Raw genomic sequence first — 288,358 nt, 5'->3', positions numbered from 1 at the left:
CGGCCACAGTGCAAGTCTATGAGCCGTGTGTCATTTTGTCTTCAGCTGAACATTTGGCTTTATTTAAAGCAGCAGGGACAGCCATATAAAAAACACATATATGAGTAGATAAATACTTGTTCTACTTACATATGTATTCTACTGTCCACGTTTTGATTTCAGTGAATTTTATATAGCCAATAAAGAGAAAACTCTTTCAGACATTTTCCATCTTTACTGTCTCTGACTGAAGCCAATCCTAATGTAATTACCTCCCTTACTCTTTTTCCCTCCTAGAAACTGCTAGCTACTAGCTTGCTTTGTAAACACATGTGAGCACAGCATAGATTGTATTTCAGCAGCTTCTGCAGAGGGGTGAGGTGTATTTTCCTTCTCAGCCTTGTGTCACACTGAACTCCCCTCAGCCAATCAGTGAGGAGCAGGAATGTGGGAGGGGAGATAATAGCTACCCTCGCGTGGGCAATGTACCAGAATAGAGCCAGGCTGACTGAGATAAGATTCATTACAGCTGGAACATTTATGATTGAAATGCTTACGATGCAGGGACAGGTTGTAGACAGCATTATCATTATTATTTTTTATTTATATAGCGCCAACATCTTCCGTAGCGCTGTACACAGCATAAAACATTTCAGCTTTAAAATCACCCCTTTATCAATCAGTCCACCCTAAAGTGGGCAACTGATTTTAAAAAGTAGAAAATTAGATGGGCTGATTTTTTTGTGAATAAGGGCCATAGATTCACAATCTCTGCTGTAAAAAAGACGAGCTTCAGATATACAAACGAAAAAAAGAAAAGTTTTCTTTATGAGCGGAGCTCACCCACAGCTTTTGTCTGTGAGAGTTCCTTAGTTCAGGTTTTCTTTAAGCAGTTGCTTACTTAGCACTCCTTCCTCTATCAGCTAAATGCCAATTACGGTGTTCCTGAATCGTCCGCTCTGTTCCGCTCCCCTGATTGATTACCACGCAGCACAATAGTCCCATTGAGTGAGATACCGACTAATCTTCAAAGAAAACGTCAACAAATGCAAATGAAAGGAATGAAAATGAAAATATTTTTTTTTCTTTAAGAAAAAGTCTGGAAATACCTTGGAGATAAGTGTCTTGAAAATAGTGTGGGGGATAATTAGCATTAGGGAGGCAGCCCGGCTCCTCCAGGATCTAGCCCAGTAAAATGAAGTAATAAAAACATTGCCGCTGCCAGAATTCATCTTTTTGGAAGTTTAAAACATTTAAAGTATGATTCAAGCCCCAAACAGGAAAGAAACTTATTACATAATTAAAGCATAACTTTTTTTTCTGGAACTATTCCCTTCAGGGCAGCTATATATGCACTGTAAACATTTTAATAAACATTTTAAAGTCGCTCAGCTTTCCTTTGCTTTGTCTGTCTCAGCTATGAGTCCAGGTGGCCTGACAGAACTGAATTAAGTATGGCTTGCACATGGGCTGTAAACAGACATTTGGGACCATGATAAAAGTAGCTCAGCTCTTTCAAGTAGTGTAGTGCAACTACACATATACCGTAAGTTCTATTCTGCTACTGCGGGAGGCTTTTGGCACTCTTCAGGAGCCCCAGTACTGCGCAAGCACAAGCACGCATTCTTGTGCACATGTGCACTGGGATGCGGGGACCGTAGCAGGAATGGGAAGGCTTTATAGGACCCAGAGCCTTCCCTCTCCCTAGGTGAGTATTTTTTTTTTGTTTTTTGCTTTCAGACTCACTTTAACATTTGGGATCCTAATATACCTTTAACGGGGAATAGTATTCTTCTGGGTTACTCAAAGACTTGAATCGCTTTGTAGCACTTGCATGAATGGAGCACTATCAGTTTCAGCCTGCGGCCCAGTCCCACACAAGGTCATTGAGATACACTGTTCCTAGGTTCAGAGTTGGGAGTGGAGTCTGCAAATTCCCCTACCTGCAATGAACACAGGACCTTTGCAGCACTCTGAGTGTCTACCAGCACAGGTAACAATACATTTGCATGGCAATCATTGTGATTCATCACATCAAGTATACATGCATTTACCATTTCAGCCGCCTGGACGTGATCCTCACGTCCAGGTGGCTGCTCTGCTGCGGTGCCACGCTTCGCCACGCTCCAGCGTGAAAGTTTCCCCGTCCTCCTTGTGCTTCCGGTTAGCGAGAAGCACAAGGAGAAGAAAAAACTGAAGGTCGCCATCTTGTGGCCAAATAGTAAAACTACATCTACAAACATTTTACATACCATTTTACACATATTATAACATTAAAAATTAACTGTTTATTTCCCAACACCAAAAAATTACCCAATGAAATTTTTAATGAAAAAAAAATTACAATAAAAAAAAACAAACATAAATAGTTACCTAAGGGTCTGAACTTTTTAAATATGCATGTGAAGGGGGTATACTATGAACAACTTTTAAATTATAAGCTTGTAAATAGTGATGGACGCAAAACTGAAAAAATGCACCTTTATTTCCAAGTAAAATATTGGTGCCATACATTGTGATAGGGACAAAATTTAAATGGTGTCATAACCGAGACAAACAGGCAAATAAAATACATAGGTTTTAATTATGGTAGCATGTATTATTTTAAAGCTATAATGGCCAAAAACTGAGAAATAAATGATTTTTTCAATGTTTTCTTAATATTCCTGTTAAAATGCATTTATAAAAAGAAATTCTTAGCAAAAAGTACCACCCAAACAAAGCCTAATTAGTGGCAGAAAAAACAAGATATAGATCAATAAATTGTGATAAGTAGTGATAAAGTTATTAGCGAATTAATGGGAGGTAAAAATTGCTCTGATGCATAAGGTGAAAAATCCCAGCGAGCTGAAATGGTTAAAGACATAGACAGGGTCAGTAACGGTTTCTCAGGGGCGTTGCTAGCCCCAAAGATCAGTGGCATGTGCCATGGATCTATTCTGGGGTTGTCCGGATCTCCCTCAGGCAGAGTCAGGCAGCGGGTGGCAGTACTCACCTCCGGCCACTTGGTCTCTATACACTGCAGACATCTCCTCTTCTGGGCTTATTTCCTTTCTCCACCACAACACCCAGCATGCCCAATAGAGGCACTACTGCACTCAGCATGGCACCACACAGGGCATCTATGTGGGCCTACTAGGTGCTGTGGTGCCATGCTGGGTGCTGTGATGCCGTTAAGGGGGCATGCAGGGAGCTGTGGTTTTACTATGGGGACATGCTGGGAGTTGTGGTGCCTCAATGGGAGGCTATGGGAGCATAGGAGGGGGGGGGGGGCACTTGAAGGTCAGGGAACGCTATGGGGGAACTGCCAAACAACCTGGCAGCAGGCCAGCATGCCCATCAGAAAGCCAGACCAGCCAGCACAGTTTGTGGCAGGTTTATAATAGGATATAAGCTTTCCCAAATTGGTTCCCAATAATACAGAACCCGGAGTTCATCCAACTCCCACGTCCTTTTCTTGAACCCCCACCACCCAGTCGATTTTTACTTTTGCCTGGGCTAGGTACAAAAGGGTGCCCTGCACTCCAATAAGGGCAAGGGATTGGTCAGAGATGATGCTCTTCTTTGGAACAAGGAGTGGGTGAACTAATGTGATTTTCTGCTCCGATGTTTTAGAAACCGGTGATGATCTGGTCTAGTTGTTGATGGTTGGTTCGTTCGGTGGCGGATTTCAAATTGGGTGGCACTAAGTGGGCTGGCCAGTAGGGGGCGTGTTGTCACAGATTACCATTCAGCTCTCAGACATTAAGGGTATTCTGACGGGGTTTAATACTGCAGACAAAGTAACCTTTTGGATTGGTTGATGAGTCCACACACAATACAATTTTATCAATAACAATAACATTTCTATAGCGCTTTTCTCCCATAGGACTCAAACAGCTTAGGATCTCTCAGATTCAGTAATTGGTAGTAGGATGAAGTATTAACACAACAAAAAATATATTTCTGCAAATGCCAAACTGAACAGGTCAGGTTTCAGTCTGGATTTAAATACGTCCAGAGATGGAGCTGTCCTGATCTGCTGAGGTAAGGAGTTCTATTATGTACGAGCGGCATGACAGAAGGCTCTGGGACCAAAAGATTTCAGGTGGACTCTGTGTATGACTAGATTATTAGAACCTGTGGATCTGAGATTGCAGGGATTGCTACGCAGCTGCAACATTTCTTTCATGTATCCAGGGCCCAGATTATGTAGTGATTTAAATGTCAGGAGGCCGATCTTGAATAGAATGTATGTACAATCGATGCAATCTGTGATCCCGATCATTTTTCATTTGAGCATGAGAATATGCTATGTTAAGTCTCTAACTAGCCCTGTAGGAAAAGGGGGGTTATTTCAACAACCTCACTAGATATAACAATATATATTGATAAGACAGTCATGGTAATGTTCTCTCTGAAAGGCAGGATTCTTTGCAAAGCATATTCAGGACAAGCGCTTAGACAAATAGTTTTTTAATCTTTTTTTTTTAATCACAAAATGATGCTTAAAAATGAATACAGCAAAAATTACAAAAATCATGCATCAAAGGTACAGATTGATATGGTAAAATATTGAGGACAAATAAAGTAGAGATAACTGGATAAAGTCTGAGCAGCGTATGGAATTACCGTGTCCTTTGGAATTATTAGTCCAAAAATGTTGGTAGAAAGTTCTTTGTTAATAGTCCAAAGTAAAAAGCCCAGGTCCAATTGGGCCAGCAGATGGATCCATGTTTGGATCAGCATAGGAGGACACTTGTGAATCTGCAGCACAGACTTTTAGCTCTCTCTCTGCTGGAGGGAAGATTGTAAAGGGAGATGAGCATACTCTGCCATTTGATTCAGTTCCACTGCCGCGCCAATTAGAGCAGAGAGATATAAAATATCTGTAAATAACATCTCTGTGGCAATACATCAGACAGTGTAAATGCAAATAATGATGGATTCATCAGGTTCTCTGGTGTTCATAGGTATCAAACACGGTGTAGTTATGTTTTATAACAGAGAAATCCATATGTCTGCAGCACAATGTGCTAGAATGATGGTTATTGCCTGGACAGATTCATGTTGTGTCCAGCGACACCCTCACTAATTTTCATACGACTGACCTAAATCAAAGTATGGAAATATAATAGAAACATATATTATTTATTCCTAGGTTTATTTAAGTTGCCTCTGTCAGGGAGATTTGAAGCTTTGGTCTGGACTCTTTATCAGTTTTCGGTGTGATCCCCATATCAGAGATGCTCTAGGATATCGCTAAGGCCACGTTCACATTGCGGTCCGTCCGCGGTGGGCGTTTTTTAAGGCGTCTTCTTTTTCCGATTCCGGGGCTTGGGTGGTAGATTCGTTTTTGTGCTCAGCGGTTTTCTAAGCGTTTTTTCCGAGCAGTTTTGTAATTCACTCCCTGATGCGAGTCAGGAAGTGAACTCTTTGACCCAGAAAAGAATAAATACAATGTATTTATTCTTAAAAACGCAAATGCAATCGCTACACAATTTTGTTACCATTTTGCGCTTCTCCCATACTTTCCACTGAGGCGGAATTGCCTCAAAAATGGTACATGCACCGCTTTACTGAACGGACAGCGCACGATGCGCGCTGATATAAACCCCCCCCCCCCCCCGAAAACGCCTGCAGTGTGAGCAAGCCCTTAGTTGGCTTTGGTAGAAGGGTTTTATGGCTTAATTGTCATCTTTCTGGCAAACAAAAACACTTCCTATTTAAGGCTCTGGAATGTCATTCCTGACAGAAATACCCTTTCCAAGTAAAACTCGAACTTTAAGGGGAACTCTGGAAAGTTTTGCACACTACTTTTGGGCAAACGGCAAATCTGCAAATGGCGAATCCTTCACACGTACCAGAACATATTCTCTGATCTGTGTCAGCCATTCACATCTCTAGCTATTATAAGCATTTTGCGGTGTGTGAATCTGTTCATCATCTTGCTCTATACAGTAGCTGTCTTCACATTTCCACAAAGTGACTTATCATGGATTTACTGCCCACTCAGCTGTCATATAAACAATACACAGAGCATCTGGAAAGGCAGGCCCCAAGCTCCCCAATCATACCTATCATCCTTGTAAGAGTACAAGAATATGCAAGTTTGAAATCTACTCAACTGGCAGACTTTTTTCCTCATACAGTACATGTAAACACTTCTTTATTACCATTGTCTGTTATATTTGTGGTTTAGATGCCACCTAGTGGTAAGTTTCTGTATAGCTGATTTCTTAAAGGGGAACTGAAGTAAGAGGTATACAGAGGCTTCCATATTTATTTCCTTTTAATCAATACCAGTTGCCTGGCAGCCCTGCTGGTCTATTTCTCTGCAGTAGTATCTGAATAACACCAGAAACAAGCATGCAGCTAGTCTTGTCAGATCTGACTTTAAAGTCTGAAACATGCTTGCTTGCATGCTTGGTCAGGGGCTATGGATAATAGTATTAGAGGCAGAGGAACAGCAGGACTGCCAGGCAACTGGTATGCTTAAAAGGAAATAAACATTGCAGCCTCCATATACCTCTCTCTTTAGTTGTCCTTTAACCCCCTTGCCGGTTCAATTCCTCCGGCAAGGGGGCAGCGCAGCACTTTTTTTTTATTATTATTTTTTTAAATCATGCAGCGAGCCCAGGGCTCGCTACATGATAGCCGCTGAGCAGCGGCATCCCCCAGCCCACTCCGATCGCCTCCGGCGATCAGAGTAAGCAGGAAATCCCGTTCAGAACGGGACTTCCTGCTGGGCTTCCCCAGTCGCCATGGCGATGGGGCGGAATGACGTCACCGGGAGGTCAGAGGGAATCCCGATCCACCCCTCAGCGCTGCCCGGCACTGATTGGCCAGGATGCGCAAGGGGTCTGGAGGGGGGGGGGTGCGGCGCGGCGCGGCGGGTAGTGGCGGATCGGCAACGAGCGGCGGCGATCGAATGTTACAAGTAGCTAGCAAAGTGCTAGCTGCTTGTAACAAAAAAAATGTATGCAAATCGGCCCAGTGGGGCCTGAGAAATCCTCCTACGCAGGTTACCCCAAGCTGAGCTCGGGATAACCGGCAAGGAGGTTAAAGCAAAACTGAACTTCTCTTGATCTCATCTCTGCAAGTACTATTATACTTGTATCAGGGCCTTTTCTTCAGCAGTGCGGGCAGAGAGACCACCCTGGGCGCAGACTGGCAAGTAGAAGAAGGACATAACCACTAGGGAGCTGGTGACACACAGTGCAGCCAAATGGAAGAATTAAGAAGATTACCAGCATGATCACCTTCCTTGACTCCTCCTGGACTGCCTGCATCAGACGTCAAGTCATCATCACGTCACCACCGCGTGATGACACCTGATGTCCTGTAGCGGTACTGCAGGCTGTCAGTGTGCGGCGCCCATAGAGGAGTCAGCTTTCCTAGCTCTCTTCGCCTGTGCGTTTTCTTGGTCCCTGCTTCCTCCTGGATGAGCGGCTGGTCACTAGTAAGTAGCCAGATCTACTTGTGACCTGTGGCTGTGTGACTTTCCCTAAAGAGTAAGTGTTTGTGAGTCCACATGGGTGGGGGAGAAGAGGGGGTCATTTTCACCCTCGCCCTGGGTGCAATTTAGCCTAGAAACTGCCCTGCCTTGTATGACGGCATGTAAGGTTGCAGTGGTGTAACTAAGGAATCATGCACCCCAGTGGGAGTTTTACATTGGGCCCCCTCAAACACTCTATGCAAAGCAAATTATATGAAACACCAACACCTCCCAAGGACAGTGTTAAAGAGGCACTGTAGTGACATAAAGCAGAATGCAGTAAATTAGTCAGGATATTATTATCAGCACCAACATATTCCGTGGTACAGTACAGAGTAAGAAACAAATATGGGGTACTTAATAATGCAGACAATGGTATGTACTAAAATACAGAATTGGTACAAGATACAGAATTGGTAATTACGGTGACAAAAGTAAAGTAACATGACAAATAATATGTATCACAAATTACAAGACACAAAGGGGCGAGAGAGCCCTGCCCTTATGAGCTTACAATCTAAAAGTAATGGGGAGGGGGCAAGAGGTGGGGTAGTATACAATAATCATACCTAGAGGCCGTGTGTTTTTAGTATATCTAGTAGGAGTGCAACTTGGCCTGAGCTCAAAGGAGGAATGGCTTAAGGTAGAGCGTATTCTTGTCAGAAAAAGGGAGTTTTGAGAGAGTGCTTAAAGGTTGGAGAGTGTTGTGGAAGGGCATTCCAGAGGAGGGGTGAAGCATGTGCAAAATTTTGAATACGAGAATGTGAGGATACCCACTTTTTACTGTAATTTACCTGGTTTGCGCATCAGAAACATTTCCTACATTATATATTGCTGAATATTGCCCTTGTGCCGGTAGCCAGATTTCAGCTGCAAAATGGCAGATCTGTGGCACCCAGTTTCCTCAGTCAGTGCCGCCATAGTCGCACATTACATTGTGATCTATGGTGGCCCATAATTTAACAATAAGGCGGTGTGCCCAAATTAATTGGGCTCTGATGCTGTTGCAACCTCTGCATCTTCTTTTTTATATATGTAATTAGATGTTTATTAGCAAAAATAATCAAAATAACACATAACAAAATATAAAACAAAAAACAAAAATCAACATATCTAAACAAAAAATAAACAAAACAACGAAAACAAACACAACATAATCAGAAATCCTCCTCCTCAGAGAGCAATAATTCTTTATGCTCATCAGTATTCAAAAATTCAATCCATCCTGACCATTTCATACAATAGCTCTCCCATCTATCCAACTGTAACGCAATTTGCTCCTCCGCATCTTTAACTACCTGCCGACCGCCCCACGCCAATGGGCATGGCCGCCGCGTCAGCCCCAGGACCGCCTAATGCCAATTGGAGTCAAGTCCTGGGGCTCTGTTTTGCAGGAGATCTCGCGCAGGCTGCGCACATCTCCTACTCGGGGGGTGGAGCTCCGCCCCGCCTTCAGTCTCCGAGTGGCGATTACCACCCCGGAGACTGTTAGACGGCGGAACCACCGTCTTTACATATAGTACAGCGCTGCGATCAGCAGCAGCGCTGTACTGGGGTTAGCCGTGGAGAAAAGGGGGGGGGGGGAAATCACTCGTGTGCTGTGTTGTGCGCAGTAGCGGCTCCAGGAAATTTTTTTAGGGGGTGCTATGCAGGTGCTGGACCAATTTCCGGGGGAGCTGACGACCGGGTGTGGCTACAACCTGCGGCGCGCGAAGCGCGCCGCGGCGAAAAAATGGGCGTGGTCATGACCGGATGAGGGCAGGGCTAACTGTAATTTATTTTTTTTTCACTATTGAAAAGTTTATTAAAGTTTTGCAACATACATGTTATTGGCATAAACAGCTAACATATAAACCGTATTTAGATCAGAAGGCGTATAACAAAACAAAAAAGCAGATTACATATCATATAACAAGAGGATGACCGGTCCCCCAGCGTCAGAAAGAGATAAGAAAAGTTTAGAAAAAAATAGATATTGAGATGGAGAAGAGTAGAAAGAAGGTATTCAGGTGGGTTGTTCATTTTAAACCTGTAGGAGACGTTTATAGTCTTCTGAGTATTGGAAATCAACCCATATAGACCATGTGAGAAAATATTTTTCAGAACGATCTTGAGAGAGAAGAATCAGTTCTTCCATCTTAGCCACCGAGTCCATTCTCCTAATCCAGTTAGCAACTGTTGGTGGTGTGTTAGACTTCCAATGTGCCGCTATAAGTGCTCTTGCTGCATTGATCATATGCATAACAAGGGAACCCTTATATGATTTCAATGGGTCTTTGGTGTCATGGAGGAGCAGGGAACTCGGGCAGAAATCCACTTTAGAGCATGAAATCTTTTCAATCCATGAGTGGATATCTTTCCAGAATGGAGTGATTAAAGGGCAAGACCAATAGATATGAAGAAGTGAACCTATGTCCGAGTTGCATCTCCAACAGGCTTCAGGGACAGTTGGAAATATTTTGTGTAAGACCACTGGGGTCCTATACCAGCGAGCTAGTATCTTAAAGCCTGATTCTTGTGTGTTCACATTTAATGATCCCTTATGGTTAATTGTGAGGATTTTTTGCCATTGCTCCTCCTCTATGGGTATCCCCAAATCTCTCTCCCAATCTTCCTGATATTTGATTTTGTCTGGGACTGTCGTTAGAATGAGCATTTGGTATAACTGAGATACTAGATGTTTATGGGGGCCGCTACTCAAAATAAGGTTCTCAAAGGAGGAGAGGGGCTTATTTGCATTAAATTTATCCTTTACCGTAGAAAGGTAGTGGCGAATTTGAAAGTATTGCCATCGTGTGAGTGGGGTATCTGGGCATAGTTGTGCAATCTCTGCGAATGATTTTACTACCCCTTGGGAAATAAAATCCACTACTCTTGGGCATCTATTTGGGATCCATTCTTTCAAGAGAGGTATATCTACGTATGGGGTAAAGGATGAATTATCTCTCAGAGGTGTTAGTTTGCCTGGAAAGGAAGCTAGGCCAAGATTAGGAAGCGAGCGTCGCATGGAACGTATCGTGGCCATCATGATAGGGTTTTGCCAGGATTTTCTTTGATTCTGAGTGGTGTCTGTCCAGCCCAGTGTGCTAGCAGCACAATTGGCTGTTTCTTGTTCAATTATCACCCATTGTTTGGGAGAAGTCATGTTTGCCCACTCGACCACCCTACATAATTGGGAGGCTAGGTGATATTTAGCCAAATCAGGGAGTCCGACTCCTCCCAAATCTTTGGGTATGGAGAGGGTAGTTCGCCTAATTCGGGGGGGTTTATGACCCCATATGAAGCAGTTAATGTGAGTTTGACAGTTCTTTAAAAATCGTGCAGGAAGGTCTATGGGCAAACACTGACTGATATACAAAATTCTGGGCAACAAGTTCATTTTGATCGAGGCCATTCTACCGAACCATGTTAAACTCTTCTTTTGTCCCCATTTCAGTAAGTCTGTCCTAAGAGTATTAGCAATCTGTTCAAAATTTGCTTTGAAGAGGTCATTTAAGTTAGAAGTAATGTTGATCCCCAGATATTTTAAAGAAGAGTTAGGCCAGGAGAAGGGGAAAGAGGTTCTGCATAATTGGATTGTCGCTTGGTCTAGGGATATGTTAAGTGCCTGAGACTTGTGAAAATTTATTTTTAGATTGGACAAGTCCCCAAATTCCTCAAATTTACGCATGAGGTTGGGAATTGATGTAATGGGGTCTTGTAGGTAAAAAAGCAAGTCATCGGCAAATGCCGCTACTACCTGGTAGGCAGAACCTGTCCAGATTCCTTTAATGTTTTTGTCTGATCGAACTGCGTTCAAGAAGGGTTCCAGGGTCAAAATATAAATCAAAGGGGAGAGTGGGCACCCCTGTCTGGTTCCATTTGTGATTTGAAAAGGACTGGATAGTACTCCATTGGCCTTCACCCTAGCAGAGGGATTGGTATACAGAAGGCCAATCCACTGTCTCATGGAGGCTCCCAGGCCAAGATGTGACAGGGTGGCATGTATATAATCCCACGCCACCCTGTCAAATGCCTTTTCGGCATCTGTGGATAGAATGAAAGACCGGAGAGCGTGCTTTTTAGCATAAGACATCATGCCTATAGTTCTCATGACATTGTCCTTAGCCTCCCTCCCAGGCACGAACCCCGTTTGATCGATATGCACATATCGTTCTATGTGGGGGAGAAGCCGATTTGCTATTATTTTGGCTAGTATTTTAGCATCCAAGTTTAATAGAGAGATTGGCCTATAATTGGCACAAAGTTGTGTATCTTTTCCTGGTTTTGGGATCACTGATATATATGCTTCTAGGAACTGGGAGGATGGGACCATGCCATGAGAAATTTTATTAAAAGCCGCTACGAAGGGGGGTGCTAGGAATGAGCTGAAAGTTTTGTAGTATTGGGCTGTTAGGCCATCAGGCCCGGGGGCTTTACCTGTTTTGAGTGCTTTGACTGCCAGGATAAATTCGTCTGTTGTAATTGGTGCTTCCAAATCCTCTCTATCAGTTTGGGTTAGATCTAGGGGTTTGGAATGTTCTGCAAGAAATTGTGATATTTTGCTGTTTCTTCTGTTCTGGGATTGGGGATCAGATGCCTGGGGTGTTATATTGTATAGAGTGTTGTAGTATTGTTTGAACTCATCTACAATATCTTCAGATTTGGCTACTTTTCCCTGTTGTTTGTTTGTGATTGAGGCAATGTGGGAATGGTATGATTGTTTACGTAATGCCTTTGCTAAGTATTTCCCACTTTTATTGCCCATCTCATAAAATATGCGCTTACCTGCCATAATCTTTCTTTTGGCCTCAGTGTTTAGTAGGTTGTGTAGTTTAATTCTAGTAGAGGTTAGTTCTACTAGAGATTGTTTAGCTAAAGATTGTTTGTGCTGTTGTTCGAGCCGCAGGATAGTAGCTGACAGTGTTTTAATACCTTCCTCTCTTTCTCTTTTTAGTTTTGCTCCCCACCGTATGAAATGTCCCCTGAGTACCGGTTTATGTGCTTCCCAAATAGTCAGTTTAGCAGTATCAGCTTGGTTGTTTCTAACAAAGTAATCATTGATCACTTCAGACGTTTCAGAAATTCTTGATTTGTCAGATAGAATGTGTGGATTAAGCCTCCAGCACCAAGTCTTCGTGATCTTATCAGGCAGTTGCAAGGTTATAGAGATTGGTGCATGGTCTGAAATGGATTGGATGCCAATTGCAGAGTCTATGACCGCAGACAGATCCCTTTGGGATACTAATAGATAGTCTATCCTTGTGTATTTGTTGTGAATGGGAGAGAAATGGGTAAAATCTTTTTCTTTTGGATGTGAAACCCGCCAGGGGTCCATAAGTGTCAGTTTTTGCAGTTGGGATTTAATAATTTTCAACGCCTTGTATGATAAAGCGGAAGAGCCGTTGGAGCAATCTAATAAGGGATTAAGCGGCACATTGAAGTCACCTCCACATATTAGTATACCCTCAGTGAAACCTGAAAGTTTTGATAAGGCGGATATGAAGAAAGAAGGCTGTGACTTATTTGGAGCGTATAAGGATGCCAAGGTAAGTTTGTGTTCCCCAATTTTGCCTTTCACAAAGAGACTCCTTCCCTCCAAGTCTTGGTCAATTTCCTCTACTTCAAAGGGAATTTCCCTATGTATAAAAATTGAAACGCCTTTAGTTTTTGTCGTGGCTGAAGTAGCATGGAAGGCTAAAGGGAATCTCGAGTCAAATTTTGATGGGATATGCGGTGTCCTGAGGTGAGTCTCCTGGAGAAAGGCAAACTGAGTTTTCTCTTGTCTCAGGTAGTCAAATATCATAGTTCTCTTTTCTGGTGTGTTCATACCATTTACATTCAACGACACAACCTTCCATGTTTTGGTGGAGGTGTGCGTATTCAGCCTTGTATCAATGTGTGATGCGCTTGACATTTCTGCACCTAATGAGGCAATTATCAGATTGGAGCGAAGCCCCAGTAGTACATTAGGCAAAAGGAGATAGGAAAGGAGGAAAAGTGGAGTCGTGAGAGAAGAATAGAGAGAAAAGAGAGTCTGACGCCGGTCAGACCGGTTTGAGGAGTACTCTGGTGTAATCCTATATGTTAAACCACGTGGATACGACAGGGTGGGTCGCATCCACTAACTCTGTGTGGTCCAAAGTTCAGTGATGAATACCTCACTGAGTGGGGGTAGTAGAAGATGCACACAAAAGATGTAGGCACAAAATAGCGGTGTATTTAAACCACTAAATTTAGAGAGAATATCTCATCCCTGCCACCATTTTCCTAGTGCATATTTCACTACCACCGTCCCAAAATAACCTTTACATTGCGAGCAAATATGAGAAGACAGTTAAGCATAAGTAACAACGTTTCCAACCTAGAACATCACCCAATCTCCACCCCGCGGGGAAAGATATGTCCGATCTGTGTCTGGGACCCCATCTTCCCGTCTCCCAGTAATCCCTTGGAACATTACTAGCACTCAGAGTTCTTCCAGGAGCTCCCATATAACTGTTAAAGTCATCTAGATTGATTAAAAGCACGTAAAGAACCATAACCCTCATGCATGGATTGTGTTCGTGGGAGTCTCAGTTCCAGATATTGGGGATAAGGTTTTGCACTCAACTATCGGACATATTGCTAACTGGAAGTCGGATTTCAAACTTTTCCTAAAGGGTTACATAAACCATGAAGCGGGATATAGTGGAAAATAACAAGGGGGGGGGGAGGGGATTTTGTGATTTCAGTTGTAGGTATGGCCTTCGTACACTCACGCTCATTCACCATCAGAGGCCTCAGAGTTGTATTCCGATGCCGTGGGATCCCTCTGAGAATCTGGGCTCTTGTGTGGGGATCTAACACGAGTATTTCCTGTGTCGGTCAGCTCTCGTAGGTTCTTTTCCCGGGGTCCATTAGATTTAAAAGGTTGCCCAAAAGGAGGATCGTCCCAGTCCGGAATGTCAATTGTTGGCAAATCCAGATCTCGGCAAAAATCATGTACTCCTGCAGCGTCTCGTAGAAAAAACATTTTTCCTCCGTGCAGTACAGAGAGCGCGAATGGAAATCGCCACCGGTAGCTAAGGCCTTTGTTTCTTAAAGCTTGTAACAGGGGTTTTAGGGCCCTGCGTTTGGCAAGCGTGATTATTGATAGATCCTGGTATAGATGTACTGGGTGATCATTGAATAAAATGGCTTCTTGTGATCTCGCTGCACGCATGATGTCTTCTTTCAATTGGAAGGAAGCAAGGCAGCAGATTATATCACGTGGTTGACTGGATTCAGCTGCTCGGGGCCTTAGTGCTCTGTGAGCCCGTACAAAGTCTATTGGAGATTCTTTGGGTTTGTGTAGGAGATTATTAAAAACTGCAGAAAGGGCCTCTGGTATTTGCTCATGAGTAACAGATTCAGGCATACCTTTTAGGCGAATATTGCACCTCCTTCCCCGATTGTCCAAATCTTCCAAGTGGCTGGCATGGTCTAGCAGCTTAATTGCCTGTTTCTCTGACGCTTGTTGGAGTTTGGAGATTTGTGTCGTCTTTTCTGTGTCTGCCTCCTCTAATGATTTCAGCCTTGTGTTGAAAGCTGCCATGTCATTACGGACTTCCGCAATTGCTGAGTGGAATGTTTCTTTTATATCCTCCGCCATGGCGCGGATGTCTGCCAGCGTGGATGGCTTATCTGTATGCGGAGAGGAAGCCCGGGGACCTCGATCTGAAGGGGAACGAGGTGGCGGAATCTCCTTCGTCGGCGCCATCTTAGGTGTCTGGGTGTTGCTGCGCAGGGCTCGGAATAGCTCCGGGACAGTCTTTCCTGTCGGCGCTTGCTGTGACTTGGGGTGCACCGGTGTCTCCTGGGCTTTGCGGGCGCTTCTCATAGCCGGTATGGGACGGCGATAGGGCTTTTGTGAGCAGCTTCTGGTGGATCAGGCACGGGAGCTCTGATCTAGGCGGCCATCTTCATCGGCGTCAAGCCACGCCCCCGGCTAACTGTAATTTAAAGTGAACCCAGGGTGAGAGTGATATGGTGGCTGCCATATTTATTTCCTTTTAAACAATACTAGTTGCCTGGCAGCCCTGCTGATCTATTTGGCTGTAGTAGTGAACTGAATTACACCAGAAACAAGCCATGCAGCTAATCTTGTCAGTTCTGACAATATTGTCAGAAACCCCTGACCTGCTGCATGCTTGTTCAGGGTCTATGGTTGAAAGAATAAGAGGCAGAGGACCAGCACGGCAGCCAGGCAACTGGTATTGCTTAAAGGGAGATAAATATGGCAGCCTCAATATTATTCTCACCTCGGGTTCCCTTTAAAAGTGCAACGCAAAGACAGAGGGCCCAAGTTTTGGTGACCCTTTTCGCAGAAAATTCACATAATTGTGCAGGTTTTCTCAAGAAAATACACGTAATGTGAGCAGATTTTAACAAAAAACACGTCCAATGACCCCAATATGCACAATCGTTATCAGATATGGCCCCAATATGCACAATCGTTATCAGATATGGCCCCAATATGCACAATCGGTAGCAGATATGGCCCCAATATGCACAATCGGTAGCAGATATGGCCCCAATATGCACAATTGGTAGCAGATATGGTCCCAATATGCACAATCGGTGGCAGATATGGTCCCAATATGCACAATCGGTGGCAGATATGGTCCCAATATGCACAATCGGTGGCAGATATGGTCCCAATATGCACAATCGGTGGCAGATATGGTCCCAATATGCACAATCGGTGGCAGATATGGTCCCAATATGCACAATCGGTGGCAGATATGGTCCCAATATGCACAATCGGTGGCAGATATGGTCCCAATATGCACAATCGGTGGCAGATATGGTCCCAATATGCACAATCGGTGGCAGATATGGTCCCAATATGCACAATCGGTGGCAGATATGGTCCCAATATGCACAATCGGTGGCAGATATGGTCCCAATATGCACAATCGGTGGCAGATATGGCCCCAATATGCACAATCGGTGGCAGATATGACCCCAATATGCACAATCGGTAGCAGATATGACCCCAATATGCACAATCGGTAGCAGATATGACCCCAATATGCACAATCGGTAGCAGATATGACCCCAATATGCACAATCGGTAGCAGATATGACCCCAATATGCACAATCGGTAGCAGATATGACCCCAATATGCACAATCGGTAGCAGATATGACCCCAATATGCACAATCGGTAGCAGATATGACCCCAATATGCACAATCGGTAGCAGATATGACCCCAATATGCACAATCCGTAGCAGATATGACCCCAATATGCACAATCGGTAGCAGAAATGACCCCAATATGCACAATCGGTAGCAGAAATGACCCCAATATGCACAATCGGTAGCAGAAATGACCCCAATATGCACAATCGGTAGCAGAAATGACCCCAATATGCACAATCGGTAGCAGAAATGACCCCAATATGCACAATCGGTAGCAAAATTGACCCCAATATGCACAATCGGTAGCAGAAATGACCCCAATATGCACAATCCGTAGCAGATATGACCCCAATATGCACAATCCGTAGCAGATATGACCCCAATATGCACAATCCGTAGCAGATATGACCCCAATATGCACAATCCGTAGCAGATATGACCCCAATATGCACAATCCGTAGCAGATATGACCCCAATAAGCACCACCTGAAAAAGAAAAGAAAAACCCTTTACTCACCTACAGCCAGAAGACCTTCTTTCCCGACCTCCTGGCCCGAGTCCCGACCTCATTGTGGCGCGCAGCGCCCGCGCGCCCACGATCCTCTTCCTTCCCGACGTCACGACGAGACTTCCTGCCTGCATGCAGAGAGCAGGGCTACGGGAAAATGGCCGCCCGAAGCCATGCACTGCAGACTCGAAGTCTGCAGAACAGGGCTCCGGGCGGCCATCTTACCGTAGCCCTGCCTGCTGCTCCGTGCTGCCGCTGTGTGAACTGACTTGGCGTCTTTTAGACGCCTGAAGTCAGTTCACTCCAGGGGGTGCTTTGGGGGTGCTTGGACAATTCTAGGGGGTGCTCGAGCACCCCCTTGCACCCCCCTGGCGCCGCCCCTGGTTGTGCGGCCCTGCAGCTTTGCCTTAAAGCTGCAGTGGCCATTTCAGTAAAAAAAAAAGGCCTGGTCTTTAGGCGGGGTTAACACTGCAGTCTTCAAGAGGTTAAAGGACCACTATCGCAAAAAAAGTAGGCAGTTAAAATCTGACAGAACCGACAGGTGTTGGGCCAGTCCATCTCCTCATGGGAGATTCTCAGGGTTTTCGTTGTTTCCAACAGCATTTCCTGAACAGTAGTTGCAAAATCTAACTGACAAAATAGTGTGCAAGTGAGTAGGGAGGCAGGCTGGTATCTTATACTATTTTGTCAGTTAAACTGGTGTTTAGGAAATGCTGTTGAAAACAATGAAAACCCTGAGAATCCCCTATGAGGAGATGGACTGGTCCAAAACCTGTCCGTTCTGTCAGATTGTAACTGCCTACTTTTTTTGTGATAGTGATCCTTTAACCAAGTTAACCCTCCCTATCCATCCACCAACAGAAGGAGAATCTGGACGCCTCCAAAATGCTGCAATTATACTCTTAGCAGCTATCAGCAGCTGAGGTAAGACTGACGTTTTATACCTGGAAATGGACATACAAGAACAATGCAATAAAACTTCTAAAGGATCACTCTAGACCCCATTCACACTAGAAATCGCTAAACGCAAACGCTGAGCGATTTTCTGGCGTTTTTTTCTAGTGATTTCCCAGCGATTTTTCACTGTATAGAAAGCGTTTTTACAGCGTTTTTTCAGCGATTAGCGTTTTGCGATTTCTATTTCAATATAAGCCTGCAGAATCGCTCCAGGATCGCTCAGAAAATTCTGCAGGCTACGAGTTTGCGTTTCCGCAAATCGCTTAGATGAGAACACTTCAATATACTTTCATAGTACACAAGTTTTTCAAACCGCTAGCGATTTTCAGCAATGCTGAAATCGCTCTGAAAAGTGTGAATGGGTCCTTAATTAGATATATATTGATTTTATTTATATACAATAAAATTTTCTCCCCAAAAGATCTTAATCGAGGACAACTCCAAAAAATATGCACCATAGTTCCCCTTTTCCCCACCCCTTCCAACACCTATCTTCAACTCCAGGAAACATTAAGGCCAACCTAGTAGGAGTCCTATACCATCTAGATAATATCTTAAAAGTATTCTCCTTCGCCCTAGCACAAACAGAAGTTGCATGAGATAACACACAAATCTTTGTTCTCTGCTGCTCATCAATTGAGACGCCCAAATCCTCCTCTCATATAAATATTCCGGAAAATCATTACCTACTCCTTCCAATAACAATTTGTATAACAAAGAAACCCTATGACTAGGAATCTCTTTCCTCACACACAACTTCTCAAAATTCGAGAGATCCCCACCAATCCTAACTTTACTTCTAATTGCAAATCTGGATTTACCAAAAGGCACTGTAGGCACGTGCCTACAGGCGCCTGATGATGGAAAGGCGCCTCACTCCCCTCACCGACCGCCTTCCTCCCTCCTTCCCTATGCAGAGTACTGAGCAGAGCATAAATGAGCGGCATTCCACTAACAAAATCTCCTTTCAGTCAGGGGCACCACTAACTACTTAATACTGAAGATACCTCTGGCTACCTAATGCTAAGGGGCACCCCTGTAGTTACCTATGATGGGCAAGGGAAGTAAGGGAGAAGTGACAGCTGGGACAGCCAGCACACTTGTGGCGCAGTTCGGTCGGGGTTTGTAGGTTCATGGTGGGCGAAGTCTAAGGGTCCAGGCCATCTGTGCCTCCTGTGATGTAAATCCAGGTCTGTCTAATTGACAAAAAAAAAAGTCTCCAATTGTTTATACCTCAAAAAATCAAAGGAGAACTGGCCATGATACTCCCGCAGAGTGCAACCTCTGCATCTCCTATTGCCACACCACTGGCACATTGCCATTGTGCCACCATGTTGGCCAGAGGTGCACAATGTGTCATGGGGTGGCCACCTTGCTTCTAGAAAATCCTGAAACTGTATTACCTGCATCTTATACTTTATTTCTGACTGTAAACAGTTCATTGCTCCTACTAAAGCTACACGTATGCATTTAAAGTGAACCACAGACGAAGCACCCTCATGTATTTCACCATATATCAGTGGGAACATTAGAGAAAGCACCTACCCTGCTCTCGGTTTCATTCTTCACTGCTCAGCTTGCTTGTTAACAGCCCTAACAAAATCCCAGACTGAGCATTCAGTCTGGCTTTGCTCAGGAATTATTATAGCGGAGTCATTATAGCAGAGCCACAAGGGGGCAGGCTTGGGCTTGAAAAGACACCAGAGAAGACAGACTCAGCTATAATGATTCCTGAACAAAGCCAGACTGAATGCTCAGTCGGGGATTTTATCAGAGCTGGTAACAAGCAGGCTGAGCAGTGAAGGATGAAACAGAGAGCAGGGTAGGTGTTTTCTCTAATGTTCCCACTGATATATATGGTAAAATACATGATCAGGATCATGAACATTTTGTATGCAAATATATGCAGCTTGAAAATGGACCACTTGAATCCTACCTCAGCAGAATTTGATTGGTCAGTTTTCAGGGTAGGAACACACTAGCCAGAATCGCATATGCGTTTCCCATAGCACATAGTGGAAAACGCATATGCGATTCAGCCAGCCTAGTGTGTTCCTACCCTCAAGCTGCATATAATTGCATACAAAAGTTGCGTAATATTTGCATCTCATTGACTATCCCCATCCACTAATTCCCCATGCTACCAGGCCACCAGCAAGTGATAATCACAAGTGTATTGCAGGCTGTATAATTGCTAATCGAGTCCAGGAAACAGACACTTTTGGTGAGGCTCAGGGACAGACTGACAGACAGGATCATTTTGATGATGGAAAGTCATCCTACCTAATAAAAGCTAAGTGTCGCTGCGTCCAGCAGTTTTGTCCCTGTGTCCCAGGATTTTTGTTACTGCGGACAGCTGGGACCAGGGAGCTGGACGGGCGAGCGAGGTGGGCGGGTGCGGGCGAGCGAGGTGGGCGGGTACTGGTGAGTGAGCGAGGTGGGCGGGTGCGTGTGCGCGCTCGGCGCACGGCGGTTGCGTGCGCAGCATGCGCGCGCATGCGCACTGGCCGCGGCGGCCGTAGACCTAGAGCCCGTTTTTAAACGGGCTGGGTCTACTAGTTCTCTATAATAAAAACCCCTGTGTCCCTGCGTCAAGCTGTCCCTGTGTAGCTGGGTCCGTTCTCTTTGGTACTGCGCACGTGCGCAGCACGGACCCAGCCTCAGTGAGACAGGAGGACGGGGCCAGGGAGCCGGGCGGGTGTGTGAGCAGGCGGCCGGGTGTGCGCGCGCACGTGTGTGGCTGGTGCACGCGTGTGTGCAGTAACATGCTCCCGGGGCAGCGAATAACACAGACCTAGAGCTCGTTTTTAACCTCTTGAAGACTGCAGTGTTAAACCCCCTAAGGACCAGCATAATTGGCCACTGCAGCTTTAAAGAGAATCTGTACTTTAAATTCTTACAATACAAAGCATACCTTTCTATTCCTTATGTTCTCCTGGGCAACTCTGTGCTGTTTCTGCCACTCCCTGCTGCAATCCTGGTTTGTAATGAACAGTTTTAGGCAGTGTTTACAAACAAAAGCCTGGCTTCTAACCAGAATATAATAGGCTGAGAACTAGCTTACTGTGTGACTCATGCAGAGCTTGGAGGGGGTGTGTAAAGCTTCTGCCAATGACAAGCAGTGCTGCACATTCCACACATTCCAGCCTCTGCCCGACAGACACGACAGAGGAAAGGAGATAAGATTTATTACAGAGACAGTGCAAGTAGGAAAGGCTGCAGTAAGACAGGCCACATTAGAACAGGCATAGGAACTTATAGGATACAATAAATAAGGCTGAACATTTTGTTACAGAGTCTCTTTAAGGCCAAGCTGCAGGGCTGCACAACACAGCACACGAGTGATTCACCCCCCCCCCCCCCCTTTTCCTCCCACCAACAGAGCTCTCTGTTGGTGGGGTCTGATCGCCCCCAGTTGTTTATTTTTTTTTTAAATAAATATTTATGTTCATTTTTTTTCTATATTTTTTACTGTTTGTCTTTTTTTTTTTTTAATCCAAACCCCTCCCTCCCCCCAGCCGGCCAATCCTGGCGATCGGCTGTCATTGGCTTCTGCCTATGAGAGCTGATCGCTTTCTTGTCCCCCAGGGGAACAGCCTTGTCACACGGCTGTCCCCAGTGCATCGCTGCTGCTGATCGCAGCGCTGTACTTGGTAGAAAGATGGTGGTTTTGCCATCTAACAGTCTCCCGAGTGGCGATAGCCGCTCGGAGACTAAAGGCAGAGCGGAGCTCCGCCCCCCAAGCAGGAGATGCGCGCGCAGCCTGCGCGTGATCTCCTGCAGTAGCCGGCCCCAGGACTTGACGCCAATTGGCGTTAGGCGGTCCTGGGGCTGCCGCCACGTTCACGCCCATTGGCGTGACGCGGTTGTTAGGTAGTTAAACGGGCTTGGGTCTGCTAGTTATATAATAATGTTCAAGCTGTGGGTACAGCTGCCTTGAAATGACAGTGCATAAGAAATACACTCTAAAACAAAAAAGGAATACACATACTCAAAATTGTCCACTAGATGGAGCTTTATAGATATAAATAAGTTAGTTGATTCAGTATTAGGTTTGTGTAGATGCAACCGTCTCGCTAAGAACATTTCACGCTGTGTACATTGTTACGGTACTGTAATAGAACATGTCACTCAGCCAATGCTATTTAAATCCATTCTAACCACTGCACATGTATTATGCATAATAATTTATCATCTATTACAATATTGTAATAATGTTTACAGTTTTTCTACGTAATATAGAGCGTTATTTTTTTCTTTATTTGAATATCATCATGTTTTACTTTACAGCCTGCATATTGGTCATGCAAAGAGCATGTTTTTCTTCAAGCATAGATTGGTGGCTGAAGAAGCACAAAGGCACTTGGAACAGTTCCTCCACCCCAACCAACCAACCCAGACAGGCCTCCAGGCCAGCATGGAGTAACTTGTAGTGGATCTCCTGAAAAAAATAAAAATAGAACTTTAGCTTTTTGGTTTCGTTTTTTATTTAATATTTTAAAGCCTATTGCCTGTAGTATAAAGTTTAGCTAATTTTCTGTTAGGAAGACTTCTCCAGGCACCTTCTTACAACATCTAAAGGTAGCCATACATCTGACGATCATGGGCAGAATCGACAAAGAGACAAATATAACTCTAAACAAATCGATTCTGCCCATATACTACAGGGCGATTCCCCTCCGATTTCAGCATGAAATCTTCAGGGAAGCTGCTGAGCCCGCCTCGCCCGCACCGCTGCTGCCCCTGAATGTATAAATGTGCACACCCCCCCCCCCCCCGTGTGTGCACTTATACGTTACCTGTCCTGTTGCAGCCTCCATGCTGTGTCCCGGGCGGTTTTCCGGCGCATAATGTCTGACGTCAGACGCTAGGCAGCAGTAGCATGTACGGATAGCCGCCCGGAGGTTACGGGACATCGCACAGAGGCTGCAACAGGACAGGTAACGTATAACTGCACACCGGGGGCACATTTATACATTGTGGCAGGGGTTTCGCCCGTCTCGTCGCTCATTCCGGAAATTGCCGCCGTACAGCTGCACAACCGACCAAGCAGCTTCGGCCCGACATCTTGCAGCATGCATGATAGACAAAGCGACCAATTTCTGTTCCGAATTTGGTCGCTTTGACGGATTTTCATCCAATTCGATTATAATAATCGAATTGAATGGTCGATCTGCTGCCAAGTCCCCTGATGTATGGCCACCTTAAGAAAGTATCTCTGTTGCCCATTAGCAGTGTTGACTCAGGCCCAGTGCACACCAAAAACCTCTAGCAGATCTGCAAAACACTAGAGGTTTTTGAAGAAGATTTTCAGAGCCATTCTAGGCATGTATAGAGAGGTTTTCTAAACGTGCCTAGCATTTTTTGCAGTGTTTTTGTGCAGCAGATTTCATATATTGTTACAGTAAAAGCTGTTACTGAACAGCTACTGTAACAAAAACGCCTGGAAAACCACTCTGATCTAGCACTTTTCAGAGCAGTTTTCCACTTTCCTATACTAAACATTGAGGCAGAAATGCCTCAGAAGTCTAAAAAATGTTGCAGCCCCCGAGTTTGCGTTTGGAGGAAAAACGAACCGCTCTGGTGTGCACCAGCCCATTGAAATACATTACCCAAGCGGTTTTCAAACTGCTAGCATTTTTAAAAATGCTCACGAACCGCTCTGGTGTGCACCAGCCCTTAGAGAAGTAGATCAAAGAACAGTCAATACCTTTTGTTAAAGGGAAATCAGCTAAAAGCAAACCTGAAGCGAAAATAAACTTATGATATAATGTATTCTATCTGTAGTACAGCTAAGAAATAGAAGTTAAAAACTTCAGTTGTTATTTATGCAAAATGTCAGTTCACGGAGGGTGTCTCCGTGAACAGCCTGTGAGCTTCCGATCGCGGCTCACAGGCTAAATGTGAACACGCGGGGAAGAAATCCCAGCTGTTTACATCATACGGCGCTGCTGCTCAGCAGCGCCGTAAAGGAGATCGGCAATCCCCGGCCTCTGATTGGCCGGGGATCTCCGATTCGCCTACGTCTGATAGGCTAAAGCCTATTAGAGGCGGTACAGGACGGATCTCCGTCCTGTGCCGCCCACAGCCAGCGCAAGAGGTAGGGAGGGAGAGGGAGGAAAATCGCTGCGGAGGGGGGCTTTGAGGAGCCCCCCCCCCCCCCGCTCGACCACACAGAGCAGCAGCGATCAGACCCCCCCAGCAGGACATCCCCCTAGTGGGGAAAAAAGGGGGGAAGTATGATCGCCCTGGCTGCAAACCTGATCTGTGCAGCGGGCTGGAGAGTAGTGTTGGGCGAACACCTGGATGTTCGGGTTCGGGAACGTTCGCCGAACATGGCCGCGATGTTCGGCATGTTCGGGCCGAACCCCGAACTCCCCGAACATCCCGCTTTTGGGGGCCCTATGGGGTTGCAGGCATAAGGGGGGAGCATGCCCCGATCGCGGGGGGGGGGGGGGGTCGGAAATTCCCCCACCCCCTCCGCTAGTGCTCCCCCCTCTGCCCGCTTCCCCATACAAAAGTTTAAGGAAAGTAAAATAGTACCGGTGGTAGTGGCTGGCAGTGGCACTGTGAAGTGAGTGAGGAGGAGGAGTCCGGAGAGTGACGCGTTGAGGGAGGCCGGGCAGCGGGCGGTTCAGCGGTTGTACCCTTGTGGTACTTCCGCCCTTTCTCTGACCTCACGTCCTCTGCATACGAGGGTACGCGTCACGTGTACCCTCGTATGCGTCATCACGCAGAGGACGTGAGGTCAGAGAAAGGGTGGAAGTACCACAAGGGTACTACCGCTGAACCGCCCGCTGCCCGGCCTCCCTCAACGCGTCACTCCCTGGACTCCTCCTCCTCACTCACTTCACAGTGCCACTGCCAGCCACTACCACCGGTACTATTTTACTTTACTTAACCTTTTGTATGGGGAAGCGGGCAGAGGGGGGAGCGCTAGCGGAGGGGGTGGGGGGAATTTCCAACCCCTCCCCCCCCGCGATCGGGGCATGCTCCCCCCTTATGCCTGCGACCCCATAGGGGGGCAGTATCCGGCCGAACAGGGCCCTGTTCGGCCGAACAGGGGCCCTGTTCGGCCAGGCATTGAGCCGTTCGGGCGAACCCGAACAGTTTGGCCGAACACCACCAGGTGTTCGGCCGAACTTGAACATCACCCGAACAGGGTGATGTTCTGCAGAACCCGAACAGTGGCGAACACTGTTCGCCCAACACTACTGGAGAGCCCACGCAGCACAGATCAAACAACAATCCCCTGGTCCTCATACTACAGGAGGAAGTATCTTCAAGCATAGTAGTAGCAGTAGGGTACCCTACTACAGGAGGAAAAAAATGTTAAATTTGCTCACATTTGTTGTTGGGGTGGTACTGCTGATGTTTTGTACAAAGAATAGGATAAAAAGAAAATGTGTGTACATAATGAGTAAAATATGCACCATATAACGTTGCTATTTAGTGTTCAAGAAATTAGTGTGAGGGATTCGGTAGCAGTATGACAAGAGTAAGGGGACCCCACAAGGCTATAAATCAGAATAAAAACTGTCTTTCCTAGTACCAACCCAACCTCTGTACAGCACAAATTAGAGGTCTGCATTAGGTTGGGTACGCGTGGATTACCTGAAATGCGGATCTGGTTCGTGTATTCGCTTTGATTTTAATCAGGATGCAGGTAAGGTGCGGGTAGCGGGTCTGCGGATGCGGGTCGGGTGTGGGTACCAGATTCACCAGAAAGCGGGTTGCAGGTTGGGTGCGGGTAGCGGGGCTGCGGGTACCAGATTCACCAGAAAGCAGGTCGCAGGTTGGGTGTGGGTAGCGGGGCTGCGGGTCTGTAAAATTAAACCAGCACAGGGCATCAGGTCGGGTACCCGTGGGTATCAGTGGTTAACCCAGAATGCAGGTTGGATTCGGGTACCTGTTTTGATTTAATCGGGTTGTGGGTCGGGTGCGGGTAGCAGGTCTGCAGGTTGGGTGCCGGCTCCAGATTGTACAGAAAGCGGGTTGTGGGTCGGGCGCCGGTAGTGGGTGCACCCGGTGCGGGTTTGAAAAATTAGACCTGCGCAGGCCTCTAGAACAAATTATGGTCTCATACTCTTAAGAAAGCAAGTGCCACAAATTATCTATCTATATTTTTTTTCCACTTCAGTGTCACTTTAACAAGGCACACCTGTTTCCTGAAAGCTATTTCTGCCTCATGAACTTGCTTGAGGGAATGTGTAGAGCATGCAAAGTTGTCATCAAAGCAAAAGTTGGCCACTTTGAAGAACCTGAAATATAAAGCACATTCTTGTCTATGTTTTTTGTTTACTACATAATTCCAAATGTGTTACTTCACAATTCTTTGCTAAATAAAGTCTATTTGTTACCTGTCCTGACCCACAACCCATTATTGTCTGTTTGCTGCCAACCCTAATGTTTTGACTCCCAACTGTTGTGATCCACATATACTGTATATTGCAGAAATTACAAGTTGACAGTATGATGCAGTAGATGTCAATATTTGGAGGTCAGATGAAGTATTTCTTTTCCAGCCCCAGCATATGTCCTGCAGAGAAAGAATACAGGAACAGATACAACAAATACCAAGGAAGGAGGAAGTGCATCATGAAGAGGGAGGGCTTGAGAGAAAAACAAGTTTGATAAAAACAATGACCACTAGGTGACAGTACTGCAATGGACAACACTTCACTCTGAAAACACAGGGCTTAGCCATAATTAAAATACTGTATATTGGCCATATAACTGGAAAAGGCAGAACACCTAACCACATCTTTTCATGACTTTGCTTTTGAGCAGATTTCATTACAGTATTAAGCTTAAAGGGAACCTAAACTGAGAAGGATATGGATTTTTCCTTTTAAAATAATACCAGTTGCCTGACTTTCCTACTGATCCTGTGGGCCATATCCTATTGCTGAACTCGCCAGCACTAAGCACTGGAGAGTTCTTAACTTAGGTGATGGGGGCATTGCCTAATCTTATTAAACTTTAGACCCCCCCAGGCAGAAAAGAAGTCGCTTGGGCGATATAAACGCCCAGCGAGTTCTTAACACAGTATCCAGTTACCCTTTGCATGCCTCCTGGAAGCGATGCTTCCTGGGAGACATAAGCGTTAGCTTAGACCTGCAAAAAGCAGCTTTGTTGCAGCAGCTGGGGCTCCCCATTGGTCCGCTGTCTGAGTAGTGATGGGCGAACAGTGTTCGCCACTGTTCGGGTTCGCCCGGATTTTGGCCTGTTCGGGTTCGGTTCGGCACCCCCCGAACACCTCATGGTGTTCGGGAGGGTGCTCGGGCATGCTGCCCGAACCCGATCAGGCCTTCTGTGTTCGGCCGAACACAGCCGTGTCCGGCCGAACAAAGCCCCCTATAGAGTGCCAGCATAAAGGGAGAGCATGCCCCGAGCGCGGGGGGGGGGGTCGGAAATGCCCCCCACCCCTCCCCGCTAAGCTCTCCCTTCTGCTGGACCCTATAAAATTAAATAGAAGTCCCCCAAAGTACCTGTAGCAGGCTGGCAGGAAGAGGACAGGAAGCGGGCAGCCGGCGATCACAGGCGCTAGTACCGTCTGGTACTTCCGCCCTCTCTCTGACGCACTTCCTGTTTACATTCGTAAGTCGCGTCAAGAGAGAACAGAAGTACCGCGATGACGCGTACGAGGGTACGCACGGGGCATGCTCTCCCTTTATGCTGGGACCCTATAGGGGCCCCAAAGGGACATGTTCGGGTTGGGTTCGAGGTTCGGCCCGAACATGCCGAATATCGGGGGCATGTTCGGCCGATCCCCCCCCTGAACCCGAACATCTGGATGTTCGCTCATCACTATGTCTGAGCCATTTTATTGGTTCAGTCAGCGGACAAATGGGGAGCCCCGACTGCAGATTCAAAGATGCTTTGCCCGGGCTCCTATGCGGACAGTAATTACAATGTTAGATAGACTGTAATTACGCAACAGATTTTGCAGCGAGAGGCGTCGGGTGATCGGCTGCGGGATGTATAATGACAGGGGTGCCCGGCAAAGCTACATGGGGGGTTTCTAAGGTGTGCGGCGACCCGACGGGGAGATTTGGGGATCTCCTTATTAGGGAGATCTGGGGGTCTCCTTATTAAAGGAGACCCCCAGATGCTGCGGTGGAAGACGGCAGCGGATGTTCGGCGTGTTTGCGCATGTGTGGGGAGTGAGGGCGTGATACTGAAGGACAGCACCACAGCGTTAACCTCACTCCCCATCGCCCGGTAATAGGGAGCATTGTTCAGGCTTACGCTATAGTAATGCTCCCTAACGATCGGCCATCGCGCGAAGGATATGGGCAATAGGATTTGCCGGTAATCCTCCTGCGATGGAAAGGTGATAAGTAGCTCGCATCTGCAAGATACTTATCACCTTGAATAGGATATGACCCTGTGTCTCTAATACTTTCAGCCACAGCTCTTGAACAAGCATGCAGATCAGGTGCTCTGACTGAAGTCAGACTGGATTAGCTGTATGCTTGTTTCAGGTCTGTGATTCAGCCACTACTGCATCCAAAGAGATCAGCAGGACTGCCAGGCAACTGGTATTGTTTAAAAGGGAACATCCATATCCCTCTCAGTTAAGGTTCCCTTTAACCATCTCCAACTGCAGTATCACCTGTCCAGTTCAGCTGTTTCTAAAGCAAGCACTGAGACATCTCCTGATGGTCATCAGGGTTAACGGTCCTTTATCCCTTCCCTGGTGGTCTTGGTGAAGACAGGGTAGTTTCTTACATACACCATCAACTAGTGTCTCTCATCAGGACTGAGTTTGATTGCTGGGCGAGACCATTGTACCCCCTACTCACCCCGCTTACTGCGTGACGCCACTTGCATGATGCTCAGTTGGCCCGCCACCTCCTTCCACCACACAGCAACAGCAATGCTTCTGTACAGTGGTGGCCCTGCAATGTTGCTCAAGGGATCAAGTCCCAATCCCAGGAGGTAACAGTCCTTGTAACTTGTGTAGGTGGATTTAGTGAATGAACCCCATAATGTAAGATAACATACCTACTGTATATCGGAGGACACCTTTGGCTACCCATTATTACGGGAGAACGGGCATTTGATTGGGGGGTAAGGGAGGGCCACAAATTATGTGCTGCTTGGGTCTTAAAATCATAAGCAGCACCCCTGTCTATAAATAAAGTCAAAGATTACATCGGTTGAGCACTCCTGGAACTCAAAGAAGACAGCACTGCACAGAGCAGGTCTTCAAGCAAGGCAACAAGACTTCAAGCAATGCTGAGGACACTGGCTATGCCTATGAGCAAGATGCCCAGATTTTTCAAGCAACATAGATGAAGACTTTAGAAACCACAGAACACGTCTAGCAGTATACAGCAAAGCAAGATGGTGGTCAAGGAGAATGATTCTGAAGACTTCTACGATATTTAAAAGAAGTGCAATAACCTGAGTATTTATTGCCATAATTTTACAATTATGACAAATGTATTCAAGATTCTTGGGAAGGGGATAAGTGAATTTGGGTGTACAGTATTACTAGTGCTATGTGTGTAATTTGTGTGTCAGCTTTTAGCTATATAGTAATAGCCGAGCAGAGGAAGATAGCTATTATCAATAACAGTGCACATATTGGGTTCCAATGTTATGTAATAGCTGTCTGAATATTGGGTTTGGTGGTGAGGTTAAAGATGATGGAAGCTGAGTAGCAGCTAGGGTTAGAGATAAGGGCTAGCTGTTATTTTGAAATGGTTAGGGTTAGTGGAGAGGGACAAGCGACAAGGGTTAGAAGGTTAAGACGAGGCAGATCAGGAATCCCTATATGTTGTTTTTTGTTCAGTTGTTTTTTTTTTTTTTTTTTTTGGGGGGGGGGAAGCGAGTTAGGTGTGAGGGAGAAGTATCATTAGTGGTTTACAGTGGTAGGAAGGTTAGGGTTAGGTATCAGGATTGACAAAGGAGATTTGCTAAAACACAAAGAAACACTCTATGGTGCTTGAAAATGGAACAATCAAATGTCTCATTGGCTTCATTCCACTGGACTTTTTTTTTATCTTCATATATTGTTGGAGCCTCCTACATTACAGTCATAGTTGCCTACCTTGGTGGTAGGTTTAGGGTTTTCAACCCTTTTCCCTTGGCGTGCGCAACCAATGTGTCAGGCTTGCCTGGTCAATGACTATAGGTCAGACTGTATGCCCATATGACTGACCTATAGCCCAGCCCGTAACACCTGCACAAAACTCGTACCTAATACAATTCTACAATACCCTGCAGGCAGATTATACAGACTGGCAGATAGTATTCACCAAACAAAGCAGTACGAGTAATATACGTACTGTGTACTCAGATATATAGTCACCTGAGGCCTGAGGGTGGAGGCAATCCAGATGATAGCAAGGTGGTGACAGGCAGGGAAGAATAGGTTGTAGGCAGTTCAACACTTTGCAGATAACATGGTCAATCCAATCTGAAGTTGGTCCAGGCAGAGTTCATGGGAGGAACCTTTAAAAAAGCAGGGATCGATCCAGGCAGCAATCAGGGATATCCAGGAACAAGCAGAGTCGGCAGCAGGTAATCCGGTTAAAGAGCATGGTCAGGAACAGGCAGAAGTCGGCAACAGGACATTAATCTGGAAATAAGTTTGGTCAAGAAACAGACAAAGTCGGCACAAGATCAGCAGCTGTGAGTGCAGTCTCAGCAACAAGCCCAACAGAGGCTATCACGGGTGATGGCAGAGGGCGCTCACCTTACTTTTATACAAGGACTAACCAATGAAACAAAAAGGAATCCAAAGCGCCCAATCACCTTGCGGCATGTCAGCAGGTCAGCTGACACGCCAAGCACACACGCTGTCACTGTTTACAGCGGCGGAGCACATACTGAGGATGCGTCTACCGTTTATCCAATGGGAACTAAGCGCCGTGCGCTCCACTGACATCCGAGACCCAGAGGCTTGCGCCTCAGCGTGGGCCTCGACGTTCTGTCGCCATGAGCGGCGAGAAGATCTTACAACATGAGCATAGACGGATACATGATTGCCTTGTGTATGGTTCTTTCTCAGACAGCCTAATTTTGTGATTAGTCCGTCTACTTCACACATTAGTACACTATCAGAGATTGGTTATTTTTGTTTTTGAGTTTACTCAAGATTCCACCTCATTTTTTGTCTTTATCATTGTCCCTTATTCTAAATATCAGACTCGCCCAACTCTAAAATAAGCACCCACAGGGCAGAAAGATCAGCAGCACTGCCAGGCAACTAGTATTGCTTAAAAGGAAATAAAAAAATAATAAATATGGCAGCTTCCATTGGTCTGACACCTCAGGTTCCTTTTAATGGCTGTGTGTTGAGTTATTTAGAGGGGACAACTGTACACTGACTACTTTTTACATTGTATCAAATGGCAGTAATATTGTCGTACACACAGACATCGCACAGCAATATTACACTTACTAACGTCGCTGTGTACTGCAAGTTACGCTATTAACAAGGCCCGTGATACTCTACTAGTGTGACCGTTGCAAAGGTAATACATCTTAGTAAAAGTAACAGGCGTTACCAGGGCCAGATTTGTACTCTTTACCACCCTAGGCTACTGTCACCAGCCGCCCCCTTCAGTATAGTTAGCGAGATGACCCCTCCCCTGGAATGGATTTTTTCTGGGGAAGCCCAAAGGCTGGAAGGTGAAGGAGTAAGTCGTCCTGAAGTTGCACTTATTCTTTATGGATTGTAATTAGCATTAATAGGAACAGCTTGCCTGCGCTTGCTTTGCAAGGTCGCTGCTTGCCAAGTTAGTCAGACGGAAAATAGGTTGGTAAATAACGAGTTATGTTTACAGAGCAACTAATTAATTACATCCTCATAGGGAGTGAATCTTTAATAAACACATTAAAAAAATCTGCGCCTCATATATCAAACGTTAAAGCACACCTGAAGTAAGCGGGATATGGAGGCTGACATATTTATTTCCATTTAAACTATGCAGATTGCCTGGCTGTGCTACTGATCCTCTGCCTCTAATACATTAAGCCATAGACAGTGAACAAGCATGCGGATAAGATGTGTGTGACTTATTTGCCACAGTTGTTTCAGGTGTGGGATTCACACACTACTGAAGCCTAAAGATCAGTAGGACGCCAGGCAACTGGTATTATTTAAAGGGAATAAGTATGGCAGCTTCTATATCCCTCTCACTGTCACTGCAGATGTCCCTTAAGATGCTGTTATGAGTCCCATGATGGAGTTTTACCTGTATCCTTCTGATGGTAGCCCTTACATATGGAAATGTAATGGCATGCAAGTCCTAGCGGTTGCAATAGGGCTTAGCAGCAGGTGAGGGCTTAGCTTGTCTCCAACTTTTCCTTTTTTGTGTTACCCCCTCACCCTATGGCCAGCAGACACTTTTCCTTAAATGGACACTTAAGCCAGGAATAAACAATAAGTTTTACTTGCCTGGGGCTTCTACCAGCCCCTGCAGCTGTCCCGTGCCCTCGCAGTCACTCATGGAGCCTCCGGTCCCCCGCTGCCAGCTAATTTCGTTCTCGCTGACAGGTCCTGACAGAGAGTCGACGGGCTTTCTGCGCCTGCGCAACCCTGGCCACGCGTATCGTTCTTCAGCCCCGTCCTCAATAGCATCCTACACAGGCGCAGGAAACTATTGCGGATGGGAACGCAAAGAAAAATACGGGTGGCTGGCCCCTCTGGCCTGTCAGCGAAAACGAAACTAGCTGGCAGCAGGGGACCGGAGTTTCCATGAGTGACTGCGAGGGCACAGGACGGTTGGAGGGGCTGGTAGAAGCTCCAGGAAGCACGGTGGCGTAGTGGTTAGCTCTCTCGCCTTGCAGCACTGGGTCCCTGGTTCGAATCCCAGCCAGGGCACTATCTGCAAAGAGTTTGTATGTTCTCTCTGTGTCTGCGTGGGTTTCCTCCGGGCACTCCGGTTTCCTCCCACATTCCAAAAAACATACGGATAAGTTAATTGGCTCCCCCTAAAAATTGGCCCTAGATTACAATACTTACACTACATAATATAGACATATGGCAATGGTAGGGATTAGATTGTGAGCTCCTTTGAGGGACAGTTAGTGACAAGATAAATATATACACTGTACAGCACTGCGTAATATGTTGGCGCTATATAAATACTAAATAATAATAATAATAAAAAGTAAAACTGATTTTTTTTTAATTCCTGGCTTAAGTGTCCCTTTAAACAGAAAGGCTTGTTGAGGAGGTTTGGATGTGTGCAGCATGGAGACTGGTAAAATCATGAAGTACTGTAATTGTTCCTGAAAGCAGTAGCTGAATAATGTGGCATCACTGCCCTGCAGGAACACTGGCCAGATGACTCTACGAGGGGGTGCTGATAAGTTCTTGGCTTTGACCTCTTCCAACTGAAATAGAAGAAAGAATGAGTGTTGGGCCATATGACAGCCTAATATCGTTTTATATAACTGTGCAAATATCAGGTGTTAGCTATTTTTAAAACAGTTTTTTTCTTTTAGTGAGAAGCTGTGATGGGAGAGGCAGAAGAAAGTTGCCCGTAGTTGGAGTTATGGGCCATCATTAAAGAAAACCTGTACTGAAAATAAAAGTGAAAATAAGCATACACAAGTCATACTTACCTTCTATGTAGTCTACTCCTCAGTGTCTTTCTCCTGTCCCGCGTCCTATTTGTTCACTATGATCAAGGGAATTTTCCGTCCTCCATTTTGAAAATAGCCATTACCCCATAACAGCTTTCTGGTCAGCACACAGTTAAACTGTAACATCGCCCACTTGAGCCATAGGGAAACATGAACATTACCTGGTACATCCGTTTTCCTCTCAGCTATAACTGACAGCAACTGATATTTTACTGACAGCAACTGACCTATTTCAGATCTGACAAAATATTGTCAGAACTGGATGGGATTATTGTCAGAAGAAAATAGTGAGCTTCTGAGAGGAACTGATGGCAAGGTAACTCTGTAATGTTCATTTGAAGTTACCTCATGTGTTTATTTTAAATATTTTTACTCAGTACAGGTTCTCTTTAAGTGTTTGCTTCTGGAAAAGTCAGCAAAAGACATTCACACTGAAGTGCCTCAAACACTGAGGGAGAAGTGTCCTTCCTACAGCGCTGCCCAAACCTGGGTAACACGTTTCAAGGCAAGATAACAAGGCATTTCACCATTGAAGATTATATGAGCTCTGCAGCAGGCGGTCCTCACTTTATTCTTTACAAAAGCACTCTACACAAAGGATCTATATAATGCCAGCCAGCATCCCTAATTGCTGGCATGTTCATTTGGCAGCTGGGCTGAGCAACTGAAATTCACTGAGGGCTTGTTCACACTAAGGGCGCTTTCGGGATTTTTTTGCTTGTGCAATGTTTCCCTATGAGAGTGTTCACATCTGAGCAGTTCGATTCCGATCCACTCAGCAAAGTGGTGCCTGTAACATTTTTGGGGCGATTTGCCCTGAATGGAAGGTATAGTGAAATCGCAAAGCGCTTTGTGTATCGATTTCCCCAGCGCTTTTAAGAATGAATACATTGTATTTATTCTTTTCCGGGTCAAAGAGTTCACTTCCTGACTTGCGTCAGGAAGTGAAAAAACGAATCGCTCTGCAAAAGCGCTTAGAAAAGCACTTTACAAAAAATCGCAAGCACAGGTAAGCACTGGGAGATGCTAAAAAAAAAAAATTGCGCACAAAATGCTGGCTTCAGAGATTTCGATTTTAGATGTGAACAAGGCCTAAGTGATTTTTAAAACAAAGAAAACCCCGAGAATCCACTGTGAGGACTAGTCCAACATCTTTCAGATCTGTCAGTTTTTTATTGCCTTGTGTAAGTGACAGCAAAAGAGGAGAAAAAGTAACTTCTAGTGCATTTTACGCAGGAACAAATGTATATTTTATACATATGCTTACACATACAGTACATTTTAAATGTTACATTTTTTTTTCGCAATAGTGGTCCTTTAACCTCCCTGGCATTACAATAAAATCGTCAGGGGGGCGACGCAGCACTTTTTTTAAAAAAAAATTGTGCAGCGGCATCCCCCCTCCCCTTCCGATCGCCTCCGTTGATCAGAGCAAACAGGAAATCCCGTTCAGAACGGGATTTCCTGTTTGGCTTCCCCCGTTGCCATGGCGATGATCGGGATGACGTCATCGACGTCACCCACGTCATGGTGTCGGAGGGAGTCCCGATCCACCCCTTAGCGCTGCCTGGCGGTGATTGGCCAGGCTGCGCAAGGGGTCCGGGGGGCGGCACGGCGCGGAGCGGCAGCGATCGGTTTGTACACGCAGCTAGCAAAGTGCTAGCTGCGTGTAGCAAAAAAAATTATACAAATCGGCCCACCAGGGCCTGAGAAATCCTCCGCGGCGGCTTAGCCTGAGCTCAGCTCGGGCTTACCGCCAGGGAGGTTAAAGGGACCCTGAGCAGTGCCTGAAATTAAAAGAGTACACTTACCTGGGGCTTGTTCCAGCGGCGAGGTCCCCCGACGTCCTCCTGGCTCCTCTCCTTGTGCCTCCGCCGGCCCTGTTACCGGCGTCACCCGGCGACACCCGGGTCGGGTGTCGGGCCGGCTCTTCCTGGTTAATGACGCATGGCGTCCTCACACTGGGCGGCGTGATGACGTGAAGCGTCCGGCGTGATGACGCCATGCGTCATTAACCAGGAAGAGCCGGCCCGACACCCGACCCGGGTGTCGCCGGGTGACGCCGGTAACGGGGGCCGGTTGAGGCACAAGGAGAGGAGCCAGGAGGACGCCGGGGGACTTCGCCGCCTACGGTGAGCTGGAAGAAGCCCCAGGTAATTGTACTCTTAATTTCAGGCACTGCTCGGGGTCCCTTTAAGGAAAAAATAAAAATGTTAAACTCCAAGAACATTTGAGTTCTGCTTACTACTACACACACAATTAATTATCTCATAATGTTACTTTCAGTTTAGGACTGCTTTACGTATAAAAAACTTGTGGCTTGTCAGTCTATGTTCAGTGCTAATCACAACACAAAGAAAGTCAATGCTATAATTCTGATTAGCAGCCAGCTAATAATGTGAAGGCAAATTATATGTAAATCACCCTCTGCTTGGGGATATTTGTCAGTGTCTCCTGTGTGCCGTGCCGCAGGTGATTACGCACAACTTGCAATGAACGGTACCTCCCGGGATGCTTTCTATAAGAAATACCATATTTGTTGTCAAACGTCATTTTACTCCTCATCAATGGTTTTACTCCTTTGCAAAGAAAACATCAGTTTCCCACACTGGGCTTGTATCGTGCCACCCACAACACCTTCACCAGCAGATGATACCTGTCCTTTATTCATTTACAAGAAACCAATCTAAACCAGTTTCAGAGGGTTATGCATGTGGTAGAATGTTTAACAAGTAAAACAGCTTGTCTGACAGGTTCTGATGACTCCTGTGTTGTACTCTGTGGCACTGCGCTGAAGAGCTCCTTCTAAGATGTTTGCATGCTTCTTGTGGGGTAAAACTCAAATTTCATCTACAGTCTAAAGCATAACACACAGCATAAAACGAAAGGAAAAAAAGATATAAAGGTCTTGAAGCTACTGAAAGGGTTACTACTCAACCCTTTACTTTATTCATAAGCTAATTCATAAGAGTGTCATTGCCCTACTGAAATTATTGGATTGTATTCAGCTAATACTTAAAGGGAATATCCTAGCAGCGCCGCTGTCAATCAAGTCCGCGCTGTACGGAGTGTACTGCGCAGGCACAGTAGTTCTGCACCTGCACAGTACACTCCAGACAACATAAGGAGAACTAATGCATGCAAACTGTTTAATGCATGCAAACCAGTGTAAAACTTGCACTGGGGCCCAAAGCTCCTTAGCTATGCCACTTTGCAAGGCATGTAACTACACACAGTACCTGATCCTTTTATGTAGAGGCATTTAGTTACTTAATTATTCATCCTGGGAGCCTAGTGACTGTTCACTTCTGTCTGGGGAGCTCAGCTGCTTAATTTTGGTGTCTGGGAGCCACAAAGCTGTGTGATAACATTGGTGTGGCCTACAGATAAAAGACAGACTGCCTCTGTGGCAATAGAATGAATAATTGCAGCCTCCCATTGCCCGTTGGACTGAAATCTTCCGACTTGCTTGTGCACCCTTTTATGCTGGGCATACACGGTTCGTTTATGCGCCGGTATCGAGCCAGCGGCTCGATGCCATAGCATCACCACTCGTCCACGTGGATCGATTCCCACTCGTCCCCGCGGGCGCTTCTTATCAGCGCTTCATTTTTTTCTATTGTCCGCCCGCGGGGATCGAGCGCGGTATCGATCCGCTACGGTGATCGGACAGGTTGCATCTTATCTATCGAGCCATCAGCGGCTCGATCGATAAGAACTATCTAACCGTGTATGCCAAGCATTAACCAATAACTGGGAAGCTGGAAATTCATTGCTCATCCCAGGACAGTGTCTTAAAGCCCATACACATGCCTGACTAAATCGGCCAATAAAGACCATCTCAGCTGATAGTCAGGCGTGTGTACAGCGACACACGATTTGTTCACTCCCAGCTAAAGCACTTTAGAAATTTAAAATCACAAACAATGGTTCGCACGACAGCCCGGGGCCCCAGTCTCTCTCACTTACTGGAGCCCCCAAACCACCATGCGATACCCAGAGGGAAGTGCAGGCGAGCCCTGGACCTCTCGCAACCAGGGAACTCACCCCCACTGCCTCTGAACTGCTAACTGCAACACACACAATTTGCTCACTCCCAGCTAAAGCACTTTCCTACCTTTATTTGGTCAGCAGACGCCAGTCAACCAATCAGGTGTACTGTCATACACTGGTTGCCTGCCATACCAAATCCAGCAGGAATTGCATAAATTAGCATTCAGGTGTGTACAGCGACCCCAACCCATGAGCATTCTTCACAGCGGATCAACTCACTCTACAATAGCTATCGCATTGACTGTGCCGCTCCCCTGTCAGCTGCATGAAGTCACGCACGCACCGCTCTGTCCTCCCTCCGCCTCCCCGCATAGCTACAGACTGCATTGACAGCTACACAGCTGACCCGCGTCTGTACAGGCCTGCCAGGAATGTCCCCAAAGGAGATCAGGTCCTGATGGCCGACAGAAGTCAAGTGGTGGTGTGTACTGTACACATGGAATCTGGATGTGACTGTGGGCAAAGGCAAGATAAATAATGCTGATGTATCGCAGCTTCCCACCCCATTAATCGCCCCCTTGCAGGGCATTGGCATACTTCCCAACATTTTGAGATAAGAAAGAGGGACAGTTAAGCCACACCCCTGCCACACCCCTAACCACGCCCACAACACACCCTTGTCACGCATACCATAAAGATTTCATAGGAAAATTATGTTGTTTTATAAGTCAAACCACACTGGTCCTTTTTATCCTGGTTCATTTCCCTTCATATTAACACTTGAAAATAAGAAATATATCAATTTAATGGATAGGAATAAAGTTTAGAATCAATGGAACATATTTTTCAGCAGAAAAATACATATATTTACATACATTTGTACATCAGTCCTGAAAGAGGGACAGAGGGACAGGGTTCTCAAAGAGGGACTGTCCCTCCAAAATAGGGGCAGTTGGGAGCTATGCGTTGGGCTCCTAATATGCTCCTTTGCTGTATTGGCCAGTTGTGGCATCTGTAATGGCATCTGTAATTCACCCCCCATTCTAAAAGTGTAGGAGGGTGCATGGCATGTAATATCTGTTGAACATTATTGCTGGCTATTTATATTTTTTTTGTCATGTGCTGCAGTGAGCCCCACCAGCTGGGTCTATCTATGGCGCCTGCGAATAATGGCACACGGTGTTGACGCTAATCCGTTTGACACTTATCGCTATTTAACGCTAAAGCCTTATTGCTATTTAACGTTAAAGCCTTATTATTATTTAGCGTTAACACACAGAACCCTCTCTGTACCTATCCCTAACCCAGTGGCGTAGCTAGAGATCATCGGGCCCCATAGCAAAACTTGCATGGGGCCCTCAGATGGAGGCAGTTTTAAGCAATGCCACCTACCCTACCCTGTGGATATGAGTTAATTGGTCAATTGATATTATCTTGCAATCAAAACTGTATATAGTTCATGGGCCCTGGGACAAAGTCAGAGGGTGGAGAAACACAAATAAGCTAATGGTGAATACATTAAGTACTCGCTGGGCCACCTATTCTCCAGGGCCCCATAGCAGCTGCTATGGTTGCTATAGCTATTTCTACGCCCCTGCCCTAACCCTAAGACCCCCGTGGTGGTGCCTAACTCTAACCACCCCCTGGTGGTGCCTAACCCTAACCACCCCCATGGTGGTCCCTAACCCTAATACCCCCCCTGGTGGTGCCTAACCCTAACCACCCCCCTGGTGGTGCCTAACCCTAACCACCCCCCTGGTGGTGCCTAACCCTAACCACCCCCTGGTGGTGCCTAACCCTAACCACCCCCCTGGTGGTGCCTAGCCCTAACCACCCCCCTGGTGGTGCCTAGCCCTAACCACCCTCCTGGTGGTGCCTAACCCTAAATCTCCCCTGGTGGTGCCTAACCCTAACCTTGAAAGTGTTACATTAAATCCATTCACTGTTTTGCAGTTAAAGAGACTCTGTAACAACAAAAAGATGCCCTGGGGGGTACTCACCTCGGGTGGGGGAAGCCTCAGGATCCTAATGAGGCTTCCCACGCCGTCCTCTGTCCCACGGAGGTCTCGCTGCAGCCCTCCGAACAGCCGGCGACTGTGCCGACTGTTCAATTCAATATTTACCTTTGCAGGCTCCAGCGGGGGCGCTGTGGCTGCTTTCGCTCCGAAGGAGGCGGAAATACCCGATCTCAGTCGGGTCCGCTCTACTGCGCAGGCGCCGGAGACTTGCGCCTGCGCAGTAGAGCGGACCCGACGGCGATCGGGTATTTCCGCCTCCTTCGGAGCGAAAGCAGCCAGAGCGCCTGCGCAGGAGCCTGCAAAGGTAAATATTACGTCACCGCTGTACGGAGGGCTACAGCGAGACCCCCGAGGGACGCAGGACGGCGTGGGAAGCCTCATTAGGATCCTGAGGCTTCCCCCACCCGAGGTGAGTACCCCCCAGGGGCCGTTTTTTCGTTACAGTTCCTCTTTAAATAACTTCTGCAGTTTGGCTTATGTAGGGCGCTATTGATAAATAACGTTACTGTGCACAATAACATCTGCTGTTTGGCATATGAACGTCACTATTGATAAATAACGTTACTGTACACAATAACGTCTGCTGTTTGGCATATGAACGGCACTATTGATAAATAACGTTACTGTGTGCCGTTTTTCTTCTTTTTTCCCTGTGCGCCATTATTATGCAGTACTATCGGTAAATAGCGATAAGCGTATCTTTTTAATGCGGCACCATTTTTATGCATAGGCGCTGTGTGCCATTATTCACTCATCCGCCATCAGCTAGCCAGTGTGCCCCTCTTTTGACCCCCCCCCCCCCCAAAAAAAAGCGTATAGCCCTGAGTTGCACTGTTCATAGCTGGAGGGTTGTGAGGTCTATTGTTACACCAGTGCACTGAGGTCACATTCACTGTGTAGCAGTCTAATCATTTCCTTTATTTCAGATATGTAGTAGCCATCCTTGTCTTCATTTCACACAGGTGAAAGATTCAGATTGTCATAACAGAGTTAAACCAGCCATGAACCGCACCTTTCAAATTATAGGCAGGAAGTAAAAAAACAAACCACAAAGTATCACTGGAGGGTCACAGATGGGATCCGCATGCCTCTGACCGCAGTCATTTACTGCATTCTGCATATTACATATTTCAAATCCTTGAAGAGAAACCGTAACCAAGAATTGAACATCATCTCAATCAGTAGCTGATACCCCTTTCCCATGAGAAATCTGTTCCTTCTCTTAAACAGATCAGCAGGGGGCTCTGTATGGCTGATTTTGGGGGCAAACCCCTCCCACAGTGTGTTGTCAGCGTTTCACAGCTCTGAGGTCCTGACATCACACTGTGGGAGCCTTGTTGCATTTACATTAAAAGTATGCCTCACTTTTGGGGTTACCACGCTCGGTGCACTGCAACTCTTGCGGTGACATGACCCGCCCCCAGTGCGATCAGTGTGATAGCTGCATAGGGCTATTACTACTTCTGTGTCGGAATGCGGTGGTTTTGTACAACATGACGTACCATATTAAGTGTAAAAGGGGCCTTATACAATTCAACCTGAGGGGTCTTCCTTGTAAGCTCACAAGAACAGTCCCTCCCTCCCTCCAAGTATGTTTGTGTTTGCTTTAATGGTTCTACCTAAACATGTGGTGCATTGTTGGATGTTATTTTTTATACTTTAAATCACTGGTGACAGTATTTATCTTGTGATGTCAGGTGATGTTCCTACCATGTAGATCTAAACCTGTGAGGGACGCTTTCTGACTCTAATCTGTTTGGGTAGACCGAAAAAACTCGAAGTCCATATTCAAGGTAGGAAAGAGTTGTTGGAATTGATGACGAACAACCAACATCTTCAAACACTGGGCCAGATGCAATAAACTATGGAAAGTTGCTGTTTTACTGTTATCGCCACTGAAGCAGCAGCCATCAACCCGGCAGCACCACTGGTGCTACTATGGTAAAGAGCCCATTTTTATGGTAATGCATGGTTCACTTTGCATTACCTTAGCAATATGTGTGTTATCACGGTAACACCCCTGCCACTAATGGGTTAATTGGCACTGCCCAATCAGCGGTAATATCAGTAAATTTGCTCCCTGCGCTCAGAAACATTCCGCAGTTTATTGCATCTTGTAAAAACAAAACAGAGGACACCGAGAGCCCAATAGTGCAATATTGTCTGGTAAGCTCAATATATAATGTAAAGTCAAAGGTTCTTATACTCACAAAGGTGGGTTACCATCAGGTAACCACTTGACAGGCAGGTGGGGAGTATTAGTACCTGACCCCACTCAGGTATAAAAGTCGCTCTCTGTAGATAGGAAAATGGGGAAAGAACCCCTCCACCAGGGGTGGACTTAACCCTCAGAGGCGCTCACATGCTTTATGGACCTGAACCAGTTTTATATGCTCCTGTACTGCCTGATGAAGCGGGATTGTTGACCGCGAAACGCGTTGCGATTTTATGGAGCTGTGAATAAATTGTATATTTTTTACTCTGCATTTGAGTATATGTCCACTACCAGAGGGAGCTAAGTCCACCTCGACTTCCCTCTTTTTATCATTTTTAGAACATTGTTTTACTCTGCTTGGCGCCTCTGTTCGTACATATTACAGCACGCTTTATTGCATCTTGCTTATTGCGTTGTAGAAAAGATCCCGTAAATGCCACAATGGAATTGTTAAAAATGGGGAAGAGAGCCCTGGCCAAAAAGCCTTACAGTCTAAAGGGTGATAGTAGTAATAGGCAGCAGCCCAGTGGCCAGCCAGACATTGGGGTATAACACACGGTCGCCCTGTGCCCCCAGTGTGACCGAGCCCTGAAGGTTAGTGCACGCTGTATTCATCGCTGATTAACAGCTCTATATAAATGCTAAGGCTCTACTGTTCTTAATGAGTGCAGTTTACACTACAAGCCTGGATCTGGCTGGCTTTTTGAAAAATCTTGCTGCAGGCACTTTGGTGGTGATCTGACCTCCATAGGAGTTAATGGAAAATTCTTCTCAGCGCCAGCAAAATCACTAGCGAGCACCAGACAATGCTTGCTGAAGGCGCCGGCCAACACTAGCATTTTATCAGCTCCTCTAGTGTGAATGTGCCCTTCGCTGCATAGTCAGAATTCATCTGCTAAATTTGAATCGGGACTCCAAACAGGGGCAAACCAAGGTTTTTCAAGAGGGGATTCCTGAAAGATCTCCTTCAGCCACGCACAATACAGTTTAATAATATGGTAGGACATCATGCTGGATACACATAATGCAATTTCCCTTCCGACTGACAGGATCTGACAATTACTGTATTTCCTAAATGTCCAATTTGCTCCCGATCCACAACGGGATTGATCACAAGCAGTTTGGATACAGATAATAATGAGGACAGCCGACATGAAGGGGAGAGTGAAGTATTCACACAGCAGGGCACAGGGCTGTGCTCATACCTGACTCTGTTAAGTTTTCCAGAGCTGCTCCATGCTTTGTACACATACTGCTGCTCCATGCTCTGTACACACGCGGCTGCTCCATGCTCTGTACACAAACTGCTGCTCCATGCTCTGTACACATGCTACTGATCCAGGCTCTGTACACGCACTGCTGTTCCATGGTCAGTACACACACTGCTGTTCTATGCTCTGTACACACGCTGCTGCTCCGTGCTCAGTACACACGCTGCTTCTACATTCAAAGTCAACTGTAGCAGGGAAAGAAAGGGGGCAGTGCTGGGAGCTGCATGATGCCTGGAGATATTCTAGTATCTCAACTTGTGCCTGTCCCCAGACACTGCTCCAGCCTTGGTCTGAGGGGGGATTCTGGGCAGCTGTAATCCCCCCCCCCCCTGCGTTTGCCTATGCCAAACTGCTCCTGAAGAAAACCTGAAGGTGTTTTCTTTTTTTTTCAAGTTACATACTTACATTGGTAGCAGTAGAGTATTATACCGTGTTAGCCACCAGTAAGTGTAAGACATTTTGAAAGATACCTTTCATTGACTAACTTAAAAAATACAAGAGTAAGCTTTCAGCTATTCCACCTTCATCACACTCGAATCATGCATGCTGGCAAGCATATTTATGTTTCCAAAATAATCTACTGTATGTATCCCTTTTGATGTTGCATGCATATAGTTGTGTGCTCCAACATCTTCTCAGCATATGGTATTTGAGTCTGATGAAGGTGGAATAGCCGAAAGCTTACTCTTAATTCTTTTAAGTTAGCCAATAATTGGTATCATCCTGATTCAAAATGTCTAGCTTATACTGACATTGGTGGAGGGATGCTCCATAAGCTTCAACGATCCTCCATGACTGCTCTGTTTCCAGCCAGGACAATCTTCCTCTCTGCAGCCAGACCTCCTCTCCATGTACAAAAACAGCCTTAATGCGCAGGCTCTAGTAGGGTTTGTGCCTGCTCAGTAGTATGAAGCTACCTGTGGACAGAGAAAAAGCCATGCAAGTCTACTGCACAGGTTCAGTCCACAGTGGTGGAGGTGGTGGGGAGGGGGGAAGAAGGGAAGAGCAGGATTGTCCACCAGGCAACCTGGGCAGATCCTTGGGGCCTAGTGGGTGAAAGGGGCCTACCTGCCACCTTCTTTGACCTCTCTTTACTTCAGCTTACCAAAAAGACCATAAGGGGGCCCCAAATTGCCCCCTCAGGATGGATTAAGATGTAATGGGGCCCTAGGCAAGGTTGCCTAGGGCCCCATTACATCTTAATAATGGGGGGGGGGGGGGCAATGTTGAATATTGTTTAGAGGGTCCCTAAGGAGGAATAGAGGGGCTAAGGAAAACTATCCATAGGTTCCCAGCTTTTTTTTTCCTTTCGGACTTCAGCTGCCCTTTAATTTGTTGTCCAGTCTCATCGACCCTCCTCCTCTCAACTCTCCTCTGTCTCTGTCCCTCCCCCCTGATAGCTCTCCATCCCAGACCTCAGAATAATTCTTATACTGTAACTAGAGATGGCCTGAACGGTTCGCTGCAAATGGTTCCCGGCGAACTTCGGTGGTTCACGTTCGCGGAGAACCGCAAACTTTTCCGAAAGTTCGATTCGCCCCGATGGTGCATCATTAGGGTCAAGTTTGACCCTCTACATCACAGTCAGCAGCAGGCACATTGTAGCCAATCAGGCTACACACCCTCCTGGAGCCACTCCCCCCATATAAAAGGCAGGCAGCATCAGGCATTGGACTCACTCGTGTGCCTGCAGTAATTAGAGAAGGGAGAGCTGCTGTGCAGAGACCTATGGGGAAAGCTTAGTTAAGCTCTTGTAGGCTTCTTAGCGTGCTCCTTGCTGATTGTTATTGCTAAAGAAGCACCCCTCAACAGCTCTTTTGAGAGCTAATCTTGTTCTTGTGATCTTTTTTGTGTGTGTGTGTGTGTGTGTGTGTGTCCCACAGACACTTGTGTTGCATAGACAGCCTTGCTAATTCCTACTGTGTGTGCCACTGCCAGGCCCAGTACATTCAGTGACTACCTGTGTGTGTGACAGGTGCACATTATAATACCCATCACTGCATATACCTACCTGTTGTTCACAGTGCACCCACCTAACTACGTGAGCGCATGCAGTGTCACTGTACCTGTCCAGTATCTGTCTTTGTGTGACAGGTGCACATTATAATATCCATCACTGCATATACCTACCTGTTGTGTTCAGTGCTCCCACCTACCTACGTGAGTGCACGCAGTGTGATATACCACTCCGTGCATACCTGTTAACTGCACCTGTGTGACTGCACATTGTATTAGTCAAGTCAGTGCATACCTTTCACTTCATCCCCCCCAATATGGACAAAACATCAGGTAGAGGCAGGCCACCTGGCAGGTCTGTTCAAGGTCGCGCTGTCGTGATTTTGTGCGGCCCTCGACCAAAGTACAGTGTTCAGAAGAAGGTACGTGCCTTCAACCCCCAATATTGTCAGGACGTAGTTGACTATTTAACACAGAACACCTCATCTTTCTCAGCTTCTGCACGGAAGCGTGACATATCTTCCTCCTCCTGCTCTGATTCTGGCCCCCCACTTAACACTCAGTCGGCCACCACCACCATAGTGCCATCACCCCAGGGCTCAGCGGTGTGGAAATTTTTTGTGTGTCTGCCTCAGATGAGAGCAATTCCATCTGTACTATCTGCCACCAAGACCCGCGTAGGGACAACTACCTTACGAAGGCACATGATTACAAAGCACAAACTGTAATGGGATGACCACCTGAGGAAAAGCAGCACACAAAAGCAAAGCCACACACCGCAGTGGAATATACCAGGCCGCAATTTTTTCTTAAAAAAGGCGATACCTAAACTGTACCGTGATGTTGAAAGGCAAGTGGTGACATCTCTGGCACACAGAGTTGGGTCAAGGGTCTATCTGACCACGGATAACTGGTCTGCAAAGCACGCTCAGGCCTGCCTGAAGACTGAAGTCAGTCCCCACACACAGCATGCATCTTTGCCTGCACGCCGTGTGACTGCCTGCCCCAAGACTAAGTCGCTCCCCACACAGCATCTCTGCCCGCAGGCCGGTTGACTGCTTTCTCCGCCACCACCAACAGGGTCCAGGACAGGTGGATTCCTGAATTTTTAAGGCTGCTGCTAGCAATGGCTGCTATAATAATTTTTCTGGTGCGTGTACATGCCTGCCTAATTTTTCTGGCTGCACTGTAGCTGCAACAACAAAACAAAAGGCATGTACATGTGTCAATTCCCCTTTGTGATCATTACCTTGCCGCGGTGAAGGGGCTTGTGTATCACAATGAAGCAATGACCGACGGCTGTATGAGTGTGTCGGGGGGGCATACCCACGATAATAAGGTCATTGCTTCATTGTGGACAGGCCAAATTTGATCAGCTGGACAGTCACTGTTCTGTCATTCAGCTACCTCAGCCCAGCGACCATATGGGCTGGAAAGCCGCCATCACCTGCACTCTCGTCATGGTGCGCACTAGTCCGGCAGGGCCATCACTACACAAACAGCTGTTTGCGGTGCGTTACACAGTGAGTTTGGTGTGTCAGTGTGAAGCAGTACTCTGATTACACTCCCTGATGATGTATACACATGCAAGATGTTTTAAAGCACTTTAGGCCTGCAATTTAGCATTCAATGTTATTTCTGCCCTTAAAACGCTGCTTTGCGTCAAATCCAGATTTTTCCCCGGGACTTTTGGCGTGTATCCCACTCATCCATGCAAAAACTCAGATGTTAGACCCCTTGAAACATCTTTTCCATCACTTTTGTGGCCAGCATAAGTGTTTCTAGTTTTCAAAGTTCGTCTCCCCGTTGAAGTCTATTGCGGTTTGCGGAACTTCACGCGAACCAAACTTTTGCGGTAGTTCGCGAACCGAAAATCAGAGGTTCGGGCCATCTCTGCTTGTAACTAGCTGCAGCTCAAAGGGGCATAAAACATCCAAAAAAAAAACTGGACAACTGGACAACCTCTCTAGTACATTGCTTCACACTCACAGAGTAACCTCTTTAGTTATTTATGAATGACTTAGGCACACTACTGTACGTACATCATGCAACAGTCCAGTGACTGGCTGAAGGTGTGATGAGTGATTACAAATTAATCAGTGATGATGATTAGCGATGAGCCGAATTGTTGCATTTGTGTAATTACGACACAAAATCGTAGTTCATAATTTTCGGAAAAATCACAATTAATTTTGTTGTCATTCGTAATTACATGTCGTAATTTTGCGTTAAATAGTAATTTCGTGTTTAAATTTGTGTTATTCGTTTCCATAATTACAAAGTTATGAGAATCGTAATTTAATTTTTTACGACAAAATGTGTGACGAAAATAATCGTAATTATGAAGATTTGGTCATGACAGTAGTCGCAATTACGAAAAATTATCATAATTTTGTAATTAGAACATTTTTAAATAGTCATAATTACGTGACATTTTCTTATGTGTTAGTTCAGTCACCTCCGTTGAGCCGCAGTGGAGTCCACAATCCAGCCAGGTTGTGCGCCACTGCGCATGCACAGTCCTAGCCACGCATGCTCTCAATCGTGCTCCTGTGGCCAGGAGCATATTGCCCAAGTGCAGACACAATACAGACTAAAGGGGGCTAGAGGAAGCCCCAGGTAACTATAAATCCTTTCGTTTCAAATGTCTCGGGTACAGTTTAAGATCAGCTAATGGACATACCTGTTGGTGATTGAAGTCATCAACAACATTAAAAGAAGAAGGCTTGAAAAGTGAAGGATTTCCTCCTGTCAACCAATGGACTTTTTCTTGACACTAGACAGTTTTCACTGAAGGCAACCTTTGAGATCATGTGTTTTAACATCATGTGGTCAGTTTGTATTGCTGGTTGGCTTGAGGCTCATTTGAAGCTAATGGGAACCTGTAAAAAAATTTAAACAGATATTTACCAAAGGAGAGGAAAGGCTTTGGGTCCTATCAAGCCCTCCTTCTCCTCTCACGCCCGTAGCAGTAATCGAATGGTCAGTCGACTATTGCTCTCTGCCGTTGCAGGAGGATTCGGAAGTCTTCGGGAGTAGGAATCTTCTCTCTTGCGCACTCACGCATGCCCTGTCTTAGGAATCACTTGACTTGCAAAGACCTCTGAAGCCTCCTCCGGCTGGGGATTCAAACGAGGGGAGCCAGCGCTGCATCGAATGGACCGTGAGAAGAGCTGGAAGGCTCTATAGGACCCAGAGCCTTCCCTCTCGTTGGGTAAGTATCTGTTTGTTTTTTGTTTGTTTTTTACAGGTCCCCATTAGCTTTAAGGAAACTGAAAAATAATAACAGTAATTTGCATTGTATGATCTGTCTACACCCAGGTTATACACCTCGCAAGTGATCGCTTCTTTGGAATCTTGGGTTCTTTTGCGCAGTCGTAAAACTGGTACACCTTCATTTCTGGGGAAAACCTTGGAAAATTAGCAAAAGTCCCAATATAGTAATTCAAGCAAGTGGCTGACTATGTTTTCCCCCTAAGTTTCCAAATTGATGTATCATTGTATGCTTTATTAAGCTTCATATTTTTTTAAAGCCGCACTACAGGCACACATTTTCCTAGTATTGTGTAGGCAGAGCTTGTTTTTATTTGTCTATTATCCCTCAGCAGCTGATGTCAAATAAATCACCCAAAAGTACCTGATAAAACCTGGTGTACCTGATGAAAGTACCCAGATAGTGACCACTTCCTGCCCCACAGACTGTCATTGCTACAGGCTGCAATCTTCTCAGAGTGATTCAGTCTGTGCTCCTCTTGGAGTAAAAAGCAGGGGCGTTCCTATCATTGGACGCTGGTGGACATGGTGCACCGGGTGACTGATAGTGAGGGGATGTCACCAAGAAACACACACACCCCCCCCCCCCCACAGTGGCAGAGCAGGAGAGGAAGCCACGCTAGAAGATGGGCCAGCGGGGACAGTGACGGGGAGGGGGTCAAAAACACAGGTCTCCGCCTTCAATGCCGCTCACTGTGCTTCCACTAATCAGGAAGGACAGTGAGCGGCACTGAAGGTGAAGACCTGTGGCGACGGTGATGCTGTGCTCAAGCACTTGGAACGCAGCAGTCAGGTGCTTAATTCTCTGCCCGCCTGCTTGCCACTGCATATATGGAGGGGGAGAGAAGCAGAAGGAGGGGACGCAGGTGAGGGAGAGGGGTCTGTCCCCACTGCCCCTCCTTCTTGCGCTGCTTCCCCCTCCTGGGGGAACTATACTAGCTACACTGGGGCAACTATACTAGCTATACTGGTGGCACCTATACTAGCTTCACTGGGGGCAAGTATACTAGCTACACTGGGGGCAACTATACTAACTTTACTTGGACAATTATACTACCTACACTGGGGGAAACTATACTACCTACACTGGGGGCAACTATACTAGCTATACTGGGGACACTATACTAGATACACCATGGGCATTTAATTACCTATACTGGGGCAGCTAGATTACTTATATCGGTGGCACCTATACCTGGCATTACCTGACGTGGCACACTTAGTATGCCACACTCACTCCATTCCTTTTTTTTTGGGGGGGGGGGGGGGTCTTATAATACCCAGCACTGAGTGTCAAAAAAGTGGATTCAGTGTTCAGTGGATCAGAGAAGGATTAAGACAAAATGAGGCCTGAGGCAAGGTTCTTTCCGGTAAGTTTAGGGGGCAGATGGGTCAAAGAAGGGGGCATGGCTTCTGGGCCTCTTGACACCTGATAGGTAGCCTTGTGAATGATCCTGCTCTGGTTGGGAGGCAGCTGACACCATCTATCAGAGGGGATGCTGTTCTGCTATTATTATTCAGAGTGGCAGAAATTTCTCTCTTCACAGCAAGCTGAAATTCATACAAACTGCGGCAACAGGAGTGTGTGAGAGCTTCTCTTGCTCCCTCTGTACTGTAGTGTCCTGCTCCTGCAGAGGGGCAAGCTTTCGACTAGCTGGCAACAGATTAACAATCCATACTACGGCGACAGGAGGGAGGCTTGTGGGTGGGCAGATTGCAGGCAGCCTGTGTGGATCAGGTCTCCACACGCTGCATTGAGCCCTGTGAGCACTCAGCACAGCAATTCTCAGATTGCATTGCAATAAAAATGAAAGTAAGAGAAAGGATGTGAGATACAAAGTGGATTTTTTTCATTTTGTATCAGTTCATCCATACATGCTCTCAGTTACCACTTTCCATTCAGGTGCTCAGTCAGATCACTTGCCTCGCATTATTATTATAGATTAATTAAGCTCCAACATATTCTGTGGCACTGTACAAAATAAGAAACAAACATGGGGTACATAATAATACAGAGAATGGCATACATCAAATATAGACCCTGGTACAAAGTACAGAATTGGTAAATACAGTGACAGATGTAACAGGATGAATAAAATGTATTACAAATTGCAAGACACAAAATGAATAACATATCCCAAGATACAAAAGGGTGAGAGAGCTCTGCCCTTGCAAGCTTAGAATCTAAAGCCCAGGTGTTGTTGAACGCCAGGCCTGGAGGGCCAGATCCATGCCAGTGTTTAGGATGGACTGAGAAAGAGAGGAATGTTTTCTACCTGATGGACCACACCTTTCCTGATTCAGACCCATCAATTAATTTGAGCTGTGTCAAAAATGTGTGAGGACCTCGGCCCTTGAAGGACCGGTTTGACATCCCTGATCTAAAGGATTTGGGGGAGCATGAGGTGGGATAGTATGCAATATACATAAGAGATAGCCCCTGATGAGTCATCTTGACGAAACCAGTAGGGCGTGGCCTCAACTTCAAGCGGCAGACAAGTAGACGCTAGGAGAGCAGCGGTGAGGACGTCCCAGAAAGTTTTTATATGCGCATATGGTTTTACTAAATGTGAGTGGAATTTTAACCTTTTATTGAACAATAAAAACAGAGTTACACTATGCAAGCTATGTGTCAGTCCTACAGGTTAAATTAAGACTGTTACAAAGACCCTCTTCTCCGACATCCGTGCAAGGTCAGCAGATTTATCTGGTGAGCGTGCAGGCTTTCTAATACTAGGTGGTGGAGGCCAAAGCACAAGCACAGAATGTGGGGTGCACTCACTCTATGAGGGGGTGCACTTATTTTTGCACATGCAGAGTAATAAGTTGTTGGAGTGTGTTAGTGTTTTACGCTATGAGGATTGCACTTTCTCTTTCCTGAGGAACAAGCTGAGAAAAGTCCGTTGCTGTTCAAGTCTGGAGCAAGGTTCGAGTGGAGACATACATGTGAGAGCTGCTGCCGGTCCATGTTAGATCAGCATATTGATCTGGTGAGAGTGTATTCCTTCTAGTGTGACTAGTGAGGCTTAGAGCATGGGTACAAAGAGTGGGGTGCACTCATTGTTGCGGGGGTGCACTCACTTTTGCATGCATGAAATTTTTGCAATTCTGAGTCGGTTGCAGTATTACGCTATGTCATATTGTATTCTTTTTTTGAGGAACAAGTACAAGCATGGTCGTGGTTCTGTAAGGAGACCAACAGGAGTGGAATTCATCTGAGATGCCAGTATAGCTGATCTGTGACCAATCAGCCTTTGAACGTTGCTGAGAGTACCCATTTGTGTCTAAAGACTGAAGAGTTTAGAAACAGTGGAACTTCATGTGGAAAATAACTTTTTCTTAATACACTATGTGTTATGAGCGCTGTACGGACATTTTAGTTTATGCAGTATACATACCTAGAGGCAGTGCGTTTTAGGTTATCTAGCAAGGAGTACAACTTGGCCTGAGGTCGGAAGGGAGATGGCCTAAGTTAGAGCATATGCTTGTCAGAAAAAGTGAGTTTTGAGGGAGCGTTTATAGATTTCAAAGGTTGGAGAGTGACGGATGTGTAAGGGGAGTCACCACAATATCAGTCATACAGAGCCCCCTGATGATCCGTTTGTGAAAATTAATAGATTTCTCATGTAAAAGGGGGAATCAGCTATTGATTGGGATGAAGTTCAATTCTTGGTCACTGTTTCTCTTAAAGGGTGGTGAGGATGGCACACCTGGCTAACTATAGTTAAGGGAGGGTGGCCCACCTGGCTTGCTATACTAAAGCCGAGGGGGGTAAGTGGCTAACTACAGTAAGGGGGTGGGGGCACACCTGGCTATTGGCTAACTATACTAAAAGTCCCCGGCGATGACGTCAGGCCAACCTCCAGGTCGGCCTTTACTGCGCCTGCGCGAGCTGCGCTTTCAATCACCGCCACGCAGTGTACTGCGATTAAACCTCAGTCAGCTGAGTCAGAGTACCTGTCCTGCTGCATGCTTGTTCAGGGTCTATGGCTAAAAGTAATAGAAACACAGGATAAGGAGGACTGCCAGACAACTGGTATTGTTTAAAGAGGATCTGTAATGTAAAAAAATCCCACTGGGGGATACTTACCTCGGGAGGGGAAAGCCTCTGGATCCTACCGAGGCTTCCCCGGTCTTCCGGTGGCCCGGCAATCTAGCGCTGTATTTACCTACCGCGATCCTGCACAGACGCACTAGCGGCTCTTCGTTCGGGTAAGGCAAAACTAGCTGAACCCCATCGTAACGGCTCTACTGCGCAGACGCGAGTCTTTTGCAACTGCGCAGTGGAGCGGATACAATTTGGCTCAGCTATTTCCGCCTAGCCTGAATGAAGAGCTGCTACTGAGCCTGCGCAGGATCCCAGAGGGGTAAATAAATCTTCTCTTGTCAAGCTTGTCTGAGAAGGTTTTGGGGGAGGCAACGCAAGATTCCTTCGGGCTTCAGAGGTCAGGGAAGCCTCACTGGGACCCTGAGAAAAGGTTAGATGTGAGATATGTTTTTAAGTTGGAAATGACAGGAGCGGGTTAGGGAGTGAATGTGAGGATTAAGTGAGAGAGATGAATCAAATACTGTATTACCCCTAAGCACCGTGCTTCGGGAACTGAAGTTATAGGGGTGTTTTTAACATTTATTGTTTTATCAGGCAGAGAGGTGTACAGAGACAGTTGAAAAATGATTAGTTCTGTTTTACTCATATACATTTAAAATTAACTGTTTACCTCCTACACTCCCAAAAATACCAAAAATAAATGTAATTATATGAAAAAAAAATTACAATAAAAAAAAACCCCTAAATAGTTATCTAAGGGTCTGACCTTTTTTAATATGTATGTCAAGAGGGTAGATTACTTGTATTTTTTAAATTATAAGCTTGTAAATTGTGATGAAGGCAAAACTGAAAAAATGCATCTTTATTTCCAAATAAAATATTGGCGCCATACATTGTGATAGGGACATAATTTGAATGGTGTAATAACCGGGACAAATGGGCAAATCATGGGTTTTAATTATGGTAGCATGTATTGTTTTAGAGCTATAATGGCCGAAAACTGACAAATAATGACTTTTTCCATTTTTTTCTTAATATTCCCGTTAAAATGCATTTAGAAAAAAATTATTCTTAGCAAAATGTACCACCCAAATAAAGGCTAATTAGTGGCGGAAAAAACAAGGTATAGATCAATTCATTGTGATAAGTAGTGATAAATTTATTAGCGAATGAATGTGAGTTGAAAATTGCTTGGATGCATAAGGTGAAAAACGACTGAAGGCTGAAGTGGTTAAAGAGGAACTCCAGCCTAAACAAACATACTGTTATTAAGTTACATTAGTTATGTTAATTAAAATAGATAGGTAATATAATCTCTTACCCACCCTGTTTTAAAAGAACAGGCAAATGTTTGATGAGGGCAGCCATCTTTTTGGTTGAAAGGAGGTGACAGGGAGCGTGAGACACAGTTCCAACTGTCCTGTGTGGTGATCACTCCTCCCAGTTGCTAGGCAACATGAACAACAATATAGGAAATCCCATCATGCTTTGCACAGCATCAGGAAAAAATGCCTGGGCAGGTCTCTTTGATGGGTGGAGCTTAGCTAAAAATGCAGCTAAAAATGATGCTTTGGTAAGAAAAACAAAGTTCTGACGCTGTGAAACTGTTAAAGAAACACCAAGCCTTTTCAGTTCTACTGAGTAGATTTTGAGTCCGGAGGTTCACTTTAAGGTCTGGGGCCGAGAGGTACAGTTGTGTATTACATTGCTAGATGCATCAGTTGTCTAGCATGTCTGCCTTTATGACTGGCAAGATAAGACAGTTCTATTTTATGTGTGCTGAACTAATTGCAATAACTTTAGCCAGAGGGGATTGCTTTTTCACAAATATTAGACTTTCTTTAACCACTTTACCCCCCCAGTGCTAAATTTCTCCGTCCCTCTGCGCACTGCTTCACCCCCAGGGACAGAGAAAGGCGCACTTGTTTGTTTACTGGCTGGGAGTGGGCGGGGACCTCGCGCGCACACTCCAGCCAGCCAGCACAGCAGGTGACTAATTGGATGTTAGGAACAAGCTGTTCCTAATCCAATTAGACGCGCCGATTGCGGACACAATGGAGACTGCTTCAAACAGAAGCAGTCTCCATTGATAACAATGAAATGTAAACAAATGTGCAGCGCGCGATCGCGCGCCCCCGCGACCCGTGCGCGCACACACCCCCGCTCTGCAGTGCAATGATTGGTTATGGGGACCCCAGTCCCCAATAACATCACAGAAAAAAAATCAATGGAAGCAGTGCTGCAAAGTACAAATCGCGCTGGTGCTTCAGGGGTAAAACCCCTCCGATGTGAAGTGGTTAAAGGAGACTTGCCTATCACTGTTCATGTGCGAAAGACAAATAAATCGCACACAATGCACAGGTCACGTAGGGAGTAGTGTCCTGACTTGGAATACTGTCATCTGACTAGCGATGCCAGTACTTGGTCGTTTGTACAACTGGGACTAAGCCTATAGAAGATTGTAGAAAAGGCAATTGCACAGCATGCATTTAGTACTGCAGCTGTCACTACTGTTACTCTATAGTGCAGAGCTTCCTGTCACTGGCTCAAGTAGCTGAGGCTGGATGTAGGTGAACAGCCACTCATGATCAACTACATGGGCATATCACCCAGGCTCCTGGTCAGGTAAATAAAGACTCTATAAAAGTATCTGCATAGTAAATATAGACTCTATAATGAACAAACGATGGGATAACAATACAATACATGTGAAGCCCGTCTGCTTATCTCAAAGTTTCCCCTGCCTCTTCAACAAATCCCCATGGCAGGTGTGTTACAGAATTACTAACAGTAAGTAAAGGCCCGTACACACACTTGATTTGTAGGAACGACGAGTCAGTGAGACCCTCCCGCCCGGCGGATAGTTCAGAAACAGCCTTATCAGTCCGCCGACAGACTGTACAGACGCTGTACTGTCTGCTGAAAACCCGCCCAGCGGGAGGTGACAACGGACCCTTCGTTGCCTTTAGTACGGTGTGTGTACGAGCCAGGGCCGGGCCGAGGCATGGCGCAGTGTAGGAGGGGGTGCACAATTCATTCAGCTGTCATTCCTAATTGTGTTTGAAGCAGAAAGAAATAAGAAAAGGGGATACATAGCAGTGACTGCACGCCAGATAACTAGATATTAAGGTGTTGGGGAGGTTGTGGGCCCTGTGGCACCTCTTAGTCTAATAGCAATCAGTGTGTAACGGCTGGGGTGGCAGGGATAGAGGGGCGCACTTTGGTGTCTCAGCCTTGGGTGCTGGAGGACCTTGTCCCGCCTCTGGTACGAGCCTTTAGCTGCTCTGCTATGGAAGGTGGGTTAATGGCACCTGGCCAGCTATAGTAAAGGATGGCCCACCTGGCTTGCTATACTAAAGCTGAGGGGGGTGGAATGGCACACCTAGCTAATTTTACTAAAGTGGAGGGAGAATTACACCGGCTAACTTTGCTACCGCGTGGGGGAGGGGGGGGGGCACCTGGCTAACATTACTAAACTTTACTAAAGGGCGGGGTTGGGGGGAGCACACCTAGTTAACTTTGCTAAAGGTGGGGGCACACCTGGCTAACTATAGTAAGGGGGTGTGGCACACCATTCTATCTACACTTAAAGAGGAACACCAGTGAAAATAAAAGTGCTTCATTTTTACAATAATTATGATGAAATGATTTAGTCAGTGTTTGCCCATTGTAAAAGCTTTTCTTCCCAATTTACATTCTGAAATGTAATTACATGGTATAAGACAATGTGGGAGGCGCCCCTATGTTCTAAAGCATACAGTGCAATCCCCGCCCATCCCCGCAAACAGGCTTTTAAACTGAGTAACAGCGTCGTGCGCACAGGGCGCCCACGCTGTTCGTCTCTTAGAAAATAGGTAAGCCGTCTCTTTATAGAACTACCTTCTAGCCTCCCTTGATCGCACTAACTAGGACATGCCCTACATACCATCACTGCACTCTCTCCCCACCTACACAGCCGTCCATCCAACCAGCTCCAGGGCTCCTGCCCGCCTCATACCATTTTTAATCCTAATGACTATAAGCAATACCGGAGCCCGCTCCATCTCATACTGGAAACTAGTATCCTTGGGACACTGTACAGAATATGCTATTATATTTTTCACAATTACATACACTTGGTTACGAGATGCAAACCTACTGTTATATGTGTCATAATTAATGTTATATATGGAGATATGTAAGAAACCAGCCCCAATGGGTATAATTTTCCCATATAGATTATAGATAGGCCTGCTTTTATATTTTTATATGTATACCATGAATATTCTGAAAAGTGTTGGTATACAGGTGTTTCTATATGTAGATCTAACGTACAATATACTATCATTTACCAGTTTTTTATGTTAAAGAATATGATTACACGTTAAGCCTTTTTTATCACTATTTATTCACTTACATGCATTTAAATTGTCTATTACTCTATATTTGTATGGTTTTTAAGAATACATAATTTTATGTTAATTGTTATTGTATGAAAGAGGCGTTTTAGTCTGAGCGCCTTCCCTGTTTCTATTTCTCCAAAGCACGATAATTGACCTGAAGAAGCAACTTGTGTCGCGAAACGTGTTGTCCTTATTGCTAAATAAATTGATTTCAACTACTATTATGTGTTTGAGTCTTCATACCAGGTAAGACGTATCACCCTTACCTTTGATCTTTTGCAATTGCACTTTATGCTTTAGAACATAGAGGCGCCTCCCACAGTGTCTTATGCTAACAGTACCCCACGATGTGGGGTTACACCACCATAGTAATATAGTGGTGATTCTTTTTCCCGGGAGCGGCGACCCACAAGACCGAGTGGAGATGGTACTTCTCCACATGATCTGATGGTGGTTGCCTTCAAAAGCAACCCAGAATTGTGAGTATATTTTAACTACAATAGACCAAGTTCTGCAACGATAATACCAGTGCTGGGCCGAAATTACGCATTAGCGTAATTACGCATCGTAATTCACTACAAATGCACCGTAAGCGTTACGTGTAAGGTTACGGTATTACGCGTAATTAATTACGCGTAGACCGTAGGGTTACGTTTTACGCGTAACAAATTACGCGTAAGACAGTAAACTCCCATTGAAATTACACAGTCTGCCGTAATCGCGTAATATTACGCTCCCGTATAATATAAAAAAGCCGCCGACTTTAAGGGTTAATAGCAAAGCCCCCTTAAGTGCTAAGAGCCTCAAATTTGGAGAATATATTAAGGAGATCAGAAGGAATAAGAGAAAAATTTTTTTTTCAAAAAGACCTTATAGTTTTTGAGAAAATCGATGTTAAAGTTTCAAAGGAAAAATATATACATTTAAAAACCCGCCGACCTTAACGGTTAATAGCAAAGCCTGCTTAAAATTTAGGAACACCAAATTCACAGGGTATATTAAGGGGATCAGTGGGAATAAGGGGAAAAATTTTTTTTTCAAAAAGACCTTATAGTTTTTGAGAAAATCGATTTTTAAGTTTCAAGGGCGAAAATGTCTTTTAAATGCGGAAAATGTCAGGTTTTTTTGCACAGGTAACAATAGTGTTTTATTTTCATAGATTCCCCCAAGTGGGAAGAGTTTTACTTACTTCGTTCTGAGTGTGGGAAATATTAAAAAAAAACGACGTGGGGTCCCCCCTCCCAGACCTCTTTAACCCCTTGTCCCCCATGCAGACTGGGATAGCCAGAATGCGGAGCACCGGCCGCGTGGGGCTCCGCACCCTGACTATACCAGCCCGCATGGTCCATGGATTGGGGGGTCTCGGAAGGGGAGGGGCAGCCAAGCTTTCCCCTCCCCCTCCGAGCCCTTGTCCAATCCAAGGACAAGGAGCTCTTCTCCACCTCCGATGGGCGGTGGAGGTGGAGGCCGCGATTTCCTGGGGAGGGGTTCATGGTGGCATCTGGGAGTCCCCTTTAAAAAGGGGTCCCCCAGATGCCCACCCCCCTCCTAGGAGAAATGAGTATAGAGGTACTTGTATCCCTTACCCATTTCCTTTAAGAGTTAAAAGTAAATAAACACACAAACACATAGAAAAAGTATTTTAATTGAACAAAAAACATAACCACGAAAAAAGTCCTTTAATATTCTTAATTAACCATTAATACTTACCTGTCCCTTTAAAAGCCAGTTCCCACGCAATATCCTCGGAAATATACTAATCAGTTACAATGTAACAAAGTTATTACAATGTAACAACTTTGTTACTTTGTAACACCACCGCACCCGACGTCACTCGCCGCTCACCCGCCGGCCGCCGCATACACGCTAGTCCCCGCCGGCTCCCGCCGTCCACTCCGCCCACACCTGTCACTCATATACATGCTGGCACCCATGGGTGCCAGCATGTATATAGGTGACATGTGGGAGAGGCGGGGAGGGCAGCGGAGCCGGCGGGGACTTAGCGTCCCTTCACCCGACAGAGCTCTGAGCTATATTAGCTCAGAGCTCTCGAAAGCATCTTTGTATTTGGGCTCCAAGGAGCCCCATTGGTCCTTAGCAGACCAATGGGGTTCCTTCTGATTTGAAGGAACCCCATTGGTCTGCTAAGGACCAATGGGGCTCCTTGGAGCCCAAATACAAAGATGCTTTCGAGAGCTCTGAGCTAATATAGCTCAGAGCTCTGTCGGGTGAAGGGACGCTAAGTCCCCGCCGGCTCCGCTGCCCTCCCCGCCTCTCCCACATGTCACCTATATACATGCTGGCACCCATGGGTGCCAGCATGTATATGAGTGACAGGTGTGGGCGGAGTGGACGGCGGGAGCCGGCGGGGACTAGCGTGTATGCGGCGGCCGGCGGGTGAGCGGCGAGTGACGTCGGGTGCGGTGGTGTTACAAAGTAACAAAGTTGTTACATTGTAATAACTTTGTTACATTGTAACTGATTAGTATATTTCCGAGGATATTGCGTGGGAACTGGCTTTTAAAGGGACAGGTAAGTATTAATGGTTAATTAAGAATATTAAAGGACTTTTTTCGTGGTTATGTTTTTTGTTCAATTAAAATACTTTTTCTATGTGTTTGTGTGTTTATTTACTTTTAACTCTTAAAGGAAATGGGTAAGGGGTACAAGTACCTCTATACTCATTTCTCCTGGGAGGGGGGTGGGCATCTGGGGGACCCCTTTTTAAAGGGGACTCCCAGATGCCACCATGAACCCCTCCCCAGGAAATCGCGGCCTCCACCTCCACCGCCCATCGGAGGTGGAGAAGAGCTCCTTGTCCTTGGATTGGACAAGGGCTCGGAGGGGGAGGGGAAAGCTTGGCTGCCCCTCCCCTTCCGAGACCCCCCAATCCATGGACCATGCGGGCTGGTATAGTCAGGGTGCGGAGCCCCACGCGGCCGGTGCTCCGCATTCTGGCTATCCCAGTCTGCATGGGGGACAAGGGGTTAAAGAGGTCTGGGAGGGGGGACCCCACGTCGTTTTTTTTTAATATTTCCCACACTCAGAACGAAGTAAGTAAAACTCTTCCCACTTGGGGGAATCTATGAAAATAAAACACTATTGTTACCTGTGCAAAAAAACCTGACATTTTCCGCATTTAAAAGACATTTTCGCCCTTGAAACTTAAAAATCGATTTTCTCAAAAACTATAAGGTCTTTTTGAAAAAAAAAATTTCCCTCTTATTCCCACTGATCCCCTTAATATACCCTGTGAATTTGGTGTTCCTAAATTTTAAGCAGGCTTTGCTATTAACCGTTAAAGTCGGCGGGTTTTTAAATGTATATATTTTTCCTTTGAAACTTTAACATCGATTTTCTCAAAAACTATAAGGTCTTTTTGAAAAAAATGTTTTTCCTCTTATTCCTTCTGATCTCCTTAATATATTCTCCAAATTTGAGGCTCTTAGCACTTAAGGGGGCTTTGCTATTAACCCTTAAAGTCGGCGGCTACCTAACATTGATCCATGCGTCAACTTTTCCGCTTGGCAGCATGACCTTACGCATTAATTGCTAGTAGGATTTTACGCGTAAGCCTATAACGTAATAACCTGAATAACGGTATACTTACGCGTAATTGCGTAAGTGCTATGCGTAATTATAGACATGTACCGAAATTGAATGTCTATGCCGTAAGCGTAATTTCGTAATGCGTAATAGCGTAAAATTACGCGTAATGATCCGTAAGCGTAGCTTTCTCCATTACGACCAGCACTGGATAATACACAATATCGCGCTCCTGGTGTCCTTGTGTCTTTCTATCTTCCCTAGTACTACTATTTATTACATGGTGACATTTTTACTGCTGGCAGGTAGCAGGAAGTAGCTGCTGCTTGCTTTTTTAGCAGTTGGAAACAGCAGTAAACATCTATTTCCCACAATGCAACAAGGTTTACAGACAGGAAACTGCCAGAACCATGGTCCTCACAGTTTCCTGTGGGAGGGGTTTCACCACAATATCAGCCATACAGAGCACCATGATGATCCGTTTGTGAAAATGAATAGATTTCTCATGTAAAAGGGGAATCAGCTACTGATTGGGATGAAGTTCAATTCTTGGTCACGGTTTCTCTTTAAGGGTGGTGAGGATGGCACACCTGGCTAACTATAGTTAAGGGAGGGTGGCCCACCTGGCTTGCTATACTAAAGCCGAGAGGGGTGAGTGGCTAACTACAGTAAGGGGGGGGGGGGGGGGGCACACCTGGCTAACTATACTAAAAGGAAGGGGGAAACAGCACACCTTGATAACTATAGTAAAGGGGGGTGGCACACCTGGCTAACTTTTGGCTGCAGTGGCGTAGCAATAGGGGGTGCAGAGGTAGCCACCGCATCGGGGCCCTTGGGCCAGAGGGGCCCCAAAGGGTCCAGCCTCTATCACAGTATTAGCTCTCTATTGGTCCTGTGCTTGTAATAATCACTTCTATAGATGCTCTGAATAGTAATAATCCTTAACACACTGTTCCCCATCCCCTTCTTGCAACGCTGACACTGTGGTTGTCCTTGGAAGGTTTTGGTGCGTCATATTTGTTGTGTATAGAGTGCTTGGGGGGGCCCATGTAAAATGTGCACCGGGGCACATGGCTCCTTAGCTACGCCACTGGTTGGCTGCCTATACTAAAAGGGAGGCAGAGAACATAATACTGTATAACTATACTGAAGAGGAACAGTACACCTGGCTAACTATACTAAAAGGGGACGGATCAGTGAATAATGGCGCACAGCACCTATGCATACAAATGGCGCCGCATTAAAAAGATACGCTTATCGCTATTTATCGTTAATACTGCATAATAATGGCGCACAGGGAAAAAAGAAGAAAACCGGCACACACTAACGTTATTTATCAATAGTGCCGTTTATTTGCCAAACAGCAGACGTTATTGCCCACAGTAACGGTATTTATCAATAGCGCCCTACATAAGCCAAACTGCAGACGTTATTTAACTGCAAAGCGGTGAATGGATTTAATGTAACACTGTCAAGGTTGGGGTTAGGCACCACTGGGGGGGGGGAGTCTTAGGGTTAGGCACCATCAGGGGGGTCTTAGGGTTAGGCACCACCAGGGGGTGGTTAGGGTTAGGCACCACCAGGGGGGTGGTTAGGATTAGGCACCACCAGGGAGGTCTTAGGGTTAGGCACTACCAGGGGGGTCTTAGGGTTAGGCACCACCAGGGGGGTCTTAGGGTTAGGCACCACCAGGGGGGTCTTAGGGTAAGGCACCACCAGGGGGGTCTTAGGGTTAGGCACCACAGGGGGGGGGGGTGGATGGTTATGATTAGGCACCACCAGGGGAGTTTCAGGGTTAAGCACCACTAGGGGGGTGGTTAGGGCGGATCAGTGAATAATGGCGCACAGCGCCTATGCATAAAAGTGACGCCGCATTAAAAAGATACGCTTATCGCTATTTATCGTTAGTACTGCATAATAATGGCACACAGGGAAAAAAGAAGAAAAACGGCACACACTAACGTTATTTATCAATAGTGGCACACACTAACAGTATTTATCAATAGTGGCACACACTAACGTCATTTATCAATAGTGCCGTTCATTTGCCAAACAGCAGACGTTATTGCACACAGTAACATTATTTATCAATAGCGCCAATACATAAGCCAAACTGCAGACGTTATTTAACTGCAAAACGGTGAATGGATTTAATGTAATACTGTCAAGGTTAGGGTTAGGCACCATCAGGGGGGTCTTAGGGTTAGGCACCACCAGGGGGGTCTTAGGGTTAGGCACCACCAGGGGGGTCTTAGGGTTAGGCACCACCAGGGGGGGTTTAGGGGTTAGGCATAGGTACAGAGAGGGTTCTGTGTGTTAACGCTAAATAACAATAAGGCTTTAACGTTAAATAACAATAAGTCTTTAACGATAAATAGCGATAAGCGGCAAATGGATTAGCGGCAACACCGTGCGCCATTATTCTCAGGCGCCATTTTCAGATGGACCCAAAAGGGGACTCCTAGCTGACTATATTGGGGGGGACAACATCTGGTTTTGGCTACCTATACTAAAAAAGGGGGGATGGCACCTGGCTATCTATACCAAAGATGGGGTAGGGGAACGGCGCTACCTACAGTATACAAAAGGGGGGGACAGCATCTGGCTACCTATATTGGTAGGTACTCAGAAGAAGCTAAGCTAATCCAGTGAAACGGTAATCAGGCCGTGCACCCTCAGCACCCGCAGCAGCGCCTCTGCACCCAGTGCCACCAGTATCGGTAAGTACTATATGCAATGTTCACTTTATGCCTACGATGAGTATCTATTTTATAAATGTGTGCACTAGCACGTTACTGGAATAAACAACCCAATAGTACCAGACTTTCTTTTATTTACACACCAGTTCTGTGAGCTGCCCTGTTTTTGTGCTTCAAGTGTTCTACCTATACTAAATAGGGAGGGGGGAATGTCACCTGGCTACTACTGGGGATTCGAGGCACCTGTGACCTGGTGCCCAACCCTAACCCCCCTGGTGGTGCCTAACCCTAACCCCTCCCTGGTAGTGCCTAACCCTAAGACAGCCCCTGGTGATTACTATGACCTAACTTCTCCTTACTCTCACACAGAACCCTCCCCTAACCCTGCCCCCCTGATGGTGCCTAACACTAAGACCCCTCTTGGTGGTGCCTAACCCTAAGACCCCCCAGGTGGTGCCTAACCCCTCGACCCCCCCTGGTGGTGCCTAACCCTAACCTCCCTTGGTGGTGTCTAATCCATCCCTGGTGGAGCCTAACCCTAAGACCCCCCTGGTGATTACTATGACCTAACTTCTCCCTACTCTCACACTTTGGACACTCCCCTTGTGGTGCTTAACCCTACCCCCCCCCCCGGTGGTGCCTAACCCTAAGACCCCCCTTGGTGGTGCCTAACACCCCCCCTTTGGTGGTGCCTAACCATAAGACCCCTTTGGTGGTGCCTAACCCTTAGACCCCCTGGTGGTGCCTAACCCTAAGACCCCCCTGGTGATTGCTATGACCTAACTTCTCCTTACTCTCACACAGAACCCTCCCCTGGTGGTGCCTTACCCTAAGACCCCTCTAGTGGTGCCTAACCCTAAGACCCCCCCCCCCCGCTTGTGATGCCTAATCCTAACCCCCCCCCCCCCTGCACCCCCGAATCAAAAATCATGGCTATAAAAGGGCGCCCTTTTGTAGCAAAATCAAAAACCTTGTAGCCAGAAAACCTTGTAGCCGAATCAAGATATAGGCTACAAGGGGGTGTCCTTTTGTAGCAGAATAAAAAACGTAGCCAAAAACCTTGTAACCGAATCACAAATATGGGCTACAAAGGGGCGCCCTTTTGTAGCAGAATTAAGAACCCTGTAGCCGAAAACCTTGTAGCCGAATCAAAAATATGGGCTACAAAGGGGCGCCCTTTTGTAGCCAAATTGAAAACCTTGTAGCCGAAAGAAGACTCGGGAGCAGTGGTGCTCGGATAATTTCTGTGATCACGGAATAGCCGTGATTCACTAGCATTTTTCCACTATTTGACTGCTGAATCCGAATTTGTGATCGATTCTGGATCATGGAAACCGGCCACGGAAATTCCGTGCTTGCAAGTATTCGGAATTCGGTTACGGACGTGATCGCGGTGGAAATCCGAGATTAGGTCGTGATTGGTGGAAATGGGCAGAATTGACATCCCTGGGCCAATTAGAGGCCCCCAGCCAGGCCCTAGCAACCAATCATAGGAGGGGAGGCTCTGCCCTCCCCTCCTGTATATAAAGTGGGGGCCATTTCCAGAGCTCCGTCCTTGCTAGACTCCGAGGCACTGAGAGGATCATCTCCAGGCTATATTGTGCATCAGCAAGAGCGGTTTCAGTCCTTACATTGGCCTTATACTGTCTCTGATACTTTTATTCCGCTAGCAGCCAGTGAGTGATTACTTAAGTCAGCCCCATGCTTGCTGTGACATCCACCCACGGACATCCACCCGCCAGGTGCCATTGGGACCCACCATCACCTCTGTGATTGCTTAAAGTGTATTTCCCTGTTTAAAACCACTTATTACCAATTAATAGCCACATTTAAAGTGTTGATTTCACTTTAAAATCCATTTTCTCAAAAACTAAAAGTTCTTTTTGGAATTTTGTTTAAATTGTAATCCTGTATCACCTTTATAATCCATGCAATTTGGGGGATTGTAGCATGTATGGGGGCTTTAATAATAGCTTAAACGCTTTTCCGCTATCACGGCCGTGAATTTCTGTGATTGCCTCATTCAGTCGAATTCGTAAGTCCGTTTCAAATCTGGAAAATTTGGAAATGAATCACGGAATTTCTGGATTTTTTTTTTCAATCACGGCCGAATAGTTGAATCTGTGATTGGGGGATATCCGAGCAGCACTGCTAAGGAGCCTTTTTCACCATCTTGTAGCCCATATTTGAAGAAATAACATTGAAGTCTATGGAGGAGCCCTTTTAATACAGATGGCTGAGGAGCCCCTTTCAACTTATTCTGTTCTACTGCCCTGATGGTGACCCTGGGATGGTGGATGGGGGAATTAATTCCCCCCTTATGGCTCTGCACTCAGAGGCTGGCACCTCTCAAGCCTCTGCCTCAGCCCAGCCCTGCTGATTGCTTATATACATCATTTATGTACAGTATTGATATTAGAAATGATCTTGTTCCATTTGGGGCTGAACGAAGCACTCTACAAGCTGCCTGTCACCATTACAAAAATTGAATTGAAAGTGCACAAAGTTGACAAAGTGAACTCTTTATTTTCCAATCTGCACATCGATACAAAAACCATCCTTTGAATTCCTTTTTTTTTACAAAATCTAAAACCAGCTGCAGCATGCCAGGAATTTGAGGAAAAATAGAGCTATATTCCCTTCACAAGATGAAGAACACCCAGATCTGCTGATAGCGCTGTCCCAGATTCTCAGCCTGTCCAGCGATGAAGACTTTTAAGTGTCCGATACTAAATTACCCATTCTCTGCGGAAAATAACCTCGGGGCAGAATAAACAGAATTTTTCCTTTGTTGTGTCATTTTCTCTTCTTTCTTCTTTAATGTTTTATCATTATTTAATTCATAAAAAGAGGAAAAAGCAGCGATTGACCTGTAATAAAAGCAGCGGGTCACCGGCGGTGTTTTGTCTAGCGGATAATTCGATCTGTGATCCCTGTTCTGTGTGAAATAACGTTTAATGTGCTGGCTTGTTCTGAGGTAGAACATCTGGATGCCCAGGTTTTTTAAAAAAAAGGAGACTTTTCCCTCCCTCCCCCCTTAGCTATCCTAAATTGCTATAGGACGGCGATCGGCTCTCTTCCCCGCCTCTCAAAGGCATCAGCCTATGATAGGGCTTCATTCCCCATCCAATCCGAGGGACAGCCAAGTGTCCCCTGTACAGTGCTTCAGGAGATTGCAGTGCTGTACAAAGGTAAACAAACAAAGGCTGGAAACAGTCTGCTAGCCGCAATCGCAGCTAGCAGGCTCCGTGCTGACCCGGCAGGGAACGATTGTGCATGCGTGTGCACATTCCCTGCTAAATTGCAGCTCCAGTACTTGATGTCAATCAGAGTTAGGCAGTCCTGGGGCTGCCGTCGCATTCACGCCCATTGGCATGACGCGGACGTTAGGTAGTTAACATGCATTTTTTTTCATATGCAGTTTGGTGCAGGAAAAAAAATGCATGCAGCATTTTTTCGCACAACGAACTTGAATGCATCCAAATCGCACATAATGATTTCTTTTGATGCTGCCTAGAAACGCGTGTGCATATGTTTTGGGTGGATAATGGAGCTTAGAACATAACCAGGGAACTGTATAGGGGAGGGAGGACCACTAGGCACCAGGGAACTGCATAGGGGTTGGAGAAGGGCCATTAGAAACCAGGGAACTTTATAAGGGTGGAAGGTGGTCAGTGGACATTGAGGTTGGCCCGCGACTCAGTCCTAGTGTACAATTTCGGCCCTCTTTGCATTTGAGTTTGACACCCCTGCTCTAAATTGAATGGAAGAACAAGGTGGAAACTGGTCAAAAGGCTACCAAGAGGCCTATGGTACTTTTGAATCTTATAGAGGTAATTTAGTGCATGAGTAAACAACTTTCTCTTTCATTTCTCCCTTCAGCTAACAGGAAAATTCTTTCACTTTAGACTTTACCTAGGCAAACAGCCGAGAAACCTGGACCTGCCCACTGAACTTAAAGCGGTATTGTCACCATAAAAATCAAATTTCAACAGCAACTGGTCTGAGTGTATTAAGTGATAAATATGCTAATCCTGCATTCAAAACTTGCTAAACTTTTTCTGCTGTTATGGTTTGGAGTTATCACATACTTTAGGAGCACTGGCCCTAGTGCCAAACAGTGCCAAACAGTTGAATGCTGGAAGTTCTCTTGAATGCTGGGAGTTCTTTTTATCTATAATATATTCCACCTCTACCATTTATTTCCCTGCCTAGCTGATCACTTGTGTTTACAAGCAAGGCTGAGGTGACTCAGTGATTGGATGTGTAAATAAAAAAAAGACTCTGGGAGGAGGGCAGCTAATGAATACACAATGAGCAAGAGAAGGGAGGGTGGGGAAACAAGAGTCAGGGAGCATATGATGTCAGCATTAGCTTGGCAAGATGGCCACTGCCTAGAATAGGTTTTTCTGCTTTTCCTTTGTAAAATTCACAGGAATCATTACGTGGATAGCACAATACATCTGTTATGTAAGTAGAAGTAGTATTTATCTACTTATATATGTGTTTTTTATTTTCTAGGTTAGCATGGGTGTCGCTTGTTCTTTAAGGAGGAACTGTAACCCAGGATTGAACTTCATCCCATTTAGTAGCTGATATTCCCATGAGAAATCTTTACCTTTTCTCAGATAGATCATTGGGGGGTCTGTATGGCTGAAATCGTGGTAAAATCCCTCCCACAGTGTGATGTCAGCACCTTGGTCCTGGCAGTTTCCTGTCTGTGAATCTTGTTGCATTGTGGGAAATAACGTCTGTTTCCAACTGCAAAGCAACCGGTATCTCTATGTGTGCATATGTATATCTATAAAAAAACAACCTTTTAGCCTATCGCATTGTTAGGGGGTGTGGTTATAAATAATGGCAGCTGGTGATGATATCTGTTTTTTTTTTTTTTTCATGTCGGCCTACAGTAATGATGATTACCTGCAGGCTGATTGTGGGTGAAATATTATAAACAAATTACATGGCCAATATCAATAATTTATTGGTCACTCTTCTATGTTTTAACTTCTAACTTTGCAATGTATTTATTTATCCCCCCTTTTTGCTACAGTTCCTCTTTAAAGCCATCGAATCACTGCTTGCCATCTAGGAGAGGGGATTCCACAATACACATAAATGGAGGATCTCTGGTAGCAGGCAGTATGAGAATTCCCAGTGAGCACAGAAGACCATAAATCTGCATGCCATCAGCTGGGAGTATATGGGGAAATGGCTGATGAGCCTGGGCTTGTCCCACACTGAACACTCTTCAGGCTCTCCTTACATGTAAATGATACCATTAAGATGATATAGTGGAGGCTGGTGGCAGGATTTCATGTGCAGGTGTTTTACGAGGGATTATGCAGTCGTTACTAAATCCAGCAACCATTATACACTGCAGCTTAAAAAAAATATATATCTCTGCTTAGATCCAACAAGCTTTTCTCTAAATAGGACTTCTGAGCAAATACAATGACTAGTAATTTGCTTACTGCGGAACATGGCAATGGGGCCTGGCAACTTAAATGGCTAGTTTTGTTTTTAAGTAATGCCAACATTTTCTTTATCTGGATATGGAAGACTGCATGATGCGCACATTCAATACACATTTTCTTCTTCCATTCAAAAGCACATTAGCGTAAAGGGAACATATTGGGAGGGGTTTTTATCTTTTTAAAAAATATTTACTAATATTTACTAAACCTGGTGCGTCCATGTGCCAGGAGCGTCTTGTGGATGTTCTCCCCAAATCATTGTCCTCCTGTGTTCCCTTCTGTCCACCATGTGTCCCCTTCTGTCCCTGACTCCTCCTTCGCTCCCTCATGTGTCCCCTACTGTCCTTCCTGTCCTCCTGTGTGTCCCACTGTGTCCTCCTTTGCCCCTTATGTCCTCCTAATTCCCCTCCTGTTCCTCCATGTCCCCTCCTGCCCCTCTGTTTCCCCTCCTGTTCCCTTGTGTCCTCTTCTGCCCCTCTGCGCCCCCCCCCCTGTTCCTCCTGTGTCCCCTCCTGCCCCTCTGTGTCCCCTCCTGCCCCTCTGTATCCCTTCCTGTTTCCCTTGTGTCCACTCCTGCCCCCCTTGCTGGTCTCCTCCTACTCCCCTGTGTCCCCTCCTGGCCCCCCTGCTGATGCTGATTGTGCCTTCACTAGGGGGAGCCACACAAAAGATGAGAGGTCTGCTGATAGCCTCTGGAATCTCTTGTGAGGTGAGCCGCTCTGCTGCTAATTATTCTTCACACGGGGAATGGAGGAGACCAGCAGGGGGTGGAGGTCCACACAGGGGGACAGGGCGGTTCGTATTGGTGGGCGATCATAAGTCGGGGACTCCCTGCCCTTGGAATATAAGACACAGTGACTTTTTCTCTCCATTTTTGGGGAGAAAAAGTGCGTCTTATATTACGAAAAATGCTTTAACCTGTTCACACAGACTGGATGTATATACGTGTCCAGTTTGTGAGACTTGCGCCAAACAAAAGAGGAGGAAGGACTCAAGGAACTTTTGCCCAAGATGCCCCTCAAAGCCAACACTGTGTATTAGCAAGTGCTTTGAGGCATACCGTACTTTTTTTTTCATAACCTTACCTGGACATATTTTACTGACATTTTCCCCTTACCTGTATATTCATGTTACTTACTGTCCCACAAAAGAGTTTACATTTGGCCTACCATTATGTTTTTAGGGTGTTGGAGGAAACCAGATGCATGGAGAAATTACAAGAATACATACAAGCTTAAAAATTGTACTTTGGACCCTGCTGCAAGACAAAAATGCTAAGCACATGTAACGCTGTAACAATTAGTGCAAAAAATAGTGCACCTTGGGTATAATGGATTGCCGCACCAACAGTTTGTAACTGAGTGAGACATATGTTGTATCATTTTAACTGTGACAAGCTGGTGAATACATTTAGATGTGTTTAGCTAGGAGCCTAGGACACATCTCACATAAAACATAGGTAGGGACAAACTCAAGCCAACATAAAAAACATCATTTTCAAAGTTATGGTCAAATTCAGCAAGACCACATGAGGCCAAATGTTACAAAATATCAATATCTGAGTAGGCCTGGATCTCTAGTTTACAGAATGATGTCATTTTTGACTGTTATTGAATGTTCTGATGCTCCAGTGGCTTTGTTAAGAAATAATTACACTATTAAATTTGGTGAAAAAAATGATCTTGAAAAAGTTATTGGTGCTACCCGTGGTTAGTGTTGGGCGAACAGTGTTCGCCACTGTTCGGGTTCTGCAGAACATCACCCTGTTCGGGTGATGTTCGAGTTCGGCCGAACACCTGATGGTGTTCGGCCAAACCGTTCAGCCGCATGGCCGAACTAAGAGCGCATGGCCGAACGTTCCCCGAACGTTCGGCTAGCGCTGTGATTGGCCGAACGGGTCACGTGGTTCGGACCCGAACGCGCTCTGATTGGCCGAACTGTCACGTGGTTCGGGTAAATAAATACCCGAACCACGTGATATCTCCGCCATTTGTCTGTGGGTTTAGCTTTGGGTAGGCAGGCAGGGTAGTTCGCGCTCCAGCCACGCTAGCCAGGGTCCCCCCAGTCATTGTGTCGCTGCTGGGAATAGTAGTACACCGCTCGCTCAGCCACACTATATAGCATTGTGTTTACTGCCACTCTGTGTACCTCGCTCAGCCACACTATATAGCATTCTGTTTACTGCCACTCTGTGTCTGCTGGGAATAGTAGTACACCGCTCGCTCAGCCACACTATATAGCATTGTGTTTACTGCCACTCTGTGTACCTCGCTCAGCCACACTATATAGCATTCTGTTTACTGCTACTCTGTGTCTGCTGGGAATTGTAGTACACCGCTCGCTCAGCCACACTATATAGCATTCTGTTTACTGCCACTCTGTGTACCTCGCTCAGCCACACTATATAGCATTCTGTTTAATGTCACTCTGTGTCTGCTGGGAATAGTAGTACACCGCTCGCTCAGCCACACTATATAGCATTCTGTTTACTGCCACTCTGTGTACCTTGCTCAGCCACACTATATAGCATTGTGTTTACTGCCACTCTGTGTCTGCTGGGAATAGTAGTACACCGCTCGCTCAGCCACACTACATAGCATTCTGTTTACTGCCACTCTGTGTACCTCCCTCAGCCACACTATATAGCATTGTGTTTACTGCCACTTTGTGTCTGCTGGGAATAGTAGTACACGGCTCGCTCAGCCACACTATATAGCATTGTGTTTACTGCCACTTTGTGTCTGCTGGGAATAGCAGTACACTGCTCGCTCAGCCACACTATATAGCATTGTGTTTACTGCCACTCTGTGTACCTCGCTCAGCCACACTATATAGCATTGTGTTTACTGCCACTCTGTGTCTGCTGGGAACAGTACTACACCGCTCGCTCAGCCACACTATATAGCATTCTGTTTACTGCCACTCTGTGTCTGCTGGGAACAGTACTACACCGCTCGCTCAGCCACACTATATAGCATTGTGTTTACTGCCACTCTGTGTACCTTGCTCAGCCACACTATATAGCATTGTGTTTACTGACACTCTGTGTCTGCTGGGAACAGTACTACACCGCTCGCTCAGCCACACTATATAGCATTGTGTTTACTGCCACTCTGTGTACCTTGCTCAGCCACACTATATAGCATTGTGTTTACTGCCACTCTGTGTCTGCTGGGAACAGTAGTACACCGCTTGCTCAGCCACACTATATAGCATTGTGTTTACTGCCACTCTGTGTCTGCTGGGAACAGTAGTACACTGCCGCTCACTCAGTCACCCCATTACTATGTAGCATTGCTGGGATCTGTAGTACTCTGCTCACCCACCCATACCATTGTACTGCCAGTCACTGTGTATATTGCTGGGATCTGTAGTACTTCACTCACCGTCAACCACTATATAGCATTGCGTACTCTGCCAGTCAGTGTGTATATTGCTGGGATCAGTAATACTCCACTCAACGTCAACCACTATATGAGCTCACCATGAGTTCCTCAGAGACCTCCGCTGTGAGCAGCACTCCCAACAACAGCAACAGCCAACGCCCCACGCAAGCTATAACATCCACCCCAGCAGCCAGTGGTCAGCAGCAGCCCTCCCCGGAGGAGAACGTTGTGTCCATCGGTCCGGCGCCAGAGCGATTATTGAGGGCTGCCATTGAGGAGATGATGGGGCCTGATGTGGAGGAGGAGGTCGGGCTCAGGCCAGCATCCCAAGTTAATGTTGAGGACGATGAGGGGTCTGTGTCTGGGGATGTTGGGGTGGCAGAGGTGGTGGGTGGGTCAGACTCAGGACAAGAGTTGTATGATGAGGATGATGATCGGGACCATCTGTATGTGCCTCAGAGTCCGACCCCGGAAAACATGTTGTATCGTGTGTTTAGGTACTAAAATCTGCGTTCCCACTTCCCAGTACTGCCCGGGTCTACGGATCCATATAATTTTTTGGGCAGCACTATCAAACTGTGGTACTATGAGTGAGTTGCCATGGTCCTTCTGTGCTGTCTCACTCACCGTCTGTCTGCAGATGGATTGTTCAACACAGCTACGCCATATGACATGTAGTCCTTGACCATCTTCTCCAGGCGATTGGTGTTGGAGGACGTGGAACTGCTCGATTGCTGTTCTGTGGGCTGCTGCATGGGTGTCAGAAAATGTTACCACTCCAAGGACACTGCCAATACCATTCCCTTTTGGGCACTTGCAGCAGCTTGTGTTCTTTGCTGCCCTCCTGGTCCTCCTGGGTTTGCTGAAGTCAGTCTGTCGGCGTACAACTGGCTAGAGAAGGAGGAGGATGTCAATCTCCTCTCTAAAGTCTCCATCCTCAAGGGCCTGCTGGAATTGTTCCATTTTTGACCTGTCTGACACTTTCTTCAATCAGTTTTTTAACATTGTGTTTGTATAAACTGGGTATAAACCCAGTAATTGGTGTTGTCCAGAATAATGAATAATAATGAATAGTGAATAATGCGTGGGCCGCGTTCAATGCAGTCTAGCATGAATTGAGCCATGTGTGCCAGAGAATCCTGCCAGACTCCTCTGTCTTCATGTTCTTGTGAGCGTTGTGATTGTTGTGTTGTTTCCTGAGGCAGGTTGCCTGATGTTGGTATCATCACGCTGATCGTTTTCATCTTCAGATTCCCCCACTTGCATCATGCCACCGGTTTCCATCTTCAACATTGATTTCTTCAGTAAACACAGCAGTGGTATTGTAATGCTGACTGTAGAGTTGTCACTGCTCAGTCACAAGCAACGTGGATTGCTCAAAATTTTGGAGGACTTGGCAGAGATCCAACATGGTGGCCCAATCAGATCCACAGAAGCTTGGTAGCTAGCTGCTGGAATGCGCCTCGGCACTGCGCAAAAGCGTGCTAGCATGTGCAGCATAGAATTCCAGCGCGTAGGGAGGGACATCACCCAGCGAGCGATGGTGCGCTAGATTGAAGCGCTCCTGCATCTCTTGGTGAGTCCTTCAGAAGCGGTACTGGACTTTAAAAAATGTTTTTTTTTTTCCTTCAACAGAAGATCTGCCACGTTGGAGTGAGGAGGACGCCGCCGACCCCGACACCAAGCTAAACCCCGGCGAACTCCAATCAGAGGATCTTCAGGAACCCTCAAGGCTTTGAGCAAGCTGAGGAGGATCAGCAGTCCCGACGAGACCTCTCCTCATATGTGACTGTGTGCAGTGGAGTAGAGCTCCCCAGAACAACCTCTCACTTGTCACTTTGTCACTGGTCACTTTGTCACTTTGTCACTTTGTCATTTTGTCACTTTGTCACTTGTCACTTGTCACTTTGTCATTTTGTCACTTTGTCATTTTGTCACTTTGTCAGTCACTTTGTCACTTTGTCACTGGTCACTTTGTCACTTTTCACTTTGTCACTTGTCACTTGGTCACTTGTCACTTGGTCACTTGGTCACTTGTCCAGATGATCTCGGTACACCTCCTGCGATTCAAATTCCTGCACACATTGCTCTGGGATTTGGGTGTGATGAATGATGCATCTAACTGGCCACCGGAGGCAATTAAGGCCTTCAAAACATTGAAAGCAGCTTTCTGTTCCGCCCCCATTTTGCGTCATGTTGAGTTGTTGACGTCATGTTCATCCTCGGCCTCGCCTTGCATTTCAGTGCGAGGTGCATTTTCCACAGAAAAAGGTTGTGAATCCGGGCACAACATTTGTGGCTGTTCCATTGACCTTTCACAGGTAGAAGATTGTGGGGGTGGGAATAGCTCCTCCGAATAGCCCATTGTGTCCTGAAAACTACTCATTGCATTGCTTTGCGCACGCATTTTTTTGTCCTCATGCAAGGCCTGAGTTGCGCCTGAAAGCGTGGCCTTCTCCTCCTGCGCCTCCTCCTGTTCCATCACGTCTGCTGCTGCTGGGTTAGCGTTGCCGCCCGGTCCCTGTTTATTGAACCTCTTATCTTTATTAGATTTATGACTGCATGGCTATCCGCACGCTTCTTGTCCTCATGCAAGGCCTGGGTTGTTGTGTCTCAAAGCGTGGCCTTCTCCTCCTGCGCCTCCTCCTGTTCCATCACGTGTGCTGCTGCTGCTGCTGGGTTAGCGTTGCCGGTCCCTGTTTATGGAACCTCTCATCTTTATTACATTTATGACTGCATGGCGGTAAAAAGCATGCTATCCGCACGCTTCTTGTCCTCCTGCAAGGCCTGGGTTGTTGTTTCTCAAAGCGTGGCTTTCTCCTCCTGCGCCTCCTCCTGTTCCATCACGTGTGCTGCTGCTGCTGGGTTAGCGTTGCCGGTCCCTGTTTATGGAACCTCTCATCTTTATTACATTTATGATTGCATGGCGGTAAAAAGCATGCTATCCGCACGCTTCTTGTCCTCATGCAAGGCCTGGGTTGTTGTGTCTCAAAAAGCGTGGCCTTCTCCTCCTGCGCCTCCTCCTCCTGTTCCATCATGTGTGCTGCTGCTGGTGCTGGGTTAGCGTTACCGGTCCCTTTTCCTGGAACCTCTTCTCTGTATTACATTTATGACTGCATGGCGACAAAAAGCATGTTACCTGTGCAAAGAAACATGACATTTTCCACATTTAAAAGACAGTTTTTCCTTTGAAATTATACAATCAATTTTCTCAAAAACTATAAACTCTTTTTCAAATATTTTTTTTCCTCTTGTACCCACTCCCAAGGTGCACATACCCTGCAAATTTGGGGTATGTAGCATGTAAGGAAGCTTTACAAAGCATGAAAGTTCGGGTCCCCATTGACTTCCATTATGTTCGGAGTTCGGTGCGAACACCCGAACATCGCGGCGATGTTCGGCGAACGTTCGCGAACCCGAACATCTAGGTGTTCGCCCAACACTACCCGTGGTTAACAGTCTGCTGTGTGCCCAAATAGCTATCTGGCTATGTATATGGTGTATCATTGTAACCGTGACAAGACAAGCAAGGTAATATAATTTGGGGTGTTTTAGGGTTGAGGCCTATGTCATGTGAATTATTTGTGGTGACAAACTGAATCAAAAGCAATGAAATTGTTATTTTCCTATACTAGTATAATTGTATATTTTACTTTATATAAAAAAGCCCAAAAGTGACAGAATTGAAAATAGAATATATAAATTGTTACCTTAGGGATTCAGCTTTTTAAATATCTATGCCATGAGGGTATACTACAGTTATTTTTGCAAATGAGGGTGTGTAATCATTGAGTACAATGAGATAAATAAAAAAACACAAAATGAAAAAATTCATCTTTATGTCCAAATAAAATATTGTCACCATACATTGTACTAGGTACATAATGTAAATGGTGTGATAGCCAGGACAAATAAGCAGATAAAATGTGTGGGTTTTATCTAATATATAATACCATTGTTTATTTTAAAGACACACTGCAACTAGAAAAACGGCCACTGGGGGGTACTCACCTTGGGAGGGGGAAGCCTCACAGGATCCTAATGAGGCTTCCCCCGTCCTCCTCTGTCCCACGGGGGTCTCGCTGCAGCCCTTCAAAGCCAGCCCGACAAATCCGTAAGCCTGTTCAATATGTACCTTTCCAGGCTCCAGTGGGGGCGCTGTTTTGGCTTTCGGCTCCAAAGTAGACGGAAATACCCGATCTCAGTTGGGTCCGTTCTACTGCGCAGGTGCCGGAGACTTGTGCCTGCGCAGTAGAACGGACCCGACTGAGATCGCGTATTTCTGCCTACTTCGGAGCGCAGCACCGCTACTGCGCCTGCGCTGGAGCCGGGAAGGTAAGTATTTACATCGCCAACGTTCGAAGGGGCGTAGCGGGACCCCCGTGGGACGCAGGAGGACGGAGGAAACCTCGATAGGATCCGGAGGCTTCCCCCTCCCGAGGTGAGTACCCCCCAGGGGCCATTTTTCTCAGTACAGGTTTTCTTTAAAACTATAGCGATGGAAATGGAGAAATAGTGTTTTATTTTTTTTTTCATTTTTCCCTTGTTTGCCCCTTTAAAGTGCCTTGAAAATAATTACTGAAAACAAATATCACCCTCAAAAGGCCTAATTTGTGGCAAATAACAAGATATAGATGATATACCATATATTCCAGCGTATAAGGCGACTGGGCGTATAAGACGACCCCCCAACTTTGCCACTTAAAAGTTTGAAGTATACTCGCCGTATAAGAGCACCCCTCTTTTACACCCTTTAAACACCCTCTGCACTTAACATGATACACCCTTGTAAACACCCTCGACACTTCAAAATGACACATACTGGCAACGCTGTTATCCCTACACATTAGCTATTACACATACCGGTGCTGGAGCCATTGGGGAAAGAAACGTCCGTTTACAGTCAACGTTTCCTGCACAAGCATTAGCAATTATGCCAGCAGCCGCTTGCGTGAGTAGCAGAGCAGCTTCCTGATTTTGTGTCACATGACTTGTGCGCTCCAACGCAATTACCGCTGACTGGTGCGCTCCAGCACAAGTGCGCGAAGTGAGTGCCTCCTCCGGCAATCTACATCGTGAATGCATACGTCACTAGCGTGCGCGTCATCGGTCATGTGATCCCCGAACCAGGAAGCTGCTGTGTTACCCGTGCGAGCGGCTGCTCGCATGATGTTAATGGTGCAGGAAGCTTTAGCTAAAGGATTTTTTCATGTGCAACCTCCCCCCGCTGCTGCACCAATAGGTAGGCAATCGATCGGCTAATTCCGTATTCCAGCATCCATCAGTTTGGAGTGCCACCCGGCGTATAAGACAACCCCCGACTTTTCAGAAGATTTTAATGTGTTAAAAAGTCGTCTTATACGACGGAATATACGGTAGATCATTGTAGCTCTTTGCATCAGGAAGGTTATTGTGCACTCACAGTGAGCAAAAGGACATAACTAAATCAGATTATACTCAGAAATATACCATAAATCAAACAGTAAATATTAAATTCCATTGCTGTTATTGAAGCATATGCACAAAATGTCGAAAAAGTTGCCATGCGCAGAGATTGTGATGCGCAATTAGCGCATCCTGCATTACCTAAAAATCCATTGAAAAGCAGAAATAAACTACTGCTGCCTCTCTGATCAGATCATTTTAGGTGGCTTTTTTGGGAATGATTGCTTTACAGATACACTAGTTTTCTCCTAGGTGATATTTTCACATTGTATCAATAAAATGCCTTTATGCCACCAGCAAGCAAGAAAATATTACCTACTTTTTGGTACTTTTTCAATTGCACAGAACTAAAAAGTTATTTGAAACAGAGGATGAAAAATGTTCTCCTAGGGAAAAAAAAGTAAAAAAGAGAAGAGAAAACGTGAATTGGATCAGGCCCACTGTCTGCTTGCTGAGCAGGGTGTACTGTGCCCAATGGAGAGGGACACTATTCCTAGTACAAAATTGGGCACCATGATCCAACCAGGTACATCACTACAGGCCAGTAACATTGGGGGACAACTGTACACCTCCCACCACCACCCTATTCCTTTATATTGTAAGCTTGCAAGAGCAGGGCTCTCTCACCTTTTTGTGTCTTGGAATTTTGAATGCATTTTATTCATCATGTTACTTTTGTCACTGTAATTTCTAATTCTGTATTTTGTATCGATTCTGTATTTTGTTACCAATTTTGTATATTGGTGTATACCGTTGTCTGTATTATTATGTACCCCATGTTTGTTGTTGTTTACTTTGTACAGCGCCATGGAATATGTTGGCATTTTATAAATCAATAATAATAAATAATATTAACCACTTTACCCCCGCCCGTACGGATTTCTCCGTCCCTTTTTCCATCCTTTAACCCCCAGGGACGGAGAAATCCGTACTTTGCGCACTCCCGCTGCTGCCCGCGCTCCCGCTCGTAAACACGCCGCCCGCCGCTAGTAAACACGCCGCCACCCGCTCGCCCAGAGATCAACGAACAGGAAAATCCATTCCTGTTCGTTGATCTAAGCCCCGCAATGATCCGCTGCCGCTTGGCTGAGCAGCGCGATCATTGTGAGCAATAACAAACTCCCAGCCTCTTTCTACTTCCTGCAAGCGTCCGGAAGGACGCTTGCAGGTCGCATGAAACAAAAAGTTACTGTTGCCATCTTGTGGCCAAATAGTAAAACTACACCCTAAGCATTGTTTACACACAAATAAACTAGTTTTACACAAAAAATTAACTCCTTACCTCCCACACTACCCAATTTTTTTTTTTGTAATTAAAAAAAAATAAAAAATGTACAATTTAAAAAAAATACATAAATAGTTACCTTAGGGACTGAACTTTTTAAATATTTATGTCAAGAGGGTATAACACTGTTACTTTATAAACTGCGGGCTTGTAATTAGGGATGGACGCAAAACTGAAAAAAATGCACCTTTATTTCCAATTAAAATATTGGCGGCAAACATTGTGATAGGGACATAATTTAAACCAGGATAAATAGGCATATACATTTAATGGGTTTTAATTACAGTAGCATGCATTATTTAAAAACTATAAAGGCTGAAAACTGAAAAATAATAAATTTTTTCCTATTTTCCCATTAAAACACATTTAGAATAAAATAACTCTTGGCATAATGTCCCACCTAAAGAAAGCCTAATTGGTGGCGAAAAAAACAAGATATAGTTCATTTCATTGCGATAAGTAATGATAAAATTATAGACGAATGAATGGAAGGAGCGCTGAAAGGTGAAAATTGCTCTGGTGGTCAAGGGGTAAAACCCCTCAGTTGGGAAATGGTTAAAATATTGTTTTGGATGGGTAAAATAAAAAGTGTGTATGTAGCTTGATTGTCATTCTGGCTCTTCTCTTGTCTGAAGTTTACAGTTTGGTGCTGCTTTAACTCCTGATCCCAGATTAGCTCTTTATGTGAGAGAGTGTAAATGCAAAATTCTCATGCTTGATTAGTGCAGCTCTCAAATAACCTTTCCTTACCTTTTTTTCTTTCGCACGCCATGAAAATATTTGCTTTTATGTTGACTCTGCACTGTAAAAAGTTAAGATTGTTTCTTGTACAGAGCCGGCTGTCACTGCCTCGCACACAGTCTTTATTTTATGAGATATGGTACCATGGAAATCCCTTGTACTTGCACTCTCAAAGTTATCCCTCTGCAAAAAGGAGGCATTTTTTATTTTTGAGATTTTGTGAATAAAAGTTCTTTTCTATGTGGTCGGTTTGTATTAGGTCTATAAATTGTGGATATCACAGCCTATTCTGCTGATAAGTGGCGTTCCTTGATCTCAGCCATTTTCCACAGCAAGATATGGATGATGTACAGCCAGGCGATGCAACATGTAAGCACTTTCCAGGAGATAAGTCAGCCCCATGCAGGAGATAAGTCAGCCCCATGCCTGGCTGCGTGTACAGAGGGATAAGAAGCTGGGAACAGCTAAAGGCAGACATGCAAATAGTCTTTAGCTCAAGGAGAACACCCTGAATTGGGCTATGAAGTAAAACAAGGTTTGTCGCTTCCTTGGTTTGTTGTCCTTCAAAAGTTATCATCTTGCACCTTATTGTTCCCCAAAGTTCCTCTAGTAATGTGATGAGCTCCTGTCCTGGGAAGTAGTCAGATCTACTGAAACACTGGAGGCTGGACATTACTATTCCTTGCAGCATTTTCAACAATGAGAAGCAATTTTTAACGAAGTATGTCCAAGAATATTGATGATCATACTTTGTTTTTTAAACTAAGAAAAATTACAGTTTAAAGCGTATAAAACCCTGAAAAAGCTTAAAGGAATAAAACCCCGACATAATATTCAATAAAAACATGTTTTCCTACTTTTGATATGCCATACAGTTATCATATTTGCTTTTGTGCATAAGTATTATTATTCGTTTAGAAATTATACGTTCCCAAAGTACACTTTTTTTTTTTGCTCTGAAAGCTGACTGACTGCATTTTATAACTGCTTCATTCATGTTCTAACAAGCAGAAATGCGTTCTGATTGTCTGACTTTGTTCAGGGGACCAGGCAGTGTAGGAGAAGTGTTTATTTACATTCCTCACTTGATACAATTAAACACAAGATAACATTATCTACAACTTCAGATGCGTCCAGATTTCTCTACACTGAACTTTAAGTCCTTTGTGTAACCCTTTGAATGCTGTTCTAGTAAAAAAAATGCTGGTTGTATATAATATGCTGTAAATAATCTATTAGAACAAAGAAAAAAATACTGGGTTTCATTCCGCTTTAAAGAGCAACTGTAACTGTAAAACCAAAAATCAATTCTCTGTTTTTATATGGTAACCAAATAATGAGGATGCTAACCAGGCAATCCAAAAGTTAAAAATCACTCTTAATTTTCTTCTCAATAGAATATCATTTACCAGGTCCCCTGGCTCTTATTTGGCACATCTGTCACAAAAGAGAAGTTGCAGTGCATGCTGGGTTTTTATCTTCTTTACTTTCCTCCGTTTCCCCTCAGACATACTGTAACTAATGCAGCCTGATTGGCTGAAGTTTCTTTCACTCCCATTTTCCCCTTCCACACCTCTTTTACACAATCAGGCAGAGGAGAGGAAACAGAGTAAGGGAGGAAATGACTTAAGGATTGGCTTCAAACACAGGGAACTGACAGAAACAGAATTCTCTTTATTTACTATATAAAACTAACTGAAATCAAAATGTGGACAGTGCAAAACATGTTATGTAAGTAGAGCAAGTATTTATCTACTAATATATATGTTTTTTTCCTGAGATGGTATGGCTAACAGCTCCCCTTTAAAAAGCATCTTTCCTTGGCATTTTTAAAATAGATTTTCTCAAAACCTATAAGGTCTTTTTTAAAAAAAATATTTCTTGCCTTGTTCCCACAATTCCCCTTACCAGATATAGCAATTTTGGTGAGCATGACTGGAGGGTTTGCTATTAACCATCAGCACAAAATTACGCAGTCTTGTGTAATTTTGTGCTGATGGTTAATATCAAAGCCTCCATTCATGCTCACCAAAATTGCTATGTCTGGTAAGGGGAATTGTGGGAACAAGGCAAGAAATATTTATGGTTCCTGTTTACATTTACAAACAAAATTAATTAGGATTTTACCAGCAATTTCGCATTATGATTTTGCATCATAATTGCGAATTACACTGCAAAATTACAATTAAGCGAAATTTGTGCTCCTCACTACCCAAGAAATTGTCAGCGTCAACAAAATGGGAAAAAGTACATTGCCATGCCTTGCTCGGACTACGTACATTTTCTCAATCAAATAAACAGTGTTACGTAGAGTGATGAGTATCTACGTTCGGCAAGTGAAGTTTCTGCACCTAAAAAACATGTTTTAAAATATTTGCTTGTGTGACCCAAAGTAGTCAGCTGGGGATTTAAAGAAAACCTGTAACATAAAAAAGTGCCCCTGATGGGTACTTACCTCAGGAGGGGGGAAGCCTCTGGATCCTTTTGAGGCTTTCCCCGTCCTTCTTCGTCCCACGGTGGTCTCGCTGGGCCCCTCCGAGCGGCGGGCCATGTAAATATTTACCTTCCACAGCTCCAGCGCAGGCGCAGTAGCGGCTCTAGGCTTGAGATCTAGACAGAGAAATAGCTGATCCCAGTCGGGTCTGCTCTACTGTGTAGATACAGGTGACTTGCACCTGCGCAGCAGACCGGACCCAACTGGGATCGGCTATTTCCACCTGATCCCGAGCCTAGAGCCGCTACTGCGCCTGCACTGGAGCCGGGAAGGTAAATATTGCCGGCGCCTCTTTAACAGCATGTTCATTGAGAGAGGCTGCTGATGCACGCCTTGCACCAGTATACAGCGCAAACTGAAAAGGGGTGGGCTACAGACTAACTTCTCTTATGCTGGGAATACTCTGTTCGTTTTTGAGGAGATTAGATGGTTCGATAGATAATTTCCGACATGTCCGATCTCCCTTTCGATCCTTTCGCCACTCGATTTCTTATGTAAGTGAATGGAAAAAGATATGAACGGAAGATAAGAGAATGGACTGCAGAATCGAGCGCCAGAAACAAACCATGTATTCCCAGCATAAGAAGATTGGTGAAAGTCTCCAGTGGGTGTGATGTTGAAAACTAATCTTAGTAGCTGGTGATACTTATTTATTTGATATTGGAGTATATTTTCAGATGCAAGCTTTTGAGAAAATTAATTATCTTTATCAGGAATATGTTTCGGAGATAAACAAGTATGACTGCTTATACTTGTTCATTTCCTTCAGCCATTTAATTATACGCTCTGGCCATCCTGGTACAGCTGGCAAGGTGAGAAGGTGAGAAAAGAGGAAACAAGCGGGTAGCAGCAGCAGCAGTGCAATCGTGGGTGTTGGTTTGTTAGTTGGTGGCAGTTTGTAGTGTGGATGGTACAGCTGGAAAACCTTGCAGAGTGGACCAACATAGGCTTGTATTATCCATTTTTCAGCTTTGACTAGATTGATCCCAGCAATGGCAGTCACTGAAAGGTGCAGTCCTTTCATCCATGATAGTCAAAGGATTCATGTTTATTGCTAGATACAGGTATGTGTATCATAGCAGCAGAAGATACTAGTGAGGATTATACACTGACCCCTTAAAGAGGAACTCCAGTGAAAATAATGTAGTAAAAAAAGTGCTTCATTTTTTACCATAATTATTTATAAATGATTTAGTCAGTGTTTGCCGATGGTAAAATCTTTCCTCTCCCCGATTTACATTCTGACATTTATTACATGGTGACATTTTTACTGTGGGCAGGTTATGTAGCTGCTCCTAGCTGTTTTGGCTGTTAGAGACAGCTGTAAACAGCTATTTCCTGTCTGTGAACCTTGTTACATTGTAACAAACTGCCAAAAGTACTGCGGTACTCAGAGCTTCTTGTGGGAGGGGTTTCAGCACAAAATCAGTCATACAGCGCCCCCTGATGGTCTGTTTGTGAAAAGCATTATATTTCTCATGTAAAAGGCGGTATCAGCTACTGATTGGGATAAAGTTCAATTCTAGGTTGGAGTTTCTCTTTAAGGCTCCTACACACGCTTGATTTCCTGGAACGACGGGTCCGTCAGACCCTCCTGCTGGGCGGGCGTTCCAGCGACAGTACAGCGTGTGTACAGTCTCTCAGGCAGACTGATAAGGCTGTTTCTGAACGATCCGCACAGCCTTATCAGTCTGCAGACAACCTGTACACACGCTGTACTGTCGCTGGAACGCCCGCCCGGCGGGAGGGTCTGACGGACACGTCGTTCCAGGAAATCAAGCGTGTGTACGAGCCTTTATTTATATAAACTTTTTTGCTGTGTCTTCTCGCATCAAAGGTGTTCTCATCACATCTACAAAATACCATTTTAGCATCTAGCAAGTGAAAAAGAACTACACGGTAAACAAGGAAATGAATGTCATACCTATGTTATCTTGAAACAACTAGTCTTCTTGAGTGCTTTTTTGCTGGCTGGGGCTGGAAAGATATTTTATTGATGCATTGTGAGAACTGTTCCTGTGGGAAACCTTGAATGGAAAGTTTATTGAATTAGCCACACATGTATTTTTTTCTGGTAAAAAAATCATAAATGCCCTTTTCTTTAAAGCAGACCTGAACTTAGAACTTCCTCTCTGCTCTAAAATATAAGCAAGAGCATAATAACCTTTAAAGAAAAAAACATTCCCTTGTCACAGCTTATTGAGTAGTGTTGGGCGAACAGTGTTCGCCACTGTTCGGGTTCTGGCCGAACACCTGACGGTGCTCGGCCAAACCGTTCGGACACATGGCCGAACTAAGAGCGCATGGCCGAACGTTCCCCGAACGTTCGGCTAGCGCTGTGATTGGCCGAACGGGTCATGTGGTTCGGAACCGAACGCGCTCTGATTGGCCGAACTGTCACGTGGTTCGGGTAAATAAATACCCGAACCACGTCATATCTCCGCCATTTGTCTGTGGGTTTAGCTTTGGGTAGGCAGGCAGGGTAGTTCGCGCTCCAGCCACGCTAGCCAGGGTCCCCCCTGTCATTGTGTCGCTGCTGGGAACAGTAGTACACCGCTTGCTCAGCCACACTATATAGCATTCTGTTTACTGCCACTCTGTGTACCTCGCTCAGCCACATTATATAGCATTCTGTTCACTGTTCTGTGTCTGCTGGGAATAGTGGTACACCGCTCGCTCAGCCACACTATATAGCATTCTGTTCACTGTTCTGTGTCTGCTGGGAATAGTGGTACACCGCTCGCTCAGCCACACTATATAGCATTCTGTTTACTGTTCTGTGTCTGCTGGGAATAGTGGTACACCGCTCGCTCAGCCACACTATATAGCATTCTGTTTACTGTTCTGTGTCTGCTGGGAATAGTGGTACACCGCTCGCTCAGCCACACTATATAGCATTCTGTTTACTGTTCTGTGTCTGCTGGGAATAGTGGTACACCGCTCGCTCAGCCACACTATATAGCATTCTGTTTACTGTTCTGTGTCTGCTGGGAATAGTGGTACACCGCTCGCTCAGCCACACTATATAGCATTCTGTTTACTGTTCTGTGTCTGCTGGGAATAGTGGTACACCGCTCGCTCAGCCACACTATATAGCATTCTGTTCACTGTTCTGTGTCTGCTGGGAATAGTGGTACACCGCTCGCTCAGCCACACTATATAGCATTCTGTTTACTGTTCTGTGTCTGCTGGGAATAGTGGTACACCGCTCGCTCAGCCACACTATATAGCATTCTGTTTACTGTTCTGTGTCTGCTGGGAATAGTAGTACACCGCTCGCTCAGCCACACTATATAGCATTCTGTTTACTGCCACTCTGTGTACCTCGCTCAGCCAAATTATATAGCATTCTGTTCACTGTTCTGTGTCTGCTGGGAATAGTGGTACACCGCTCGCTCAGCCACACTATATAGCATTCTGTTTACTGTTCTGTGTCTGCTGGGAATAGTGGTACACCGCTCGCTCAGCCACACTATATAGCATTCTGTTTACTGTTCTGTGTCTGCTGGGAATAGTGGTACACCGCTCGCTCAGCCACACTATATAGCATTCTGTTTACTGTTCTGTGTCTGCTGGGAATAGTAGTACACCGCTCGCTCAGCCACACTATATAGCATTCTGTTTACTGCCACTCTGTGTACCTCGCTCAGCCACATTATATAGCATTCTGTTCACTGTTCTGTGTCTGCTGGGAATAGTGGTACACCGCTCGCTCAGCCACACTATATAGCATTCTGTTTACTGTTCTGTGTCTGCTGGGAATAGTAGTACACCGCTCGCTCAGCCACACTATATAGCATTCTGTTTACTGCCACTCTGTGTACCTCGCTCAGCCACATTATATAGCATTCTGTTCACTGTTCTGTGTCTGCTGGGAATAGTGGTACACCGCTCGCTCAGCCACACTATATAGCATTCTGTTTACTGTTCTGTGTCTGCTGGGAATAGTAGTACACCGCTCGCTCAGCCACACTATATAGCATTCTGTTTACTGCCACTCTGTGTACCTCGCTCAGCCACATTATATAGCATTCTGTTCACTGTTCTGTGTCTGCTGGGAATAGTGGTACACCGCTCGCTCAGCCACACTATATAGCATTCTGTTTACTGTTCTGTGTCTGCTGGGAATAGTGGTACACCACTCGCTCAGCCACACTATATAGCATTCTGTTTACTGCCACTCTGTGTACCTCGCTCAGCCACATTATATAGCATTCTGTTCACTGTTCTGTGTCTGCTGGGAATAGTGGTACACCGCTCGCTCAGCCACACAATATAGCATTCTGTTTACTGTTCTGTGTCTGCTGGGAATAGTAGTACACCGCTCGCTCAGCCACACTATATAGCATTCTGTTTACTGCCACTCTGTGTACCTCGCTCAGCCACATTATATAGCATTCTGTTCACTGTTCTGTGTCTGCTGGGAATAGTGGTACACCGCTCGCTCAGCCACACTATATAGCATTCTGTTTACTGTTCTGTGTCTGCTGGGAATAGTGGTACACCACTCGCTCAGCCACACTATATAGCATTCTGTTTACTGCCACTCTGTGTACCTCGCTCAGCCACATTATATAGCATTCTGTTCACTGTTCTGTGTCTGCTGGGAATAGTGGTACACCGCTCGCTCAGCCACACTATATAGCATTCTGTTTACTGTTCTGTGTCTGCTGGGAATAGTGGTACACCGCTCGCTCAGCCACACTATATAGCATTCTGTTTACTGTTCTGTGTCTGCTGGGAATAGTGGTACACCGCTCGCTCAGCCACACTATATAGCATTCTGTTTACTGTTCTGTGTCTGCTGGGAATAGTAGTACACCGCTCACCCGCCACTGTATAGCATTGTGCTCTGTGTCGCTGCTGGGAATAGTGGTACACCGCTCACCCGTCACTGTATAGCATTGTGCTCTGTGTCGCTGCTGGGAATAGTGGTACTGTATAGCATTTCTGTACTGCCACTGTACTGCTGCCAGTCAGCGTGTACTGTAAGGATAAGTGAAATGAGGAAGAAATCCGGTGAAAGAGGGAGGGGCAAGGGAAGAGGTGTTTCCCCTGACGGTTCACGTACAGGCCACAGGGGAGCACCCAAGAAAACCCACTCAATACCGCCCATGTTGTCCAGGACAACAACCCTCACAAATCCAAAAGAACGGGACCAGATAATTACTTGGATGACCTCTCAAGCGTCCAGCAGTGGGTTAAGCAGCACCAGCACATCACGCACGAGGTCCGAGTCCTCAGCCAGTTACAAGGAGCCAGTGGGCACAAAGCTGACACAACCGGCAGCGACACCACGCACACAACTGCCAGATAACCAGTCCGATGAATTACCTCAGGACACAATGGGGTATTCGCAGGAGCTATTCCCAGCCCAACAAACTTCCACCTTTCAAAGGTCAATGGAGGAACAGCCAGAAATGTTGTGCCTGGATTCACAACCGTTAACTGTGGGAAATGCATCGCGCACTGAAATACAAGGCGAGTCCGAGGAGGACTCGGAAACCCAAATCCCAGAGCAATTTGGGCAGGAGGGGTTGCAATTGCAGGAGGTCGGCCGACAAGATCTGGAAGACGACGTTGGAGTGTGCTGCGCAGAGGTTGTTGTGGGGAGCTTTACTCCACGGCGGCGGCCCACAATGACATATGACGAGTTTGAGGAGATGGAAGAGGAGGGTATGGACAATGTGGACAGAGACCCAGATTTTGTTTGTGAACGAGAACATCGCCGTCGTAGCAGCAGCACAGATGAGTCTGTTGAAGAACCTACTGCTGCACGAGTTCGCCTTGTGCCACAAGGTAGGCGGCGCGCAATTTCAGGCACCACAAGCGTGGAAGTTCAAGTGAGAGGCAAAAGAGGAGCAAACAGAAATCGCCAGCAAGGAGGCAGGTGCTCCAAAGTCTGGGCTTTCTTTGAAGACTGCACTGAGGATGTTACCATGGCGATTTGCAAGGTGTGCAAGACCCGCCTGAGCAGGGGGAAAAGTATTAACAACCTCTCCACCACCAGCATGAGCCGTCACATGCTATCCAAACATCCCACTCTGTGGGCAAACGCGTCAGGACAGGGTACCAGCAACAACACTGCCTCCCTTGGGTTCACCAGACTCACCACCAGACCCGCCTCAGCAGCAGCAGTAGCCCAGCCATTGCGTGGTTCACAACATTCACAAACATCAGACGACGCTGACACTGTCACTTTCCGGAGTAGTGCTCTTGAGGTCTCCCAGTGTTCATCAAACACAACAACCAACAGCCCTTCCGTGTGCAGCGCTACGGTTCAGTTGTCTGTGTCGGAGATGTTTGAGCGCAAGAGGAAATTGCCAGCAAATGACCCCCGGGCCGTGGCAGTAACAGCCAGCATAGCCAAGCTTCTGGCCTGCGAAATGCTGCCATATCGAGTGGTGGAGACAAACAGCTTCAAGGGCATGATGTCAGTGGCCATCCCACGTTACGTGGTTCCCAGCCGCTACCACTTTGCGCGCTCTGCAGTGCCTGAGTTGCATGAGCACGTGGTCAGCAAAATAACCCGAAGCTTGAAGAATGCCGTTGCCTGCAAGGTTCACCTCACCACTGACACCTGGACGAGTGCGTTCGGCCAGGGTCGATACATCTCCCTTACCGCGCACTGGGTGAACCTTGTGGAGCCTGGCAGCGATTCCTCACCTGCTACGGCACGGGTGTTGCCCACGCCACAAACAGCTGCACCGCCGTCCCTCCCACTGGATAACAACAGCAGCACCTACCTCTCTGACTCCTTCTCCTCCAACGCATCTCAAAGCTGTACCTCATCCGGAAACGCTAACCCAGCAGCAGTAGGATCGTGGAAGCAGTGCAGCACAGCTGTTGGCATGCGTCAGCAAGCGTTGCTGAAGCTAATCTGCCTTGGGGATAAGCAGCACACAGGGGAGGAAATTTGGAGGGGAATAAAGGAACAGACGGATTTGTGGCTGGCACCGCTGGACCTGAAACCGGGCATGGTTGTGTGTGATAATGGGAGTAATCTCATTCGCGCTTTAAGGTTGGCTAAGCTGACACACATCCCTTGCCTGGTGCACGTGATGAACCTAGTAGTTCAGCGGTTCCTGAGGACATACCCAGGCGTGGCCGATCTTCTGTTGAAGGTGCGTCGAGTGGCCAAACATTGTAGAAATTCCAGTACTGCTTCGGGGGCACTCGCCAAGATGCAGGAGCGCTTCAATCTCCCCCACCATCGCTTGCTGTGTGATGTCCCTACGCGCTGGAATTCTACGCTGCACATGCTAGCCCGCTTTTGCGAGCAGAAGAGTGCAGTGGTCCAGTACATGACGGCGCAGTACCGAGGCGCATCCGGCCAGCTGCCAAGCTTCTGTGGATCCGATTGGGCCAACATGTTGGACCTCTGCCAAGTCCTCCAAAATTTTGAGCAATCCACGTTGCTTGTGAGCAGTGACAACTCTTCAGTCAGCATTACCATACCACTGCTGTGTTTACTGAAGAGGTCGATGTTAAAAATCAAGGAAACAGCTGTCATGATGCAACTGGGGGAATCTGAAGGAGAAAACGATCAGCGTGATGGTACCAACATCAGGCCATCCGCCTCAGGGAACGCTGGCCCCAGCAGCTATGACGAAGAAGAGGAGGAGGAACAGCTGGAGTTGGAGCAGGAATTTCATGCCACCACTGACGAGGGCCAGAGCGGTGCACGTTGGACTTCCACAATTCAACGCGAATGGTCAGCAGAAGCAGACCAGGAGGAAGGTGACGACTATGATGCATCACAACAACTATCACAACGCTCACAAGAGGATGATGAGGATTCTGGTAGGACTCTGGCACACATGGCTCAATTCATGCTAGACTGCATTGAACGTGACCCACACATTGTGCGCATTCTGGACAACACCAATTACTGGGTTTATACCCTTCTGGATCCACGGTACAAACACAATGTTCCAAAACTGCTTGAAGAAAGAGTCAGACAGGTCAAAATGGAAGAATACCAGCAGGCCCTTGTGGAGACTTTAGAGAGGAGATTGACATCCTCCCCCTCCTCTAGCCAGTTGTACGCAGACAGACTGACTTCCGCAAACCCAGGACGACCAGGAGGGCAGCAAACAACGCAAGCCGCAGCTAGTACCCAAAAGGGAACGGTATCGGCAGTGTCCTTGGAGTGGGAAAATTTTCTGACACCCATGCAGCAGCAGCCCACTGAACAGCAAGCGTGCAGATCCACCTCCAACACCGATCGCCTGGAGAAGATGGTCAAGGACTACGTCTCAGATGACGTAGCTGTGTCGAACAATCCATCTGCACCCTTCAACTATTGGGTATCGAAGCTAGACACCTGGCACGAACTGGCAATGTACGCAATAGAGGTGCTGGCTTGCCCGGCAGCCAGCGTTATGTCGGGACGCTGTTTCAGTGCTGCCGGAGGCATCGTCACAGATCGGCGTATCCGCCTCTCTACAGAAAATGCAGACCGTCTGACTCAAATTAAAATGAATCAATCCTGGATTGGAAATGACTACGCAACACTCCAGGACCCCAACCAAGTAACATGACCAATGAACATCTGGGTGGTGTAGCGTTTCCGGTCCCTGTTTATTGAACCTCTCATCTGTATTACATTTATGACTGCATGGCGGCAAAAAGCATTGCTGCTATATCCGCACGCTTTTTGTCCTCATGCAAGGCCTGGGTTGTTGTGTCTCAAAAACCGTGGCCTTCTTCTCCTGCGCCTGCTCCTGTTCCATCACGTCTGCTGCTGCTGGGTTAGCGTTGCCGCGTGGTCCCTGTTTTTTGAACCACTTATCTTTATTACATTTATGACTGCATGGCGGTACAAAGCATGCTATCCGCACGCTTCTTGCCCTCATGCAAGGCCTGGGTTGTTGTGTCTCACAAAGCGTGGCCTTCTCCTCCTGCGCCTCCTCCTGTTCCATCACGTCTGCTGCTGCTGGGTTAGCGTTGCCGCGTGGTCCCTGTTTATTGAACCACTTATCTTTATTACATTTATGACTGCATGGCGGTACAAAGCATGCTATCCGCATGCTTCTTGCCCTCATGCAAGGCCTGGGTTGTTGTGTCTCACAAAGCGTGGCCTTCTCCTCCTGCGCCTCCTCCTGTTCCATCGCGTCTGCTGCTGCTGGGTTAGCGTTGCCGCGTGGTCCCTGTTTATTGAACCACTTATCTTTATTACATTTATGACTGCATGGCGGTACAAAGCATGCTATCCGCACGCTTCTTGCCCTCATGCAAGGCCTGGGTTGTTGTGTCTCACAAAGCGTGGCCTTCTCCTCCTGCGCCTCCTCCTGTTCCATCACGTCTGCTGCTGCTGGGTTAGCGTTGCCGCGTGGTCCCTGTTTATTGAACCACTTATCTTTATTACATTTATGACTGCATGGCGGTAAAAAGCATGCTATCCGCACGCTTTTTGTCCTCATGCAAGGCCTGGGTTGTTGTGTCTCACAAAGCGTGGCCTTCTCCTCCTGCGCCTCCTCCTGTTCCATCACGTGTGCTGCTGCTGCTGCTGCTGGGTTAGCGTTGCCGGTCCCTGTTTATGGAACCTCTTATCTTTATTACATTTATGACTGCATGGCGGTACAAAGCATGCTATCCGCACGCTTCTTGCCCTCATGCAAGGCCGGGGTTGTTGTGTCTCACAAAGCGTGGCCTTCTCCTCCTGCGCCTCCTCCTGTTCCATCACGTGTGCTGCTGCTGGGTTAGCGTTACCGGTCCCTTTTCCTGGAACCTCTTATATGTATTACATTTATGACTGCATGCCGACAAAAAACATGTTACCTGTGCAAAGAAAACAGACATTTCCCGCATTTAAAAGACAGTTTTCCCTTTGAAACTTTAAAATCGATTTTCTCAAAAACTATAAGCTCTTTTTGCTAATTTTTTTTTCCTCTTGTACCCACTCCCAAGGTTCACATACCCTGTAAATTTGGGGTATGTAGCATGTAAGGAGGCTTTACAAACCACAAAAGTTCGGGTCCCCATTGACTTCCATTATGTTCGGAGTTCGGGTCTAACACCCGAACATCGCGGCCATGTTCGGCCTGTTCGGCCCGAACCCGAACATCTAGATGTTCGCCCAACACTATTATTGAGCTCCTCGGAGATGTTGCAGTGTGGTTATTTCCTGGTTTGCTGGAGGGCACAGAAAGGGTAACCTCTTGTGTTTACATATTCAAGACACAGACACAGAACATTTATATTGCACTTTTCTTCCGGCAGACTCAATGGGCCAGAGCTGCAGCCACTAGGACATGGTATATAGGCAGTATTAGCGCTAGGGAGTCTTGCCCAAGGTCTCCTACCGAATATGTGCTGGCTTTCTGAGCCAAGATTCGAACCCAGGTCGCCTGTGTCAGAGGCAGAGCCCTAACCATTACACTATCCAGCCACTGCTATATTAGCTCAGGGACGGATCTAGGAGGGGGGGGGGGCATGCGGGTATCTTGCCCCAGGCGCAGTTTGTTGAATTCTTAAAAAGGCGGCAAAATTTGGATGGGGAATGGCAGTTTAGGCGCCAAAACCTGCTCTTTAGGTGCCAAAACCTGACCTTTAGGCGCCAAAACTGGATGGAGAATGGCAGTTTAGGTGCCAAAATCTGACCTTTAGGCGCCAAAACCTGACCTTGCCCCAGGCGCAACTTGGTCTAGATCCATCCCTGTATTAGCTCACAACTTGGCAGACAGCTGGAAGATAAAATTACACTATCTCATTACATGCTGAGAAGGGAGAATTAGATGGGCTGTCCTCTATAAACATACACAGGGTGGATTTATCTGGGTTTTCCATCCATCTCTCCTGTGCAAGACTTCCGTTCCGCTTTAAGGAGCTTCTCAAACTGCACAACACATGGGTGGATAAACAAGTTTCCAGTTTACCTGGGTGAGGGAGTGGACTGGAAAGCTAGAGAGGAAATACAGTACAAGGGATCATTTCTGAATGGCCGATGTGGGCTGCCAACAGATCTTGAGCTAGCTCAAATTATTTTCCTAAATGAAAAGCGCAATAGACTTTCCACACAAATTAATTCTAATACCAGATATGCTTAGTTCATGTAGATTAAGTAGAGCGTGAACAGTCACCCTGGAACAAACAAAAAAACAGGGACAACGGGAGCCCAAATGGTGCAGTACGTCACAAATGATAGAAGAAATAAAAAAAAACTATAAACAGAGGGCACTCACAAAGGGAGGTTTCAAAGGGGCAACCAACCACTGCAGGCAGGTGGAGATCTAAAAACCCGACTCCACTCGGGGTCTAGACTAGCCGGAGATGGTCGCACTTTTTGAGAAAAAAAAATGGGATCCAAGTGTATCCCTTACCCTGACCTTGGGGGGATTATACAATGCACAACAGGGTAAAAGGTGCCCAGAGAATGATAAAATGAAAAACAATAAAATAAATAAAGTTTGAGGTGTCTTACCTCAATGGAGACAGATTCATATAAAATTAACTTCAATTGCACTGGCAACGCGTTTTGTGGGTTCCTGCCCACTTCTTCGGCCCAAATCAAGTGCCTCACTGTGTTAAGAGCCAAAGTTTGAGCGCTCAAACTTTGGCTCTTAACATAGTGAGGCACTTGATTTGGCCTGAGGAAGTGGACATGGACAAGGACCCACGAAACGAGTTGGCAGTGCTATTAAAGTTCATTTTATATGAGTTTGTAGCCATTGAGGTAAGCCACCTCAAACAGTATTAATTTTATTGTTTTTAATTAATGTTATCATCCTTTGGGCACCTTTTTATCCTGTTGTGCTTAGTTCATATGAGTTTGCTATAGGTTTGCTCTAAATAAGCTGCATTGATAGATTTATGTCCTGCTTCTAGAAATTAAACAAACTTTTTCAGAACTCAATTATAGCAATTACAATTGCTTAATTTATGTAGAAATTGATGTGCCTGTCTTCTTCCCAGAACATCACCCCAGGGTAACCTGAAAACTCCCTGTACACAATCTTCAAGGAATAGAAACCGGGCTACAACAGTTCAGTTCAACATTTCCAATTCCATGGAAACCAGAGAACTAAGTCCACTCCTTACATGCTAGAAACACCAAAATTAAAAAAAAATCAAGAAAAAAGTATTCGTGATTAAAACCTGCAAAAACCCACCAACTATAGCTGTTAACAGCAAAGCCCCCCTACATGCTAGAAACACCAAATTTGCCAGATATGTTAAGAAGTGAAAAAAGAGGACATTTTTTTTCAAAAAGACCTTATAGTTTTTGAGGAAATTGATTTTAAAGTTTCAAAGGAAAAAATTATACATTTAAATGCGGTAAATACATTAACTGTCATTTAAATGTATACTTTTTTCCTTTGAAACGTTAAAATCGATTTTCTCAAAAACTATAAGGTCTTTTTGAATCTTTTTTCAAATGTTGGTGTTTCTAGCATGTTAGGGGGGTTTGCTATTAACCGTTAATGTCAGCAGATTTTTAATTGCGAATCACAACATGAGTCGGGTAACGAGTGCAATCACGAGTGCATTCGTGATCGGCATTCGTGATCGAGAGCCGATCACAAATACCGATTTCGACCTCATGATCGCAAAAGAGCACCACTACTGCCAATATACCACGCATACGGAATATGGAATGTTGGTTTATTGACTGGAGTTCCATCTAGCGTATGTACATAGCTACAGAGCTTATAACTCCTTCAATGCCTGCAGGGTAGAATAGCAAAAAAATAAATAAAAAACGTAGATGAACCCTAAACTTTTTATACATCTATACAGATATAATAGACACATATCAAGAGAGAAAGATTGAGAGGGGCATAATATTGCACAGAGCTTACCTGTTTAGTAGTTGTAGTGTTATGTCTGGAATAATTCTTGTTTGTTTGCTGTGTAGCAAGCAGTTTGGCTTCTCTGCAGTGCACAAACACTAGTATGGGAATGAGCAGGTAGGCTATACAAGGTATGTATTACAAGGTTACACAAACACCCTTATCAGCAACAGTATCAGGCAACCACTCTAAAAACACAGCCTGGCATTTGGTTCTCTGATAAGTAGAGACTTTGGCTTCAATTCATCAAGCATTACCGCATTCGGTAATGCTGAAAACAGCTGACTTAACGAAGCACTTTAGAAAATGTTAATTCATCAAAGCTGTTACCGAATGAGAAGCTGAAATGACACAGCAATGAGATAAATTACCGACATGTGCTCAACAAATGTTAATTAATCAAGGTTCCCACATTCGCTAACACATTCGGTGTTTATCTCAAGCTCTCCCCTGTCGTTACAGGCTTCGAAAGCCTTCTGTGTGAATGTTTTCATGATTAGCAGGAGCAGGCAGCCAATAGAAACAGCCCCTGTTCTCCTGCAAGTGCCGCTGATAGGTCACACAGGCTTCTCCACACAAGGGCCTCGATTCATAAAACTGCCTGCGAGCGGGGAAAGTCGAGCGGGGAAACACCGCTGTCGGTATTTCCGCCTTCAGGGTGGTAATTCATAAAAATTTAGCTACTTGTGATATACGTGCGGAGATACTCCGCTGTAGGCAGGCGTTAGGCTGTCGGGAGACGTGCGGAAACAGGGGAAGCAGGCGGAATCCCTCCGTGCGGTGTTCTCTCTGCAGCTGCTTGGGAGGTCTGTCCCATTCACTGCAATGTATTCCGCACGCTTCTCGCCACATCAGAGGTAGCGGTAATACCCGTCCGCATACCGCTACCTCTAATCTTTATGAATTGACATTTGTTACTGTTGCTGTGATAATCACCGCGCAAGGCGGTGATTGATCACTCTGCTCGCAAATGTCGGCTTTTCATGCGGAAAAAGCCTTTATGAATGCATATTTTGGTGTGTGGTCGGTAAAGTGAGCGTTTTTTTGCATTTCCGAATGCGGGAATGCTTTATGAATCGAGGCCAAGCTTTCAGACCCCCCAAGCAGTGAGCAGAGAGAACGGGTCAAAATATATCCCCAGATTCCCTTCGGTGGTGTAACCCTTTCAGGCCCTGTTTGATAATGCAAAGATGCTGGTGGTGAAATCACCAAGCATGGCATTTGTAATGTCTCCAGGAAGTTCATCTACGTTGTGGCAAATAAATAAAATGTTTAGAAAGACTGATCGACAGATTCAGAGCAGCAGAGGCAGTATAAATAACAGTAACTATAACACCTTTACATCTAAAGGGATGTCTGGATGCCTTCTATTGTTATCAGCTTGTAACAACACACCGACATTCCAAGCTGCTCTGCACCACTCTGCTGTTATCAAACAGCCTTTGATGAATTGAAGCCTAGTAGTTCGGTAACTTAATGAACCTCTACCACACATGGGAAAATATTGATGAATTAGCACAGTGAAGTGTAAAATACCGAATGCGGTATTTTAAGGACTGGGGTTTTGTTATCGAACACCCTTTGATGAATTGAAGCCTTTGGCAGCTATCATTTATATGTAGCCAGCTGAGTGATGGAGCTGCTAGCTAGGCACTGAGTTGAGTCTCGTACACATGACAGGCCGTTATCAGTTGAACCAGCTGGTTGGGGCCACCTGTGCTGAGAATTTGTACAGCAGTCCCGACTCCCGATATGTTTCCAAGAGACCCAGTTTTCCTGCCGAGTGCAGGCCAAGCCCATTGTTCCTCTACTCGCCTCACCTGCTCAAAGTTGCTCTGTTGAGCACCATCCCATCCTCCCCCTCCATAGCACAACAGTACATATTGAAAACCTCTAGGCTAGCAACATGTCTGTACAGTATTAGGCCTTGAACCGTTGTCCAAGGGATCAAGTCCCAATTACTGCAGGCAACAGTAATTGTGTGTGTATACACAATATTAAAGAAGATGAAAGTTAGATGTGCGCATCCTACCTGAAGTTGTACCTACTGAGAGATCTTCCCATAAATATGCCAGCTTATATCACCCTGTCATTTTAGCATGGTTACATTTGTGAAGTGGGGGTGCAAAAGAACATCTCATGGGAAAAGGAAAATTGGACCAGGTTGATTAACCTTTTGGGGATCGCCCATAGTAAATCATACGCCGCACTTGTGGCTGTCTAAGCCTGATTCGGCCTAGGATATACTCCACCTGCCATTTATGCTCCTGCCGCGATCGTGCGCACCCAAGCGTGGAGATTAGGCTGCCATATGACAGCTGACATCTCCCCTCAGTAATCAGGAGCCATCACGATTGGCTCCTGATCACGTGATCACTAGAATCGCCAGTGAATTGTAGTGATCACCATTACAGCAGCGGCGGTAGGAGGGGAAGAATAGGATCCACTCACCTTCCTGACGTTCCCCCGGCGATCATTGCTCCCCTTCGCTCTGGCTGGCATCCCCACTCACTCTGACGTAAGTGTCGGGTCCTGGCTTGATGACGTCATCAAGCTGTGACCTGGAACTTAACGGCAGTGCGAGCAGGGATGCTGGCCAGAGCAGAGGGGGCTAAAACTGCTCATCGCTGGAGCCTGGGAGCTGAGTAAAGGCTGCTGGCATGTAAAATGGCCTGGTCCTTAAGGAGGGGGGGGCGGGGGGGGGGGTAGGCAGCCGGTCCCCAAAGGGTTAAGCTCCAGCACTGGAATACATGGGTACTACAGAATAAATTTCAGTCCAGCATATGGCAAGACAAAGGTTTTTTGTTTTTTGTGTTTTGAGTGGAGAAGCAGTAGATTGGTGAGCTGGCACTAAAACTGAAACTAAAGCAAACATGAACTGAAAATTAAAAGTCAAAATAAACATACACATCATACTTACCTCCCATATAGTCTTCTCATCAATCTCTTTCTGCTCTCCTGTGTCCTCCGTGGCCTCTTTCTCCCCCTGCATGTCCCCTCGGCATCCCCTCTCCTCCCCGCACTATTACAAAGCAGAGTGGGGAGTGATAAAGGCAGCTCACTCACCTTCTTATGGTTCCACGCGCTGGAGTTCCCATCTATACTCTCTGCACTGCCTCCGGTGGTAGTGCAGAGATAATGGATGGGAACTTCAGCACTTGGAACCATTAGTAGGTGAGTCTGTCTGCGCTGCCTTTATCCCTCCCCGCTCTGCTCTGCAATTGTGCGGAGAGAAGAGAGGATGAAAGGGGGAATACTTTAGCATATGGATCCAAGATGGCCCCTACCAGGAACAGAATTCACTGGATTTTACAAATCTTGTAAAATCTGCATTAAACCATGGACAGCGCAATACATCTGTTAAGTTAGTAGAGCAAGTAATTATCTACTTGCGTATGTGTATTTTTATCAAGGCATTGTATGGCTAACAGTTGTTCTTTAAAAAGAAATAATTATGGCACCATCCATTGTATATTCTGGCGTATAAGACTACTTTTTAACCCTTGAAAATCTTCTGAAAAGTCAGGGGTCATCTTATATGCTGGGTGTCATTGATGCCGGGTGATACACCCTATCCTGTTACCGCCTCTCAGATCTCGCTGCTGAGGACTGTAGTGAAGCGGCGCAGGCGCACATGTGCGAGATCTGAGAGGCAGAGAAGGAGGTACATAGGATACATGGGCGGGCCAGAAGAGTGAAAGAGGCATGTTTTATGGGCACAGCATGATCTATTCTTCCATATCTCTCTGATAAACAGGTAGACAAAGAGAGTTGACCAATTCACTTAGGGAGAGGGAAAGTTGACCAATCCAACCAGTCAATCAATCGCCTAAATACTGTTATATACTGTGTACCACATACAGTACAGCACCAGTATCTGTTCATACATAGCACCAGTATATGATGTTTTTTAATTTTTATTTGGTGTGCGTTGGAAAAGGGGTAGTCTTATACAGCAAGTATATCCCAAACTCTAGATTTTATCTGGAGATGTTGGGGGGTCGTCTTATACGCCCAGTCTTCTTATACGCCGGAATATACGGTACTTCTCGCTTTAGTGGTCCTTTAAGGGTATAAATGCCAAAGTCACTGCTGAAAACTGAATTGCGTAGCAAAGCTAATAAATTGTAATATAATGCGTTTCTTAAACCTGGCACAGCATCAAATCAAATAGCTCTGCATCTACACATCATGGTCGTTTTTAGGCATAGGCAATCCAGGCAGAAGCCTGAGGTGATATTTACAGATGGGATCACAGCAGAGCTGCTCTCTGTACACTGTGTTTACACAGCTGTTTGTTCCATTAAAGAGGAATTGAATAAAAAAATAACTTTTTATACACCTAGCTAAACGTAAACCTCATCCACTGTTAAAATGTTTTGATAAGTGGATTGCTGCATCAAATACAGACTACCACCATCTTGAAAAATGCAATGATCTTCTGTAATTGCGTTTGCGAGGAGAGGCTTCAGCTTGGAAGTAACCAAATTTGTTTTTATGATTGAAAAAAAAGATTTCATTCTAAAATGTAATATTACCTATTTGTGCAAGGCGTGGTCAGCTTTAGGTCAGATGGACCTGAACTCTTGCAAAGGACAGAAGGGAAACATAAAGAAATGTGCCCTGTATGTATGTTTTTAGAGAGTTTAGCCTTTTTAATTCCCCCTCATCTGTGATTAATCCAAAGTTGTAATTTGTAATTTGATCCCTCAGCTGTGTCAGCTGGCTGCCACAGCAGAGCGGCTAGTTGGTAAACACAGGATGTTAACAATATGTCTGCTTCCATGAACGTGGGAAGTAGACACACTGCAGATTTATTGCAGGATGTGTATCAACTGTGAGGGCTCGTTCCCACTATCGCGAATCCGCATGCGTCCAATGCATGCGGATTCGCACATGTAATGCAAGTGGATGGGCCTGTTTCCACTGTAGCGTTGTTGAGGTGCGTTTTTTTCAGCGGTAAAAAAACGCACAAAAGAGCCAACGAATTCGCCTGCGAGTGGAATGCATGCGAATCGCCGCTAATGTATTTAATAGTAAAAACGCATGCGTTTGTTACATGCGTTTTTACCCGCGATTTCGCGTGCGATTTCGCACCTTTTTCAATTTTATTTTGCCCTGGCAGTGTCATGGTTAATTTTGCATGGCACCCTGCCATGCGAAATCGCACGCGAAATCGCGGGTAAAAACGCATGTGGATCCGCATGCGTTTTTACAAGCGTCGGAATGCCGGCGAAATCGCGTCGCAACAGTGGAAACAAGCCCTAACAAAGAAATGTTTTTTTTTTTAAGGTTATTATGCTGTTGTGTATCTTTTAGTGCAGAGAGGAAGTTCTGAGTTCAGGTCCACTTCAAGAAAAGGGGGGATAGTTATTAGGCACTGCTTATTAGCATAACAAATAAGGCCTGAATAGCATTACCAGGATTTGGCAGGTGCTACTAATGTGTCCTGATGTGCTAATTAAACTGTAATTAAGTTGGAATTGATTTAGATATGGTCTGTATTGATTGTTTCAACGAATCTGGATTTTCAGGACAGTATTTTGACCTGTAAAGAAGCAGGCTGTACATAAACAGTATAATGTTTTAACCCCTTCCCCACCGCTGCTACGCATATCTATGCCCCTTTAAACTTAACTTGTGCACCAGGGGTGTAGATGCGTACCTGCTTATTTACATCTCCACTTGTGATCGCTGGTGCGCTCCTGTTCGTTTTGCCATCCCGACAATTCGTGATCTGTGAATAGGAGCAGCTGTTCCCAAAGCCGATCACCGTTGCTATAATGAATGAAAACCAGCATCAGTGAGATCAATATGTATGTCATGAGGGTATATTACTGTTATTTTTGCAAATAAAGGCTTGTAGTTATTGATATAGTATAAAAAAACACTAAACAAAAAAATACACCTTTATTGTCAAATAAAAATATTATCGCCATACATTGTACTAGGGACATAATTTAAATGTTGCAATAACCAGGACAAATGGACAAATAAAATATGTGGGTTTTCTCTACGATAGCACATTTTATTTTAAAACTATAATGACTTAAAACTAAGAATTAATGTTTGCTTTCCTTTTTGTTTTTCTTCTTATCCTTTCTTTAAATGCATACAAAATAAAATTCTTAGAAAAAAGTACCACTCAAGAAAGCATTGGAGGGATGGAAAAAGTTGTTTGCCTGGGGCTCCAAAATGGCCCGAAACGGCCCTGCAACACATTCAGTGGAAAATGAAAGGAATTTTCAGCGAATTCAACTCAACCAGTAAATGACTTTATCCACAACCTACCTTCCCTATCATGTATTCACTCATGAAGTCCAAATATTTGCAGCAAAAGCTTATTATCTAGACTGCAGGCAATCTGCTGTGTATGCTGCAGCGCAGCCTGCATAGATAGCTAATGGTTATACATCAGCAAAGGCTTTCTGAACTAGCATAGAACTGACCTAATGACTTTCCAAGTAAAGAGAAACAAAAGGCTGATGTAAATGTGTACAAATGCTAAGGAGCTTGGTGTCTGTGCCTAGAACAAGCGCTATACCAACTTATATTTAAAGCAAAAGTGAAAATAAACCAATGAGATAGTGAATTGTATGTGTGGTACTAGAGTTGAGCCGAAATTTTCGTAATTTCGCATTACTATAATTACGCATGCGAAATTTGCGATTACGATGCGAAAATATCGTAGCGTAATTGCCATTAAAATCGTAATTGAAAATACCGTAAGCGTAATTTTCAACGCGTAATTTCGCGTTTCGTTCATGCCGTAATTTCGCATTAAACGCTACCGTAATTTCGCGTTAAACCGTAACGCTCCGTATAATGTAAAAAAAGCAGCCGACTTTAAGGGTTAATAGCAAAGCCCCCTTAAATGCTAAGAGCCTCAAATTTGGAGAATATATTAAGGAGATCAGGAGGAATAAGAGGAAATTTTTTTTTTTCAAAAAGAACTTATAGTTTTTGAGAAAATCGATGTTAAAGTTTCAAAGTAAAAATGTATACATTTAAAAACCCGCCGACTTTAACGGTTAATAGCAAAGCCTGCTTAAGGTTTAGGAACACCAAATTCCTAGGGTATATTAAGGGGATCAGTGGGAATAAGAGGGAAATTTTTTTTTTTAAAAAGACCTTATAGTTTTTGAGAAAATCGATTTTTAAGTTTCAAGGGCAAAAATGTCTTTTAAATGCGGAAAATGTCAGTTTTTTTTGCACAGGTAACAATAGTGTATTATTTTCATAGATTCCCCCAAGTGGGAAGAGTTTTACTTACTTCGTTCTGAGTGTGGGAAATATAAAAAAAAAACGACGTGGGGTCCCCCCTCCCAGACCTCTTTAACCCCTTGTCCCCCATGCAGGCTGGGATAGCCAGAATGCGGAGCACCGGCCGGGTGGGGCTCCGCACCCTGACTACACCAGCCCGCATGGTCCATGGATTGGGGGGTCTCGGAAGGGGAGGGGCAGCCAAGCTTTCCCCTCCCCCTCCGAGCCCTTGTCCAATCCAAGGACAAGGGGCTCTTCTCCACCTCCGATGGGCGGTGGAGGTGGAGGCCGCGATTTCCTGGGGGGGGGGGGGTTTCATGGTGGAATCTGGGAGTCCCCTTTAAAAAGGGGTCCCCCAGATGCCCACCCCCCCCCCCCAGGAGAAATGAGTATAGAGGTACTTGTACCCCTTACCCATTTCCTTTAAGAGTTAAAAGTAAATAAACACACAAACACTTAGAAAAAGTATTTTAATTGAACAAAAAACATAACCACGAAAAAAGTCCTTTAATATTCTTAATTAACCATTAATACTTACCTGTCCCTTTAAATAAATGATCCCACGCAATATCCTCGGAAATGTTCTATCAGTTACAATGTAACAAAGTTATTACAATGTAACAACTTTGTTACATTGTAACTACGCCGCACCCGACGTCACTCGCCGCTCAGCCGCCGCACAGACCCGACAGAGCTCTGAGCTATACAGCTCAGAGCTCTCTAAGCATCTTTGTATTTGGGCTCCAAGGAGCCCCATTGGTCCTTAGCAGACCAATGGGGTTCCTTCAAATCAGAAGGAACCCCATTGGTCTGCTAAGGACCAATGGGGCTCCTTGGAGCCCAAATACAAAGATGCTTAGAGAGCTCTGAGCTATATAGCTCAGAGCTCTGTCGGGTCCGTGCAGGACGCTAAGTCCCCGCCGGCTTCGCTGCCCTCCCCGCCTCTCCCACATGTCACCCACATGTCACCCACATGTGGGTGACAGATGTGGGCGGGGTGGACAGCGGGGGCCAGCGGGGACTTAGCGTCCTGCACGGACGCGTATGCGGCGGCTGAGCGGCGAGTGGCGTCGGGTGCGGCGTAGTTACAATGTAACAAAGTTGTTACCGAGGATATTGCGTGGGATCATTTATTTAAAGGGACAGGTAAGTATTATTGGTTAATTAAGAATATCAAAGGACTTTTTTCGTGGTTATGTTTTTTGTTCAATTAAAATACTTTTTCTAAGTGTTTGTGTGTTTATTTACTTTTAACTCTTAAAGGAAATGGGTAAGGGGTACAAGTACCTCTATACTCATTTCTCCTGGGAGGGGGGGGGGGGTGGGCATCTGGGGGACCCCTTTTTAAAGGGGACTCCCAGATACTACCATGAACCCCCCCCCAGGAAATCGCGGCCTCCACCTCCACCGCCCATCGGAGGTGGAGAAGAGCCCCTTGTCCTTGGATTAGACAAGGGCTCGGAGGGGGAGGGGAAAGCTTGGCTGCCCCTCCCCTTCCGAGACCCCCCAATCCATGGACCATGCGGGCTGGTATAGTCAGGGTGCGGAGCCCCACGCGGCCGGTGCTCCGCATTCTGGCTATCCCAGCCTGCATGGGGACAAGGGGTTAAAGAGGTCTGGGAGGGGGGACCGCACGTCGTTTTTTTTTTATATTTCCCACACTCAGAACGAAGTAAGTAAAACTCTTCCCACTTGGGGGAATCTATGAAAATAATACACTATTGTTACCTGTGCAAAAAAAACTGACATTTTCCGCATTTAAAAGACATTTTTGCCTTTGAAACTTAAAAATCGATTTTCTCAAAAACTATAAGGTCTTTTTGAAATTTTTTTTTCCTCTTATTCCCACTGATCCCCTTAATATACCCTAGGAATTTGGTGTTCCTATACTTTAAGCAGGCTTTGCTATTAACCGTTAAAGTCGGCGGGTTTTTAAATGTATACATTTTTACTTTGAAACTTTAACATCGATTTTCTCAAAAACTATAAGGTCTTTTTGAAAAAAAAAATTTCCTCTTATTCCTCCTGATCTCCTTAATATATTCTCCAAATTTGAGGCTCTTAGCATTTAAGGGGGCTTTGCTATTAACCCTTAAAGTCGGCGGCTACCTAACATTGATCCATGCGTCAACTTTTCCGCTTGGGAGCATGACCATACGCATTAATTTCGTAATACCCACTGTAATGCGAAAATTACGCGAAAAATTACGCTTACGCGAAATTTCGCGAAATCCTTCTTCATTACGATTATGTACTTACGGCCATAATCGTAATTACACTAATTACGCGAAATTTCGCGAAATCGTAATTACGTCATTACGCTCATCTCTATGTGGTACAGCTAAAGAAATAGAACATTAGTAGAATAGGTGTAAAAGTCTCATGTTATTCCTAGTAGAGGATGAGTTAAAAAAAACTTCAGTTGATATATATGCAAAAGAGCTTCTCTCAGCTATTCGACCCACTGGGTGCAAAACAGTCCTGTTTTCTGAAGCACCTAAACAGCTAAGAAATGGTGAGAGACAGCTGGAGATAAGCTTTTACTGCAGGAAAGTTCAAAGGGTCATTATCTCTGCTTTGTTTTATAGCTTAAAAAAACAACTGTGCAACTGTGACAGTATGATGCAATGTTATAAAAAAAAAAGCTATAGAACTGAACATAAAAATATGAGACTATTTTCTCTGCTACTAATGTTCTATTCCTTATCTGTACTACACATACAGGTCATTATATCATTTTTTTCTCTTCGGTGTCCCTTTAATAAATACTATTGATTTTGTGGGGGTGATTGTATTGCGAGCAATTTGAAATGATTATACTGCAGGAGGGACCAAGGCAAATGGTCAACCATTTTAGTTGTATTACTATTGTTAAAGACGCCCCACTGTGAAGCATGGTGGTGACTACATCATACAACATTTAAAAGCAGTAGCTAAATGGACAAAAGAGAAATGAAGATGGGGTATGATTCATCTGTGAATAGGGCAGCACGGTGGCATAGTGGTTAGCGCTCTTGCCTTGCAATGCTGGGTCCCCGGTTCGAATCCCAGCCAGGTCAACATCTGCAAGGAGCTTGTATGTTCTCCTCGTGTCTGCGTGGGTTTTCTCCAGGCATTCCGGTTTCCTCCCACATCCCAAAAACATACAGATAAGTTAATTGGCTTCCCCTAAATTGGCCCTAGACTATCATACATACATATGACTATGGTATGGATTAGATCAGGGGTAGGGAACGTTGGCTCTCCAGCTGTTAAGGAACTACAAGTCCCACAATGCATTGCAGGAGTCTGACAGCCACACTCATGATTAATAAAGGCAAAAGCATGCTGGGATTTGTAGTTTTATCACAGCTGGAGAGCCAAGGTTCCCTACCCCTGAACTAGATTGTGAGCCCCTCTGAGGGACAGTTAGTGCTAAGACAATAAACTCTGTACAGCGCTGCGTAATATGTTGGCACTAACTATAAATATAAATATAAATACTTGAATAAATAAATAATGTAAAGAAATAATAAAAAACTAAAAAAAAATAATAATAATAAAACACTATACTAAGAGCAAAGATTTGAAAACACACACACACGAACATGCTGCCAGTTACGCTATTAGCTTGACTCGCACACAGTACTCAAGTCACATGAGCGTTGCTATGGTAATGTGCAATACACGCGTTACTGTAGCTATGTACCAAGCTTTTAGTGTAACTGGCAGGACACTGCTGGCGGTAGTAACAGTCATATTACCAGGTGCTGTCTCTGCATGGCAATATTTTTGGTAATTAGTGCTTCAGGCCCAAAATATTGTATCAAATAACAGGAACAGTAAAATTAATCACTCATTGCCTATGAGTCATCTATCTCCCACGTTTGAACCATACCTTCTAAGAAGTTCAGGTAAAGGACATTCAATACAAGTGGAATATTCCAGCCAAGGCTGTCACATAACAGGCGTAGGGAACCCAGTCTTTGCTACATAGGTTTTGTTTGCAATAAATGCAATTATGCTGCTTTTTTGACCAAATCTAGTCACACAAGAGCCTTACACCGCTTTCATAGGCTCGAAATAATTACCATGGCTCTAGAAAGTTATGAGTAGAGGTGTAGCAAACGGTTCGCCGGCGAACGGTTCCAGGCGAACATTGGTGGTTCGCGTTCGCCTGCGCCAGGCAAACTTTTCCGGAAGTTCGATTCGCCCCATAATGCACTATGAGGGTCAACTTTGACCCTCTGCATCACAGTCAGCAGGCACATTGTAGCTATTCAGGCTACACTAAGCCCTGGAGCCCCCCCCCCCCCCCCCTTATGTAAGGCAGGCTCCAGCGGCCATTACACTCACTCGTGTGCCTGCTAGTGAGAGGAAAGGGACAGCTGCTGCAGACTTGTTCTTCTAGGGACAGATTAGTTAGGTTCTTGGCTGCTTAGTTTGCTCCTGGCTGATTGTTATTGCTTTATAGCACCCGAGCTTTTGTCAGAGCTCATCCTGTACTTTTTTTTTTTTTACTGTGTGTCAAACTGACACTTTTGTTGCATGCACAGCCTTGCTAATTGATAGTGTGTGTGCCACTGCCAGCAACCCAGCACATTCAGTGACTGACTGCCTGTGTGTGTGACAGGGAGCTGCACATTGTACTACCCAGTACTGCATATACCCCAGTACCTGTTGTGTTTACTTAACCCACCTCATCACTGCATATACCTAGCTTTGTGTTGAGTGAACCCAGCTCACTGCATCTAACTACCCAGTACCTGTTGTGTTTACTTAACCCACCTCATCACTGCATATACCTAGCTTTGTGTTGAGTGAACCCAGCTCACTGCATACACCTACTACTACCTGTTGTGTTTACTTAACCCACCTCATCACTGCACATAACTACCTGTAGTGTTGAGTGAACCCAGCTCACTGCATATACCTACTACCTGTTGTGTTGAGTGAACCCAGCTCACTGCATCCTACTACTACCTGTTGTGTTTACTTAACCCACCTCATCACTGCACATAACTACCTGTAGTGTTGAGTGAACCCAGCTCACTGCATATACCTACTACCTGTTGTGTTTACTTAACCCACCTCATCACTGCATATACCTAGCTTTGTGTTGAGTGAACCCAGCTCACTGCATCCTACTACTACCTGTTGTGTTTACTTAACCCACCTCATCACTGCACATAACTACCTGTAGTGTTGAGTGAACCCAGCTCACTGCATACACCTACTACCTGTTGTGTTTACTTAACCCACCTCATCACTGCACATAACTACCTGTAGTGTTGAGTGAACCCAGCTCACTGCATATACCTACTACCTGTTGTGTTTACTTAACCCACCTCATCACTGCACATAACTACCTGTAGTGTTGAGTGAACCCAGCTCACTGCATCCTACTACTACCTGTTGTGTTTACTTAACCCACCTCATCACTGCACATAACTACCTGTAGTGTTGAGTGAACCCAGCTCACTGCATATACCTACTACCTGTTGTGTTTACTTAACCCACCTCATCACTGCACATAACTACCTGTAGTGTTGAGTGAACCCAGCTCACTGCATATACCTACTACCTGTTGTGTTGAGTGAACCCAGCTCACTGCATCCTACTACTACCTGTTGTGTTTACTTAACCCACCTCATCACTGCACATAACTACCTGTAGTGTTGAGTGAACCCAGCTCACTGCATATACCTACTACCTGTTGTGTTTACTTAACCCACCTCATCACTGCACATAACTACCTGTAGTGTTGAGTGAACCCAGCTCACTGCATATACCTACTACCTGTTGTGTTTACTTAACCCACCTCATCACTGCACATAACTACCTGTAGTGTTGAGTGAACCCAGCTCACTGCATATACCAACTACCTGCTGTGTTGAGTGAACCCAGCTCACTGCATACACCTACTACCTGTTGTGTTTACTTAACCCACCTCATCACTGCACATAACTACCTGTAGTGTTGAGTGAACCCAGCTCACTGCATATACCTACTACCTGTTGTGTTGAGTGAACCCAGCTCACTGCATACACCTACTACCTGTTGTGTTTACTTAACCCACCTCATCACTGCACATAACTACCTGTAGTGTTGAGTGAACCCAGCTCACTGCATATACCTACTACCTGTTGTGTTGAGTGAACCCAGCTCACTGCATATACCTACTACCCGTTGTGTTGAGTGAACCCAGCTCACTGCATCCTACTACTACCTGTTGTGTTTACTTAACCCACCTCATCACTGTACATAACTACCTGTAGTGTTGAGTGAACCCAGCTCACTGCATATACCTACTACCTGTTGTGTTGAGTGAACCCAGCTCACTGCATACACCTACTACTTGTTGTGTTTACTTAACCCACCTCATCACTGCATATACCTAGCTTTGTGTTGAGTGAACCCAGCTCACTGCATATACCTACTACCTGTTGTGTTGAGTGAACCCACCTCACTGCATCCTAGTACCTTTACTGTTCAGTGAACCCAGCTCACTGCATATACCTAGCATCCCCCCGAGATGGACAAAATGGACAAACCAGGTAGAGGAAGAGGTAGAGGCAGACAAAGAGGAAGGCCACCAGGCACCGGCAGGTCTGTGCGAGGTGGTGTTGCTGTGATTTCGTGCGGACCTGCCCCAAAATACAGTGCTCAGAAGAAGGCACGTGCCATCACTTCCCAAAATCGTGAGGAGGTGATTGAGTATTTAACACAGAACACCTCATCTCCCGCAGCCACCAGCGCTACAACAAGCACCACATCCGCTGCATTTGACACTTCGCAGGAGTTATTTGGTGGTGGTGGTGGTGAAATCACCGATTCTCAGCCACTACTGCAACAACAAGAAGAAGGAGCAGGTACACCACCTCCTACGTCTGAGTTAGGTGGCGATAGTATGGACGTAACGTGTGTGGAGGGGGCTGATGAAACACCTGAAGTTGGTGCAGTTGAGGAGGTGTCTGAGGAAAGTTCAGCTGGCCAGGAGGATTATGATGACGATTATACGGATACCACATATGTTCCCGGTAGAGGAGATGACCAGGGGGACAGTTCAGAGGAGGAGTCAGAGAGGACTAGGAGGAGACGACTCCATGATAGAAGCAGAGGGAGCTCGTCCTCAGAAACAGCTGGGGGCAGTGTCCGGCGCCATGTATCGCCCGCTATGGCCAGACAGCCAACATGCCCTTCAACGTCAGCTGCTGATGCCACCGTAGCGCCATCACCTCAGGGGGGCTCAGCGGTTTGGAAATTTTTTAACGTGTGTGTCTCAGATCGGAGCAAAGCCATCTAGTGTCTCTGCCAGCAAAAATTGAGCCGTGGAAAGGCCAACTGTCACGTAGGGACAAGTGCTTTACGAAGGCACCTGGAGAGAAGGCACAAACAGCTATGGCAAGAACACCTGAGGAAAAGCAGCACCCCTCAAAAGACAAGCCGCGGAGAACAACCGCGGCAGCCGTCACAGGGGGCTTCTGCTGCTCCACGTTCCCATGGGAATGTTCGTGGCTGGGGGGAGGAAGAATGGCTACACTTAAACAATTTAAAAATACAACTATCTAAACTTTCAAACAATTTAAAAATACAACCATCTAAACTTTCAAACAATTTAAAAATACAACCATCTAAACTTTCAAACTATTTAAAAATACAACCATCTATCATTTTCAAACAATGTAAAAAAAGGGCAAAAAAACTTGCCCTCCGTAAAACATTCTTGGCAAATGCTTTCGACTTGGTTTGTCTTCCACTGGCTCAAGGGTCTATCTGACCACAGATGCCTGGTCTGCAAAGCACGGTCAGGGCAGCTACAGCATGGGTCTCAGCAGGCTCCCACTTCGGGCCGGAATCCAACCTTCATTCCCCGCGGTGACAATGGCAGACTTGCCCTCCATAACGGATTCCCGTTAAAGGATTTAAAGTTAATTCATTTCAAATACACAGCAGGGCCTCGAAAGTCCGCCTCCTGTATTGTTATTTTTGGTCACTACCTCGGGGCGGGCGTGCATGCCCTCCTTGGATGTGTAGTGGTAGCCGTTTCTCAGGCTCCACACCGGATTCCATCCCTCATTCCCTGGCAAGTACCCGGGGTCACAAATGGCAGACTTGCCCGCCTCCATATGATTCTCGTGAAAGGAATGTGGTGTCATCTTTGCCCGCCATAACTGGTTCTCGTTCAAGGATTTAAAGTACATTCATTTCAAATACACAGCAGGGCCTCGAAAGTCCGCCTCCTGTATTGTTATTTTTGGTCACTACCTCGGGGCGGGCGTGCATGCCTGCCCGCTGCCCTCCTTGGATGTGTAGTGGTAGCCGTTGCTCAGGCTCCACACCGGATTCAAACCCCTCATTCCCTGGCCATTACCCGGGGTCACAATGGCAGACTTGCCCGCCTCCACAGGATTCTCATTGTAGCGGTACTGAACAAGTACACAGCAAGTAGAAAATGTAATTTAAAAACAAAACATAAGCTTTTTAACAATGCCATGGAAAGTTGAGAAGGAAGTCACACATTACCTGACATCACTGAGTGAGGAAGAGCAATCTCGCCATGTTGCGCAGTAGTCCAGCATGGCCGTCACTAAACAGCTGTTTGCGGTGCGTTACACAGTGAGTTTGGTGTGTCAGTGTGAAACAGTACTCTTATTACACTCCCTGATTGATGTATACACATGCAAGATGTTTGAAAGCACGTTAGGCCTGCAATTTAGCATTCAATGTGATTTCTGCCCTTAAAACGCTGCTTTGCGTCACATCCAGATTTTTCCTCGGGACTTTTGGCATGTATCCCACTCCGTTATGCCCCCCTCCAGGTGTTAGACCCCTTGAAAAATCTTTTCCATCACTTTTGTGGCCAGCATAATTTTTTCTATTTTTCAAAGTTCGCCTCCCCATTGAAGTCTATTGCGGTTCGCGAACTTTTCCGCGCACCGAACCTTCCGCGGAAGTTCGCGAACCGAAAATCGGAGGTTCGCGACATCTCTAGTTATGAGTAGTGTTAAACTGAACCTGAACTGAGCAAAATATAAAATAAACACATGATGTGCCTGTCACGGAAGAGCCGTGAGAAAAGAAAACGCTATCGCAATCTGTGTTTTGCACTGATTGTCGTGGACGTGCCAGATCATAATTGGATGTGTAGGTCCTTGCAGTCAAGCCTGGGGGTCTCTGTTTTTCTTTGTAGCTGATGGAGCTCTTTTCATGAAGTCCCCTTTTGTCTCTGACTGTCCCAATGTTCGTTCAATTAACTTGGTCAAAAGACGTTTCTTCAAGGAACCAATCACATCCAGGTGTGAATTGCTGAGCTGACAAGATACCATTTGGTGGTTCCAGCAAAAGCAAGCTTTCCACACAGCAGGGCTCCAGACACGGTGGAGCCATGCCATCAGCATAAATGTAGTATATGATTTTAGCCTGTTTAAGGAATACCGTTTATATGAGAGGTATGAAAGTTATATCATTCTGCTGGTCCGGATCTGGTGAATATTTTAATATTAAATTGGGGCCACTGACATACCCAGTTACCGAGGTATGCAGCTGCCTCATGCCTGAACATGTTACCCTAATCAAGTTTGATGTCCTAAGAATTGTCATATTCTAAAGAATATGAATCTGTGGTTTTTATGTGTGTGTGGGACGCGTAAGCTGAGTTATGAAATATGTCATATTGGGTGAATGGAAAATGTCCCACCCAGAAGGGTAACTGCCCCTGTCCAGCCCCTGGGCTGAACCTGAGATCTCACCCAAAAATGTGGGTCACTCAAAAGATCTTGACAGGGAGTCCTCCAAATTCCATCATCACAAAGGCATGCTGTTGCTCTGAGAACTGAGCAGCGGCCATATTTGTTTGAACTTTTCTCCGGAAACAAAGGAACTTAATGTGCATACCCAGAAGGACATTTTCACCTCAGCTTAATTATCCGTTTATTTCTTCCCTTACTTTTATTTTTATACTGCACTACTATTGTCTCTATAATTATTGATTTTAATGATTTTCTGTATATATTAATTATTTATATTGTATTTATAATAAAAGACATCTAAAAGTCATTTATTTGTTCAGTTACCCCTGCTATTCAGAATCCTAGCGTTCCGAAGAGCTGCTACTACTGTTGATAGCTAGATAAAATAGAGTGTGTTTTAACTGTTTTATTTGCAGGTATTAGTATCAGTGAGGTTAGGTCTTCTGCCCTTCTGCAGAAGTGGTGGCAGTTTTATACCCTGAAATAGTGTGTAATTTGTGTTACTGTTACTCACATGCTCCTTTTTAGCCTGTCTGCCACCAAAATTCCAGTGATTTCTGCGCACCGATTGCGACCACAGATTGCATGGTCTGTGTGCTGGAACCGATTGGAAGGCGTTGTGTGGTCTGGCCACCGGGGGGCGTGTGACAGTACCTGCAAATGAATATTACATACTTAACCTGCTGTAAATTCCTCTCAGTAGCTCACAATTTTCTTCTTACAATGATTCCTTCCAGTTCTGACAAGATATTGACAGAACTAAAATATATTAGTTGCTGTCAGTTATAACTGAAAGAACAACTGATGTGCAAGATAATGTCTCTGTTTCCTTATAGCACAAATGGGCTATATTACCATTTTACAGTGTGCTGACCAAGAAGCTGTTATAGGGCCATTTTTAAAATTGAGGACAGAGAATTCCATTGATCACAGCGGACAAACAGGACGCAGAAGAGGAGAGATTGAGGAGTACACTACACAGGAGGTAAGTATGACGTGTGTATGTTTATTTTGACTTTTAATTTTCAGTTCCGGCTTGCTTTAAAAGGTGGTGCCATTCTTTTATTACCCTGAGGGGCCAAGCCTAACTTTCTTCATTAATAAATACATTTTGCATCAAATTTATTGGTTGAAGCTGATATTGACATACTAATGGGACAGTTACACTCTTCTAGTTCTGCCATTTTCTCAGATGCTTAAGATGACTACTAGTCTTCTGCTTTACTGCATTCCAAGGAACAATTCTTTTAAAGTACTTGGCTATATAAGTCTGCTTTTTGGACTGTTAGTAATCAGGATTTCAGTGGAATCCATACGGACTAACTTAGCATTCCAAAATATTGTTGCTTACAAATTTTCACTAAACTCAAAATGCTATTTTCGATTTTGAGAATTTTTGGGGGCGAAAGTAACTTGTATTTTCACATTTTTTCGCAAAAACATGAAAAATCTATATTTTTACCATGCAAATTTTTATTCTGAAAATGTGATATTTTTACGGCAAAAGTTTGCGAAAAAAGCAAAAAATAACAAAACTTCATTTGGATGGCATTTTCGCTCAAAAATCCAATTTAACATTATTTTTGCGAAAATTAATGTGAAAAGAATTGTGGCATTTTTGCTCATCACTGTTCCAAAACCTTAGCACAATGAAGTTATGAAAGATGTGGATTTTTTGATGCAGCTCCTTTGTAGTCACCGAAGTTGCTAAAAGACAGGCCTGCCAAGAATGTATGTGTCTGGAGCAATAAAGATTTGTAGAATCCATTGAAGCTTGTGTGTACCCAACTAGTGTTGGGCGAACATCTAGATGTTCGGGTTCGGGCCGAACAGGCCGAACATGGCCGCGATGTTCGGGTGTTCGAGCCGAACTCCGAACATAATGGAAGTCAATGGGGACCCGAACTTTCGTGCTTTGTAAAGCCTCCTTACATGCTACATACCCCAAATTTACAGGGTATGTGCACCTTGGGAGTGGGTACAAGAGGGAAAAAAATTTAGCAAAAAGAGCTTATAGTTTTTGAGAAAATCGATTTTAAAGTTTCAAAGGGAAAACTGTCTTTTAAATGCGGGAAATGTCTGTTTTCTTTGCACAGGTAACATGCTTTTTGTCGGCATGCAGTCATAAATGTACTACAGATAAGAGGTTCCAGGAAAAGGGACCGGTAACGCTAACCCAGCACCAGCAGCAGCACACGTGATGGAACAGGAGGAGGACGGCGCAGGAGGAGAAGGCCACGCTTTGAGACACAACAACCCAGGCTTTGCATGAGGACAAAAAGCGTGCGGATAGCAATTTGCATTTTGTCGCCATGCAGTCATAAATGTAATACAGATGAGAGGTTCAATAAACAATAAACAGTAATTGGTGTTGTCCAGAATGCACACAATGCGTGGGTCGCGTTCAATGCAGTCCTAGGCCGAAGAGGTCATAGCCTAGGGTCACAAAAACCTGTTTATTTGGGCAATTTCAATGGTGGCGAGTCTGACGTACATAAATCGCAGCAATGGCCGTTAGCAACATCTGAATCTCACGAAATGTCTCATGCAGGTAGAAGACATATTGTTAGACTTGGGCTCCAAAGATGGGTTCCCTACATCTCTGCAAACCAGAGTTACAGGGCTCCAAATTTGGTAAAATCCCCCATAGGCTTTTATTGGGCCTCCTATTTACAGTTCCAAAATCTCACATCTTTTCAAAGGGCAATTGCTCAGCAGTGGCAAATTTTCTAGCATTGTAGGGACCCTTAGGGGGAACATGACTGGTGAGTTTCGGGCCCCTAGGCTAAAGAGGTCATAGCCTAGGGTCACAAAAACCTGTTTATTTGGGCTATTTCAATGGTAGTTATGCTGACGTACATAAATCTCAGCCATGGCCGTTAGCAACGTCTGAATTTCACGAAATGTCTCATGCAGGTAGAAGACATATTGTTAGACTTGGATTCCAAAGATGAGGTCCCTACATCTCTGCAAACCAGAGTTACAGGGCTCCAAATTTGGTAAAATCCCCCATAGGCTTTCATTGCCTCCCTATTTCACTTTCCAAAATCTCACATCTTTTCAAAGGGCAATTGCTCAGCAGTGGCAAATTTTCTAGCATTGTAGGGACTCTTAGGGGGATCATGACTGGTGAGTTTTGCCACTGCTGAGCCATTGCCCTTTGAAATGGTGTGAGATTTTGGAACGGTAAATAGTAGGCCCAATGAAAGCCTATGGGGGATTTTACCAATTTTGGAGCCCTGTAACTCTGGTTTGCAGAGATGTAGAGACCCCATCTTTGGAATCCAAGTCTAACAATATGTCTTCTACCTGCATGAGACATTTCGTGAGATTCAGATGTTGCTAACGGCCATTGCTGCGATTTATGTACGTCAGACTCGCCACCATTGAAATAGCCCAAATAAACAGGTTTTTGTGACCCTAGGCTATGACCTCTTTGGCCTAGGGGCCCGAAACTCACCAGTCATATTCCCCCTAAGGGTCCCTACAATGCTAGAACATTTGCCACTGCTGAGCAATTGCCCTTTGAAAAGATGTGAGATTTTGGAAAGTGAAATAGGGAGGCAATGGAAGCCTATGGGGGATTTTACCAATTTTGGACCCCTGTAACTCTGGTTTGCAGAGATGTAGGGACCCCATTTTTGGAATCCAAGTCTAACAATATGTCTTCTACCTGCATGAGACATTTCGTGAGATTCAGACGTTGCTAACGGCCATTGCTGCGATTTATGTACGTCAGACTCGCCACCATTGAAATTGCCCAAATAAACAGGTTTTTGTGACCCTAGGCTATGACCTCTTCGGCCTAGGACTGCATTGAACGCGACCCACGCATTGTGCGCATTCTGGACAACACCAATTACTGTTTATTGTTTATTGAACCTCTCATCTGTATTACATTTATGACTGCATGGCGACAAAATGCAAATTGCTATCCGCACGCTTCTTGTCCTCATGCAAAGCCTGGGTTGTTGTGTCTCAAAGCGTGGCCTTCTCCTCCTGCGCCGCTCTCCTCCTGTTCCATCACGTGTGCTGCTGCTGGGTTAGCGTTACCGGTCCCTTTTCCTGGAACCTCTTATCTGTATTACATTTATGACTGCATGCCGACAAAAAGCATGTTACCTGTGCAAAGAAAACAGACATTTCCCGCATTTAAAAGACAGTTTTCCCGTTGAAACTTTAAAATCGATTGTCTCAAAAACTATAAGCTCTTTTTGCTAATTTTTTTTCCTCTTGTACCCACTCCCAAGGTGCACATACCCTGTAAATTTAGGGTATGTAGCATGTAAGGAGGCTTTACAAAGCATGAAAGTTCGGGTCCCCATTGACTTCCATTATGTTCGGAGTTCGGCTCGAACACCCGAACATCGCGGCCATGTTCGGCCCGAACCGGAACATCTAGATGTTCGCCCAACACTACACGTGACCCGTTCGGCCAATCACAGCGCTAGCCGAACGTTCGGGGAACGTTCGGCCATGCGCTCTTAGTTCGGCCATATGGCCGAACAGTTTGGCCGAACACCATCAGATGTTCGGCCGAACTCGAACATCACCCGAACAGGGTGATGTTCTGCAGAACCCGAACAGTGGCGAACACTGTTCGCCCAACACTATGCCCAACCTTTGTTGATTGAGCTCCATCTTTTTAGTGAAAAAAATGTTTTTGTTTTCTAAATGTCAGGGGGCATTGCTAGGATCCTATGAAATCCGGAGCACTTTTGTGCACTCCAGCCAGAAAATGGGTGTGGTCATGCACCAGAATATAGGTGTAGTCGTGGGTGGAGACAAATTTACATGAACTTAACAGCGGTCTAAGTAGGCCTGCCCAGCAAAATGTTGGATGAAGCCCCCTCTCCATTGATAAACATAAAACATTGAAGCATATCATATAAATAGGCAGTGTCCCTTAGACATAACTAGACAGAGTTACCTGGCTTCTGTGCTGGCAGTACTGGCTTTCTGCTGGGTGGGCTGACCTGTTGCCAGGTTATCTGGCAATTTCCCCATAGCATGACCCTGATTTTCTAGTGGACCCCTCCAATGCTTTCATGTGTCTCCCATTGAGACACCACAACTCCCAGCATGCCACCACAGAAGAGCCACAGCTCCCTGTATGCCCCCATAAAGGCACCACAGCAGTGCCCAGCATGCCCTCCATTAATGCATCACAGAGCCCAGCACACCACCACAGCACCCAACAAGCCCAAAAAGTGGCACCGCAACTCCCAGCATACCCCGATTGATGCACCACAGCTCCTAGCATACCCGCCATTGAGGCACCACAGCTGACTCTGCCTGAGGGACATCCGGGGCACCCCAGAATAGATCGGGGGCACGTGCCATTGATCTTTGGGGCTAGCAATGCCCCTGCTAAATGAACATGTAAAGACTCTAAGCCAGTGTGTCTAAGTTAAGGTATAATGGCCCATACTCACGGGCTATAATTGTCACCCCAACCACAGGTCGCCCGTGAGTATGGCGCGCGCACCCCAAACCATCGCTGCTGTCGCCAGGCGATTGGCGCGGTCAATCGCCGCAACTTCGCCGCAACTGTTGCTAGTCCGCGTGTGTATGCGGACTAGCGACAGCAACCTCTATGTAGAACACTGCGCTTCCGGCGGGGGGAGCGGGGGGGGGGACGTCGGCGACAGCTTCCGTCACACCGCTGATCCCTCTTCCGCGTGTGTACGCGGAGGGACCTGGAGACGAGCTGTTGCCGGCCTGTAGCGCACACGCTCACTTGTGCTAGCGACAGGCCACAAATGTAGCCCGTGAGTATCGGCCTTTAGAGTTAGCTGTAACTGCATCAAATAGAACCATTTTGTAGAGTAGGGAAATATTTTAAAGCATGGCAAATTTTTATTGCTGACTTTTATTTTCTGTCCCTGGATCTACCAGTTTCCTATTAAAGTCACAAAGCTCCATGCGAGTCCAAGGGAAAGAATGATGCAAAATTTCTCCAATGGAGACATGGATAGCAACCGGGACATAACGTTAATGTATCCCCCCCCTCCGGCAAAAACCTTCAGTACGGGCTCCCTTAACTCCCCACGTGTTGCCCCCCCAAGTGCGCAAAAGCAGAGGTACCCTGTGTGCCCAGCCTCCCGAAAAGCACAGGCTTGTGTCTACTGGTTCTGAATGGTGTACGTATGTACGCATCGCCGGTGAGTTGGGAACAGGGCAAGCCGAATGAAAGCTCTCCCTCTGCTGCAAAACTCCCCAGCGGTGTTAAAAACTATTCCCCCCTCCAAGTTGTCGGGATGCAGAAGGAGATGTAATTCAGGGTCCGGGAACCGCATTAAATTGCTCTATGGGGCGCCTAGCTTCGGCGCTCAGCGCTGAGCACCGTGCACCGAAACAACCTGCTTCACCTGAGTGCCCCAGCCCTTCTGATCTTGCAGAGTGGTGGTAGCAGAACCACCTTAGTTTACTTAATTCCAGTTGCGTGGCAGGTTCTCCTCACTCTGCCACAATGCCTACCTTCTTGTGCATGTGACACGTGACATGCATCAGATGCTGCAAATAGACAGTCTGTGCAGGACAGAGTTGTAGTGAAGAAGAGTCAGAAGGACCTGACCCACCTCTGGCACATGGTTAAGTTGACACTCCGCCGCTGCTTTGCACCTCACCACAGGAGCCCCTGGGCCTATGGATAGCAATAAAATATCCCTGGCTAGCAGTAAAAATTTGTATATTTTGAAAATTCTCTCAGCTTAACATATTTTTAATGCGAAAATTACTTTAGAGAAGATTCAAGCCCCTCCCTACCCCATCCGTTCAAAAAAACAGAATTTCGTCTAATACGGAATTCAGCAATTCTGACCATACCTAACCAGGAGATCACGCTTCCTACCTGCCTGCTGGTGGAAAACAAACACATTTTACAAGGGGGAAAAGGCAGCTGTTTCTACAAACATTTTAGTGAATGTAAAAATTTATGATGTTTTTGCTGCAAAATTCCATTCAGCAAGAGCATTAAACCATCCCTTGTCTGCACATCAACCCGTGTTTTCTTTATGACTCAATTTAACCTCCCCAGCGTTCAATTTCCCCAGGATTTATGTGCAAACAGTGATAAAATTTATTTTTAAAACTTTTTTTTCCTGTAACTTGCCAAAATGTGTCAAGCAAGGGTCTAGTATACAGTGCAGGAGAGTATTGATGTGTATGCACGTTTATACTGTTCACAGCATGTTTTTTTGAACGGACATTTCTGTCCATACCGCTAGGGAGGTTAATTACTATATTTCCTGTTCCAGCTGATTAAGTCTACTGTATAGTTACCGTAGTCTATTATTTGTTCTGTGCTTCAATCAGCAGAACTGACAACAGACAATAATAAAAAGTCCGCTGAAACAAAGGATTTGATGTTTGATCGCTCGAACCACAATTTGTGCGCCAGATTATGCAAGAAACGCAGGAGATGATGTCCGCCTTGAGCTTTTACTAATGAAAACACAGACACCTAGCTATTAACAGGCATGTATTAAGCAACCACGACAGATGTGATGGGATTTTGGGCATTACACAACTGCATTTTGTAATATTCCTCTGTAAACAGATGCAAGTCAAGATATGCAAGGTCAGACCTGTGTTGGGTGGCTCGGTGGTGTAGCCACCTCTCACCTGCAGCTCTTGGTTTGAGTTCTCACCCGAACCCTATCTGCATGCATGTAGTTTTTATGCTCTCTCTCATTTTGCTGGGTTTCCTCAGGGCACTGTGGTTTATTCCTCACATAATACCCCAACTTCATCCCTCCCGACTTCCCGCCTGAAAATTGCCCTAAATCTATGATAGGGACGTAAGACAATGGCTATGGTAGGGTTTGGATTGTGATGTATACTCTGTCCCACCTCTCTCCGCCCCCCCTTTTCATTGACAGACTCCAGTTACAGAAAGCACCTCATGATAGAAACCAGTAACAGAGAACCCCCTATGGCAGACCCCAGTTACAAACAGCAACCCGTGTTGGACCTAAAGGTGGCCACTAATGATCCAATTTCTAGTGAAAAATCATTTGAGCGATCAGAAAATTCTGATTCGAAGAAAAATTGTTCACTACACCATCAACGAACCAATCTTTGCTTCCTATCCATCACAACCAACAAGAAAATCCAAATTTTGATTCGATGAAAATCCAACCGGACGACTATTTTTATAATCATTTGTAATCGATTGTGCCCATAAACAGAGATTATTTACAACCAATCCGAACAAACTTTCTCATCGCTCAAACTATTTTTCGTTAGAAATTGGACAGTTAGTGGCCACCTTTAGAATCAAACATCCCTCAAGTAACAGATCAGACCTTCAGCTCTGTACACTGCCCCTCACTGTTACTATGGCTGAGGTAAGGCGACAGTACTCAGGTGTTCAGATACTCTTCAGCCAAGTCAGCATTTATACCCTTCCCCCCCCCCCCCCCCCCCCCACACACACACACACATTATTTTTCAGCTGTGCAGCATGTGTCCCCAATGATCTGACACCCAAGGCACATGTCACGTTAGACCATGTCCTATTCATTTTTCTCTGGAGTTTTCTCCATGGGGATATTTTCAAACTTTACCAGTAAAACCTTTAACGTGCGTACTTGGCAGTTTTCTGCCCAGTCACTGTGGCGCAGAGTGAGCTGAGTGACGGCTCTCCCTGCTGCCAGTGAAATTCTGAGCATTGTTAATCACTATTCACCCTCCAAGCTGTAGCCACTTGGAGGGTGAAGTAATTTGGGGTCTGACAATTGCTGGAACCCTGAATTACGGTTACACGGACCGCACACTATAGCATTCCGGCTATAGTGGCGCCGATTCAGGCTCTACGCGGTGTGCCAAGAAGCCCTGCCTTGTTGAAAGAGAGTCTGAAGCCAATTAAATTACCTCTTTATCTTGTACAGTTAACTTAAAGAGGAACTGTCGTGAAAATCTTAAAATTTAAAACGCATACAAATAAGAAGTATGTGTCTTGCAGAGTAAAATGAGCCATACATTACTTTTCTCCTATGTTGCTGTCACTTACAGTAGGTAGTAGAAATCTGACATTACCGACAGGTTTTGGGCTAGTCCATCTCTTTATGGGGGATTCTCAGCATAGCCTTTAGTCTTTATAAAGAGTCTTTATAAAGACATTCCCTGAGAAAGATTTATACAATGATGCTGGACAGCCTCCATGCTCACCGTACACATTTTTGGCAGTTGGACGGAGCAACTGCCATTCACTAAGTGCTTTTAAAAATAAAGAAAACCCCAAGAACCCCCTATGAAAAGATGTGCTGTCCTTATGCTGTGTATATGTCGGTCATTATGAAATAAATACGAATTGGATATAACATCCGCTGAGGGTTGAGTCCTCCATGGCCTAGTTTCTCAACATGCGGTACGCGTACCCCAGGGGGTACTTCTGATGGTTCCAGGGGGTACTCAGGCTTGATATACTGAGAGTTTTAGAAAATTATAATCCTATATAAACACCAAATTAGTATTTTTTTCTAATTAAAAGCAACCGTAAATGCTTGGAAATTGTTTAGAACCAATTATCATGTACTACGATTAAATATGTATTTGTTAAGGGGTACTTGTGATAATATTTACTATGCCAGGGGGTACTTGGTGAGTACAGGGTTTTATAAGGGGTACATACCAATAAAATGTTGAAAAACACTGCTCTATGGGAATTGCTGTATACCTGGAACGTTGGACATTGAGGGGTGTGATGGACCTCTCATCCCATTAGGACTCCCCGAAAAATATATATAATCCTGAGGCTGGTGGACCATCCTTTTACATTTTAAGATGGGCTAGTCCAAAATCTGGCGGTAATGTCAGATTTCTCCTACTTACTGTAAGCGACAGCAACAGGAGAAAAGTAATTTATGTCTCATTTAACTCCGGGAGAAACGTACTGCTTATTTGTATATGTTAACATGTATTTTAAGATTTTCACGACAGAGGTCTTTTAAGCATTAAGATCAAAGCTGATTCGCTGCATCCCCACGGCAGAACAAGGTATTTATCCCCCCAAAATCGCGGGGCAAAATTTCACGACTTTTCAGGTCGTAGATTTTGCTGCCCGGGGAAGGCAGGACTTTGCGCTGTAGCTCTGCCTCCAGTGCAGTCAATCTCTGCTGAACTCCGCCTCTGAAGTGAAAGAAGACTGAGAGGGGTGGGGAGAGGCAGAGATTGACTGGAGCAGAGGCAGTGCTACTGTGCAAAGCTCTGCCTCTTCCAGGAAGCAAAATTCTGTGATAGGATTTTGGGGGAATAAATACCTCATTCTGCCGCAGGAATGCAGTGAATCAGCTTTGATCTTAATGCTTAATGTAAAGGAGAGATCCACAGACATGTTTAAAAAAATAAAAATACTAATCCACTTACCCGGGTCTTCCTCCAGCCTGTGACAGGTAGGATGCGCCCTCAAAGCCCCTCTGCAGGCTCCCGGTCTACTTCGGTGGCTCACCCGACCTGGCCAGGCCACCGGCAGCGTCGAGGGCACGTCCTGCCTGCCACGGGCTGGAGGAAGCCCCAGGTAAGTGGATTAGTATTTTTATTTTACCGTGAACCCTCCCTTTAAGAAAAAATGGTAATTTAATTGACTTCAGACCCTCTTTAATACTAAGTTTGATATTACTACTTAACTACTTTTTAAATTACTAAGTGCTGAAAAGATATTTTTTAGATAAACTGAAAAATTGTCTCCTAGTCTTAGGAAAAAATTCAGGAGAAAAAGTCAATTGGATAAGGGCCGTTTATTTATAAACAAGATACATCTCTGTTGCCCACTCAAGTTCCCTTTGTCTTGCAGCTCCCACATTAGGGAGGCGTATGAATGTAAGAATGTATGAAGAACGACTACATTTCCATGTATTCCTTCATTAATAATAAAAAAGCATTGTCTTCATGACAATGCAGACTTGTAGTCCACAGGAAGTAGTTGGTGAATAATAGTAAGACCACAATCTGCTCACAGGATACAACTTAAGTCCCAGCGGGGCTGGATTTAGGCCAAGGCCGCCTAGGCCATGGCCTAGGGCACCATAGGGGCAAGGGCACCAGAGCAGCAGGCTAAACTGGTGCAGCATTTGCATCAGCATCAGCATTTGCACCAGCATTTGGAAGGGGGGAGGGGTCATCTCGCTACCTATACTGAAGCGGGGTGGCTAGTGACAGTGGTCTAGGGCGGTAAAGAGTACAAATCCGGCCCTAACGGTGTTAAGTCTGCAGAGAAATGCGCTCGACTACAAAACTTTGGAACTTCCCAACATGATTTCTTTGAGAATTTGCCTTGTTTAGTTTTGGGTTTAACTCGGCTTAAAGTTTTGTATCTGCAAAGTTTGGAATGAACGTCACCTTCTTAACCATCCAGCAAGTTTATCAGCAGGAAAGCAACAATCTTTATGGGGCTTGGCCATTCATTAACTTCTGCAACTAGTTCATATTTAAAAGAAAAAAAAAAGCCACACACACTGCAGTGTGTCTTAGTAATTAAGGAGTTACAAACAGGTTGCACAGCAGTGGAGATCTTGTAAGTGCAGCTTGCTTCTGGCATTCAGGTGTGCCTGTGTGTGTGAACTTGTGTCTGCACACTGCTCCTGGGAGTCACTCATTCTCTTGCCATGCCACAGTGTGAAGAAGCTGGAGTTTTTCTTCCTTGACAAATGCTTCTGCTGCTGACATCACTGGACTCTTCTCAGATTCCACTTCATGAAATCAGGTACTTATAACTCAGGCTTGAGCAAACTTGTTTCTGGTAGAATCAAAGGAGAAGCGAGGCGGCGTGGTAACCTCAGCTGTGTTTACTGAGAGTCTGTCCCTCAGCAAGGCATGGCTTAGCGTCTGCCCAAATCTGTGTACACTAGGCTCTCCTGCAGGTAAGGTGCCATTCCTCTTACAGATGTTTTGTGTTTAAACGAAACGTTGGCTGCGAGTCACTTCTATAGGTCGGCTCAAACGCTTTCCTGTTTAAAGTTTCAACACACTACAGTGTTAAAATTCCACCTGTCTGCGCTGTACTGAAATGTTGCTAGCATGAATTTATTTTATGGTTGGCTTGATGCCACTGGGCAGGTTTATATGTTTATATTCAACGTATTTCGTTACAGCTGACATTTTGTTAAATGGATGTTTTCATTGAGTTTTTTAAGACAAACTCCAATAGTTTTTTTTTACACATACCTGCGTTTTGTCCATTTCTGTCAGCTCCAGCTATAGAGTTCTAGAGGGCCAGTGTGACTTGGTGGCATTTGTGCTACTCTGTGGCTAGCTGGCGTACAGGTAGGCACATAAGTCAGTCGATTGTTTTTGGGGGACAAATTTGATCTCTGTGATCAAATCTGTCAGAGATCTATTGACCTACGTCTTGCCGACTGATAATCTTCTGATTGACTTTTTATGGACTTAATGTGTTATTGTTGGTGGTGGGTACTGGGTAACGAGGATCCACAGCCAAATTGCTTTTTAGTGCATCAACAATACAAAGCTATGATTTCAGCAGTCTGATCGATTTTCTTGACCAGATATCTACTAAAAACAAATCAAGAATGAATTGTGCAGTTTTGTCCATGATTTGCTAATCTACTATCAGCGAGTATTTTAATTATTTTCAAAACCAAGACACTATTGAAACTGGAAATGAGGAGGCACTCTAATAGCGTTTTCAAAGTTGTGTTTTAAATCGGTTGCCTTAGATACACTATTTATCAATCCTTGTGTAATTAGATTAGGTGGTGGCCAGGGCCGTAACTAGGGGGGAGCAGCGCCTGCAATCGCTTGGGGGCCCAGAGGTGTGAAGGGCCCCAAATACTAACCTTCCCTTTCTCTGTTACTCCAGATAAGGTATTTTTGTGGCTACACTTGTTATCGGCATCAAGATCCTGATGGCCACATTTATTTTAGGACCCTTGTGTGATGGACCCTCGTGTGGTGAGGGTCACCATGTGGAGGAAGGGGAAGAGCTGTGAACATTATGGGGGACCCATCAAAGTTTAAATGGGGGCTCCAGGATTTGTAATGTTGGCACTCCATAAATGTGACTATTTTCTGTGGCAACCATTTGGGTGCAAAGTACAGGCATACACATAAAATGATCTGAAACATCAGCTGATTGTCACTTAACCAGCTGGAAATGTTTGGGTGTTTGTATGTTGGCCTGACTATCCCTGCCATGGCCTGATGCTACTCTGCTAAAAAAAAAAAAAAAACAAGTAATCCACCAGATTGCATATTTCTGTTTACCCTCAAGATAAAGTGTTCCAATTCTTCTTCCTCACCAGTAAGCAAAGTATGTGCATGCTTGGCCATAGCAAGTATTGATGGCGTGAAATTTCTATTACACGTAATTACGGTCAGCCATACGTAATTATGATTTGGATATTCAGCTGATTTGGTGTAATCCATTCGTAATTTCACGTAACTTTTGCATAATTTCATACCGAATCATGTAGAGGTTAATAGCAAAGCCCCTATACATACTATTGTCACCAAAAATTGCTATGCATGTTAAGGAGAAGAGTGGAAAAAAGGCAAAACAATCATTTTTCAAAAAGGACCTTGTAGTTTTGGGGAAAATTGATTTTAAATATGCAAAGGGGAAATGGTTTTAAGCTCAAAAATGACAGTTTAAGAAAACACATTTTTCCTTTAAACTAATTTGTTCCCACTATTCTCTTTAACATACCTAGCAATTTTGGTAATCATAGCATGTATGGGGACTTTTTGCTTACCTGCTAAAGTCGGCATAAAATTGCACGAAAATGACTGAAATTGTGAAATTACGGTTCCTGATTACATAAAATGAATTATGATTTTACCCTAAATTTCACATTTTGATTTTGCACATAATTGCAAATTATTATGCAAAATTACACCTATGAGAAATTTGTGCTCCTCACTAATAGCAAGTGTGCATGTTTGTATGCAGGTCTTTACCAGTAAGCAGAGGGGGTTAGATCAAGCATTACTCATCTGACTATCGCTGAAATCCAAGAGAATTTGTTTTTAATAATTTTATTTCGGTGATGGGACCCTAGAGATGATACATTTCGATAATTCTGAGGCACACAGTGGGGTACATGTGAAGCTAGACCCCAGGAGATCCTCATGTATTTTTGCTTCAATTCTAAAAACTCATATCGGACCATTGAAATCTATAGGTGGTTCAGAGTTTAGATACATTGTTGACACATTATTGCAGATAGTTGTACCTTGATCCACATTCTAGACTTGAGCCGCTAAAGCTGGCTAAAGTGAAGGGAAGACTGTGTAGAGTTGCTGGTCTCCCATCAGAAGCCCCCTTGGGTGATGGATCAATGAATGCTGTGTACAGGGGTAATCCAGGATAGACCAAAAACTAGCCGCCATTGCTGATTACCGCAACTTATTTACGCATTCCGCTACCGATTTACGCATTCCGATGTGGACTTTTGGACATTTCTGCAGACTTTAACATTGATTTTCTCAAAAACTACAATGTCTTTTTGAATGTTTTTTCCTCTTGTTCCCACTTTTATCCTTAACATACCGTGAAAAAATGTTGTTTCTAGCACATATTGAGGCTTTGCTATTAACCTCTAAAGTAGGTGGCATACCGCATATCGGTAATGCGGATTTTTCCGCATTTTACATTACAGTCAATGGCTGCTGACTTTAGAGGTTAATAGCAAATCCCCCATAGGTGCTAGAAACATCAAATTTTCAGGGTATGTTAAGCAGAAGAGTGGGAACAAGAGGAAAACATCTTTCAAAAAGACCTTGTGGTTTTTGTGAAAATCAATGTTAAAGTCGTCTGAATATTTTAGTGATTTCCGCAAAATCCGCCCACCGAACTTGTATTACCGATTTCTTAATTCCTATGCGGAAATGCCATTTCTGATTGAAAATGCAGAAATACTATATCTGCGGAACCGAACGAGCAAAACTCACTAGACTTTCCACAGGCTAAGGAGATGAACAAAGATTTATGCACAACACTGACAAATCCTATGTAAATCGAACTGAGCACTTTTTAAAAAAAAATTAAAATAACAACTCTCCTCATATGGGATATTCATGATGGTGTGTGCTGTTGGGGGTGCGAGGGTTTGGGGAAGCACCATTACTTACCTACGGGGTGCTGCTCCTCTGTCCCCAGCCCATACGACATGCGCCCTCTTCTTCACCCGAACATGTGAGCTTCTCCTGGGGTTTGTAATTCCCGACAGGGTCACGCATGTGATGCATGCAGAGAGATATAGTCAGTGGATGCCAGTACTATGCATTATCTCATGGATGTGAGTACAGTGTACTCGCATCCTTACATCTCCCGGCATGCATCATGACACGTTCGCGTGTGACCCTACTGGGAGTTACAAATGCCGGCAGCAGCTGATGGTCGGATGAAGAAGATGGCGCATGTTGTGTGGGCTGGGGCCAGAGGAGCAGTACCCATGAGTAAGTAATAGTGTGCTTCCCCCACCCCCGCACCCCAATGGCACAACATTACAGAGTACAAACCTCCCGTTTGGGGAGGTTTATTTAAAAAAAAAAAATCAGTACTCAGTTAATTTTAAAGTTAACCTAAACTGAGAGAAATATGGAGGTTGCCAACTAAAGATGTAGCCAGGAGGGTGAAAATGACCGCAGACTGAGAAAACTATGCTGGGATTGGACTCCAGCTCCAATACTCAGGTGTAAACAGTCTTTTGTTCAAGGTTGCAGGATGGGGGACATGACAAAATAGGCTATCAAAAAAAAAGATGTAATATTTAAAAAAATGTCATGTCTATCTGTATAAACCTTTCCAGAGCTTCCTTTTCTATACCTATCATTCTTACCTGAAGTAGCTTTGGATGCACAATCATCATGCGCTGCACAACCAACTTATCGCTGTCATTTTTCAGATGCACAACGTACTAAATAAGTGCTCAGTGGTGCTGGTAGAACATGGCTGGGGCATATAAAGAAATGAGAAAAGGGTGCTTCGTTTACGGAAAAAAGGTTCAACACCTCTTTCACCAGTTCTTTTATTATCAGCTCCTTTATATGTTGGTCTTTGCTTTCTTTTCTCTCCAAAACTTGACCAGAGTTCTGTCTCATTATCAGAGTTTTCCAAGTTATAAAAATCACAGAAGATTGTTCAATTTACATCTCCAACAAGCAACAAAAGAGGTGTAATCCCAGGGAGGATAAGCAGACTCAGAACACCACATGACGTTCAAATGGTGTTTATCCAGTCGTTGCAACTGTATCCACCAACATTTTTTTCAGGGTCCATGCAGGCATGCAAGGCACACATTGTCGAGTATTACCATCACAGTTTTATCGTCTCTGTGTGCCTTGATAAAGGGGGCTCCTGCACGGCCCCCGAAACCATTGTTGGTGATGACTGAATAAATGCCATTTGACCATTATGTGGTGTGCTGACCTTCAGGTACTAAGTAGAAACCAACCACACATTGGTCAAGCACTCCTCTTTCTGGATTTATGGTGCACCATTGCATGGAGTTTGTTTCAACATAAGAGGAAGGAGTAAAGTAACTGCGGGTAAATTGTCACTGGAAAATCCTTCCTGTAGTGATGAGATCAAGGACTCTAGATAAGGAACTATTAGTAATCTTTTCCAATTGTTTTTAATATAGATCAATTATTTTATACTTACATTCAAATCTTTAACATTGTTGTACTTTTAGTGGTTTAGAGTCTGCATACGCAAGAAAAGCAATATCTAATGCTGGGAATACACAAGTCGACCCAGCGGCTCAATTAGCCGCTGGATTGACTCCCACCTCGTCCCCGCGGCCGGCGGGATCGATTCCTGCTCGTCCCCACGGGCACTTCCTTATCAGCAGTTCGTTTTCTTCCATTGTCCGCCCGCAAGGATTGAGCGCGGAATCGAGCCGCTGCGTGATCGGACAAGTCGGAAATTAGCGGCTCGACTGATAAGGAAGAAACGCACCGTCTATTGCCAGCATAACAGACTAATAAGAATAAGCAGAGAGAAAGCAAAAGGTTTGCTTAGCTCTGTAGGTTAATATGGGTCTTTTTTCTGTAAGATGGTAAACTAGCTGCAGTGTATTCTGATCTCTGCTGCCTCCAGCATGTACAGTATGTTGTTCTGATAGTAAACTAGCTGCAGAGTGTGCTGATCTCTGCTACCTCCATTATGTACAGTATAAGCTGTCACTCTGTGCCTGTACTGTTAGTAAACTAGCTGCAGCATGTGTTGATCTCTGCTACCTCCAGTATGTACAGGATTAGCAGTAAAGCCTGCTACACACATACAATTTTAATTAGTCAAATTTACTACTTCTAGGTATTAAGAGAGCCCAGCTCTGTTCATAGTATTCAGTCTGTTGGCCCTCATACTACATAGTGGTGGTAAAATTGGTCAGTGATATACCAGTCAAAATTGAATGCGTGTATGCATCTTTACTCTATGCCTATACTGATAGTAAACTATCTAATTTAAGGATAGGGGGCTCCATCCAACATTTTGCTGGGTAGGCCCTGTATCGCTAGGTTACTGTTAAAGTGGATCCGAGATGAAAAACTAACTATGACAAGTAACTTGTCTATATATCTTATCTAAAGTTTAGATGGTTTACATAGCAAATCTAGCTGCAAACAGTTTTAATAGAATATGATTATTTATTCCTGTGATACAATGGCAGAAGCCATGTTGTTTGTAAACATTAAACAGAGGCAGGCTTATCTGTATCTTGAGCCATCAGCCTAATCCCCTCACCTCCTCCCTCCTCCCGTCTGCCTCTAAAATCAATGGCTAGTAACACCCCACACCTTCCTCCTGCCCATACTGAGCTCCCATGAGCCCTTGCTACTGCCAAGGCTCTCTGAAAACCTGTGGGCGGGGTTTTTTTAGTTTATAGGGAATTAGAGTGTTAAAACAAAAACAAAAAAGTATTTGGCTTGAGGAATGCCCTGTAAACAATAGGAAATGAACTCAATTATGCAATGTGTAAAAGTTCACCTCGGATCCACTTTAAGTTCATGTAATTTGGTCCCACCCATGGCCATAACCACTCTGTGCATGACCACGCCCATTTTGGCACAACATTTTGCACAACACGCTGCATGCACAGCAGGATTTACTTTCCTGGTGCCCATGGGTGCCCTGGATCTCCTAGGATCCTAGCAACGCCCCTGGAGACACCTATGTAATTTCCCGTCAAAAAATTACTTGCTGGTTGAATAAAAGTAACTTTAAGTCAAAATTTGCCAGGGGTATGAATAATTCTGGGCAGCACTTTATGTGTCCTTTCAGATTTTGTGGTTGTTTGGGTTTAGTTGGGCTATAAAGGGGACCTGAAGAGAGGAAATCCACTTCAGGTTAGATACTTACCCTTGTAGAGAGATACCATAGAGCCTTCCTGGTCTGTCCTGTTGTTCCAGGATGAACACCACTTCAGTACGCCTTGGACAGCCTTCAAAAGTACTTGTGTCCCCAGTACTTACGAAGATCAGAGCATCTGTACTGGGCACACATGCGCCTGGGCTTGCGCATGTGCAGTACGGATGTGTATATCTTTGGAAGCACTCAGGTACGCGAGTACTTCCAAAGGCTGCCCCAGGAGTACCAAACACACAGCCAGCCATAGAACTTCAAAGGGGGACAGCGATGGAACAAAGGGATGGAGTGTGGACTGGGAAAGCTCTATGGTACCCACAGTCGTCACTCTACATAGGTATGTAACCTGAAGTGAGTTTTCTCACTTTAGGTTTTGCTTTAAATCAGCTAATGAATCAGATAATATGTGCAACCCACACCTGCTTGCTGGCTAGCTATATATCCTTACAGGGCATTATTGTACTCTTGAAACTCTGGTCATGGGACCACCTGGAATGACTCCCTATCTGCATGTGCCTCTGGGCAACTGTGGCGGTGCTCAATCATTGGTTTAGGAGAGCCACACAGGAGGGCAGGACCTTGTCACTGTATCTGATGGAGAAAGAGACACCTGCACAGGTAAATTAAAGATACACACCACCTCAATGGTAAATTAGATACACACAGATCCAGAAGGAAGAGCAAGAACATGACAGGGCCACTTCAATGGTAAATTAAAGATAAACACAGGTCCAGAAGGAAGAGTACGAACATGACAGGGCCACTTCAATGGTAAATTAAAGATACACACAGATCAAGGAGGAAAAGCAAGAACATGACAGGGCCACTTCAATGGAAAATTACATATACCTTGGGAAGCCTCTTCCACATGTTAGACATTTGTCACCCAACATACCATTCCATGAGCATTCACTTATACTCAAGAAAATACTATTCAACCATGTTGGATTTATTCAGACAAGTTCTATTGTATTCACTTGCAGCGGAAGGCTTCTTGGGCCTCTAAAGGTGCGTACACATGCACTACCAGCGGCAACGACGGGTCCGCCGGGTCCTCCCGCCGGGCGGTCTTTTAGCCAACAGTAGTGTGTGTGTACACGCTGTCGGCGGACTGATAAGGCTGTTTCTGAACTTAACAGTCCGCCGACAGCGCGTACACACGTACTACTGTCGGCTAAAAGACCGCCCAGCGGGAGGGTTCGGCGGACCCGTCGTTGCCGTTGGTAGTGCATGTGTACGCACCTTTACTCTACATATATTGGAGTACCTGCTGCTGGACCTGGTGATCAGTGTGCAGACAGAAAATAATGATCAGATCATGACTAATTACTATCTGCTGTCTGAATAGAGCTGTAGATGCAGAGACATGGTGTAATTACAGGGTAGACCCATCCCAAATGTAAACAGTTGTTCATATATTGTTTCAGTTATGTAAATCACAGGCCAGCAGGCAGTATTCTCTATTGATAGTAAATAGCGGTTGTATAATATGCACGGTATATATGTTTATATTATGTGAGGATTGCATTGCCTCTAGGTATTTAAACTGTCTAAATTATTTTTAACAACCTCTGACCTTTCCTTCCGTGTTAACGCTTCATGTCTCGTTCCCATTTATGGCTGCTTTCACACTGGGATATTGCAGTGCATTGCGCCGGACAATATAATCGTAATGCTGATGCAATGACACTATACTGTAATGGTACGTTCACAGCAGCGTGTTAGCAGTGTGGTACGATGGAATCTGTTGGCATAATATAATGCATGCAGTGCAGTACCGCATAACAGTTGCAGTGAAGCATACTTTGTATGTACTGTATGCTTCAGTCTGTGCGTTGCACTGCACGCATAACTTGCAATGCGACTTTTCCCCTCTGCTGTGATCCTGATTTTACAGGGAACGCAATGCAATACCCTAGTGTGAAATTAGCAGTACCCAAATGCAGAGGAATGCAATAGAATGTGATTCTCTCTAAAGCTGCTTATAGACCAGAAAAGGATTAAAGAGACTCTGTAACAACATTTTCTGCCTTATTTCTTCTATCCTATAAATTCCTATACATGTTCTAATGTGGTCTGTGTTACTGCAGCCTTTCCTAGTTGCACAGTGGCTATATTATCTCTGTTATATAATCTAATCTTCTTTCCTCTGACGCCTTTGTCGGGCTCAGGCACTCAGGCAAGAATGTGCTGCTCTGTTTGTAATAGGCAGAAGCTATACACACCCTCTCCACGCCCCCTGCAGGCTCTGTATGAGTCACAGACTGAGCTCCTCTCAGCCTATCACATGTCATGTCTTTTTGTTTGTAAACACTGCCTAAAACTGGCAATTACAAGCCAGGATTGCAGCAGGGAATGGCAGAAACAGCACAGAGGGGCCCAGGAGAACATAATGAATAGAATGGTATGCTTTTTATTGTAAGAATTTTAGAGCACAGATTCTCTTTAAGATGAAATGCGGCCCTAGGCAAGATAGCAGTTTTTGCCCACCACTGGTCGTCACTTGGCTTTTTTTAGGATAATTTGGTGGTGGTCTGTGTGTGTGTGTGTGTGTGTGTGTGTGGGGGGGGGGGGGGGTTAGCATTCACCAGGTCCCTAAACTCTCTCTAGGCCCTAGGCAACTGCCTAGAATTGCCTTATGGATGATCTAGCTGTGTTATAGACATGTCAGTTTTGTTAATAATTTAAATAATTTGGGGGGTCTGTTAAATAACAATAGTTACAGAAACACACTGCAAGCCCTCTAGTTAGAAGCCCATTCTATTCCATAGAGAGAGAAGGGGGAATCATTCCAAAACAGAAAGAACAGTAGCGGTCTGGCGAATATTCAGCAGGGGTGCTCACCAAGAGGCCGCGATCACGAGCCATTTTTTGTGATCACGTGGTCGTAATCGGCATTAGTGATTGGCTCTCGATCACGAATGCCGATCACCAATGCACTTGTGATTTCACTCGTTACCCGACTTGTGATCACTAGTTGGTATTTGTGATTAAAAAACCCGCCGACTTTAGCGGTTAATAGCAAAGACCACTTACTTGCTAGAAACACCAAATGTGCCAGATACATTAAGAAGAACAGTGGGAAAAAGAGGAAACATTTTTTTTCAAAAAGACCTTATAGTTTTTGAAAAAAAATCGATTTTAAAGTTTCAAAGGAAAAAAGTATACATTTAAATGCGGTAAATGACAGTTAATGTATTTACCGCATTTTAATTCCAGAATTAAAAATCCTCTTGTTCCCACTAATCTTCTTAACATATCTGACAAATTTGGTGTTTCTAGCATGTAAGGGGGCTTTGCTATTAACCACTAAAGTCGGTGGGTTTTGGCGGGTTTTTAATCACGAATACTTTTTTCCTTTGAAACTTTAAAATCGATTTTCTCAAAAACTATAAAGTCTTTTTGAAAAAAAATGTTCCTCTTGTTCCCACTGTTCTTCTTAACATATCTGGCAAATTTGGTGTTTCTAGCATGTAAGGGGGCTTTGCTAATAACCGTAATAGTCGGCGGGTTTTTAATCACGAATACCACTTGTGATTCATGATTACATGCAGTTATTTGACTCAAAACCGCTATCGGATATCCCTTTCTACTCGTAATCGTGATCTCGAGTCAATTCTTAAGTGGGCGGAGTCGAATTTGTGATTGGGAGTATCCGAGCACCACTGATATTCAGCACATCTTCATGGATCATTGACGAGGAGGCCACCGATGCTGGGGAACATCTGTACTCACACTAGACTCTTACCTCTGACCATTGTGAACAGTCATTTCAGGCAATCTATCTAGCATGTGTCCATGCGTACGTTAAAAAGGGGCGCTGGGAAAAAAGGGCGCGGGGTTTTAAACGATAAGCATGGATAACGTTTAAAAATGTATTGTACTGTATTTCGTTTAAAATTAATGTTTTATAAAGTGATAAATCATTAAATAATGTGCATTAAATCGGCAATTGTAAAAACGTTAATCTTTCGTTTAAATAGTGAAACGTATAATAACGTTTAAAAAAAAATTACTAAGTAACCCTCCCTGTACCTACCCCTAACCCCTAGACCCCCCTGTTGATGCCTAAACCTAAGACCCCCCCTGTTGGTGCCTAACTAACCCTCCCTGTACCTACCCCTAACCCCTAGACCCCCCTGTTAGTGCCTAAACCTAAGACCCCCCTGTTGGTGCCTAAACCTAAGACCACCTGTTGGTGCCTAAACCTAAGACCCCCCTGTTGGTGCCTAAACCTAAGACCCCCTGTTGGTGCCTAAACTTAAGACCCCCCTGGTGGTGCCTAAACCTAAGATCCCCCTGTTGGTGCCTAAACCTAAGACCCCCCTGTTGGTGCCTAAACCTAAGACCCCCCTGTTGGTGCCTAAACCTAAGACCCCCCTGTTGGTGCCTAAACCTAAGACCCCCCTGTTGGTGCCTAAACCTAAGACCCCCCTGTGATAAGCATTAATAAAGTTTCAAAAACATATTGTGCGTTTTTTTCGTTTAAAAATAATGTAAAAAAAAAAAAAAATTGTACTGTTTTTCGTTTAAAAATAATGTTTGAAAAAAATATTGTACTGTTTTTCGTTTAAAAATAATATTAAAAAATGTATAAATCATTAAATAATGTTTAATCATGAGAAGCAGTAATAAAACATTAAGTCTCCGGGCGCCGCTTTTAAAACGTTATTTTTCTCCGGTGCCCTTTTTTCCTATCGGGCGCCCATTAAACGATATTTATTATGGGAGTGAATGGCGGCGCCCGATTTGTCCACTAGCCTCCTGCGCCCTTTTTTACTGTTACCTGTGTCCATAGCTTTAGGCTAAAATTACAGAAAGCTGTTATTAACTGGTATAAGTACAGATCTTTGAGTTGTGCTATGCTGTGTGGACACTTTGACCCATATGCAATTAACTTTTTCTCCTAGGTGATATTTTTAAGCTTATCAACAAAATACCCTTTAAAGAGACTCTGAAGCCACTTAAAAAACAACTTTTTACCTTTTATTTATGTTAGGCATGTCTGCCCCTGTTAAAACGCTGATATCCCATGGGAGAACGAGGGTTTTATACCCCCCAAATCCCTTGTGCAAAATCCACGACTTTCTTGGTTGTGGATTTTGCTGCCCAGGAAGGCAGAGCTTTTGGCTGCAGCTCTGCCTCCATGCGCGACAATCAGCGCGTATCTCCGCCTCTACCCCGCCCCTCTCAGTGAAGGAAGACTGAGAGGGGCGGGAAGAGGCGGTGATCCGCACTGACAGATGCGTGTAGAGGCAGAGCTGCAGCCAAAAGCTCTGCCTCTGACGGGAGTGCTCCCCGCAGTGTGCCCCAGGGGATTAGCGGCAGGGGCAAACATGCCTAACATCAATAAAAGGTAAAAAGCCGTTTTTAAATTGGCTTCAGACTCTCTTTAAGCCACCAGAAAGCAAGACAATCATTTGGATAGTACTTTGTCATTAACTTTTTGATACTTTTCAGTTAACAAGTGCTGGAAAGCTATTTTAAATAGAAGATAAAAAAGTATCTCCTAGAAGAAAACTCAGGAGAAAAAGTTAATTGCATGTGGGCCTATAGCGCTAAAAGGAGCCCAGATGCCAGCTCTATATAAATACTATATACCGTTGATTCCGGCGTATAAGACGGCTGGGCGTATAAGACGACCCCCCAACTTTTCCAGTTAAAATATACAGAGTTTGGGATATACTCGCCGTATAAGACTACCCCTCTTCCAGTGCACATCACATAAAAATTAAAAAACATCATATACGGGTGCTATGTATGAACAGATATGAACAGATACTGGTGTTGTACTATATGTGGTTCATAGTATATAACAGTATATAGGTGATTGGTTGGATTGGTCACCTCTCCCTCTCCGTAAGTGGATTGGTCAGCTCTCCTTGTCTACCTGTTTAGTACAGTGGTATGGAAGAATAGATTACACCGTGCCCATAAACCACGCCTCTTTCACCTGTCTGGCCCGCCCTTGTATCCTATTTACTTCCTTCTCTGACTCTCAGATCTCGCACATGCTTGCCTGCGCTGCTTCATTACAGTCCTCAACAGCGAGATCTGAGAGGCGGTAACAGGATAGGGTGTATCACCCGGCATCAATGTCACCCAACGTGTATGACCACCCCTTTTCAGAAGATTTTCAAGGGTTAAAAAAGTAGTCTTAGATGCCAGAATATACAGTAATAATAATAATTGTGTTTCTGACCTGTATTGGGATGTGGACATTGTATATTTGTAAATACTGTAATATCTGGGAATTAGCTATAATGGAGTGACCTGTAATTAAACCAGACTGGTGATGAGCTTTAATAAGGATGGGTATAAAGCTGTTAAGTGTTATAGCCAGCATTAATTAATTAATTAATTAATTAATCAACAAATAGGACGGTAGGAACTGCATGTCAGTGGATCCTTATTTCCTTATTTATGGATTATGACAATTGTGGTTCCTCTCATCGGGTTGGGTAATTATAGATATTGTCAAAGGCATTTTTTAATGTTTTTGCAAAGATCTGAAAATATTTATTTTGAATATTGAAGGTACCACTCCATAGAGATCAGTACAATATCACCTTTGTTGGGAGCAGGGCCGGGCCGAGGCAGAGGCAAGAGAGGCTCCAGCCTCTGGGCGCAGTGTAGGAGGGGGAGCACAACTCACTCAGCAATAATTTCCCTATTGTCTTTGAAGCAGAGAGAAATTAGAAAAGGGAATACAACATGGCAGTAACTGCTAGTCAGATAACTAGAGATTAAGGTGTTCGGGGCCCTGGGGCACCTCTTAGTCTAATAGCAATCAGTGACGGATGGGGTGGGTGCACTTTTTGGTGTCTCAGCCTTGGGTGCTGGAGGACCTTGCCCTGGCTCTGGTTGGGAGGTTGTAGTTTCTGATCTTATGATGGGCCCGATCCAATTCACTTTTTCTTCTAAGATTTCTCCTAGGAGATAATTTTTTCAGCTTCTGTTTTAACCACTTTATCCACCACTACAGTATATCTACGTCCTCTGTGACTTCATCTAAGCCACAAGTCAGTAGATATATGTCTTGTATCAGAAGCAATGCTGTGCAGGATTGGGCTTGCTCCTGTGCACACTTCTGGCACTATCTGATGCAGCACTAATTGGTGAACGGGAATATATGTTTCCTGAGCTAATGAGATTGATTTTTACCATTAAAAATACTTTTATTTTCTCAGTTCATAGTGAAAAATACTCTCTGTAGCATTAATTCAGAATCAAATATCTTCACCATAAATTGTGACAGGAACATAATCTAAGTTTTGTGATAAGCGGTAAGAATAGCCAAACAAAATTTGTGGTTTTTGGTAAAACTGAGAAATAATGTGTTTTTTCAAATTTTTTCCTTGTTTTCCCATTAAAATTCATAGAAAACAAAATTGTTTGAGGGAAAAAATGGAAACAGTAAATTCGGGCGCCTGAGGCTAGTGGACAAATCGGGCGCCGCCATTCACTCCTATAATAAATATCGTTTAATGGGCGCCCGATAGGAAAAAAGGGCGCCGGTGAAAAATAACGTTTTAAAAGCGGCGCCCGGAGACTTAATGTTTTATTACTGCTTCTCATGATTACACATTATTTAATGATTTATACATTTTTTAATATTATTTTTAAACGAAAAACAGTACAATATTTTTTTTCAAACATTATTTTTAAACGAAAAACAGTACATTTTTTTTTTTACATTATTTTTAAACGAAAAAACCAACAGGGGGGTCTTAGGTTTAGGCACCAACAGGGGGGTCTTAGGTTTAGGCACCAACAGGGGGGGTCTTAGGTTTAGGCACCAACAGGGGGTCTTAGGTTTAGGCACCAAAAGGGGGGTCTTAGGTTTAGGCACCAACAGGGGGGTCTTAGGTTTAGGCACCAACAGGGGGGTCTTAGGTTTAGGCACCAACAGGGGGGTCTTAGGTTTAGGCACCAACAGGGGGGTCTTAGGTTTAGGCACCAACAGGGGGGTCTTAGGTTTAGGCACTAACAGGGGGGTCTAGGGGTTAGGGGTAGGTACAGGGAGGGTTACTTAGGCACCAACAGGGGGGGTCTTAGGTTTAGGCATCAACAGGGGGGTCTAGGGGTTAGGGGTAGGTACAGGGAGGGTTACTTAGTAAATTTTTTTTTTTAACGTTATTATACGTTTCAGTATTTAAACGAAACATTAACGTTTTTACAATTGCCGATTTCATGCACATTATTTAATGATTTATAACTTTAAAAAACATTAATTTTAAACGAAATACAGTACAATACATTTTTAAACGTTATCCATGCTTATCGTTAAAAACCCGGCGCCCTTTTTTCCCAGCGCCCCTTTTTAACGTACGCGGAAAAAATGGCATACAATGAATGCCTAGTTTGTCTTGAAAAAAAACAATATATATTGCATTTCTGTGTCATAAGTAGGGTTAAAGTTATTTCTGATTTAATAAGGATATAGCTAAACTGTCAAAACTGCTCTGGTCCATAAGTGGGAAACAAGGTCTGGATGCGAAGTGGTTAAATAACTTATCAGCACTCTGCAATTGTCACACAATATTGATTTGTTACAGTTACCCCTCCTTGAAATAATTAGAACCCTTAGACCAGGATCTTTTTATGTAAGTCCCATATGCAATCTCCTGAGTTTTCTCCTGGGAGATATTTTTTTATCTTGAAAAAGTACCAAAAAGTGGGTGAGTAAGTACTATCAAAACTATTTTGAGTATTTTCTTTCTTGCTTGTGGTTTGAAAGGCATTTTACTGACAAGATATACATATACATATCGCGTAAGAGAAAACTCAGGAGAAAAAGACAGTTGTATATGGGCCATAGAATATACAAAGATAGCATAGAACAGGGTTATAATCAGCGTTTAAATAAAAATATTGAGATACATTTTTGGTTCAATTGTCAAAATTGCATTAGCAAAAATGTATTAGTTCATTACCAGCCCCTCTGATCCTCTGTCTCATTTAATTTTCTGGATTCAGCAACCCCCACTCAATATCACTTTCCACATTTATACTCTGCAATGGGCTTGTTCCTCCCTTAAAGGATACCCGAGGTGACATGTGACATGATGAGATAGACATGGGTATGTACAGTGCCTAGCACACAAATAACTATGCTGTGTTCCTTTTTTCTTTCTCTGCCTAAAAGAGTTAAATATCAGGTATGTAAGTAGCTGACTCAGTCCTGACTCAGACAGGAAGTGACTACAGTGTGACCCTCACTGATAAGAAATTACCCTTTTTATCTCTTTCTTGCTCTTCAGAAGCCATTTTCTGCTAGGAAAGTTTTTTATAGTTGGAATTTCTTATCAGTGAGGGTCACACTGTAGTCACTTCCTGTCTGAGTCAGGACTGAGTCAGCCACTTACATACCTGATATTTAACTATTTCAGACAGATAAATAAAAAAAAGGAACAGAGCATAGTTATTTGTGTGCTTGGCACGGTACATAATCATGTCACATGTCACTTCGGGCATCCTTTAATTGCAAAATTCAATTTTTTTTCTATTAGCATTAAACAAACACGACCCCCCTGTCACATGGTGGCGATCCCTGGCCGCTGATTGGCCGGGGATCGCCGATCTGCCTTACGGCGCTGCTGCGCAGCAGCGCCGTACAATGTACACAAAGGAGACATATGTCTCCTACGTTTACATTTAGTCTGCGAGCCGCAATTAGCGGCTCGCAGGCTATTCACTGAGACCCGCTCCGTGATCTAACAGGAAACGGCCGCTCGCGCGAGCGGCCTTTCCTGATTAATTAGGGAGGCACCTGGCGACGCAGATCTGCGTCGCTGGTCCTCCAGCTACCACTTTGCCGCCGCACGGTATGAGTGTGCGGTCGGCAAGTGGTTAAGGCTCTGTTCACATCTAAAATCTAAATCGCAAATGCAAGCATTTTGCGATTTTGTGTGCAATTTTTTTGTGCATCCTGCATTTTTTTCAAGTGCTTTTCTAAAGCGCTTTTGCAGAGCGGTTTTGTAATTCCCTCCCTGACGCAAGCCAGGAAGTGAACTCTTTGACCCGGAAAAGAATAAATACAATGTATTTATTCTTAAAATCACGAATGCAATCTCTGCATAAATCGTTTTTGTGAGCATTTAGCACTCTTCCTACCATTAGATCAAAATCGCCCCCAAAATGGTACAGGCACCGCTTTGCAAAATGCGCTGATCTGAACCTTCTCATAGAGATTCATTGCACAAGCGTTTTGTGGGTGATTTTGAAAATCACCTGCGCTTGAAAATAGGCCGAAATGCCCTAGATGTGAACGGGCCCTAAATGTTGCATTGAAAAGATTTTGCTCTTAAATATCAAAAAAAGAGAAAAATTTCACATTCACTAAATTGATGAATTCATTAATCCTCAGTGACCTACCAATGCGGGCTCACTCTTTCCATTAGTCCCACAGGGCACAGGAATTGGTGGGACTGATCACCCTGTCAGCTGAGGTACTCCTTCCTAGAGATTGATAGCCTGTCACAAGACATGGCTTCATATTGACATACGCACCTTTGACTTATATTGCCCATCCGGGATCGGGACCCGATCCCCTTGGGGGACATTGCTGGGCCAGCCTGTATAGATGCATGTCAGCTAGGAATGGCCCTAGCTAGAAGAACTCATGGAGAAGCATGTGATCAGTTTGATCAGCTGATAGATTTGTAAGGTTCTTATTTGCTGTGGTGACTTCCTGGTTTAACGCATGATCGTGACCAACAAATCAGAACCTTACAAATCTATCAGCTGATCAAGCTGATCACATGCTTCTCCATGAGTTCTCCTAGGCAGAGCCATCCCTATTCAGCTGTGTAGCTGATGATGACGCTTTATGTTGCTATGCAGAGGGGGGAAGGCAGAGGAACGATGGAGCGGCACATATGTGACGTCAAGCAGCCGGCGGGGGAGCGGCATGCACAAAAGAGTTGGTCATTGCTGGGCCAAGTTGATCCCCCAGACGGATTGCTTGCAGAGTGGTGATCGGGGGCTGCGGTATACAAGCTTGATAATCAGCTGAGACGGTAATTATCGGCCACCTCAGCCTACTTTAGTCAACCATATGTACGACCCTTAAAGGGACACTGTAGGGGGGTGAGGGGAAAATGAGTTGAACTAACTCAGGGCTTCTAATGGTCCCCCGCAGACATCCTGTGCCCGCGCAGCCACTCCCCAATGCTCCGGCCCCGTCTCCTGTTCACTTCTGGATTTTCAGACTTTAAAGTCTGAAAACCACTGTGCCAGTGTTGCTGTGTCCTCGATCCCGCTGATGTCACCAGGAGCATACTGTGCAGGCCCAGTATGGTCTGTGCCTGTGCAGTACACTCCTGGTGACATCAGTGGGATCGAGGACATGGCAACGCAGGCGCAGTGGTTTTCAGACTTTAAAGTCTGAAATTCCAGAAGTAAACAGGAGGCGGGGCCGGAGCATCGGGGAGTGGCTGCGCGGGCACAGGATGTCTGCAGGGGACAGTTACAAGCCCCGGGTAAGTCCAACTCATTTTACCCCGACCCCCCTACAGTATCCCTTTAAGAAGTGGAGGAAGGAGCAGGGCCAGGAGGTTGCTAAAGATTTGTGAATTCCTAAATTATGTAAAAACTGCAATTTTTTATGGTACTTTTTCATGCATAATTCATTGAAAACACTTTTCTGTTAAATGCATATTAAAACTTTTCACAAACTAGGAAATAGGAAATATATAAAAAAATATTAGAAATAAATATTAAAAAATAAAAAAAAATTGAAAACATTACTGTATATTACATATAAATATTTCTTGTTCACTATTTATAGTCAACAGCTCCTAAGAATAGACTGGTGGTCCTCCTGGTGTTGTTATTATTATTATTATTGTTATTATTATTATTATTATTATTATTAATTTATAACCTGCAGTGACATCCACTTGGAGACTACCGAAAAATAGTTCATTACTTTGATTAGTGTATGGAAGACGGTCAAATGAATTTAGACTGTTGACAGCTTTCTCTGTTTTGTTGTTCAACACATGAGGTTTTGCAAACCTTGTAAGATTGTACAGGTTGTAGCCATCATAACATACATATAACATCAACACAAGGGGCTTGAATCACAAAAGAGTGCAAACTGTTAGCACAGCGTTTTCACGCGATGGTTTGCGTTTGCACGTGATCGCAAATTTTCACGCGCAATTATTCATTTTCTCGTGCAAACACGAATATTCGCGCTAAATCGTTATCGTTTTTCCCAAAAATTCGCGTTTGCGCGCGAAAATGATAACAATTTATCGCAAAACTTCACAATTTCACGTGAAAACGTTTCATTGCACGCAAAAAAAGTGATTGCGCACAAACGCGAAAATTCGAGCGTGCTAACAGTTAGCACTCTTTTGTGAATCAAGCCCATGTTCAATTCACTTTTTCACCTGAGTTTTCTCCTAGGAGATAGTTTTTAATTTTCTATTTTAAATAATTTTTCAGCACTTTGCAACTGAAAAAGTACCAAACAGTTGATGAAAATGTATTATTAAAATTGTTTTGAGTATTTTCTTGCTTGCTGGTGGTGTAAAACACAAATTATGACAAGGGCCCATATGCAATAAATGTTTTCTCCTTTTTTTTTTATCTTGTGTTTAAAATAACTTTTTAGCACTTTGCAATTGAAGCAGAAGAGTAAAAGTTAATTGCATATGGGCCATTTATTGGGCTTGATTTACTAAACTGTGATAACTCAAATATCACCTTATCAAAGATATCACGCCTTCTCAAAGATATCACACCTTATCAAAGATATCACACCTTATCAAAGATATCACACCTTATTAAAGTTAACATGCCTTATCAGAGTAGCATAGCGAGCTCTACGAACGTATGCCAGCTAATTGGCGATGGCACTCGTCCTGTCCTGGCCCCCTGCGGGTTCGTAGCGCTCGCTATGCTACTCTGATAAGGTGTGTTAACTTTGATAAGGTGTGATATCTTTTCATAAGGTGTGATATCTTTTCATAAGGTGTGATCTTTGATAAGGTGTGATAGTTGAGTTATCATGGTTTAGTGAATCAAGCCCCTTGTGTGTAAGGCTGTGTTCCCACTAGAGTGGAGAACGGACATTTTTTTTTTGTCCGTTCTTCGCTCATCGCTAAACAGACAGCAGTGACTACTTTTTAACTACTTTATAAATAGGAGCTAATCACACTTGTCAGGCAGCAACAGGATCCGTTGCAGTAAGCAGACCGCACATCTGTGCAATCCGCAATAACTCTGGGAAGGCAGATGCGTTCCCCCATATGGGGGCTCCAGCCGGACCTCAGCAGACACCAGACTACACTGTCCACTCCAATTAGTCGCATGTGGTCCGGCAACATGTGGGAACAGAGACTTTATACACGCCATTCTGCTTAATGCAGTTTAGTGCTGTACACCTCAATAGTCTATGAGCTTGCAGCTATAAATAAATGGTACATTAAAATGGTAGCAGGAAAAAAGGGTGCCGACGGCTAGTGAACGAAAAGGGCGCCGCCATGGACTCTAATGCATTTATCGCAAATACGGTGCTCAAAGCAGAAAAAAGGGTGCGGAATAAATATAGTTTTCAACATTACAACATTAAAGTTTTTGAAATATGTTATCGTTTTAGAAACTTGCAACGTTATAGTTTTTGTCACAATATTTTGTTTGTATGTACAGATTTTACGTAATCAAATACAGTATATTATCGTTTCTATGTGTGTAAGGGTGTTTGTGCAGGGGGAGTGGTTAGGGTTAGGCACCACCAGGGCGGGTTGTTAGGGTTAGGTACCACCTGGAGGATGCTAGTGTTAGGAGTCGGACACACCGGGGGGGGGGGGGGGGGTGAAGGAGTTAAGGTTAGGGCACCACCAGGGGGTGGTTAGGGTTAGGCATCACCGGGGGGGAGGAGGTGGTTAGGGTTAGGCACCACCAGGAGAGTGGTGAGAGATTTTTAAAGTTAATATCTTTTCCTTTTCATCTCTCGTCTATAAACAGTATTTATCGTTAACAAATTGAATTAACAATGTTTATTGTTATTGAGAGTTCGCTATTAAGCAGCGCCAATTTGTTATCCTGCCGGGCTCTTTTGAGCAAAACTCTCTATAGTAAAATTGTAACGTGGCGTATAGAACTCTGCACAGGTTGACTGAAAGAGGATCCCCGATGGATGCATTGTCTGGAGACAGGACAAGGTTGTCCTCTGGAAACAGATCAGAGGAAAGCTTAAAAACTTTAAAAGAAGTGATGGCAAGGGATTTACCTGTTTGTGTACACCAGGGAATCGGATAGAACTTGTATCAACTATGCGGCGTGATGCCTCTCACGAGATAGCAGTAGCAGGTTCCAGACAGTTCTTAGGTGATAAAGAAAACAGCCACCAAAATACACAAGTCAACTCAGCCGAGGCAAGTCAAGCATGTGTACAGGAGTGTGCTGAGCTTGTTTAAGGATCAGTGTGTAGGCAAGGCTAAACCACATAATACATATCAGAAGGACACCCTTCCATCGCTGTTTTTGGAGAGATATACCCTAAAGCTGGATACACACTACAGACTACTGTCACCTGGCAGGGATTGGGACAGGATCTCTCGGACAGATGACAGTTAGGCAAGGCTAGAATGCATAGTACTGACGACAGTTAGGCAAGGCGAGACTAGCACAAATGACAGTTAGGCAAGGCCAGGTTATACAGAACAGATGATGAGAGTTAGGAAGGCTAGACTATATTGTACAAATAAAAGTTAGGCAAGACTACAATGCACATTACAAATGACAGTTAGCCAAGGCCAGAATACACAGTACAGATGACAGACAAGCCCATCCCCCCATTGCAGGGTCTACTCTCAAGTGGCGTAGCAATAGGGGTTGCAGAGGTTGCAATCGCATTGGGGCCCTTGGGCCAGAGGGGCCCCAAAGGGCCCTCCCTCAACTACAGTATTAGCTCTATTGGTCCTGTGCTCATAATAATCACTTCTTTAGATACTTTGAATAGTGGTAATCATTAATAAACTGATCCCCATCCCCTTCTTGCACCTTTGACACTGCAGTTGCCATTGACAGGTTTTGGTGCGCCGTAGCAATTGTTATGTATAGAGTGCTTGGGGGCCCCATTGTAAAACTTGCATCGGGGCCCACAGCTCCTTAGCTACGCCACTGCTGCTCTCCTCTAGTTATGACCCTGAATCCACGCTATTGTTTGTGTTTAAACAAGGAAAACCATCCTCTTCTGCTTGTTCGTCCGTGTCTTCCCACCAATTTACTGTGTTAGGAAGTACAGTAAATACAAGGGTAACTCTTTGAGTGTTTTGTGGGACAGTTATATAATAGTTGGCACTCAGTTCTATAATTTCCAGGGACACTTGAGGGTGTAACAACATAACTCAGCTGGTTAATCACAAAGCAGCCAAGGATCACATATCAAGTCATTCCTTGTATGTGATTATGTGCCAAACACTATTGTGGAAATAAAGTTGGAGAGAAGCAATTCGCCCATTCAGGTTTTCGTTAAACAATCGCTAACACAAAGCATACAGTGTCTGTCTGTCTGGCAGACAATTCCTCCTGCTAGGTAGCTAGGTATAGATGCCCTCAGGATCAGTAGCTAGGTATAAATGCCTTCAGGATAGATAGCTAGGTATAGGGGTCTTCAGTATAGGTAGGTAGGTATAGGAGCATTCAGTATAGGTAGGTAGGTATAAGGGCCTTTAGTTCATTATAGGTAGGTAGGTAGGTATGGGGCCTTCAGTATAGGTAGGTAGGTATGGGGCCTTCAGTAAAGGTTGGTAGGTATAGGGGTCTTTAGTATAGGTAGATGGGTATGGGGTCTTTAGTATAGGTAGGTAGATAGGTATGGGGCCTTCAGTATAGGTAGGTAGGTATGGGGTCTTCAGTATAGGTAGGTAGGTATGGGGTCCTCAGTATAAGTATGTAGGTAGGTATGGGGAGTTCAGTATAGGTAGAAAGGTATGGGTCCTCAGTATAAATAGGTAGGTAGGTAGGTATGGGGCCTTCAGTATAGGTAGGTAGGTATGGAGCCTTCAGTGTAGGTAGGTAGGTAGGTAGGTAGGTATGGGGTCCTCAGTTTAGGTAGGTAGGTAGGTAGATATGTAGATATGGGGCCTTCAGTATAGGTAGGTAGGTATAGGGGCCTTCAGTATAGGTAGATGGGTATGGGGTCTTCAGTATAGATAGGTAGGTAAGTAGGTAGGTAGGTAGGTATGGGGTCCTCAGTATAGGTAGGTAGGTACAGGGCCTTCAGTATAGGTAGGTAGGTATAGGGGCCATCAGTCATGGCTGGATTTCAGGCAAGGCCACATAGGCCATGGTCTAGGGCACCTGGAAAGCAAGGGCGGACTGTGGCTGGCACTGGCAGTTAGCCTGCTGAACATTTGTAGTGGTCGTATGAGTGCCCGACCACACTTTTCCTGATGCTGGCTGTGCTACAATCAGAACACATTTGCAGCTAGACCTGGTTTGCAGCGGGCCTGCTTCTCAGAGTTACTGCATAGCGGCGAGCAGCTACCAATGACTGAGTCTATCATTAGAGCATTAAGGGGCAGCAAATGGGCACACACAGTGGCCTCTGGGCTGCCTGTCATTCACTGAATGTGCCACTCACCGAGGAGTTTACAATCTGATCTCTGCCACCATGTCACTAACTGTCCACAGAGGAGTTTATAATGTAATCCCTGCCACATTGAGGGGTGGGGTAGCTTAGAATGCTCTCTGTCCAGGGGCGGTTGGTGATAGTGGGCCTTGGGCGGTAAAAAGTACAAATCCGGCCCTGCCTTCAGTATAGGTAGATGGGTATGGGCTCCTCAGTATAGGTAGGTATAGAATCAGCGTCATTAGCAGAAACCGGTCACTAGGGGAACAGTCAGGCATGAAAGAGAGGTCTTCGGCTGTGCGCTATAGGCTCTATGCTGGAATCGAGGCAGAGGTAAGCCGGTGTTGTACATGTCCGGGAGGACGAGCGGGAGGACGAGCGGAGGACGGGGGGGAGGGGGAGGGAATGAAGGGCGGGCAGAGTCTCTGCGATCTGAGGTCACAAGAGTGCAAGCCTGGGAGGGAGGCTCACGGGGCACTCAGCCATAATTGATCCAGGTGTGGGAGCGGTGCCCCGGATCAAACCCCCTAGCGACGCCGATGACTAGAGGTGTGTTTTTAGGTTTGACTATAGGTGTGGTGGGAGGTGTGAATGGTAAGGAGATGTGGGTCTGTGACTGAGGGTTTGGCGTGGGTGTCATTGGGGATGTGTGATGGTGTCTCGTTTAGAGTTGTGGTAATTGGAGTGTGACTGGAGGTGAGTGTTAAGGGGGGGGTGAATAGCGGCATAGCATGGTTTTGACTCCGGATGTCGTAGCATTATGCGGTAATTATGACACGTTATCATGGTGTCCTGCATGGCCGGATTTCAGGCAAGGCCACAAAGGCCATGGCCTAGGGCACCAGGAAAGCAAGGGGTGGGCTGTGGGCAGCATGGTGGCAGTAGCAGTTAGACTGCTGAACATTCATCTTGCTAGATTGCACATAGCAGAGGTTGGCTACCAACAGCCGGATCAGCCACTCAGGGGTTGAAGGAGCAGCGAACGGGGACTTATAGTGATCTCTGAGCTGCCTGTAACTCACCGAATGTGCTGCTTGCCAAGGAGTTTACAATCTAATCCCTGCCAACATGGCACTAACTAGCCTCAGAGGAGCATACAATTTAATCCCTGCCATTTTCTTTTTGGGGGGGGGGGGGTGTAGGTTGTCGTTGGTCCGGGGGCAGCTGGTCATAGTGGGCCTTGGGTGGTGAAAAGTACGAATCCGGCCCTGGTGTCAGGACTGGAGAGGTGTTGAGAGTGAGGAAGTGGTAAAATGAGTGGTTTGGTGGAGTTGTAACTGGAGATGTGGGACCTTGATGAGTTGTGCCGGTTGTATGACTGAGGGTTGGCAGGGTGTAAATAGAAGTGTACAGGTGTCAAATTTGGAGGATCAGAAGGGAGTGTGATTGTAAGTGTGGTGAGGGTATAAATGACGGGGGTTTTGGCAGCATGGCTAAAAGTATGGTAGAGGTGTGACTAGAATTGCAATGGAAATGTGAGTCAACATACAATACAATACAATACAATAACATTTCTATAGCGCTTTTCTCCCATAGGACTCAAAGCGCTTAGGCTCTCTCCGATTCATGTGGGGTGGTTGTGACTGGAGGTATCATGATGATAGCACAACTGGAATTATGATAGAGGTATATATGTGGTGTGGTGGGGGAATGAATGGAGACTGGGTGGCATATGTTAGAAATTCACCTGGAGGTTCCCGCAATGCGACCGCTCATGACGAGAGTTGCGTCGGGACCTCCACTTCCGCATGTCAGCGGCCATCCTCCGCTGGTGATGCGTGCACTGGGGATCGCTCTGCGCATACTGGTGGGCGGCTGTCTCGCTCCTCTCGGCCACAGTATGGTCTGAGGCGGCGACAGAGGTAGTGTCAGCTGACAGTTTAGTCAGCTGACATGGGTTATTTAATAAATATATAAAATATGAATACTGTCCCTGGCCAGAATTGAACCCTGGTCTCTCACGCCAGAGGCGATAACTTTAACCAGTATGCTATAGCTAATATACAGCCAGGAGGTTTTGTTAGTCAGCTGAGTAGTTAACCAACTGACATCTATTGCTACCTGTGTCAGCTGATCTCTTCAGCTGACACTTAAACAGGATTATTGCCTGTGTGTGATTGGCTGCTGTGTGCATGTGGTCGACCACTGATTGGTTGCATGAAGTATTTAAACCTGCTGAGTGCTTCCTGTGATTGCCTGTGATAGCTTTGGCTGTGTGCTTTTGCTGGGTGTGATGTACTGCTTATTGATTACCTGTGAACCGACCTCTGCCTGGAATCTGACTACGCTTTGCCTGCCGCCTGAACCGACCTTCTGCCTGATCCCGGACTACTCTCTGATCTCTGCCCGGACCGACCTAGGATTACCTGACCTTGATTTCGCCTGCTCCTTGTGTACCTCGATACTTTTGATTGTACGTGTATCACCTCGGATTGTTACTGGACTCTGCTTATCTCCTGTTAGGTTCTGGTGAGTTACATAGTTCACCCTACGTTCAGCTCCTATACCTTGCATCTACAAGGCCTGGGTGTAACCGAAGTCAGGCAGGTGTTGTTTCCTCACCTCCCGTTCAAGCGGGGACGCGCCACATAGGGTGAAGAAGGTGGGGATAGATTGGGGCATAGGAGCTGAGCTGTGAACTGATAACTGGCCAAGCCTGACATTACAGCATAATTAGAGGTGGGGTGATGGCTCAGGTGATAGTGAGATAACGGTATGTGACTAGAAGTGGCATGATGGTATCAATGGAGATATGGTGGGAAAGAAGTGGCCTGGGGTTAGTGCGTGTGTGACTGAGGATAGGTGAAATTATGAATGGAGGTGTGATGGTGTCATGTCCATAGGTGTGATGGGAGTGTGACTGGAAATGAGGGGTGGTGTTGTGGTTGAATGACTAGAGATTTAATGGTGTGTTGTGGATATGACTGGTGGTGGGGTGCAGTGGGGGCATGACTAAAAATGGGATTGTATATTTAAGGGATTGGTCGAGACGTGGTGAAACTTTGTCGATAGTATGGTAGGGGCCAGGTAGTGTGTGACTGAGGTGTGATGGAGACGAGTTGTATCTTTTGTTGACAATACACACTGGAAAATTGTCCCATATCTTATCTGAGAAAGTTGGGAGATGCATTGTAATTAGTTTGCAAAAATCTGGAAGACTCCGGCCACCGAGGCCAACCAGAACAGAGTCCCATCTGTCCACTTATAAAAGACCACATTCTTTTGGTTGTCTGAATGCCAGTGCTGACACCGAAGGGGGTAAGGATACTGAGCTGGCTGCAATGTCTCCCTAGCCAGTAGCCACCGCTAAATAATTAAGTGTTTAAAGAACAACTATTAAAGTTAACTAAAATTCTAAATGCCACATATATTTCCAGTAATTACTAACAAATAGCAATACACAGGCTTTGTTTTCATCTTTTCATGTTTTATATGAAGAAAATATGGCATTTAAAGAGAACATAACATTACTATGGAGACTGTGTAATTGAATTAGCGCAGGTCACAAGTAGGTATGTGATACAATTCCACCGTGCTTCACATCTGAGGTATCAGACCAATAAAAGTGAATCCCAGCACCCAAAAGGAAAAAGGCTTACCAGCCAATAACAACCCACGTTAAAAGGATGTATACATAGCATGAGGCTCCCAGTGGTCACAGAACTGTTCCAATCTTTAACTGCGTGAAGTCGTCCTCCCGATAGCATTGGTGTAAGATCTATGGAGACTGTGTCCAGCACATCTAGCATACAGAAACAATATTCACTGGCTCTAATACTGTGAATGGAATCTGTTCAGAATGATAGGAAGCAGAAACATAGCTTCAAATGTGTGTAAATAATTATCAGCTGAAGCTCTGTGTTCCTGTCTGTGTGTGTCTCTCTCTGCCACACAGTTTACAGCCAGGTTACAGTGCAGCTCTGCCTCTCTCCCCGATGCCGACCCAAATTGTTACAAAACAGATGGCAAACACTGCTTTTCTTTTCACACAGGCAGTGCTGTGAGACCTCTGAAAAGCATTTTAGCGTTGCTGACTAAAAGATCTATAGGTATGTGAACTTTAGGAACAATACAGAAAAAAAAACATTAAAAAAAAGTGATGCAAGTGTTGCCTTTTGAGTAAGTTGACATGTCACTACGACTTTTTGTGAGTCTTCAAGTTAGTTTGCATGAAAAAAACAAACTGAAGTTTGATATTTATACGTAAAAGTTCACCTCTTAGAAAAAAATGTCCGATTTGACATTCAGGTAACCTTTAGTTGCAAGGAGACTTAAAACCATGGAGGTCTGCATATCTGAAAGCAATCAATCATCTGCTGCATTCCAGGTGGAGTCAACTTCCTGACAGTGTTTGACACATGAAATACAGCATGAAGGTTATAAAGGTTATCATACACCATGATCAGGAAAGTCATCTGGCAGGTCCAGGACTGCTACAGGATCTTCCATACAGTCCTTTTCTGGTTCTGAAAGAGGTGTATCTACAGACTGATGACCTTGGATCCCAGTATCTTTTAAGCCAGAGGAGGTGTGTGCCAGGCCATCACAGTTCCAACCCCCTGCATGGAGGTCTAAAGTCGGGCCTGGAGGCAACACCCTATAGGCCCATACAAACACCGATAACGATAATAAGGCATGTGTACGGTACGGCAGCTGGTGACCTCAGACCCCCAATATGTGAGTGATCCACCGGGAGGTTCTACTCACCCCCCCAGTGACACCGATCCCAAGTTCACACTACTCCCCCACCTGATGTGTGACGTCACTCGCATGCCGCTCCTCCTCCTCACCCCCGTGCATAGCAACACAGCGTGTTGTCGGCTACACAACTGGCATGCGTGTCTGCAGCCCAGTGATGTCGCCCAAGGGGATCAGGTCTTGATCCCCAATGGGCGACATCGGTCCAAGGTGTGTACGCATCTTTAGTTCTACAGCCTTAGTTGGAAAGCTCAGAAGACTACCAATTTAAAGAATAATACATATTTTTAGTAAATTAAAAATGTATTAATTCAAATATTATTTATTTTCCAAAGCCCAATTCAATCTGACATCAGGATATTATCCTTAACCCTAATGCCTAGTACACACCATACAATTTTCTGTAAGATTTTCTGGTAGGCCCCATCTACACGATACAATTCTTTGTGCGATTAAATTACGATTCTATTTACAATCCGATTGAATCTGACATGTCCGATCAGGACATGTCAGATTTAATCAGATCGTAAAAAGAATCGTAATCGAATCGCACAAAGAATCGTGTCATGTAGATTGGGCTTTAGATTTTCCTGCCAGATAGACATGTTGGAAATTATCTATCTAACCATCTATCTGCCTAGCAATTAAGCATTGTTCTACTCAGCAGGAGATAACCAGAAGACAATGTACCAGAGATAATGACCAATCTCTACCAGTACTTTACAGAAAATAATCTAATTACAGAAAATCTTACAGAAAATCTAACAGAAGAATCTAACAGAAAATTGTATGGTGTGTACTAGGCATTAGACAGCCAGCTAATTTTTACAAAAGTTTCTCGCCAGTGCCAGTTGTATCGTGTATATTAAATGACTTGCAAAAATCTGCATGTACCAAAGTCCAAATAAGTCCATAGGATTGTCATTGAGGAGCAAATGAATTTGATATGACTGAGAACTATGCGAATCGTTATGATACAGAATTTACAATCCGTTGTAAAATGGACTATTTAAATCTTGCAGTAAAAGGCCTGAGGCAGGGTTTGTCAAACCAAAACAAGTCACCTAAAAAGAAAAGATACAAGTCTTTAACACTTTGATGTGCTGCATGTACTTGAATTATATTATTGGGTGGACATATATTTTTCACTATTGAAGTTCATTCTTGTCATTTTTTGCTATTTTTTTGGTTTCTGGGAGTTCTACTTATTTTTATACAATAATCTTGTATAGTTTCCTGTGCTAACAGACACTGGCAGACAAAAGTTCAATGCCAGTCAATGGATTAGTGCAAGTGTTAAAAGCTAGTAACAATGGCACCTGCTATGTGCACCTAATTAATTATGGAGCAAGGTGGGAACTGGGACTTTATGAACAATCTGTACTCTAAACAGATCAGTGTTGCCATGGTTACAGAAAAAATGCAATTTAAAGAGACCCGAGGTGTGTTTAAAGAATGTTATCTGAATACAGAGGCTGGATCTGCCTATACAGCCCAGCCTCTGTTGCTATCCCAAACCCCACTAAGGTCCCCCTGCACTCTGCAATCCCTCATAAATCACAGTCCTGCTGTGAGGCTGTGTTTACATCTGTAGTGTCAGTCTCAGATGCTCCCCCGCCTCCTGCATAGCTCCAGTCCCTGCCCCCGTCCCTTCCCTCCAATCAGCAGGGAGGGAAGGGATGCAGGCGGGGACTGGAGTTCTGCAGGAGGTGGGGAGAGCAGCAGACTGACACTATAGAGATAAACACAGCCAGCTCTGATAAGCTGTTTGTCAGCAGCGTGGCTGTGATTTATGAGGGATTGCAGAGTGCAGGGGGACCTTGGGGGGTTTGGGATAGCAACAGAGGCTGGGCTGTATAGGCAGATCCAGCCTCTATATGCAGATAATATTCTTCAAACCCACCTCGGGTTCTCTTTAAAGCCAATGGTTACCAATTTAAAAATAAAAAATTCAGATACTCATCTAAGGAGAGGGAAGGCTCGGTCCTAATGAGCCTTCCCTCTCCTCTCCCGGTGCCCTCAGTGCTGCGCTGGCTCCCCCGTTCACGTCTGCCGCCGCCGCAGGGACTTCGGAGGTCTTCGGGAGCACTCGGGCTTCCGAAGACGGGCCGCTCCATACTACGTATGCGCGAGTGCGTCATAGAGGGCGCTCGCGGATTGCGTAGTATGGAGCGGCACGTCTTCGGGAGCCCGAGTGCTCCCGAAGGCTTCCGAAAGCTCCCTTCGGCTGCGGAAGTGGCAGTATTTGACCGAACTGGTCGAATACTGCTATGGGGGATCCTGCGCAGGACCGAGCACCGGGAGAGGAGAGGGAAGGCTCATTAGGACCGAGCCTTCCCTCTCCTTAGGTGAGTATCTGACTTTTTTTTTTTTAAATTGGTAAACATTCACTTTAAGATAAATGTCAGCTTTGAAAAAAAAAATTTCTGGCTGTAAATTTAAATGGCAAAATAATTTTAAATAACTTTCAGTTGTGAAAAAAATCTTGCAGCACCCACCTACGCTTACAGCAATTTTACAATGAATGTGGAATTTCCTTGTAAGACTCCTTTTAACTAAAATTGGCAACTACAACCGGCTGCTCAGCAGTAAGGTTACAGGAATGTCACGTGTCAGAGTTAAACTTTTACATATATTTAACCAAAAGTTGTTAGGAGCTTGAAGCACTTGAAAAAGCAGAGTACTGTACTGAAAAAGCAAAACTAGCCTTATTTTTAGCCATTGTACAGGGCTTAAAGTGAACCAGAGATCAAACAAACTAAAGATATGATACTTACCTGGGGCTGTCCTACCGCGGTCTGCCATTGAGCTGCGATCAGACCGGATGCGAATGAGCTGTTACCGGGCTGAACGGCAGAACACGGGAAGACGGCTTGGGACTCAGACAAGCTTATGGGGCTGGAGGAAGCCCGGGTAAGTATCAAATCTTTAGTTCTTTTGAGCTCTGGTACACTTTAAGAAGAAACCTAAAGTTTGTGTTTCTAATACCTTCTAAATCCTCTGCCAACAGACACTGCAGCCATCTTCCTTTGTAGTTTTACAGTAAAAGTGTGGTGTCTTCATATAGAGCATCCCATATATACATTAAGTAAGGGCGCCAGGAAAAATGGGTGCGGGTGAAGCCAAAATTGTAAAATATCATCCATAACAATTTTTGTTTATCGTTTCTTCATCTTCATCTCAGTTACAATAATAAGTATGTTAAAATAATGGTATTAAAAAGGGTGCAGGGTGAAGCTGAAATTGCTAAATATTGTCTATACAAATGAAAATGAAGAAATATTTACAGAAAGGAGAACAGTAAAACATTGGTAAATATTACCCATATTTTACCACAACTAAACCTAAACCCACTCTCACACAGAACCCTCCCTCTACCGATGCATAACCCTACCCTACCCCCCCCCCCCCCACACCCCGGTAGTGTCTAACCTTAAGACCCGCCTTCCTGATGCCTAACTCTAAAATTGCCCTTCCTGACGCTTAACCCTAAGACACCCCTTTCTGACTCCTAACCCTATAACCCCCCTATTGACGCCTAACCCTAAAACCCTCCCCTTTCCTATTCCGTTCATAACCATCATTACCAAAGTATTGGTCGCGTTACTTGGGTATGCTAATAGCATAACTTGCTGTACTTACTGGAAGAAGTAAGGGTAGTATTGCCGTCCCCTGTCTGTGCAAGGCAATATTACCGAGATTCTGTGCCTCTACCCCTATGTGTCTTTTATGTGTTAAGTAGAGTATTTGGTTAAGCTTCCTTTAAATATAGGCCGCAGCCTGCTTTATTGGGCTTTAGTACGTTTTTTTATTAGAAAAGTTTATTTAACATAAACCATAACTTTATTAAAGTTGAAAAGGTAACAGCAAACCGTAAAACCACCGAACTATAGAAAGCTTTCTACGACACACCAGAAATCATCAAGAAGAAATGTCCGCTTACTGGGTGACATTATTAACCAATTACATCCACCTTCATGAGAGGTCACACACCCCAAATAGAGTCACACAATATAGCCAGAGACAGTTCCAGCACAGTATGTCACAGGTAATCACCACAAGCAACTCCAGCCGGAAGCAGGAAATTTGGGCGCATGAGGCAGGTGGACAAAAAGGGCGCCGCCATTCACTCCCATAATAAATATCGTTTAATGGGCGCCCAACAGGAAAAAAGGGCGCCGGAGAAAAATAACGTTTTAAAAGCGGCGCCCGGAGACTTTTAATGTTTTATAACTGCTTCTCATGATTACACATTATTTAATGATTTATAATTTTTTAAACATTATTTTTAAACGAAAAACAGTACACATTTTTTTAAAAAACATTATTTTTAAATGAAAAACCGCACCATATTTTTTTTAAAACGTTATTAATGCTTATCACAGGGGGGTCTTAGGTATAGGCATCACCAGGAGGGTCTTAGGTTTAGGCACCACCAGGGGGGTCTTAGGTTTAGGCACCACCAGGGGGGTCTTAGGTTTAGGCACCACCAGGGGGGTCTTAGGTTTAGGCACCACCAGGGGGGGTCTTAGGTTTAGGCACCACCAGGGGGGTCTAGGGGTTAGGGATAGGTACAGGGAGGGTTCTGTGTGAGAGTAGGGTTAGGTATAGCTTTAGTAAAATTCTTATTAATGTTTTATAAAACGTTATTATAAATTTCACTTTTTAAACAGGGAAGATTAACGTTTTTACAATTGCCGATTTCATACACATTATTTAATGATTTATAACTTTATAAAACATTATTTTTAAACGAAATATAGCACAATTTTTTTTTCAACGTTATTCATGATTATCTTTTAAAACCCTGTGCCCTTTTTTTCCCGGCGCCCTTTTTTAACGTACGCACTCCAGCCTCTATAAAGCCTTCCGCACATACTGATTGGCTGCTCAAAAGCCCGCCAACCACAAAACCACCAATCCGGTTCCAGAATCCACACCCACGGCAGAGGGGGCAGATTAAGCATTCCTGGAGTCAGCAGCACCTAGAATAGAGAGAAAAGAACCAGCAAAAACCACCAAAGCTGTCCTTAACCACTTAAGGACTGCAGTCATAAAACCCCTTAAGGACCAGAGCCTTTTTTTCCATTCGGACCACTGCAGCTTTCACGGTTTATTGCTCAGTCATACAACCTACCACCTAAATGAATTTTACCTCCTTTTCTTGTCACTAATACAGCTTTCTTTCGGTGCTATTTGATTGCTGCTGCGAGTTTTACTTTTTATTATATTCATCAAAAAAGACATGAATTTTGTCAAAAAAATGACTTTTTTAACTTTCTGTGCTGACATTTTTCAAATAAAGTAAAATTTCCTATACATTTGAGCGCGAAAGTTATTCTGCTACATGTCTTTGATAAAAAAAAAACCATTCAGTGTATATTTATTGGATTGGGTAAAAGTTATAGCGTTTACAAACTATGGTGCCAAAAGTGAATTTTCCCATTTTCAAGCATCTCTGACTTTTCTGCACACCTGTCAGGTTTCATGAGTGGCTAAAATTCCAGGATAGTACAAATCCCCCCCCAAATGACCCCATTTTGGAAAGAAGACATCCCAAAGTATTCAGTGAGAGGCATGGTGAGTTCATAGAAGATTTTATTTTTTGTCACAAGTTAGCGGAAAATGACACTTTGTAACAAAACAAAAAAAAAAAAAAGTTTCCATTTCTTCTAACTTGCGACAAAAAAAAAATGAAATCTGCCACGGACTCACTATGCTACTCTCTGAATACCTTGAAGTGTCTACTTTCCAAAATGGGGTCATTTGTGGGGTGTGTTCACTGTCCTGGCATTTTGGGGGGTGCCTAATTGTAAGCACCCCTGTAAAGCCTAAAGATGCTCATTGGACTTTGGGCCCCTTAGCGCAGTTAGGCTGCAAAAAAGTGCCACACATGTGGTATTGCCGTACTCAGGAGAAGTAGTATAATGTGTTTTGGGGTGTATTTTTACACATACCCATGCTGGGTGGGAGAAATATCTCCGTAAATGACAATTGTTTTATTTTTTTTACACACAATTGTCAATTTATAGAGATATTTCTCCCACTCAGCATGGGTATGTGTAAAAATACACCCCAAAACACATTATACTACTTCTCCTGAGTACGGCGATACCACATGTGTGGCACTTTTTTGCACCCTAACTGCGCTAAGGGGCCCAAAGTCCAATGAGTACCTTTAGGATTTCACAGGTCATTTTGAGAAATTTCGTTTCAAGACTGCTCCTCACGGTTTAGGGCCCCTAAAATGCCAGGACAGTATAGGAATCCCACAAATTACCCCATTTTAGAAAGAAGACACCCCAAGGTATTCCATTAGGAGGATGGTGAGTTCATAGAAGATTTTTTTTTTTTTGTCACAAGTTAGCGGAAATTGATTTGAATTGTTTTTTTTCACAAAGTGTCATTTTCTGCTAACTTGTGACAAAAATAAAATCTTCTATGAACTCACCATACTCCTAACGGAATACCTTGGGGTGTCTTCTTTCTAAAATGGGGTCATTTGTGGGGTTCCTATACTGCCCTGGCATTTTAGGGGCCCTAAACCGTGAGGAGTAGTCTTGAAACCAAATGTCGCAAAATGACCTGTGAAATCCTAAAGGTACTCATTGGACTTTGGGCCCCTTAGCGCACTTAGGGTGCAAAAAAGTGCCACACATGTGGTACCCCCGTACTCAGGAGAAGTAGTATAATGTGTTTTGGGGTGTATTTTTACACATACAGATGCTAGGTGGGAGAAATATCTCTGTAAATGACAATTATTAGATTTTTTTTTACACACAATTGTCCATTTACAGAGAGATTTCTCCCACCCAGCATGGGTATGTATAAAAATACACCTCAAAACACATTATACTACTTCTTCTGAGTACGGCGATACCACATGTGTGACACTTTTTTGCAACCTAGGTGCGCTAAGGGGCCTAACGTCCTATTCACAGGTCATTTTGAGGCATTTGGATTCTAGACTACTCCTCACGGTTTAGGGCCCCTAAAATGCCAGGGCAGTATAGGAACCCCACAAGTGACCCCATTTTAGAAAGAAGACACCCCAAGGTATTCCGTTAGGGGTATGGTGAGTTCATAGAAGATTTTTTTTTTGTCACAAGTTAGCGGAAAATGACACTTTGTGAAAAAAAAAACAATACATATCAATTTCCGCTAACTTGTGACAAAAAATAAAATCTTCTATGAACTCACCATACTCCTAACGGAATACCTTGGGGTGTCTTCTTTCTAGAATGGGGTCATTTGTGGGGTTCCAATACTGCCCTGGCATTTTAGGGGCCCTAAACCGTGAGGAGTAGTCTTGAACCCAAATGTCTCAAAATGACCTGTGAAATCCTAAAGGTACTCATTGGACTTTGGGCCCCTTAGCACAGTTAGGCTGCAAAAAAGTGTCACACATGTGGTATCGCCGTACTCAGAAGAAGTAGTATAATGTGTTTTGTGGTGTATTTTTACATATAACCATGCTGGGTGGGAGAAATATCTCTGTAAATGACACATTTTTGATTTTTTTTTACACACAATTGTCCATTTACAGAGAGATTTCTCCCACCCAGCATGGGTATGTGTAAAAATACACCACAAAGCACATTATACTACTTCTCCTGAGTATGGCGATACTACATGTGTGACACTTTTTTGCAGCCTAGGTGCGCTAAGGGGCTTAACGTCCTATTCACAGGTCATTTTGAGGCATTTGTTTTCTAGACTACTCCCTACGGTTTAGGGCCCCTAAAATGCCAGGGCAGTATAGGAACCCCACAAGTGACCCCATTTTAGAAAGACGACACCCCAAGGTATTCCGTTAGGGGTATGGTGAGTTCATAGAAGATTTTATTTTTTTGTCACAAGTTAGTGAAAAATGACACTTTGTGAAAAAAACAATAAAAATCCAATTTCCGCTAACTTTTGACAAAAAATAAAATCTTCTATGAACTCATCATACACCTAACAGAATACCTTGGGGTGTCTTCTTTCTAAAATGGGGTCACTTGTGGGGTTCCTATACTGCCCTGGCATTTTACGGGCCCAAAACTGTGAGTAGTCTGGAAACCAAATTTCTCAAAATGACTGTTCAGGGGTATAAGCATCTGCAAATTTTGATGACAGGTGGTCTATGAGGGGGCAAATTTTGTGGAAACAGTCATAAGCAGGGTGGCCTCTTAGATGACAGGATGTATTGGGCCTGATCTGATGGATAGGAGTGCTAGGGGGGTGACAGGAGGTGATTGATGGGTGTCTCAGGGGGTGGTTAGAGGGGAAAATAGATGCAATCAATGCACTGGGGAGGTGATCGGAAGGGGGTCTGAGGGGGATCTGAGGGTTTGGCCGAGTGATCAGGAGCCCACACGGGGAAAATTAGGGCCTGATCTGATGGGTAGGTGTGCTAGGGGGTGACAGGAGGTGATTTATGGGTGTCTCAAGGTGTGATTAGAGGGGGGAAATAGATGCAAGCAATGCACTAGCGAGGTGATCAGGGCTGGGGTCTGAGGGCGTTCTGAGGTGTGGGCGGGTGATTGGGTGCCCGCAAGGGGCAGATTAGGGTCTAATCTGATGGGTAACAGTGCCAGGTGGTGATAGGGGGTGATTGATGGGTAATTAGTGGGTGTTTAGAGGAGAGAAGAGATGTAAACACTGCACTTGGGAGGTGATCTGATGTCGGATCTGCGGGCGATCTATTGGTGTGGGTGGGTGATCAGATTGCCCGCAAGGGGCAGGTTAGGAGCTGATTGATGGGTGGCAGTGACAGGGGGTGATTGATGGGTGGCAGTGACAGGGGGTGATTGATGGGTGATTGACAGGTGATCAGTGGGTTATTACAGGGAATAACAGATGTAAATATTGCACTGGCGAATTGATAAGGGGGGGGTCTGAGGGCAATCTGAGCGTGTGGGCGGGTGATTGGGTGCCCGCAAGGGGCAGATTAGGGTCTAATCTGATGGGTAACAGTGACAGGTGGTGATAGGGGGTGATTGATGGGTAATTAGTGGGTGTTTAGAGGAGAGAATAGATGTAAACACTGCGCTTGGGAGGTGATCTGATGTCGGATCTGCGGGCGATCTATTGGTGTAGGTGGGTGATCAGATTGCCCGCAAGGGGCAGGTTAGGGGCTGATTGATGGGTGGCAGTGACAGGGGGTGATTGATGGGTGGCAGTGACAGGGGGTGATTGACAGGTGATCAGTGGGTTATTACAGGGAAGAACGGATGTAAATAATGCACTGGCGAATCGATAAGGGGGGGGTTGAGGGCAATCTGAGCGTGTGGGCGGGCGATTAGGTGCCCGCAAGGGTCTATTCTGATGGGTAACAGTGACAGGTGCTGATAGGGGGTGATTGATGGGTGATTGATGGGTAATTAGTGGGTGTTTAGAGGAGAGAATAGATGTAAACGATGGATTTGGGAGGTGATCTGATGTCGGATCTGCGGGCGATCTATTTGTGTGGGTGGGTGATCAGATTGCCCGCAAGGGGCAGGATAGGGGCTGATTGATGGGTGGCAGTGACAGGGGGTGATTGACGGGTGATTGACGGGTGATTGATGGGTGATTGACGGGTGATTGACAGGTGATCAGGGGGGATAGATGCATACAGTACACAGGGGGGGGAGGGTCTGGGGGGGTCTGGGGAGAATCTGAGGGGTGGGGGGGTGATCAGGAGGGAGCAGGGGACAGTTTAGGGACTAAAAAAAAAAATAGCGTTGACAGATAGTGACAGGGAGTGATTGATGGGTGATTAGGGGGGTGATTGTGTGCAAATGGTGGTCTGGGGGGTGGGCAGGGGGGGGTCTGAGGGGTACTGTGGGCGATCAGGGGGCAGGGGGGGGCAGATCAGTGTGTTTAGGTGCAGACTAGGGTGGCTGCAGCCTGCCCTGGTGGTCCCTCGGACACTGGGACCACCAGGGCAGGAGGCAGCCTGTATAATACACTTTGTAAACATTACAAAGCGTATTATACGCTTCCTATCCGGGGATCGTCGGGTTAACAACCCGCCGGCGCTTCCGATTGGCCGGCGGGTTGACGTCGCGGGTGGGCGGAGCCTATTGCCGATGGATGCGCGCGCATCCCAGCGCGCGATCCCCGGCCAGAGAGTGCCCCAGGACCTGACGCCAATCTGCGTTACGTGGTCCTGGGGCTGCCACTTTGCCGCCGCCAATATGAAGTAGGCGGTCGGCAAGTGGTTAAAGGGATTATTTTGCGAAAAAAAGTAGGCAGTTAAAAAATGTGACAGATGACAGGTTTTGGGCCAGTCCATCTTTTTAAGGGGGATTCTCAGGGCTTTCTTTGTTTTCAACAGCATTTCCTGAACAACAGTTTAACTGCCAAAATAGCAAGATACCAGCTGGCCTCCCTAATCACTTGCACACTATTATGTCAGTTAAATTTTGCAACTGTTGTTCAGGAAATGCTGTTGAAAACAAAGAAAGCCCTCAGAATCCCCCTTAAAAAGATGGACTGGCCCAAAACCTGTCATCTGTCACATTTTTTAACTGCCTACTTTTTTCGCGAAAGAACTCCTTTAATTAATTGATTACTTTGGGCCGGCATGCCCATGTGTCCCTTCTATTATCAGTGTACAGGTGCATTTGAAGGTTTGTGGTAGTGGCCACTGTAAGAGGGTAGGGAGTAGGGATGGTCAATGAGATGCAAATAATTTTGAGTTGATTATGCAAATTTTGTGTTCAAATGTATGCAGCTTGAAAATGGACCAATTGAATTTTACCTCAGCAGGATTTGATTGGTTCATGTTCAAGCTGCATACATTTGCATACAAAATTTGCATAAAGCTGCATCACAATTATCTGCATCTCATTGACCATCCCTAGTAGGGAGAGGATTTTTGGTCCTCATAAGCAAAAGTTTTGTGTGTCAGTGCTTACAAAAAAAAAGCACAAAAATACATGTCCTGATATGCTAACAGATTTCTTTCCAGAGATGTATATAGCACTAGCACTTTCTCTGCAGCACTTTCTAGAGAAGAGTTCACTCACTTTCAGGGCCGGGCAGAGGCGAGAGAGGCTCCAGCCTCAGGGCGCAATGTAGGACGGGTGGCACAACCTACTCAGCTATCATTCCCCTATTGTGTTTGAAGCAGAGAGAAATAAGGAATGGGGATATATGGCAGTGATTGCAAGCCAGATAACTAGAGATTAAGGTGTTAGGGTCCCCGGGGCACATCTATAGTCTAATAGCAATCAGTGTGTGACGGCTGGGGTGGGAGGGATGGAGGGGCGCACTTTGGTGTCTCAGCCTTGGGTGCTGGAGGACCTTGTCCCGGCTCTGTTCACTTTCACTAGGCTCCCACACTAATCTCCCCACCATACACTACAGCCAGTTTTATAGAAAGGAACCAAATAGCTTTTCAGTATTTAAAGGACACCCGAGGCGAAAATAAACTAATGAAATAAACAATTGTATCTATCTTCCTTCTCCTAAAAATGACTTTTTAAGATATACCACAGCTTTATTTTTTGTTTAAATCTACTTTTTAAGTTTTTTTTTTTTTTTTTTTTTTTTTTTTAATATTCTGTTTATTTATATCAGGTTTTCATGACAGCCTCAAAGAAATCAACACGTATATACAATATTTATAACATTGTATCTGAGCCACAATGGCTGGTTATAGGCGACGTGTCCATAACATTTACTTCTGGAAGTGGCTTAATAGGTATAAAGTCTGTGTTTTCCGGCTTACATAGTTATCCATAACCATATATCTGCGTTCATAACTTTTAGAAGATACATTCATCTGCTAGTCAATATCTAAGTATTTCCTATATGAGGCCTCATTAAAAAAGAACACTTATTATCATTCATGAAAAACAACATTTTTCTTAACTTTGTAAGTAAACTGAAAACTTAAACAAGAATTAAGTAACACAAAAGGCCAAGAGTAAGAGCATGATATTTCCTTGAGAAACATAAGAAGAGTTGTCTCACTCATGGTCAGTTATCTGGCGACATGTCCGGTGACTCTCAGTTGCCTATATATGTTAATAAGAAGGTGAGTATCATTCCATACCTCCAAGGGTGAGTTAAAACTATGACCATGTAGTACGGACTAGGATCTCAATTTCCTTCTAAAATTTTGTTAAAATCTGTGGATTCTCGAAAGAAATCCCAAAAAGCCCAGGTTTTATGGAAGGCCTCTTCTCTATTTAAAGCAGTGTGTTCCAGGTCTTCCATTCTACGAATGTAATCAAGCTCGTTAATAATTTCTTGGGAATTAGGTGATAAGGGTTCTCTCCAATTCCTTACTAACACACATTTAGCTGCATTCAATATGTGCCTTACTACAGATTTTTTTATAGGCCTTCATTGACCAGTCATTATGGTGCAGGAGATAAAACTCTGGAGTGAAAGGAGTATCCCTATCTATGACATGGAGGACTAGTCTCTCTATTTTGGACCAGAAATCCCCAATGATTGGGCAACTCCAAAGAATGTGTAATAAAGTACCAGGTGCCCTCTTGCATCTCCAGCATCGATCATCTCGGCTTGGATAGATACACTTCAGTCTATCAGGGGTGTAATACCATTGGTATACAATCTTGTAATTATTTTCTTGTATCCTAGCAGAGAGAGAAGTTTTGTGGGCGTATATGTATATATTTCTTTTTTGGCCAGGAGAAAAGGTTTTTTGCAATTGTCTTTCCCATTTGTCTAAATGTGTAGTGGATTGTTCTTGCTGTTCCAAAAGTAAGACATAGAGTTGTGATAGGGTCTTCTTAATTGGTTCTATGCCTGAACATAGCTTTTCAAATTCAGTTTTTTGTCTAATACTTGAAGGGACTATACCCACACTTCTAAGGTAGTGTCTGATTTGGAACAGGCCCCACCAGTCTAATTCAGCATTCGGGTAAGCCTGTTTTAGATCATCTAAAGAACACCAATCCCCTCCCCTACCCAGAGATTCTAGAGTTAGGTTAGGGATAGTTGCCCAAGCATTGGAAGAACTCGCTCCACAGCGGGTCGGCATAGCTGGATTGTCGGTTAAGTGTAATAAGGGTGAGGGCCAAGGAGAGATGTTGGGTAGATGGCGAAGTTTAGCGAAAATGTGTAGGGTGCGAGAGCAGAGTGGGGGTATGTCTAGATTTTTTAAAGGGGATTTCATGGCCCAAAGCAGATTAGTTAGATTACACTGGGAAATTTCCCGTTCCAGACTAGTCCACTGTTTAGTATTTTTATGTCTACTCCAATCTATTGCTCTGATAAGGGTCGCCCCATGGCAATATAGGGCCACATTATGCACTGCAAGCCCTCCATTTTGCTTTATCCTATACATTGTGTTTCTCTTGATTCTAGGAGGTTTACCTTTCCAGATGTATTTATTAAAGGCTCGTTGGGTCTGTCGCAAGAAGGCATTCAGTATTCTTATAGGTAGGGTTTGAAAAAGATACAGCATCCGTGGCATGATGTTCATTTTGAGAACTGCAATTCTCCCAAACCAGGAGGTCCCATTTTTTTTAGGTCAGAAGAGAGTGTGTGTAACAAAGGAGGAAAATTATGAGAAAATACATCTAGAGAATCTGACATATATGTACCCAGGTATTTAATATTTTTGTTTTTCCAAGTAAAGGGGACGTTTTGTTCTAATTGTAGTTTCAGATGATCATCCAAACCCATATTAAAAGCTTCACATTTATCATAGTTTATCTTAAAGAACGACAACCTACCAAACTTTTCAAAAGCAGACATCAAATTAGGGAGTGCTATTTGGGGATTGGTTAGGAAAAACAGCAGGTCATCTGCGTAGGCTGCTACTTTTTGGTTGGCATTACCTATGTCAATCCCAGTAATATTAGGGTTAAGGCGGACAAAACATAAAAAGGGTTCTAAGGCTAGCGCAAATATCAGGGGTAAAAGAGGACACCCCTGTCTTGTGCCATTAGTGATAGGTAGAGGGTCTGATAGCACACCATTGACTTTTATGCGGGCAGAGGGAATCGAATATAGTGCATCTATACAAGCCAGCATCTTGTCTCCAAGCTTAAGATTCTGTAGGACCGCTTTGATCCATCTCCAGTTCACCCGATCGAAGGCTTTTTCCGCATCCGTAGATAGAAGCATGCAAGGTACCCGTCTCGACCGGGAGAACTGGAGAAGATCGAGGGCTCTGATGTTATTATCCCTTGCTTCTCTGTTGGGTATAAAACCCACTTGGTCCCAGTGGACCAGGTGTTCCATGTACTCAGCCAATCTATTGGCAATAACTTTGGAAAAGATCTTAAGATCAAGGTTAAGTAAGGAGTAGAGATGTCGCGAACCTCCGATTTTCGGTTCGCGAACCGCAATAGACTTCAATGGGGATGCGAACTTTGAAAAATAGAAAAATTTATGCTGGCCACAAAAGTGATGGAAAACATGTTTCAAGGGGTCTAACACCTGGAGGGGGGCATGGCGGAGTGGGATACATGCCAAAAGTCCCGGGGAAAAATTTGGATGTGATGCAAAGGAGCGTTTTAAAGAGGAGCTGTTAGGTATAAGGTCTCAGAGAAAAAAAACACATATATCACTAGCTAAAGATTGGCTGTACTTACATTACATATGCATTTCACTGTCCACGTTTGGACTTCACAGAATTTGTATATAGTATATGCAGAGATTGATGCTCCTGACAGCTCATGGCAGGTTCCATATTTGTCTGTCTCCTATGAAGCCAAATGTGTCGTCATGTCCTGCCTGCTTCCTGATGATTCCACTCTCACAAACGCTGGTAATGAATAACACTACTGTGCAGTGAATATTGATTAGCCATGTGGCTAGGAACAATAGCGGACTCCTGCAGTGTACTCTGCCTGGAGATTTTTCAGTGCTGCACTGTTGTAACTTGAGCCTGTACTTTCTCACTAGCAGCCGAGGGGAGGACCCAAGCAGCCCCAGAATGCTTTGCAGTATGGTATGAGGCCTTTCGTCCTTTTGAGAGCTTGGGTCTAACAGCCTTGCAGTTCAGCACACATCAAAAGTAAGAGAGATTTTTAACTTCAGTATTGCCTTTTTGGCTTCCTTCTAAACTGTTTAACACAGGAGAATAGAGGTTTAAATTAGCTTTTGCAGCCTGACAGTTACTCTTTAAGTGCAGAAATGACATTGAATGCTAAATTGCAGGCCTAAAGTGCTTACAAACATCTTGCATGTGTATACATCAATCAGGGAGTGTAATTAGAGTTCTGTTTCACACTGACGCACCAAACTCACTGTGTAACACACCGCAAACAGCTGTTTGCATAGTGACGGCCGTGCTGGACTGGTGCGCACCGTGGCGAGAGTGTAGGCCGTGGCGGTTTTCAAGCCCATATGGTCGCCGGGGTGTGGTAGCTCAATGATAGAACAAAAGTGACTGTCCAGCTGATCAAATTTGGTCTGCCCACAATGAAGCAACGACCTTATTATCTTCTTGTATGTAGGTAGGCATAGGTAGGTGTCCCAGTAGTTAGCTAGGCATAGGTAGGTAGGCATAGGTGGGAGTCCCAGTATAGGTAGGTAGGCATAGGTAGGAGTCCCAGTATAGGTAGGTAGGCATAGGTAGGAGTCCCAGTATAGGTAGGTGCCTCAGTAGTTAGCTAGACATAGGTAGGAGACCCAGTAGTTAGCTAGGCATAGGTAGGAGACCCAGTATAGGTAGGTAGGCATAGGTAGGTGTCCCAGTAGTTAGCTAGGCATAGGTAGGAGACCCAGTATAGGTAGGTAGGCATAGGTAGGTGTCCCAGTAGTTAGCTAGGCATAGGTATGAGTCCCAGTATAGGTAGGTAGGCATAGATAGGAGTCCCAGTATAGGTAGGTAGGCATAGGTAGGTGTCCCAGTAGTTAGCTAGGCATAGGTAGGAGTCCCAGTATAGGTAGGTAGGCATAGGTAGGTCCCCCAGTATAGGTAGGTAGGTAGGTGTCCCCGTATAGGTAAGTAGGTGCCCCAGTAGTTAGGTAGGCATAGGTAGGTGTCCCAGTATAGATAGTTAGGCAGGGCCTGGCTGGCACAGTAATAACAATTACCAAGGTCCAGCTGCAACAGATAGAGCTGTATAATGTCAGTGTCAGTGAGCAACGCACAAAAAAATAAAAAACACATCTGGAAAACATTATCTCTCAAAAGAGCTGTTGAGGGGTGCTATTTTAGCAATAACAATCAGCCATGAGCAAGCCAAGAGCCTAACTAATCTTTCCCTAGGAGAACAAGTCGGCAGCAGCTGTCCCTAGTCTGTCTCTAGCAGGCACACGAGTGAGTGTAATGGCCGGCAAACCTGCCTTATATAAGGGGGGGTGGGGCTCCAGGGCTTAGTGTAGCCTGAATGGCTACAATGTGCCTGCTGACTGTGATGCAGAGGGTCAAAGTTGACCCTCATAGTGCATTATGGGGCGAATCGAACTTCCGCAAAAGTTTGCTTGGTCCAGGCGAACGCGAACCCCCAAAGTTCACCTGGAACCGTTCGCCGGCGAACCGTTCGCTACATCTCTAGTAAGAAGATTGGGCGGTAGCTTCCACAAGTAGATGGGTCCTTGTTGGGCTTTGGTATCACGGTGACATGAGATTCCAGGGTCTGAGCAGGAAGCATGACTCCATCGGTTCCCTCTGCAATTTTATTGAACATTTTACATAGATGTGGAGCTAAAATAGATTTAAATTTTTTGTAATACTCAACTGGGTATCCATCAGGACCAGGAGCCTTGCCGGCCAGGTTTTATTCCCGAAATTACCCTAGAGATTTCTGTCACATTGAATGGAGCCTCTAGCTCTTTTACCATCTCCTCCCCAAGTTTTGGCATATTCGCTTCCTCGAGATATTCTGTTACGCGTACCCTCGTATGCGTCATCACGTAGAGGACGTGAGGTCAGAGAAAGGGCGGAAGTACCACAAGGGTACTACCGCTGAACCGCCCGCTGCCCGGCCTCAACACGTCCTACTCGGACTCCTCCTCCTCACTCACACCACTGCCAGCCAGCCACTGCAGCAGCCACCACCGGTACTATTTAACTTTACGCAAACTTTTTTATGGGGAAGCGGGCAGAGGGGGGAACGCTAGCGGAGGGGGTGGGGGGAGTTTCCGACCCCCCCGCGATCGAGGCATGCTCCCCCCTTATGCCTGCGACCCCATAGGGGGGCCGTATTCGGCCGAACAGGGGCCCTGTTCGGCCGAACAGGGGCCCTGTTCGGCCCTGTTCGGCCGGGCATTGAGTAGTTCAGGCGAACCCGAACTCGAACATCACCCGAACAGGGTGATGTTCTGCAGAACCCGAACAGTGGCGAACACTGTTCGCCCAACACTACTTCTAATATGCTTTTGACCATTAGGGTTTATAATCTGGGGATACATAAGTTTTTTGTTGTTGTTGTTTGATTGCTCGTGCTAGGAGTTTCCCAGGTTTATTCTCATACATAAAAAAGGCTTGTTGGCACTTATGTGCAGCGTGTTTTGCATCTGTATGGAGTATGTTATTGAGATTTTTCCTCGCCTCTATTAAGGAAATTCGGGATTCCTCTGAGAGAGTTTGTTTATGTCTGCTTTCAAGATGCCGTATCTTTTTCAATAAACCCGCGATTGCCTCTGGTTTTTCTTTTTTAATTCTGGCCCCAATCTTGATTAGTGATCCCCGAATCACACATTTGTGTGTTTCCCAGACTAATGGAGACGTCACATCCCCTGTATCATTTGTCTCAAAAAATTCCTGTAATTGTTCCTCTATTTTGGCTACAATAGTGGGATCATTTAGCAAAGAGACATTTAGGCTGCACGTGAAAGGTCTGCTTCGCTGTTTTTCGGGCAGTTCAATGCAACTGCGATCGGAGCGTGGTCTGAGTATGAAATGATACCGATCTCAGAGTGTATATGTTCCGATAGCAGGTTATGGGACATGAGGATGTAATCTATGCGTGAATAGGAATTTTGAACATTTGAAACATTAGGAACATTTGAATAAAACGAGTAGTCCCTCACAGTGGGATGTGTCAGTCTCCACACGTCCACCAATTGTCTGTCATGCAGAGCTTTCTTAATTCTGTTCAATTTTGTATAGGGTACCGATGATTTACCTTGTGAGGAGTCAATATGAGGATTCAGAGGCACATTAAAGGGGAACTTCGGCCTAAACAAACATACTGTCATCAAGTTACATTAGTTATGTTAATTAGGATAGGTAATATAATCTCTTACCCACCCTGTTTTAAAAGAACAGGCAAATGTTTGTGATTCATGGGGGCTGCCATCTTTGTCATGGGGGCAGCCATCTTTTTGGTTGGAAGGAGGTGACAAGGAGCAGGAGACACAGTTCCAACTGTCCTGTGTCCTGATTACCCCTCCCAGCTGCACGCGCTAGGCTTCAAATGTCAAATTCAAAATGTAAAAAAAAAAAAAATTGCACCAAAACAGCAGAAAGAGAACAACAAAATCAGAAATCCCATCATGCTTTGCACAGCATCAGGGGAAAAAAGCCCGGGCAGTTTTCTTCTGTGCAGCTAAAAATGAGGTTTGTATAAGAGAAACAAAGTTCTGATGCTGTGAAACTGTTAAAGAAACACCAAGCCTTTTCAGTGCTGCTGAGTCGATTTTTAGTCCGGATGTTCACTTTAAGGTCTCCACCTAGTATGACACTTCCTTCAGCAAAGGAATCTAGTTCATCAAAGAACTTTTGTAAGAATTTGTCCTGATCGATATTGGGGGCATAAATTGATCCTATAGTGTATTTTTGATCCTTAATCAAACATTTTATCAATATAAATCGACCATTGGGGTCAGTGTGTCTGCCTAATTCTGTAAAGATGAGGCCTTTGCCTATAAGAATCGCAGTCCCTTTAGTTTTGGTATCTGGCGAGTTATTAGTGAAAACCATGGGGAAGTTTTTATCTGATAATTTAGGTGAGGTAGGACCCTTGAAGTGAGTCTCCTGAATGACTAACCACCTGTGCCCTCTGCTTCCACATATCTTTAAGAAGGATTCTCCTTTTTTCCGGGAATATTTAACCCTTTGGAGTTTATGGAGATCACCTTTAGTAGTGCCATGGTATTTCTGTAGATTTAGTCACAACTATGAACATGTCGCCCTAAACATATAAGCTCCTGCAAGTGCAGAAGATAACCATAAAACACTAAAGTTATGCATCCTTTGCTTATTCTTCTTATAGAAGAAGCACAATAGCACAACACAGGCCACTGTATGATCCTGTGTTGGTTTGTGGTCCCTATGTGGGAGAGGAGAAACCATAGGCCCAGTAAGGAGTATTTTACGAGTATGGTGTCTCCTCCGTCCCGCCCAGGTAGCACATCTGTATCAAACAAGTGTAGTACAAACCAGAAGGAAATTTGCTAGACTTCTGTCAACCCCCTTTTTTCGGTGGTTGGTCTCTGCCTAGCCCCTAGTTTCTTTGTTCACACGTAGTTCTAGTTTGCAGATTAGTGGGTCTCTACCCCTCAACAAGTATGTATGAGTGCTGCGTAACAATACTTTTTAAGTTTTAACTGTTTTATTGTGATACATTCATTAAAGTATGCCAGAGCTAAAATTTATGAACTATTGATCCTTTTTATCTCTTTCCTGCTCTCAGAAGCTATTTTCTGCTAGGAAAGTGTTTTATAGTTGGAATTTCTTATCAGTGAGGGCCACACTGTAGTCACTTCCTGTCTGAGTCAGCACTAAGTCAGCCACTTACATACCTGATATTTTAACTCTTTCAGGCAGAGAAAGAAAAAAAAGGAACACAGCATAGTTATTTGTGTGCTTGGCACTGTACATACCCATGTCTATCTCATCTCATCACGTCACATGTCACCTCGGGTATCCTTTAATGGAGTAGCAGAGGGAACTTGGTATGCCCGGAGGGAACCAAAGTGAACAGGTAAATTATATGCAAATTCCACGCACATAGTGTCCTTGGGTCTCACAACAAGAACTATTATACCTAGGTTTACATAATGCATTCCATAAAAACCAGCTGGTTTAGTGTGGTCCTTTAAGAGAACGTATTAGTAAAAGTTTATAGACGTAAACAGCAGCTGTTCAAATATGAATGTCAGGTATTTGGATGGCTTCTACCTCCTGTGACAGGTGGAACTGGTAGGACATGTTCAGCATAGCTACACTAGGTAGCATTCAAAGCAGAACCACGGCCAATCAAAGAAGCTGCTTTAGCGTATGGAAGTACCATAAACATGTTTATAGTCTTATGCAAAGTATTTGCAAAAATATCCTCCATTTCTATGGAAAAGAGCCAGAGCGTCCCAAAGGAAGCAAGGAAACATGGCCTGACTGCTAAAACAGGAAGTACTGGGGCAAGGATGTGAGATTAGGGGTGTCAAACTCAATCAATTAAAGGGGAAAATTCTAAATCATAGTATCATGGCTCCCAACTGTCCCTCTTTCGGAAGGACAGTCCCTCGTTGGGAGCCCTGTCCCTCTTTTTTCCTCCTCATTTGTCCCTCTTTCAGGGCTCTGTCCCTCTTTCTATGGAAATATATATATTTCTCTACTAAAAAGTGTGTTTGATTGACTCTAAACTTTATTCCCATCCTTTAAATTGATATATTACTAATTTTAAAATGTTAATATGAAGGAAAACGAACCAGGATAGAGAGGACCAGTGTGGTTTGAATAATAAAACAACATATTTTTCTTATGAAATCTTTATGGTATGCGTGACTAGGGGTGTGATAAGGGCGTGCTCAGGGGTGTGGCAGGGGCATGGCTTAAGTGCCCCTCTTTGTCATCTCAAAAAGGGAGCCTAAGCGCTTTGAGTCCTACGGGAGAAAAGCGCTATAGAAATTTTATTGTATTGTATAAAAAGTTGGGAGGTATCGTATGAGTTGTATGCCAAGTTGTCTAAATAAAATGGTGTAACTAAAGTGACTGGGGGGGGGGAGGAATTAAACGGCTTCACTGTGCTACTCTGCAAGATGGGAGGAGAGGGGATCTAATATTGCTTTTCCCTGTAAGGAACTTATCTGTGTCTGGTGCAGATTGCACTGAGAGCCGGGCTGAGTACTCCACTTCCGGGTCTCGGCGCTTGTTCCCCGCTGATGACGTGCAGGCTGGGACACGGGCCGCACTTCCTGATAGACGGAGGACGCGTTCTGAGTACGCCCTTCGCAAAGGTAAACAGTAGTCAACTGACTGCGATCAGCTGACAACGCAATGTCAGCTGATCTTACAGCTGACACTTAGGCAGGGTGAACTGCTGTTTGATTGGATGTGCGGAGTGTGGCCGGCCACTGATTGGATGAGAGTTGTATTTAAACGTTGTGAGTGCTCCCAGTCATCGCCCGTGATAGCATAGCTGTGGCTAGTTGCTGGGTGCGCACTCTTACTAATATTGCTGTTATCTGGATTTGACCCTTGGCTTGTTATTGACCATTCTTGCCTGCTGCCTGGACCGACCTTTGCTTGCTACCTGGACACTTTTGCTTGCTGCCTGGACCGACCCTTGCCTGTTACTTGGCCTCTCTGACACTGCTGTCATCATTTTTAGCCTCATCCTCATCACCAAGGTATTGCTACAGTTTGATACTTGTGAACGTTTGATCTGTTGATACTTGCCTCAGTGGGGCTCTGGGGGGTTATTGTCCACTCTACTTCAGTCTGTATGCCTTGGACATTAAACCCCTTGCCATTCCAATTGTGTCGGCAAGGGGGGGCGCAGCACTTTAAAAAAAACATTTTTTTTTAAAATCATGATAGCCACTGACAAGCGGCATCCCCCTACCTAACCTGATCGCCGCCGGCGCTCTCTGAAAGCAGGAAATCCTGTTCAGAACTGCTTCGCTTCCCCCGTCACCATGGTGACGGGGCGGGATGACGTCACCGACGTCATGGCACTGATTGGCCAAACTGCGCAAGGTGTCTGGAGGAGGGAGGGGGGGCGGCGTGGCAGGTAGCGGTGAATCGGCAGCGAGCGGCGGCGATCGTAATATATAATATATAATATAATATATAATAAAAAATTATGCAAATCGGCCTAGCGGGGCCTGAGAAATCCTCCTGCGCAGGTTACCCCGAGCTGAGCTCGGGATAACCGGCAAGGAGGTTAAGACCTGGGGGTAACCGTAGTCAGGAGACAAATAAAGTGTCCTGTTCACGCGGGTTCTTGTCTATAGGTGAAGACCATGGGCCAGGCTCAGAGTCACGGCATTCGATTGGGGCATAGGAACTGATTGGACATAACCTACCAAGCCTTACACTCCCATTTTGCAGAGTAGCACAGTGGAGCCGTTTAATATTTACCTGTTCCACTACTACTTCAGGTCTCCTCTAATCTTCCTGACAGACACATGTTCTGTCTGCATACCTCTGGCTCTGAATGCATGCATGATCGGGAGCTGGAGGTATTGAAGTGTAGAGAAGTGCAGCTGCTGGGAAGAACAGAAGAGACACGACACATTACTGGAGCACATAAATATTACACTGCTACTCTATGTGGGGAGGTGTGTGTGTGTGTGTGCGTGCGTGCGTGTTCTACCAGCCAGCCATGGGCAGAGCGAGAGAGACTAGGGGCCTGGAGGATGCTAGCCCCCACCAAATCTTAGAAAAAAAAATTCAAGTGACCATCAGTGGTTGGCAAAAATTGCTATCTTGCCTAGGGTCCCATTTCATCTTAATCCATTTCTGCTCTCAGGGGCCACATATAATGGTGAGGAGGGCTGCATTTGGCCGCGGGCCTTGAGTTTGACACCGTTGCCGGCTCGGATTTACCTCACAGGAGCCTATAGGCACAGATGTCCTGGCACCTTAGAGTTCGCCCTCCAAGAACCTACAAACCCCCACCAAAATACACCACAGGTGTGCTGGCTGGCAGGTCCGGCCTTAGGTTTCAAAGCGCCCTGAGCGAAACCTGATTTTTGTGCCCGCCCCTTCATCCTCTTCTCGCGTGCACGCACGCACACACACACACACACACACACACAGGCCCATATGCAATTCACCTTTTCTCCTGAGATACCTCCTAGGACAGTGGTTCCCAACCTTTTTGACGTCGTGACACATCACGCCAAATGCTCAGATCTCTGTGACACATCACATATGTATAATAGAAAAAATACTATTAATAGCCACGAATGGATGAAAAGAGTGCATTATCCTGAATATACTTAAAAATTAAGGCTAGAACCTTTCAGGAATATTAATAAAAACAATCAGTGGGACAGTTAGCCCTGCCCCCCCCCCCCCCCCCATTTAGAATGATAGCACAGCAACAACAATTTGCACCACGCGTTATAGCCGCAGTGCGTGCCCCCCCCGCCCAAAAAAGGAACGCCCTCAGACTCAGTATAGGTGCCCCCAGTAAAGGATCTCATGTGTAGGTATCCTCAATATAGGTTGCCAAGCATAGGTGCCCCCAGTATAGGAAGTCAGTTGAAGGTCTCCATCGCCCCCATAGGTAGCCAGGTATTGGTGCCTCCAGTATAGGTAGCCAATAGCCATGTTTTGGTACCCTCAGTAAAGGTAGCCAGCTATAGGCGCCCCATTGGAAGCCGGCGCCCTGAGCGACCGCTCTGGTCGCACAGGTCAAAGGCCGGCTATGCTGGCTGGCCCCGCTGTGAATTCTCCCTTAGTTCCATTGTCCAGCATAGGTAGCTGCAGGTGCCCCTTAGTATTAGGTAGGCAGAAGTACCCTCAATATTAAGTAGCTAGAGGTGGCCCCAAGTATTAGGTGGCTATATGTGCCCCTGACTGGAGGGAGATCTCGTCAGTGGAATGCAGAGAGCAGGGCGAGTAATCTCTAGTTTACTATCTCATCAGAACTTTGCATAGGGAAGGAGGGAGAGAGGCACTAAGGGAGGGGAGTGAGACGCCTTTCCATCATCAGGCGCCTGTAGGCACGTGCCTACAGTGCCTTTTGGTAAATCCGGGCCTTCCCCCGGCAATACATTGGGCCTGATTCACAAAGCGGTGATAACTCAGTTATCACGCCTAAAAGAGTTTAGGCGTGATAACCTTTGCACCGCTGAGTTAGCACCTCTTTGTGCTCTTTATCGCGCGAAAAGTTTTGCTGTGCGCTGCGCGTGGGAATTTCACGCGAGTTTCTCCTTATCATGCCTAAACTGAGTTTAGGCGTGATAAAGGGCTTTTCACTGGCGTGCAAAGTGTTTGCACCGCTTTGTGAATCAGGCCCATTGTCTGCAGTCTGAAGCCCATGATGTGCTACAGCAAGAACAATCTATTTTTATTGTGCAAAAATTAAAAAAGTTTTTGCAGAAGAATTTTAAATGCATTTTTTTTATATATTTACCAATTTAAAAAAAACAAAAAACGGGCAGTCAGAGAGTCAGAAGAGTGTGTGACTGGCTGCCTGATTGCTGCATAACTATTCAGCAAGATGATGAAGTAGGTTCATCAGTGACAAATCAGCAGGAACGCAGTGCAGGAAGCTGCTCTATCAGGAAGCAGCGCTGTCACTTGCCCGGCAATGAAATATGACCAAGGCACACGAATCGTGAGACTGGCTGGACACATTTACAAACATTTTGGCAGGTAAAGCTGATGGCTTCTTTGTTTCGAATATAAACCAATACGTTTGAATCTTTGTTGTGCGATTCCATTCACCTTTATTGTCATGTGGGTGTCTGACCATGTTTTCTTCTGAATTTCAACCACATCCTCTTTACAGTAACTTCACTGTTTTGCAACTGAACTGAACTTCAGAGCAGGCTCTATTCTATTCACTGTTTGCATGGATAGCAAATACGCTTTATGCTATAGCAGAAAGGCTGGAGAGAACAGAAAGGTAAATACAGCCAGGCCAGAGAGTGGAGGGATGGAATGTCAGAATTCTAAGTAGCTAAATACAGCCCATCCTCAGGTTGTCACAGGGCATTGTGTCTCAGTGGATTGTGTGGTTTTGTGTGCTGATTGTTATCACACCTCCATCTAAGCTTGTATCAGGTGTACACCATTCCCCCCCCCCCCCCTTCCCACAATTGTATTAAGTATCACTTTACCCATTTTTACCCATTCTAAGAACACTGTTAAGATAGATAAAGGCGGACTGCAGGTTTATCAAATTCATCAATTTAGCAAGTTTCCAACTCCCCAGCCTGTCTGAATGCACAGAGCCAAAGCAGATGGTGTGTGGATCTCATACTGACCAAAGCTGGCTATACACAGGTCAATTGTGGCACGGTATGACAATCGATCCTTGTTTGACTTAAATTCTATTGGACAGTGATTCCTACTATATACAGAAAACTTAAAGCACACCTCAACTGAGAAGGACTTCAATAGAGGGTTGCCATAACGTATTATGCAATTCAGTGGAGGAAGGTGGCAACAACATTGAAGGACATCTGTACATATACAGTAGGTTATAACATAAGATAATCAAACACATGCAATCTGAGCAACAAAAATGTAACTTGTATGCTTAAAGTGCATACTTGTTCACATTTACTGTTGCTTGTCCACTCCCACGGGCGCAATTTGGGGCCAAGGCTCTGTACAGATATGTCCGTAGCCTACAGGTTAGCAACATGTCCTTTTTCTGTGGAGAGCAGAGGAGGGTTAGTGAATAGGTGGGGTGAGTGGGAGAATATACACCAGTGCAGATTTCTCTTTTGGGGTGGATCAGAGGACTTGGCTAAAGATCATCTATTGCATATACAAGGCTTTATCTTCATTGGCAGTTGCTATTAATATAGCTTGTTCCAGTAGGACCTTTAGGTGGCAGGAACAATGTTTGGTTGATCTGTGGACTTGTGGGATGACTTTTTGTGTCCAGTAGTTTCACCTGTGATTAAGTATCTATTGTCTTAGGATAAAGGCCCAGCAGGCCATAAAATTGATACTTATGCCTTAAACAGTATGGTAGATAGTCCTATTGTTCATAGAGTGTACACGTTGAAATTCACACCAGGTAGGATAATGGCTGTAGCTTCTCTGTTTGTCTGAGAATAATCCAGTGCTGAAAGACCAAAACCTTTATTTAGGAGATCCAGCATGCATGCTGTGCAGGTACTTCTAGCCTAATATTGACTATAGATCTAATAGGTATAACAGATGATTAGGATGTCTACTGACTGTTGGCCACCTTCTGACCTGCACAAACCTCCTGACAGATCTCAGATTGTGGGTGAGGTGGGTGGTATCATTTTAACCGAGCAAGAATCCTTTTCATAATAGCTGGCTAGCCTACTGTCACAATGCTAATCAGTGGTGGTGTGGATCCTTTGCTTCACAGCAGCAGAAAATGCTTCCTCTGAGTGCTGGCCTTCACCAGGAATCGACATAAGAAGGTACAGGTTTTTCCTCTAGGTCCCCCTCTTGATGCCTTTTCTAGGATAGGCTACTGAAAGAGGAGCATCTTGGGATTTTTTTCTGAAGTGGTTATAGTCACATGAAAACATTTATTGCCAAACGGGCACACAGAGCACAAGGTAAAGCCTGGCAAACTGAAATTGGCACAGGAAAGCGCATAGGGACTATGTGCTATAGTAGTTCTCATTATTTCATGCTTAAAGGGGAACTGAAGAGAGAGGTATATGGAGGCTGTCATGTTTATTTCCTTAGACAATACCAGTTGCCTGGCAGCCCTGCTGATCCTCTGCCTCTAATACTATTAGCCATAGCCCCTGAACAAGCATGCAGCAGATCAGGTGCTTCAGTGGTTCAGACTTATAAGTCTGATCTGACAAGACTAGCTGCATGCTTGTTTCTGGTTTTAATCAGATACTACTGCAGAGAAATAGACCAGCAGGGCTGCCAGGCAACTGGTATTGATTAAAAGGAAATAAACAGGACAGCCTCCATATACCTCTCTCTTCAGTTCCCCTTTAACTCCCAGCAGTTGCCCTCCCATTTGTCTATGTCTACCCCTGGGCTCTCACATGAAGTGATCTAGCAATAGTTGTTATGGGAGGGGTATAGCAATACTTGTGATGGAGTATAGGATAATGCTTAGTATGGGACAGATATGGCAATATTTGTTATAGGGGGATATGGAAATACTTAATTAGTATAATTGTTAGGGAATGATATGGTAACTCTTGATATGGGAGGGCCATGGTAATAATTGTTATGGGGATTTTTGCTACAGAGGGAAGACATGAGAATAGTTGTTCTCTGTGTTTACTTACACTTGGGTCTTCCCAGTTTTTAACTTAAAGGACACCTGAAGTAGAAGTGATATGTAGGCTGCCATATTTATTTGCTTTTAAACAATGCAGTTTGCCTGGCAGCCCAGCTGATCCTCTGCCTCTAAACCCTGGTACACACCATGCAGTTTCCCATCAGATAGATGGGTTGATAGATAATTTCCTACAAATCCAATTGGATTTATGATCATTTTTCTGATCGATTTTCTGATCACTTCTATGCAAATCGATCAGAAAAACGATCAGAAATCAGATCGATTCAACTCATCTATCTGACGGGAAATTGCATGGTGTGTATCAGATTCAGGCTTAATACTTTTAGCCATAGGCCCTGAACAAGCATGCATCAGATCAGGTGTTTCTGACATTATTGTCAGATCTGACAAGATTAGCTGCATGCTTTTTTCTGGTGTGATTCAGAAACCACTGCAGCCAAAAAGACCAGCAGGGCTGCCAGGTAGGTATATGGTATTGTTTAAAAAAGGAAATAAATATGGCAGCCTCCATATCCTTCTCACTTCACTTGTCCATTAAGCTACATACACACACTGGATTAAAGTCAGCAGAGGAGGCTGTTAACAACTATCTCAGTTGAGAATCTAGCATGAGAACGGGAATCTCATAACAATGCCAATCTGGCATGCTGGATTTTTTAGCAACGTCTGATGCCCAACTGCAACCCCCAAGCACATTGTTGTCATACTCGCCTCACCTGCCGGAAGCTGCTCCGTTGTGCTTCACTGTATGTATTCCCTGCTCATCCCTCTAGCAAAAACATCTAAAGAAGGAAGGAGCGCTCTGAGTGGATTACCAAACAGATGAGCTTTATTGCACACAATAAAAGTGGATACTTACAAAATAGCAGAGTAAAATTCGCCTCTTAGCGGTTAGCCAACCGCTACACCCCTCTGTGAAGTACGTGCTGTGGCCAGCAGTGCGGTCTCCGATCTTCCGGGAGGCTCGTCTTGCGAGGCGGTGGGCGTTAGTTACGATGTACGTGGGACGTCATTACGCGTTTCGGCGCTCTGCGCCTTCATCAGATCTGCATACATCGCTGAGGGGTGTAGCGGTTGGCTAACCGCTGAGAGGCAAATTTTAATCTGCTATTTTGTAAGTATCCACTTTTATTGTGCGCAATAAAGTTCATCTGTTTGGTAATGCACTTACAGCGCTCCTTCCTTCTTTAGATGTTTTTGCATTAGAGCTGCACAGTGCTTGATTGCCAGAACAAGACAGACTGCTGTTTGGATATGACTGGTTTCTTCCCTGGAGTGGAAGCGCAAGGAACTTTTTTCATTCATCCCTCTAGCAACCCTAGGCTAATAACACCTGTGCAGAACTCATCCTGGTCTGTGCAGTAGGCCCAGCGATGTCACCCAAGGGCATCAAGTCCTGATCATCGTTGGGCAACATCCATCCAAGGTGTGTACACACCTTAATACACATTCAAGTTCTGGATAACATCACTTCTGGATAACCTGTGCAAAAAATGCACACGTTACATAGCAATTGTTTGTGTCATGAAAATAGGGTGCATGCCTTAAAGAGGAACTCCAGTTAAAAAATAACGTAATGAACAAAAGTGCTTAATTTTTACAATAATTATGTATAAATGGTTTAGTCAGTGTTTGCCCATTGTAAAATCTTCCCTCTCCCTAATTTACATTCTGAAATTTATCATATGGTGACATTTTTACTGCTGGCAAGTGATGTCAGTGGAAGTAGCTGCTGCTTGCTTTTTTGGCAGTTGGAAACAGCCGTTATTTCCCACAGTACAACAAGGCTTCCACAGCACCATGGTCCTGACATCACACTGTGGGCGGTGTTTCAACACAATATCAGCCATACAGAGCCCCCTGTTGATCCATTTGAGAAAAGGAAAAGATTTCTCGTGGGAAAGGAGATATCAGCTACTGATTGGGATGAAGTTCAATCCTTGCTCACAGTTTATCTTTAATGCGCAGAGTGTCTGCTGCGTTAAGCATGCGTTCTAATGCGCTTACCATGCAATGCACATAGTGTGAATTTAGCCGAAATGTGTTCATACGTGATACTGCAAAATCTTTTGATTTCTATGATACGTCAATAAAATGATTGCATAGAAAAATGTAGTACAGTTTTTTGGTCAGGGAAACACAATTGATTTTCATTATCTGATTAACCATTGTGGAAAATTCTAATGGACTTTCATGAAGTGTATGAAAGGCTACCTACATGCCTACATATATTCAATCGGTTGTAAATAATTTATAATGAATTGATTCATTTTTTGAAAACATGTTTTGTTGTGTTTACATGATTCATATTATTAAAATCACACATAAAATAAGTAACGTTTTTATGTAGCTTCTATATGTAAATTAAATTTTTCATTAAAGTGTACCCGAGGCAACATGTGACATGATGAGATAAACATGTGTATGTACAGTACTAAACATATTAATAACCAGGGAGTTTTACTTGTTTTATTTTGCTGCATGAAATAGTTAATTTTTAAGGCTGGAAATAACAGCTTCTGTCTTGTCAGGAGCTTGTCAGGAATATAGTAAACATCACTGATAAGCAAATTACAGCCATAAAAGTTTTTTGCAACAAAATACATTTTCTACATATTTCTGAGAGCAGATGGAGAGAGAAAGGGTCAATATAGTTAATGTATTTTCATTTAGGGACACTTAATAGACTGCAACTGAGCAGAGACAACAAAACATTCAATCGACTTTCTAAATGTTTAAATATAAAATAAAATCCTGGGATGTCTTAAAAAGTCATTGTAACGATCGGTGTAACAGAGAGGGTCTGATTACCGGTGAACTGCAGTATCACCGAGAATACAGAATATACCCAGTTATTGGTGATCTGCAGTATTACCGATAATCAGATATATATACTAACCTCTGGACACCAGAGATAACAAGTGAGTGTTTAGATGCAACAGTATTGCACTTTGAGTACTTATACAGAAGTATGTTCCTTCCGATGGCCTAGACTCTCCCGGGGGAGGAGCTAGGCTGAGTGTAGGAAGGACAGAGCGTGAGTGACACCAGAGGGAGAGGGTGTCACTAACAGATCTGGGAACTGCCTCTAACAGTAAGGCCAGTTCTCGAGGTCGGCAAGCCAGGTCGTAAACACACAGACAGATAAGGTACAGATTCAGGAGACAGATACGGAATCCAATAAACAGACAGGGTTTGGCAACGGAGTATCAGAATAGCAAAGTACAGAATCAGGCGGCAAATACAGAGTCCAGGAACGAGCAGAGTTTGGTAACAGGATATCAGAATTAGCAAGGTACAGAATCAGAGTTCAGAGGAATAGTCAGGCAGGCAGAAGGTCATAACAAATAATACAGATCAATATTCCTAATGCTAAGGTGTGAGTTCCTTGATCATCAACACCTTTGGAAACTATGCTAGAACACAGATACAGACAAGGTCTGAGTGCTACCACGTAGTGATCGCAACGGCAGACAACCAGAGAATGACCAGCACCCAGTATATATAGTAAAGCGCTCTCCAGCGCCTCCCCTAAGTGCTGGACCAATGGGAACTGGTTGAATCGTCAGCTGACCAGCTTGGTCAGCTGACTCCCTTCTGGCTGTCATAAAAGTTCTGCCTCTCAGCGCGCGCGTGCATCCTTCTGAACCTGTGTGGACTAGCAGTCCCAGCCACACCAGATGTGTCTTGCAATGTATCTGCTGATTCAGGCGCGGAGGCCGCCGTCCTGCTCTCCAAGCAAGCGGCGGTCTCCCCGCGTCCTACCACAATGTCAGCAGCACTGCCATGCGCGCAATCCGCTGCATCCAACGCGGACTCCACCGCTCTGCCCATGCGGCATGCGGCGGTTTCTTCGCGTTGTGCCGCCATGTTAGACGCGGAAACAGCCGCCTCACTCTGAGCCCTTGCGGCGGCTTTTCCGCGTTTCCTCACAGTCATTTTTAGGAGTAGGAGGATAAATATAATTGTTTATCTCATCAGTTTATTTTCACCTCGGGTTCACTTTAATTTTGCAAAGGCTGTGTTTTTCAGACGAGTGTATATTCTGTCATATGATATCCCCCATTCAGCCACATGTTCGAGGTATAAGAATCACATGTCCAGGGATTTGTTCCATTTATTTAGTTTACTTTTATCTGTGTAAACATTTTTGTTAATACTCTTTATTCATGAACATGTTTACAAATCGTTACTATTTTTGTACATACGTGAATGGCATATCCTGTCCTGTGATGATTGCTGCTATAGCTTACTTATTACATGTTGTTTTTTTTACTGTGTTGAGTAGTGTTGGGCGAACATCTAGATGTTCGGGTTCGGGCCGAACAGGCCGAACATGTCCGCGATGTTCGGGTGTTCGACCCGAACTCCGAACATAATGGAAGTCAATGGGGACCCGAACTTTTGTGCTTTGTAAAGCCTCCTTACATGCTACATACCCCAAATTTACAGGGTATGTGCACCTTGGGAGTGGGTACAAGAGGAAAAAAAAATTTAGCAAAAAGAGCTTATAGTTTTTGAGAAAATCGATTTTAAAGTTTCAAAGGGAAAACTGTCTTTTAAATGCGGGAAATGTCTGTTTTCTTTGCACAGGTAACATGCTTTTTGTCGGCATGCAGTCATAAATGTAATACATATAAGAGGTTCCAGGAAAAGGGACCGGTAATGCTAACCCAGCAGCAGCACACGTGATGGAACAGGAGGAGGGTGGCGCAGGAGGAGAAGGCCACGCTTTGAGACACAACAACCCAGGCCTTGCATGAGGACAAGAAGCGTGCGGATAGCATGCTTTGTACCACCATGCAGTCATAAATGTAATAAAGATAAGTGGTTCAATAAACAGGGACCACGCGGCAACGCTAACCCAGCAGCAGCACACGTGATGGAACAGGAGGAGGCGCAGGAGGAGAAGGCCACGCTTTGTGAGACACAACAACCCAGGCCTTGCATGAGGACAAAAAGCGTGCGGAGAGCATGCTTTGTACCGCCATGTAGTCATAAATGTAATAAAGATAAGAGGTTCAATAAACAGGGACCACGCGGCAACGCTAACCCAGCAGCAGCAGCAGCAGCAGCACACGTGATGGAACAGGAGGAGGCGCAGGAGGAGAAGGCCACGCTTTGTGAGACACAACAACCCAGGCCTTGCATGAGGACAAAAAGCGTGCGGATAGCATGCTTTGTACCGCCATGTAGTCATAAATGTAATAAAGATAAGAGGTTCCATAAACAGGGACCGGCAACGGTAACCCAGCAGCAGCAGCAGCAGCAGCAGCACACGTGATGGAACAGGAGGAGGCGCAGGAGGAGAAGGCCACGCTTTGTGAGACACAACAACCCAGGCCTTGCATGAGGACAAAAAGCGTGCGGATAGCATGCTTTGTACCGCCATGTAGTCATAAATGTAATAAAGATAAGAGGTTCAATAAACAGGGACCACGCGGCAACGCTAACCCAGCAGCAGCAGCAGCAGCAGCACACGTGATGGAACAGGAGGAGGCGCAGGAGGAGAAGGCCACGCTTTGTGAGACACAACAACCCAGGCCTTGCATGAGGACAAAAAGCGTGCGGATAGCATGCTTTGTACCGCCATGTAGTCATAAATGTAATAAAGATAAGAGGTTCAATAAACAGGGACCACGCGGCAACGCTAACCCAGCAGCAGCAGCAGCAGCAGCACACGTGATGGAACAGGAGGAGGCGCAGGAGGAGAAGGCCACGCTTTGTGAGACACAACAACCCAGGCCTTGCATGAGGACAAAAAGCGTGCGGATAGCATGCTTTGTACCGCCATGTAGTCATAAATGTAATAAAGATAAGAGGTTCCATAAACAGGGACCACGCGGCAACGGTAACCCAGCAGCAGCAGCAGCAGCAGCAGCACACGTGATGGAACAGGAGGAGGCGCAGGAGGAGAAGGCCACGCTTTGTGAGACACAACAACCCAGGCCTTGCATGAGGACAAAAAGCGTGCGGATATAGCAGCAATGCTTTTTGCCGCCATGCAGTCATAAATGTAATACAGATGAGAGGTTCAATAAACAGGGACCGGAAACGCTAAACCATCCCAGATGTTCATCGGTCATGTTACTTGGTTGGGGTCCAGGAGTGTTGCGTAGTCGTTTCCAATCCAGGATTGATTCATTTTAATTTGAGTCAGACGGTCTGCATTTTCTGTGGAGAGGCGGATACGCCGATCTGTGATGATGCCTCCGGCAGCACTGAAACAGCGTTCCGACATAACGCTGGCTGCCGGGCAAGCCAGCACCTCTATTGCGTACATTGCCAGTTCGTGCCAGGTGTCTAGCTTCATGCCCGGTTTCAGGTCCAGCGGTGCCAGCCACAAATCCGTCTGTTCCTTTATTCCCCTCCAAATTTCCTCCCCTGTGTGCTGCTTATCCCCAAGGCAGATCAGCTTCAGCAACGCTTGCTGACGCATGCCAACAGCTGTGCTGCACTGCTTCCACGATCCTACTGCTGCTGGTGCTGGGTTAGCATTTCCGGATGAGGTACAGCTTTGAGATGCGTTGGAGGAGAAGGAGTCAGAGAGGTAGGTGCTGCTGTTGTTATCCAGCTGTTTGCGGCGTGGGCAACACCCGCGCCGTAGCAGGTGAGGAATCGCTGCCAGGCTCCACAAGGTTCACCCAGTGCGCGGTAAGGGAGATGTATCGACCCTGGCCGAACGCACTCGTCCAGGTGTCAGTGGTGAGGTGAACCTTGCAGGCAACGGCATTCTTCAAGCTTCGGGTTATTTAGCTGACCACGTGCTCATGCAACTCAGGCACTGCAGAGCGCGCAAAGTGGTAGCGGCTGGGAACAACGTAACGTGGGATGGCCACTGACATCATGCCCTTGAAGCTGTTTGTCTCCACCACTCGATATGGCAGCATTTCGCAGGCCAGAAGCTTGGCTATGCTGGCTGGCTGTTACTGCCACGGCCCGGGGGTCATTTGCTGGCAATTTCCTCTTGTGCTCAAACATCTCAGAGACAGACAACTCAACCGTAGCGCTGCACACCGAAGGGCTGTTGGTTGTTGTGTTTGATGAACACTGGGAGACCTCAAGAGCACTAGTCCGGAAAGTGACAGTGTCAGCATCGTCTGATGTTTGTGAATGTTGTGAACCACGCAATGGCTGGGCTACTGCTGCTGCTGAGGCGGGTCTGGTGGTGAGTCTGGTGAACCCAAGGGAGGCAGTGTTGCTGGTGGTACCCTGTCCTGCCGCGTTTGCCCACAGAGTGGGATGTTTGGATAGAATGTGGCGGCTCATGCTGGTGGTGGAGAGGTTGTTAATACTTTTCCCCCTGCTCAGGCGGGTCTTGCACACCTTGCAAATCGCCATGGTAACATCCTCAGTGCAGTCTTCAAAGAAAGCCCAGACTTTAACTGGCTGAGGACTCGGACCTCGTGCGTGATGTGCTGGTGCTGCTTAACCCACTGCTGGACGCTTGAGAGGTCATCCAAGTAATTATCTGGTCCTGTTCTTTTGGATCTGTGAGGGTTGTTGTCCTGGACAACATGGGCAGTATTGAGTGGGTTTTCTTGGGTGCTCCCCTGTGGCCTGTACGTGAACCGTCAGGGGAAACACCTCTTCCCTTGCCCCTCCCTCTTTCACCGGATTTCTTCCTCATTTCACTTATCCTTAAAGTACACGCTGACTGGCAGCAGTACAGTGGCAGTACAGAAATGCTATACAGTGGTGGGTGAGCGGTGTACCACTATTGTCAGCAGTGACACAGAGCACAATGCTATACAGTGGCGGGTGAGCGGTGTACTACTGTTCCCAGCAGACACAGAGTGGAAGTAAACACAATGCTATATAGTGTGGCTGAGCCGTGTACACAGAGTGGCATTAAACACAATGCTATATAGTCTGCTATATAGTCACCCCGAACAGGGTGATGTTCTGCAGAACCCGAACAGTGGCAAACACTGTTCGCCCAACACTACTGGGAGGGAACGCAGATTTTAGTACCTAAACACACGATACAACATGTTTTCCGGGGTCGGACTCTGAGGCACATACAGATGGTCCCGATCATCATCCTCATCATACAACTCTTCTCCTGAGTCTGACCCACCCACCACCTCTGCCACCCCAACATCCCCAGACACAGACCCCTCATCGTCCTCAACATTAACTTGGGATGCTGGCCTGAGCCAGACCTCCTCCTCCACATCAGGCCCCATCATCTCCTCAATGGCAGCCCTCATTAATCGCTCTGGCGACGGACTGATGGACACAACGTTCTCCTCCGGGGAGGGCTGCTGCTGACCACTGGCTGCTGGGGTGGATGTTATAGCTTGCGTGGGGCGTTGGCTGTTGCTGTTGTTGGGAGTGCTGCTCACAGCGGAGGTCTCTGGGGAACTCATGTTGAGCTCATATAGTGGTTGACGGTGAGTGGAGTATTACTGATCCCAGCAATATACACACTGACTGGCAGAGTACGCAATGCTATATAGTGTGGCTGAGCGGTGTACACAGAGTGGCAGTAAACACAATGCTATATAGTCTGGCTGAGCGAGCGGTGTACTACTGTTCCCAGCAGAATCAGAGTGGCAGTAAACAATGGTATATAGTCTGGCTGAGCGGTGTACACAGAGTGTCAGTAAACAATGGTATATAGTCTGGCTGAGCGAGCGGTGTACTACTGTTCCCAGCAGAATCAGAGTGGCAGTAAACAATGGTATATAGTCTGGCTGAGCGGTGTACACAGAGTGTCAGTAAACAATGGTATATAGTCTGGCTGAGCGGTGTACACACAATGCTATATAGTCTGCTATATAGTGTCAGTAAACAATGGTATATAGTCTGGCTGAGCGAGCGGTGTACTACTGTTCCCAGCAGAATCAGAGTGGCAGTAAACAATGGTATATAGTCTGGCTGAGCGGTGTACACAGAGTGTCAGTAAACAATGGTATATAGTCTGGCTGAGCGAGCGGTGTACTACTGTTCCCAGCAGAATCAGAGTGGCAGTAAACAATGGTATATAGTCTGGCTGAGCGGTGTACACAGAGTGTCAGTAAACAATGGTATATAGTCTGGCTGAGCGAGCGGTGTACTACTGTTCCCAGCAGAATCAGAGTGGCAGTAAACAATGGTATATAGTCTGGCTGAGCGGTGTACACAGAGTGTCAGTAAACAATGGTATATAGTCTGGCTGAGCGAGCGGTGTACTACTGTTCCCAGCAGAATCAGAGTGGCAGTAAACAATGGTATATAGTCTGGCTGAGCGGTGTACACAGAGTGTCAGTAAACAATGGTATATAGTCTGGCTGAGCGGTGTACACACAATGCTATATAGTCTGCTATATAGTGTCAGTAAACAATGGTATATAGTCTGGCTGAGCGAGCGGTGTACTACTGTTCCCAGCAGAATCAGAGTGGCAGTAAACAATGGTATATAGTCTGGCTGAGCGGTGTACACAGAGTTTCAGTAAACAATGGTATATAGTCTGGCTGAGCGGTGTACACAGAGTGTCAGTAAACAATGGTATATAGTCTGGCTGAGCGGTGTACACAGAGTGGCAGTAAACACAATGCTATATAGTCTGGCTGAGCGAGCGGTGTACTACTGTTCCCAGCAGAATCAGAGTGGCAGTAAACAATGGTATATAGTCTGGCTGAGCGGTGTACACAGAGTGTCAGTAAACAATGGTATATAGTCTGGCTGAGCGGTGTACACAGAGTGTCAGTAAACAATGGTATATAGTCTGGCTGAGCGGTGTACACAGAGTGGCAGTAAACACAATGCTATATACTCTGGCTGAGCGAGCGGTGTACTACTGTTCCCAGCAGACACAGAACAGTGAACAGAATGCTATATAGTGTGGCTGAGCGAGCGGTGTACCACTATTCCCAGCAGACACAGAACAGTGAACAGAATGCTATATAGTGTGGCTGAGCGGGCGGTGTACCACTATTCCCAGCAGACACAGAACAGTGAACAGAATGCTATATAGTGTGGATGAGCGAGCGGTGTACCACTATTCCCAGCAGACACAGAACAGTAAACAGAATGCTATATAGTGTGGCTGAGCGAGCGGTGTACCACTATTCCCAGCAGACACAGAACAGTGAACAGAATGCTATATAGTGTGGCTGAGCGAGCGGTGTACCACTATTCCCAGCAGACACAGAACAGTGCACAGAATGCTATATAGTGTGGCTGAGCGAGCGGTGTACCACTATTCCCAGCAGACACAGAACAGTAAACAGAATGCTATATAGTGTGGCTGAGCGAGCGGTGTACCACTATTCCCAGCAGACACAGAACAGTAAACAGAATGCTATATAGTGTGGCTGAGCGAGCGGTGTACCACTATTCCAAGCAGACACAGAACAGTGAACAGAATGCTATATAGTGTGGCTGAGCGAGCGGTGTACCACTATTCCCAGCAGACACAGAGTGGCAGTAAACAGAATGCTATATAGTGTGGCTGAGCGAGGTACACAGAGTGGCAGTAAACAGAATGCTATATAGTGTGGCTGAGCAAGCGGTGTACTACTATTCCCAGCAGACACAGAGTGGCAGTAAACAGAATGCTATATAGTGTGGCTGAGCGAGGTACACAGAGTGGCAGTAAACAGAATGCTATATAGTGTGGCTGAGCAAGCGGTGTACTACTGTTCCCAGCAGTGACACAATGACAGGGGGGACCCTGGCTAGCGTGGCTGGAGCGCGAACTACCCTGCCTGCCTACCCAAAGCTAAACCCACAGACAAATGGCGGAGATATGACGTGGTTCGGGTATTTATTTACCCGAACCACGTGACCGTTCGGCCAATCAGAGCGCGTTCGGGTCCGAACCACGTGACCCGTTCGGCCAATCACAGCGCTAGCCGAACGTTCGGGGAACGTTCGGCCATGCGCTCTTAGTTCGGCCATATGGCCGAACGGTTTGGCCGAGCACCGTCAGGTGTTCGGCCGAACTCGAACATCACCCGAACAGGGTGATGTTCTGCAGAACCCGAACAGTGGCGAACACTGTTCGCCCAACACTAGTGTTGAGTAAAAGTCAGTTTACAAGTTTGGCTCGGTTTTCTATTGGAGCTCAGGGAAAGTCATGTGATTGCCTTACAATACAGCTGGCTTCTTAATCTACTTCCTCCAGAGTAAAAACTAATAAGGAAAGTTAAAGTTTAGAGGCCATAAAAGTGTCATAAATCTTCAGAAATATTTTGCACTGAAATGTTCTTTATTTTTACTTCTACGTGTAATTTTTGTTTCACTTAATAAACAAGCTATCTATCTACTATCTATCTACTATAGATTAATCTTTTGATCTATATACAGATCTCTCTCTAACTACATATGTGGCATTTGGATTGCTACCTTTACCCAAATCTGGTATCTATCTATCTATCTATCTATCTATCTATCTATCTATCTATCTATCTATCTACAATGTTTTCATATCCATCTATCTTTCTACCTGTCTACCTTTTCTATGCTGGAAATACACCATGAGTTTTTTGTGGCAGATAGATGGCTCGATAGATATATAGATAGGTATAGGTCCGCATACACTACGCTTCCCACTACGCAAAGCTTTCTTATTTTAATGCGTAGTCTATGAAATGCAAATGTAGCAAATGTTTTGATTTTGAAACCATAGTTTGCGAAGCGTAATTGCATAGAACTATGCGTAGTTCCAGCGTAGCGAAGTTGGCTGACTACGACCATCCCTGAGCAGATCTACCAAAAAAAAAAAAAACTCCTTGTCTATTCCCAGCATTACATTCATCTATCTTTATCTAGCAAGATGGGAAATTTATAGCTTTTAAGGATTGTTCACACATAAGTTCAATGTTGTCCGGTGGGGATAGTAATGATGATGGTAATCTGATAATGTGAAATTTCACGTAAATGTTTGCAGTTATGGCCATATGTTATTACAATTTGGACATTCAACTGATTGTGTCTAATCCATTTGTAATTTTGCGTAATTTCCTATTGTCTTCAAAATTACTACATATATAAAGGAGAAGGGTGGAAACAAGACCAAATTATTATTATTTTTTTTTTCAAAAATATCTTCTCGTTTTTGAGAAAATTGCTTTTAAAAATACAAAGGAAAAATGACAGTTTTTCCTTTGCACTATTAAAATCGATTTTCTCAAAACCGACAAGGTCTTTTTGAAAAAAAATTTTTTTGGTTTGTTCCCACTGTTCCCCTTAACATATATCACTTGGTGCTGAAATAACGCATTATGATTTTGCATCGTAATTATGAATCATGATTATGCAAAATTTGTGCTTGTAAGGGATAGGTATTCAATCTGACGGATGACGGGGCTGAGGGACATCGGAGTGATGTCACACGGAAGCCCGGTGGGCAGCTGGAACAATGCTCTTGGCCATAACGATCCACCAGGATGGATCCCTGGCTGAGCGATTGACAGGGGTCGGGGGCTGCCTGCCATACATATACTGGATTCTCAGCAGATGTGGTTATTATTATAGGCTGCCTCGGCTGAGGTTCATGTGGCATGTGTACAGAGCTTTGCATGGACGTGCAGGGTTCAGCAAGGAAGTAAGCTGACAGAATAGGTAATTCAGCGTGATGTCATTTCCTCCTCCAGTGCTGCTAATTTTTCCCAGGCACCCTGTGAGTTTATATTTAGAAGTGTTCAGTCAGTATTAGGTGAGGATGACAAAGCATGTTTTCTTATCAGCTTTTGTTCTCAGTTATGCTTCCCTGCAGATTTTAGCATGTTGTTGACAGGCTCGGAGCTGAGCTGCAGGAGACACTACTAGGGGTGCTGGATTACTGGGGATTCACCACAGAGGGCACCGCAAAGCAGACACTGTAGGAGAGCACAATTAAAGGGAAAGAGGCGCCAAGGTGTGAACAGTTTCAAATAAAAAAGGGTGAGGTAGCGTACCTCAATAACGAAGGTCTTGTTATAACAAGGAATTTTATTACGCACAGGCAACGCGTTTCACGGGCCTGAGCCCGCTTCCTCAGGCCAATCACAGTGCCACTAGAACGATAAGCTAATATGTTGGGGAGCCACTGTATGGAGAGTGAGACCCATACCTAATAATATGGGTAACATAAACTAGGTCCCTGTGAAATGAAGAATGTACTACAGGCAGAGATGGATAAAGATGTAATGGTGCCCTAAGCAAGGTAGCAGATTTGGGGCCCCCTTTTGGTAAGCTTAAGTAAAGAGAGGTCAAAGAAGGTGGCAGGTGGGCCCCTTGACACCCATTAGGCCCCAAGCACCTGCCTAGGTTGCCTGGTGGATGATCCAGCTCTGACTACAGGGCACCCTACAAAGCTGGGAAACTACTGGAGAGCACTGGAAGGAGATAAAAACAAGGAACACCAAGAGCCCCAATAGTGTAATATGTACTGGTAACTGGTTACTAGATAGAGTAAATATTAATACTCACAAACCAGGGTTACCATTAGGCAACCACTGTAAAGGCAGGTGGGGAGATTTTCCTGACCCCACTCAGGAATAAGAAGTCGCTCTCTGTAGATGAGAAAAAAGGGGGTTCAAACCTCCACCCAGGGTGGACTCAATATTATGCAGGAGAACAGAGGTGCCAAAAGGATAAAAGGAAGCTAAATGAGCTTAAAAACCAAATTCTTGGTAAATAGAGAAGGTAGTGGTGGACTTACCTCCTCCAAGTAGACACACAACGACTGTAGTAAAGACAGTCAATATATTTTATTTATGAACTCCAAATATGCAATGCATTTTCGCAGGTTTGATCCCACTTCATCAGGCAATAACAACTGAGCAATAGCATATGTGGTCAGTAGAAGAGACAGAGATGCCTGGCTCTTCTACTGACCACATATGCTATTGCTCCGTTGTTATTGCCTGATGAAGCGGGATCAAACCTGCGAAACACGTTGCATATTTGGAGTTCATAAATAAAATATATTGACTGTCTTTACTACAGTCGTTGTGTGTCTACTTGGAGGAGGTAAGTCCACCACTACCTCCTCTATTTACCAAGAATTTGTTTTTTAAGTTCATTTAGCTTCCTTTTATCCTTTTGGCGCCTCTGTTCTCCTGCATAATACTGGAAGGAGAGGACATGGTAAGGGCAATGGAAAGTTAGGACACATATTTGGGGGCACTCCAAAGCTACAAAGGACAATGGGAGGCGCTGAAACACTGGGAAACTGTACTTGTAATGACTAGCTATGCCCAGTGGAGTAGCTAGAGATCATGGGGCCCCATAGAAAGGTATTCTAAAGCAATGCCACCTGCCCCTATCATATGGATACGAGTAAAATGGGCAATTTACATTCTCATGCAATCAACACTGCACATAGTTCATGGGCACTGAGACAAAGTCAGACGATTGAGAAACACAAGAAAGTTAATGGGCCCCCTATGCTCCAGGGCCACATAGCAGCTGCTATGGCTGCTATGGCTATTGCTATGCCCCTGGCTATGCCCACTTTTGGCCTAACCGAGCTCTAAACCAGCCATGTATGATGACACACCACTGTCACAGTAGTCATCATAAAAGAATGAACTTGAAACTGTTTTCTGTTTTTATGGCACTTGGAGACTTATCTTGAGTGCCAGTCAGTTGCTTACAAGTGTACACAAAACAACCGCTCAATAAAACCCTGTTTACTGTTAACAGCAAAGTGGTTACATGTAGTGAAGATAAACAGAGCTGCAAGGCAGAGACATTTCTACAACCAACCTATACTTTAGGGCTAGTTCACACTCGGCGCGTCGCTTGATTTGGGGGCAAAATCTCGCAATTCAGCGCGATTTCTGCTTGTGATTTCCGTTCAATAGAACTAGAATCGCAGTGCAATAACCCCTGAAACGCTGCATGCAGCGCGTTTGAAATTGATTGAAATCGCAAACGCTGCAGTGCGAATGTATACATAGGGATTCATTAGTAGCAGCACTTTGCTGATCGTCGGCAATCAGCAAAGCGCTGAAAAATCACCAAGTGTGAACTAGCCCTAAGGCTCCGTTTCCACTAGGGCCGAAATCAGCCTGAATCTGCAATGTTTTACCTCAGGTGAGTCACACAGGGAAAGGCTGCCTATGTGGCCAATAACTTGCAGTCCAGATCACATGCCATTTGCCATTGTGAATCTGGACGGCATGCTGCAGATTTCTGCAGCACACATACAAATGCCTAGCTGTGCATGGCTAAGTGAGACGGATGCCTGGTTGCATCACTTCAAGTGTAACACAAAAGTCTTTTTAGATGAATTTTATCCCGTTCAGTAGCGAATACCCCATTTCCCATGAGAAATCTTTACCTTTTCTCAAATAGATCTTCCGAGACTAGAGATGGCCCAAACCGCAATAGACTTCAATGGGGAGGCGAACTTGGAAAACTAGAAACACTTATGCTGGCCACAAAAGTGTTGGAAAAGATGTTTCAAGGGGTCTAACAGCTGAGTTTTTGCATGGATGAGTGGGATAGATGCCAAAAGTCCCGGGGAAAATTCTGGATTTGACGCAAAGCTGTGTTTTAAGGGCAGAAATCACATTAAATGCTAAATTGCAGGCCTAAAGTGCTTTAAAACATCTTGCATGTGTATACATCAATCAGGGAGTGTAATTAGTGTACTGCTTCACACTGACACGCCGAACTCACTGTGTAACGCAGCGCAAACAGCTGTTTGTGTAGTGATGGCCGTGCTGGACTGGTGCGCACCATGGCGAGAGTGTAGGCCGTGGCGTTTTTCAAGCCCATATGGTCGCCGGGCTGTGGTAGCTCAATGATAGAACAACAGTGACTGTCCAGCTGATCAAATTTGGTCTGTCCACAATGAAGCAACCACCTTATTATCTTGGGTGTGCCCCCCCAAGACACTCATATAACCGGCGGTCATTGCTTCATTGTGATACGCAAGCCCCTTCACCGCGGCATGGTAATGATCACGAAGGGGATTTGGAACATGTACATGCCTTTTGTTTTGTTGTTGCAGCTGCAGTGCAGCCAGAAAAATTAGGCAGGCATGTACACGCACCAAAAGAATTTGTATAGCGGCCGCTGCTAGCAGCGGCCTTAAAAATTCAGGAATCCACCTGGAGTCCTGGACCCTGTTGGTGGTGGCGGAGAAGGCAGTCAAGCGGCCTGCGGGCAGAGGTGCTGTGTGGGGAGCGACTTAGTCTTGAGGCAGGCAGTCACACGGCGTGCAGGCAGAGATGCTGTGTGTGGGGACTGACTTAGTTTTGGGGCGGGCAGTAGCCCTCCGGGATCCATGCCTCATTAATTTTGATAAAGGTGAGGCGACTTCTCTTCTCAGTGACAATGCCTGCAGCTGCGCTGAGGGTCCTTTCTGACAGGACGCTTGAGGCAGGGCAAGACAGAAGTTGGATGGCAAATTGGGACAGCTCTGGCCACAGGTCAAGCCTGCGCTCCCAGTAGTCCAAGGGTTCATCGCTGCTCACAGTGTCTACATCCGCACTTAAGGCCAGGTAGTCGGCTACCTGCCGGTCCAGGCATTGGTGGAGGGTGGATCCAGAAGGGTTAAGGCGAGGCATTGGACTAAAGAATGTCCGCATGTCCGACATCACCATGAGATCGCTGGAGCGTCCTGTCCTTGCCTGCGTGGACATGTGAGAAGGATTACTGGCAGTGGTACCTTTATTGCCTTGTGCTGTGACATCACCCTTAAATCCATTGTAAAGCCTAGTTGCTAGCTTGTTCTGCAAGTCCTACATTCTTTCTGCCTTCAGGTGAGTTGATAACATCTCCACCACTTTGTGCCTATACCGAGGGTCTAATAGCGTGGCCACCCAGTACAGTTTATTCCCCTTGAGTTTTTTTATACGGGGGTCCATCAACAGGCTGGACAGCATGAAAGACGCCATCTGCACAAAGTTGGATCCAGACGTACTATCCATCCCCTCTTGCTCTTTCTCATTGACGTCAGGTAAGTCCTCCTCCTCCCCCCAGCCACGAACAATACCACGGGAACGTTGAGCAGCACAAGCCCCCTGCGACGCCGACTGTGGTTGTTCTTCTGCTGCCGCCTCCTTCTCCAAAGAAACACCTTCCTCATCATCCGAGTCTGACTCCTCTTCCCCACACGACTTCTCCTCCTCCTCCCCCCTCTGTGCTACTGCAGGTGTTGAGGAAACATCTGGTTCTGATGAGAATTGATCCCACAACGCTTCCTCCTGTAACTGTTCCTGTTCACGCTCCTCCACAGCTGGATCCACCACTCTACGCACGGCATGTTACAGGAAGTAAGCGTACGGGATCAAGTCGCTGATGGTGCCTTCACTGCGACTCACCAGGTTTGTCACCTCCTCAAACGGCCGCATGAGCCTGCATGCATTTCGCATGAGTGTCCAGTTGTTGGGCCAGAACATCCCCATCTCCCCAGAGTGTGTCCTTCTACTGTAAATGTAGAGGTACTGGTTGATGGCTTTCTCCTGTTCTAGCAGGCGAGAGAACATAAGGAGGGTCGAATTCCACCGAGTCGGGCTATCGCAAAGGAGGCATCTCACCGGCAACTTTTTTCTCCGCTGAATCTCGGTAAAGTGCGCCATGGCTGTGTAAGACCGCCTGAAATGCCCACACAACTTCCTGGCCTGCTTCAGGACGTCCTCTAAGCCTGGGTACTTAGACACAAATCTTTGAATGACTAGATTCAGCACATGTGCCGTGCAGGGTACATGTGTCAGCTTTCCCAAATTCAAAGCGGAAATGAGATTGCTGCCGTTGTCACACACCACGTTGCCGATCTCCAGCTGGTGCGGGGTCAGCCACTGATCCACCTGTTTGTTAACCACCCTGGCGTTCTATTAAGATCGCCAGGGCGGCTGCGGGAGGGTTTTTTTTAACCACCCTGGCGTTCTGATTAAATCGCCAGGGTGGCTGCGGGAGGGTTTTTTTTAAATAAAAAAAAAACGATTTCATGCAGCCAACTGAAAGTTGGCTGCATGAAAGCCCACTAGAGGGCGCTCCGGAGGCGATCTTCCGATCGCCTCCGGCGCCCGCAATGAGCGGCCTTCCTTGTTTTGCTTATATCGTCGCCATAGCGACGAGCGGAGTGACGTCATCGACGTCAGCCGACGTCCTGACGTCAGCCGCCTCCGATCCAGCCCTTAGCGCTGGCCGGAACTTTTTGTTCCGGCTGCGCAGGGCTCAGGCGGCTAGGGGGGCCCTCTTTCGCCGCTGCTCGCGGCGAATCGCCGCAGAGCGGCGGCGATCAGGCAGCACACGCGGCTGGCAAAGTGCCGGCTGCGTGTGCTGCTTTTTATTTCATCAAAATCGGCCCAGCAGGGCCTGAGCGGCAGCCGCTGGCGGTGTTGGACGAGCTGAGCTCATCCAGACCGCTCAGCTGGTTAAATAAAAAGAAAACTATTATATGCAGCCAAATGAAAGTTGACTGCATGAAAGCCCACTAGAGGGCGCTCCTGAAGCGTAATAACAAGGAAGGCCGCAATGAGCAGCCTTCCTGGTTTTGCTTACCTCATCGCCATGGCGATGAGTGGAGTGACGTCATGGACGTCAGCCGATGTCCTGACGTCACCCGCCTTCGATTCAGCCCTTAGCGCTGGCCGGAACTATTTGTTCCGGCTGCACTGGGCTCCGGCGGCTGGGGGGACCCTCTTTCGCAGCTGCACGCTGCGGCGGCGATCAGGTAGCACACGCGGCTGGCAAAGTGCCGGCTGCGTGTGCTCCTTTTTATTTGCCGCAAATCGGCCCAGCAGGGCCTGAGCGGCAGCCTCCGGCGATAATGGACGAGCTGAGCTCGTCCATACCGCCAGGATGGTTAAAAGCAGCCAGGGGAGCTGCTCCAGTGTGACTCTCCGCTTTGAGGCAAGACATGTCTAAAATGACGTGACACGGTCGTACCTGGCATGCAGCATAGGCCCTGGGGAGCTGGGGGCTGTGTAGCTGGAGAGGAGATGGCAGCACCAGTAGAGTTGAAGTGCCACTCAGCCGTGGAGGAGGAGGAGGAGGACAACAGTGAATAGGATGTAGCAGGAGGTGACACAAGTTGGTCCGCTGCATAGCCACGTACTCCCTGCTTGCCATCGGTCACCAGGTTGACCCAATGGGCTGTGTAAGTAATGTACCTGCCCTGACCGTGCTTGGCAGACCAGGCATCCGTGGTCAGGTGGACCCTTGACCCAACGCTGTGTGCCATAGATGACACCACTTGCCTCTCAACTTCACGGTACACTTTGGGTATCGCCTTTTTAGAGAAATAATTGCAGCCTGGTATCTTCCACTGTGTTGTCCCAATGGCCACAAATTTACGGAAGGCCTCAGAGTCCACCAGCTGGTATGTTAACAGCTGGCGAGCTAACAGGTTCACCAAGCCAGCTGTCAGACACCGGGCAAGGGGGTGACTGGCAGACATTGGCTTCTTCTGCTCAAAGATTTCCTTCACAGACACCTGGCTGCTGTGGGCAGAGGAGCAGGAGCCGCTCAAGGTCAGAGGTGGAGTGGAGGAGGGTGGCTGTGATTGTGAAGATGCAAGGGAGAAAGTGGCTAAAGATGCTGCACCTGAAAAAGGAAAAGGAGAAGGAGGGTGGCTTTGCTTTTGTGTGCTGCTTTTGCTCACATGCTCTTCCCATTGCAGTTTGTGCCTTTTCTGCAGGTGCCTTTGTAAGGCACTTGTCCCTACATGGGTGTTTACCTTTCCACGGCTCAATTTTTGGAGACAGAGAGAACAGCAGCACGGTGGCATAGTGGTTAGCGCTCTTGCCTTGCAGCGCTGGGTCCCTGGTTCGACTCCCAGCCAGGGCACTATCTGCAAGGAGTTTGTATGTTCTCCCTGTGTCCGTGTGGGTTTCCTCCGGGCACTCCAGGTTCCTCCCACATCCCAAAAACATACAGATAAGTTAATTGGCTTCCCCCTAAAATTGGCCCTAGACTACAACAAATACACTACACGCTACATACATAGACATATGACTATGGTAGGGATTAGATTGTGAGCTCCTCTGAGGGACAGTTAGTGACAAGACTATATTCTCTGTACAGCGCTGCGTAAGATGTCGGCACTATATAAATACTAAATAATAATAATAATAACAGGTGGCATCTGAGGCAGACACATTAAAAAATTTCCAAACTGCTGAGCCCCCCTGGGGTGATGGCACTATGGTGGCATCAGCAGCTGATGTTGGAGGGCATGTTGGCTGGCTGTACATAGGTGGCGATACATGGCGCCGGACACTGCCACCAGCTGTTTCTGACGATGAGCTCCACCTGCTTCTTTCAGCAACTCGTCTCCTCCTACTCCTCTCTGACTCCCTATCTGAACTGTCCCCTTGGTCATCGTTTCTCTTAGGATCCTACGTGGCATCCGTATCATCGTCATCATCATAATAATCCTGTCCAGCTTTGCTTGCCTCATACACCTCATAAACTGCACCAACAGCAGGTACTTCATCCTCCTCCTCCTCACACGTTACGTCCATAGTGTCACCGCCTAACTCAGACATATGAGGTGGTGTAACTTGCTTAGCGCCTTCATCTTGTTGTAACAATAATGGCAGTGCATCAGTGATTTCCTCACCAAATAACTCCTGTGAACTGTCAAATGCAGCGGATGTGGTGCTTGTAGTAGCGCTGGTGGCTGCGGAAGATGAGGTGTTCTGTGTTAAATAGTCGACCACGTCCTGACTATCTTGGGAGTTGATGGGACGTGCCTTCTTCTGAGCACTGTACTTTAGGCCATGGTAGCACGAAATCACATCAGCACGACCTCGCACAGACCGGCCGGGTGGCCTTCCTCTGGGTCTGCCTCTACCTCTGCCTCTACCTGTTTTGTCCGTTTTGTCCATATCGGGGGGGGGGGGGGGGGTGAAGTGAAAGGTATGCACTGACTTGACTAATACAATGTGCAGTCACACAGGTTCAGTTAACAGGTATGCACGGAGTGGTATATCACACTGCATGCGCTCACATAGTGCGCTCACATAGGTAGGTGGGTGCACTGAACAACAGGTAGATATATGCAGTGATGGGTATTACAATGTGCACCTGTCACACACAGACAGGTACCGTACAGGCACAGTGACACTACATGCGCTCATGTAGTTAGGTGGGTGCACTGACTGAAGTGAACAACAGGTAGGTATATGCAGTGATGGGTATTACAATGTGCACCTGTCACACACAAACAGGTACCGGACAGGCACAGTGACACTGCGTGCGCTCATGTAGGTAGGTGGGTGCACTGTGAACAACAGGTAGGTATATGCAGTGATGGGTATTACGATGTGGACCTGTCACACACAGGTAGTCACTGAATGTGCTGGGCCTGGCAGTGGCACACACAGTAGGAATTACCAAGGCTGTCTATGCAACACAAGTGTCAGTGGGACACACACAAAAAAAAGGAGCAAGCTAAGAAGCCTACAAGAGCCTAACTAAGCTTTCCCTTTGAGAGTCTGCAGCAGCTTTCCCTTCTCTAATTAATGCAGGCACACGAGTGAGTCCAATGCCTGACACTGGCTGCCTTTTATAAGGGGGGTAGTGGCTCCAGGAGGGAGTGTAGCCTGATTGGCTACAATGTGCCTGCTGACTGTGATGTAAAGGGTCAAAGTTGACCCTAATGATGTAGTATAGAAGGCGAATCAAACCGCCATAAAGTTCGCATTTGTGGGCGAACGTGAACCACCAAAATTCGCTGGGAATCGTTCGCCGGCGAACTGTTCGGGCCATCTCTATCAGGGACATCTGTGTGACTGATACTGTGGTGAAACTCCTCCCACAGTGTGTTGTCGTGACCATGGGCCTGACAGTTTGCTGTCTGTGAGCCTTGTTGCATTGTGGGAAATAACTTTTTTTTTTCATCTTTCAAGCAAGCAATACCTCCCTCTGTGCATAGAACTCTCAGTAACGAACATTCCGTACAGTTCACATAGCAGAACTAAAGAGGTCACCACCAGTGATATATTTCAGAATGTACATCAGGGAGATGGGCAAACAGGGCAAACACAGGCTAAAAAAAATCTATGAATAAATATTGTAAAAAATAAGCCAATTTATTTATTATATCATTCTAACTACAGTTCCTCTTTAACTACTTCACCACTGAGGGGTTTTTCCCCTTATGGACAAGAGCAATTTTCACCTTTCAGCACTCCTCCCATTCATTCACCAATAACTTTATTTCTATTTATCACAACAAAATGATCTACATCTTTTTTTTTTTTTTTGCAACCAATTAGGCTTTCTTTGGGGGGTACATTTTACTAAGAATTATTTTATTCTAAATGCATTTTAATGGGAATAATAAGAAAACAAATTGAAAAAAACATCATTATTTCTCATTTGTCAGCCAATATAGTTTTAAAATAATACATGCTACCATAATTAAAACTCACATATTTTATTTGCCCATTTGTTACAGTTATTACACCATTTAAATTAGGTCCCTATCACAATGTATAGCGCCATATATTTTATTTGGAAATAAACGTGCATGTTTTCAGTTTTGCGCTCATCACTAATTACAAGCCCATATTTAAAAAAATAACAGTAATATACCCTCTTGACATACATATTAAAAAAGTTCAGTCCCTAGGGTAACTATTTATGTATTTTTATATTTTCTTTTTTTGAAATAAAAATGTAATGTACGTTTTATTTGGGTATTTGTGGGAGAGTGTGGGAGGTTAGGAGTTAATTTTAAGTTATATTCACTTTTTTATGGAAATAAATGTATGTAGGTGTAATTTTACTGTTTGACCACAAGATGTCCTCACTCATTTTCTTCCTGCTGCATACTAATAGTATGCGAACAGAAAGTAATGTGTGCATGTGTAATTAACGTTTGTTACAATGACACAGGCATCTCATTGATGCTGGTGATCATTGACATGGGGGCTTAGAACAATGAATGGGAGCTGCATTCCTATTCATTGATCTCCCCTCAACGAGCGGTAGCAAGAACATCCATGGGAGCGAGCGGGAGTGAGCGCCGGCAGGAGGCGTATAGCTACGTCCCTGGGACGAGAACAGTCTTCCCGCGGGGAGTGGTTAAGGGCAGAATCTTTAATGTAAGGACTGCCTGAGGTAAATTGCTTAGTAATATGGAATGTTTAATCACCATGGCGATAACAGTAAAAACAACCCAGAATCATTATTAAAGAGGAACTCCAGTGAAAATAATGTAGTAAAAAAAGTGCTTCATTTTTTACCATAATTATGTATAAATGATTTAGTCAGTGTTTGCTCATTGTAAAATCTTTCCTCTCCCCGATTTGCATTCTGACATTTATTACATGGTGACATTTTTACTGTGGGCAGGTTATGTAGCTGCTCCTAGCTGTTTTGGCTGTTAGAGACAGCTGTAAACAGCTAATTCCTGTCTGTGAACATTGTTACATTGTGGCAGTTTGCCCAGAGTACCGCGGTCCCAGAGCTTCTTGTGGGAGGGGTTTCAGCACAAAATCAGTCATACAGCGCCCCCTGATGGTCTGTTTGTGAAAAGCATTATATTTCTCATGTAAAAGGGGGTATCAGCTACTCATTGGGATAAAGTTCAATTCTAGGTTGGAGTTTCTCTTTAAAGGCATGAGATAAGCTTAGTGAAAGGAAGAGAGGTCAAAGAAGGTGGCAGGTGGGCTGCTTGACACACACTAGGCCCCAAGCACCTGCCTAGGTTGCCTGGTGGATGATCCTGCTCTGGTGCTGCTGACAGCAGAGTCCTGGTCACTTACAAACAAAAGAGGAGAAAGCATTCTCCCGAAAAAAATATTTCTGTTACTCTTTTGTTCCCATGTGTAAGTATAATGGCCAGACTGTGTTCTTTGGAAACAGGTACGAGACAAGTCTTTGAAGTAGCAGACTTTTCTGATTGAGGGAGGCCAATAAAAGCAGAATCTGTATTATTTTCACAGGGAACACTGTGGACAAGTGAACCACATCCTACGTAAATTAGTGTGTTTAACTCCAGCCAGTTAAATTCTTTTTTTCAGTACAGTACTGAATATTCTGCATAACTGTCAGAAGACAGCTGTATGCAACGTAAACCTGAGGTGAGAGCCGACACTGCGTGGCCCCTTCTTGTGCCCAGTCTCCCCTCTGCCATTAGAGCTCCAGCAAGAGTTCAGGGGCAAGTGCTCTGAGTCTGCCCACTCCACCTGCCCTCTATGTGCACTTTTACTCCATAGGAAAGAAATGATGTGCCGTAAGAAGATATTAGAAGACAACAGAGCCCCTATGTTTGCAAACACTTGCTGCACAAAGCACTGTCTGCACCTATGTCTTCATCATCATCTTATCCTGTGTTGAGCACTACATTGCTAAACTAGCTAAATAACAATGAAGTAATATCACCTTATTATTTGCTTATCGTAGAGCCAGTCCTGAGGCTAGGTGCACACATAGCAGAAAACGCAAGTTTTGTTGCATAATATTCAAAAACACATTAAAAAAACGCACATAATGGAAGTCAATGGGAACGCAATGGTATGCGTTTTTCATGTGTTTCCATGCGTTTTTATATGCGTTTTTCCCCAAAATATTTTTCTATGCAGTATTTCCGCTTCCTGCTATCTTCCTGTTGTGTTAAAACGCATGAAAAATGCATATGTGTTTTGTATATGCAAATCGCAAACGCATGAAAAACGCAGTAAAAACGCACAAAAAATGTGCACAACATTAGCATAAAACATGACATAAAACGCAGCCTTTCACGTTATGTTATGTGTGCACTCAGCCATCAGGATAAGGATACTCCGTAAAAAAGCTGTGTGAGAGTCATTGATTCTCATGGAGCACAGAAGAAGGTTGTGTGCAGAGTGGAGGTTACAGTTGGGGTAGTGTCTGCAAAATTGTGTGGAAATGTATGAAGATTTTTGTAATGGTGAATACTCACCTGAGGATGGATTGGGGAACCTCAAAGCGACGTCTCCTGACGAACGAGGTTCCCAAATCCATCCTCCTACCGGCGGGAACATGCGACATCATGCGAGGGCATATGTAAGGCATGAACGGGAGATCAAACAGTTGCAGTACTTTGCGCAGGAGTTGTCAGTACTTTGTGCAGGAGTTTTCAGTACTTTGTGCAGGAGTTGTCAGTATTTTGTGCAGGAATTGTCAGTACTTTGCGCAGGAGTTGTCAGTACGTTGCGCAGGAGTTGTCAGTACTTTGCGCAGGAGTCGTCAGGGATCTGAAAGATCCATTGTGACGGCTGTTATCGTGTCACTAAAAATTGTTTGTGTAATTGCGCACCTGTACCCACATATTGAGATCGTGAAAAAGATTGCGGCAGTGGCACACAAAAAAACAACGGTCCTAAAAACTTCCCGTAAAAATTGTGTAGTGTGGGTACAGGCCTCAATTCAGGGTAAGGCAGGGAACAAACATATTATAACAGCATACATGTCAAAATGCACTCTTCTGCTTTGTGTTTTTTGTTGTGATTGTAAATCACACAGCAGCTCGCGTCTTCCTGCACGACATACGCATTTCACAATTAAATGCATTGGCCCACAATGCAAAAAATCAGAAATAATTTTTCAGAAAATCATAAGTGGGAAACATGAATGCAAATGCAGAATGAACACAAAACCCTGCAATGCCCACAAAATCACCCACACAAGCGAGCTCCCATCCTATAGGAGGAAGGAACAGATGCAGGAAATTTGCTTAGGAGATTAAAATGACCAGAAGCGATCAGTGAATGCATGTGTTAAATAAATGAGAGAGCTAAACTGAATATCAAGCATGTTTGATGAGCTAAGGTTATGGGGAGTGTAATCAATGACATTGAGGTGGTAGAAAAATACTACACAGGTGTTTTGGGTTGTTTGGCCAGGTATAAGAAGCGACATATGACTGCTTTGCGGACGAGAGTGCACTCTTGAAATTATGTGGTACTTGTGTGTAAGACAGGAAGTCCGCAATCTGTTTTGTTTTCCTGTAACGACACTCAACGAAACTTGAATTCCTTTTAAGATGTATAGTGTGTTTAGTCTCCCAGCAGGGCTGGATTTGCTACTCAGGAGTCTCTAGGTACAGAGCTAATACTGTAGTTGAGGGAGGGCCCTTTGGGGCCCCTCTGGCCCAAGGGCCCCGATGCGGTCACAACCTCTGCAACCCCTATTGCTACGTCCCTGCCTGCATCATGTCATTAATTGTCTTTAGGATCTTATGCTGGGAATAGGCGGTTCGTTTTTTAGGTGATGGTTCGATAGATAATTTCCGACATGTCCGATCTCCCTTTCGATTCTTTCGCCACTCGAGTTCTGATAGAAGTGAATGGAAGAAGATAAGAAAAACGAGCGGAAGATAAGAGAATCGACTGCAGAATCGAGCGGCAAAAACGATCGAGAGAAGAATCGAGCGCCAGAAACGAACCGTGTATTCCCAACATAACCCTCTAATCAACTGTGTGTTTCACTTAGGATGACAGTGCTTAGAGTGTAATAGCCTAAGGACAGTTAGTGACATGATGCAGGGATTAGAGTTCAGAATATTAGACTGTAAAATCATGATATGAGGCAGGCCCTACCTACAATGTATGGATGTTGCAGGCTGCACTTTCTGTCAAACCGTAGTATCTGTTCCCTAAAATCAGAACACATGCAGGAAATGGAGAGGTACTATCTTGACTTTACATCAGAGCTGACTGCAAAAGTGTTTATACATAGTTAGTATTTTCCTTTCTTTTCAGTCAGAATTTAGGGGCATATAAATATTTGCATCCTTTGCACAGAAAAAAATTACTCAATTTTATTCCAAATCTAAACTTTTACATGAAGAAGAGTCGTACATGAGGTTTCTTAGGTGGCTGCCTGAGGGTTCTGCTGGGTCTGGCCGGGTCCCTGGAGTGTGTAATGCTGCAGTTTTTTCGTCAGCTGTTGGAAGGTCCATAAGGTGTGCTGTGCATGTAGGCTGGGTAGTTCTTGCATAGCACTTCAGTAAGAGGTTTTTTTGGTCTTTGTAACCCCTTACACACTCCAATGAGTTATGGTTCACCATGAGCTTGCTGGGTAGTCTGTGTGACGCCGGGCGACGCCCAGTCGTCCGAGGATTCGCGGCCGATTGTCCGATCGCAACCGTGATCGGAAAACTGACATTCTTTATTTTTAAAATAGAAGTTTTTCCTTCCTGCCTTCCCCCCCCCCTTTTGCCATGAGGGCTGAATGGGCCTGCGTTAGCATATGGCTAAAGCAACCTGGTTTAGCAAGAAATCCTGTTAAGGCTCCCGGAAAAGCTCTGGTGACACTAATGTGCTAATTGGGCAGAGCTGAAATACCAACAGAATCTATTCAACAGGGGAAGCTAGCACAGCATGAGGTCTATTGACACCTACATTCCTCCCAGTCTTGACGGCACCGACTAGACTGAGTATGGAATGCATGGTGTTGATAACTTTGTCACATTTTGCAAATACCATCCATGGGAGGAATATGAAAATTACATAATTTTGTTTCCCTAATTTTGTAGAATATGGTGATACTAGACATAGCCAGGTAACCCGAGCAGGGGCTGAGATATGAATAATGGGGTCCCCGTGCGCCCCAAATATTGCAAGTTTGATGTCCTATGAACGTGTATTCTCAGCCCAATCTGAATATGAAATCGGTTTGCATGTGCGACAAAACCCCGGCGGGGTATGAAATTGGACATATTTTGTGGATGGTTGGAAGTTCCTCCCCTGAGAACTCACTGCCTGACACGCCCCTGGGCTGAGCTTGAGACTCCGCCCAGAAATGTCAGTGCTCAAAACTGATTGCATGAGGACCCCCAGCCAATTCCCCCACTTTCCATCATACCGAAAAGACTGCCACTGCTTGGGGAAATAGCAGTGGCCATCTTGCAGGCGGAGCAACGGCCATGTGGTTCGGCCATATTGCGAACTAACTGCAACAAAGGAACTTTGTCTTTTCCCGAACGGACTTTCCACAGAATCATAAGTATTCGTTCTTTTTATCCCTTTTTCTTTTATGTACTGTGTTATCACTGTCTCTCATCGTTTAATTGTTCACGATTGTCTGTATATATTAATTATTTATATTGTAACAAATAAAGGCTTTTTAAAAGGTCTTTACCTCTCAGTAAAACCTTCTATTCAGTATACACAGACGAGACCTAAACTTCCGAAGGGACGCTACTGTTTTGATAGATAGATAGGAATTGCACAGTTTTAACCGGTTGTTTGTTTCACAGGTCTATAGCCAGTTAGCAGTTTTCTCTGGGCTGATAGAAAACAGAGATGGTGGCAAATCTACCCCTGGGTTGGAGTAAAAGTGTATTTTCGTAACCTCACAGGCTCCCTACTGCGTCGTGACGCTCAAACTCCGCCAATTCTACGCAGATTGCGTCCATAGCTCTCAATCTGTGTGCTAGAATCGGATCGGACGGTTTTGCGTGTTCACGGCCAGTGGGGCTCTTGTGACAGTGGCGGCAGCGTTTGGGATCTGTGTGTGCTGATAGTATCTCAGGTAGGGCTATCGAATTAGCCCTATCGAGAAACGAACTAATTCGTTGGTAGTGACTGAGTGCAATATATTTTTCATATATACAGAGAGACTGTGTAACCAGTACCCCTCCCCTAAGTTTTCTTTTATTTGGCATGGAAATGTCCGGGAATTACAAGGTCATGGTCCTATCCGACCTGCAGAGTCTGTGCGAGGCGAGAGGCATGGACATCCGCGGCAAGAAACAGCAGGACCTGATAACGGACTTGTACCGATGGGATAGCCAGAATCTGCGGACGCTGGAGGTGTCCACTGTGGAGGACACCGGCTCATCTAACGCAAGTCGAGGGGAACCAGAGACTGAAGATCCTGTGCGTACCGAGGTTGAGCAACCCGCGGGCAATGCGGCAACAGATACGCAGGAGGCTGTCAGTGTGATCCCCGACCCCAGAACCCCTGAAAGTACTCGCCTGGAACCGGCCAGTACTGGACTGTCCAGTTATGTTGATCCAGTAATGCAGCAGGCATTGCAAAAGCTGATGGAAACTGATGTGGACAAGTACCTGCAGTACATGGCGGAGCAAAAGCGAGAGGAACGCCAATCTGCAGAGGCGCGGGAGAGACGACAGCATGAGCTGAACATGGCGAAAGTGCAGCAAGCCAGCCGGAGTTCAACGCCCAGCCTCCCTGCTGAAGGGACTGCCGCTCCAGTAAGTGCAAAATTTAAATTTGCTATTATCGAAAAAGACACTGACATTGACTTGTTTTTGAGGTCTTTTGAAAAGGCCTGCCGTCAGTATCGTCTGTCCCAAGACCAGTGGGCCAGACATCTGACACCCTTGCTGCGCTACAAAGCGCTTGATGCTTTCTCAGAGCTGCCTGTGGAAAAGGACAATGATTATACCGCTATAAAGGAGGCTATAATCACTAAGTACCAGCTGACGCCAGAAGCCTACCGGAAAAGGTTCAGGTCCTGGCAGAAAAAATCTACTGATTCTTATCAAGATGTGGTCAGCAGTCTGCTCACCACACTCCGCCAGTGGACGCTAGGCCTCACTAAAGGGTCTTACGGTGTCCTGGAGGACTTAATCGTCCTGGAGCAGTTTCTGAACATTTGCCCGGCTGATGTACGCCAGTTTGTGCTGGAGCGCCGACCGGCGTCAGCGACGGTCGCTGCAGACCTCGCTGAGACCTTTGCAACGACCAGGGTGCCGGAGACCCGCAGGACTGCCCCATCTAGCTGGAGAGGAGGTCAGTCCCACAATTTTGCAGACTCTCCTACCTCTGTGAGCCGTGCGCCCCAGAGGCCCTCCCGCGCAGCTGCTGCGTCCAGGCCTGCAGCAACAGAGGGCATCACCTGTCACTTTTGCCGCAAGCCCGGACACATGAAGTTTAACTGCCCGGAGCGGAGGCAGACAGCGCCAGCTCCTGCACCACCTACACCTCGCCCACGGCAACTGCCGCCAGCCAGCGCACCCCAGCCGGGAGCACCCAACAACGTCATGTTCGCAGGTGGGAGAGGGATCCACTCCGCTACGAGCAACCACCAGCTGGTTACAGTGAACGACCAGCTTGTTACCGGTTTCCGCGACACTGGAGCGGATGTCACCCTGGTGCGTGCGCACCTGGTCCCGACGGAAAATATCCTCCCTGACAAATACCTTACCCTCACTGGAGTGGGGGGCACTCTTTCTCGCATTCCCCAGGCTCGGGTGTCCATCGATTGGGGGGTGGGGGTTCAAGAGAAGGTTGTTGGGGTCCTGGACCAACTGCCGGTCCCAGTTTTGTTGGGGACCGACCTGGGCAAGCTTGTGTCCTATTATGAACCTGCCCCAAGCCCCTCAGACTGCCAGGAGGGAGACGGACTCTCCGCCCACACTAAGGTACTTTGCACCAAGGGGCAAGAACAGGGGGGAGGTGGGTTGAATGTGCCCAGTCCAGGGGTACCGAGTCCAATAGTACCTGTGTCACAGGTACCTGTGTTTGATATACCGATTGTTTGTGATGAAAATGTTGTTGTACCTGTCACTGTAATTCATGCATGCAGCCAGGATGTGAGTAATGCCAGTATGTGCCAGTCTGAAGGTGTACCTGTACTGGCAGTAACACGCAGCCGCGCTGCTCAGAACCTGGGCTCAGAGCAGGTGGAAGAGGTTCCGGCCTCCTCCCCCTCCTCTGACCACAGGGATGGTAGCCTTCAGCCACTAACTGCATATGCCACGGGCCAGCTGGCTGAGAGCGAGAGTGCTGCATTTGTGCAAGCACTCCAGACTGACCCTAGCCTCGAGGCACTCAGAAGACAGGCTTCGGAGCCCCTCACGAATGAAGATACCTTCAAGGTATATTGGGAAGGTGGTAAGCTGTACAGCGAGCCTGTACAGCCCACCGAAGGTGAAACAAGTGTGGGTACCAAGTTGCTTGTGGTACCCAGTGCCTTCCGGGGGCATGTGCTGAAGTCCGCACATGACCTTCCCCTGGCAGGGCACTTGGGAATCCACAAGACACTTGACCGTATCCAGGGTCATTTCTACTGGCCCAGGATGCGGATCGATGTGACCAACTATTGCCGCTCATGTACTGTTTGCCAAAAGGTAAAACGGGCTGGGAACCCCCGCAAGGCTCCCTTGTGTCCACTGCCAATCATAGGTGAGCCCTTTCACAGAGTGGCAGTCGACATAATTGGACCATTGCCCACTCCCAGCAGCAGTGGCAAAAGGTACATCCTGACGGTGGTGGATTACGCCACCCGCTATCCTGAGGCCATGGCGCTTTCCTCTCTGAGGGCGGACAAGGTAGCAGACGCGCTACTTAACATTTTCTCCCGAGTCGGGTTCCCTGCGGAGATGCTCTCCGATCAGGGATCCCAGTTTATGTCCGAACTCATGGAGGCCCTGTGCAAGAAGATACACATGACGCACATTGTCTCCAGCCCCTACCACCCGCAGACCAATGGACTGTGTGAACGGTTCAACGGGACGCTGAAGCAAATGCTGACCACGTTTGTTGAGTCGCAAGGTGGGGACTGGGAACGATACCTGCCTCATCTGTTGTTTGCGTACAGGGAGGTGCCGCAGGAGTCAACCGGGTTTTCCCCGTTTGAACTCCTGTATGGGAGGAATGTCCGAGGACCCTTACAATTGATGCGGGAGACATGGGAGGGCAAGGGCGACCCCACTGATGTCTCCGTGGTCGATTACGTCCTCAAGTTCAGGGACAAAATGGAGTCCCTGTCCGCAGTAGTGACCAACAACCTGGCCCAGGCTCAGGCCAAACAAAAAGCATGGTACGACCGCACTGCTGGAGAGCGGTCATTTGATGTGGGTGACAAGGTATATGCCCTTCTTCCCGTGAGGCAGAACAAGCTGCAAGCAGCCTGGGAGGGGCCTTTTACTGTAGTGCAGCGGTTAAACCCTCTGACGTATCTAGTGAACATGGGGGGCAGGAAGCAGAAGAGCTTTCATGTAAACATGCTGAAGGCCCACCATGACAGGACCCAGTATGCGCTGCCAGTGTGCAGCCGGTTAGAGCAGGGAGAGGCAGACCCCCTGTTAGACCTGCTGGCTGACGTACGAGATGTGGACGGCGACCTAAACGTCAATCCACAGCTCGCCTCAGCCCAGCAAGAGCAGTTACAGAAGGTGCTGGGCCAGTACCAGCACACCTTCTCCGGTATCCCGGGGCGGACCAGTATGGCGGTGCATGGGGTAGATACAGGTACCCATCCCCCCATCAGGCAATCCGCTTACCGTGTCTCTCCCGAGGTACAGGCGGACATGCAGAAGGAGGTGAGGGAGATGCTGGAGTTAGGGGTGGTTCAAAAGTCCAGTAGTGCCTGGGCAGCCCCTGTTGTCCTGGTCCCCAAGAAGGACCAGACAACTCGGTTCTGCGTAGACTACAGGAAACTGAACGCCATCACCACTACAGACGCCTACCCCATGCCTCGCATTGATGAGCTGCTAGATACACTGGCATCAGCCAGGTACCTATCAATCATGGATCTGAGCCGGGGGTATTGGCAGATACCACTTGCACCTGACGCGAGGCAAAAGTCGGCCTTCATCACCCCTTTCGGCCTCTTCGAGTTCACGATGATGCCCTTTGGGATGAAGAACGCCCCCGCCACGTTTCAGCGGGCCGTGAACGACCTGCTAGAGGGAATGCAAGGGTTCGCTGTAGCGTATCTGGATGACATTGCGGTGTTCAGCCCCACCTGGGAAGAACACCTCAAACACCTGTCCCAGGTACTAGAGAGGCTGGCCATGGCCAATCTGACGGTTAAACCGAGTAAGTGTCAGATTGGCATGACCGAGGTGCAGTACTTAGGTCACCGGGTGGGGGGTAACACCCTGAAACCTGACGCGGGAAAGGTGGACGCCATCCTGGCATGGCCTCGACCTATCACGAAAAAGCAGGTCCAGGCGTTCCTGGGGACCGCCGGCTACTATAGGAAATTTGTTCCCGCCTATAGTACACTGGCGAAGCCCCTGACCGATGCCACTAGCAAGAAGCACCCCAAGGTTGTTAGCTGGACCCCCGCTTGCGAGAATGCCTTCCAGGCCTTGAAGCAGGCCCCCGCAAGCGCCCCTGTGCTTCAGGCCCCAGACTTCAGTCGTCGGTTTGTGGTGCAAACCGATGCCTCTGACTACGGTCTCGGCGCAGTCCTCAGCCAGGTGGATGGAAAGGGGGATGAACACCCTATCCTCTACCTGAGCCGGAAGCTCCTGCCCCGAGAGGTAGCCTACTCCACAACTGAAAAGGAGTGCCTGGCGATCGTGTGGGCCCTACAGAAACTGCAGTCGTATCTGTACGGCCGCTCCTTCACGATCGTCACTGATCACAATCCCCTGAGTTGGCTAAACCGTACTGCTGGAACCAACGGCAAGCTCCTACGGTGGAGCCTGTCATTGCAGCAGTACGACTTTACGATCCAACACAAAGCAGGCAGCCGACACCAAAACGCTGATGGGCTGTCGCGGTGTCAGGGGGAACCCGACCCAACAGCGCCAATAGCTGCTACGGAAGGCGTCCTGTTGACACCTCCCTGAGCAGAGCTCGGGAAGGGGGAGGTGTGACGCCGGGCGACGCCCAGTCGTCCGAGGATTCGCGGCCGATTGTCCGATCGCAACCGTGATCGGAAAACTGACATTCTTTATTTTTAAAATAGAAGTTTTTCCTTCCTGCCTTCCCCCCCCCCTTTTGCCATGAGGGCTGAATGGGCCTGCGTTAGCATATGGCTAAAGCAACCTGGTTTAGCAAGAAATCCTGTTAAGGCTCCCGGAAAAGCTCTGGTGACACTAATGTGCTAATTGGGCAGAGCTGAAATACCAACAGAATCTATTCAACAGGGGAAGCTAGCACAGCATGAGGTCTATTGACACCTACATTCCTCCCAGTCTTGACGGCACCGACTAGACTGAGTATGGAATGCATGGTGTTGATAACTTTGTCACATTTTGCAAATACCATCCATGGGAGGAATATGAAAATTACATAATTTTGTTTCCCTAATTTTGTAGAATATGGTGATACTAGACATAGCCAGGTAACCCGAGCAGGGGCTGAGATATGAATAATGGGGTCCCCGTGCGCCCCAAATATTGCAAGTTTGATGTCCTATGAACGTGTATTCTCAGCCCAATCTGAATATGAAATCGGTTTGCATGTGCGACAAAACCCCGGCGGGGTATGAAATTGGACATATTTTGTGGATGGTTGGAAGTTCCTCCCCTGAGAACTCACTGCCTGACACGCCCCTGGGCTGAGCTTGAGACTCCGCCCAGAAATGTCAGTGCTCAAAACTGATTGCATGAGGACCCCCAGCCAATTCCCCCACTTTCCATCATACCGAAAAGACTGCCACTGCTTGGGGAAATAGCAGTGGCCATCTTGCAGGCGGAGCAACGGCCATGTGGTTCGGCCATATTGCGAACTAACTGCAACAAAGGAACTTTGTCTTTTCCCGAACGGACTTTCCACAGAATCATAAGTATTCGTTCTTTTTATCCCTTTTTCTTTTATGTACTGTGTTATCACTGTCTCTCATCGTTTAATTGTTCACGATTGTCTGTATATATTAATTATTTATATTGTAACAAATAAAGGCTTTTTAAAAGGTCTTTACCTCTCAGTAAAACCTTCTATTCAGTATACACAGACGAGACCTAAACTTCCGAAGGGACGCTACTGTTTTGATAGATAGATAGGAATTGCACAGTTTTAACCGGTTGTTTGTTTCACAGGTCTATAGCCAGTTAGCAGTTTTCTCTGGGCTGATAGAAAACAGAGATGGTGGCAAATCTACCCCTGGGTTGGAGTAAAAGTGTATTTTCGTAACCTCACAGGCTCCCTACTGCGTCGTGACGCTCAAACTCCGCCAATTCTACGCAGATTGCGTCCATAGCTCTCAATCTGTGTGCTAGAATCGGATCGGACGGTTTTGCGTGTTCACGGCCAGTGGGGCTCTTGTGACAGTCTGTAACTTTGTTTTCAAAAGCACTTTCTGAAAGACAGTTGCTTAGTCCAACTGTCAAAAAAGTGTGAGCAAGTGGGAGGCCAGTATCTTTGTATAGAACCTTTTCGAGGGATTGCTTTTGTAAAGAATAAAGGGCATACTGAGAACCTCTCATGAGGAGATGGGATAGGACAAAACCTGTCAAATTTGTACTACCTACTTTAAGTGACAGGGAAAAAAATATATTGCATTTTACTCTGGAAGAAACATAGTTGTTAAACACATGTATTTTACATTTTAAAGTTTCCTTGAAGTGGTCCTTTAAGGTAGTGTCCCTCAACCCGTCCTCAAGGCCCACCAACAGTGCATGTTTTGTAGAAATACACAAAGATGGTTAATCAGCTCTGCTGAGACACTAATGACCTCACCTGTGCATGTTTGTGGTTTCCTGCAAAACATGCACTGTTGGTGGGCCTTGAGGGCGGGGTTGGGGAACACTGCTTTAAAGGTGCGTACACACAAACTACTGTAACGAACGACGGGCAGAGCGCCCGCTCAGCGGGAGGGTCTGACGGACCCTTCGTTCATTACAGTAGTGCGTGTGTACGCACCTTAAAGAGAAACTCCGACCAAGAATTTAACTTTATCCCAATCAGTAGCTGATACCCCCTTTTACATGACAAATCTATTGCATTTCACAAACAGACCATCAGGGGGCGCTGTATGACTGATTTTGTGCTGAAACCCCTCCCACAAGAAGCTCTGAGTACCGCGGTACTCTGGGCAAACTGCCACAATGTAACAAGGCTCACAGACAGGAAATGGCTGTTTGCAGCTGTCTGTAACAGCCAAAACAGCTAGGAGCAGCTACATAACCTGCCCACAGTAAAAATGTCACCATGTAATACATGTCAGAATGTGAATCTGGGAGAGGAAAGATTTTACAATGAGCAAACACTGACTAAATCATTTATACATATTTATTGTAAAAATGAAGCACTTTTTTTATTACATTATTTTCACTGGAGTTCCTCTTTAAGGCACAAATTGAATGATCATTATCACTACAGCACCAATAAAGAGATAATGCAGCGACTTGAGGAGAGTGGGTCATATGTGGCCCCCTCAGGTCTAGGGGACTTGGTTTAGTCACTAGCCTCTGCAACCCCTCTCACTATATCACTAGCCCTTAGCACTACATTGCACACACTACCTGCTGATATAAGCAATACTATACTGTCCAGAAATACATGATCCACCCCCTTCTCTAGGCGGCCTGTGAGCAGTCAGTAAAACTACAGGGCAAGTTGTTCCTCACACTGTCTTTGGTGACATAATTCATGTCCCGTGGCGAATACCTTGTAACTCTCACTCAACGTGAGGTTACTACTTTTAAAGCAAACCTGAATTAAAAATTAAAAGTCAAAATAAACATACGCACGTCATACTTACCTCCTGTGTCTTCTGGATTCGCGGCAGAGGTGGCTGAATTTCGTCTAACATGTGTACAGAGCTTAAAGTGTACCTGAAATAAATGATTACAAAAGTGTTATACATACCTGGGGCTTAGGGATGATCGGAATGAGCAAATTCTGTTCCGCCGGAAATCACGGATTCCGTCAGTGTTAAATTCCGTCGCTATGAAAATTCCGCCGGATTTGTACGCAATTCCGCGGAATTCCGGATTCCGTCGGAAAAATTGAAAAAAATCACTAAAGTAACCTTATTTATCCTATGGTGGCCCATAGTCCCTATTGACTTAGTCTTCCTCCCTCCTCCCTTTCTCCTCCCAGAGGGAGGAGGGTCTCATCTTCCAGGGAATTGTAGTATTTAAAGGGTATATCACAATGGTACATGCTAGGCTGGCTTCAGCATGTAGTGTTGGTGGTATAGTGGTTAAGTCAGTTACCTACCACACACTGAGACCTGGGTTCAATTCTCAGCCACCGTATGTAAGTTGACTTTTGAAATACTACAATTCCCTGGAAGATGAGAGGAATGAGGAAAGTGAATAGGGAGGAAGGAGGAAAATAGATAGGTGAGGAAATAAGTTTGAATTCCGTAAAATTCCGCGGAATTAAAAAAATTTCTGCGGAATTCAGTTTTAGAGCTATAGCAATTCCGTTCCGACCGGCGGAATTGGAATTGGCCCAATTCTGGCCGGAATCCAGCGAGCATCCCTACGTGGAGCTTCCTCCAGCCCCTTTGGCCTGATTGCTGCCTTGCCGTCCTCCGGTCCCGGTAACTTCTGTTAGTCGAGGCTAGTAGGCGAAGGCGCAGTGCAGCACATGCACTCCCCTGTCGTGCTCCCGCGGCCAGTAGTATTCTGGCCTGGGCAGGAGCAGAATGCTCCTGGCGATGGGAATGTGGCCAGGCCGCGTATGCACAGTAAACTCTGACTCCCAAAGTTACCGGCAGCCATAACAGAGGATGGAGGAGGCGGAGTACGGCAGTGAGGGATGGAACAGGCCAAAAAGGGCTGGAGGAAGCCCCAGGTATGTATAAAACTTTTGCATTAATTAATTTCAGGTTTACTTTAATGCATGGATGATGGGAAATGTAGTCTGGCATCTATTGTTCTTCTTACTTTGGGTGTCACATAGTTACACCTGATTGACCATAAAGTGACAGTATCCAGAGAGGGGAGGAGTCAAGCTGTACTGCAGTGACAAACACTATTTCACTCATGCAACAAGTATTGTTCCCACCACCAGTTTGCTTCAATACACTCATTGGGCTTGATTCACTAAGACAAATAGCATGCCTTATCAAAGTTAACACGCCTTATCAGAGTAGCATAGCGATCACTAGGAACTTATGCCCGCTAATTGGCAATGACGAGAATCCTGCCATGAGCCCCTGCGGGTTCGTAGCGCTCGCTATGCTACTCTTATAAGGGGGTTGATTCACTAAACCGTGCAAATTTTGGTGCGCAAAGTACCGCATTTGCCCGCAGAAATGCGCGTTTGTGCACGGGAATTCACGTTTGCGCGCGGAAACCGTTACGCGCGTTATAAAATGCTAGCACGGCCGTGCTATGAGTTTAGTGAATCAGGAGTGTTAACTTTGACAAGGCGTGTTAACTTTGATAAGGCATGCTATTTGTCTTATTGAATCAAGCCCCTTGTATTTAAACTGATTGCTGTTAGTATTTGTTTTTTTGCAGTGTTGCTTTGAGGTGGGATTGATTACTTACTGGGTGAATGGGAAGATATGCATTTATGTACGATTATTTTGTTCTGAATGGCTTTGTCAGCTTGGCGTGAGGATGTGAGAACTAGGGAAACCAGTCTAATGAGTGGCGAGTGCTGTAAAATGCAAAGTATTTGTCTTTAGAACCTATAGGCCATAAGAACTAAAAGAAAAAAACTCTGTGTTTTCCCGGATAGGTACCCGCATATGATCAGCCTGGAGGTGAAACGCATCTACAGGAAGCCCACAGCGTATCTGCTGTGTGAGTATTCACTTTTAATTACTGTCATTTTTTTCCAGTATAATCATTGGTTGACGCCTTGCCTGCTTGTCGGTCTGTAATTTCATGCTTTTGGAGTAAAGCGTACATTTCTCAGGCTGGGTTCTAGCCCCGCCCTCTTCTGATTCCCCATATCGTAGGCTCCCCCCCCCCAGGCAAAACTTTAAAGGGGACCCTGTTGTTCACACCCTTTCCCTCGCCTGCCCCTGGTGACCCTCACAACCTTGGGGTTCCTCTTGCCAGGGCTATAAAACAAGTGTGGACGTCATGATCTTAACACCCCTTACATGTGTAGCCACAAAAACACCTGATCTGAAGGATAGACTCCTTTATTAGAGATAGTGGAGTAGTAGTTGTAGCCCCATTACAGCTTTGCCCCCCCCCCCCTCCTTACTCCTATAGTTCCGCCACTGAGATGGTAACACCCAGCACATTCATAGTGGACAATTATTATTATTATTATTGATTTATAAAGCACCAACATATTCCGTGGCGCTGTACAAAGAAAGCAACAAACATGGGGTACATAATACAGACAATGGTGTACACTAATATACAAGATACATAATTAGTGACAAAATACAAAGAATGATACAGAATACAAATTATAGAATTGGTAATGACAGTGATAAAATTAACATGATGAATAAAATGTATAATGGTTACCAAGACACAAAAGGGGGAGAGAGCCCTGCCCTTGCGAGCTTACAATCTAAAGGGAATGGGGGGGGGGGGGGGGGACAGAAGGAGGGGTAGTATGCAGCAAATATATAGACAAATATATATGGACAATGTAGACATTTGGCTAACTCTTTAATACTACAAGGGAAATAACTTTGTCTTTGAACACAGTTGAGTAGCTGGACACTACCTGGGAGAAGCAGTTTACCTTTGCTAACACAACAGACGTTGTAAATAAATGCTTCTGAAAGTCAATTTAAAGTTTAGGGGCTTGATTCACAAAGCGGTGCAAACTGTTAGCACGCTGGTGAAAAGCCCCTTATCACGCCTAAACTCAGTTTAGGCATGATAAGTTTAGGCGTGCACCACAGTGCACAGCTGATCAAAAGTTTTGCGCTAGCAATTAGCAAAGTCTGGTGCGCGAAACGTCGCATAGAGTTTAATGGCGCTGCTTTGCACGCGGGACTTTGCGATCTAAACTTATCTAAACTTATCACGCCTAAACTTATCATGCCTAAACTTATCATGCCTAAACTATTATCATGCCTAAACTGAGTTTAGGCATGATAAGGGGCTTTTCACCAGCGTGGTGCAATGGTTATCACGCCTAAAGTCTTTTAGGCGTGATAACTGGGTTATCACCGCTTTGTGAATCGAGCCCATCATGCCTAAACTTATCATGCCTAAACTTATCACGCCTAAACTTATCACGCCTAAACGTATCATGCCTACACCGGCGTACCTACTGGGGATGCGACCCCCTCAGCCGCAGGGGGGCCCGGGGCTGCTCTGGGGCCCGCTCACTGTGCGTGGGGGGAGCGCTGCTCTGGACCCCCCAGCAAGGTGCTCAACTGGCCGCAGCGTCTAATAGACGCTGCGCCAGTTCATTCCCCGCAGCCCCGCTCCAGCAGCCTGCAAAGTCTCCGGCAGGCAGAGCAGGGCTACGGCAAAATGGCCGCCGAAGAAGCCCTACACTGGAGACTATTTGTGTCTCTAGTACAGGGCTTCGGCAGCCATCTTGCCGTAGCCCTGCACTCTGCCTGTCAGCGCGGGAGATGTGCTGCAGGAGGACTCGGGGAGCTGCGAGCCAGATGCCGGGAGAGGAGAAGACTTCTGTCAGGTAAGTGAATTGTTTTTTTTTCACAGGTGCATTTTTTTTTCTAGTGTCTGCTGCCTACATTGTGATTTTCAGGTGTCTGCTGCCCACATAATGATTTTCTGGTCACTGCTGCCCACATTGCGATTTTCTGGTGTCTGCTGCCCACATTGCGATTTTCTGGTGTCTGCTGCCCACATTACGATTTTCTGGTCACTGCTGCCCACATTGTGATTTTCTGGTGTCTGCTGCCCACATTACGATTTTCTGGTCACTGCTGCCCACATTGCGATTTTCTGGTGACTGCTGCCCACATTGCAATTTTCTGGTGTATGCTGCCCACATTAGGGTTTTCTGGTGACTGCTGCCCACATTGCGATTTTCTGGTGACTGCTGCCCACATTGCGATTTTTCTGGTGACTGCTGCCCATATTAGGATTTTCTGGTGTGTGCTGCCCACATTATGATATTCTGGTGACTGATGCCCACATTGCGATTTTCTGGTGACTGCTGCCCACATGGCGATTTTCTGGTGACAGATGCCCACATTGCGATTTTCTGGTGACTGCTGCCCACATGGCGATTTTCTGGTGACTGCTGCCCACATTGCGATTTTCTGGTGAACTCTGCCCACATTACGATTTTCTGGCCCACATTACGATTTTCTGGTGAACACTGCCCACGTTACGATTGTCTGGTGAACGCTGTCCACGTTACGATTTTCTGGTGAACGCTGCCCACATTACGATTTTCTGGCCCACATTACGATTTTCTGGTGAGCACTGCCCACGTTACGATTGTCTGGTGAATGCTGTCCATGTTACAATTTTCTGGTGAACGCTGCCCACATTACGATTTTCTGGTTAACTCTGCCCACATTACGGTTTTCTGTCCCACATTACGATATTCTGGTGAATGCTGCCCACATTACGATTTTCTGGTGAACACTGCCCACATTACGATTGTCTGGTGAACGCTGTCCACGTTACGATTTTCTGGTGAACGCTGCCCACATTACGATTTTCTGGCCCACGTTACGATTGTCTGGTGAATGCTGTCCATGTTACAATTTTCTGGTGAACGCTGCCCACATTACGATTTTCTGGTTAACTCTGCCCACATTACGGTTTTCTGTCCCACATTACGATATTCTGGTGAATGCTGCCCACATTACGATTGTCTGGTGAATGCTGTCCACGTTACAATTTTCTGGTGACTGCTGCTCACGTTACGATTTTCTGGTGACTGGTGCCCACATTACGATTTTATGGTGAACTCTGCCCACATTACGATTTTCTGGTGAACTCTGCCCACATTATGATTTTCTAAAGGCCCACATTACGATTTTCTGGTGAACTATGCCCACATTACGATTTTCTGGCCCACATTACGATTGTCTGGTAAAATGCTGCCCACTTTACAATTAATTTACAGTGAAACGCTGCCCCATTACGATTATTTGGCACCTATGGGGGGGGGCCCATCCAAATATTCGCAGGGGGGCCCAGTGATTTCTAGTTACGCCCCTGCATGCCTAAACTGAGTTTAGGCGTGATAAGGGGCTTTTCACCAGTGTGCTAACAGTTTGCACCGCTTTGTGAATCAAGCCCAATGAGTTGACCCTGATGAACATTTCTTGTAATATTGCTCTCCACATTCGATTTCGTCTGTACTCCAGCTTCTATCCACTGCAGCCGGCATCCACCTGTTCCAGGAGACCAGGGCTCTGTGCTCTTATACTCACTTGTAATAATATTTGTCAGACCTTGTAACCCGCCTCTACTGTCCAAGTGTTCACAGCAGCCTCCGAATGAACTCTGCAGACTCAGAGCACTGTGCTGGAAACATCTGTCGAGAAACTTGGCCAATAATACAGCGGAGAGAGCAATAAGAATGGGATAAAAGGCACATTGCTTTCCCACAGAAATGTCTTCAGTTCCTCACCTGAAGTTTAATGTGTCACTCAAGTCCCCGCTAGGGATGATCAACAATATGCAAGTATTTCCAATTTTATGCAAATGTATGTAATTTTTTATGCAAATATATGCAGGTTGAAAATGGACCAATCATACAAATTTACATACATTTGCATAAACTCGGAAATATTTGCATCTCATTGATTGGGATGATATTTGCATCTCATTGACTAGGGATTAGTCTCCTTTCCAGAGAAAAGCTTGCAGATTTTTAAGAGCTGTTAGTTTTGGCGTCAGAGCTGTAGTGTATTTTTGGAAATAGGCTGTCAATTAGTCCCCCCCCCCCACTCCTACCAGGTCTGCCAGATTTCCCTTCCCAAAAATAAAATACTATTATTGCTTTTCCGTACATTAGCATTACTCCCAAGTTACCAGTAATTACCCCCAGCACTTAAAACTATTCTCTATCTATGACCTAACAATGCCTCTCTGATATATGCTCCCCAAAACAAAATCCGCTTCCCAACATTACAAATAATTTCCCCTCTGTGTCTTACCAAGCTTCATCTAATGTAATTGCCACCACCACCACCACGCCACCATAGCACCTTCAATAAATTTAAAACCAATTACCCCTCCATGTCCTTGGTTCCTAGCAATGGCACCCCACTGACAATGCCTAATGTTGCTCTCGATTGAGCCCAAAAATAAAAAATAGCTGCCAAATGCCTAAAAAACAAATAAACTAACAAAGAAGTCCAGCACCAAGGGTTTCCCAAAGTCGTTGCTGGTGAAACCACCTGGTGCATAAACAACTCAACTGGCTGCTCTTGAGCTGGGTGATTTTTGCGGGCTTCCAGCACTTACCGGTATGTTGTCTGTACAACCTTAGTTTTGGCATACCATTTAAGTGAATGGAGCATGTTTGGCCAGACACGGATTGGTGCTGGAGCCATCGTGGAGCCACCTGCCTCAAGTTGTCACTGGTTGTTGGTCCTTTTCTTTACCTACCAGTGAAGTCTTCCATGAGTGCCCACCACATCTTCTATGACATTCACCCTGTCACTTTCAGTGACTGTAACTACAGCAAAGGTAAGAGGAAGCAGCCTTGTCAGTCAAAGTTGCTCCCCAAGTGCAGATTACTGAGAGGAATGGGCTGTGGTGGACTTTTCTAAGGATGTGGCCGGAAATGACAAATATAGAGAGTGGAGAAGTAAAAAAAAAAACATCGGCAGTTTAAAGAAGAAGAAATCTGTGAAAGCCTAACTGGGGAAGCCTCTTAATCTTACTTTTCCCCCTCGATGGTCAGAGTTCTAGTACTGTTCTTTTGGCTGTTCCATGTTCTTACCTCTTTCCGTTATCATTCATTACATCATGTGTGCACCATTTAAAGTGATAAACAAACTTGGAGTGTCAGCAGGGAAATACGTGCATCCATAATGTCACTTATGGAAAGTTGTATCAGCAGAAACTTTTCTTTATCACCCTGCGGCCATTAAGGTGGCTATAATCTTAGATGAAAGGGAGATATGACATGTGCACCTGGGAAGAGCCATTATATAGGTTTGTAATAAATGCAAGGCCTGTCATCACTTACATGGGTGTATGCAGAAGACTGAGTCATGGCAACCAATCTAATTATAAAACAACGCAGCAGGACTTTGCTATAAAAGTCAACTCCACCCAGAACTGATAATCATATTGCCATGGTTGATAATTACAATTTTATGTTTGCTTTCTATCACTCTAAAGCCCCATACATGCGCTCAACAGCCGTCTTTTATGCAGCACAATTATCAAACAAATTTTGTAGTGAAATAAGTTGAAACAACCAAAAAAAAAGTTGCTTGCTATTGTTCACGCAACTGATAAGTCTGATAAGACGTCAATCCAACTGTTGGATCCTGTTGTGTAGTGTTGCACTCCTTAGTTACTCTACGCTCTTTGTAAAGTCACACAATACTTCACTAGTGGTTGCGCTACTTTACTTTGTGCGGTAAATACAAAAGGTGCTCGTAACTTCGCAAAGGACGCGTGTAACTTAGGAACGCACGCTACACAATAGGACCATGCGCAGCCTGTGTGTGCTGATTTTTATCTTGCGCTGTAGCTTTACCACAGCTTAAAGAACAAGCGACACCCATGCTAACCTAGAAATAAAAAACGCATATATAAGTAGATAAATACTACTTATACTTACATAACAGATGTATTCTGCTATCCACGTACCACGTAATGATTCCTGTGAATTTTATAAAGGAAAAGCAGAAAATCCTATTTTAGGCAGTGGCCTTCTTGCCAAGCTAATGCTGACATCATATCCTCCCTGACTCTTGTTTTCCCTCCTCCCTTCTCTTGCTCATTGTGTATTCATTAGCTGCCCTCCTCCCAGAGTCTTCAGACACTCCCACTGAGGTGTATACTAACAACTGCACTGTTGTGTTTTTTTTATTTACACATCCTGTCACCTCAGCCTTGCTTGTAAACACAAGTAATCAGAGGGTGTTTCTGATAAGCAGCTAGGCAGGGAAATAAATGGAAGAGGAGGAATATATTATAGATAAAAAGAACTCCCAGCACTCAACTCTTTGGCACGGTTTGGCACTAGGGCCAGTGCTCCTAAAGTATGTGATAACTACAAACCATAACAGCAGAAAAAGTTTTGCAAGTTTTGAATGCAGGATTAGCATCTTTATCACTTAATACACTCAGACCAGTTGCTGTTGAAATTTGATTTTTTTTGGTGACAATACCGCTTTAATGAATTCACTTCTTGGTGACTGGAAATATATAAGAATCCATAGTTCTGATCAGCTGCACAATAACATAAGAAGTGGCAGCTACAACAGAACCTCTAGTCCAAGGGCCTATATATAGTGATGGACGAACATGTTCGCCGGCGGACAGTACGTAGTGAACAAAGATTCGTAGGAAAAACCACAACTGCATTGCATTTGTGATTGCGTTTGCATTGTTAAGAGTCCTTAGGCCCTGTTTCCATTTGTCCCAGTGAGCATCTCGGGGACGCACGTCAGCACTTGTTCTGATGCCAGTACTCACCTGAATCCATCTAGCCATGCCATGCATAGATATGGTTATTTACATTCATGATGCGTAAAAAATGCCTATTGAGAATAGGGGAGGCACAGACACTGGAGGGTACTAGTATAAGAGGGGGCAGAAGGGAGCACTACTCTGTGCATTAATAGGTACAACTAAAACAGGGGGCAGCTGGGACCACTACAGTGGGCGGGAACTACTATAAAAGGGTTGTGCATGTGTGTTGGGGCCACAGGCACAAGATCAGCTGGGGGGGGGGGGGGTTAGGTCCGGCGTACATCTAATTAAGCTGCGGGAAAATTTGGCCGCAGGGTAAAGCCGAAAAATGGCTCAACCTGCTCCTGCAAAAGTCCCGGCGGCGTTAATTACTATTCACCTACCAGGCCGCCATGGACTCAGGGGGTAAGATGTAATTCGTCTGACAGTCAAATTATGCTGTTTTTGAAAGTAATTTGGGCTCTGTCTTTAACGGCGCCCAAATTACTGAGCGCCGCTACAGCTGTAAATCCTATTATGACCTGTGGTGGCGCCGGCAATGTTTTTCATTGCTTCGTGCTCTGAAACCTTTTGGGCCGTAGCTATGGGTTACCATGTTCTCACCCCGGGGACATAAGCTGAACAAGAAATACTTCAAAGAGTTTTTCTCATTCAGTTGCTGCAGAGGTTAAGTGACTAATGAAACTGGTTTTATAACAAACAAAAAAATACTGAATAAACAGAATTAGGGGATTTTTTTTTCTCCTGCTAAACGGGTCAAATTCAGAGCACTTATTATTTTTTCCAGTTTAACTCATTTTCTTATTTGTGTAACAGAGCGCCGCGCAATCTGGTAGCACAGATGTTTAATATTCCCAGCGGCCAAGTTCATTTAGATCAATTTGTTTAAGTTTCACTGAACTAATTATGCCAAAAAAAGGACGGCTTTTTAGGGAACAAAGCAGCGCTGTTTTCACAATCTCGCCACACGTTGCCTTTCAGGAAAGTCAATTTGTCTAAAGCGCGATTTGCAAGAGAGCAAAGCGCTGGCGCTGTAATGAAGCGGGGAAGGATTGCTTATTATTTTAATAAAATAGTGTAGTAACATCCAACTGCAGACACAAATGTTTCCCTATTCCTGTGCAGGCGTTCAATGGCAGAGCTTACTTATTCATCCCTCTAGCTGCTCCTTCAGTAACTCTCTTGTCACTTCAAATGTTTTTGAAGCGGTCCTGAACTCCGAACCTCTTCTCTGCTGTAAATGATAAGCAACGGCATACTAACCTTTAAAGAAAAACATTTCTTTGTTACAGCTGATAGAAATCCTGCAATCAATCTGCATTCTGTCTACTTCCTGCTTTCACAGAAGCAGACATAGGGTTAGCATCCTGTGTTTACAAATTAGCTGCTCTGCTGAGACAGCCAGCTGACACAGCCGAGAGATCAAATTATAGTTGTGATTAGTCACATATGAGGGGGTATTAGAGGCTAAACTCTCTAAATACATACAGGGTGCATTCCTCTATGTTTTCCTTTTGTCCTGTGTAAGGCCACATACACACATCAGACCATAGTCTTTGGAAAATGAAAGATCACAGACCAATCTTACCACCCTTCATGTAGTATAAGAGCCATACTCTACACAGTCTTTTCTATGGAGCTGAACTCCCCATCAGAAAAAAATCTTTGCAAGATGCTGAACACACAGATCCTGTACAGACACAAAAGATCAGTATCTGCAAAAGATCTGTTCCTGCCAGAAATCCATTCCTGCAAATTGCAGTGATAGTCTATGAGATCTGCAGATCATCATACACACATGATTTAACTGACATTCATCTGCAGATCCGCAGATCTGAAAATCCATCCTGGTGGATCTGATCTGCAGATGAATGTCAGTTAAATCATGTGCGTATGATGATCTGCAGATCTCATAGACTATCACTGCAATTTGCAGGAATGGATTTCTGGCAGGAACAGATCTTTTGCAGATACTGATCTTTTGTGTCTGTACAGGATCTGTGTGTTCAGCATCTTGCAAAGATTTTTTTCTGATGGGGAGTTCAGCTCCATAGAAAAGACTGTGTAGAGTATGGCTCTTATACTACATGAAGGGTGGTAAGATTGGTCTGTGATCTTTCATTTTCAAAAGACTATGGTCTGATGTGTGTATGTGGCCTTAGAGTTCAAGCACCAGGTGAAAACCACCTACACCAGCTGTTCCCTGCAGCAGACAGCTAGAGCTGCAGGCGGGGATCTCCTTAGACAGCTCTGACTGTGCTCATTCTCCTTGCAGTCAAACCAAAAGATTGACAATCAGAGCCCTTCTTTAGGCAAAGTCAGTCTAGGCAGCTGTCTAGGGCTCCACCTGCTAGTGAAGGTTCCTAAGAACCATGACAAGAATGGCTATATGTAGTTGCTGATTACAGAGATGTATGGTGTAACTGTGTCACTTTTCCACCCGAGTTTTCTCCTAGGAGGTAATCTTTCAACGTCTTTTTAAAATAGATTTTCTGCCATTTGTAATTTAAAAAGTCTCAAAATGTAGGTGAAAAAGTACTATCAAAATTATTTTGTGTACTTTCTTGCTTGGTGGTGGCTTAAAAAGCATTTTTTTTATTGATGAGTTAAAAAAGATCACCTAGGAGAAAACTCAAAAGAGAAAAAATTGCATATGGCCCACTGTGTTAGTTCAACAGTTGTGCTAATGAAGGACATAACTGTTCTTTTCAGATTATCCTAAAGAGAACCCGAGGTGGGAATTTATTATGCTAGTGGGGCACAGAGGCTGGTTATACACAGTAACACCAGCCTCTGTGCCCCATGGTGTGCCTCCATGTCCCCCCTGCTCACCGCTATAGCCCCCGTAGTGCTGGCGACACGCAGCGTGTCGCCAGCACAATATTTACCTAAGCGCTGTATGTCAGCGCCGCTCCCCCGCCTCCTCCGCATCGGCGCTACCCACCCGTGTCCCTTCCCTCCAATCAGCGGGAGGGAAGGGACACGGGCGGGTAGCGCCGATGCGAAGGAGGCGGGGGAGCGGCGCTGACAGACAGCGCTTAGGTAAATATTGTGCTGGCGACACGCTGCGTGTCGCCAGCACTACGGGGGCTACAGCGGCGAGCAGGGGGGACATGGAGGCACACCATGGGGCAACAGAGGCTGGTGTTACTGTGCATACCCAGCCTCTGTGCCCCACTAGCATAATAAATTCCCACCTCGGGTTCTCTTTAAGCCTGGCATATTTTAGAGATTTGATTTGATTGATCTGCTACAGACATACTGTTTACTGTAGCTCCTATCTGAGCAGAGTGCACATGGCAAATGTTAGCAGATTACGAACTGATGAAAAACTGTGTTCCCACTTGATGGTCCGGTGTGGTCAGGCTGAAGCCAGGGGCAGAGATGCATTACCACCATAGCACATCTTTTGGAGGTAAAATTAACATAAGACGGTGTTTTATTTTCGGGGAAACACTGTAGCATACCAATTGTGAAAAGGATTCTCCATGTTATGGGTAACCAATGGACTGAGCAAAGGATTGGTGTTATGTAGCAATGGCAGGGTTGGCTTGTTAACAGTCATGCAGCAGCATTCTATGCAGGTGGTGTAGGTCTTTATTTGGAAGGCCTGCGTAGGGGACATTGCAATACTCCAGCTGTGATGTGATGATGATGAATGCGTGAACTAGGATTGGAAGATCCTCTGGAGGAATGAGGTGCTTTAATTTTTGCAATATACCTTAGATGAAAAAAAGAATGTTTCACAACAACACCTGAAATATGATTCCTGAAGTTTAATTCCCCATCAATCAGTAAACCCAAACTGTGCAGTGTTGGAGCTAGTAAGGTCTGAGTTCCAGGGCCGGATTTGTACCCTTTACCGCCCAAGGCCACTGTCAGCAGCCGCCCCCTTCAGTATAGATAGCCAGATGGCAACTCCCCCCTGCAGTATAGGTAGCCCGATGACCCTTCCCCTCCTCCAGTGTAGATTGCCTGATGACACCCCCCTCCCCTTCCTCCATTATAGGTATCCTGATGACCCCCCCTCCCCTCCCTCCAGTATAGGTATCCTGATGACCCTTTCCCCCCTCCCGTAGAGATAGCCTGATGACTTCCCCCCTCCCTCCAGTATAGGTAGCCAGATGACCCTTCCCTTCCCCCTAATTTAGCCTGCTGCCTATCCGCCCTTTATCCTGTGGTGCCCTAGGCCATGGCCTATGGGGCCTTGCCTTAAATCCGGCCCTGCCGAGTTCCCTACTCTCAGTGGTGTTGACTGTGTCTGGAGCTGCTTTGCTGTTAGCTGCTGACCTCCGATGACATGAGTATTATAGATGTGTCCATGCAGTAGCATAGCATGCTATGAGGAAGTGACAATAGTTATGTTGCGTAAGGCTCCAAAACAGCCCTAAACATGCAAAGTCAAGCAGATTCCTCTCATATCTGTATGTATAATTTTCTGTTTCCGTGTTGCAAATATTCCCTTACTTTAAAAAGCATTAGGGCCTGAGCCCACTAACGCAGTTGTGCCCGCTTTTCAGCATCTGACTGTAACATTGATGTGTTGCTGAAAAGCGGACACAACTGCGCACAACTGCGTTAGGGGGCTCAGGCCCTTAATGCTCTTATACATAAGTTTGCCTCTCAGTCGGGCGATCAGCAAAGTACTGCAGCCCCATTAATCCTATGGGATTACTCGCACTCCGGCAATTGCGGCACGATTGCCATTTCCGCCAATCACAATCAAGCTGCATGCAGCATTTTCTCAGTGATTGGGTTATGATTCTCATGCATTGGTATGAGAAACGCAAAACACAATCATGGCAAAATAGCGAAAACCCGCAATCACGTTTTGCAGTTCCGAGTGAGAGCGGGGCCTTAAAATGTTTTGAAATGGAGCTCTGTGCAATATTGCTGTTTGTGTGCATTACTGACTGAACCCACTTTTAAAGATATTGGCAAATGTCCCCAGCATGGATAGATATTACTCTGTGCCTATACTGATAGTAAATTAGCCGGAGTGTGTGCCAATACCTGTATGAAACATAAGTAGTTCCTGCCCACTTATCATCCCCATGTAGCTAGTATTTACACTTCTGGGCGGCTTCACACTATATATTGGTGTCAGAGGTGTGGTGTGGCGGCCGCACCGCCAAAAACAGGCTTTTGGGAAATACCTCTTTACTATATGGTATTCCCAGTCTGGCATCCGTCCAAGCAGGAAGTGATGCGCATTTGTGGTCACTTCCTGTTTCAGGTATACGGAATTGCACAGAAGCGTATTTTATAAATAAGCTTCCAAAAATGCGCGTCACAATGTCAACACACCACCGCCGCCAATATTTTTTAAATCCTGCGTTGCCATAGACTTACATGACTTCTGGTCCACCACAAGTTGACGCAGATACGTGCGGTAATGTCGTTTTTGAAGCACGTTACTTCCGACACACGGCAGGTAATATGAAAGCACCCATAGACCTTCATTGCCCTGCAGTAGCATTGCGGTAAATTGTGTGTGAAAGGCCACTAAGCAAACATTGAGTATTGTCGTACGGACTAGCAATGAGCGAATAATATTAGCAATTCATATCCCTAAAATGCTCTTGTGTAAAATCTATTCATGACAATGTGCTAGTAAACGCAAGAGATGTTTTGGCTCATACACACTCGCAGCTTTTCCACGCAACTATTGTCCAAACTTGGTCTGGTGGACGATAGTGGACAGTGGCGTAGCTAAGGAGCTGTGGGCCACGATGCAAATTTTACAATGGGGCACCCCAAGCACTCTATACATAACAACAATTGATACGGTGCACCAAAACCTGCCAATGGCAACTACAGTGTCAGAGGTCACAGTTGTAATGTAGATACAGGTGCTCCTTCAATGATATCTCTCCTGATATGGTAACTCTGACAGCAGCTTAGGCAACCAATTCCATCTATGGTCTTTCATACATGCAGCAATAATCCTCAGTGCTTGACAACCCAGAATCTGCAGCTCTGCAATTCACACCACAGTGCTCAAAAGACAGGTGACCGTCACCAAAACCAAAGGACAGGCTCGTTGGTCACAGGCTGATATGCAGTTGGCCACGTGTTTGGAATGCGGCCATATTGTGCATCCTGTTGTTCTGCTTGTGTGCGCAGTATGCAAATAATTTAGTTGTTCAGTTGTTTGGTGCGCAGAAATTACAAGTTGTGCAATCGTTTTGTCGTGCGCGTTGTCATGCCGCTGGGTTGGTAATACCATGTGTGTATGAGCCTTTAGGGCATAATAGTTAAAGGCGTCCAATTAAAATGGCACTACAGAGTGGCTAAACAAGCAAAAAAATGGTGCATCCAATTGTCTACAATGGGCTTGAAAAATGCATAGAAATGCGGTATGCATCCAAGGCTTTTGTAGAAGCCTACTCCATGTAGAAACCTGCTCCAGGCCTACGTGGTTTTGTATAAATGATCTATTCACCTGCAAGCCAAAGTTATAAGATGCTTTCCAATGGCTTTCCCACTTTTGCAGAGGCAACGCTAGGATTATCAGCACCCCCCCCCCCACACCCCCCCCCCCCCCCGGACAGTCCTGCTCAAAATGTCACAATGTGGGCATGGTCATGGGTGGAGCCAAATGTACAAATTACGTTACAGGTGTGTTCCCTTCCCTCATTCAGATAGCCAGATGTGCCCCAATTATAGATAGCTAGATGTCCCCCCTTTAGATAGCCAGGTGTGCCCCACCCCACCCCTGTTTAGATAGCCAAATGTCATCCCTTCCCCATTCAGATAGTCAAATGAGCACCCCTTTAAATGCCCAGATGTGCCCCCCTTTAGAGAGACAGATGTGCCCCTCTTTGGATACATATGTCCCCTCTTGCCCCACCATAGCTATGCCTCTGCACTTTAGTAACACACTTTAGTACTATAATTCTCTATAGGGTGACACAAGAGAATACACTCCCCCAACTAAAGAATCTTCACTCTGGAAACAAATAAATTACGCTCTGAGAAGCGAACACAGTGAATTCAGCGCAGGAGACTTGGGCGAGCCGGCACCACCATAGGCCGTAATAGGAATTACAGCTATAGCAGGCATAGGGAGTAACTTCGGCGCCGTCAGAAGACGGAGCTGAAGTTACTTTTAAAACACAATAATTCAGCCTCCAGCAATAGCTGGAAGCCGAATTATTTCATTCCCCACCATCCATGGAGGCCTGGAGGGGGAATAGTATTTAACATGGCCGGGACTTGTGCAGAAGCAGGATCAGCCATATACAGGCTGTATTCTACGCCCAAGTCTCCTGTGCCGATTCCTCTCATATGCCTGAGAAGAACTATAAAGTAAAGAAAATAGAGTCTTTACATCATTTGTCAGGAGGCTGAGGAGAGCATTTGTCCAAAGCTATACAACAAATCAATAGTGTGCTGCGTAAACGTGTAGATTATAGAAATTAATCTGCTTCTGGTTAATATGCATCCCGGTCCATGGAATTTAGGTAATGATTCTAAGACGTAGTTACAAAGTTACATAACTAGTTTGGCTGAAGAACGACCTACGTCAACTGAGATCAACCTTTCACTGATAACTCCTATATCTTTATTAGCATACTACCTATAAATAATAATGTAAATACTGTATGATACCTTATAATACTGTACTTACAAGAAGATAGCAGAAGACAGTGGAGCCCTGTTATTTACATAAAGCTGCTTTACAGAACTCTCTCATGAGTGTTTGATTGCTCTGCTTATCTGCAAGTCATTTGTCCTGATACACCACAGCTTATCATATCTGATGGGATATTGCATGGTGTGTACCAGGCACTGATCACAGAGTCAGAATCATGGAGCACTCAGGCAGTTTCCATATCTTCCTGATTTTATCCTTGGATTCCTTTCGGCCTGGTTCACACATATCTCTGCACCTTTCCGGTCTGATCCAGTACTGTCCTATCAGTTTTGCATCAGTTTTCTATCAGTTTTACCTGACTGGACCGGAAATGTACACCTTTTTTGTGTGAACACATCCCCAGAAACACAAATAAAACTGATGCCAACTGTCAAAAACTGTCAGGACAGGACTGAACACCTTTTTATGTTTGAACCAAGGCTTCCTACCAGTATCGAGTCCCTGAGGACAGGACTTCACATGGCATGTGGCATGTGGAAATAGCAAGACAACTTCTGGACCAGGCACTGTAACTGATAAACATTATCCCATATTTATGCATACATTAAATTCCTACATTAAAGGAACACTACAGCGAAAAAAGCTGCTGCATGCTTTTTTGGCACTTGGAAACAGCTGTAAACAGCTATTTCCCACAATGCAACAAGTTTACAGACAGGAAACTGCCAGGAGTACCACGGTCCTCAGAGTTTCTTGTGGGAGGGGTTTCACCACAATATCAGTCATACAGCGCCCCCTGATGGTCTGTTTGTGAAAAGGAATAGATTTCTCTTGTAAAAGGGGGTATCAGCTACTGATTGGGATAACGTTCAATTCTTGGTCGGAGTTTCTCTTTAAGAACAGTTTTAGACGGAATCTGCACTATCTTTCTAGTGAAGAGTTAATTCTTAATATGTCTGAGACATTTCTGCGTGGATTTCGAAAAACCTACCAATATTTTGCCTCAGACATTCTTGATAAATGCCCCCCTCAGGGAGTTCTTTGTTTTCAAAAGTATTTCCTGAATGGCAGTTGCCAAGTCTAACTGACAAAATATTGTGCAAGTGAGTAGGGAGGCTGGTTCGTAGCTTACTATCTTTTAATATGTGTGCCTGAACTGCATAGTTTCCTGGCCTGTGGGAAAGTCTAGCACCAGTGGATGAGTGGTGGTTTCAGCACATTACTAACAAGCCAGTGAATTTAAGCCCTCGTTCCCACTATACATGCTGCCGTGCGCATTTCGACAGCGCGTATGGTGTGCGACATGCAAGAACAGCAAAAGTGCATTGACAGCACTCCTGCCATTCAGATCATATGCGCTGCAAAGCGATGCGCTATGGCACTGCTGCACACATATTTCTGCCAAGCGCAGCTCTGACCCATTCACTGTAGTGGATGGTATCAGCAGCGCACAACGGTGCAGATGGCGTTGCGCTCTGATCACACGGCCATTCTGTGTTAACAATGTGAATGAGGCCTTAGTGACCTGGGGCCTGATGCTCTAACTAGCAGCAATATCGCCATGCAGAGACAGTGCATGGCAATGTTACCGGTACCACCGCAGCAGTGTACCGCGAGTCACACTATATAGTGCTATCCCCAGACTTCTGCCGCCTGAGGAAGTTGCCCCACTTGGCATCATGGGCGGCCTGCAGATGTGTCATCAGGCTCCAAGCTAGCAACACATCTGTTGCTATGCAGGTAAGGGGGAGAAGGGAGAATGATTGCATGCAACTGAGTCTATTCCCGAGGGCAGGGGAGTGGGAAAAAACAATGCGATTAGGCGATGCTCAGGTAGCAATCAGCCAAATATTCAACATTTGCATTTTCGCTCTTTCATCCCTATGCCAAACGTTCTTGAAGTGTGTATTAAAAGTGCTGCATAATTTGTGTTTGTGCTGCCTATAATATCTTCAAAGATGGACAGGTACACTGAGCAGACGCCCAGACTACACCGGCTGCATGCATGCATGTTCTGGGTGTGTGACTCAGACATCGCTGCAGCCAGAGAAATGACCAATCATGGCAGACGCTGTTTCCTGTCACTTCAATACTTCTCCAATATACTGTAATTTAATACATTCCTGGAATTCCAGTTTAACAGGCACTCATGTTAAGAGATTTTGCCGTGCAGTTTTCAGGTTACAGCCTCATGAACTAGTGTGATACAATCTACAGGTTACAGTAAAATGCATGATAACCCCCTCCCCCTGCAGGCCTAACAATAGCATCTCTTCTATTGCTCAACAGCACTGTTTAAATGTTAACAAGCAGGTAAATAAACCCAGAGACTGACCTTCATGGAGTGTCAAGAATGCTCAATCAACAAGCTGTAACCTTGTTTAGAGACACAGTACATATGAATGCTGTCACTCGGCGTATAGGAAACGTTTAGTGAGTGTTAAAATTTTTGTTTTATTTATTTAGTAGGTATTTTCTTTTCTAGTTTTTCTCTCTTTTTATGAAATGAAACATTTTATTTTGTAATGTGCTTCTAATAAAGCTATTACATTACTGTAGATCCTCGAATATAAGTCAGCCTTGTGTATAAGTTTACTGTAATTTTTGACCCTCTTGAACTGGAATTTTGTTCTGACTCAAGTATAAGTCTACCCAGCAAAGTTAATAGCTGCACTTTGGGACCAGGAAGAATTAACAGCGGTACTTGAGGACCTGGAGATGTTAATGACTGCACTGCATACAGTACTGCAGTACTGCAGCTATTAACCCCTCCTGTCCCTTATGTGCAGCCAATAACTCCTCCAGGCCCCAAGTGCAGCAATTATTACTCCCCTTCCTGCAGCCCAGTATTTTCCCCCCTCCCCTTTCCTTGTTGATTGCTGTGGCCAGGACTTTCAGACCTGTGTTTTCTTGGCATTTCCTTTATCAAGAAAGTGTCACTTATCACTGGGTACATTTCTGCAAATGGGAATGTAACTAATCATACACACATTACTCAGTGTGCTCAGTGTTGCTTGTGACTCGTGTATAAGTCGACCCCATACTTTTATTTAGCGAATCAGACCAAATTTTGGGTGCTGCAGCCGAGCAAGAGAATTCTACCACACAGCAGTCAGAAGGTAGTAGATGGGGCAGGATGGGGCATCCTGCAACCTGAAGACATGGCACTCTTATACTAACTATACACATTGATTTAGAGGGTTGGCCAAAGGTCACATGACTAGTATTGCTGTTCACGTGTGGGTTTTTTCATCCGTAAATTCCTCTGTTTCTATAAAGACTCAGCGTACATGAATTGTTGTGTCCATGTGTCATATGCACAAACGTTCGCTCACAGCCACTCACTCGCAGCAACTGCACTGAATTTTTGTGCATATGTCCAAAAGTTAGGCTGTTTGCCGCATACGTTTTGTGCATTATACTTACCTGCTGCCATCCATTGGAGTCCTCCAGCGCCGCTTGGTCCATGCATGGAAGAAACACTGGTGTTCAGATTCTAGAGCCCTATCAAAAGCATCAGGCTATAACTGGTTAGCTATAGACCAATGGGAGTAGTCCTTTCCCAGGGTGGATTTTTATTGGTTCACTGAGTAGTAGACCAGTGAAAATCTTCCGATGCTCTAGAGCAGTGGTCCTCAAACTAAGGCCCAAGGGCCGAATGCGGCCCCCTGAGGCTTTTTTACTCCCCCCCCCCCACCACCACCACACACACACTCACACACACACACACACACAAAATGTATTACTTATTGATGCGGTCAGCTACATCTTTAAATATTGGTGGTCCAAATATAGAATAGCAGTGCTGGCACCACCCATCCACATGGAAGCCAGAAAGTAGTAATTTGATGGTTTCCAATCAAATTCCACATCAGGTGACACTGCTATCCAATTGGACTTCAGGTTGTCACCTGGGTATGCTTCGCTGTCTGGCCCGCAAAGACATCATTTTATATATACTCCGGCCCCCCAGCAGTCTGACATATGTTGACCCGGCCCTCAACCCAAAACGTGTGGGGAGTGGGGACCCCCGCTCTAGAGCATCTGCTATGGCTATTGTTACGCTCCTGCACACGGTTTTTGTGAGCAAACAGGGAGGAATTTTTTGCTAATTGGCAGCACTTAAAGTGGGGGAGAGGGAGGAGGAGGGGCCCCCAAAGCCTCTGGGCCTCCCCCCCCCTGCGATGGCAGGGGTCGCAGGGGTTATTGCTACGCCTATGGTAGGCACATGTTGTCCTTTTGTTGTATTAGGTGATGTTGTGGACAGATGAGTGGAAGTTTCACCACAGGCTGTTGTCACTGAAAGCAGCTCTGTGGACTGTGTACTTCCAATGTTTGCAGATGTCCATTGCTGAACAGCCTCACTTCACAGGACTGTAATCTTCACTCTAGTGCTGTTCCCAGGTCTCAGCTTTTGTCAACATTGCTGTGTAATGCCGTTACCTCCTGTTTACATAGTGCGCTACTCCTGTTCCAGGCAATGTGCACCTGCCACCTATAAGCAAGCTCAACAAATGTCTTATCTAGCGCTGAAAGTGAAAGCTATAACCTCATAAAGTAAAATGAGTTTTCATTGAACAAAATGAGCTTTCGCGATCATGTTGGCTGAAACTCTGTCGTCTGGAAGCAGCCAGCCAAGAGGCACGCAGGGCTGGATTTACCATAAGGCACTGTAGGCATGTGCCTACAGGCGCCTGATGATGGAAAGGCGGCTCACTCCCCTTCCTATGTGCCCCTCTACCTCCTTCCCTATGAAGAGTCCTGATGAGAGTGTAAATTAGAGGTTACTCACACAGGTCTCTGCATTCCACTGACAAGATCTCCCTTCAATATTCCACAATCGTCACTGCACTGATGGTCACTCGATGTGCTGGAATCGTCTTTGGAGTCACAAGACACTGTACATAACTCCTTAAAGATTCACACCATCTAAAATTCTTTATTAAATTGCTTGTTAAAAGGTTACATCATCATAAAATTCATATGTGGGTATCTGTAAGATGATGCACAGGCATTTCGGGCCGTCCTCGGTCCTTTCTCAAATCATGACAGACCCACAGACCCAGTGGGTCTGTCATGATTTGAGAAAGGACCGAGGACGGCCCGAAATGCCTGTGCATCATCTTACAGATACCCACATATGGATTTTATGATGATGTAACCTTTTAACAAGCAATTTAATAAAGAATTTTAGATGGTGCGAATCTTTAAAGAGTTAAGATCTCCCTTCAAGGCACCACTAGCTACTTAATACTGAGGTTTCAGTAGTTACCTAATACTTGGGGACACCTCTAGCTACTTAATACTGAGGTTCCAGTAGTTACCTAATACTTGGGGACACCTCTAGCTACTTAGTATTAGGTAGCCAGAAGTACTCACAATATAAAGGGGCACCTGTAGCTACCTATGACTGGTAAGGGAGAAATGACAGCTGGGCCAGCCAGTACACTTGCGGAGCAGTTCGGTGGGGGTTTGTAGGTTCATGGAGGGCGGAGTCTAAGATGCCAGGACTTCTGTGCCTATAGGCTCCTGTGAGGTAAATCCGGGCCTGGAGGCACGTTTGGTTCTATAGGGGTAGGGAGGAAGGGAAGGTTGAGGAGAGGACGTGGAGCCTACACATAGTGCTCTGAGGTGAAGCTGACAGCTGAAAATAAATATAATTTGGATGAAGATGTGCGCAGCAGGCAGAGGGCGCCAGTGCATATTTCAAATTATCATCTGAAGGAATCATCTCACTAATAATATAAATGCGAAAGTTTAAATGTTACTCAATCACGCAACAATGGCTGAATGGATTTGAATGAAATTTGGCACACACGGATCCCCATAACCAAAAGGTGGACAGAGACAAAAACTAATTTCACTGGGAAAATGTAAACTGCAGCCATTCTTACACTGTTAATGGCAGGGTTCTCAAACTTTGCACAGTTAGCCACTGGGTGACTGGGATTACTATTCAGAAAAGTGGGTGGAGCCTACAAAAGCCCATCAAAATTCACTTATTGATTTTCAAGGGGAATATTTAATTGCTGACATTCTTATGCTGGGAATACACGTTAAGTTTTTACTTTAGATAGATGGGTTCGATAGATAAATTCCAACCTGTTGGATCTGGTCAATTCTACTTTCGTTTCGATTCTCCTCATTCAAGTGAATGTAATTGATAAGAAAAGATAAGGAATCGAGAGGGGAATCGAGCAGTGAATCGAGAGTAGAATCGATCGAAAGCGAAAACGACGGCAAAAACGAACGCAAAAACGCATCGTGTATTCCCAGCATAACACTGTTAATGGCACAAGCCTCAAACCTGGTACAGTTGGTCATTGGGTGACTGGGGTTCAAATTCAGAAAAGTGGGTGGAGCCAAAGCCAATCAGATTTGTTTCATTCAATGCAAATCATTGATGCTAAGGACCAAAGGCGGGACAAGGTCCTCCAGCACCCAAGGCAGAGACACCAAAGTACTCCCCTCCATCCCTCCCACCCCAGCCGTCACACACAGATTGCTATTAGAGTAAGAGGCGCCCCAGAGCCCCCAACACCTTAATCTCTACTTATCTGGCTAGCAGTCACTGCCATGTACCCCCTTTTCTTATTTCTCTCTGCTTCAAACACAATAGGGGAATGGTAGCTGAGTGAGTTGTGCGCCCCTCCTACACTGCGCCCTGAGGCTGGAGCCTCTCTCGCCTCTGCCTCGGCCCATCCCTGCCAAGGACCGCAAAGCTCACAAACTAGGTCATTGAGTAATTGTGTGTTAGGGTTACAAAAAGTGGGTGGAGCCAACACCAGCCAAATACATACCCGGGTAATGCAGAGCCATCAGCTAGTAGATGATAAGTTTGGCTGAGAAATTATAATGTCTGTACAGACCTAAACACCTGATGTAGGAGAACTCTAAGGCCAGGTTTACACTGGGTTCACATATTTTACAGGTTTTCATTCACCTTTCGCCGCTACCTTTGCCTTCCACTGCCACAGCTAGCAGCACCACTCTGGCCCACTGCACAGGAGAAGCATCTGTATTCAGATCCAAGCCCCATCAGAAGTATCAGGCTCCCACTGGATTGCAACAGACCACTGGGGATTCTCCCACCAAACCAGGGAGGACTCTTATTGGTCTGTTGCAATCCAGTGGGAGCCTGATGCTTTTGATGGGCTAGAATCTGTATACTGGCGCTTCTCCTGTGTCGTAGACCTGCGTGTTGGTGCCATGGCCGCGGCGGAGGAACACCAATGTTATGGTGACAGGTGAATATATACTCGTGAAATATATGTGCCAACCAGCTTAATGAAACTGTACATTTTTTTCAGAAAAAAATGCACTACAAATTACCTTTTTCCTTTCTTGCTGTCACTAACAGTATGCAGTAAGGATCTGACAGCTTTTGGACTAGTCCATCCCCTCATGGGTGAGTCTCAGGGTTTCCTTTATTTAAAATAGAGTAACTAAACATAAATTACTCTGTCCAACTGCAAAAATAGTGTGTAAGTTAATTGGGACTTTCTAAAGACTAAAGGAAATAGTGAGAATCCCCCATGAGGAGATGGACTAGTCCAAAACCTGTCCATCTGTCAGATTAATGCTGCCTTATTGTGAGTGACATCACCTTGGGAGAAAAGTAATCTATGATGAATTTTACTCTTGGAGAAAAGTATTTCATGTAAATATGTATTTTATATTTTACAATTTCTCGCAATAGTGGTCCTTTAACCTTCCTGGCGTTATGGACGAGCTCAGCTCGTCCATTGCCTCAGAGTGTGATATCTCTGGCCCTGCTGGGCCGATTTCCACCAAATAAACTGTGCCACACGCAGATAGCACTTTGCTAGCTGCGTGTGGTCTTCGATCGCCGCCGCTCAGCGGCGATCCGCTGCGTGCAGCGGCGGAAGAGGTCCCCCTCCGCCCGAGCCCTGCGCTGCCTGGCCCGAACACTTTCGAGCAGCGCAAAGGGCTGGATCGGAGTGGTCTGACGTCATCCCGATCGTCGCCATGGCGACGGGGTAAGCCTAACAAGAAATTCCGCTCTCCGCGGGATTTCTTGTTACTTGTGATCGCCAAAAGCGATCGGAAGGGCGCACCATGTGCGCCCTCTAGTGGGCTTTTATGGTGCCACCTTTCAGTTGGCAGCATGAAAAAAAATGACGACGAAAAAACACTGCCGCCGCCACCCTGGCAATTTAAATAGAACGCTAGGGTGGTTAAAGAGAACCTGTAACAAAAGAAAGTTCCCCTGGGGGTTACTCACCTCTGCAGGGGAAGCCTCAGGGTCCCAATGAGGTTTCCCCCTGCGCTGTAGCTGCAGGCAATCCAGTGCTGGTTCCTCCGAAGTCTCCGGTAATCCGGGCTCGACAAGCCTAACAAGGCTTGCTATATTTACCTTCCCTGGCTCCAGTGGAGGCGCTGTTGCGGCTCTCAGCACAGAGATAGGCAGAAATAGCCGATCTCCGTCGGGTCCACTCTACTACTACTGCGCAGGCGCAAGTCTCCTGCGCCTGCGCAGTAGAGCGGCCCGACAGCGATCGATTATTTCCGCCTATCTCCGAGCGGAGAGCCAATACTGCACCTGTACTGTAGTCGAGAAGGTAAATATTTACATCTCTGCCGTTCGGAGGGCCAGAGCAAGACCGCCGTTGGACCGAGGAGGACGGGGGAAGCCTCCGGATCCTACCGAGGTGAGTACCCCCCAGGGGAACTTTTTGGCGTTACAGGTTTTCTTTAAGGTCTGTGAGCTTATGCTGTAATGTACAGGTCGCATTGCAGTGGTAGGTGACTTTACATCACAAACCTATATTTCAGAATGTGCAATGCAATGTGTGTAGTGTGAGAGGAGGAGCCTTCTGCTATTGATGGTGAAGGAATGCTCAAGGGATGCTGGTGGTGAATGATTAGCACAGAAACATGGGGGTGTTTTGCATAGGATGGAATCAGCTGGTAGAAGTTTTACAGCATTGCTGACAAGCTTGGCTGGACTTTAGTTACAAAGGGTCATCCAATAATTATCAGAGAGCTCAGCAGAGAACACGTGTCACTGCTTCTGTGCTGAAAATGATATGTAGCGCCCGCATGGCCAGTGCCTAGCCAATCCGATCACAGCACTGCTTTTCCGTACAAGATAGCTACAGTAAATACTATTGTATTTACAGTAATACAGTAAAACTAGACTAAAGAATAGATTATAATGAACAGAAAAAATTGTTTAAGGCCTTGTTCGCATTGCATTCGGCTCACGTGTCCGTCCACGGTGGACCTTTTTTTCAGTGGTTTTCTAAAGCGTTTTTTGGCGATTCTCTGCACGTTCGCTTGTTTTTGTGGGCGTTTTTGTAGGCGCTTTTGCAGAGCGCTTCTGTCTTTTGATCTGGATAAAAAATCAGGAAAAAATAAATACAATGTATTTTTTTTTAAACCGCTCACGCAATCATTTGCCAAGGCGATTTTGTGAAAAACGTTTTGCGTTTTTCCTATACCTTCCATTGAGGCAGATCACCTCAAAAATGACCCGAGCACCGCTTTTCAAAGCGGATTGCAAACTAACTGATATGAACTCTCTCACAACAATGGCTCAGAGTATCTCTACAGGTCAAATATTTTAACTACAGCTCTACAGCACTACAGCACTAAGCTACATGCAGGGCCGTTTCTTGGGCAATGTGGGCAGGGCGACCACCCTTGGGGCAGACCAGCAAGTAGAAGAAGGGGGGCGCAAGCAGAAAGACATAACCACTAGGGAGCTGGTGACACGCAGTGCAGTCAAATGGAAGAAGAAAGATTACCAGTGTGTTCACCTTCCTTGACTCCTCCTGGGCTGCCTGCGTCCGACATCAAGTTATTATTACGCCACAGCATAATGACACCTGATGTCCTGTACTGCAGGCTGTCAGTGTGCTGCGCCCATGGAGGAGTCGCTTTCCGGGCTCTATTCACCTGTGTGTTTCACTGGTCCCTGCTTCCTCCTGGATGAGGGGCTGGTCACTAGTAAGTAGGCAGATCTACTTGTGACCTGTGGCTGTGTGACTTTCCCTAAAGAGTCAGGGTTTGCAAGTCCACGGGGGTGGGGGCGCAATTTATACACCCTTGCCCTGGGTGCAATTTAGCCTAGAAACTGCCCTGGCTACATGGCCAGTGATTACTCTTCACAACGATGCATATTCACTTAATAGCAGCAAAATTGTACACAGACAATGCATGGCGATTTTCACTGGTACAGGGGAGTAGCAATAGGGGTTGCAGAGGTTGCAAGAGCATCGGGGCCCTTGGGCCAGAGGGCCCCGAAGGGCCCTCCCTCAACTACAGTATTAGCTTCCTATTGGTCCTGTGCTCATAATAATCACTTCTATAGATACTTTGAATAGTGGGAATCATTAACAAACTGTTCCCCATCCCCTTCTAGCACCTCAGACACTGTAGTTGCCATTGGCAGGTTTTAATGTGCAGTATCAATTATTATGTATTGAGTGCTTGGGGAGGGGGGGGGGCATTGTAAAACTTGCTTCGGGGCCCACAGCTCCTTAGCTACACCGCTGCACTGGTATTTAGGTTATTTACTTAGTGCACGTGTGTGGTTACTGCAACCAGCGTTCCCTAGGTAAGACATGTTTCTAGGATACATTAGGATACATTACTTGCTGCCTGCTTATGAAAATGTAATTTCTATTTATTGAGTATGCACCTTTTAGCTTCACTGTAAAGTCAGCCAGGCCCCATTCACACTTACAAAACGCAAAATGCTGACGATTTTTGCCGGCGTTTTGCAGGAGTGATTTTTCCACGATTTCACGCGAAAAAAATCACTGAACGCTGCAGCAATTTTGCCGCGATCGTGTTTAGCGCTTCTATAGCACTGAAACGCGATCGTTGGGAAATTGCCTGAAAAAGGTGTGTGGCGAGGCGTTTGCGTTTTTGGCCATTTTTGGGCGATTTGCGCATAGGGTTTCATTACACTAGCGCTTTAAAAAAAGCACTAGCGTTTGAGCATTTTGCCAAAATCGCGACAAAACGCTCTAGTGTGAATGGGCCCTCAAGCTACTTTGCATAGTTGGCTGTAAGAACACACTGGAGATGGATTAAGATGCAATGTAGACCTAAGTAAGGTAGTAGATTTAGGTCCCTCTTATAGTCCTTTTGGTACACTGAAATGGAGAGAGGTTGAAGAAGGTGACAAGACAATACAGTCTGTACAGCTCTATGGACGATGTTGGCGCTGTATAAATACTAAATAATAAGGTGGCAGGTGATCCCCTTTGTCGCCCACTGGGCCCCAAGCACCTGCCAAGGTTGCCTGGTGGATGATCTTGCTCTATGACACACGTGTGATTATCATCACCCATTGGGGATTGGTAAACAATTGATTGCCAGGCAACAAATCAATGACAGATGCATCACTAGCTTTTAGGCAGTAAACTAATTAAAGCGGAACTGTAAATTGCTGTGAATAAAACAGCTTCACTTACCTGGGGTGCGCAGGCGCAGTTGCCGTCAACTTACAAGTCAACGGTAACGAAATTACAACCCAGCGGGAGAACGGAGGATGGATCATGCAGGACCTGCGTGGGACAGGACGGCTGCTGGGGGCTTGGGGAGGGCCCCAGGTAAGTGACACTGTTTGATTCACAGCAATTTACAGTTCCGCTTTAAGCTGAAAAAGGTGCAATAATTTTACCTGAGGCGTATCTAGAGGGGTGCAGGCATGGCTTGTGCCATGGGCGCCACAGCATCATGGGTGCCACACCTGCTCCTGTGCTGCACCACCATGCCTACCCATCGCCTGTGCTGCCATACCTGCCCTGTGCCTCTCTCCGTCACTCAGACCTCAGATCAGATTAATGCTGTTATCTGGGGAACATGGCTACATAATTTATGTATGCAGGGTGCACTTGGCTTAGTGTTAGAAAAGAGGACAAAGAGGGAATAAGAAGAGATATTTCTAAAAAAGTAACTTCAGCAGTATCCTGAGCCCAAAAACACAGGCAACCATAACTTATGTACTTGAGAAAGGTAGTTTTTTTTAGAGGGGAAGGGGGCTCTGACCAGGGTGAGGAGGGGGGGGGGGGGGGGGGCACAATTTCAGTGTTTACCATAGGCTCCATATTAACCAGATACTTCCTGCTTAGTGCAGACGTAGAAGAAGCCAACAGCAAATTTCCTAACTTATTTTAACAGCTGCAGACTGAAGTTGATAGTTAACAGGTAATGGTATTTGGTTATGAGCTAACTGTGCAGAGAAAGTGTCTATAGATTTTTTTATACTAAAGCACAATGCGTGTTTTGCTTCTATAACATGCGTTACAGTATAAAATGTGCACTAGGGCCCATAATGCCTATAACACTGCTGTTACCCTCACAGAGCCGGATTTGTGCTTTTTTACCGCCCAAGGCCACTATCACCAGCCGCCTCCTGACAAACAGCTAACCCTCTATCACAGACATACTGTACTTTTATTGGTCACAGTAAACAGTATATTTAAAGATTCTCATTAACGATGCAATTTTACTGAATGATCAACCCTCCGATTGATTGGATTGGTCAGTGTTGATGGTGCCAAATAACAGTGTTGACTGCAAAAGACCAATTTGTCAATCGTTTTATCAATCTGTTTTGTGGATCAATTACATCTGAAATGATCAGTTATAATTAGTTATAAATTTGATTCCATTTATGGGCCAAATCGAAGCTTTCCGCTCTGATAGGAGTTGGACTTGAAGAGCGGTCAACAGTGAGGATGAGTGACAGCTCAGGTCACAGACATTAAGCTACTCACGTTTGCTGCCCCAACTGCTGCAGTTCACATGTTTGGCAGCTTCACTGCATGAGTGTGCCCGCCCACAGCCCACTCCTTGCTTTCTGGTTCCCTAGGCCAAGGCCTTTGTGGCCTTGCCTGAAACACGGCCAAGTATCCTCAACAGTTATCATAGAGCTTTAGGCCTCTTTCGCACTGAAGTGTTTACTAACAATTTCCGCGGCTTTTTCAATCACTGGCGAGCGCAAGCGTTTTGAAAAGCGCTACTGCAATGCAATGTGTATGACAGTGTTCACACCTGGCGATCGCCAGCAATTTGCTGAAATCACAAAAATTGCTGCATCTAGCATTTTTTGATGATTTTGGGACAATTCCGTGTCAGTATTATAGAATTGCAAAACGCAATCGCTCCAAAATTGCTTTCCTGTAACTCTCTGAAAAATCGATTTGCAAAATGCTAGTGATTTTGGTAGCGTTTTTGCGATTCCCAGTCTAAAGGTGGCCTTCGTTTATTTATCTTTTAACAACCGTAGTAAGAATATTAACCCTGTAACTCAGCAACCTTACAAGTAAAATAAATGTGACAGATTTTTCTTTTCAATAATAATGAGCACACAGACTTTTTCCTGTCTGTTAATAAACTGCAGAAGGGTTAATAGGAATTCCACCTCTAAGTGTGCCTGGCAAGCGATTGTTGCGGCGCACACTATGGAGGGCTCCTGCTCTCCCCGCAGGTGCAATAAAATGGAATGGAGTAAACAAATAAAACTACTACAGCATAGACATTGCTAATCACAGGAAAACAGCCACTTAAATGTTTCTTAGCAAACTCTCATTACATTATTATGGGAATCATGTAAGTACGTGGTTTAAAAACAATGTTCTGTTCTCTATAATGCCCCAGGCAGCAACTCATGTATATTCAATGTGAGTCACTACCACTAACAGCCATTCAACAAGGTCACAAAACTGCCGTTACCTTCTTCATAAAGGCAGACAGGAGCCGATTCAATCAGCCCAACTTCAAATCTATAACATCTGATAGCTTATTAAAGAGACTAGTGGGCCCAGAGCTGCAGGGCTGGTTCAAGGGGCCCTGTGGCAAACTTCAGCATTGGGCCCCCGCACCCCCCCCCCATTACCCCTCTGCTCCCCCCCCCCCCCCCCCCCGGGGCCTTGCTGCAGGTATATTAGCAGCCATAATTACCTTAGTCCTGGTGGGTGAACGGGCGGCAGCGTCTGCACTCGGAGATAAGCTGTCTCCCTCCTTCTCTATGATCCGGCACGACATGTGTAAACATACGCCGGGTCATAGAGAAGGAGGGAGACAGCGTGTCTCCGAGTGCAGCCGCAGCCTGCCCGTTCACCCACCGGGACTAAGGAAATTATGGCTGCTAATATCCTTGCAGCAGGGCCCCAGGGAGCAGTGCAAGCGCGGGGGGGGGGGGGGAGAAAATATAGCAGGGTCGGCGCTGCTGGGGCCTCAGCAGAGGTCGGAGCCCCAGGGCAAATGCCCCCTTTACCTCTATGGTAGCGCCGGCCCTGCAGAGCTGTGGGAGTCCCCAACTACTAACTTTCCCTTCCTTTGATACAAGGGACTATACTTCAGATTAGGTGCAGGGGCCAGTGGCGGCTCCAGCTTCAGATTTTGGGGGGACTCAAAGGGGGCATGAGGGCTGGCAGGCCGGGCTTGGGGGGGGGGGGGGGGGGGAATTGGGCGTGGTCATGATGTCATGTGGGTGGGGCTAACTGTAATGTAGTTGTACCAGCTAGTGTAGTTACATGGAAAAAAAAATGAAGTAAACGCACATAATGACAGGTAGCCTTTCACCAGTAAATGCACATAAGAATCAGCTTTTCAGCAGTTAATGCACGTAATGACAGACAGCGTTTCCCCATTAAATGCACATAAGAGACAGCTTTTCACCAGTTAATGCACATAATGACAGACTGCGTTTCTGCAATAAATGCACATAAGAGCCTGCTTTTCACCAGTTAATGTATGTACTGACAGACAGTGTCCCCATTAAATGCACATAAGAGACAGCTTTTCACCAGTTAATGCACATAATGACAGACTGCGTTTCTGCAGTAAATGCACATAAGAGCCTGCTTTTCACCAGTTAATGCATGTAATGACAGACAGTTTCCCCATTAAATGCACATAAGAGACAGCTTTTCACCAGTTAATTCACATAATGATAGACTGCGTTTCCGCAGTAAATGCACATAAGGGACAGCTTTTCACCAGTTAATGCACATAATGACAGACTGCGTTTCCGCAGTAAATGCACATAAGGGACAACTTTTCACCAGTTCATGCACATAATGACAGACAGCATTTCCCCAGTAAATGCACATAAGAGACAGCTTTTCACCAGTAAATGCACATAATGACAGACAGCGTTTCACCAGTAAATGCACATAATGACAGACAGCCTTTCACCAGTAAATGCACATAATGACAGACAGCCTTTCACCAGTAAATGCACATAATGACAGACAGCCTTTCACCAGTAAATGCACATAATGAGAGACAGCCTTTCACCAGTAAATGCATGTAATAAGAGACAGCATTTCACCTGTAAATGCACATAAGAGACAGCTTTTCACCAGTAAATGCACATAATGACAGACAGCATTTCCCCCGTAAATGCATGTAATGACAGACAGTCTTTCACCAGTAAATGCATATAATGAGAGACAGCCTTTCACCAGTAAATGCACACAAGAGACAGCGTTTCCCCAGTAAATGCACATAATGACAGACAGCGTTTCCCCAGTAAATGCACATAATGACAGACAGCGTTTCCCCAGTAAATGCACATAATGACAGACAGCGTTTCCCTAGTAAATGCATGTCATGACAGAGGATGAGGCACAGACAGACACACAATGGGGCACGAACAGACACACAATAGGGCATAGAGGATGGGGCACAGAAAGACACACATTTGGGCATAGAGGATGGGGCACACAGACATACACACATTAGGGCATAGAGGATGGGGCAGACAGACACACATGGGGGCATAGAGGATGGGGCAGACAGACAGACACACATTAGGGCATAGAGGATGGGGCACAGACAGACACACATTTGGGCATAGAAGATGGAGCAGACACAAAGACACACAATGGGGCATAGAGGATGGGGCACAGACAGACACACAATGGGGCATAGAGGATGGGGTATACAGACAGACACACGTTGGGGCATAGAGGATGAGGCAGACAGACACACATTGGGGCATAGAGGATGGGGCAGACAGACAGACACACATTAGGGCATAGAGGATGGGGCAGACAGACACACATGGGGGCATAGAGGATGGGGCAGACAGACAGACACACATTGGGGCATAGAGGATGGAGCAGACAGACAGACACACATTGGGGCATAAAGGATAGGGCAGACAGACACACATTGGAGCATAAAGGATAGGGCAGACAGACACACGTTGGGGCATAAAGTATAGGGCAGACAGACAGACACACATTGGGGCATAGAGGATGGGGCAGACAGACACACACAGAACAAGCCAGGCAAAAAACAGTTTGCAGCTCTGACGCAGAGGCTTGCTCCATCGCTCTTCATTCCTTTAATGCTGTTTAGCTAGCTAGCACTACAAGGCTGGCTGTCACTGCACTCCTCTCCCTGGCCTGCAGCTCCCCTGTTTGTGTCTCTCCCGGTCTTCCTCCAACCCCTCAAGCCTCGCAGTTACTCACTTTTGCTGCTGCTGGCTAGTTCTGGCAAGGCACTGGCCAAGCCGGCACCTTAGGTGGTGTGGCAGACAGTCTGTCTGGAGCTGTGAGTGGGTACAGTCTGGGACCATTCTGGCGGGCAGCAGGGAGCCAAGCTGAGGGTGAGGGAGGAGGATGCCGGGTTGAGGTGGAGAAGTCAGCACTGTCCTCGTACCTGAGGTGTGAGGCTGTGGCCCGTCTGTGGCTGTGTGAGTCAGGACGAGCCCTGCAGTGCATGCTGAATTGAAATTTGGCACCATGCGGGGGTCAGCCGGTGCCGGGTGGGCAAATGGCATCGATCTGCTCTGCTCTACAAGTGCAGGGGGCGGAGCTAGTCACACTCTCTCCAGCCCCCTGCCTATTCAATTCAAGCCCACACCCCCTGCTAGGGGCTCCTGATTGGGCAGAGGGCGGATGGACGCGTCAAACATGGAGCCTAAGTCTGTTTGCAGTCCTGGCCTGCCTCTGATAAATGCAAGTGCCACCCACAACATGGCGGCCGCCATGTCTAGCAAATGGTGGCCGCGCTGAGCCACAAATCAATAGTCAAATCAATAGTCAGAGACCCAGGGGGGGCTTTTGGAGGGGCTCGCAGGATGTCAGCTGGGGCTTGAGCCCCGGCAAGCCCCAGTGTAGCGCCGCCACTGGCAGGGGCATAGCAATAGCCATAGCAGCCATAGCAGCTGCTATGAGGCCCAGGAGAATTGGAGGCCCAGTGGGTACTTAATGTATTCACCATTCACTTTTTTTGTTTCTCCACCCTTTAACTTTGCCTCAGTGCCCATGAACTATGTGCAGTTTACTCATTTTGATAGGGTAAGGGCAGGTGGCAGTGCTTAAAAGACATCTGAGGTGAAAATAAACTGATGAGAAAAACAATTGTATTTATCCTCCTTCTCCTAAAAATTACTTTTTTAGATATCCCACAGTTTGATTTTACATTTACATCTAGTTTTTACTGTTTCATTGTCTCTGCTCAATAACACATTAATTGAAGTATGCCAGAGCTCAAATCTATGAATAATTTACCCTTTTTATCGCTTTCCTGCTCTCAGAAGCCATGTTCTGCCATGGAAGTGTTTTATGGCTGTAATTACTTATCAGTGAGGGTTATACTATAGTCCGACCCAGGCAGAAACTGTCACTTACATACCTGATGTTTAATTCTTTCAGGCAGAGAAAGAAAAAAAGGAACACAGCCTAGTTATTTGTGTGCTCGGCACTGTACAAACACGTGTCTATCTCATCATGTCACATGTCACCTCGGTTGTCCTTTAAGAGTGCCTACAGCTGAGGGCCCCATGAAACTTTTGATATGGGGCCCCATGATCTGTAGCTATGTCACAGATCAGGTGTTTTTGTGGCTACACTTGTTATGGGTGTGAAGATCCGGATGGCCACACTTGTTTTATGACCCTTGTGAGATGGGCCCCAGGCTGTGAAGGGCACCAAGGGGAGGCAAGGGAAGGGGTGTAAACATTGGGGCCCCATAAATTGTAGTTACGCCACCACTAGTCCCATGCCACTTAATAGCAGATTTCAGCTCCTTAAGACCACTTATTAGCTCCAGTGATCTCTGGTGATCCCCAGTATAGAGATACCTCAGTACCCTGAGCCCACTAAGTCTCACCGCTCTGCTGGCATCTGGAAGGAGCGCGAGCTGCAGAGCATTGTTGTTCCTGTGCGTTTTCCTTCACAGGTCCTTGCAGGAGGATAATTGCCTCAATAATTTAGTCTTAGCAGAAATGCACAATTTAGATGTACTCTGTAATCTTACTGCAGTATGGAAATGTGTTAAGAGCACACAAGTGTATTCTTTATTCTCCCACAAATTGCACGTTTTTATCAGCCCTCGGTTTGTTGTTCAGATCTACAGGCTTCTACGTGCTGCAGGCCTGTGTATTGCCAACAAGAGCAGACAGTTCATTGCCCGGACATCCCTGCCATTTCCCCATAGAATAAAATACTGTTCCTCTCCTCATGACCTATTACAACACATAACATACTACCCCCTCTATCCCTCTATGTCCTAGAAATACAACACAACACACACCCCTGAGACCAAATTTAGTGTAGTCAGTGGTGGTACCAGCTTCAATTTTTTTGTTGGTGGGCACAAAAGGGGCACAATGTCTGGCTGATGGGGCCCATTTGGGCGATTAAAATTGATATTTCTATGGTGAGCTTTAGATATGTTTTGCCTAACACAGGGGATACAATTAAGGCTAACTAGGAACCAGATGAAAACATCACAAACATAACTCAGTGGCTTTTGAGCAGAGCAGATTGTCCAAATGATGGTGTTATTATTGAAGAAAAGTTACCTACACATATGTACTTGGCTAGTTTGCTGGCATGCTTCGATCCTTACTTGCTAGCAAGCTGCTCTTGCGTGGACAGATCACAGACAAATCCTTCCAGCCCCCGGCCTGTGTCTCATGCGGATCAGTGAATAATGGCGCACAGCGCCTATGCATAAAAATGGTGCCGCATTAAAAAGATATGCTTATCGCTATTTATTGTTAGTACTGCATAATAATGGCGCACAGGGAAAAAAGAAGAAAAACGGCACACAGTAACGTTATTTATCAATAGCGCCGTTCATATGCCAAACAGCAGACGTTATTGCGCACAGTAACGTTATTTATCAATAGCGCCCTACATAAGCCAAACTGCAGAAGTTATTTAACTGCAAAACGGTGAATGGATTTAATGTAACACTGTCAAGGTTAGGGTTAGGCACCACCAGGGGAGATTTAGGGTTAGGCACCACCAGGGAGGTCTTAGGGTTAGGCACCACCAGGGGGTGCTTAGGGTTAGGCACCTCCAGGGAGGGTGGTTAGGGTTAGGCTCCACCAGGGGGTGGTTATGGTTAGGCACCACCAGGGGGTGGTTATGGTTAGGCACCACCAGGGGGGTGGTTAGGGTTAGGCCCCACCAGGGGGGGTTTAGGGGTTAGGGAGAGGTACAGAGAGGGCTCTGTGTGTTAACGCTAAATAACAATAAGGATTTAACGTTAAATAGCGATAAGCGACAAACAGATTAGCGGCAACACCGTGCGCCATTATTCGCAGGCGCCATTTTCAGATGGATCCGTCTCATGGCTCTGCAAGCAAAGAGAACAGGAGGAGGCAGGAAGGAGAGCAACACTGTGTGTAATTCTTTATCTTAGTAGCTAAGCATTGCTGGAGACTAGCGCTGGTATCTTACAGACCAGAATTTTTGAATCATATAATATACGGAAAGCACTTCTATTAGGGCCCATTTCCACTGGAGCTGTTTGTGCCCGATTTCATGCACACGAATGCGGATTCGGATTCTCAGCCTATTGAAATCAATTGGCAGTTTCCGAATTTGTGCGTGCACTGCTTCAGATATCTGGACAACACATTCAAATGTGCGTAATTTGTGTTCACAAGTGTGAGTGTCTATCTTGGAGACGGACACCCGGCACAAGTGGAAACCTAACAGTTCACACGGGAGTGGAGTGGAAAATTACCAATTTAGTCTTAAGATTTGCTGTGAGCCTGTGAACGGCAATTTTACCGGCACAGTACTATCACTCTCGCCTTGCAACGCTGGTGTTACAGATTCAGAACTTGGCTCAGACACTATCTGCATGGGTTCTGCATGTTCTCTGTGTGCTATGCTTGGGTTTCCTCCTATTACAGAGGGCCCAACCGTCCCGTTTTCGTCCGGACTGTCACGATTTTGGGGGGCTCTCCCGCTATCACGGTATGAGCCCCCCAAGTCCCGGGCAGCAGTGGGCAGTGAGGGTGAAAAAAAATGATCGAGGCGCCAGCCGCGGGTAAGTGGGATGCGGGACACGTGCATCCCATTACTACCTCCCTCCCTCCCTCCCTTGGAATCTGCACCCCCTGTGTGTCCCCCCGTTAGCAGAGTGCGCAGCTAAGCGGAGCGGGCTGTCATTACCTGCGTCCATGCTTACCGATGTCCAGCTTCAATCTGCTTCCTGTGACGTCACAGGAAGCAGGAAGCCAGATGCTGGTACGCGTCCATGGATACCGGTAAGCTGACAGCCCGCTCCGCTTAGCTGCACACTCTGCAAGCAGGGGGGAGACACAGGGGGGCAGATTCCAAGGGAGGAGGGAGATAGAATGGAAGGACAGGCATTCCGCATCCCACTTCCGCGCGGCTGGCGCCTCGATCATTTTTTTCTTGCATTGGCACCCTCCTCCCCACTGTCATGGCCATCCTCCCCACCCACCCACGGACACCCTCCTCCCCATCGTATATGGGGGAAATATGTATTAAAAAATATCAGGGGATATTATTAATTGAAAAAAAAAATCATTTTTTTTATCGTAGGTGTGACTGGGGGGGGGGGGGGGTGGCCTAAGTGTCCCGATTCCTAGCTTTAAAATGTTGGGAGGTATGCTATTATGGTGTGGATTGGCTTGTGAGCTCCTCTGAGGAAAGTCAGTGACTTAACTGCTTTCTGAGTCACCATGAACTGCCTGGGTACTCTGTGACATGACTATGGACTCCGTAAAGCACTGCAGAAGGTGTCAGTACTAGATAAATACATAAGATCAATAATATTAAATAGTGCAGACAGGACTATAAAAATGTACGAACATCTCACGGTACACAGGAAGCTCGGAAGACGTCATGCGATGGGTTTACGGTCCATGCACGCCTTCTCCTGTCTGTCCCCAGCACTACCTGCATTTCTTTGGTTAACAAATAACAGTCAACCATAACCTTTGATAACGAGGAGGACCATAAACAGGCTTGTGTTGACATCAGACTGGCTCCATTTAAACTTTATTAACTCCAAGAACTGCTTTTTCTTCTGAACTTTAACCTTGCAGTAACCTTTGTGTCTTTGCAGTGAAAACTGCCCTTTGGAATGAGAAAACAGTTTATCCATCCTTTTCACTTCTTCTGCTTGAGTCGTTTTTCAATAAACCAAGTCCAGCGTCCATCAGTAGGACAAATCTATAAAACGCAATCATTGCTTCTTCTGTAGGTTCCAATAACCTCTGTAGGGGATCCAAATATAGCAATCCACTACTACATGCTGAAAAAGAAAAATGTACTCAAAAATGGATTAACCTCCCTGGCAGTCAAATAAATACAGATTATTTTTTTTTGTACTAAAAGTGGTACAATTAGTTTAAGGCACTTCTTTATATAGTAAGCATTTTTGTGGACCGCTTGCAAGTTGCGGTCTTGGAAGTGGTCTGCAAACATAAATACAACATAAAATAATAAAAAAAAAATTTGGGGGGGGGGGGGGGGGGGGGCTATGTTGTTTTATTACAGCTATGGGTAGTAGTGCTGCCCATGGCATTTTGTTTTTGTTACACTTTTACTTTTGTATATATTGGATTTAATACATACAATTTGAATTTCCCACCAAATCCGACGTTGCGTATTATGTTGCATGCGCTCGACTGCAGGGGGTGCATGCAGCCTCATCACAGGAAGTTGCCGAGGGACATGGGGACGCCGAGGGAACAAGATGGAAGAAAGTGATTGGCGCGGAAAAGAAGATGCCCCGGCATAGATTGACGCAGAGGGACGATGCAGAGGGATCCCGGCACGCCAGCGACACATGGTAGTAAGTTTTGATAGTTCAGCCCGAGTCTGATTTGGGCTTACATCTCCAAGCAAAATTTTTCAGCCAAGTCAGACTCGGGCTTACCGCTAAGGAGCTTGTGCTTACCACTGGTAAGCTGAAGTGGAGAGATGTCAGAGGGGATGGCTGGTTGGCCCCTTGACACCCACTAGGCCCTAGGCACCTGCTTAGGTTGCCAGGTGGATGATCCTGCGTTGTATTTACTAAACATATTCCTGCTGCTTCTTACTTACCCTGTAAGTTTTCCTTTTTCTAATCCAATCATCTGAGAAATGTGTTGAAATTTGAGCACAGCATGGCTGGACCAGGAAAGGTCTGTACACACGCTATCAGGGGCGTAACTAGGCCCCACCGGGCCCCCCTGCAGAATTTCAGAGCGGGATACCCCCCCCCCCCCCCCGGGGAGCGCAGAGGGGAGAGCCCCGAGGTGAGGGAGAGGGGGGAAATTTCAACTTCCCCTCTCCCCGCCGACTGTGGCCAAGGCTTTCCCCTCATGCTGCCACCCCTCCAGCTCCCACAAAACGGCCCCGAGCGCCCCCCGCGCGGTAGCATGGGCTGCAGGGCCTATTGTTACGCCACTGCACGCTATATAAAAGTTGGTGCAAACAAATGACCAACATTGCAGCAATTACTTTACCAGCGACAAGAGAAAAGATGAGTCTTTCCAACGTATTTATAATAATGATTGCTTCTTACCATTCATCAGTTGTTTTTTGCCTGTAAAAGCTGGTGGTGCTTTGGTGTGCTTTAAGCTGCATTCCAGTGTTCTACATACAGCACAATCTGCAGTTGAGGACACTCAATAAAATGTTGTAGTGTACTACCGCATTCCATGCCGCACGCACACCTGACTATGCTTTAATTTAATGATTTATGTACGAAGTGTAAATAAGATTGGAAAACAACATGATGCCACAGGGACTGTCTGCTATTAGGTGGCTAACGTTTTCAGCTTATACTGGTCATACTGGTCTGAAACATTGCTGGGGATGCTAAAATGTTAGAGAAATAATGGATGTCCCGGGAGCAAAAACATCAGATATCACTATTCTCATAGGGCTGATTGGAAATGCTAATTTCAGATATTCCGGCTTCCGCCAATTCAGATTACCGATTGAGCGGAATTTCGATTTCTGATTTCCGATTTACAAGGAGTATTTTTTTTTGGGTAATTATTTGCATTGTCTGATTGGCCAAATACTTCCTAGTTGACTCTGATTGGTCCAGTGCTTCCGAGTTCTGTGATTGGCCGAAAATTACTGTGCTGCGATTTGCGGTAATGTGGTATTTCCAGACGAAATCCGATTTCTCATAGGATCCGGAAATGCGGAAATTTCAGTTCTGCTAAATGAGCACCCCCCACTCATAATTGGGATAAATTAGCCACTTCTGATACAAACATGTATGTTCCTGCATGACAGAAGCATGACTTCTCATGTGCATTGCACCTGTACATCTGTCTAATGCTGGGTACACACGTTGCGAGTTCCCACGCAATCTGCGGGATCGATTTGATCCATTCCATTATTTCCAACATGTTCAATCGGGTTTCGATGGATACAGCCGTCGATTTTGCATATTAAGTATGCAAAATCGACGGCTGTATCCATCGAAACCCGATCGAACATGTTGGAAATAATCTAATTGATCCAATCGATCCAGCGGATCGCGTGGGAAATCGCAACGTGTGTACCCAGCATAAGGGCTCCTACACACGCAAGATCAAGGTTGCAGGGCTGAAACTGACAGACGTGTCACTAGGCTGTAGGCTAGCGATGTGCTCTGTTGCTATGCAAGTGGCAGATGGAGCGGCACTGAAGTAACTTCACACGGGAGTCGGGTAAGCAGGGAGAGCAATGCTTTCAGCTGAAGTGTTCTGCCAGGACAGAGATAAGAGGGGTCGGTGGCTGCCGTCAGAGCCGGGACAAGGTCCTCCAGCACCCAAGGCTGGGACACCAAAGTGCGCCCCTCCATCCCTCCCACCCCAGCAGTCACACACTGATTGCTATTAGACTAAGAGGTGCCCCAGAGCATTCAACCCCCCAATCTCTAGCTATCTGGCGGCTGGATAGTGTACTGGTTAAGGGCTCTGCCTTCGACATGGGAGACCTGGCTAGGTCAAGTACCTATTCAGTAAGGAGTTCAAGGCAAGACTCCCTAACACTGCAGGGTGGCCTCTTGAGCGCGTCCCAGTGGCTGCAGCTCTTGAGCGCTTTGAGTCTGACAGGAGAAAAGCGCTATACAAATGTTTGGATTATTATCTGGCTTGCAGTCACTGCCATTTATCCCCTTTTCTTATTTCTCTCTGCTTCAAACACAACTGGTGAATGATAGCTGAGTGAGTTGTGCGCCCCCTCCTACACTGCGCCCTGAGGCTGGAGCCTCTCTCGCCTCTGCGTCGGCCTGGCCCTGGGTCCAAGTAGTATGGGGCCCAGGAAGGGGTTGGGTCCCAAACAGTGGCAGTGCCACTCAAGCCTCCACTGGCAATTATTCTACCGTGGCATAACAGGAGTTGTGTGGTCAACCCCCTCTTCCCTGCTGCGGGATTGGTGAACACGCATCTATGCAGGGGGGAGGGAGATATGAGCAACAGGCAAGTTGCTTATGACTCTACCCCACATACCGTGGCTCTGCCCCCACACAATCTACCTATCAGACTGTTATTTGGCGTGAGTGGTGCCCTGTAGGTTTGTCTTGTATGCGGCCCAGAATATTCTGATGGCGGCCCTGCGTAAACACGCTGGAATCACAGCAGAGGCGGTCGTTATCAACAGTGTTGCTCAACAATTTTCGCCAAAGTCATTTTCACATCGAAACTGCTACTTTCGATTTCAAGAAAAAATATATCGCATTTTTGCAATATGACAAAAATTCAAAAACATGAAAAATCGTTTTTTACCACGACAACATGAAAAATCATTATTTTTACCCCCCAAGAAAATAGTTTCTTCTAGCACAAACATTTACAAAAAATTTGAAAAATCACAAACTTATTACAAAATGACTTTCAATGTTATTTTCACTCAAAGGTAGAATTTACCATTATTTGTGCGGGAATTAATGTGAAAAGAATATCAGCATTTTTACTCATCACTGGTTATCTTCCGCCTCGGCTGAGTTTCATCTGGCATGTGTACGGAGCTTCATGCTAGGTACGCACGATACAATTTTCTAACATATTTACTGTCAGATCGATTATTTTCCACCATGTCCAATCTGAGTTCCGATCAATTTTTCAATCGATTTTCCGTTCACCTCTGTGAGAAATCGTTTGAAAAATCGATTGGATATGAGACTTGTTGGAAATAGTCGATCTGACAGTAAATCTGTCAGAAAATTGCATAGTGTGTACCTAGCATAAGATCTCTGCCTGGCAGACAGCTGCCTCAGGGAATGGTGTCAGCACACAGCCCCACAAATAAGGCGGCTTGGATCATCTGTCAGAGACCGTAGTGACCTTGCAAAGCTTTCCAGCCCGCCACAGTTTCTTGCCAAACCATACCAGCCTACACCTGTGACATCGCCAAGAATGTAGCCGCCATCTCTCTCTCGCAGGAATCTTTATTCTCATTTTTCTAACCCATTACCAGGTTTACGCAAATAAGTGATCGTCCTTCTCTTGAGTTCCTGGTGGGTGGCTGACTCTGTAAAACATGAGGAGAACGAAAAAAAACCCGCCATGCCATACAAAAATAATAGTTATAAAATGGAGCGAAGTTTACGCTACCTCCACCCCAGATATAAATTCACTATGAATGAATCATTAATGTCTCCGGAATCCGGCTTCACATGCCACCCCAGTTAAGCACATCCATATTAACCTCAGTTCTCAGGAAGCATAATAAAATATACTGCAGCCCTGTACATGGTGTTCTCACCATATCCACGCCTAGCGTGTCTGACAGCGCAGAGATGGCGGTCGGATCTGGTGTTGTTCCATGAATGGGGTGACTGGTGAAAGTGAATGCCCAGGAAAAATGGTGCATTCCCGTTGTTGGTAGTAACAACCACACCCTTACTTTAAACTGCAGTATAGTGAAGCAACCACAGGATGTCACTGTCTGTCTGTAGAATGATCTGAAGATCTCTATGGTATTGTGATTTCCTGTATTTTCTCTGTGTTCCTCTCTGTAAGCTTGCATTTCCTGATGGTGGTGTATGATTTATCTCTACATGTTTTTCTTCAGTAAAAAGTTCTAACTTGTTGTACTGGGTGCCTATCTGCGTGTACAGAACTCTCTGCTCCAACACCCATAACATACACTCTTGTAATTTGATCTCTCACCTGTGTCACATGACTGCCATGGCAGAGATGGCAGATAAGATCATTTGAAAGCACAGGATGTTAACAATATGTCTGCTTCCATGAATCAGGAAGTAGAAACACTGCAGATTTATTGCAGGATTTGTATCAGCTGTAACAAAGAAATGTTTTTCTTTAAAGGTTGTTATGCTGTTGCCTATCTATTAGAGCAGAGAGGACGTTCTAGGTTCAGGTACGCTTTGAGGGGTCGTTCACACTAAGGGCATTTTTGCCCTTTTTTCAAGCGCAGGCGATTTTCAAAATTGCCCTAAAAACACTGGTGCAATGATTCCCTATGAGAGAGTTCACAGCTGAGCGGTTCGTTTGCGATCTGCTCAGCAAAGCGATGCCTGTACCATTTTTGAGGTGATTTTGCCTTAATGGAAGGTATAGGAAAAACGCAAACGCTTACAAAATCGATTTGTACAGCAATTGCGTGAGCATTTTTAAAAATAACTACATTGGCCTCAATTCACTAAGCTTCTTTCCTGTCTTTAATAACGTTTCTAGAGTTATTACCATGGTGATAAGGCATGTTGTATTCGGGAAACATTTTACCTCAGGCAAACCTAAAGTTAACTCTTCTGTCTTTAAGTTAACTCTTCAATCCTTAAAATAACTCCAGAATTCTAAAGTTAAAGACAGGCTGTTAATTAACTGTTAATTAAATGCGTGTGAAATTAACTACAGAGGAGGTAACTTAACTACAGAGGAGGTAACTTAAAGAGAAACTCCGACCAAGAATTGAACTTTATCCCAATCAGTAGCTGATACCCACTTTTACATGAAAAATATAATGATTTTCACAAACAGACCATCAGGGGGCGCTGTATGACTGATTTTGTGCTGAAACTCCTCCCACAAGAGGCTCTGGTACCATACGGTACTCTGGGCAAACTGCCACAATGTAACAATGACACACACAGGAAATGGCTGTTTATAGCTGTCTGTTAAAGCCAGAACAGCTACATAATCTGCCCACAGTAACAATGTCACCATGTAATACATGTCAGAATGTGAATCTGGGAGAGGAAAGATTTTACAATGAGCAAACTCTGACTAAATCATGTATACATAATTATTGTAAAAATTAAGCACCTTTTTATATTAAATTATTTTCACTGGAGTTCCTCTTTAAAGAGGAACTCCAGTGAACATTTTACTGTTGGTAGGTGATGTAGCTGCTGCATGGTTTTTGGCAGTTGGAAACAGCTGTAAACAGCTATTTCCCACAATGCAACAAGGTTCACAGACAGGAAACTGTCAAAAGTTTGAACTTTTCTTGTGGGAGGGGTTACTTGTGGGAGGGGTTTCACCACAATATCAGTCATACAGCACCCCCTGATGGTCTGTTTGTGAAAAGGAATAGATTTCTCATGTAAAAGGGGGTATCAGCTACTGATTGGGATAAAGTTCAATTTTTGGTCGGAGTTTCTCTTTCATGCTGACCACACACATAAAGTTTGATTATGTAAAGTTTCTGTAAATCGTGCACACACCAGCTGACATTGAACAATTGTAAACTCACTAGCAATCATATAGACAATAATACAGTAGATCATTAACTAAATAACTAATTATTCAGATTAGCACATTGGAGCTTAGAAGTGTTGTTTTACATTGAATTCCTAATGGTGGCCACTAATGATCCAATCTTTTTCATCCAATCTTACCATTTCTATGTAATATAAGGGAATTGCCTAAAGTATCCACTCAATATTTTCACTCAATTTACCCTTATACTACATATATTTGGTAAAATTGGATGAAAAAGATTGGATCATTAGTGGCCACCTTAAGCAAATATTAAGGCACATTTCTCAAATATTAGGTTTCCCTGCTTAATTATTAGTCATAGACTTGCGTTCTTCTCTTGGCCTTGCATTAAATTTAAACAATAACTTACCGTATATAATTATGTTTTGTGTGGAGTGTTCATGACATTCATACTCCTCACCTCAGTGAAATAAGCACATAGTTTGCATGAGTGGTAAAGGTCTTTTAACCACTTCCATAAAAATCACATAAATTGCTAGGGTGTGTGTATAAAAATTGAAGAAAAATGTCCAGTATTCCGGATCGATAAAAATGGGAAATCCAATCAGATTTTTGAGTCAAATGAAAAAAAGCTTTTGATTTTTTCAGGAGATCATATTTATTGAATTGCTGTAAAATCTGATCATTTTATTGTATCATGTGTGGCCACCTAAAGTCACAGAACACATCTAGTGCATGGTAATGTCATATCCAGGTCAGGCAGAGATCTGTGCAGTAAGGCCCGGTTCACATTAGCGGTGGCTATCCGGAATAGCCGTGCCGGAGCCGCACCGCATGCTGGCCGGACGAAACGGACGCACGGCATAGCAATGTAAGTCTATGCCAGGGTTCACATGTGTCCGTTTCGTCCGGACCGGAGCCGGACCGGATCCGGACTCCGGTGTCCGTTCCAACATGCGCTATTTTTTGGTCCGGCTCCTCCGGCAGCCGTATCCGGGGCGGAGCCGGACTGCACCATCCGGCCAATGGAAACCAATGAGAACCGGAGAGCGCACAACACACTGGCAAAAAATCCGGATGTTCTACCCCACTTCCTATGAGGATTGTTGCGGCGATATTGTATCGGGGACACATGGGCAACCATTTTGGAGTGGAGCAGCACGAGCTGGAGATGTTGGCAGCATGTTGGAGGTGGAGGTGAGTGCTAAACAGCGGAGGGCCTGATTCCACAGGTCCCCCTTCTGCTGACCTCCCAGACCCCAACATTTTTTTTTGTTTTTATACAGGTTGTTATCTCTTTAAGAATCCGGATCCGGACCGCAACCGTGTTCATACCGCACGGAAACCGTATGCAACCGGACCGGATCCGGACAGGAACCGTACGGTTCAGGTCCGATCCGGCTCCGGTGCGGTCCGGACATCCGGTGCGGTTTTTGCAAAACCGCAAGTGTGAACCGGGCCTAAGCCGGTTCACACGTGCTTAAAAGCTTACCCATTTCACAGGAAGCGGATCCTTATGTTAAAAATAGGATCTGCCTCCACTTCAAAAAAAAAACAATACGCTTGCCAAGCGCTTTTCAAACCACAAGCGTTTTCAAAAATGCTCAGAACCGCTTGGTGTGCACCAGCCCTTAGTAACATTTTTTTTATACTGCTACTACCATAACCTCTTGACTATCAGTCTTTGCTCAGGAGCCCCTCCTGCTGGTCCGGAATAGTCACTAGTCAGCAGGGGTGATCTCCAAGCTTAATCAAGAGTAATCACGAGTGATTACTCGTTATTCAAATGAGGTGTAATTACAGCAGGTGCAATGAAAGGGTTATTTACCCATAATTCAGCCGTTTCATTCCCTGCCGCAACCTGCTGTAAGATTCAGTGTTAAATTAAAGGGACCCTGTAGTAACATGTAACATGATGAGATAAATGAATGTACAGTTTCAATCTTTTTTTTTAATTCTACCTATAAGGGTTAAGAATCCAGGGCTTTAAATGATGCTCTGCAGAATAGGGCTATTTTTACTGATAACTAGCCAAGACAAGCATATGTGAGAGGGAAGAACAGATGAAAAGGTCATTAGTTCAAGATTTGTCTGTCTGAGCGCTAACAAGTATTGCCATTCACCTGGGACAGACAAAACACTATACATAGATTATTCATCTTTAAAGGACCACTATTGTAAAAAAAAAAAAGTAGGCAGTTAAAATCTGACAGAACCGACAGGTTTTGGGACAGTCCATCTCCTCATGGGGGATTCGCAGGGTTTCCTTTGTTTTCAACAGCATTTCCTGAACAGCAGTTTAACTGCCAAAATAGTAAGATATTAGAAAGCCTCCCTACTTGCTTGCACACTATTTTGTCAATGCTGTGGAGGGTAGAGGTGTGGAAAACGCTGGCCCTGCAGGTAGTGGACTTCTATTAGGGTGGAAGGAGGGGGGGGGGGGGAGGAGATGACTCAATCCACGCAGTCAGGTACGGCTAGGTGCATCCCAGTGTGCTCAGGCAGCAGTTTGTCTATGTCGGTGAGGAGAGAAGAAAAGCGCCGGCACTGCTGTCAATCACATTTATTTGTTCCACAATAAGTAGCGTGTGAATACATGCAAGCATAAAAACATTGTAGTGGAGACACGTACCCTGAGGTGGATGGTTGTGGCGTGATGGTGGGTGCAGAGGGAGGAAGAGCCTGACGGCCGTTTCGCGCTATGCGCTTCTACGGAGGCTGCTATGCGCTTCTACGGAGGCAGCCTCCGTAGAAGCGCACAGCGCGAAACGGCCGTCAGGCTCTTCCTCCCTCTGCACCCACCATCACGCCACAACCATCCACCTCAGGGTACGTGTCTCCACTACAATGTTTTTATGCTTGCATGTATTCACACGCTACTTATTGTGGAACAAATAAATGTGATTGACAGCAGTGCCGGCGCTTTTCTTCTCTCCTCACCGACACTATTTTGTCAGTTAGACTTTGCAACTGCTGTTCAGGAAATGCTGTTGAAAACCCTGAAAATTCCCCATGAGGAGATGGACTGGCCCAAAAATCGTTGGTTCTGTCAGATTTTAACTGCCTACTTTGTTTGCGATAGTGGTCCTAACACCAAAATAAGCCTATGAGATCCCAGGAAAGTCCTATTCGGGAGAAGGACTATAGATAAAATTGTTTAATACTTCCGTTTATTTTCGGTTCAGGTTTACTTTAAGTTGAATCAGGACTTCAGGCAAGGAGCCACCTGATCTGTTAAGTAGATAAGTGGGATAGGGGAAATTAGAGGAGAGGCATTCGGGCCCCTGGACACCTATCATGTCCTAGGTAACCACCTTAGTTGCCTCATGGATAATCTGTCCCTGGTCAGATTGGGCTATTATTAGCTGGTTTATGACATGCTGGTACGTCTTTACCGTAACGAGAAACAATTAGAAGCCAAGGAAACACACTGCAATCAATGGAAGCTGTTCTGTGCAGTGTTTGTTCTTACTTTGTAAGAATGTTTGCTGAACACATTGCACAACAGCAATCTGCCAATAACCCGACTATCACTGTCATAATAATAATAAAGCAATTGCCTGAGATCTTCATTACTGAATGGACAGTTTACAAGACTGCAGCGGTGGGGAGATAGAGCCCGACCAAAGGGCAGATGTTGGCTTATGGAGGTGAGTGGATGTGTTCCATGTCTTCCCTCTATCCATTCTGCCCCATGTCCCTATATACTGACACAAATGTTATTTATCTGTTCAAGCTAAGCTGCCTGTATTGTACACAGAGCTATCTCACCCAAATGATTGGTGCAGCTTGTGAGTGGAATATGGAGGCCAGGACCTGAATAACGCACTATAGGCACGTGCCTACAGGCGCCTGATGAAGGAAAGGCGGCTCACTCCCCTTCCCGAGTGTCTCTCTCTCTCCTACTCTATACAGAGTCCTGATAAGAGTGTAAATGAGAGGTTACTCACTCTGCTCTCTGCATTCCACTGACGAGATCTCCCTTCAGTCAGGGGCACCTCTAGCTACTTAACTACTTTAGGACCGAGCTAATTGAAATCTACACCCTGTTTTGGTGGTCACCTGGCTGGCAGGGCGTAGATTTCAATCAGCCGCCACTGCGTGCATCCGCCGTTTCCATCGCTCCCGCCGATCTTGCTGCTTATCCCCTCCGTCTCTCGCCGCAGCTCACTTGCTCTGCCGACTCTATAATGGCAGAGCCATGTGAGCCAGTCAGGAGCCGATTTCATTGGCTCCTGGCCCTGTCTTTCAATGTAAGAAACTCCCATTGGCTTACCTTGAAAGACAGGGTCAGGAGCCAATGCAAGCGGCTCCTGACCGGCTCACAGGAACTCTGCCGTCATAGAGACAGCAGAGTGGGGGGCCCAGGTTCCCGACGTATGTAGGTATGTGAGGCGATTCAATGTTTTCTGCCGGGATTCAGCCATTTCTGAACCAGCAGTATCCGCTGGTATATTGAGGGTACTTCTGGTACCTAATGCTAAGGGGCACCTGTAGCTACCTATGACAGGCAAGAGAAGTAAGGGACAAGTGACAGCTGTCCCAGTCAGAACACTTGGTGGGGGTTTGTAGGTTCTTGGAGGGTTAGGTCTAAGGTGCCAGGACATCTGTGATGTAAATCCAGGCCTGATGGATGCTGCCATATTTACTTTCTTTTAAACAATGCAAATTGCCCGGCTGCCTTGCTGATTCTGTTGCTAAAGGCCTGTTCACACTGGCATAAAAAATGGTCCGTTCAGCAGTGCAGTGGCGTAGCAATAGCGGGATGCAGAGGTTGCGAATGCATCAGGGTCCAGGGACCACAGGAAATTCATTAGGGGCTCTCCTTCACCAATCGTATTTGCTTTTTATTGGGGCTGCACTGATGATGACCACCTCTATGTGTGCATTGAATGGTGTTAATCCTTAAAGTGATCCCGAGGTGAGAGTGATATGGAGGCTGCTATATTTGTTTCCTTTTAAGCAATACCAGTTACTTGGCAGCCCTGCGGATCTATTTGGCTGTAGTATTGTCTGAAGTACACCAGAAACAAGCATGCAGCTAGTCTTGTCAGATCTGACGATAACGTCAGAAACACCTGATCTGCTGCATGCTTGTTCAGGGGCTATGGCTAAAAAGTATTAGAGGTAGACGATCAACAGGACAGGCAGGCAAATGGTATTGCTTAAAAGGAAATAAATGTGGCAGCCTCCATATAACTCTCACCTCGGGTTTAATTTAACTAACTGTTTCCTCAATCTGATTACACCTCTCTTACACTGAAAACTGTCCTTGGTAGGTTTTTGGGCTTCAAACCAATAGAGTGCTTGGGGCCCCATGTAAAACTCACACTGGGGCCCCAAGCTCCTTTGCTACGCTACTGGAGCAATGTGAACAGATCCTATTGATTAACACATGATTTTTCATATGTGCCGTGTGGAGCAGCCCTTTTACTTATAGCCATAGACTCTGAACAAGAGCTTAAAGAGAAACTCCAACCAAGAATTGAACTTTATCCCAATCAGTAGCTGATACCCCCTTTTACATGAGAAATAGAATGATTTTCACAAACAGACCATCAGGGGGCGCTGTGTGACTGATTTTGTGCTGAAACCACTCCCACTAGAGGCTCTGAATACCGCGGTACTCCTGGCAAACTGCCACAATGTAACAATGTTCACAGACACGAAATGGCTGTTTAGAGCTGTCTAACAGCCAGAACAGCTAGGAGCAGCTACATAACCTGCCCACAGTAACAATGTCACCATGTAATACATGTCAGAATGTGAATCTGGGAGAGGAAAGATTTTACAATGAGCAAACACTGACTAAATCATTTATACATAATTATGGTAAAAATGAAGCACTTTTTTTATTACATTATTTTCAGTGGAGTTCCTCTTTAATCTCCCCTCTCCGGTGCGCACGACCGCATCGGGACGGTTTGTTAGTGCGGACGTTGAATCAACATCCAGTCAGAACGGTAGCACCCCCTTGCTGGACGTTGATTCAATGTACTTGCTCCCCAAAAGGTTATCATGATCACCATGTGGCCTCTGAGGCTCAGAACTCAGCTCAATACGGAGAAGCCAGAAGGGAGAAGTGCAGCAGGTAGCAGCACTTCAGGCACTAGCCTGGTCTGTATTTACATAGCCCTACACTACTCTCCTTTAGCCTGGAGCTGGGTGTCAGTCACCCCCTCTGCTAGTAACACTTGGTGCAGTCCGCACCTACCGCACCCCATTGGTGTCACCACTGCATTACGCAAGTTTTTCATAGCAATGTTTGCATTTCCGACAGGTTACACTAATTTAGTACATTGCTATCTCACCCTGCTGGCCAAAGATGCAGAATCTGCTGTGTGGCATATTTACATGTATAAGGTTTATAATATCTCTGTAGCCTGCACTTCTCTCACAGTCATCGCATCAGCCGCAGAGACCTCTGACACTTTCCCATATCATCTCATAAAACGGATCCGTATACCATGACATTTTACCCCATACAGGGAAATTAATGCATTGTTGTTCTGTTTGTTCTGTGGCTTTCAAAGAACAGAAGACACATATCCCGTTCCCTTATTTCCGGCTTATACTTTGTTTTGAAGATCAATACGACCAATTTACATTCCATGCTGTGTTAGTTGGAGAATAGCACTGGACAGAACACTGTGGTGAAAATTTCACAATTTCTGTCACTGGGCCTCAGTGCTGTCACTCAGCTGTGACGGTGACAATAACAGGCCGTTAAAGGGATAATGAGCCTGGAGTCAAGTTTCAGGTCACTTTGTTTGGTGTGTCTGGGGTGGTTCAGAATTATGATCAGTGTTATGTTCCAACACACGGAAATATAATAATACCCAAATACCTTACACACTGTTACTGTAAATGTAGGCAATCACAGCCACTGCATGACCATGGGACTTCCAAGAAATTGAGTTGGCAATTGATCAGTTATGAATATATATGAGCATTTTCTAAGATGATTTGCTCTCCTTACTTCTGATCCTCTGTACAGTACCCCCAGCAAAAATGGCATGGGACCCTTTTCCTAGGACTTCAGCCCAACAACATATTGTAGACCCCTTCCCCGCAAGTCATGCCAACGCTCTCCTATAATAAGGGTGGCCAACAACCCGCCTTCCTTGCCCCCCACCACACACTCGCACACACTCGCACACACACACGCACACACACCTCAAATTAAGCTGCACAGCTCACCTATTGCCCCCCCCCCCTAACAAGGGCTGTATAACATTATCTTTGTGACAAGTGTGGTTTGTGTAACTCCCTCCCACCCATACAGCAAGTGTGGGCAGTATAAACACCCCACACCCACTTCATAAAAGTGTGGCTAGCAAGAATAAGGTGGCTGGGCCACGAATCTGGAATACGTTGGTTGGGCCAGGACTGTAGAATAAGATGGCTGAGCCTAGACTCTGGAATAAGGTGGCTGGGTGAAGACTCTAGAATAAGGTGGCTGGGTGAAGACTCTAGAACAGGGGTCTCAAACTCGCGGCCCGCGGGCCAATTGCGGCCCTCGATACAATATTTTGTGGCCCTCGCTGGCAAAAGCTTCCTTATAGTTTGCTTCAGTGCTCCCAAGTAATTTGCCGCATCCCCGCCGCTAAACGAGGGCTGCAGAGCCCCCAAATCGCCTGGGGGGCAATCCGCTGGCATTTCCTGGAAGGGGCAGAGCTTTCAGCTTCAGCTCTGCCCCTCCTGACGTCAATCGCCGCACAGATCGCCGCCTCTCCCCGCCCCTCTCTGTGAAGGAGGAGTGAGAGGGGCGGGCAGAGGCGGCGATGCGCCGCGATTGTGAAATTCCTTATGCGGCCCAGCCTCATCCTGACTTTGCCTCCTGCGGCCCCCAGGTAAATTGAGTTTGAGACCCCTGCTCTAGAATAAGGTGGCTGGGTGAAGACTCTGGAATAAGGTGGCTGGGTGTAGACTCTAGAATAAGGTGGCTTAGCAAAGCCTGTAGAATAAGGTGGCTGATCAAAGACTAGATAAAAGGTGACTGAACAAAGGCTCTAGAATAAGATGACTGGGCAAAGACTCTAGAAAAATGTGGTTGAGCAAAGTCTATAAAATAAGGTGGCTGAGCAAAGACTCTGGAAAAAGCTTGTAGAATAAGGTGGCTGAGCGAAGAATAGGAAAAGGTGGCTGAGCAAAGGCAAGGCTCAGAATAAGGTGACTGGGCAAAGACTCTAGAAAGAAGTGGCTGAGCAAAGACTCTAGAATCAGGTGGCAGGCCAGACTCTAGAAAAAGTTTGTCTAGAATAAGGTGGCTGTGCCAGGACTCTTGAATAATGTGGCTGAGCCATGACTCCACAATAACGTGGTTTGGAAAAGATTCTGGGAAAAAGGTAGCTAGGCCAAACTCTGAAATAAGGTGGCTGGGCCTTGACTCTACAATAAGGTAGCTGGGGAAATACTCTGGAAAGGGGAGGCTGGGCCTAGACTCTGGAATAAGGTGGCTGGGCTAAGACTCTGGAATAAGGTAGCTAAGCAAAACCTGTAGAATAAGGTGGCTGAGCAAAGACTAAAAAAGGTGACTGAGCAAAGGCTCTAGAATAAGGTGACTGGGCAAAGACTATAGGAAAAGGTGGCTAAGCAAAGACTATAGAATAAGGTGGCTGGGCAAAAACTGTGCAATAAGCTGGCCTTCAATAAGGTGGCTGGGCCAGGACTCTGGAATAAGGTGGCTTGGTCAAGACTCTTGAATGCGCTTGCTGAGCAAAGTTTCTAGATTAGAATAAGGTGGCTGGGCCAGAACTCTGGAATAAGGTGCCTGAGCCAATACTTTACTCACTGAGAGTGTTGAAAAAAATTTAGTGGGCAAAGGCAGCATCCTAATTTAATTAGGGTGATTGGTAGATGGAAAGGGGACATAACATCTGAGCGCTGGTGAACATTTACTAAATATTCCTGTAGGACAGATTACCCCTTCCCTCGACATACACACGCACCTTACTATTCTGGTATCACCTCATCCATCAGACTGCTTGGGGCCAGTTCTAGATACTATGGGGCCCTGGGGCAAAAATAACTTGGGGAGTCCCCCTGAGTCCCCCCCCCCCTTCCAACCACCTCACCCCCAGGGCCCCTGAGCCAGCTGTCAGGCCTGATCCAACCCCTGCCCATGACACAATATTAGGTGTCCATAATATGTCCCCTTAAAAGGCATTTTTTGGGTTCCCAATATTTACCTCCTCCTTTTCCTACACAGCATACCCATTGGCATGCATTACCATAGCTGGAGGGAAGGAGGGGCACCTTGGGGCGAACCCCACAGGCTCTTGGGCCCTGGGGCAATTGCCCATTTTGCCTCTATGGAAGAGCAGACAAGCATAAAAAGTGAGAAGAATGTTCCCCCATTCTGGTTACAGACAGCAATAAGAACTTGAAATAGGTTGTAACTCTTTTTCTTCTGGTATAACTGATATGCAAAATAAATGATCTGGGCAGTTTTCAGACTTGGAATTACTTAATGGAAAATTGACAACTACAGTCAAATATTTTTGTTCTTTTTTTTTTCTTCTCCGGAAGCAGCGCTTAGTAAATGAATAACTACAGGTGGTGCTTAAGTCCTGATTCAACAATGGAAATCTTTGACTCTTGCCGTGTGTATTTTGGGATGTGTGAACCTCCTGAACTCGGGGTCGCTGTTTGCTGCTGGCAGGCGGATGGTAACATCTGTGAAAGTGAAAGCGAGGGTGCAGACTGCTGCAAATCTCCAGCATGACAGCAGAAACAGCAGCTGTCAATACAAGTGATGTCACGCCAAGCTGCAGTGATACTGACGGCAAAAAGGCCACTTAAAGCATAACTACTAAAGCTTGCTAAAGAAAGAAAAAAAGAGTTCTCACTAAATCAGTTATTTGCATTGTAAACACTGTAACGAGTTTTATTACACAGATTTGGGCAGCACGGTGGCGTAGTGGTTAGCAATCTCGCCTTGCAGCGCTGGGTCCCTGGTTCGAATCCCAGCCAGGGCACTATCTGCAAAGAGTTTGTATGTTCTCTCCGTGTCTGCGTGGGTTTCCTCCGGGCACTCCAGGTTCCTCCCACATTCCAAAAAAAACATACGGATAAGTTAATTGGCTCCCCCTAAAAATTGGCCCTAGACTACAGTACTTACACTACATAATATAGACATATGGCAATGGTAGGGATTAGATTGTGAGCTCCTTTGAGGGACAGTTAGTGACAAGATATATATATATACATTGTACAGCGCTGCGTAATATGTCGGCGCTATATAAATACTAAATAATAATAATACCTGCTGTCTTCTGGAGCTGCTCATGTAATGTTATGCAATAAGTCCTTGATGACAAGTAGTGAGCACGAAGTATCAAAAAGTAGGATGTTCGCGGATCCCCACAGACTTGAATTCACTTCCTCTGTGTAATGGATAGATCATTGCCATAAACAACGAGATGCTGAGGAGCCCATTCCAGAAAAAGAGTGAAAATTTTACTGAGTTATTAGGTTCCTTGGAAGCCTTATCGGAAGGCTGTGTGCATTCAGGAATATAGACAGATGGTGTTTATAGATTGCACTGGATATTACATCATTATTTAGGATGGCTGCTTCCAGTCCAGGTGACTGTAAAGGAAGAAGGGGGTTAGGTGGGAATGGTGGTGGTGGTGGTGGGGGGGGGGGGGGATTGGAGTTGTTATTCTTATAAAGCTTGATCTATAACAGGACAGGAAGCCTCAAGCTACAAGAAGAAGAGTGTAACATAATATCAGATTGCTGTTCACCCCAGAAAATCATATATACTAGTTTATAGGGTTCTGAAACATGCCTGAAGAAGAAAATTAAAGTTTTGAAAGCTTGCAGAAAAATCTTGTACGGTTAGTCATTAACCTTCCTGGCGGTAACCCCACTTTGGCACTTTGCTAGCTGCGTCAGCACTTCGATCGCCGCCACCCCGCGCTCGATCGCCGCTATCCGCGTCGCAACACAGCCCCCCCCCCCCTAGACCCCTGCGCTGCCTGGCCTATCAGCGCCAGGCAGCGGCAAGGGGTGGATCGGGACGACGTCTGATTTTAAAAAAAATAAATAAAAAAAACGGCTGCGCTGCCCCCTGGCGGTTTTTAATATACCGCCAGGAGGGTTAAAGGTATCACCTCAACAACTTTTGTTGTTATGTTTTCGGAATCAAGCTACACTGACACAGAGCTATGCAAATGGAAGCATTGTGCATTACAGACTGATCTGGTTGTCATATTATTATGCAAGATGACATTTTTCACTCCAGCTCATGGATGGGGTTGGGGGAATTGGGATTTTTACAAAGATGACATTTCTGTAGGGCAAAGAAAGGTAGGATAGCTATAGGCGAACACCGGCAATCCAGCGCAGGAGATTTGGGCTCAGCCGGCGCCACCATAGACCATAACAGGAATTACGGCTATAGCGGCAAACAGGGAGTAACTTCGGCGGCGTCAGAAGACGCAGCTGAAGTTACTTTTAAAACACTGTAATTTGGCCTCTAGCAATAGCTGGAAGCCGAATTACATCATTCCCCACCATCCACGTGGACCTAGAGGGGGAATGGTAATTAACGCCGCCGGGAACTTGTGCAGCAACAGCAGGATAAGCCATACCGGCTGTATCCTGCGCCCAAGTCTCACGGCGGCGAATCCTCTTGTACGCAGCTATAGGGCAAAAAGGATGTGGGAAACAGGTGTTATCGCAGACTGTTTTTGAGGACTGCGTTTTCACTCCTCTTTTTAAACCTAGACCACATTTGGGAACATTTGTTCCCACTTTTATGAACTTGGCATTGTAAAAGTGACAATCAGGCTTTGAAAATTTGAAAAGTTAAAGTGTCGATCTACATCATATTGGAATGATTTTGGAAAGTTTGTTTCTCAATTTATGCTAAAGCCTGGGAAATGATTGAACCAATGGCAAAAGAGGAACAGTGGTGAAAATAATGTAATGAATAAAATTGTTTATTTTTTTACAATGTCCATTTATAAATTCTTTAGTCAATGTTTACCTATTGTAAAATCGTTTTTCTCCCTACATTTATATTGTGAAATGTATCACTGGTGGCAGCATCTTGAGTCCTGCCAGGTTATCTCTGCAGAATGTTTGTTTACTGAGCGTTCTGTGCACAGAGGGAGATATTGGGTGCTTGGCAGTTGGAAACAGCCATTATTTCCTACAATGCAAGGAGGTTCACAGACATCAAACTGTCAGGACCATGGCCCTGACATCACACTGTGGGAGCGGTTTCACCACTAAATCAGCCATACAGATGTCCCAGATGAAGATTTCTTTTGGGAAAGGGAGTATCGACTACTGACTGGGATGACGTTCACTCCTGGGCTAAAGTTCCTCTTTAGCTGATAAGTGTCCGTGTTCTTTTATCTGACACCCCCAGCAGTAGCCAAAATTGGATACTAAGTAAGAACAACAAAAGGTTAGCTACCAGCTGCTAAACTCACGAACAGGACTTTCTTTTTAGTATGATAAATGTAAAGAGACAAGTGCTAGAAGAGTACATTTACTAAGTGACTCCTATATTTCTAAAAATACAGAAAGCCCCTCCCTTGGTTTTTTTGTTTTTTTTTTGTACTTTTGATGCATTACATAAATCACAAATACTTAGCATTTTAGTTACACATAAATATTCCCTAGAGGCAACACTGAACACACACACTTCAAATGAACATAAGTACCTGTTTTTCTTCCGACCCTGAAATACTGGAGTTTGGCCAGCTTGTACAAAAGCAAACAACAGTTAAAGATCGTAGAGATAAAACATAATAAATGTGTACTTACCTTGTTTCACTCAGAAAAGAACATCACTTAACAACTTTTAAAAAAAAAACAAAAACCTACCTTTTCCAGTAAAATGTAATATCCTGCTGACTGGCTACACTTCCGAGGGCTCTACTTTAGGCCACTCCCCCGTTAACCTAAGGCCAAGTTGCACTCCCACTAGATCTCCTAAAAACACACTGCCACTAGGTATGAATATTGTATACTATCCCACCTCTTGCCCCCCCCCCCCCCCCCCCCCCATTCCTTTAGATTGTAAGCTGGCAAGAGCAGGGCTCTTCCATGCTTTTGGGTATTGGAATTGTTCTATATTTTATTCATCATGTTACTTTTGTCCCTGTGATTACCAATTCTATATTTTGCACCAATTCTGTATTTTGAATATTGGTGTATACCATTGTCTGTATTATTATGTACCATATGTTTGTTTCTTTCTTTGTACAACACAACAAAATATGTTGGCACTTGAAAAATCTATAATTATAATAATTATAGTAATAATTTTTTTAAAAGATATTAAGATGGCAGCGTGCATAGCCTTTTCAGCGCAAGTGGACTTCATCCAAAACTGGAGCTACATTCCCATGTTGAAACATAAAGCGTTCCTGTAATGAAAACATCCCTCTATCTCCCACAAGGGTCATGCCACTTAAGTGTGACACACTTTTAAATTCATTGACCCCAAACATTTTCCATGTCCCAAAGCCCGCATGTTTTAAATTTAAATTTATTGGGTAGGTTGATTTCTCATGCACCTAGGACCAGCATTCACCTATTACCCTTGGTAGACACCAGCGGGTCTCATTGTGGAGTTATATCACATTCCACAGCCCCATAACCAACGTGTCCCCTTCCCAGCTTATATCAGACACCTGGTTTATTATATTGGCTCTTTAGGAGCATACGCAGTCCCACAATCATGTGTTCTATGGGAGCACATGTAGCCCCATAACCAATATGCCTCAGCCCTAGACCATACTATTATGGGTTTTTCACAGTGGCTTTATGAGTACACATTCCACAAGTTTATTACATCATGAATAAACTATATTCTATACACATATATATATATATATATATATATATATTTAAGGTCCTAAAAGAAGTTTTATTTCTTATGATTTATACGCTGCTGATTTTGATTTTCATGATCCACAACGGAATATGTTGGCACTTGAAAAATCTATAATTAAAATAATTATAATAATAATTTTTTTTAAAGATATTAAGATGGCAGCGTGCATAGCCTTTTCAGCGCAAGTGGACTTCATCCAAAACTGGAGCTACATTCCCATGTTGAAACATAAAGCGTTCCTGTAATAAAAAAAATTGTTTAAAAAAATGACATACTGACCCCAGTAGTAGGAAGCATCTGGATAGTCTGGAGGCTTCCCAGATCATCCTGAGGCCCACCATTCCAGCACTGGCTCCCTCTAAAAATATTCGACAAAAGCTTTTTGAATTTGTTTGTTGTGGCCATGCTCCCACCATGGGTGAGCACATCTGGACTAGGCCTGCCCAACAGAATGCAGTACTCATGCATGGAGCAAAAGAGACATGCGCATGCCCATGGCTACATGGCTGGGCACTCCCTACCCATGCATGCCCAGCCTACATGTGCCCATCCACAGCCAGAGTGGGCCAGAAGAGGAGAAGGACCCTGCACTAGAATAGTGGGAACCCTGTCCCACTGTCCCTCTTTCTTCTCCATTTGTCCCTCTTTCAGGACTGATGTACAGATCTATATGAATACTGTATATCTATTGTATCTACTGAAAAATGTGTTTCATTGACTTTAAACTTTATTTCCATCCTTAAAATTGATGTATTTCTTATTTTCAAATGTTAATATGAATGAAAATGAAGCAGGATAGAAAGGATCAGTGTAGAATTATAAAACAACATTTTTTTCTTATGAAATCTTTATAGTATGCATGACTTGGGGTGTGTTGGGGGTGTGGTCAGAGGTATGGCTTAAGTGTTCCTCTTTTGGATCTCAAAAATATTTCCTTCCTCTAAAACCACAAATGTAAATGAAGCCCACAAGACAAGTTTATCTTCTACACTTGCAGGTTTGAATGTAATTATTAATCTGTTTATATAATATATAATGTAATTATATTTTATTGAGCCTATAAAAAAACCTCATAGTAGTGATGGTTGTTTATATGTAATTATGATAAAAAGTATTTGGAACTTATGCTTTCTGTTTTGTGTTTTTAGGATTGCGTCAGAGAAGATTATGGATGTCGTTCATTCAGATTTATCAAGCTGCCCATTGGTTGACAGAGAACCTGACAACAAAGTGAAAAAAGATAGGCTGAGGGTTATATCAAAAAGTGGACACAGCAATGTCAGGATTGACAAGGTTGAGGGTGTCTTCTTCCTTTACCTCCAGGATTTGTGGACCACTGTTATTGACATGAAATGGAGATACAAACTAACCCTGTTCACTGCCACCTTCATTGTGACATGGTGTTTTTTTGCGGTCATTTATTTTGTTATAGCTTTAGTTCATGGAGATATGCACATTGATCCGGCTTCCAACCACACTCCATGTATGATGAATGTAGATTCCTTTACTGGTGCTTTCCTTTTCTCGATGGAGTCTCAAACCACTATCGGATACGGGTTCCGCTATGTTACTGAAGAGTGTCCCTTTGCTATAATCTTATTGGTTGCTCAGCTGGTCATCACGACTTTGATTGAAATCTTTATTACTGGTACATTCCTTGCCAAAATTGCTAGGCCTAAAAAACGGGCAGAAACCATTAAATTTAGCAACAATGCTGTTGTTACAAAACACAATGGCAAGATGTGTTTGGTGGTCCAGGTGGCAAACATGAGAAAAAGCTTGCTGATTCAATGCCAGCTCTATGGAAAGCTCTTCCATACCTACGAGACCAAAGAAGGGGAGAAAATCATTCTCAAACAAGACAACATGAGCTTCCATGTAGACTCTTCCTCCGAAAGCCCCTTTCTCATTCTGCCATTATTGTTTTACCATGTTTTGGATGAGAAAAGCCCCCTGAAGGATCTCACTTACGAAAATAAAAGGACAATGGAATTTGAACTTGTTGTTCTTTTAAATGCAACTGTGGAGTCCACCAGCTTAGTCTGCCAAAGTAGAACATCCTATCTGCCTGATGAGATCTTCTGGGGCTATGAGTTTGTTCCTGTTGTCTCTTTGTCCCCCCAAGGGAAATATATTGCCGATTTTACCAATTTTGATAAAATCAGGAAAAGTGAAATTCAAACAACATTCCAAACAACAACCGAGAAACAAAGACTAGAGGAGGAGTACAGAAAACAAGAGTTTAAAGTCAGACAGGTCCGATCCGTCTCATCAATGCAAAGTGATGTTTGACTTTTTGCTACAAAACATCTCCAGGACAATGTGCCTTGCTTTGTTGACTCTGGGAAGTGGTCATAGACATACTGAACACACTAAGCATGTAGCTTCGTACGCTTAGCAGCTGCCTGTGATTGGGCAGTGTATGTATTCGGCTGTTCTGATCAAGATGTGACTTCATTCTATTCTCTAGGTGCCATTTTGGGGACACCCATTAAACATATGCACTGGTGTACAAAACTCGAAAGACCATAAAACCGAATCACTGTAACCTTTTGCACATAAAAAAGTGACCAAATTATTTGAAGAACAAAAAAATGTATTTGACAATATTGTTTTTGATGGGAACCAGACACTGATTGAAAGATGTATATCTCTGTTTTGTAAAAAAAAAAAAAAAAGATTTTATGTTAATGTATACAGTATTTTGTGTATATAGTATATAGTGAGTACAGTAAGGAAAAAAGTTGTGGAAAATATGGTAAGTATAGGTTGAAATGTTTTTGCTCTGTAGAATATGAGTATGGGATGGAAATGCTTGCAAGGAGGGGCTAGCATGAATGACAGAGGCATCTTGTTTTAGTCTTTTATTTTTATTTTTTATTTTTTTTGGTAATAGTTCTATTCTTCATTCATGTTTTGTAGGCAAGATCTTTTTGAATTATGGATTCCCATAGATCTTTCCACTAGCTGCACTGGGTGATGTTATATAGAGAAAATCACCAGTGATGAGCGAAAATGCCAATATTCTTTTCGCATTCATTTTCGTGAAAACAATGTAAAATTCAACTTTTGAACAAAAATACCATCGAAAAATCACTTTGTAATAAATTTGTGATTTTTCAATTTTTTGGCGCATTTTCACACTAAAATAAATGATTTTCGCATTTTCTGTGAATTTTCGCAGTAAAATTCCATTTTTTCATGTTTTCGCTAATTTTCCATGTTGTAAAAATACAAATGTGTTTTTGAAAATATTTTCTCAAAATCGAAAATAGCATTGTCAATGCGAAAGTAACTTTGGTGAAAATTTGCAGGCAACACTGGAAATCACAGATCATGCTCAAATAAAACCTTCACCCCTTTCACCTGACTGATATGATCTTGATAGGACAGTTTTTTAAAAATGGAGGTTATGGCCCAGATAAACCAGAAATTAAACAAGGCACGTTCTAATTGCGGCCAGGTTGATGAGTGATCATACACAGTGTATAAAAGAAAGGTTGCACACGAGACACCTGTTGCATGAACCAATGTGATTGGCAAACTCCATGAAAGCTCTCATCCAGTCCCCTCAAGATGCAGCTGCTAGATGGGCCAGTCAGGTATAACCATGTTACAATCAAAGTAGGAAGAACAACAGGTGCAAGGCTTCACTTTCCCGAATTTGTAGGACCGCAGCCTGCTGCTAGAAAACTATGAACATACTAGTGGTCCCTTGTCTGCAGTAATAAGTGCTCAGCAAAGGACAAGCACAGTTATAATGCACAATGTTTTTTTGAACTTGAAAAGTGCAACACTAATGAGCAGGATTCTGGGGGGAATTTGCCTTTTTTAATCTTGGGTTTAGCTAAGCCTTTCAGTCCAATTCCAGGTAGATCCAGTTCCAGGATCCAAATGTCTGTTTTAGCTTTATTGCTTATTTTGACTTGTACTTATCAAAGATTTAAACCCTGTGCTGTCATTAACAACAAAAAATAAAACACTCCATCTGAGACGTTATCGCAGTAAATAGGGTGGTCGAGTAAATCAGGATTTTCTTGCTGTCTGTGTTAAAGAAATTTCCTATTGCCACAGTTTCTCTGTGTTTATCAGAAACACGATATATGGAGTGTGCGTTTGTATGTATATGTGTGTGTGTATGTATGTATGTATGTATGTGTGTGTGTGTGTATGTATGTACAGTATGTATGTATGTATGTATGTATGTATGTACGTACAGTATATATGTGTGTGTGTGTATGTATGTACTGTGTGTGTGTGTGTGTGTGTATGTATGTATGTATGTATGTATGTGTGTGTGTGTGTGTGTGTGTGTGTGTGTGTATGTGTGTGTATGTATGTATGTATATATGTATGTGTGTGTATGTATGTATGTATATATGTATGTGTGTGTATGTATGTATGTATGTATATATGTATGTATGTGTGTGTATGTATGTATGTATGTATGTATGTATGTATGTGTGTGTGTATGTATGTGTGTGTGTGTGTATGTATGTATGTATATATGTGTGTATGTATGTATGTATGTATGTATGTATGTATGTATGTATGTATGTATGTATGTGTATGTGTTTCTGTATGTATGTGTGTATGTATGTATGTATGTACGTACGTATATATGTGTGTGTGTAGGTATGTATGTATGTATGTATGTATGTATGTACGTATATATGTGTGTGTGTATGTATGTATGTATGTATGTGTGTGTGTTGAGGAAAGAACTGTTTCTGTCCATTTTGGTGCCCCAGGCAAAGAGGCAAGGGAACCTTTGTGCTCCTCCAATTTTGTGAATAGGAAGATTGTACCCTACATGAATTTGTTTTGCAGTCATCACCAATAACAGATTGATAGGTTATACAGATCAATCATCATCAAGCCGTATAGACCTCATGTGACCAAACTCAAATAACCACATCACGGGGGGTGCGATGCCACTTTATGAATAATGATATTGTTACATTGTTATGTACACCTTTTTAAGCTGGAATATTGTTCTGGAAATCCAGAATTGCAATAATCAATAAAGACCAAATCTAAAACATCTACAACGTAATTAGCACATTAATAGCACCTGCCAAATTATTGATATGCTGTTTAGGCCACCTTTGTCATTTTAATCAGCAGTGCTTATTTAGGTGCTAAAATTTCCATCCATTCCTTACTTAATGGAAGTAGCAATTGTTTATAAGTATCCCATAAAATGCAATGTTTTAAAAAAAAGCTCCGTGGCACCCCCTCCTGAAGGGGTAACTCCAGGCATCTTGTTTGGGTTGGAGCAATGCAAAAATCACAGCCAAAGAACCCAGAGAGATGTTCTGCTACTTCTCCAACTTCATCCATAATGTCAAATTGTCTGGACTTGAAATTAAATGTTGGCCCTGTTGTGTTTCAAGCTTTGGAGGCTAAAGGGGCCCATACACTCAGCTGATCTCCGGCCAATCAATCGATCGCAATCGATCTTGCGATCGATTGACCAATCGATCTTGCGATCGATTGACCAATCGATCGATTTGCGGCCCATTTCGATCGATTCCGATCGATTTCAATCGATCTGACATGTTGGAAAAATTTGGCTTATCTCTTGAGATGGCTTATTAATTTGCATTGGACCTAATGGAAATCTGATGGCAACAAAATGCCATCAGATCATACTGAAATCTATTGGAAATCTGTTCCTAGTAAAAAATGTTTTTAAACACATCAGATAGATCAGAAAATCTACTGATGATCTATCTGCTGCTAAGCTAATGAGTGTATGGCCACCTTAAGTGTCATTTGACTTCTTAAAACAGAAGGAATTTTCCATTATTCAGTATAAAGTGAACATCTGTGGTTACCCACAATGCATCGCTACTGAATATTCAAATTATCTCTTTATGCCAGCACAGGGACTAGATTTGCATTACAGACCTCTTTGAGTTTCCACATTGAACAATGAGATCATTCAAAGGTAAAATAAAAAAAGCTGTACTCCCCGGAAACAGTGAGGTATATTAAAAGACCACTGTCGCCACAATCTTAATATATGTAAACACATACAAATAAGAAGTACGTTTCTTTTGAAGTAAAATGACACATAAATTACTTTTCTCCTATGTTCCTGTCACTTATACTGTAGAAAGTAGTAGAAATCTGACAGAACCGACAGGTTTTGGGCTAGTCCATCTCTCCATAACGGATTCTCAGCATGGCCTTTATTCTTTATAAAGACACTCACTGCAAAAGAGTTATACAAAGATGCTAACCAGCCTCCCTGCTTACCGTACACTTTTTGACACATGAACGGAGGCGGAGCAACTGCCCATCACTAAGTGCTTTTGAAAATAAAGGAATCCCTGAGAATCTCCCATGGATTGCTGGACTAGCCCAAAACCTGTCGGTTCTGTTAGATTTCTACTACATACTATAAGTGACAGCAACATAGGAGAGAATTAATTTATGGGTCATTTTACTTTGGAAGAAACTTACTTCTTATTTGTATGTGTTTATATATATATATATATATATATATATATATATATATATATTAGATTTTAAGATTTTCACGACAGTGGTCCTTTAAGTGGTAGAGCTGCCATAAGCAAAGAGCGTAATGCGCACTACCCTAGCAACACTCACATTACCTAGGTAACATGGGCCATGCTAATTGTGCAAAATGCACTACCTTGTCAGCGTAGGTAATGTTGAAAATTCTGTATGCCGCTCACTAGATCCATGACATCTTTACTAAAGTTTAGTGAATGTGTTCCAATATTTACTAAAACTTCAGCTTATCTCCAATTTGTCCCACCAAAATGTGCGTGCTTTGTAGGTAGGATCACGTGTACAGCTAAAGGGCCTGAATCACTAAGGTTGGAGAAAAAGGAACCCACTTATAGCTCATAACAAAACACAAGATGGTTTCTGAAAGGTGGAAGAATTATGGATTCTTGCACCTAGAAAACTATCAGTAATGAGACTGTAGTCATGTATGTGCAGAAGAAAACTCCTATGGTCATAGCCGGCCTTTGACCTGTGCGACCAGAGCGGTCGCTCAGGGCGCCGGCTTCCGAGGGGGCGCCTAATAGCTGGTTACCTATACTGAGGACAACTACACCTGATTTCCTACACTGGGGGCACCTATAGCTGGCTACCTTTACTGAGGGCACCAACACCTGGCTACCTATACTGGGGGCACATATAGCTGCCTACCTTTACTGAGGGCACCAACGCCTGGCTACCTATACTGGAGGCACCTACGCCTGGCTACCTATGGGGGCGATGGAGACCTTCAACTGACTTCCTATACTGGGGGCACTTATGCTTGGCGACCTATACTGAGGGCACCTACAAGAGATCGGGGGGGGGGGGGGGTATTTTATTTTTTGGGTGGTGGGTGCACGGCAGCTATAACGCGTTGTGCAAATTGTCGGTGCTGTGCTATCATTCTAAATGGGGGGGGGGGGGGGGGGGTCGCGGCTAACTGTCCCACTGATTGTTTTTATTAATATTCCTGAAAGGTACTAGCCTTCATTTTTAAGTATATTCAGGATAATGCACTCTCTCCTCCGTTCGTGGTTATTAATAGTACTTTTCCTATTATACATATGTGACGTATCACAGAGATCTGAGCATTTGCCGTGATGTGTCACGACGTCAAAAAGGTGGGGAACCACTGTCCTAGGAGATATCTCAGGAGAAAAAGTGAATTGCATATGGGCCTGTGTGTGTGTGAGTGCGTGAGTGTGCACGCATGCGTGAAGAGGATGGAGGGGGGCACAAAAATCAGGTTTCGCTCAGGGTGCTATGAAACCTAAGGCCAGCCCTGCCTATGGTATAAGGAAGTATTGTCCTAAGATTGTGAAGAAAGAAGTGGATCATGGCAATAGCAGCTCCACCCACTACTTAAAGGGAACCCGAGGTGAAAATAAACTGATGAGATAAACAGTTGTATGTATCCTCCTACTCCAACAATTACTTTTTAAGATATCCCATGGTTTTATTTTAAATGTAAACTTTTCCAAATTTTAATGAATGTTTTGTTTTCGCTGCTCAGTCAGTGGCAGCCTATTAAGTGTCCCTAAATGAAAATACATGAACTACTGACCTTTTCCATCTCTCTCTGCTCTCAGAAATTATATTCTGCATGATCAATTATGCTTACTATACTCTGAGCTAGCTACCGGAAAGAGAGAAGCTGTCACTTTTTATGCTTAAAAATTAACTCTTTCAGGAAGTAAACTCAAGCAAGTAAAACAGCTTGGTTATTAATATGTTTGCACTCTACATACACATGTTTATCTCATCATGTCACATGTGGCCTCGGGTACACTTTAAAGTGCCCACAGAGGAAGTGCCCATGTATCAGAGGGAAGGAGTGAGAAGATGTGAGGACCAGTCTGCTCTCCCCCAGTGGTGAGTACTTCATGTGTCAGGGTAGAGACTGGCTTGCTTGGTGTTGCTTGGCTGCCAGTTTCAGGATAATTTCCTATTTCAAATACAGGGGCGGCGCCAGGGGGGTGCAAGGGGGTGCTCGAGCACCCCCTAGAATTGTCCAAGCACCCCCAAAGCACCCCCTGGAGTGAACTGACTTCAGGCGTCTAAAAGACGCCAAGTCAGTTCACACAGCGGCAGCACGGAGCAGCAGGCAGGGCTACGGTAAGATGGCCGCCCGGAGCCCTGTTCTGCAGACTTCGAGTCTGCAGTGCATGGCTTCGGGCGGCCATTTTCCCGTAGCCCTGCTCTCTGCATGCAGGCAGGAAGTCTCGTCGTGACGTCGGGAAGGAAGAGGATCGTGGGCGCGCGGGCGCTGCGCGCCACAATGAGTCGGGACTCGGGACAGGAGGTCGGGAAAGAAGGTCTGGCTGTAGGTGAGTAAATGGGTTTTTCTTTTCTTTTTCAGGTGATGCTGATTGTGCATATTGGGGTCATATCTGCTACGGATTGTGCATAATGGGGTCATATCTGCTACGGATTGTGCATATTGGGGTCATTTCTGCTACCGATTGTGCATATTGGGGTCATTTCTGCTACCGATTGTGCATATTGGGGTCATTTCTGCTACCGATTGTGCATATTGGGGTCATTTCTGCTACCGATTGTGCATATTGGGGTCATTTCTGCTACCGATTGTGCATATTGGGGTCATATCTGCTACCGATTGTGCATATTGGGGTCATATCTGCTACCGATTGTGCATATTGGGGCCATATCTGCTACCGATTGTGCATTTTGGGGCCATATCTGCTACCGATTGTGCATATTGGGGTCATATCTGCTACCGATTGTGCATATTGGGGTCATATCTGCTACCGATTGTGCATATTGGGGTCATATCTGCTACCGATTGTGCATATTGGAGCCATATCTGATAACGATTGTGCATATTGGAGCCATATCTGATAACGATTGTGCATATTGGGGTCATTGGACGTGTTTTTTGTTAAAATCTGCTCACATTACGTGTATTTTCTTGAGAAAACCTGCACAATTATGTGAATTTTCTGGGAAAAGGGTCACCAAAACTTGGGCCCTCTGTCTTTGCGTTGCACTTTTAAAGGGAACCCGAGGTGAGAATAATATTGAGGCTGCCATATTTATCTCCCTTTAAGCAATACCAGTTGCCTGGCTGCCGTGCTGGTCCTCTGCCTCTTATTCTTTCAACCATAGACCCTGAACAAGCATGCAGCAGGTCAGGGGTTTCTGACAATATTGCCAGAACTGACAAGATTAGCTGCATGGCTTGTTTCTGGTGTAATTCAGTTCACTACTACAGCCAAATAGATCAGCAGGGCTGCCAGGCAACTAGTATTGTTTAAAAGGAAATAAATATGGCAGCCACCATATCACTCTCACCCTGGGTTCACTTTAAATTACAGTTAGCCCCGCCCTCATCCGGTCATGACCACGCCCATTTTTTTCGCCGCGGCGCGCTTCGCGCGCCGCAGGTTGTAGCCACACCCATTTTTCGTCGCGACGCGCGAGAGGTCGTCAGCTCCCCCGGAAATTGGTCCAGCACCTGCATAGCACCCCCTAAAAAAATTTCCTGGAGCCACCACTGTTCAAATACATGTATTTTGTTAGCACAGAGGAGATCATGATTTCAGCAACCACTTATAATAATAGCAGCACCACACTTACCAAGCACCCAGCAAAAAAGGCTTGTCGGCATACTTTAGATTCAGGTTACAAGGCAGGGGTGTAACTACAAATCATGGAGCCCCTTGGCATAATTTTGATGGGGTCCCCAATGTTCAAACCCCTCCCCTTGGTGACCATCACAGCTTGGGGGACGATTTGTAAGGGTCATAAAACAAGCGTGGCCATCATAATCTTCACACCCATAACAAGTGTAGCCATAAAACACCTGATCTGAAGGATGGACCCCTTTACCTATAATCCTATAATGTGTACATCACTTTTCTCCTGTTGGACTCAAAGCGCTGAAGGGGCCATCCTGCAGTGTTAGGAAGACTTGCTAAAGGACTGCTTACTGATTAGGTGCTGACCATAGACAGGATTTGAACACTGGTCTCCAATGTCAAAGGCAGAACCCTTGAAGTGAATGGGAACCGCATTTAAAAAAAAAATGAAGCAAATACTTACCTAAGGAGAGGGAAGGCTCTGGGTCGTATAGAGCCTTCACTTTCCTCTCTCAGTGCTCTCTATCCTGTGCTGGCTCCCCCTGTTTCATTCCCCCGTCAAAAGGGTACTTGGAAGTCTTCCGGAGCCATGTCCTCCAGAAGACGTGCGGCTCCATACTGCACAGGCGTGAGCGTGCAAGAGAGCGTGCTTGCGCAGGCGCAGTACCGGGTCGCCCTTCTTCAGGAGCACTCGGGCTCCCTGAAGACTTCTGAAACCTCCTACGGCCGGATAAAGCAGTATTTGACTAATTTAGTCAAATACTGCTACCGGCGAGCCAGCACTGGATCGAGGGGACCGGGAGAGGAGCCAGAAGGCTCTATAGAACCCAGAGCCTTCCCTCTCCTTGGGTAAGTATATATCTCATTTTTTTTAAAATCCGGTTCCCATTCACTTTAACTAGTACACTATCCAGCCACTGTAACAGAAGGAGTGAAGTAGAAGTCGAGGCCCCCTTACAACTCGGGGCCCTCTGCAACTGCAGGGGCTTTTCCCCATACCTACAAGGTCTCAAAAGTATACATACGTCACCAGGTTGTTGTTCCCGGGACACCAAATAGATCAGCTAGCTAGGGCCCAACCTGAAACCACGAAAAAAGTAGCATAAAACAAAAGCTCACAATACAGGGGAAGGTCATCGAAGACATTTCCACTGAGCTGATCAGAAACAAGTTTTTAGAAACAGGCACTCAAAAAGTTATTTGCTTTTCAATTGCCTTTGCAAATTTTAGCAATTTAACCTGTAGGGTAGTGGGAGAGGACAGGTACACAACACTTTGGAAACTATTCATACACATAAATGGGCTGTATTTTAGCCTTATTGTTTAGGGAGTATTGTCATGTGTGTTTTGTTTCTGTTATGCTGTAATGTATACCTTGTGGATGTATGTAAGCTGATGCACTGGATCTGACTGGTTTATTCCTGATGCCACAGGCAATGTTTTCTTGCCATTAGAAAGAACAGGTACATATTCATCACTTTGATTATCCTTGCTGCCCGTGCCAGCGTCTAATAAGGCTGTGCCCCTACATGCCAATTTAATAATGTGGCTTCTGGACCCAAATGTTGCCAACACTCCTTATGCTTTGTATGCTTTGTATTATAGTGAATGCTCAGTGGTTTCTCATATATTTATTGCATTTTTTATTATTTTTCTTAAAGTGTACCTGTAGGGGAAAAAGTGCCCAATTTAAATACTACCTCAGTAGAGGGAAGTATTTGGAAAATCCATAGGCTTCCCCCATCCCACTCGCCTCTCCCAATCCTCTTCAACAAGGGCTTGTCGAGAGGGTGGTCGCACTGCGCAGGTTACACTCGGGGTTGGCTTCATGCTACTGTGCAGGCCGCAAGACCTCCTGCACCTGTGCAGTGCGGCCCCACTCGTTCCCGGACTGCAGCGTGGTTGCGAATTTTCAGAGAGTCCCAGCGCTGGATCACAGGAGGACATAGGAAGCCTCTAAGGTATCCAGAGGCTATCCCCTACCAAGGTAATTGTGTGACTTTCTCTCCTTTAAAGGATACCCGAACTGACATGTGACATGATGAGATAGACATGTGACATGATGAGATAGACATACATACAGTGCCTAGCACATAAATAACTATGCTGTGTTCCTTTTTTTCTTTCTCTGCCTGAAAGAGTTAAATACCAGGTATGCAAGTGGCTGACTCGGTCCTGACTCAGACAGGAAGTGACTACAGTGTGACCCTTACTGATAAGAAATTCCAACTACAAAACACTTTCCTAGCAGAAAATGTCTTCTGGGAGCAAGAAAGAGGTAAAAAGGGGGAATTTCTTATCAGTGAGGGTCACACTGTAGTGACTTCCTGTCTGAGTCAGGACTGAGTCAGCCACTTACATACCTGATATTTAACTCTTTCAGGGAGAGAAAGAAAAAAAGGAACATAGCATAGTTATTTGTGTGCTAGGCACTGTACAAACACATGTCTATCTCATCATGTCACATGTCAGTTCGGGTATCTTTTAAGGCCCCTTTTACATTTGGCCACTGCTTCACTCTTGCATAAGTAATTAGCTTTATGGAGCAGAAGGCATTGAAACTCTGGAGGATTCATCACCTACAGTAATTAGCACATCATCAAACCCAGAGACCCCTGTGCTGTTACTTATTCTGTGGCAAGACTGTAGCTGTCACTAACCCCCCCCCCCCCAAAAAAAAAAAACAACACCAAAACACACACACATGCTATTTACTTAAAGGATACGTACAAGGAGAATAAAAAACAAAAATCCAGAAAGAGCGGAGGAGACCGGGAGCCACGGCGAGGGCACAGGACGGCTGCCAGGGGCTAGAGGAAGCCCCAGGTAGTTGGATTTTTGTTTTTTATTATGGGACGTATCCTTTAAGGTGGCCACTAACAAGACAATTTTCTAAACAATTGTTTACGTATGAACAATCAGAAATTATTGTTTGGGACCCCAAATGAAGAAAAATGTCCGAAACCAATCCATAGTTCCATAGTTACATAGTTATTTTGGTTGAAAAAAGACATACGTCCATCGAGTTCAACCAGTATAAAGTACAACACCAGCCTGCTCCCTCACATATCCCTGTTGATCCAGAGGAAGGCGAAAAAACCCTTACAAGGCATGGTCCAATTGGCCCCAAAAGGGAAAAATTCCTTCCCGACTCCAGATGGCAATCAGATAAAATCCCTGGATCAACATCATTAGGCATTACCTAGTAATTGTAGCCATGGATGTCTTTCAACGCAAGGAAAGCATCTAAGCCCCCTTTAAATGCAGGTATAGAGTTTGCCATAACGACTTCCTGTGGCAATGCATTCCACATCTTAATCACTCTAACTGTAAAGAACCCTTTCCTAAATAAATGGCTAAAACGTTTTTTCTCCATGCGCAGATCATGTCCTCTAGTCCTTTGAGAAGGCCTAGGGACAAAAAGCTCATCCGCCAAGCTATTATATTGCCCTCTGATGTATTTATACATGTTAATTAGATCCCCTCTAAGGCGTCTTTTCTCTAGACTAAATAAACCCAGTTTATCTAACCTTTCTTGATCAGTGAGACCTTCCATCCCACGTATCAATTTTGTTGCTCGTCTCTGCACCTGCTCTAAAACTGCAATATCTTTTTTGTAATGTGGTGCCCAGAACTGAATTCCATATTCCAGATGTGGCCTTACTAGAGAGTTAAACAGGGGCAATATTATGCTAGCATCTCGAGTTTTTATTTCCCTTTTAATGCATCCCAAAATTTTGTTAGCTTTAGCTGCAGCGGTTTGGCATTGAGTACGATTATTTAACTTGTTGTCAATGAGTACTCCTAAGGCCTTCTCCAAGTTTGATGTCCCCAACTGTATCCCATTTATTGTGTATGGTGCTAGACCATTAGTACGTCCAAAATGCATGACTTTACATTTGTCAACATTGAATTTCATCTGCCATGTATGTGCCCATATAGCCATCCTATCCAGATCCTGTTGCAATATGACACTATCTTCCTGACAGTTGATGATTCTGCACAATTTTGTATCATCTGCAAAAATAGCAACATTGCTCACTACTGCATCTACTAGGTCATTAATAAATAAATTGAAGAGCACTGGACCCAGAACAGACCCCTGTGGGACCCCACTGCTAACAGTCTCCCATTTTGAGTACGATCCATTGACCACAACTCTTTGTTTTCTGTCCATTAGCCAGTTCCCTATCCATGAACACAGACTCTTCCCCAGTCCTTGCATCCTCAACTTTTGCACCAGACTTTTGTGGGGAACAGTGTCGAAGGCCTTTGCAAAGTCCAAGTATATCACACAGGGCCGGATTTACCATAAGGCACAGTAGGCACGAGCCTACAGGCGCCTTATGGGGCAAAGGCGGCACCCCAAAGTCCCGACAATGTCATCCACCCATGCTCTGGCCGCCCGCAGCGAGATTTGGTCACTCTATCCTGCAGTCAGCAGCCGCACAGCGAGTATCGCTGGCGGCCGCCGTATTTATGACATGCAGTGCATGCACGCAGCATCTGCTTCCTCTCCCAACACTCATCAGCCTATTTTGCATAAAGTTCTCCTTGCCATTTCACCCCGGGCTTAATTACTCATTCATTTACTTGCATACATTAGCGTGGCCCGCAGTGAAGTGAGCGGTAACCAATGACAGCGCTGTATACTTCACTTCCTGTATGTGAAGTATACAGCACTGTCATTGGCTCGCCGCTCGCTTCACTCATCACTGCGGGCCACGCTGCTGTCTGCAAGTCTAAATGAATGAGTAATTAGCCCCGGGCAGCGGAGCAGCGAGGAGGACTTTATGCAATATAGGCAGACGAGCGCTGGGAGTGGAGGAGAGAAGCAGGTAAGACTATGTTGAGCCCACCTGACTCGGGGAGGTGTGGGGGTAGAAATATATTTAAGGGAACTCGTGGGGCACCTGATTACTTGGGGGAGGGGGAGGAAAAAAAACTATTTCAAAGGGCTGGGGGTTTGGGTGGCATTTGGCCACTTAAACTTAAGGGGGGCTCCTATACTCGAGGGATTATGTCATCTGACTACTTGGGTTGGTGGAGACCACCTATACAAAAGAAAGGGTGGGGGGCAGGACATCTGGCCACCTATAATTAATGGGGAGGGCACCTATACTTAAGGGATGGGGCATCTGAGTACTGGGAGGGGAGGGAGAGGTATCTGGCTTCATACTGAGGTAGAGGGAAGCCACCTACACCAAAGGGGTGGGGGGATGGGGTATCTGTCCACCTATACTTGCAGCTGAAATGTCCCATGCCGCAGCTCCACTGTCCGCCGCTGGCCCGGGGTCCCCGCACGGTGTCTCGCCAGGCATCCTTAGTATGCGGTGCTTCACGCAGGTGCAGTAAGGACAACCTCGAGGCCGTCCTCTGCACCGTGCGGGGACCCCGGGCCAGCGACGGAGAGCGGAGCTGCCAGTATGGAACAGTTGGCTGCAAGGGGCTGGAGAAAGCCCCGGGTAAGTAA

At 45.3% G+C, this 288,358-nt stretch overlaps 1 protein-coding gene and 2 long non-coding RNA genes across 6 annotated transcripts; 1 reads left to right on the top strand and 2 right to left on the bottom strand.

The window, feature by feature from the left end:
* Nucleotides 1-22,342: 22,342 nt before the first annotated feature.
* LOC137544948 (uncharacterized) lies at nt 22,343-26,602 on the bottom strand. The gene is made up of 3 exons (XR_011025949.1): nt 26,428-26,602; nt 26,229-26,328; nt 22,343-22,508 (listed from the first exon to the last, which is right to left on the bottom strand). It is a non-coding gene; the product is annotated as an uncharacterized lncRNA (long non-coding RNA).
* Nucleotides 26,603-83,861: 57,259 nt separating this feature from the next.
* On the bottom strand, nt 83,862-112,341 carry LOC137544946 (uncharacterized). The gene is made up of 3 exons (XR_011025948.1): nt 112,208-112,341; nt 100,365-100,477; nt 83,862-83,932 (listed from the first exon to the last, which is right to left on the bottom strand). It is a non-coding gene; the product is annotated as an uncharacterized lncRNA (long non-coding RNA).
* Nucleotides 112,342-123,177: 10,836 nt separating this feature from the next.
* Nucleotides 123,178-276,901, top strand: KCNJ15 (potassium inwardly rectifying channel subfamily J member 15). 4 transcript variants are annotated; one of them, XM_068266039.1, is made up of 3 exons: nt 123,178-123,400; nt 216,585-216,649; nt 273,910-276,901. In XM_068266039.1, exon 3 carries the CDS (start codon nt 273,929-273,931, stop codon nt 275,051-275,053), a length of 1,125 nt encoding a protein of 374 aa, XP_068122140.1. In that variant the 5' UTR covers nt 123,178-123,400; nt 216,585-216,649; nt 273,910-273,928; the 3' UTR covers nt 275,054-276,901. The 4 variants fall into 4 exon arrangements, with proteins under 4 accessions (XP_068122140.1, XP_068122139.1, XP_068122141.1 ...); XM_068266040.1 differs by lacking the exon at nt 123,178-123,400 and adding an exon at nt 123,437-123,557; XM_068266038.1 differs by lacking the exon at nt 216,585-216,649.
* The last annotated feature ends 11,457 nt before the right edge of the window (nt 276,902-288,358 follow it).

The sequence above is a fragment of the Hyperolius riggenbachi genome, chromosome 2 (genome assembly GCF_040937935.1).
Source record: "Hyperolius riggenbachi isolate aHypRig1 chromosome 2, aHypRig1.pri, whole genome shotgun sequence".
Classification (NCBI taxonomy): domain Eukaryota; kingdom Metazoa; phylum Chordata; class Amphibia; order Anura; family Hyperoliidae; genus Hyperolius; species Hyperolius riggenbachi.
Note: the sequence above shows the minus strand (reverse complement) of the source record. Positions and strands in the feature narration are given on the sequence as shown.

Excerpts from the sequence above, each read along its gene's own strand:
- KCNJ15 (XM_068266038.1), top strand. The coding sequence starts at position 123,345 with ATGCTTCTGCTGCTGACATCACTGGACTCTTCTCAGATTCCACTTCAT. Across the intron at positions 123,401-273,909 it reads ATTCCACTTCATGAAATCAG|GATTGCGTCAGAGAAGATTA; the intron begins GTACTTATAACT and ends TTGTGTTTTTAG.